This window comes from Acomys russatus, chromosome 29, assembly GCF_903995435.1.
Source record: "Acomys russatus chromosome 29, mAcoRus1.1, whole genome shotgun sequence".
NCBI lineage: Eukaryota > Metazoa > Chordata > Mammalia > Rodentia > Muridae > Acomys > Acomys russatus.
Window position 1 is genome coordinate 37,527,162 of NC_067165.1, and position 288,358 is coordinate 37,815,519.

The 288,358-nt window shown below is 46.6% G+C and overlaps 4 protein-coding genes, 1 non-coding gene and 2 pseudogenes across 8 annotated transcripts in view; 3 read left to right on the plus strand and 4 right to left on the minus strand.

Annotated features, from left to right (window-relative positions):
• Kazn (kazrin, periplakin interacting protein) overlaps positions 1-27,197 on the minus strand; it is a 998,054-nt gene extending 970,857 nt beyond the window's left edge. Inside the window, exon 1 of the mRNA XM_051172203.1 lies at positions 27,019-27,197. Within this exon, the coding sequence (XP_051028160.1) occupies positions 27,019-27,109 (91 nt within the window). The 5' untranslated portion in view covers positions 27,110-27,197. The remainder of the gene's footprint in view (positions 1-27,018) is intronic.
• A 27,953-nt stretch (positions 27,198-55,150) lies between these two features.
• On the minus strand, positions 55,151-55,882 carry LOC127211691 (60S ribosomal protein L15-like). The gene has a single exon (XM_051171724.1). It carries the CDS (start codon positions 55,829-55,831, stop codon positions 55,217-55,219), a length of 615 nt encoding a protein of 204 aa, XP_051027681.1. The 5' UTR covers positions 55,832-55,882; the 3' UTR covers positions 55,151-55,216.
• A 3,314-nt stretch (positions 55,883-59,196) lies between these two features.
• Positions 59,197-159,521, minus strand: Prdm2 (PR/SET domain 2). Of its 4 annotated transcripts, none has more exons than XM_051171919.1 (10): positions 159,447-159,521; positions 138,940-139,013; positions 126,712-126,826; positions 124,632-124,735; positions 116,909-117,061; positions 112,052-112,178; positions 90,010-90,120; positions 80,422-84,808; positions 60,086-60,229; positions 59,197-59,362 (listed from the first exon to the last, which is right to left on the minus strand). In XM_051171919.1, exons 2-9 carry the CDS (start codon positions 138,946-138,948, stop codon positions 60,109-60,111), a joined length of 5,127 nt encoding a protein of 1,708 aa, XP_051027876.1. In that variant the 5' UTR covers positions 138,949-139,013; positions 159,447-159,521; the 3' UTR covers positions 59,197-59,362; positions 60,086-60,108. The 4 variants fall into 4 exon arrangements, with proteins under 4 accessions (XP_051027876.1, XP_051027877.1, XP_051027880.1 ...); XM_051171920.1 differs by lacking the exon at positions 159,447-159,521 and adding an exon at positions 143,260-143,330; XM_051171921.1 differs by lacking the exons at positions 59,197-59,362; positions 60,086-60,229 and adding an exon at positions 77,503-77,528.
• LOC127212104 (small nucleolar RNA SNORA17) lies at positions 148,863-148,999 on the plus strand. The gene has a single exon (XR_007833488.1). It is a non-coding gene; the product is annotated as a small nucleolar RNA SNORA17 (small nucleolar RNA).
• A 37,621-nt stretch (positions 159,522-197,142) lies between the features above and the next one.
• On the plus strand, positions 197,143-197,324 carry LOC127212073 (ATP synthase membrane subunit K, mitochondrial-like; annotated as a pseudogene).
• A 12,449-nt stretch (positions 197,325-209,773) lies between these two features.
• On the minus strand, positions 209,774-243,550 carry Pdpn (podoplanin). Its single transcript, XM_051171746.1, has 5 exons — positions 243,205-243,550; positions 215,757-215,893; positions 214,219-214,375; positions 211,506-211,544; positions 209,774-209,889 (listed from the first exon to the last, which is right to left on the minus strand). The coding sequence occupies exons 1-5, from the start codon at positions 243,269-243,271 to the stop codon at positions 209,774-209,776; spliced, it is 516 nt and encodes a 171-aa protein (XP_051027703.1). The 5' UTR covers positions 243,272-243,550.
• LOC127211913 (ferritin light chain-like) lies at positions 226,380-234,235 on the plus strand (annotated as a pseudogene).
• Positions 243,551-288,358: the final 44,808 nt, after the last annotated feature.

The following is a 288,358-nucleotide window of genomic DNA, read 5'->3' on the forward strand; positions in this document are numbered from 1 at the left end:
CATCCTCCCATATTCACACATCCCCTAAGGCTAGATTCTGCCCAACTAGTGCACATATTCACACAATCCTTTCATCAGAGTGCCCTTGAACGGCAGGCTCTCAGCCCGCACGACAGCCTCAGGCTGACCTTGAAGCCAGCATCCCCAAAGTCATTGTGCCCATGAATAGGGTGTCCCGGTGATGGATGGCTGCAGGCTCAAGCTGCAGCATGCTGCCTGGACCATCCATCTCCCCCTAGGAGCCAGAGCACAGCCATGAAGATAAAAGGCCACACGGCGGGAGTCTCAGCCACTCCACAGTTCTCACGTGGGCCTCAGCTGCAGCTGAGCTCCTTCCGGACTAATTCCAGACAAAGCCTTAGGTCATTCATGGAAGCAAGGGACTGCTAGGTGCCACAGCCTAGTCCAAGGGGCAGACTCCACACAAGAACCCAAGCTCAGGCACCCTAACTCTGGCTGGGTATCAATCTAACAAACACATACATGAATTCTCAGCACAACTTACAGCCAATTTGGGGACTGAAAAGGTATGATAATCCATGCTTGAGGAGACCTTTCTCCAAGAGTGGTTCACAGAGATAATTAAAGATCAGAGTATGACATTTAGTTTATGTTAGAAAACTCCCTTACCTGGATCATGACACACCCACCCCACTCTCCCAACCATCACCCTCAAGCAGAGCCTTGATGGATGGATACCACAGTCCTATCAAGAATCATGCCTATATCTAGATGCACTGTCTCATGCCTATAATCAAAATCAGGAGGCTGAGGCAGGAGCAGCCAAAGTTTTGGTCCAGCCTGGACTACAGAGCAAGACTCTGTCTCAGAAAAATAAAATCTCATTTTTAATATTTTCTTAGGTGAGTTACGTATTCTATGGTGGCTTAAATAGGTATGGCCCTCCCCCCCCCCCCCGATAGACTCATGTGTTGAGTGTTTGGTACATAGAGAGTGGCACTGTTAGGAGGTGTGGCCTTGTTGGAGAAAGTGTGTCACTGCGGGGGTAGACTTTGCGGTCTTCCATGTTCAAGCTATGTCCAGTAAGACAGTTTCCCTCTGCTGCCTGTGGGTTCAGATGTAGAACTCTCAGCTCCTTCAGCACCATGTCTGCCTGCAGGCTGGCATGCTTCCTGCCATGATGACAATGAACTAAACCTCTGAAACTGGAAGCCAGCCCCAAGGACATGTTTTCCTTCATAAGAGTTGCCCTGATCATGGTGTCCTCTTCACAGCAATGAAACCCTAACTGAGACACACTGGAAACCACAGTGTTCAAGACAGAATGAATTTCTAAACTCCACTTCCAAATATATCTCCTCCTAATTTGTAGTCGCAACTTAGGGCCTAGGGAGATAACGGCTCAGGGGGTGGAGTGTTTGCCACACAGATGTAAGGACCTGAGTTTAGACACCCCCACGTTAAACATCCGGGTGGGACAGTGCAACCCTGTAACCCCAGTGCTGGAAAGAGGAGACTGGAGGATTCCCAGAGCTCATTGACTGGCTGGCCTAACTGAGTTGGCAAGGTCCAGACCAGCGAAAGACCTTGCCCTAAAAAATAAGGTAGATAGTGACAGAAGAAGACACATGACATGGATCTCTGGCCTTCATGCACACATGTGCACACACATGTATACAGAGAGAGAGACAGAGAGAGACAGAGAGAGAGAGACAGAGAGAGAGAGAGAGAGAGAGAGAGAGAGAGAGAGAGAGAGAGAGAGAGAGAGAGAGAGAGAACTAAGTCAGGCATGAGTACAGAGGCAGTGCTGGTTTTATAAGCCCTTGGGAAAGTCAGAGACTCACTGGCTTTTTCACTGGATGCACAGAACCAACAGCCTCTCCCTGTCAGAACACAGTTCCCAGCACTTCTGCAGTCCTTTTACAGCCCGTCATGCTCAACTGGGTCCCACACAGAACGGTCTCCAGGCCTGCTTTAAGGTCCCTATGTGACCCTTCAATTCCTTGGGATCCCTCTTCAATCCATCAGGACTGGACTCCTCCCACAGATGGTGGCCAGCTTTTCCCCATCGGCCCATTAGTCTGGGCATCGTGACATTATACGCCTGTCATCAAAGCCCAGGGCTGCACCAGGCTTGATCTATAGTGCTATCTGAAAAGAGGAGGAAATCCAATCACATAGAGAAGTAAGAATCTCCCACAGACACTGAACCATGGCCTCTCTTCATCAGCATCAAGATGACAGTTCAGAGGCAGGTCCCACGTGGCGGACTTCCCAAGGAAATAAAGGGTTAAATAGCCCACACTTTACTTTGGCCACTTTAAAGCCAATGTATATTTAAAATATATTGTTTTGCAGAGGTTTTCTTTTTCCCTGTAAGCAAAACAACAATATCAACCTTTGGAGTGAAGAGAAACTGTTGAGGATGAACGTTTCTCATCTCCTGACTTTGCCCTTCGAAGCCCTAACTTGGAGGAACAGTACGTGAAGGGGATACTATTTTAGCTGTCACCTCAGTATTAAATACACTCTGTCACTCTGGCCAGCGTTGTGTCACCTGGAGAGACTGATTCGCACCCTGGGGAAAATTTACAGCCATTTATTGCAGGCAATGCACTTGAGTTCCCGAGAGATGAACCCTTAAAAGGAAGATAAATCTTACTCTCACGTTTTCAGATCCTGGTTAGTTCTCATTAATAACAGAGACCCGTCAGTGGTGCTTTAATCAGTACCTGGTGTCACTCCCCCCACCCCCCCAACATGCGCAGTCCTAGTGCTAAGGGGGCTTGAGAACAGGAAGGGGACTGGGAGATGGCAAGGAGTCAAGAGACCCAGAAGCCATGTGGGCTGAGATGCTGCTGCTTCCTTCTTATGATAACGTCCAGTTAGAATAGTCAAGGGTACAAAGGGAAAATACCTCTAGCTCACACCAGCGGGGGGGGGGGGGGGGGCCACTAGGTTAACAGAGTGTGCCCCTTACTCTCCAAGTGGGCAGTGGCCAGGGGTAGGCCTGCCCAGCTAGGAAGGACAGTCGGTCTGGTGTGCTACTGTCCTGTGCTCAGGCTACCTGGGAAACTTCATGCCCTGGGGAACTAAAGACAGAAGGAAGTGTGAATGAAGTGAGAGGGTCCAACCCCAGTGTTGGGGGAGAGACTCCCTGAGAAGTGACCCAAAGACTCATTTTAAGACTGAATACAAACTGGGTGGCAGCTAGACACTCTGGGAGCTAGAGAGATGGGTGAGTTAGAGTGCTTGCCCCACCGGAATCAAGATCTGAACCTGAGTTTGATCCCCCGAGACTCACACAAAAAGCCAGAGGTGGCAATGCATGCCTGCAATCCCGGGGTCTGGGAGGAAGAGATAAGAGGATATTTGGAGCTTGCTGGCCAGTCAGTCGACTGGCATCAGTGGGTTCCAAGCATCACTCCCTCCTTACTTGTCCTAGCCCCAATCATTCAGAAAAAGACCCTGTTTCAAGTAAATAAGTAAGCAATAAAGTAGAAGGCAATTGTAAAAGATACCTGATGTTAGCCTCTGTCCTTTACATGCAGTATACATACTAGCACATGTGTGTGTGCGCGCACACATACACACACACACACACACACACACACACACACACACACACATGAGTGGGGGGGGATGGACCAGACTGTTTGAAAAGAAACACAAAGGTGAGAAAGACCATGGTAGAAATCCAATCACTCATCCTCCCTACACTCTACACCAGGCCCTTCCAAGTCTCAACCATCTTGGCCAACAACACCCCCACCCTCCCCAACACTTGGGGCATCCCTCAAGCCCAATGTGAACTCCTGTACCCTCTTCCTCCAATTAAAACCCCTCTCCTCTTGTTCTCTCTTATGGGTATTTGATCTCTCAAAACTGCTATAAGGAAAATATACCCCAAGGCTGGTCACCAACTCCCCACACCCCAGGGTCATATTTACACTCTGTGAACTGCAGTCTAAACTCTGCCCTCGCATTCTAAGGTCTACTGTGAACACAGTAGACAGTGGATCTTTGAATGTGTGCGTTAGAAGAAAAGGCTTTTCCCCACACGAAGTCTCTCTAGAGGCCTGCCCTGACGTCATGTAGAAGAATAAACAAATTCCTCTTATGCGTCTGCAAGGCTCATTGAGGATGTCTATCCTTTCAACATTATAATATGACATCATCCACATACGCGTTGTGTCTCCTTCGTAGCTGTCCTACAATGCATATGGCCTGCAGACACATCTGCACACGGTCTCCCAATCCTGCTCCTCACCTCTCTGACCTCACTCCAGACGCTTCCGTTGTTGTGAGTAAAAGCAACTTGTGGAGAGAAGGGTTTGGGTCATCTCATACCTTACAGCCCATCACTTAGGGAAGTCAGAACAGGAACCGAAGACAGGAACCTCAAGGCAGGAATGTAGCAGAAACCATAGAGGAAAAACTGCCCCACTGGCTTGCTGTGTCTGGGTTGCTCAACTACCTTTCTTTTTGTTTTGTTTTGTTTTTCGAGACAGGGTCTCTCTGTGTAGCCTCGGCTGTCCTGGACTTGCTTTGTAGACCAGGCTGGCCTTGAACTCACAGTGATCCTCCTGCCTCTGCCTCCCGAGTGCTGGGATTAACCTAGGGATGGTACCGCCCACAGTGGGTTGGGCCTTCCTACATCAACTAGCAATTGAGAATATGCCTCATAACCAGGAACATGTGCTAATCTGATCTTTCCAATTCCTCACATGAGTCCCCTCCTCTCAAATGACAGCGGATTTGTGTCAGGTTGAACACCAGCTAGAGTCTAAGATCTGAGTATCTACTCAGGGCTGGACAGTGTTCTAGGCACTAAACTGCAGAAGTGAGATGGCAGCCGGAGTACAAAACCGTGCCGAGCAGGCCAGGCTTCTGCACAGACCTGAAGTCTTGGCATGAGCTTTCTGCTGCTGACTCCAGGGGACAGAAAGCCAGCCCCAGCTTGACGGGGTGTCCTCAAGCCAGCTGCCGCACACCGCCTCATTGGCTCCGGGTGCTGTGACTTACTCACTCACATCTTCTCAAGGTGACTAATGACTGTCTTCGTGGAGCTGTAGGTCTAACAGAGGAGGTGGTCCCAGGATGTGCTCCCTCCTGACTCTCATCTATCCCACTCAGGACAGACCAAGTGGAAACTCAGAGCTCAGCTCAGCAAGCAGCCCTGGCTAGATAGATGATAATGGAAACCTACCAAACGATGCCTTCCCTGGCTGGCAGGTGTGGGTGCTGGAGCTACTGGCGTCTGTGAGCCACCCAGCAAGGAACCTAAACTTGCTGTGGTGGTTTGAGCGAGAATGGCCCTCATAGGCTCATATATTTTAATGTTCGTAACTGCATGAGAAGGATTAGCTGTGGCTTCTTTAGAGCAAGTGTGGCTTGTTGAAGGAGCTCTATCATTGAGGATGGGCTTTGAGGTTTTGAAACCCTACACTAGGCCCAGCTGCTGGCGATTTCCCCCTCCCTCCCTCCCTCCCCCCCCCCTCTCTCTCTCTCTCTCTCTCTCTCTCTCTCTCTCTCTCTCTCTCTCTCTCTCACTCTCACTCTCTCCCCCTCTGTCTCCATCTGTCTGGCTGTCTGGCTGTCTCTATCTGTTTTCGTGCCTGCCTGCAACATACCGGTCATGGACGCTTATAGCTGCTGCTTCAGCACTATGCCTGCCTGTGTCCTGCCATGCTCCCTGCCGTGATGTTCATGAACTCACCCTCTGAAGCTGTCAGCAAGCCCCCAATTAAATGCTTCCTTTCATGGTGTCTCTTCACAGTCATAGAAAACTAACTAAGACACTTTGGTCCTCTGCACAAGCAGCAAGTGCTCTTAACTGCTGAGCTGTCTCTCCAACCCTTCCCAACTGTGCAAAGGCAAGTCACTGGAAGAAAAAAAAAAAACAGCTTTCTGATAAATGATACTGGGATGAGGAGAATCTGGAGAGATGATTCAATGGGGGAAATGTGCACTGCTCCTCCAGAGGGCCTCAGTTTGATTCCTAGCATCCACATCAGGTGGTTCACAACCACCTGTATCTCCATCCCTGGGGAGTCAACGCCTCTGGCCTGCATGAGTACCTAATCTCATCTGCACAGACACACATGATAAAAAATAAAGTAAATCATTTTTAGACGGATGGGTCTCACAGTCAGTGCCCCCCAATGGGCAAACTACACCACACGGGAGGAGACATGGCCAAGTCTACACTTGGGGAAAGCTGGGTGAAAAGACCAATGTGAGACATGAGTAGCACGCTGAGCAGACCACCAGCCTCAGTGAGCTGGGTGGATCTGCACGGGCATGTGTCCCGTGAGGATCCAGTGGATGCCCGCTTTGGTGTATACCACAATTCAGTTTGAAGTTTCAGTGTCCCTTGTGTGGACAAGGGTGTGTCTCCTGATCATCTACTTTGCAAAGTCAGAATACAAGAAAGGCCTGATCACCATGATACTCCTAAAAAGAAAGAAACTTTAAGCACCAAAAGCAAAACAACAAAAAAAACCTCCAAAAAAAAAAAAAAAAAAAAAAAAAAAAAAAAAAAAAAGCACCCAGGTTCTGGCTATCACAAATAATGCTGCTATGAACATAGTTGGGCAAATGTCCTTGTTGTGTTGTGGAGCATCTTTCAGGTATATTCCAAGGAGTGAATAGCTGGGTCTTGAGGTAGCCCTTTTCCCAATTTTCTGAGAAAATGCCAGATTGATTTCCAAAGTGGTGGTTGCATTCCCACCAGCAGTGGAGGAGTGTTCCCCTTTCTCCACTTCCTCACCAGCATGCGCTGTCACTTAAGTTTTTGATCTTAGCCATTCTGATGGGTGTAAGATGGAATCTCAGAGTCATTTTGATTTGCATTTCTCTGGCGCCCCCTATTTGACCACTTCCCCTTGGTGGGGTGGCTTGGTGGCACTCAGAAGCAGGGGAAGCAGGCTACCCAGATTAGACCTGATAGGCTGTGATCACATGGTGAGAGAGGAGGTCCCCTTCTGTCACAGGCCTAGTAGAGGGGAATAGGATGAAATGTAATCTGAGTAAATATTTAAATAAATAATAATAAACTTTTTTAAAAAGGAAAAGAAAAGCATCAGAATGAAAGAACCGATTAAATTGAGTACATGTATTTACCATCATGAAAGAATTTCAACTGGAACTTTTAAGGCCATCGAGACAACTCCAACTCCTCAGTCCTCATCTCCAGCCCTGGTCCTTCCTCATCATCATCCGCAAGTCTAACAGAGGCCACAGTCCAAACCCATCCAAACCCAAGCTGTTCCACCTTGTACCCACAGCTTTCCTGACCCTCAGCTCCTTCAAAAGCTTGCTTTAGGCTACACACCATGCTGTACAATTCATGTGCATTTTAAAACTTTGTTGGCTGATGGTAGGATAACCCCCTGGATGCTTAGAGGGCCAGAGAGGCCATTCTTAGCTCAGGGTGGCACAGCAGAGATCACATAAGGGTGAACTGGGGCCTCTGACTGCAAGTGGCTCCATTTCCCTTCACCTCAAGACTGGCAAATAACCTGAGGTGGTGATTTGCATAGGAATGGTCCCTATAGGTTCTTAGGAAGCAGTGCTATTAGGAGGTGTGGCCCAGGTGAAGTAGGCGTGCCCTTATTGGAGGAAGCGTTTCACCCGGGGTTGGGCTTTGAGGTTTCAAGTGCTCAAGCCAGGCCCAGTGTCACTTTCTTTTCCTGCTGCTTGTCAATCCACACCCAGAACTCTCAGTTCCTCCTCCAGCACCATGTCTGCCTGCACACCAACATGCTTCCTGCCGTGATGATAATGAATTAAATCTGAACATGGAGACCAGCCCCAATTAAATGCTTTCCTTTATAAGAGTTGCCATGAGTTCAAGGCTTGTTTTAATAATTGGAGGAAACTGGACAAAGCAGCACAACAGATGGCTCCCTTATTTGTATATTTTTAAAGAGTCTTGTCCAGTTACCCTTTTGTCAGACCAGTCATGACAGTTGTACATTCTGAAAGATGACTGTCCTGAGCCTTAAAAAGTGTGATGCCAAGAGAGACAGGTACAAGAGAGGAGAAGAAGAAAGAGACTGGCATGGGTTAGTGCGTTAGCATAAAGAACCACATAGCTGGGAGGAATTTAGTCTGAGGATCGGTGAGGCTGGAGAGAAGCAGACCAGATGGAAAGCACATGCAAGTGTTTATATTATTTTGGACAGGAAGTAGCCCAGATAGGAATGCTCTCTGGTGTCTCTCCACAGCAATCGAAACCCTAAGACACCTGGTCATACTGGTATTTGGTCCCCATATCTAGAGGAAGTGGCACACCAGCAGAGCTAGAGAGTCCTCAAGTTCAGCTTAGTGGTAAACCCTGGTGTGTGGCTTCTCAAGCCTTAGCCAGTATTGAAAACACCAGGGCTGGGGTGGGGGAAAGGGTGGGTATTGTGGAAACTCGGAGTGCAGGACCTCATCTTGGAATTTCTCATTCAGCTGGTCTCAGGGTACTCCTCCAGAGCATGCGACTTTAACGAGCTCCCTGAGGATTGCTAGTTTGGGACCCCACATTAGAACCCACTGTTGTCAAGCGATTCTCCAGTCACTCAAAGTAGAATCCATTCAAGGTTCTATGAGTATGTGTGTGTGCATGCATGTGTGTGTATGTGCACGTGTGTGTGCATTGTGTGTGTATGTGCATTGTGTGTGTATGTGCCTGTGTGCATGTGTGTCATTGTATGCATGCGTGTGCATGTGTGTCCATGTGCATTGTGTGTGTGTGTGCCTGTGTGCATGTGTGTCATTGTATGCATGCGTGTGCATGTGTGTGCATGTGCTTGTGCACATTGTGTGCAAGCCTGGTACCCTTAGAGGCCAAAAGAGGCTGTCAGATGGTCAGGTGTCTTGGGCCTGGAGTTATGATGGTTGTGAGCTGCCATGTGAGCGCTAGGAACTGAGCTCAAGTCCTCTGCAAGAGCACCAAGTGCTCTTAATGATGGAGCTGCTTCTCTAGCCCCGGGAGGCTCCTGCTCAGTAGGCCTGTAGTGAGACTCGGGCTTCATAATTTCAATAATGAAGCTGAGAGGTTTTTTTCCATTGAACAAACTTCTGAAGCCACTGAAAAACACTGAGTCAAAAGACTATTCTAGAAGGAATTGTTCCCTCCAAGGATTCTTGTGTAGCAAAGTGGGCTTGGATTGGAAATACTTCTATGGACCAGCTGAGAGCTGGGAGCTGAGCTCAGTTGTGGGTAGCTGAGATCTTCCATGTGGCCAAAAGAAAACAAGAGCCGAGGGTCTGCCTTCACATGCTAAGTCAAGTATGGTAGTATATGCCTGTATCACAGCACTCAGAGGGTGGAAATCAGGGGGATCAGAAGTTCAAGGTCATCCTCAGCCATATAGAGCACTTGAGGCTATCCTAGACTATATGATACACCGCCTTCAAAAAGAAGCAGCAAAAAAAAGAGAGTTCTAGAACGAGACCCAGCCTCCACTTGGTGTCTCCACGATGCAAGTCAGCAGGTGAATCCTGCATGAAATATAGAATTTTCATTAAACAACCTTTCGTTAACAGACATGGGAACTCAACCAACTCGTCCAGCTTTGTCCTTGGTGTGTGTTTGGAGCGTGAGTCTTCCCTCCTCCTTAGATAAGAGGTGGTGGCCCTGCGGTGTCACACAAGCCCTCCCTCGGTTTCAGCTTCTCCCACCCGAGGTGCTTGGCTCTGGCCCCAGCAGTTGACTAAATGGCACTTTGTTATCATAGCAAGCAGCTAGCAGCAGTTCTGTGAGGCTGTCGAGTCAGTCTGTGTGCTCACCTGGGCAGCTCAGACACTAATCACAGCTTCTCCAGTCAGCAGCCAGGGAAGGACAGTTATCATGTCTCTCTTTAGGGCCAGAGGAAGAGCAGGATTCTCTTCTGCCCCAAAAGAACTGAAGGTCATGGTCACCAGGGAGACACTAATGCTGCCTGTGGCTGGCGACAACTGGCCTTTGGGCTGCTCCAAGCTCAAACTCAAGCCATGCATCTCTCTGTAACCCTTCAAGCTCCTAGGTCATGAAATAGCTATCCCTGTTTGACCTAAAAGAACGTATGTAGTTCAGAGAGATTTAAAGCAGTCACAATATGAAGAAAAACAGTTGCACAGTCAGCAAAGGGTGGTACCGTAGCTTGTACACCGGTCTGAGCCCACACTCATCCCTTTAGCTTTCTCTTTGCTCTTGTCATCTTGAAGGACTTGGAGTTCCCACCCAACCCCAACTCCTGGCACGTGACTGTTTTGCCAGACACTTCCTTCCCTTTGCACAGCACTGCTGCAGGTCTCCCCCAGATTTTAAGTTACAGACGTAAGGACGCTATGGACCCTCTTAGGTGATGGAATGTATGTACTCAAAATGCTGTCTCGGGTCTTCTAGGAGGTGGATATAGTAGAAGAAAGGGCTCAGAGTGGGAGAACTCATACAGATGCGAGGTCAGTGACACCCCTCCTGACAGCATCAAAAGCAGGGGCCCCTCACTCCTTCCCAGCCATACCCAATGCCCTGTTGCCAATAGGTATATCCCCTCTTATTATAGAAAAAGCCTTAGAAATTGGGGTGTTGAACCCTATTTAAAGAAGTCCAAAAAAATGCCAATCTTTACAGTCAGTATCACCCCTCTGGTCAGCCTCTTGAAGAACAGAGATAGCCGAAGACCACTGTCTGTGTTTTAATGGGGGCTTTTCAGCCTCACTCTGAGTAGCAGGTTTATGAAGCCAGCCCAGAATACAGGGTATCGAGGCTGCCTCTGAGTTCCCTGCTGCGTTCTCATCTCTGCAGCTTCCCAGCGTAGGTTTTCATTCCGGCTGCCTCCCCTCATCAATGAGAGCCACCCACTTCTCACAGCCCAGGACTTAAGCACGAGTCAAGAAAAATGATAGTATCCTTAGTTGAGCCCAAGCGCCAAATATTGATCACCAGTCTCTGAAATATCAGTGTTGGAACTGACAAAGGGTCGGAGAATCAGACCTACAACCCCTTCACTTACCCGCCAGCCTCCAAGCACTAGATTCCAGCTCTCTTCTCCACTCTACACTTCCCCCTTGCCCTCTCTCACACACACGCCTGCTGTCAGCTTCCACACCTTTTCATTGTTCATCATCCCAGAGTCACTGTCCCCTAACTGAAGCCACCTCTGGTGCCACTGGACTATCTGCTCGCAGACATACTGAAAACAGACCATAACAATCTATTCCTCATGCTTGCAAGCACAAGGACCCAAGTTCAATCCCCCAGTGCCCACATTTAGAAAATGAAATGGTATGGTAGTGACACTGGTCAGGCAGAGGCACGGAGATCCCTTGGGGATCACAGACCAGTCAACTGAGCCTACTTGGTGAGCTCCAGGCAGTGAGAGACGCTGTCTCAAAAGCAAGGTAGGTGGTGCTCAGGCAACAAGTCTTGTTGACATGTGGCTTCTGTAATATGTGCACACACGTGTGCACCTGCACACACACGAACACATTCATACAGGAGTCAGTTCCATCAAATAATAGCCCAGACAATCCCACAGTTCAAGACTAGATACTAGGGCTACCAGGATCCTAGGATCACGAGCCTGTGCATCCACAGAAAATATTAAAGCTGAACTACGCGGAGACATGCTGCAGGTGTCATAATGCACCTATCCATTCTCACAGGGTCGTACAAGAAGAGAGGGGAGCTGCAAGCCCACCAGCGCTACCCTCTCCTCACAAAGCAAATCAGCCCAGGGCTGCCTTATGCTTTCTCTTTGATCTTTAAAATTGCTCTTCTGTTCCCTGCAGCTTGCCAAGTCCTCAGCAGCAGGGCCACGGCTTCTGCACCCACGCCCTGCAGCTCTCGACCCCAGTTCAGCCTAGTTTATCACTCGAGAGGTCCGTGACCCTTAAAGTGAACCACACCTCCTATAATTTGTGTGTGTGCATTTGTGGATATGTGTGCACACCTGTGTGAACACAGCATGTGTGTGTGTTCACATATGTGCACATGTGTGGAGGCCAAAGGTCAAGGTCATGTGTTTTCTTCATTAACTCTCCACATTCTTTCTTGAGACAGGGTGTCTTAGTTTGCTTAATATTGCTGTGATGAAACACCATGACCAAAAGCACATTGGAGAAGAAAGGGCTTATTTCATCTTCCACTTACATCTCGCAGTCTATCATCAAAGAAAGTCAGGGCAGGACCTCAAAGCAGGAACCTGATGGTGGAATTCAAGCAAAGACCACGCAGGAATGCTACTTACTGGTTTGCATCCCATGGCTTGCTCGGCCTGCTTTTTTATACACCTCTGGACAATCTGCCTGGGAGTGGCACAGTGGCCTGGCCCCTCCCACATCAACCATCAATCAAGAAAAATGCCTCATGGTTTTGCCTATAGGTGAAGTCTGAGGGGAGCATTTTCTCAATTTTGGTTCCCTCTTTCCAGATGACCCTGGCTCATATCAAGTTGACAAAAAGTGACCAGCACACAGAGATCTGGATCCCACTAAATTAAGTCAGACTGACTGGCCAGTGAGCCCCAGTGATCCTCCTAGCTGCGTCTCCCCAGCACTGGGGGTTACAAACATGTACCCACTATGCCATGCTTTTGACAGGAGTGCCTAAGATCCAGACTCAGGTCCTCATGTTTGTGTGACAATCACTTGAGTAACTGAGCCATTTCCCCAATCCTCCCATAGTTCCAGAGTCAACCAAGAGAGCAGCAGCTGGGAGGAATGGCTTTTCTTACAGTGCATGGAGTCATTTATCAGGGACACTTCACTGAGCAAATCTCTAAGGCCCCATTGGCCGTCTTCTGGCCCCGATGTGTCTCCACAGTTCTATTCCCCAAATGCCAGTGGCCACAAAGGAACTTTTGTTTGAATCGAGGACAGCCAGGGTGGTAACCACCTGACAAAGTGGACTTCTAATGACCGCTTCGCACTCAGGGGACTGAACTGTGGTAGCCGGAGCCTCCTTGGCTGGCAGCATCAAGACCAAAGCAAAGCTCCAGCTGCCTCATCCAGCTTTGTGCAGGGGAGTGTCTGCTTCCTTAAAGAGCCCCCTACTTTCTAATGGTCTTGTTCATCAACCTCAAAGAAAAGAAGCTGGTCCTTCATGCTGGAGCTGGCAAGAGTCTTTCTCCGCTACAAGAACACGTGTTATCCCCGTCAGCTTTCTGAATAACCACAGTTACTGGACCCCTGGAAATAAAGTGTGTCTCTGATATAAAACAAAGTCCAAGGACTCTGTAACAGGAAGAAAAACTGACTACCTGTAAAAACGTGGTTGAAATTGTCTTTAAATCGTTAAATTTCTTCCGGCGAGCTGGAAGCAAAGGCTGCCTCTGCCTGTCTCATATCCTTTCCTCGGCTGACTCACACTGTGCGTGCACGTGCGTGAGTGTGCCCTGCCATTCTTTCTCCCAGGCATCACTAGGCTGAGTGTCCCAGGGAACGATCTTTTTCTATCATCCCTGGCCTATTTAACATCTCAGGGAACTTAGGGCCTAGAATCTTCTCCGCCCAACTCCTGACTCGTCCCTTAGAGGCTGTTCACGTTCACAGAAGGCAACATCAACCAACCCACCCAGGACCGGTGTGTGGAACACAAAGTGTGCCCCTCGGCTGTCAAGAACGTTTGGACCTGTGCTGGGTGATAAGAGACCCTAGAAATACCTACGAAAATATTCACAATAAGGTTTTAGCCATTACCAGAAGGCAGGGACACATCAGGAGGAACAGGAACCAATGTCACACATTGAAACTATGCCCTCCCTCTGACTTCCCTCTGGGTTAATGCAGCCAAAAGCTGCCATCGTCACTCCCAGACATTACCCAAGGACACTAGATGTTTTGCTTTACAGTGACTGGTATGTCTCCATCCTCAAAGAACCACAAGACACATGACACAGCCTCTGGCTCAGTTTGCCAGGAAGGAAGCTTTGGTCCAGGACAGAACGTTCCGAATATACCCAGATCTCCAGCAAGAGTCAGCTCCAGGATTGGTCCTGCTCCAATCTTGATGCTGCCCACTGTCCACTGGCACACAGTAAGTGCCTGAAAAACTCCCAGGTGGATGTCCTGTGCAGTGTCTGGAGCAAAAGGGACAGACAGGTTCAAGGTCTGTCACAAGTGGACTCATGGAGTTGCCATAGGTGACATGGAAAGAAAAAAGCCAGGATCAGTCATTCATAAGAGCCAAGCGACACAGAGAGGAGCAAACACAGGCAAAGAGAAAAACGAGATGAAGCCGCCAGGGGTGCTCAGGCCAGTCCCGTCACATCACACAGCAGGTCTTACTAGCTTAAGCAAAGCGGAGGTTTCCTGTCCCCACTGGTACGAGGAGTCACTTCCGGGTACCAGACAACATCTCTGTTTCAGCATCCTTAGCCTCTCCTGTCCCAGGGGTGAACATTTCCCCTCCAGCCTGGAGATCCTTTGAGATATTTCATCTTCAGAGAACAAATGTGCTAGAACGATGTGGACAGGAAGCAAGTCTACACGCCACTTAGAAATATAATGGACACCCATGTGCATATAAACATCATTTCCCACATCAAAATCTGCCTGAGGCTAAGCCACGCCCTCTCCTGATCCTTGACATTTACCTGTTACTGTGCATGACAACAGGTAAGGTACGGATGGGACTGGGGTAAGGGTCTCGTTTGTAGGAAGATTTCCTGGGATCTTCAAACGCTACATGCCACCACACCTTACTAAAACAGAGACAGAGTGGCCCCATACATAGCAAGATAAGGCACATGTGACCATAGAAGCACAGACAGGAGTGCTGTGGACACACTATAGAGTGTGTGGACACACACTACGGAGCGCTGTGGACACACACTGTGGAGCGCTGTGGACACACACTGTGGAGCGCTGTGGACACACACTGTGGAGCGCTGTGGACCCACACTGTGGAGCGCTGTGGGCACACACTGTGGAGCGCTGTGGGCACACACTGTGGAGCGCTGTGGGCACACACTGTGGAGCGCTGTGGGCACACACTGTGGAGCGCTGTGGGCACACACTGTGGAGCGCTGTGGGCACACACTGTGGAGCGCTGTGGACACACACTGTGGAGCGCTGTGGACACACACTACGGAGCGCTGTGGACACACACTACGGAGCGCTGTGGACACACACTGTGGAGCGCTGTGGACACACACTACGGAGCGCTGTGGACACACACTATAGAGCGCTGTGGACACACACTGTGGAGCGCTGTGGACACACACTGTGGAGCGCTGTGGACACACACTACGGAGCGCTGTGGACACACACTACGGAGCGCTGTGGACACACACTGTGGAGCGCTGTGGACACACACTGTGGAGCGCTGTGGACACACACTGTGGAGCGCTGTGGACACACACTACGGAGCGCTGTGGACACACACTGTGGAGCGCTGTGGACACACACTGTGGAGCGCTGTGGGCACACACTGTGGAGCGCTGTGGACACACACTGTGGAGCGCTGTGGACACACACTATAGAGCGCTGTGGACACACACTATAGAGTGCTGTGGACACACACTACGGAGCGCTGTGGGCACACACTATGGAGCGCTGTGGACACACACTGTGGAGCGCTGTGGACACACACTGTGGAGCGCTGTGGACACACACTACGGAGCGCTGTGGACACACACTACGGAGCGCTGTGGGCACACACTGTGGAGCGCTGTGGACACACACTGTGGAGTGCTGTGGGCACACACTATGGAGCGCTGTGGACACACACTGTGGAGCGCTGTGGGCACACACTGTGGAGTCCCTAGAACCCAGAAAAGAAGGGCAGCAGATTCTCCTCCCAGAGCACAGGAGGAGGGGTGCAGCCCTGCTGCCACCCTGATTTCACACTTCTGCTTCCAAAATGGAACAGAATAAAAGTCTGTTGGTTCACGCCATCAGTGTTGTGAAAGTTTGTTACAGAGGCAGAGGAAACCAATACATGCACAGAATAAAGTAATGAAATACAGAATGGAAAGTCAGAGATGCAGCACAGGCGGACAGGCTCACACTTGGCTCAGAGACCTTATTGGCCTTGTTAAGTGATGTTTGAGCTTTACTTTGCTGAGGAGAAGAGGTCAAAACTACAACTACCTACACACACACACACACCCCTTCATCCTTAAAATCACACAAGATTTGACATGCAAGCAGTATGAGGAAAATTGAGGGCTGCAGAGATGGAGCTTGCAGAGGACCTAAGTTCAATTCCCATCACCCACGTAACTGCCTGTAACTCTAGCTCCAGGAGAGCTAATACTTTTTTTAGCCTCCTCAGGCAACTACATTCACTCTCATGTGAATAAACACACACACACACACACACACACACACACACACACACACACACTTAAAAAATAAAAGTAAGTCTTTTTAAATATGAGGAACCCTGTCTGGAGTGAGAGTGTGGGGGTCCTGGACACAGGAGGCTCTTAAATCACTCGTTACTCTGGTCTTCTCTCAAAAATGTTAGGTTCAAATTTACATGACTGGGAATTGGAAGAACTCTTCAGCCCAGAAATTAGTATTCACTATGATAGTGGTATCTCAAGGAAGAATTTATTAGATAGCATGAAATTTGTTCATCAGATAGATGGTTTTAATCAATGGCTCTCAACCTGTGGGTCGTGAAGCCTTCAGGGTCAAATGACTCTTTTACAGGGGTCACCTTAAGACCATCAGAAAAGATAGCTACTCACATTATGATTTGTAACAATAGCAAATTACTGTTATAAAGTAGCAGCAAAAATAATTTTGTGGATGGGAGACACAACCACAAAACTGTATTAAAGGGTCACAGCATTAGGAAAGTTAAAAACCACTGGTTTGAAAGGTCAAACAAATTAAAGATAAAGTCAATAACAAGAACGAGAAGAGACTACCTTAAAATATGAAAGACTGTCTGAAAGATTTGAAAGCTACTCACATATAACCTCTTGAGGGTGAGAGAAAGACATTTAAATAAAAGCCAGATTGTCTGAAGTTGGCTGAAGATTAGAAACAGCCAGAAAGAGAATTAATGAACCAGAAGATTCTGTTTTTTAAAATCATTTTATAGACCACAGCTGAGAAGCAGAGATAGGAACTATGCAAGAGCTCATATTGGAAGTTCCAGTGCAGACGAAGAATATCTAAAGGGAGGAGTGGAAGAAACGGAGGGAAATCCCTGTCCAAAGAAATAAAGTGCTGCAGCTGGCAGGTGCCTGGAATCCCAGCCCTTGGGAGGGCGAGGCAGGACGATCAAAAGTTCAGAGACAGACTCAGCTGCATAGTGAGAGCTTTTTGAAAGAGAAAGAGAAAAAAATAAATAAAAGGAGGGAAGGAGAGGGAAGGGGGAAGAGAAGGGGAAAAGGGATTGAATGGAAGAAAAGGGAAGGGAGAGAGGAGGGAAGGGAGAGGAGAGGAGAGACAGGGAGGGGAAGGGAAGGAAGACGGGGAGGAAAAGAAAGAGAAGAGTAAGTGAAGGAAGAGGAGGGAGGCTGACTATTCTTCCAGACTGAGACATAAATCCTCAGAGCTAAGCATTTGCCCCAAATAGAATAAATAAAATTAGATCCACTTTGGGACATGTTATAGTAAAGTGACAGAGCCTGCAGGACAAAGATTTTAAAGGCATGCACTTAGAAAAGGCAAACTCCTACCGAGAAATGACCCCAAGATCACTGTGGCCAAAAAATGACAGCAGAAGACAGAAGACAGAAGTGTGTCAGGCCTAAAATGTTGAGAGAAAATAGCTCAACTTAGACATCTGAATCCAGTTACTCTTGTTTAATGGCCATGGCCAAAATTAAACCAGAGCTGTTGGCAGTCCAGCTGTGTGTCTGTCCTAACGCTGCTCTGGGCCTCCATCAGGCTTGGCTCCAGGCATCTGTGATGGCCTCAGCCTTGGTTGGTTGGCCCGACCTCTTAACCCAACTCTTCCATTTTGGGTGTTCTTCAACAGACAAAAGGAGTGTCTCCTAGTAGAGACAGGGAGAGGGTTCCCAAAGTTCTGGTCCTGATAGCATCCAATCCTAATTTTCTCCTTCATTTCTGCCTGTCTCAGGATTTCATCAGTGCTAATGAGGATATGGCCCAATCTCTAGCATGCCAGGGCACCTGCCAGCCCTGAGCCCATGCCTGCTGCCATCTGCTCCTCAGGCCAGTCCCACTTCCTGTCCATCCACCCAGCCAATTGCTTCACTAAGTGCACGGGTATCACTGAAAACCTGCTTCCTTCACCTCGGGAGGCTTCCAGCTCTACCATGGAATCCAAGAGATACCCCATGTATCGCACCTTACTCAAGACCAGAAACTCTCCCTGCTGCCTGAAGTCCTGTGGTCTCCCAAGGCTTCCAACAGGACTGAGGTGACTCAGTGACTCCCAGGGAACCAGCATAGACACTCCTTCTAAGACTCACTTCTCCTCCCGTATTCAAGATGTCTGACTTCTTCCCTGGAGGAACACTTCCTCCCACAAAGGCCTTACACAAAGTGAAATTCTTTAACTCTACCCTATGAATCGGCTGTCTGACCTGAGCTGTGTTAACTTCCATGTCCCTTAGGCCAGCAGAGATAGATGGCCACAGTCTCCCTTTTACTCTTGTCCTCAAGCTAGCCTTCTCCCACAAGCATCCTGTTGTGTGCCCTTACAGTGGGTTGCTGATAAGGATTTCAGAAGATCAAAGGCAAGAATTGAAGATTCTAGAAAGAGTCAAATGGTATATACTCACTTATATCTGGACACTAGCCCAAGGGGCATGTCCCATGAAAGTCTTCGCTTACCAGGAAAGTGGGACAGAGGGGAGGACATCCTATTGGCACTCTAGGTGAGAAAAGCATGGGAGAATGGGGAAATAGAAGGATCCAGAGGGTCCTAGAAACCTACAAGAAGAACATTATGATGGGCAGATCTGGGCCCAGGGGTCCTGCTCAAACTATGGCACCAGCCAAGGACAATACATGCAGTAGACTTTGAACCCCTACCCAGATCTAGCCAATGGACAGGACGTTCTTCACAGTTGAGTGGAGAGTGGGGTCTGACTTTCACACGAACTCTGGTGACCCATATTTGACCACATCCCCTGGATGGGGAGGCCTGGTGGCACTCAAAGGAAGGATAGCAGGCTACCAAGAAGAGACTTGGTACCCTATGAGCATATACAGGGGGAGGAGGTCCCCCTCAGTCACAGTCATAGGGGAGGGGAGTAAAGGGAAAATGGAAGGGAGGGAGGAATGGGAGGATTCAAGGGATGGGATAACAATTGAGATGTAATATGAATAAATTAATAAAATATATTTTTTAAAAAAGAATTGAAGGTTGAAGGTTCTGGAAACCCCACACTGAATGTGGCTCAGCCCCCCTCATGTCTTTGGCTTCGTCCTCTGGAGCCCAATGGAGTGGCTTTGATGACTCAGGTTGAGGCTCCTTCCTGGGCATACTGCCTTGCGGCATATGGCCTAAAAGAAAGGCGGTGCACAGGCCTTGGGGTGGACAGTGATACAAAGGGTGGGAGAAGATGTGTTCCCCTTTCCAGGCAAAGCCTAGCCACTGGGTCTGCTCGGTCTAGCTCCTGCCTTCCATGCTCGGGAAGATGCATGGGAACTGAATTGTTTGAAAAGAAAGATGTAGCCAGAGACTACTTTAAAACCTGCGGTAAGTGAGTCTCCAGGTCTGAGTGTCCCTGCTGGGAGAGGTGGGGGAGGTGACAGAAGGAATCCCAGTGCCACCTCGGGACAACATCTTCACCATGGTTACAGCACCCCGTTTGACAATCTCTCTTATGTGAAGCATCACTCTCACTGGCTCTTTCAAGCTTTCTAATAAACCCTTCTGGCTTCGTGAGCCCCAACCCCCACCCCCGCACCCCCCTACTCTCATCCCCCCAAACCCCTCACCCCCCCTACCTGGGCCACAGGGAAGCCCTCCTCGCTTCCCTTTTGCCTGCCAATCCTCGTGGTGTGCTGACCTTCACTCCATAAACAGCCACCTCCCTGGGCACAAAGTGGAAGGCTGTGTTTTCCCTCTAGTCTGTGCAGCTTGCAGCTACTCTCATTTCCTCTGGGAGAAGCTCTGGGGAGTTCATCTGGCTGGGAGCTTGGCCCATACTAAGGTGGCTGTCCGGGAGAGGATTGGAAACGCAGGCAAAGCAAAGCAAGCCTAATTTCAGGAGCTATATCAGACAACTGACCACACTGGGCCAATTGAGAAGAGCTCCTGTGAAAGTGGTCAGCTAGCCATACCCAAGAAAGAGCTCAATGGAGGAGCCACCCCAACTGGGAAAGAAAAGGCACCTCTGGCCCCACTCCTCAGGGGGACTTGCAGCATTAAGGAGGCTGGCTCCATGGAAAGCAGTGGTCACTTAATCCCTGGGATTTCAAAGATAAAGCAAAGGGTGGTGCTGGATGCCTAGTGACTCCCCTCAGAATGTGCAGGTTTCTTACTTTCTTGCAAAACCAACCACTCTTTTATCAAATCTAGACCCTTCCCTTGCCCTGGAGTGCTGCCATCGAAAACAGAATCATAGACCCAGGCTGCCAGCATCAGCTTACAGAGTTTGAAGTCAGCCTGGGTTATATGAGATCTTATCTAAAAAAAAAAAAAAAAAAAAAAAAAAAAGTCCGGGTAGACAGTGTAATCAGTGCACTGCTCTCCACACAAGTACAAGGACCCGCATTTAATCTCCGTAACCAGTGTAAACCGCCCCCCCCATGCATGGTGCTGCATGCTTATTCTCTTGGTGTTGGGGAGGCTTACTGGCAGTCTAGTCTAGTCTATGATTTAGAGGCTTTGCCTCAAGAGTCACGGTGTAGATAGGATCTGAAGAACAACGCCGAAGGTCATCTCCAGCCTCCATACATGCACATGCACACATGCTCGGCACCTGTACACACACACACACACACACACACACACACACACACACACACACACACTTCCACACCAACATGAATGTACACACAAGAGCAGAGATCAGCTCTGAGGCTGCCCGGGGAGCTTTGCTTTAAAGGTCTACAGAAGAACGTCCCATTCACAGCAGCGCCCAGGTGTCAATTCTGCACCAGCAAGACCTCAAGCCAAAAAAAAAAAAAAAAAAAAAAAAAAAAAAAAAAGATAAACTGCAATATTTTGGTGCCTCAAGATAATTAGTTTGTTTCTCTTCCATCCCCGTCATGTCTTTTTTTTTTTTTTTCAGCTTTCAGGATGAAGGAGGAGATGCTGGGGCCTAGGTCTATGTGCCACCGTGTACTCCAGCGACAGCAGCGCAGGTGTGTCACCGTGTGCTCCAGCCACCGCAGTACAGGGACGCTGAGAAAGCTGGAGGACAGAGAGCGAGCCAGCTAGGAGAGCAGCCTTCACACATCATGGAACAAGAGCAAAAGATGGATTGTTGCTGACACTAGAAACAGCCTCCCCCTGTGGAACCTGCTCATTGGGACCAAGGGCTTCCTGGTGATCTCAGGGGGACAGGGCTCAGAGTCCAGACATCTAGAATTCTGTCTTACCTTTGGTAACAAACACACCCAAACCGAGGGCATGGTTGGCTACTGGAGGATTATTGGCTGGAATCTTGGTTACAGGCCTAATGACCTTCCCTGGCTCCACTTTCTTTGAGGAAACATTACTAGTTCTGATCTGGTCAGGGTTGGAAGTAACCACATCTCCTATTTCCAAATGGCTACACACATATCATGGCCAGAGGACAGCATTCCAGGACAGTGTCAGCAGCTCACCATGCTAAATCTTGGTCTGGAACGCCAATCAGCAGGGTTTCCCACCAGAAAACGGCCCGACAAGATGCCAGGCCATGGCATACCACTTTGGGGTTGTCTTAGCTAGACTTCTGTCAACTTCACACAAGCTGAAGTCATTTGAGAAGGAGGAACTCTCAATTGAGAAACCATGCCCATCAGACTGGGCTGTAGACAAGTCTCTCCAGCATGTTCTTGGTTGATTGTTACAAGACAGCCAAGTCCACTGTGGGCAGCATCACACCCCAGGCAGGTGGTCCTGGATGTTGTGAGAGAGCTGACTGGGCAAGCCAGGAAGCACAAACCAGGAAGCAGCATTCCTCGATGGTTCTACCTCAGTTCCTGCCTTGATTTCCTGCCCTGTCTTCCCTCCATGAAGGGCTGTACTGTGTAAATCAAATAAAGCCTTTCTTCCTCAAATTGCTTTTGTTTGTGTTTTATCCCAGCAGTAGAAACCCTGAGATAGGGGTCTACAAGGAAATTCTAATCCATGTTGCGATTCCCTCCGATGGAGAGACAGGAGAGGTGTTCTCTGTTTGGGGCATCTGTGTCTGTTTAGCTTTAGCACATGTACTCCGTGTGCTCCACTCATGGCGGAAACACTAAATGTAACTTCCTCAACTCCTCTTATAAAGCTGGAGACTGCCCTGATTCATGTGACTTCTCATCCAAAGGGACCTCTCTGTGTTGTTCTAAACACAGGGCAAGCGATGCAGCCTTCAAAAACAAAAACAAAAACAAAAACAAAAAAAACATAGCACAGTCTAAGGATGACCAGACCCTGGCCTGACAGATGGACAGTCATGCCTTGTACATTTGAGTTCCTATGTGCTGTGGAGTAGGCCGTGAGTCCTTATCCAACTGTGCTCGTAAGGGACCTTGTGGTAGCTTCAGAGCTGCAACAGGAACCCTGCAGAGCTGCAGCAGTGGCTCAAGTGCTGAAGCCCTGTCACCTCCCTGTCCTCTCTTCTGGTCTCCCTCCCCCCCCCCTTGAGCTGGGCCTGGGTTCCTGCAGCATCAGTAGAACGCAGTGGACAGGGTGACTTCAGTCTAAGTGGTCAAGCTCTGTGTTGAAACGTTTTCTGTCCAAGACACACACTGCAGATTAACTCAGGGGACACGAAGGCTGCTCCCCTAAGTCAGCCTCTGGTACAGGAAATCAAGCCCTCTGCAAGCTCTGGTCACCCACCACAATGAATGCTAGGCCAAAGGTGAATCAAGAGTCTCCCACCATACACACACCCACACATGAAGTTGTGTCCTATCACATCTTTCATGAGCTCTAGAAAGGACAAGGGGAAATACTTAGCTACATCAAGGTCAAGAGTCCCCTGGGTGGGCTAGGGAAATGCTCAGGCAGTAAAGTAATCACTTTACTTTATAAGCACAAGAACCTGATTTTGATCCCAGAACCTGCATGGTCCCTTGAGGAATGACAGTTGAGGGTGGCCTCTGGCCTCGACATGCACACATAAACACACATACGCGCATGTACGAGTCAAGAGTCCTTGGCAAAAACACCCAAACCTTGTGTCAGAAACATGTCCGGTTACACACTTTGCAGACCAGTGAAGAAACAGACAAGATGGAAAATTGCTCAGCTACACCAAAGTCAAGAACACACTTGCTGGCGTCTCTCCTGTCTGTCCCATCAGACTTCCCAGCATCCATAGCACAATGTTAAAGAGAAACTAGAAAGAAGAGTGACTCTGGATGGTTCCATGCCAGCTCCCACTTGGGTGTGTCAGGCAGGAAGGGGGAACTCTTTTTTTTTTTTTTTTTTTTTTTTTTTTTAGGAGGAACTTTTTACTTACACACCTGTCCATACAAGCCAACCTCTCACCTGCTGTGTGAGGCTGACACAGGAAATGAGAAAAGAGAAACCATGTACGTTAGGAGTTAGAAATAACTGTCCACAAAAAGCACCTTCACGGGTCTGGGCATCAGGAGTGGAATAAAGGACTGCAGTGAGGGTCAAAGGTACACAACCGCATCAAAGCCACTGAAGGCCCCCTCTGCATCCTTGATTAAGACCTGATTAAGGTCAAAAGTCTCTGCAGGAAGGGCAATTGGTTGCTTTCTGTTTGTGTGGTGCTAGGGATGGGATCCTGGCCCTTGTGGTTGCTAGGCAAACACTCCACTTCTGAACCACATCTCTAGCCCTTGACATGGCCACTTTGAGTATAGCATCCAACACTAGGTTAACAGAGGTTTAAATCCCTACTCACCCAACACCCGAACCTCAACCATTGACTAGGAAATAGGCCACGAAGATGGAGGCCAGCTCAGGTGCTACAGCCCTGGGCTTGTGTCTGTTTTCATTACAGCCTTCCCATCCATGTGGATGCTTCGAAGCAAGCCAGTAAGCAGAACTTCTCCACAGCTTCTGCATCAGCTCCATTCTCCAGGTTCCCAGCTGGTTTGAGTCCCTGCCTTGGCTTCCCTCCCCCACATTGTACTGTGATTCAGGATAGTAAGACAAATAACCCTTTCCTCCCCAGATGGCTTTTGGTCATGGTGTTTCGTGACAGCTATAGTAGCTCTAACTAAGACAGCAAGAGTCAGCAAAGTGTTTTTCTACAAAGAACCAATCAATATTTTCAGTGATGTAGACTGCCTGATCTTGGACACACTATTCAATTTTACCATCACAGCACAGAAACAGCAAGGACAAAATGTATTTGACTGGGCCTGGCTGTGTGTCGATAAAACTTTATTGACAAAAGGAAATGATGGGCCAGATTTGGCCCCAAGACTGTTGTTTGCTGCCAGTGTGTGGTCTAGGATTTTGGAGCTTATAAAGTTTATACAGCTAGCAATAGTTGAGCTGGGACTACGTGTAAAAAAAGTCTATATTTTTTCTACATGCCAGACAGTGTTCACATAACTACTGCTGTTCACTGGGTCAAACTTTTAGGGCCTCTTATTCATGCCCAGTTTCACCTTTGCTGCCAGAAATCTATCTCTACCTCCAAAATTGTTGATGCACGTATGCATGCGCGTGTACACACACACACACACACACACACACACACACACACCATATCTTATGAATCCTTACTGCTTCTCATTCAAAATTCAATTTCTTCTCCTAAGACATGTATGAATTTGAACAATTAATCAGAGTCACCATCAGGGACATGCCTTTTTTAGGTTAAAGTCACAGGCTTTAAGCATGGCACTAAAGATTTCCTTCCCAAAGGGTATAGGTATGAACCTGCAGGCCACCCTTGAGTGTTTCCTTTGCCTATGGGAATTAGTTAGCATTTTGTTTGTTTGTTTGTTTTGCTTTGGAAAATAGTTTTCATAAAATAGGAGGGTGGCTTGGAAAACAGCATAGTTGAGAAGTCACAGTGTTTCATTTCCTCAACATGAATTATGTTTACTGCCAGCCAGACCAGCATCCTGGAACAAGAACCGTACCTCACCTCCCGTAGGTCACAGCACCATGGATAGCACACAGGGAACACCTTAAGAATGCATGGGGCCCACAGATGCTGTTCCCTGGGGACAGCCCCAGCTGCAGAGCTCTGAAGCTGCTAATCATTCAAACACACGTCTACGGTATTTTAGGATAGTAACTGACTACAAATGGCTGCCTGAGGAGGCCGGGGTTTCTCTTTATTCCCTCTGCCTCCTAACTTAGTGAGCTCCTTTAACCACAGGCTAATGATCCCTCCTCGTGTTCTTTCGTGGAGAGAGTCCTCCCTACAGAGGACTAGCCACTGCCACCCTGTCATGCGCCACCCTCTTGACTTAAAGGGAGGCGTGGTGTCTATTTGGTTTAGTTTTGTTTACAAAGGAGACTGAGGATTCCATGACCTGAAATCAGGTCAGGGTATTTGGAAAGGAGGGAGGATAAGGCCACAGGGGACCCGGGCGCTTTAGAAATCCAATCTGCCTAACCCCAGCAACATCAGAGAAGCAGGGCAACTCTTAGCCCTCCTGGGTAGAAGTCGCCTTTCTAGACAGAATATTCCACAGACAGATAGAGGAGTAGGAGATTCACAGTCTCTCAATAAACCAGAATCCAGCTGCAGGAAAGACAGAGGTGCTGTGTGCTCTGTTTTCTCTCACAGAGCCCACTGAGCACCTCTCTGCCAAAGCCAGCTGTCCACACAAGCCTGCACAAAGGTGTCTACCATGGATTAATTTGTCTCACCTTTGCAATGGCCCTGTGTAAAGGTGCCTGGCATTCCCCCACTTTGCAGGTGAGGAGACTGAGGCATGGAGAGGCTAGGGATCCTGTCTGAGGACAAGCAACTTGTAACTTATAAAAGTGAAGCCGGGACTCAGACGCAGGCGGTGCAGCTCTGAGTCCTCGCAATCCACAAGTTAGGACCCAAGCTGTCTTAGAAACTAGCGGCACTTCGGCATCTCTCTCATGCAGTGCTCCTAAAGGCACAGAGCCCTAGGTGTGGGCGGACCAGGACAGGATGGCCTCAGGCCAGTCATTTTTGCTTTGTAACTAGAGGAAGGGTCTGCCATTCCTTAGGTCATGGGACCACCCACAAAAGTACCCATGTGACTCAACCCCAGACTCCTAAGACAGTGGTCCTCCCAACATCTTCCTGAGACTCAAGGCAAAATACACAATTATACTTTCAACTCAGTCGTTTCCCCAATAGGGATGAACTCAATAAATAAATAAATAAATAAAAAGCAGAGAAGTAAGCATACGAGTTCTGAATTGGCTCCGGTCACCACCGTAAGCATTGTTTGTGGGCTCCCTCTCAGTGACCACTTGCATGGAGGCAGTTACCAGGACCTGACATTTAATCTGTGTCCAAATGCACATCTTAGCAAGATGGCTGGCATGGGTTCTCACTGCAGGGATGCCAACTTTTCCCATCTTAAAACACCAGACAGACCTATGAGCAAAGGCTGCCTTGCCTGACAGATCCGACAAAACACAATTGTGGACATCTAAGCTATTCCAATGGTGCTTCGGGGCATGGCTGCAGCAGCACTCAGGAGCACAGAGGCAAGAGACTGAAAGGCCAGGAAAGGTCCAGAACTGACCGCCATCCCTATAGGAGGGCACACTTACCACTCTACCTTATCTCTCCTGGCAGAGTTTTTCTCTTCCAGCAGCTGGCTAGAGAAAACAGACAACAAAAAACCAACAGGGACCCTCACTCATCATGCCCTGGTGGTAGCTTCAAGTCTCAAGAGTCAGGCCTAAAAAGTGTATCATTTAAAGTGACAAATGTCAACTGTCACATCTCAGGTTAAGTCTCACCCAGAATAACATGGAGAAAGAGATTACACATACACACACACACACACACATCAACAGACCTCCGCTAGCAGAAGCTCTACTTCTCTCTCTCTCTGGCCATATCCTACCTGCTTCCATCAGCTGGCACTGTTGGCCAAAGACACGCGAGAAGGTTCCCCGGCCTGTGGGGGAACTGGATGCTGTCAGCAGGGACTCCATGACGATTGTAGGTCCTTGCTGTTGGTCTTGTAGTTGCGATGGAATCCCTAGTATCGCACCAACAGGCTTTATCACTAGGCCAAGAACAGTGGTAGGTCTGGGGGCCACTTGCCCCCTGCCAGAAAATGTCCCCACCTCCAAAGTTTACAAGGCGTCTTGCCTTCAACGTGCTGCCCTGCTCCTTGCAGTTTTTTTTTCTTTTTTTCTTTTTTTTTTTCTCTCTCTCTCTCTCTCTCTTTCTCAGACTCCACTCAGATGAGAAACGACAGCCCCAAGGCTCTACAAACCTGAGGGGCTATGCGCCTCAGCTGTAGAGCCCAATCTTTAACTGCCCTAACAGGAGTTACTTTCTCTGTCCAAGAAAGGAGCCTGGATGTGGGTGGGCCTCTCCTGGGGTTGGGAAGATGAAGATTGCTCCTTGGCCACACTGGCCTAGAGGGTTCTAGCCGGGCTGCGTCCCAGCACCAGCTGCAGGCAAAACACTGCCCAGGCTCTCTGGGGAGCTAGTCTCACAGGCGGCAGTCCGAGGCTACTAGTCCTGGTTGGATCTCCGTGGCTCCTGTAGGGCTTCTGGATCCCAGGGGCAGCCGCAGCTTGGTGAGGCAGCGAGAGGCGTGCGCAGCAGCGGCAGCAGCTCTGGCGGGCGCTCTGTAGCTGGGGGGGCCCCTGGCGTCGCTGGCTCATCCTTCACTCCTCCCGCTGTTTTTGCCTTCCAGTTCTCCGCAGCTTGGCCTGATGGCGGCGGGGGGTCTGCGGAATGGCACGTGCTGAAAGAATCCCTGCTGCGACCTACTGCAGCGGTGTCCCCCCCAAGCCGCCTCTGCTGTCCCCTTTCCGTGAAGAGCTTCTGGACCTGGAGGGGAAGTGCTAACTCAGCCCAGCAGGCTTCAGGGCTGGAGTAACCTCTTCATGTCCACAGCCAAGGAAGCGCCAGACCTGGGACACCAGACCGCTGGCTATGAGATCCCCAGGTCCGGGAGAGCAGAGCAGAGAAACGTCATCCATTCCCAGTGACCCCTGGAGGAAGAAAGAAGAGGAGAGCTAACCTTACCCACCTTTACTCTGGGAGAGGAGCGGAGGCGCAGTTTGTCGGGAAGGGAGGGAGAAGAGGAACACCTCCCTCAGGATTACAACCACTGCCTAGGTGGGCACTGGGTCTTGAAGTTGCCATCCCATCTGCCGATTTTTCTTTCAAGTCACTGACAAGTACTCCCAGCAACGGTTGTAACTTTTTAAAAATTAATTAATTACATTACTTATTCACTTCACATCCCAATCGTAGCCCCTCGGAAGGAGAGATAAACATGGTTTTTTGTTTCGATCACAGGTGGGGGGGATGAGAAAAAGACTCGTGAGAGAGCAGGTGATGTTTATCCCCTTAGAAGTCGAACCACCGTCTGAGGGAGATTGGTTGTTAACCAGCTGAAAACCATCCTTGAACAAATTCTGAGAGAAGATATAAATGTGAGCCAAAAACGAGGTGGGGCCTTTGGAGATTTGGGATAGTTTGGGCTGTTGTTCATTGTTCCACTTCGAGACGCTCCTAGAGAGAATCGCTCAAGGGAAGGCTTTGGGGCTTCAGGCTCCGGCTTAGGTTCTGGGTTCTGGTTGCTCCAGGTTCCAGCAAAAGAAATCCTGTTGATTAATTAGGCCAGGAGAATCGTTCCTTGGAACTAATTTTTTTTTTTATGGTTTCCTATTGTTTAGGTTAGTTGGGTTATAAGTGAGGTACTCAATATGAATAAATTAATAAAATTAAAATTAAAAAAATAAGTGAGGTACTCTTGGTTAATAAGTTCCATAATAAAATATATTTGTTAAGAAAATTGAGCCTATACCCCTCCCTCACTCTTCCCCATATCCCCCCCTCCCCTACACGTCAAAAAAAGGAGCCCCCTCCCCCAATCCAAGTGCATCGAGTCTCATCAGGACTGAGTGCATCCTCTACCATGGTGGCTTGGCAAGGCAACCCTGCCAGGGGAAGGTGATCAAAAGGCATACAAGAGAGGTTTTGTCAGAGACAGGCCCTCTCCCCTTACTAGGGGACCCACATGAAGACCAAGCTACCCTTCCCATACATACGTGTAGGTGGCCTAGGTCCAGTCCATACATGGTCCTTGGTGTTTCAGTCTCAGCAAGCCCCCCTGGGACCAGGTTAGTTGGCTCTGCTGGTCTTCCTGTGGTGCTCCTGTTCCCTCTGGGTCCCTCTATCCTTTCCTCACACTCTTCCACAAGGCTCTCTGTCCTCTGCCCGATGTTTGGTTGTGAGTCTCAGCATCTGTTTAGCTCTGTTGCTGTGTGGCGCCTCTCAGAGGACAGCTGTGATAGGCTTCCATCTACAAGCATAGGTCCCTCAACTTGAAGAGTGGATAAAGAAACTGTGGTACATTTACACAATGGAATACTATTCAGCTATTAGAAACAAGGAAATCATGAAATGTGCAGGCAACTGGGTGAAACGAGAAAAGAGCATCCTGAGTGAGGTAACCCAGGCTCAGAAAGGCACACATGGCATTGTACTCACTCATAAGCAGATATTAGCCATATACTACAGGAAAACCATACTACAATTCATAGACCCAAAGAAGCTAAGTAACAAGGGAAATGAAATCGACAGAGGATGTGCTCGAAGAGAGGGAACAGGATAGGAGAGGGAATGCTGAGGAAAATAAGGGCGGGGATCTGATGGAGGGTGTGTGCAGGAGGACAGAGAGCTTGCAGAGAGAAGAGAAACCGTGGCCTAGGGCATCTCTGAGACAGACTGGAGATCTACGGGCAGGGTAGGCTCTTAGGAGGATTTGGGGTGACTCTAGCTAGACCCCTACTAGCAGCAGACATGGAGACTGAAGAGGACACCCCCTAACCAGACAGGACTCCTAGGAGGAGGAGGAGAACACCAACCCACCCACAAAAACTTCTGTCCAAAATTTACCCTACCTACAAGATGTGCAGGGATAAAGAAAGAGCAGAGATTGAGCGAATGTCCAACCAATGCCTGGCCACACCATGAAAGAGAGCCAACCCCTGACACTATTAATGACCGTCTGCTGATTTTAAAGACACTGTCACACCTCGCTCTAGCTTTCCTTGATGGTGCATTCTCTGTGGATTCAACTCCAGCACTGCTGGGTTTTTTGTTTTGGTGGTGGTGGTGGTGGTGGTGGTGGTGGTGGTGGTGGTGGTGGTGGTGGTGGTGGTTTTTGATTTTTGGTTTAGTGGTAGAGGTGATTTTTAGTTTTGGGGGTTTCAGGGTTTTTGGTTGGTTGGTTGGTTGGTTGGTTGGTTGGTTGGTTGGTTGGTTGTTTTTGTTGTTTGGTTTTTCAAGACAGGGTTTCTCTGTGTAATAGAGCCCTGGATGTCCTGGACTTGCTTTGTAGTGCAGGCTGACCCTGAACTCACCTATATCTGCCTCCCAAGTGCTGGAATTAAAGGTGTGCACTACCACTCTCAGCCAACCACTTGTTTTTTAGGACAGGGTCTCTTCATTGGCCCAGAATTCAGCTGTTTAGTTGAATGTATTGGTATTAAATCCCGTTCTGTTGCTGTAATAAACACCCTGATAAAATGCAGATTAAGGAAGAAGGGTCTATTTTAGCTTACAGCGCCAGAGGAGAGACATTCCATCATAGCAGGGAAGACATGACAGATGGATGGATCACAAGATCTGCCTGAGAGTCAGGAAGCTGCTCACATTCCATCCACATACAGGAAGCAGAGGGAAAAAAGCAGGGAGTGGGGTGAGGCTATAAACCCTCACAGCTTACCCCTGGTGATGTACTCCCTCTGTCAAGGCTCTTCTTCCCAAATGTCCTCCCAACTTTCCCAAACAGCTCCCACCAACTGGGAACTAAGAGTTCAAACACTTGACCCTATGGGGGACATTTTTCATTAAAATTCCATCACTCTTGGCTAGCTGGCCAGTGAGCCCCAAGAATTCCCCTATCTCCACCTTCCTGGAGCAGGTTACTAGCCCCTACCACCATGCCCAACTTTTTACATGGACTCTAGGGCATCAAACTAAGGTCCTTGACCAACTGAGATATTTTGCAGCCAAGTAACCAGCATCTTAAGAAGTCTTGGTTTCTGATAGGTCAGATCTCTAGCACTGAATCTTCTTGCCTTGTGCTTTAGTCAACCGGTGCAGCAGAGATCCCCTTCCGATGGGTCCAGCCTACAAAACAGCTTATGCCTCACAGATAAGGATGTGTTTAGGGTTAGAAACAGCTTCAGAAAGGAAAACAGAGCCTTTCCTTTAAGGTCTAACCGTAGCCTCAGGAGTAGAGAAGTCATTGACTAATGGGTAGGGCTCTTGTTCCATCTTTGCTAGAACATGAATTACATCTCTAATTGATACCCAACTCTAGGCACAAATAGATGGGAAAGGGAGAGAAGAGAGAAAGGAGGGGATGCTGAGAAAAGAAACATGTTTCTAGTCTGTCTGTCTTTCATAAATATAAGGAGCTATTGGCCATACCGGAGGACAAATATACCACACAGTGCATCACAGGCTTGGGAGGTCTTCTTGTGGCAGTACAGGTGAGGACTAGATCCTTTGATAGTGCCCTGAGGCACAGAGCATCAGAGCTGGCTGCAGAGGAAGGAAGAGGACTGTGCTAGTGGAGAGGATTTGGACTCAACCAAGCCCTTTGTGCAAGGCCAGTTTAAAATGCTGTGTTATGCTGGAAAGGTTTTAAGGTCCACTCAGGGCTTGTAAGAAGGAGATGAATTTTCCTTGAGTCAAGTCAGCATGTAGACCCACATTTCTAAGCTCTCCCTGGGTACCTTTCCAGTGTGATAGATTCTAAATTGACTTTCCCCAAAGGGCTCTCTTGACCTTGCTTAGATTCAGCAATCCTTGAGAGTTAAGGACTGATCCCACAGGCCAGGTGAGGCTCAACAGCTCAGCTGCCCTCACCCACAACTCTCAAAAGATGCAGAGAAGCAACTACAGCCAGGCAGCTTGGACAGAAGCAATCTATAGTAATGTGACGCTGAAGATTAAAACCAACTATTTTATGATATGTCATTTCTCTCCCGATCTGTTTTGTGTGGGTAATAACACAGCATCCCAGCCTGGGCATGGTTTAAATCAAGACATTTTTATTTTGGATCATGGTTCTTAGAAGTCCTTGGTGAGCCAGGCGTGGTGGCCCATGCCTTTAATCCCAGCACTCAGGAGGCAGAGGCAAGCGGATTGCTGTGAGTTCAAGGACAGCTGGTCTACAAATCTAGTTGAGGACAGCCAAGGCTACACAAGGTAACCCTGTCTCAAAAAAAAAAAAAAAGGAAATCCAAGGTGGAGGGGCTTTATCAGTAATAGCCTCCTTCCTCTCAGAGTCCCTGGGAGGTACGGGTCATCACATCATGTTAAGGTTCATGTAGGCTTCGACCTTTTTCCAAAGCTATTTTATTTGGGATTCATTAATGCTTATACCTCCCTTCCAACCCAGCTACCCTAGATAGGAGAGAAAAGAGGTTAATGGGAATGGGAGAAGTAGACCTTTTTGGACTCAGCTCCTGGGAGTGATTCCTCTGGCGTAGTTGGCAGGATTTCAGCAGACCAGCAATTTAACCAAAATTGCTGCTGGAACCTAGAACAGCAGTTGGAAGCCGGAGTCCAAAGCGTTCTCTGGAGCAGTTCTCTCTTGGAGCTTCTCGAAGTGGAGCAATGAACAGCCAAACAATACCAAGACCCAAAAAAGCCCCACCTACTGTTTTGGGCATATAGATAGATAGGTAGATAGATAGATAGATAGATAGATAGATAGATAGATAGATAGAAAGAAAAATAGATGGATAGATATCTCCTCTCAGAGTCTGTACTAAGATGTGTTTCAGCTGGCAAAAACCAAGCCCCGACATGAGGTGGTTCGTCTTCTAGTGGATAAACCTAATCTCTCACAAGTCTGTTCCCAATCCCACACTTGGGATCAAAGCAAAGACAAGTTTACATCCACTACAGTTTCAGTTATCAAATGTGCCCCCTCCTCAAAGCTCACTCACAGATTGAAGGCCTGGTCCCCAGAAAATGCTGTCACTGAGAGGTGACATCCATGAAGATGTTAATATGACCAGTGGTCAACCTACTGTGGAGTTCATAGGTTGGTGGGCTATTCGGCAAAGGGCCTAGTTGGAGGAAGCTGGTCACTGAGGGTAGAGCCTTTGAAAGACTGTCCTGTCCATCCTCCCTTCCTCCTTCCCTCGCTCCCTCCATCCATCCATCCCTCCCTCCCTCCCTCCCTCCTTGCTCCCCTCTCTCTCTCTTCTTTTTTGTTGCCAGGAGGTCAGCACCTCTCCATCACACCATCATTTGTGATGCACAGCTTAGCCAAAATAATGGAGCCAGCTGACCATGCCCACCCCCACCCCAGCCTACGGTGATTTCACCACCGACTAGAACCTCTGAAATCACACAGGTCTTGATGGATGGGCGAGCCACACATGGTAGTGCATCTTTCTCGTCTTTCTGGTTTTTCTCCTCTTACCAACTCACTAGTATTCCATCATGGGAACTCCACCCTCACGACTTTGTCTAATCCTAGCTATAGCCCAAAGGCCTGTGAAAAATATCACAGTCAAATCAAGTTTTCAACCCCTCCCCCCTAATACTTAATGCTAAGAATTCAACTCCAACATGAGCTGGTGGGGGCGAGGTGGGGGTATATAGCACACTCCAGACTGTCGTGAGCACCAAGGCTGCTGCACAGTGAGCTACTGTACTCTACTCCACTGATCTGCCCTCTACTGCTCTGTACTGTGAGCTCCGTGCACATTCACAATGGATGGCGTCCTCTTCCCAGAGGACGCAATTGCAAGTTTAGAAAAATGCATGTGCTTTGCCAAGATTCTCCAGCCGTGCTGCATAGCTGTGGGTAGGTCATTTGCCTCCATGACACATGGCTTTCCGACTAGCAAGCTGCCTGTCTCGTCGAGAAGTTGTCCTATGGCTTAGCCACAGACGTCCCGAAATGACTCCAGCTGCCTGGAAAAAAGTCACAATAATGGATGTTCGCTTACATCTTTTTATCAGCACAGTTCGTACGCCATACCATTCTATTGAAAGTATACAGTTCCGTGGCTTTAGTATATGCACATCCAATGACACGATCAGCGTTAACGCATTGAAGTGCTTGCCACACGAAGAGCCTACTTCAATCCCCAGCTCGCATGTGGTTGGCATGGTGGCTGCCCTCCTAATCCCAGTGCTGGAAGGTGTGTCCCTGAAGTTCACTGGTCAGCCAGTGTGGCTCGATTAGCAAGCTCCAGATCCCAGTAAGGGACCTGTCTCTATAAGCAAGGTAGATGGCTCCTGAGGAATGGAATATGAGGTTGACTCCCACCCACCCCCCACCTGCATCCTATGGACACAAAAAGCATGCACATATAGGCACAGAGAAAGAAAGCGACCAACTTCAGTTCTTAGCCCCATCTCCCTTCAGGCCCGAGAAAGCACTACTTTTCTACATCGATTCACTTCCCTCGTCTGGATCTTTCACACAAACAAAATTTTGTAATGTGTTAACTTTTGTTTGGCTTCCTCCACTTAGCACAGTGCTCTCAAGGTTCACCCACCTTGGAGCATATACACACACCTGCTTCGTCTTCATGAATAATGTGTGTGTGTGTGTGTGTGTGGTTTGAATAAACTCATATATTTCATGCTAGGTCTCCAATTGGTGAACTGCTTGGAAAGATTAGGAGGCGTGACCTTGTTGGAGGTGTGTCCTTGGGGTCATTCATTTCTCTCTCTCTCTCTTTCTCTCTCTCTCTCTCTCTCTCTCTCTCTCTCTCTCTCTCTCTCTCTCTCTCTCTCTCTCTCTCTCTCCCTCTCTTTCTCTCCCCTACGGATCATGATGTAAGGCTCTCAGCTCCCTCTCCAGCACCATGCTTACCTGATGCAGCCATGCTCGCCGCCATGATGATAAGGGACTAAGCCTCTGAAACTGTAAGCCAGCCTCCAATTGAATGCTGTTCCTTTTAGGAGCTGCCTTGGCCATGGTGTGTTTTCACAGCATAGAACACTGACAAAACCCCTTTCTGCTCCTCCATTTGTCTGATGCTGGCCATGCGGGCTGCCTCCGTCTACGGACTGCCATATTGTTTACACTACATCATGTCATCTATGTGCTATTTGTGCTGCTCTGAAGCTCACACCCACTTTTTGGTGCTGGCACTTATGTTCCTTTCTCTTGGGTATGTATCGAGGAGTGGACTTTCTAGGTCATGTGGTGATTCTATGTGTAGTCATGTGGGGAACTGCTCACTCTCCAATGCTGTCATCCTTTTGCATTCCTGCCAGCCATGTGAGAGGGCTCCGCGATGTCTTCACACACCACCAATGCCATGTCTCGATATGGAGCCAAGTACAAGGCTTACAGACCGCACAGACTGTGTGAATGGATGTACGCGTGGAAGGGTGGGTGAATTAGCATACACGTACAGACATAAAAAAAATAAATAAATTCATAAAAAAAATTTTTTTAATTGAGCTGCTTTTCTTTATAGCAGGGTGTTAAGGAGATACGTAAAATGCTAAGATTGGAAGTTTGCTGTCTGCAGCCTCCTTAGTTCTATCTCGTGCAGGAAGCAGAAGTGCTCAAGAACACGCAGGGTTCATGAGAAGCAGTGTGCGTACAGTCTCAAACAACAGCCCTATGAGAGGCCTGACAGTCACAAAAGAGAAAAGAAAGCTGGAGATGCAGACCCATGCCTATACTCCCAGAAGGCATGGGGTATTACTATATGTCAGTGCTTATAGGTTATATAAATTAAGGTCTTCAGATTAACATTATTTTATCCTATGCTAGCATATTAATACGCTACCGTATTTTAAGTACATATAGAAATAAAATACAGGACAAAAAAAAATAGCTTAGGCATTAGGACAAAGTAAATGAAATTAGAGTAACCTAAGACCCTTTCATTGTCCGTGCAAAATAAAGGGCATTAATTTATACGAACCGTTGGTAAGTCAGGGGCATATTTGAATGCTCACTTAAAATTACTTAAAATTTTAGAATCTTACTGAGGTAATAGAAAAATGAGTATAAAAATAATCCAAAAAAAAAAATATCAGGAGGGAGAAATGAATTATTTCAGAAAGTGTGTGTAGAGCCAGGCATTGGCGAGCATGGCTGTAGCCCTGGCCGCGCACTATGAAGCAGGCAGATCACAAGTTTGAAGCCATTATGGGCTCCCTAATAAGACCTAGCTCCGAAGATCAGATATGATGGGGAAGACTTAGGAGGAAGAAGAGGGGAAGAGTAGAAGACAAGAGGAAAGGGGAGGGGAGGGGGAGAGGGGAGGAGGGGGAAGAGGAAGGGGAGTGAAGGAGGAAGAGAAGAAAGTGAAGGGGGAAGGTGTGGGAGGGAAGAGGAGAGGAGTGGGGAAGGGAAGGGGGTGGAGGTGAGAAAACTGATGAGTCTATTGTATTCAGGAGATAAAGAGCAGCTGGTGCAGACTGAAGTACCTTTCATAACAGTGAAGCTATCAATCCAACAAGCTTCAAAACATGAAGAAAAAAAAAAAGAAGAAGAAGAAGGATGTATAACCAGGGAAAATAAACACACCAGTGAAAATGGAAGAACTAACCCAAAACTAGACAATGTACTGAAAAATTGAGCATAATTAACACACTGACCAAGGGACATAGATAGATCATTTGTGACCATTATTTCTTTTCTACAAAGAAAATGAAGAATAATGCAAAAAGTGTCCATGTGCCAGACTAGTTCAGGCCTCAAAAAAGGCATCAATAAAATAAAATAAAAAACAATTTTCTTTATTTAAAAAATGTATTTATTTTACTTTTATGTATATGGGTGTTTTGCCCACTTGTATGTCTGAGCACCACACGTGCACGTGATGCCTATGGGAGCCAGAAGACGGTATCAGATCCTCTGAAACTGGAGTTATAGAGTGTTACAAACCAAGTGTGGATACACTTAACCTCTGAGTCTTCCCAGCCCGGAAGGACAACTGGCTCTCTCCGGCTCTGCTAGCTTTTTTTTTTCTTTCTTTCTTTCAAGACAGGGTTTCTCTGTGTAGCCTTGTCTATCCTAGACTCACTTTGTAGACCAGGCTGGCCTCGAACTCACAACAATCCGCCTGTCTCTGCCTCCCGAGTGCTGGGATTAAAGGTGTGCGCCACCACGCCCGGCTTGTGCCTTTTATTATAGAAATAATTCCTTCTGATCAGTAAGACAAAGAACTCATTTGACACTTAGAGAAGAAACCTGGGCAGGCGGTTTTGCGATATTTGGTGCTGAGATGTTCTCTAGGGTAAAGGTTCTTTCCCCAGCTTAGTGCTCCTGGGTGGTGATGGCAACTTTTAAGAGGTGGCCTAATGTGAGGTCTGGCAGTCATTGGCATCATGGCCATGAAGAAGACTGTGGGCCCTGGGTCTAGTCCTCTCTCCCCTCTTTGCAATCTGGCCGCAAGCTGAGCAGCTGTTTCCTTCAGTCTCTCCTTTCATGACATGCTACCTTGGGATAGGCCTAAATAAAACAGTAGGGCCAAGCAATCACAAAAGCACCTCTAAAGCCACCGGCATGAAAGCAGTCTCCTGGTAAACAATTAACTATCTCGGGGGTTTTAATATAGTAACGGGAGGCTAATTAACACATGGCACTTAAAATGGACAATATGAAAAGATGCTCACCTTCAGTGTTCGTAAGGAGAATAGATTAACAGAACAAAGAGCTCTAAACCCACGTCCACATCACAGCCAGCATTTGAGACTGACCCCGCTAGGCATTTGAAAAGGCGCAGTGCAATGGGAACTCTCATATGTGGCTGGTGGGAGGATACAGCAGGGGGACCCTTTAGAGTGTTGTATGCTAGCCTTTAATCCCACTCAGCACTCAGGAGGCAGAGGCAGGTGGATCTATGTGAGTTCAAGGGCAGCCTGGTCTACAAGTGAGTCTAAGACAGCCAGGGCCATTACACAGAGAAAACCTTGTCTCAAAAAACCTAAAAAGAAAAGAAGAAAGCTGTGTGGCATTTTATTTTAGAGTTGATCGGCACAGTTGACAGAGTCACTTGAAAAGGGAGTCTTAATGAAGAGATTGCCCGGATCAGGTTGATCTGTGGACATGCTGTGAGAATTGTTTGGACAATTAATTGATGTAGGGGTTACAAGCCCACTGTAGGCAGCACCATTCCCTAGGCAGGTGGTCCTGGGCTGTATAAGAAAGCTAACTGAACATGTGCCTTTGAGAAAAGCCAGCAAAGAGTCTTCTTCCACGTTTTCTGCTCCAGCTCCTGCCTGGCTTCCCTCGGTCTGTAGTTTATAAGCAGAAATAGACCCCTCCCTCCCCCAAGCTGCTTTTAGTCGGTGTTTTATCCCAGCAACATAACAAAACTAGAGCACCGGTGCTTGTCCAAGAGAGCTGGAGAACATCAGCAGAACACTGCAGGAACCATTCATTATTCATGGCCACCCCAAGCCACAAATAACCCAAACTTTCAACCACCACAAAACAAAAGGGATGAGAGTATTCACACAACGGAACAGAGCAGGGATGAAAGTGAACAAACAGCGAGGACGGCTGAGGGAATCAAGCCAAGTTAAATACTTATGCAGCTCCACTGACCTCCAACCTTTTGAACTCTGTGTAGCCTAGGGATCAGGATAGTGGTCACACTTGCAAAACACAGAAAGTGGGATGTGAGGCTCTAGGGTGGCCGCTCAAAGCTTGCGATGTGCTCTGGGTGTAGGTACTCTGTCTCAGTCTGTCTGTGTCTTTCTGTTATGATCAAGAAACATCAACCAACACTCATTTCTCTCCCCCTCCCCCTTCTGCTTCCCCATCCTCCCCCTCCCCCCTTCTTTCTCTCTGTCTCTGTCTCTCCCCCTCCCTCTCCTCTCCTGTAGTATTCTATAGGTGCTGTCTAGCTTGAGGCTTTATGCTTTGTTTGTGGGGGAGCAGTCATTTCTGAGGCTCTCTTAACTAGGCCTGGGCTATCTTGGCCAGAGAATCCCAGGGAATCTGCCTAGCTCTACCTCCCTAGAACACATTTTTGTTTGGTCTTGTTTTTTACATGAGTCCTAGGGGTCAAATTCAGGTCCTCAGGCCTGTATAGCAAGCACTTTATTGATTGAACCTTTACTGATTTCTCTTGGCCTCCTAACTCTCTCTTTGCTCTATGGGGACAATGTTTTGCTGTGCAGCCCTGCCTGGCCTCAAGCTCGGGATCCCCTGGATCCAGCTTCCGTGTGATCTCACAAGTATGCAAAGGTCACGTTTGGTAATCTGGATGGAGGTACACCAACTTGAAAGTTCTCACTGTGAAGCAGCCGTCTCTGCATGGCTGCTGCTGTTATTCCTAACTGTCCAAAGCAGACGTGTCCAGGTCTCACCCACTCAACGGAGCCAGGGTGCTGCACTAACACTCACCAGGAGAGCTTTCTGTTACCAGGTCACTGCTCCTGGGGAAGGCTTCCCACCAGAGGAGTGAGCTGTTTGGAAAGCAAGCCTTGCCTATCTTAGCAACGCTTTTTGCAAGCTTTCTCCTGAACACAGTGAAAAATCCAGGAGCCCTATGTGGCTTTTGTGAGAGTTTGGTACGGGGTTATGTAGAACGGGCCCTCATCACTCATGGATGGATGAATGAGATCCCAAGACTATTTCCTTTAAGGAGCTTCTGGGTAGCCACCTCACTAAGTGTAGGTTTAGTCCTCTTGGTTCTGTGTCACTAGGGAACTGTCATTTTCTGCCCAAATCAATGCCCTTGAGAGTACGAGGCAGGTGGTTGTAGTGTCGCCTAGGGGAGATGGCTCAGTAGGTAAAAGCATGAACATCAGAATTTCGTTCCCCAGCATCCATATAACTACCAGGGGAGTGTGGTGGAGCACTTGCAACCCCAGTGCTGGCGAGGAAGAGGCAGCACATCCCCAGAACAAGATAGCGAGCTACAAAGGGCAATGGAGTGTCTTGGATCACCATATGAGTCTTAATGTAACTATCTGGGCATAATCCTAGGTAGACTGGGAGGTAAAGTCACAAGAGATTCTGAGACTAGGAACTTGACTCTACAAATGCTTCCAAACTTAAGCCAGGATTCTCTGGGATCCAGTCTGTGCCGCCAGGCATGTTATTAAAGTGGTAATTGCGCAGCTTACTTTCTGTAGCAGCTAATGCTGTTTAGCCCCGAAATAGAAATCTGTGCTGGATGCATCTTTTATGAGCCCCTGTGGCCTTTTGTGCTTTTCCTCCACCTTATCTACTGGGTGCCAAATGGCCATTTCTGAGTGGAAGATACCCGGGGGCATGCTTCAACTTTGAAACTGATGCAAACCAACATATGCCCCCACCCCAACCCTCTCCAGTTGCTTCTCCCAGTCTTACAAGTTTGGGTGCAGGCTGTGATCCTGAGCAGTTAAAGGCAGGAGGTTCCTGGGTTCAGGCGGAACTCTGACCAGTATTCATTAAGGACTCATGGGAAACAGTGGCTTCATGCTGTCCTATCTGCCTGCTCACTTTGGGCACAGCACGTTAGCACCTGCGGTTTGCCTGCCGGGCTCCTGCCCTTCCTCTGGACCCCCGAGTTTACTCCTTCTGTTTCTCAGCTCTGATTTTGACCTCACAGACTCATAGAAGGCAGCTCTGACATCCCTGAATGAGCCAGCCATCTCCACTCCTCGGACTTCCTGCAAAGTCAGACTTTGATCTAAGAGGCGAGAGCGTCTAGGACAGGGGTTCTCAAACTGTGGGTTGAGACCCCTTTAAAGGGTTACATCAAGGGGCTGGAAAGATGATGGCTCAGTCATTAAGAGCACTACCTGCTCTTACAAAGGAGCCGGGTTCAATCCCCAGCGCCCACATCGCAACTCACAACTGTAACTCCAAGATCCAACACCCTCATACCAACACACATAAATTAAAATTAAATAAAGTATTTTTTAAAAAAGGGTCACATCAAATATTTATATTTTGATTCAGAACAGTAGCAAGACTACAGTTATGAAGTGACAGCAAAATAATTTTATGGTCGGGGGTTCACCACAACATGAGGAACTGCATTAAAGAGTCCCAGCTTTGAGAATCACTGTTACAGATGAGGCAAGCCAGGGACCTATAAATTGAAGGAAATAACAAGCAACTCAACATCAAGACAAATAGCAAAGAAAAATAAAATAAAATAAAATCTGCAAGTAAGTACACTATCAACTTTTTTTTTTTGGTTTTTCGAGACAGGGTTTCTCTGTGTAGCCTTGGCCATCCTGGACTCACTGTGTAGACCAGGCTGGCCTCAAACTCACAGCAATCCCCCTGCCTCTGCCTCCCGAGTGCTGGGATTAAAGGCGTGCGCCACCATGCCCGGTTCTAAATAGAATTTTTTAATTAATGTGTTTTTTTATTTTAATTTAACTTTTTTTTTAATTAAGTAGGGTGAGAGCACTTAATGTGAAAGACCATGAGTTCCTTACAGTGCAACACACAGTGGGGACACAGCCACAGTGACAACCTGTGGTCTCAAAGCTCATAGCTCACTGTGACAGGAACTCTTCAAGTGGGAATGGGGCATTACCCACTGACTGACATGTCCCCACACAGAGGTCAAGAGCCTTCCCTTTTATTTGTACATTGATTGTTGTATGTCTTCCAAAATTCCCTTGGAAACCTTAATCCCACCACCCCTGCCTTTGTGTGATGAGGCTTGGGGACAGGGTCTATCAGAAGACCACCACTAAGGTTCATGAGGTCCTAAAAGTGGGCCATAGCCAATCATGTTGACATCTGTATGAGAAGTGGGACAGAGATGTCCCCGCCTACAGAAATGTATGTAAAGATATAGGAAGAAGGTACCTGTTGGCAAGCCAGAAAGAACACGCCGCCGCAGCTAATCTTACCAACTCTGCCACCTTGGACTTCAGCCTCCAGAACCATGAGGAGATGCAGGCCTGTTAGATGCCAGTCATAGCCCCCAAGGCAACTTGCACACTCAGCCATGCAAGCCCCTGACCTTAAAAGGACAGCCATGTTACAGAGAGCCAGTAACCCATCCTAGCTAAGGCAGAGTTCAATCCTGAGTGAATTGCCTCCTAGCTGGGCCTGTCTGACCCCTACTGAAGGCCATACTCCCAGAGGGTGTCATGCCACTGACTAGGGTGACAGGCTTCTCCATACCCGGGAACCACAGTAGGCCTCAGGCTCCCTCCTGGGCCTGCTTCTTCTAGACGTGGACTGTAAAAGAGTAAGAAGGCTAATGTCTCCCTGAAAAGAGACCAGACTTTTCCCTAGGCCTTACGTATGCTTCAGTGTGGAGGGGAAGACTACAGGGTGCTGAGGGACTCAGGAAGTGGGGGGAAGGGGAGCAAGAACACTGCATTCACAAGGAAGCTCGTCCATCATTGCTCACCCTTGAAGCGGAGATATTGGCTCTGCTTTCATTAGACCGACCAGAAGCGACCTAGCTTGAGGCAAAAGGCTCCAGGATGGTGCAGATTTTCGTATGAAAGAAGAGCCACCAATTGATCAGAGATGGCATACGAGATCTGCCTGCTGTCCCTTGAGACGCCTGCAATATCTACACTTGATAGCACTTTTTCCCCTTTCCCAATTCAAGCCCCCTCTTCTGTCAGGATGACAAGTGACGAGAGTGTATTTTTCATGAGGCAGGGGCTTAGCTATCTTGGTTTCACTCCTATTCCTAAATAATCAATCTGCTGAGATCCTAGCTGCAATAAATGTCAGGTCATGATTTGTGACTAACGCCACTGCCAATTGGTTTGGGTGGCTCATGACTGAGGCCGCTCCCACCCTCACTGTAGCAGAGAAATAAAATTCTCAAGGCCGTGATGACATTTGTCTTCCTGTCACCTCTCCATGGAGGCAGCTCCTGATTCCACTTACTCCCATACCCTCATAGGAGGGAGCAGGTCAGTGAAGGCCAAGGATTTCCGTGATACTGCTCCGTTGACCTTCAGAAGTTCAAGATCTCCAAGGGGATAGTGAAAACATGGCTTCTGGTCTTTAGAAGGACAAAGCCCTGAGAAAAAATGATCTGCCATGTAACCCTCAGAGACCGCCAGTGAAGAGCTTGGCTTTTAGTACAGATCACTTTGTTCCTCATTACGTCATTCTGGCATTTGCATTGTGTACCGCTGAGACTTGAGCCCAGGGCTTCACACACACACACACACACACACACACACACACACACACACACACACACACACACACGGTAAGCACCTCCTGGCTGAGCTACAGCCTCAGCCCTTGGCTGTGTGTTTTTGTTCCAAGATGTCTTCCCCGACCCTTGACTAGGGTGTGAATTTTTCCCTCTGTGTCCTCCATAGTGAGTAGGACCTTGGGGCCTGACCCAACAGCATGTGTGTCTTTTGGAGTCAGAGAAAGTATTGGGTAGCTTTAACGAAGTGGGGACTTGGACTAACTTCTGCATAGCCCCCCCCCCAGAGCCCCCACTGGAGACTCAGCTCTCTTTTCACTTTCCTGTCGCTTCAATTGGACAAGATACCTCAGAACGTCCATCCTATAGACAGGGCTGCCCCCACCTGCGTGTTTATAAGCTCAAGCCTTACTTAACAGAACCCTCTGTCTTAGTTAGGGTTGCTACTGATGTGAGAAAACACCATGACTAACAGCATCTTGGGCAAGAAAATGGTTTATTTCGCCCACAGTTCCATACAAAAGTTCATCATCAAAGGCAGTGAGTGCAGGAGCCCACACAGAGCAGGAACCTGGAGGCAGGAGCCGATGCAGAGGCCATAGAGGGGTGCTGCTTACTGGCTTGCTTCCCATGACTTGCTCAGCAGGCTTTCTTATAGCCCCCAGGACCAGCAGCCCAGGGATGGCACCACCACAATGGGCTGTGGGCCCTCTCACATTTATCACTAATTAAGAAAATTCTACATGGGCTTTGCCTACAACCTGATCTTATGGAGCCATTTATTTGAGGGTCCCTCCTTTCAGATGACTTTAGCTTATGTCAAGTTGGCATAAAACTATCCAGCACACACTGCAAACTACAACCATACTTAAGGTGGTCTTTAAGGAGGTTGGTGAGGCTGGATTGGGTGCACCCTGACCCATAGGACTGATGAACCCATTAAAAAAAAGACCAACACGCAATGTGCTCTCACACAGGAGCGACCATGTGAGGACGCAAGGACGAGGCAGACATCTGCAAGCCAAGAAGAGAAACCACAGGAGGCACGACCTATCATCACCTTGATCTTGGAGTTCCAGCCAGCAGAACTGTGCAATTTGTTATGGCAACCCACAGACTACAGGGTCCAGGATAAGATTTGCCCACCAAAGCATCAGAATTGGCTGCTGGGGTAGGAGGAATTGGCTGGACCATCTGGCAAGGCAGCTGGGGAATACTCATGGGAACTGATGTGTGCCCTGTAGTGACAGGACAGATTGAGGAAAAACCGGAAGCGTAGCACAAGGACCAAGGAGAAGCATCCTGTTTGGGGAACAAGAGCAGGGATTCAAGTGGCGGCAGCAATTCTAACAGCAGGAACACACACAAAGGCTCTACCAGGCTTCTTTTCAAACAGTGAACGCTGCTTCTGTTTTCCCTCCCCAAAACAGCTGTCTGCAGCAGCTCAGCTGTGCCTTCTTGAAAGGGACCATCGAGAATGTGAACATTCCATCATAGAAGGGGGGAGCAGGGAGGGTCACTGGACCCTCGCTCGAGATTCCAGCCACTCCTCCCCAGCCATCTGATTGCAATTCTGCCCCATTGGATGTGGCCTGAAATCTCAGAGTATAAAGTGCTAAGGTGTATAGGTCAGGAGAGGCTAAATGAGAGATGTTCCATCTACACAAGCCATTATCCACGCTGGGGAAGACTTTCCAGTGTAGCTGCTTTGGGGATCACTCATGTTCCAGCCAACACCCCCTCACCCATGCTTTTAAGGGGAACCAGTAAACTCACTGGTTCCCCAGTTTGTCACTGGGACCTTGGGAGAAGAAGGTGGGTGGCACTTATGTACCCTCTCCCCAGGGCACAAGCCAGTGTTGACCTCAGCATGGCGCCGAGAAGAAGTCAAAGCTTAACCCAACGGCACAGCCATCAAGACTCCATTCCTGAAGTGTTTTTATGCTTAAAAAGCAATCAGACCTTCTCAATCAGACCAATTTGTTCCCTTGTATCTTTGATGCCACATGTGTCCCTAAGGGGGACATCAAGTCCTATGTTGAACGGAACACTGCAAGCATTAGGAGACAATTCTACCTTGGCACCACCCTGCACATCCCTTCCCTTCCTGTACACACAAGCTCACACTCTCCAGGTTAAGTGGATGCTCCTAGCAAGGAGCAGGGCTCCACCGACTTGTGGCCACTTCTGCTGCAGCCTTTAAGGGTGGGGACTGAGTTCTGAAGGACACAGCGAGCACAAGTCAAGAACTGGTGCTGGCACTCTGTCCGAGTTACAGTTTCTATTGCCACAATAAAACACCATGGCCAAAAGCAGCTTACAAAAGAAAGGCTTTGTTTCAATCTACAACTCTCAGATCACACACCATCACTGAAGGAAGTCAGGGCAGGAACTCCAGGCAGGGACCTGGAGGCAGGAACTGAAACAGAGACCGTGGAGGAAGACCCCTTCCTGGCTTGCTTGTCACGGCTTACTCAGCTTACTTTCTTAGGACCCAGTGCCTATGGGTGGCACTGACCACAGTGAGCGGGGCCCTATCGCATCAATCATTAATCAAGAAAATACCCCACAAGTTTGCCCATAGTCCAAACTAATGGTGGCATTTTCTCCACTGAGGTTTCCTCTTCCCAAATGACTGTAGTTTGTTAAGTTGACAAAAAACAAAAAACAAACTTCTAGGAGCTGGCATGGCCCTGGATCCCATCTTATTGGCAGGCAAAGCCAATGACAGCTTCTCTCCCAACCAACCACTGTCTCAGCAGGTGCAATCAGGAACATACATACCTGTCCTGGCAGCACATTTATAAGTACCTCTCACCAGAGGCAGTGCCTGTGTACATCGGTGAGCATGTGTATTCATGCGTGTGCTTGTGTGCACTGTGTGTGCATAGATGTGTTTCTGCACATATGTATATATTTTGGCATGTTTTAATGTGTGCATGTTTGTGAACCTATGTGCATGTATGCGAGCCTGTGTGCTTGTGAACTGGATTGGTTATGTGTGTTCCTATATGGTTGTGAAGGCATGCATGCATATGTGCACGTGTGTGAAAGTGTGCATCCATTCATGAGCACATGTACACAGATGTTTTGAGGAAGGTGGAGTCTGGCAATCTAGAACAAGTGAGAGAATTCAAGTTAGGGCATTCAAGGTATGATGAGGGCACCATGTGCTGCCTCTTTCTCAATAGGCCCTGCAGGGCTCCTGCGCCCCCCAAACCTTCTTAGAGACCTTCAGAAACTGCAGCAGCTCCTCAGAGCAGCCTACACACAGCTAGTGTCAGACATGTCTTCCTGGGACTCAGTTCAAAAGCCTCCTTCCAGACACCATGAAGATGGGGCCTAATGTGGTACCCTAGCATGACCCCTATGCTTGGTCTCTGACCACCTCTCCTTGAGGGTACCGCAAGGCACTTCTTGTCCTGGAAATTAGGGTTCTTGGATTTGTTTTGTGTTTTGGCTGTTTCTCACTAATGATCCAAATACAGAAGAAAAAGATAAATGAAGAGGGGGCTGGAGAGATGGCTCAGAGGTTAGGAGCGCTGACTGCTCTTCCAGAGGTCCTGAGTTCAATTCCCAGAAACCACATGGTGGCTCACAACCATCTATGATGTGATCCGATGCCCTCTTCTGGCCTACAGGTGTACATGTAGGCAGAGCACTGTATACATAATAAATAAATAAATAAATATTTTTTTAAAAAAAGATAAATGGAGGGAAGGAAAGATTGTCTGTACCCACACTCTGTAGAGGAGCTATCGACAGTTATGTCAAGGACTGAGGGCACACGGGTGATGATGTCATTCCCACTGGACCCAGGACTTAATTAGAAATAGACCTCGGATGCCAGCTCTCACCTGAATGCCATCTATGCCCAGAGGGCCTTGCTCCAGGACACCCTCCAAGTCCCTTCCACTCTCTGCCAGCAGGTGCTCTGCAGCATCTCAATTTAGAAAGCTTGGACATCAGGACATCCTGAGTGGCATCAGGAAATGTTGCGAAGCCTTAGGAAGTCAGGAAAAGCTTTGTGCTATGGGCACCTGCAGCCACTGGAGAACACTTCTTGCAGAAGGTGCCATCCCACTTCTCCTGCCCCCAGCTCCCTGGTGCTGGGATCACAGTTGTGCACTGCCCCATCTGGTCTGTGCCATGCTGGGAATGGAACCCAGGGCTTCGCATATACTAGGCAAGTGCTCGATTAACTGAGCCACATCCCCTGTCCAGACAGTCTTAGAACTTAAAAATCAGTATGGGCACATTGCCATGAACCGCCTGTAGGGCAGCATTGAAGTGCTTGTGTTTTAAAAGCCAACTTAATTTTCCCAACAACATGCCTAGTTTACAGACAAGGAAACTGAGGCACAGGAGGCACAACGGCACCCCAGGGCCACACATCAGGTGGATGGCACAATTATTGCTAGTGTTTATTTCCATAAACACTTGGAGACTGGAGATTTCTTTAGGTTTCCTCTAATTTTTTTTTTTTTCAGTTACTAACAATATAAACTTTCTAATATAAACAAAAAAGTAGTGTTTTGGTAATTGCACAAGAATTGGCTTGGTGCTAGGGAAGCTCAGACTGGTGCCGTGGGGAAAGCAGGCATAGCCACAGAGGGAGAGATGACCCAGAGGGCGGGCTGCATTCCTCCCGTGTCAACCCTGCCCTCTCTCTAGTGGTCAGCAGCCCTCCTCATAGCATTTAATCGCACTCGTGTGCCACGGAGTGGATGCATACCACGGAAGCTCTCAGAAGCCAGCCCTCGGGGACAGCCAGCTCGAAGCACTCTGTCCCTGCACAGAGAAGAGAGCTCACAGCTGGTGAAGCCCTTTTCTTGTTCCCAGATGACTTTATTGTGTAACCTCCTGCCAGCCCCTGCCAAGCCACATCCCTCTTACTCATCCTTCTGCCTCTGGGTCTTTGTATCGGACGGACGGCCAGAGGGGGAGGCTATGCATTCAAAACTGAAATGAAGTGTCACGCATCAAACAGAAGGCAGAGCCGCGATCCCCGAGTTGTAAGTGGCAGGTGTCGAGAGTCACTTGAACACTCTCCGAGAGTCCTCGGGGGCCCCACTTGACATTTTGCGACCTTCACATTCAAGTCAGGAGCTACTGTTAAGAGCAGGGGAGCCACTGCCCCAGCTGCTGGGCTGAGGGCCAGCTGACTGCGAGCTCTCAGTCGCAGAAGGACCTCAAGCTGATCCAAAAGAGAGGGACAGTGTGAAGGGTCTCTAGACCTCTGCACAGGGCTGCCAGACGGGACAATGTGGGATGCCCAGGCACATTTCATGCGAAGTGTAATGTTAGCCCCCTGCGTGATGTTAGGGGCATGCTTACACTGCAAAGTCTTTTCATGATTTTCCAAAAATCACCACACATGGCTGGGCATCCTGTATCTTATCGGGAAAATGCTGCGGGAACTTTCTTTCCCTGGGAAGATGTGAACAAATGTCTCCTCTTCCTTGTAGGGCATCAACCACACAACAAAACACAGTTCCACCAAAGTCCAGCTTGGGAAAACGGTGAGTGTATTGGACGCGGGGAAGGGCTTCCTTAGAGGAGTATCAGTGGCTCCAAAGCAGCTGTCATTACTGGGACGCCTCACCCCAGCATGAACTGTGACCCTTCCCATGGCTGCATCCCAGCCCCTCCCAAGACCATGGGTCCATGTGGACTTAGGGCAGAGTTACATATAGCTGACCAAAAGGTACAAGGGGGAGTGGCTAGACCCTCAAGCGAGGAGCCAAGGACCCTCCCCATACCCCCTCCTTCCATGTGGGAATGTCAACAACCAAGAAGCCCAATCATGGGAGTCTCCTGTTAATGTCACAGCGTCTCCGATGAAGAGGACAGCCATTACGCTTGGCGGACAGCGCCCCGCAATGACAAAATTACCTGAGAAGCAACAACATTTACACTAAAGTCACCTCCTTTGGCCCTTGGACCCAAAGGTGGGAACAGAGAGAGCCTACACAGTAGCAAAGCCAGGCACAGAGACCGCTGTACAGAGAAACAAGGACAGGCATGTAGCCCCGGCCCAGGCAGAACACTGGCGACCACTGGGATAAATACTCTACCCAGCTTGACAGCTGCAAACCAGTCATTTCCATAAAAGTTAATAGCAATGAGCCAGGGCTGCTCTGAGGTCTAGTCCTTTACACACACAGAGGCCTCCTGTGCATCCTTCAGCGACTCAAGGGAACTTACTGGGGGCCAGAGGCTGGAGCTCACAACAGGATACAGAGCTGGTCCCTCTGTTCCCTCACGGAGTTGTTGTTTGGGAGAAGCTAGAGACTAGAAAAAAATTCCCATCCGGAACCAGTTGCAAATGGGAGACTACCACCAATCAAGTGGACAGGGAGGGATCCCAGGGAGGTGGCATTTAAGCTGAGAGCCATATGGCTATCGAAAAAAAATTGTTGCAGGGAGCAGAATTAGTTCATGCCAATGTCCATGCAGAAGATGGCGCATACATCCCAGTATACCTTAGTGAAATGCAGCTCCCACAGCTGGGCTAAGAGGACAAGGGACAGGAGGAAGTGATTATTCAGACCAGCAATGTCTGGGCCACAACTGGAGTAGACAAGCAAGGTGCCTGGGGTGCAAAATTAGAAACACTCTCAGTCTCAGATTATTCCCTTGAGTTGGGAGGATGAGATGGATCAGCGGATAAGATGCTTGCTGCCAAGTGTGATGATCTGAGCTCAGTTCCTAGGACCCACACGGTGGAAAGCAAGAAGCGACCCCCTGAAACTTGTCCTCTGACCTCCATGTATGCATGCACGCACAAGATAAACAAGTAAATGCAACAAGTGCTTTAAAATAATGTAGCTTCCCCTTGAGTGCCAGCTCTCACTCGTAGCTCTTTCTCCGCAAGTTGGGGGACCGTTGCCTCATGGCCAGACAGCCTTGCACCTGCCTAAGCCTCTTAGAAAACATGCCCACATTCTCCAGCTGACTCTCAGAGTGGAAGGGCCAGCCATAAAGGACAAAGAGAAGGGAGATTTACTCCACACTCCACCTATGGAGTCAGGAGGCTAGTCCTTCCTTTCTGCCAGGCTGGAGAACCATACCTACTGGCCTGTTATCACAAAGGGGTAGAGGCCAGATGAGACATGGGCTGAGTCTCCTGTGGGGATTCTGAAAGCTATCCACTATCTGCTCAGCTGCATCTAGTAATGCCACCCAGAACCCTGAGCTTGTGCTCCCTTAACATAGCATGACCCATTCCCATCCCCGACCCCCGCCGGGTGGCAGGCAGACTGGATCTGTTGGGTGTCTCACCCCAGACTGTGGCCTCTCTCCTTGCTCCATACCCAAGGGCCATCCCAAGCCTTCCTTTCCAAGGCAGAGAGCACAGGCACAGGAGCTCCTGACTCCCCTGTCATCCTGCCTTGTCCCTGCCCAGCATCCTGGAGCTCCAACTCCAGGGAGAACCTGTTTGCTGACAAGAGACAGCATCACAGCCTTGGCTGAACTGCTGGGTACCCTACCTCGACTCGCACAGCTTTGGGATTGGGCTGGGCCGTGGGGAATGAAGAGATGGCATCAGGTGGAATGCGAACTCTGATGGAGAGGCACCAGAAGGCAGGAAACTTGGTGCATTATTCATTTATAAGCAGCTGAATGGAGAAGGAGGTGGGTTAGCTAATCTTGATAGGGCTACATTGTGGAGAGCAGTCTCCAACTGCAATCATCCAGGAAGAGGAAGCTGTGGCTGACATCTTCTGTATATGCTGTCAACATGGGTGCTCAGACCAGGGGAAGGCTCTGCCAGTCCCGTGGGTCTGAGGCATTGGTGTCCTTGACATGGTCATGTTCGTGTCAACAATATATACACTCAGGATTTATATCGTGGTCCCCCTATGCATCATTTCCTATGCATCATTTCCTCCCAGGTACCCAGGATGATGGTCCCGACTCCCAGGCAGGGCTAACAACAAGTGCTGTTTGGGAAGAATGCAATGGCAACTGTGGTCCTCTTGGCATACATGAGTTTAGTGTTGGTCACTCGGCAACTTGCTAAAACCCCCAAGCCTCACCAGAGACCTGATCTGCTGTGATTCCCACTGGGTTTTAACTCGTCCGAGAGAAGCTGCTGCCACAGAGGGATATGGGGCAGAGGGATGGATACAGGGCTTCTTATCCCTATAGGCCATCCTTGTGTCATCGCAGTCACGTGGCTGGGTGCAGTAGGCTCTGTGAAGCACCAGGAGGATACGCAGTCACCAGAGGGCTAGAGAGCATGTGCACAATCACTCAGTAAAGCACTTGCCTTGCAATCATGAAGACCCGAGTTTGATCCGCCCTCCCCCCCAGAGCCCATCTAGAGGAAGGAGAGATCCAAATCTGACACGTTGTGCCCTGTGCACACGTACATACTAAATAGATGTTTGTAGAACTGAAAAGCCAGGTGTGGTGGTGTGCACTTAACAATTACAGCCCTAACAGAGATGAGAGCATTACGGGGCTTCCTGGCCAGCTGGCCTGGACTATCTGAAGAACTCTGGGCCAGAGAGAGACTCTCCCTTGGAGATGGAATTTGGGGGTGGACCTCAGCTGTAGTACAAGGAAGAGAGGCCATGGTCTGAGGTTGTGCCCTCAACTACTTCCAACCCACCAGGTCCCTAGGGTGGCATCTAAAGATGACAGGTTAAGGTTTCCCTCTGGCCTCCAAATGCTCACAAGTACACGTGCACATGTGTCCACACACCTGTATGAGATGTATACATATACCGGAGGACACCTATGTGTCCATGCACCCACATGCACCTGCACACCCAAAGAATCATCAAGATGTTCGAACTTCCTTGGCAACCCTAGTCTAGTGTCTGGCTCAGCCCTGCAGTCCTGGGCTGACTGGGGCTGGTGTTCCAGAGCCTGGCCAGTGGTGAAGCCAGAGCCTCTTCTATCGATGGCCATGGACATGCAGTGGAACAAAAGTCCATCAGCCAAGTGCTCTGTCCTGGAGACTGGCCACTGTGGTAGCATGCCCACCTGCAGGAGAAACCAACCCTGTGGAGGTGGAGGGAGCAGTGGATGGCAGGGATGGGCAAAGTAAGAAATGCTGGTCATTGGTCCCTCAAAGGCCCACGTCCGGCTCCTGATCCACATCTACCAGGTCTGTGATGGTGGCCTGTTCAATATCTCTAAGCTTTTGGTGAGATGGCAATTGGGATGCTCACAGAAATAAATAAATAAATAAATAAATAAATAAATAAATAAATAAATAAAGCAAGCAAGCCTGATGGGAACTGCCTGGCACATCACAGGGCTCAGTAACTGGTCCCTTGCAAAAGCAGCCATCTGCCCAAACACTAAGTATAACCTGGGTGCGTTTCCTAGTTTGCCAAAAACCACCTGCCAAGAGGAGCCTTGGGGCCTGTCCTGCCACCCAGAGCCAGTTAGGATGAGACAGAACTGTGTGACGAGATGATGGGAGTAAAAAAATGGTCTACAAAAAGAAAGGTGGTCATACTGGGCGGTGATGGCACACACCTTTAATCCCAGCACTTGGGAGGCAGAGGCAGGTGGATCTCTGTGAGTTCGAGGGCAGTCTGGTCTACAAAGCGAGTCCAGGACAGTCAAGGCTACACAGAGAAACCCTGTCTTGAAAAACCAAAATAAATAAATAAAATAAAATAAAAATTAAAATGTGGTCATTGTTTTGACCCCAGCCTTACTTGCTTCTTGTGCGGCATCTTCCTCCTCCAAGAGTCTCAGGGAGGAGCCTATGAGCCTGCAGAGGTAAAGCAAATGTCACACATCTGGGAAAGCCAAGACTTGGAAAAATTCTCCCTTGAGGCACCTCCCTACTGTAGGCTCAATTTTCTTAACTATTATATTTTATTATAAACTTAGTAACCGAGAGTACCTCAGTTATAACCCGGCTAACCTAAACAAAAGGAAAAAAAGGAGATTAAAGAACTCAATAATGAAACCTTAAAGATGTCAGTCACGAGGAACGATTCTCCTGGCATAATAGGCAGGATTTCTTCTGCTGGAACCTGTCTCAACTGGAACCTGGAGCCTCAGCTGGAGCCCGGAGCCCTGAAGCCTTCCTTCGAGCAGTCTTTCTAGGAGCGTCTTGAAGTGGAGCAATGAACAGCTAAAACTACCTCCACTCTCTCCACTCTCCAGAACAACCGCCCTTCCTCCAGTCTTGGGCTCCTATATATATCTACCCCCCCCCAACCCAAGAGTCTGGTCACGGGTTTTGGTCACTAGTTTTCTTCAGCTGGCAACAATCAAGCTCCCGCACAAGGTGGTTCGTCTTCTAGATTAACATCACCTGTTCTCTCACAAGTCCGTTCCCCATCCCACTCTTGGGATATCAAAAAAAAACATGTTTATCTCTCCTTTCACCCTACTCTTTATATTCCTGAGAGGGAAAACAAAGCAAAACCACACTGCCAAAAGCAACCTGGGGGCGGGGGACTTACAGCGTGTAGTCCATCACTCTGGAAGGTTGGGGCAGGAACCTGGAGATAGGAACAGAAGCAGAGACCATAGAGGAATGCTGCTTACTGGCTTGCTCCCCATGGCTTCCCCAGGCTGCTTTCTTATACCATCCAGGACCACCTACAAGGGGCTGGGCCCTGCCATTTCAATAATCAATCAAGAAAAAGTCCCCCAGGCTTGCTCACAGACTGATCAGGTGGGGGTGTTTTCTCAACTGAAGTTCCCTCTTCCCAAGTAATTCTGGCTTGTGTCAAGCTGACACAAGCACACTGTCTGTAAAGAAACAGTAAACAGGGCTGGAGAGATGGCTCAGCGGTTAGGAGCACTGACTGCTCTTCCAGAGGTCATGAGTTCAGTTCCCAGGAACCACATGGTGGTTCACAACCATCTATAATGTGATCTGATACCCTCCTCTGGCCTGCAGGTGTACATGCAAGTAGAGCACTGTATACATAATAATAAACAAATAAATCTTTTTTTTAAAAAAAGAAACAGTAAACAACATCTGGAGGCAACATCCGGGGAGGAGACTCTGAGGAGCCCAGCTGCTTGGAGGAGGCAGTTGCCAACTGAATTTTCAGACTTGTCCAGCTGCCTGTAAGTTGTACAGAGCTCCAGCGTTGCAGCTTTCATGGGCCATCACACCAACTGTCACCTGTACTGGGCTGTGCTTTTCAGAGTTGCAGCTACTCAGGTATCATCTCTGTTCCTGTGACCCCTTTATGTATGCTCCTTGTAGCCCCATTAAAAACTCATTCGTTCACTGAGGCCGGCAATGGCTCTGCAGTTAAGAGCACTGGTGGCTCTTGTAGGGTACCCAGGTTCAAGTCCCAGGACCGACATGGCAGCACACAACCATCTGTGTCTACAGTTCCAAGGTTTCTGGTGCCTTCTTCTGGACACCCCAGGCTCTGCAATCATGTAGTACATACATGCCTGCAGACAGAACCCCTCTACTCATAAAATAAAATAGTTACATATACAAACAAAAAAACTCATCCGTTCTCCAAGTTAGACTTTGGTGTCATCATTATTTTGGCCAGTTGTGGACCCCCTTTCTAGGATGAATAAATGCGTGTGTTTCAGGAAATGAAATCACTTCTGGTGCCCAATACGGAGATCAGCTGAGACCCGAACAGCACTAGCCAGCATCCCTGTGTCTCCTCTTCTAGGAAACCCCCCAGTTCCAAGCTCTCAACACCCATGGCGTCAGACTGGCCTCCTTGCCCGCTCTCATCCTGTCCACTTGTCTGTCTTTCTTCTGCATGATCTCCGCTGGCATTCTGCTTGTCCCAACCACTGCGGGGGTCCCAGAGTGAGGCCAGTGTGAACTTGGCTCTGAAGTCCAGGAGCAGGTGTGGAATGTAGGGGTCTCCCCACGCGGAGGAGTTTCACCTTCACTTTCTACTTTGATCCAGCGTGTGAAGCTGTATGTGGCAGCCAATCTTTTTTTTTTTTTTTTTGACTGTCCTAAATTGTTTATTGGGCATGAATTTTACAAACATTACTGTATTAGCGGTAACGGTGGAGCTGGAGAGTATTGCGTCTTCTCCAGGCCGCACGGCGAGAGCCACCAGTAGTGTGGTGGAACTTGTGGCCCTTTCCAAGGCCTCGGCTCTTGCGGCCAGCAGATGTCAGCCCACGCATCTCTCTGTGTTTGTGGACTGGCTTGGTGATCCACTGGGTGTCAGGATTTCTTCTGATAGCTTTATGGAATGGATCAATGAGGATAACCTCAAAAAATTTATATGTGGAATCTTCACCAACCCAGTAAGAATTCAGGACTCTCAGAGCCCCACAATGGCGTCCAGCTCTCTCCTCAGCGACAGACTGAAGGCTTCGCGCGAATTTTAGCTGGTTAACACCATAGTGGACAGGCTTGCCGTAAGTTGCACCCTTAGGAACTGGGCGTTTGCGGCCACCACGGCGGACACGAATCCTGTAAATGACATAACCTTGCTTGGCCTTGTATCCCAGCCTTCGCGCCTTATCGGGCCGAGTGGGGCGGGGAGCCCTGTGCAGCGCGGAGAGCTGTCGGTACTGCCAGCAGCGGACCCTCAGAAGGAAGCGCATCACGTCGGACTGCTTCTTCCTCCATAGCTCCTGGATGTATTTGTACGCACCCATCTTGGCTCACCTGATGGCCGCCGCCAGAGGAAAGGAAGAAGCCTCTCTCCCACAATCCCTTTTGTCGTGGCGGCCAATCTTGCATGTGGGCGGAAGTGGATGCGGGAGCAGGCTGAACCTGATTTCAAGGTATCTATGAGGTTTTCAGCTGAGATTATATCCCTTCAGTCTCAGAGAATGTCCTCAGTGTGTCGGGCCTCTTCCAGTCTATGGAGGGGTCTGAATAGACCATGATCAGGAGAAACTCTGCCCCTGCCCTTTCTGTGTTAGCATGAACAATTAACTTGACGCAGCATAAGATGTCACTTTTAAAGAGAGGCTCAGCTGAGTCGGTGTCTTTATCAGGTCGGTCTGCAACACGTGTGCAAGGATGTGTGCACAGCTATTGTCGTCATGGATGGAGGAGGGTCCAATCTGCCGTGGGCCACATCATTCCCTGGGCTGTGTAAGAAAGCTAGCGAGGCCTGAGCTCGTGAGGGAGCCAGCACTGACCCTTCATGGTTTCTGCCAGCCCCGATTTCCCTCAGTGATGGGTTGTAACCTGGAAGTGTAAGCCAGATAAACAGGCTCCTCCTCCACAACCTACCTTTGGCCCAGGTGGTTTATCACAGTGACAGAAGGGAAGCAGGACAGGACCCCACTGAGGCGCAGATGCACCTCACCTCTCCTGCCCCGGGCCTGGGTCATTCCTGCTGGCACCCCTGGTTCTCAGGTCCTTGGGACTCAGACTGGCACCTCTGCAAAGCATCGCGGCCACACCGATCTTACAGAGAGCGGATCCTGATGCCTCTTTTTACGTGTCTGGAGACCTCCTCCTATTGGTCCTCTCTGGAGAACCCTGACATCACTTCTGCTTTTTTTTAAAGAGTGTTCAAGGTGCAAATACAGAACTCTGGACTGACTCTCCTAGCTTCAGGCATCAGTGGAACTGCTCAAAACACAATACAAAACATTGATTTGTGTGCTTCTGTAAGTCTATTGTAGCCAGAGAAAATTATACCTCGATAAGTAAAAATTCTAAGAGTATATTAGAGGGCTCAGAAGTGACTCGGGAGTTAAGAGCATGGAGCTGCTCTTGCAGAGGACCCAGGTTCGATTCCCAGCACCCACATGTCGGCTCACAGCCAAATGTAACTCCAGTTCTAGAGAGTCCCTCTCTCTCTCTCTCTGTCTCTGTCTGTCTGTCTGTCTGTCTGTCTCTCTCTCTCTCTCTCTGAAGAGGAAAGTGTATTGCAATCACAAAAGGCTGTCCAGTCCTAACAGAATATGGTAATATACTCTCTGACAGAAGAGTAAGTGACTTGAAGGCAGAGAAACCTTGCTCAATAAAAGGGCGTTCCACCACTAGCCTTCTCAAAGGACCTGCTTTCTCTTGTCCCTAAATCAGCACCTACTCCAACTTTTCTCCACCAGCCCAGAATCCAACAACTTAGAAGACAAGCCTGAGAGTGGGAAATGACCGAGGCCACACTTGTGTGTCACAATCGCTCTGTACTTTTATTGTTCAGTTTCTTCACATGGCAGATACAGAACCCGTCTTCAGCGTGACCTAAAGCCATGCCGGAAGACCTCCCCTGTCCAGGAAACAGCACTCCTGACCAAACTTTCTCTTCGTTTTCCTGACAATTTGAGAAGTGTTTAAGGGTGACCCAGCACAATTTGCACATGCAGGGGGTGGGGGGTGGGGGGCAGGGAAGGCGGGCAGGAGGTGGGGGGCAGGGAAGGCGGGCAGGGGGGGGGGGGGGGGGGGCAGGGAAGGCGGGCGGGGAGACAGAGAGAGAGAGAGAATCCCCCAAGAACCCAGCAACATTTTCCAGAGTTTTCCAAAGTTTAGCTGAAAGAAGCTTGCCAAGGTTTGGGTTCGTGAGTTTTCCTGGCTTGCTGGGAGAGCCTGGGATACAGTTCCTGTAACCAGCTGTGGGGTTTACTGTGTCAGTGGAGTTAGCAGCAACCACGAGTCCATTGCTTGCAAGGATTAACTGCAGGCCGGGGTGTGTAGAAGGAAAAATTCCAGTCGAAGAAACAAAAAAGGGAACAGCAGAGTTTAGCTGGGTGGTAAATAGGAAAACTGTGACCATGGACACTGATGGGTGCTTTTCTGCCCATGTGAGGGTTTACAGAGACCCTTTCTCCTGAACCAGTTAGTCCCCTTACTGCAGTCAGTCGCCTGATTAATTAAATAACACACGTTATAAAACTTTAAAAACGGGGCATTTACAGTCGGGGCCATAAATACGTGCTTTTAAAAGTGTCTACATACATATTTACAGAGTTGCAAGATCAACCATAGTAGCCCTGAAAAAAGAAAGCCCCTCTCTTGTATGACAACTCTCCCAAGTCCTGTCCTCCTATTCTGACATGCTGGGACCAAAAACGGAGCTGAGGAAACAGCACCAAAATCATCTCAGGCATCCTCTGCCCCAAAGGCACAAACCCCAAGAACCTCAGTGACCAAGGTCCGAACTCTGAGCCCAGTCCCAAGTTTCTCCCAGGCTCCGTCCACAGAGCAGGTCCCAGCAGGTGATTTTATGGCACCTGGAAACCACCCATTCAAAAACTCCCAGGGCTTTGTTGTTGCTTGTTTGTTTGTTTGTTTCAACCCATCCATATACTTTTTAATCATTTTTTTTTCTTTGCTTCCCTTTGCAGCTAACTCGCAGAGTTCAGATGCTACCAGTGCAGGAGGTTCCACTGAAAGAGACAAAGAAGGGCACAGGAGAGAGCCACACCTCCACTCCAGCCTCTCCAACCACTGCTTTTTCTAAATGAGAGACCAGCTCTGAAAATGGGCGGAGTCTGCATCCTGGGCATAATATGGACTCTGAGGCTCCCTGAAGAGACTTCTCAGCAGTGGACTCTGGAACCTCAAAGGAGGAAATGACTTGAAAGCTGGCAGCTCTGGTTGCTTAGGGAGAAGGGGGGCAGTTCCTAGTGCTAGGGCCACGGTTCAGGCTCAGCCCTGATGGATCTATATGCTATTTGTTATTGACTCCCAGAGATAGTATTAGGAAAAGGTCAGTGAAGGCAGGGGTGGCATCAAGGGGAGCCTGGCCTCTGAAAGGTCACCCTTAGTTAGGACCTCTCCCCACCACCCCTCAGGGCCAGATCAAAGTCCCAGCAATGGCAAAGGACAGCTCAAGAAGCACAAAGCAGGGTCAAGGAACTCTTTAAAAAATTGCATAGAAGGAGATGCCCCTCCCGGGCAGGATGGCTGCACCACAGAGCACGGTTCTGGGCCAAATCCAAGGATCATCCGTAGGATAGCATGAAGGCTTCTGCCTTCCTGCTCCCAAGGCTGGGACCTTGGCTTGAAGACAACATGCATGCACCAGCACACACATGCACACATGCACACATGCTTTCTCTTTCTTTCTTTCTTTCTCTCTCTCTCTCTCTCTCTCTCTCTCTCTCTCTCTCTTTCTCACTCACTCGCTCTCGCATTCTCACTCTCACAACTGGGAGAGGTCAGTATTCTGTGCAGGGCAGACTGCTGGTCCCTTTGGCTTCACTGATTCCAGGTCACTTCAGGTGCTGAGGAGAAACAACAAGAAAATGACAATGGTAGCCACGTACTCGTTGCCTTCTGTGGTTATTTATGTTTCCCTGTTTAACTGTCACATGAAGCAGTCTACGAAAGTACAACAGGCATATAGAGAAAAGTCTCATTTGATACATTTTTCCCAGCACATATCTGACATCAGATGAAGATGCAGAATATGACCCCCAACCCGCCCTGAACCATCCCCCTCAGGATAGCTCCCCACAAATAGCCATCACCCAGGTTTTTGATTACTTTAGACAGCTTGCTTTTGCCTATCTCCCTGGCTTCTTCCTCCCTTCCTCCCATGGTGTTGTGACTTGACCTCAGGGCCCTTACATTCCACGCTCTATCGCTTACTGCCTGCGTCTATGTGGGATGACACAGCAAAATACCACTAACGGGCAACACAGAATGGTTTGTCCCTCACCCTTCTGGAGGCTGCAAGTCTCAATTTACACATGTGGAAGTTGAGACTTAGAGAAAGTGACTTGTGGTCCTACTGGCCAGTGAATGGCAAAGCTGCTGTTTGAGCCCTGCTGGTCCAGAGTCTACATGCTGAGCCACAGAACTCATGTCTCCAAAAGGCCCCGTGCTAGCCTGGAGGGGACTTGGCATGCCATCCCTCCCCACTCACTCACCCAAGACATACCTCAGACCCCACCCCCAAGGCCCAAGAGCCACTGAGATGGTACCAGGGTGCCTCTGCCTCCTACCTGTTACGGAGCAGACCAAGTGCCTACTCTTTGAAGAAGGGTCCCTGGAACTGAGCTGCCGCTGCGGCCTTGACCTTTCTGCATTGTCTGGTGACGTAAGGGGCTGTTGAGGAGGTGCATCGGGATGCTAGGCGAAGACTGTAGCTGTATGGAAAGGAACAGCACAGGTCATCATCAGGAACCAGTTTGGGCCTCTGACATCACTGAAGGGGCAAGGACGTCTTTGCTGCCCACCATCTCCCAGGCCCAGGCAAGATGGGACTTCCTGTACTTTTATGCCAGGCATCTGGAATGGTGACGGGACTTCCTAATGAAAGGTAAGCCCAGGCCCCTTTGTCTTTCGTGGCAGCCTAAACGGGATTCGGGTTTTCAAGAAAACCTTATACAAAGTATTTGAAAGAGAGATGATCCCACCCACGACTCTAGAAAACCTGCCCTCTCTGCCTCCAGTGTGTCCATCCCATGCCTCCCCTCCCCATACCCCATGTCTCCTCCCATTGCAGCACACGTCACTAAGAGCTGCCATTGTGGAATATGGGATCTGCCTTTCTCCTGAGCACTAACAGCTCCAGGTCACATCCTCTTAGCTGCTGCTGCACTGCTGCCTTAGCACAACAAAAGAAAAGAATGACTTCATGTGCCTGTAACTCCAGCAGCCCAGGAGGCTGAGGCAGGAGGATGGTGAGATTGGGGCTAGTCCAAATTATACTGGATAGCGAGATTCTGTCTCAAAGTGAATAAATGGCTACGAGGGACTTTAGTCCGTCCCCTGACTGAGCTAAGTATTTCATATGGACCAGCGCCCTTCCTCTTCGTATGAGCTACTCAGCCACACCCGCGTTATTCGGAGTTGACAGAGGGGGAAAATGGAGGTGCAGAGAGCCAGCAGATCAACTGTCTCTCTGGACACAGAACAAGGGGTGAGCAGGGCTTGGCTGACAGTAGGTTGGCGAGGTGCAGAAGGTAGAAGTGGGCAGGGCAAGCATTTCTCTGGTTCACGTGCCTGACGTCAGCAAGAGGTAGGCGAACAGTGTTCAGGAAGTTATGAAACCTTCAATGTAGCCAAAGTCTGATACAGTGGTGCCCCTCAGCCACAAGGATCTGCTCCAAAACACCCCGTCCCTAGTGGGTGTCTGCAACTACAGACAGTACTGAGCCCACTACACACTACATGTATTCCTACACATACGAGCTGTCGGAACGTTTGACTTAGAAATCACATGAACCAGGCCTAGCGGCTCATGCTTGTAACCCCAGCACATGGGAGCTGAGGGAGGAGGATCACATGAGTTTGGAATCAACCTGTGCCAGCAACGCAGTCAGTTTCACATGAGCCTCGGCTAGAGTTAGAACTCTGAATGGTCTCTTTCTCACAATAGCGCACTGCATGCTCAGCTTCCCTCTGAGAAGAAGCCTTGACAAATAGTCTTCGGCATCCATTACCACCCTTCCTTGGCAACCTATCAACCATTCAAAACCAGCCCCTAGACCTTGAAGTCTTGCAGGCCCCACCTCTCTCTCTAGGTGTCCTTTCCTGCCCAAACAGACATTTCCACAAGAGGGTGCACTTTCTCCCCAGTCCACAGGACAGGCCCTCTCTGTCCTCATCCCCAGGCACCTCTGGCTGAAAGAGAAGACAATTTCAGCCACAGTCACAGGACCCTTGTGGATCCCCCCATTGTTTCTCTCTGGATCCTCCATCCCTGGAGTCAAGCAGAGCAAATGCGTCTGCAATCGCTTCACACATGAGAAAACGGAGACAGGACTCAAGGCTTGGGGTGGAGTCACCACCTCCTTGTCTCCCCATGAGGACTCAGGGAAGATTTGCCTGCAGGACACACTCCACCCTGGCCTGGGAGGCTGAGTGCCTACAATGTCTCTGGAGATGACTGGGTCCTCTGGGATCATTTGTTCGTTAGCCCTGCTGCTGCTAACTAACTACTGCCTCATAATCCCAGGGGGTAAGCCAGGGAAGCTTGAATGGTCTGAACCTGCTCTGACCTCAAGCCTGTCCCTTCTGAGTTGAGTCTCACTGATCAGGCACTGTTTCCATGCAAAAGAGGCCTCACTGGGACATCTGGGAAACCCCTTAAATTCAGATCCTGATCTCAGTTTGTGAGACACACCTTTGACTCTTTTTCTTGGTCACCGACACTCTCGTAACATCCTGAAAGCCAGACCCATGGACACTTCCTGTCCCCTCCTCTGCTGCTGTCAGGGGCTCTCTGATTCACCTTCCTCCCTTAGTTCCTGGTGTGGAGCACCTCTCCCCAGGTTTCCTGCAATACCTTTCCACCGCCACCTTGGCTTCCTTCGAGTCTGTTCTGCAGAACTGTGATCTTTCCCTCTAAAGGGCACATGCGATCATGACACCCCTGCATTTATCCCTCCCACCAGTCTCAGGACAGGGCCACCTTTTCATATGTAGGATCTGCAGGATCCAGCCCTACTGACCTCCCAGCTTAGCTCAGTCCCTTCAGGGCCCACTGGTTCAGCTAACCCTGGCCAGAGGGTTTGGTAGCAGCAGCTGTTTTGGGACAGCTAAGAAACAGAGTCATAGTCCTAAGATTCCATTCAAGTGACTGATTTTCCTGAAAACAAAGCTCTGTGTGTGTGTTGTGTGTGTGTGTGTGTGTGTGTGTGTGTGTGTAGGGGTATCTGTGCTTCACACACACACACTGGCTCTGCTCAGAGGGGTGCATCCCCTGTGACATGCACAAGGTGCCTTCCAGAAGCTGCACCTCAGGAAACAAAGTTATACACCACACAGCCTACCCCAATCTATATGGACAGCCAGGATGGTGCAGACACCACAGACAAGGTGTCTCCTTATCCACACCTGGCCCTTACCCAAGGCTTGGAAAAGTCAATCCACTCACAGCAGGCAGAATGCATTCATTCTCTCAGGCAACCATTTCTAGTCCTGTGCACTTTGCCAGGATACTCTTTCCCCCAAGACAGTCACGTGACATCTCTTCCTTCCTCTACCTCTTTGCTCAGATGTTTCCCTGTTAAGAACTGTACTGGACCCCCTCCTGGAAGATCTATATAGGCGGTTAATGGCTTCCAGGGGACATGAAGACACTTTACTCAATGATGGAGCCCCTGGCGAGGTGGCTATGGTCCTGTAAATAACCTTCACCATACTCATGCAAATAACTCTAAACGAATGGATCATGAGGTGGGGGGAGGAAAGTACAAGAGAGACTAGCTGGGAAGAGAAAGGGGACAAGTGGGAGTCAAAGGGGGGGAATAGGATAAGGAGGGGAGAGAGGGCATACGTATCCTCCATATATCAGAATGTTATAATGAAACCCACTATTATGTAATGTCCATAACTAATACATGCAAATAACCTCGCTCAGCATCCAGGCTTCTGCCCTGTGGCCTACAGAGGAACAGCTCTGTGTCTAAGGGGGTTGGGTGCTAGGGCTCAGGCCTGAGGCTCCCAAAGGACCGTGTTCCCTTTCAGCTCCCAGGAATCTGTGTGAAAGAAATCCAGATAAGATGGTATGCACTAGAGAAATGGGAGCGAGGTCAGAGGTGGGGAAAAGATGTGTGTGTGTGTGTGTGTGTGTGTGTGTGTGTGTGTGTGTGTGTGTGTATGTGTGTGTTGATATAGGGACACAGAGAAGCAGCCAGGAGCTGAAGCCAAGTCTCAGGCTGTCAGCAACATACTGACCCTGGGGGACTTTGCATGTTTGTCCTGGTTGTCTCCTATGAGGGGACAGAGCCCCAGTGGTTGCCCTAGTGCTCAAGCAACACCAAGCCTTGGGGAACTAGTGAGGAAAAGTCAGAAAAGTCATAGCACTTGAGCCTCTCCTCTCTGGTTCTGTCTTGAGTGACAGGGGACAGCTGAGACCAAGGTGAAACAAAGCCACAACAAAAACTACAGAAATAATAACAACAACAACAACAAAACCCAACCACTCAAAAGAGGGTTGTGGTATGGCTCGGTTGGCAGAGTGTGCTTGCCTAGCTTGATGGATGCCATGGGTTCGAGTTTAGCACCACATAAAAACCCAAGGTGGCAGCACGGCTGTCATGCCAACCCTCTGCTGGGGAGACAAGAAAGTCAGAACGTCAAGGTCATCCTGAGCTACAGCAGGAGTTTGAGGCTACTTTGGGCTACATGAGACCCCCATCCCAAAACAATTAAGTAGAAGACTTATCAATAAATCATTAAAAAAAAAAAATTTACAATGGGCAAAAGATACCAAGTCATCAAACAAATTTAACATATAAGCGAAAGAACAGCACATGTCACCACCTTCACTGGCTAGACTGAGGTGGCCTTTGCAGGTGAGGGGACGTGACAAGCCCAAGAAATCCCCAGCCCCTACCACAGAGTCTCCTTTCACAACTCCCGAGACCTGCCCATTGCTCCCCTCTTAAAGCCATAGTACCAGACCTGATGCCTACACAGACCACTGCCCAGCAGAGCAAGGGGGGGGGGGAGAGGGGCAGAAGCATAGTACAGGGCTTGGGGTGCCAAAGCCTGGTCCGTGGGCTCACGCGCAGTATCCGGTCACAAGGAAAACAAGCACACAAGACTCCTCAGACCATAATGGTCAAGTGGTCAACACGGACAGAAACAAGTGTGCAGAGGGCAGGTGAGTGTGCAAAGTCAAAGGAGAAGGCTTCAGATGTGGCTGTGTGTGATGTATGGATGTTGAAAGCACTTCAGAGGCCCTAAGGTGAGGCATGTCAAAAAACACCAGAGAGGGAGAGATGAGCAGAAGGGAGGATCTGGTAGGCCCTGAGGGAAGGGAGAGCTTACTTGTTCCTGATGTGACAACTGTGAGTTTCCAGGGCCAGAGTTAGGGGGACCAGCTATGAGGCACCAGGATGCCATCCAGGAAGAAGTGATGAGAGGCTAACCTTTGCGGACTGCTGGAGGCTGAGCTGTGAGAAGGTGCAGGTTTGGACACACTGGGGTCATGGCAGGAGGAAGGCAGGCAAGGACAGGGTAGGACATAGGGGTGTGAAAAGGCCATGTAGTTTAGCTTAGCTCCAGAGCAGGTTGAATCCATCCTGCTGCTGTCGGGAGGTGGGGGGTGGGGGGCGGAAACTCCAGGGAGAGTGAGGCCAGCTGGGAATGGATTTAACTTGAAATGCTGACTAGGCACCCGAGAGGCAGCATGCCAGGTTTATGGCTGACCCAAGAAGCAGATGAGAACACGCCATCTGGGACCTGTCAGCACCCAGAGATGAAGGGAGGTGCAAGAGGTCCAGGGGCCAAGGGCGCAATGGGATGTGGGAACAGTGGGAGTGACCTGGGTCAAGGCATAAAGTATCTTGGAGACAAGGCAGGCAACAGAGACCCACCATTACAGTGGCACAATGCCAAGCCCCAGCCCCACCGCACACTCAAGTCTCCCAGAGGCCAGTGTTAACCTTGGGGATAGTAGTTCCACAGCTGGCAGAGATTAAGTGCTGGGCAGTGGTGTCAAGAGAGGACTGAGGGGAGGCACATGTAGGTCATGGGAGCAGGGTGAGGACCTGGGAAGGAGGAGCTGACTTTAAGGGACAGGCACTCTCCAAAGGGATGGATAAAATGAGCCTGTGGGACTCTGCCTGGCCCACACCTCTCTCATACACAGACTACCCTAGGCTTCAAATAGGATGTCTTACCAACTCTATACATCCGTGGCACAGTTCACTGGGAAGCAGTGCTGGGTATTGTGTGTTATGCCAGACGTGGAGGGGAAGGGCAAAGGGGCAGGCGCTGGTGTCAAGGGAAGACAGTCATGAGAGTATGCTGAAGTTCCACCAGCCACTTCTGAGAATCTCGGTCTGTTGGCACCTCCCACTGTTATGATCTAGGGAGGCCCCTCCTATTCAGCGAGAACTGCTGCAGGTTAGCACCAGCTCTGCCTCTGACTTGCTGTGGGGGCCTCTAAAAGACTCCTCCTCGGCCTGAGCCATAGGAGACTCACCTGCAAAATGAGTGTCTCAAGAAGGGGTTGGGGGGAGTAGTGTCACACAGTGTATGTGAGCTAAACACTAGGGGTGGGGAGGGTGCTGTTTTGGGTCCCTTGCAGGACAATGCCCTGCCCTGTAAGTCAGGGCTGCCAAGACCTTGTTTTATTGGGACAAAGAGATGCAGAGGAGTGAAGGCATCAGCCGTCAAAGTTTACAGAGAAGCAGTCAAGATCTGAATCCAGAACCATTTGCTCCCAAGCCTGTGCGTACCTCTGGTGTAAGCCCAACCCCACAGTGGTGGAGATGAAAGGTCACCACTTCAGTGTGGGGTTCCTCGGTGCAGACCCTCAAGGAGCAAGATGGGTCTGCACTGGGGCTGGCCTTTTCCAAGCTTAGAGGAAGCCAGAAACAAAGGCACTTTAACTGAGATGCTCAAAGGAACCCCTGGGATGCTTAAAGCACTCAAGATGGGGTCACAGCCCTTGATATTTGAACTTGGCCTTTTCTCCCTCATAGCTCAGCTCTGGGATTTTGAGAGCAGGCTCTGAGAGCTGGTGAGCTCCATACTTCTGCTCAAAATGAGGTCCACAGCCTGGTGGCACATTAACCATGATGTGGGTGGGACCCACAGATACTCAGTCCTAACAGCCCAGGCCTAGAAGCTTGAAAGGAACCCTGAGGGGGGAACATGCTGGAGCTGTGGGTACCTGGGGCCGAGGACAGGTAGGTGGAGCCTGTCAGGCAAAGCTTTGTGGTCTGGACTGGGGCTGGTGTCTAGTGACTGTCTGTGAATAAAGTCCCTCTGTGCAGGAGTGGGGAGGAAAATGCAGGCAGGTGGCCCTCCGGGGTGGCTAAATGGCTCAGCAAGTAAAAATGATTGTGATGCAAGCTTGAGTGGCTGGGTTTGATTCCTGAAACCCACATTAAAAAAAGCCAGATGCAGTGCTGCATATCTGTAATCCCAGCACTCCTACAGGGTTAGGAAAGCGAGACAGGAGATTCACAAACATACACATGAACCATACCGTACTACAGAAACAAGAGATCCTGTCTCAAAATGAGGGGGAGGGAGAACTAGTTCTTGAAAGCTACCTTCTCGTACCCACATATCCACCCTGGAATGAGCACATCTGTGTGCATGTACACACACACACACACACACACACACACACACACACACACACACACACAAATTTTTTAAATTAAAAAAAAAATTGCTGGGGCTGAATGCTTGATTATTCCTTCAGGTTGAGACACCTGAGATCTCTATGGTCTTGGGGCAAGCTGCTGCTAACATGGGGAGTTGGCAAGCACGGCCTAAGCTCCTACGTTGCGGGTCTTTTACTTAGTCCCATCTCTTAACACTAGAGCCGCTCCCTTCTTATGGCTGAGGAGACAGTGACAACTTCCCTTAGTTTCCAACAGGCCCATTAGGCCCTGGCCCCTTACCCAAAATGTCCATCTAATGAGCTCTGTCTTGCTGGGGCTTCTGGGGCATCCCTGTTTGGTCTGAACTTGAAATATCCAGTGTGTGACAAGTTCCTAATACTTGACCTAGTTAACAGGAAGACTGGCAGACCAACTAGGCCTGAGGGTCTCAGCCAAGGAAGCTGCCAGTGGGGAAACCCCTGTGTGAAATGCCTCCCTTCCAGCCAGGACAGGAAGAGGCCAGCCTAAGTTCATGGTCAGATTGAGGAAGCTGAGCCAGAGGGTACAAGGGACTTGCTCAAAGCAGTGCTGTGTGGTAGGTACTCTTGGTAAAGGGGCTGGCACTGGCTTCTGACTCACAAGGGCAAGAGCGGGCGGAGTGTAGCCTTAGGAACACAGAAGGAAGCCTGGGAGTCAGTCCTGATTGGACAGACTCTGCTTTCCCTTCGAGCGGAGCCAAAACACCAACTGCAAAGAAGTCAAAGGGCAGCTTGTATCTGTTTGTCCATTTCCAAGCCATGGGGCCGTCACTACCCTGGGTAGAAAGGGGGCACTCAGAGAAGTGCACCCTGAAACAGTAAGAAATCCACACCCAGGCTCTCTATGCAGCTACACCTCCAATGTGCAGGATCTCCCTGTTCCCACCATACACACCGTTCCCATGGGGCAAATTCTCCAAGCACCTGCTTCCCAGGTTCCACTCACTGGCAGAGTCCTGCCCAGAACATGGGACAAGGTGCCTATTTTTACAACTCTGTGAACACGTCTGCAGCTTCAGACCTCTCCCCTCCCCCCCACCCACAAGTACACACGCTCCACCTAGTGCTGTCCCTTAGTTTCAGGGACATCATTTCTGCAGGAACCCAGCCACGGCCTGTGACACATGCAGCTCGGGCAGGGAAACCTGAAGCCAGCAGAGAGGAATGATCCCCACCCCCAACTTCCTCCTCTCTGCATCTCTCCCTTGCAAATCTCCAGGCTCTCCTTTGCCTCAAGCTGAGTCAAAACACACCATTTTGCCAGGAAGCTAAGAAGAAAATACACATGCCAGGAATGCTGACTGCCAGACATTGAGACTCCCAGTGAGGGACACCTAGAGGACAGTCTCCCCAGGACATCATATGGCAACACTCTTTCCAGTGACAAAGTCCTTTGAAAATGCTGACACATCATTATGATTTTAAAGATAGGCTTATCTGGGTGTGGTGGTGCACGCCTGTAATCTCAGCACCCAGGGAGGCAGAAGCAGGCAGATCTGAGGCTAGCCTGGTCTACAAAGTGAGTCTAGGACAGTCAAGGCTACACAAAAAAAACTCTGTCTTGAAAAACCAATAAATAAATAAATAAAATAATAATAAAATAAAAGACAGACAGACAGACAGACAGACAGAGATTAGCCAAAGATGTTAAAAGACGAGAGCCAGGGCAAAGCAAGGCTCAACCTTCATAGGTTTTTGCCGTTGTTGGTACTGAGGTTCTCCTAAGCTTTGTGCATTTATCAGCGTTGCCTGTAGGACTCCAGAACTTGGCATCAGATGCCAGCGGTGAAGATGGTTTATCACAAGAACAAGCCCAAGGCTGACCTTACAGAGGTAAGCAGCTCATGCAGGCCTTTCCGCCCCCCACTCCCACCTCCATGGAGAAGCCTGGCATTCCTGGCTGGCAGTGTCCCAGACACAGCGCTGGCACTGTCATTGGAAAGGCACACTTAAACACGTGACTGCACAGGCATTAGTCAATGGGAAGGGAGCTGCCAAAAGAGCAGAGACATCACGGGATCAGGGCCAGGTCGTGCCTTCAGCTTGTGTGCTTTCCCCCAAAGCCCTCACCCTGTCTGGCGCCATCCTCAACAGTTTAACCTGCTCCACACACTGGAGACGGTGTGGCCTCAGGTCATCTGTCCCAACCTGTGCTGCTCCACCAGATCACTGGGTGGAGGCCTTCCAGAAAGGTTCCTCCTGTCTGGGGACTGACAACCTGTCCCAGCTAGATGCTACCTACTACTTGAGGAATTCTCAGTCTTCCAGCTAGGTGGAGATAGGTATAGAATGAAAAACCTCCCTCAAACTTCCTTCCTTTTACCTGCCCTTGCTAATAGCAAGCTGGGAGACTTGTTCCCTGAAATGTATTCACCAAGAACTGGTGAACTGATACACCAACATTCCAACAGGGTAAGCACTTTGCCCAAGAACAGACACCTGGCCTAAAGGTCAAGCTGTATAGACTCCCAAAGATAGAAGGCAGCTCATTACTGACCCAGCTTGTTTCTCCCATCTATCTGCTAACCCACTGGCTTATGTAGCCATGAGCCAGCCTCAAACACTGAATACACAGGATGGTCTTCAAGGTGATGGATCTGCTCAGGGGCCTACGCTAAATCTCATGTGCATGTGAAAGACGGTGTTAAGACCACCTGATCCTCTGGTGCTGCGCTGTCCACCTTGCTTTAAGACAGGATCTCTCCTTGGCCTAGAAGTCAGCAAGGAGTCTTGGCTATCTGGCCAGGCAGATCTAGGGATCCACCCATTTCTGCCTCCCCAGATCTGGGACGTAACTGAGCGTTCGCACTGTACTTGTTCTCACGAACAATGCTACTCCCACTAATGATTTCTGGGAAACAAACACTGGAGCTTTACAGTGTGCCGCTGTAAAGGCAATTGAGCTCAACTATGTCACTCTGTCCATAGCTGATGGTGCAGCAAAAGGTCAGTGTTTCTGGGGCCTCCCCACCCCCCTCCTTCTGTGCAACAGTGGACACGTGATACGACCCAGTGACTGGGAAGACCTGTTTCCTTCATCTGCAGCATCACCCTTTGATTCTGCCATCTGCTTTATTGCAGCAGCTGACTCACGGGTGTGATGGAGTAATCACCAAGGTTGAGTGACACTAGGCTGTGGAACTGGGTTTTGAAACATGTTCAAACACAGCCCAGGCAAGTGGGTACAGCACTTGTGGAATCAGCCAACACAGAAACCAACAAGAAGCAATTTCCTTATTCTGAGTGAAAATCAAGACACGAGACGCGTGTCTGCAATGTATTCTGAGTGGCTGCACTGGAAAGGGAGTCCATGGATGCCAAGTGTCAGGCCTAAAGTAGGAGATGATCGAATTTTCAGGTCCCACAGTTGGAAGAACGTAACAGATACAGTAAACTCTGCAATGCCATGTCAATAGCTCAACTCCCTACATTCAGCAGGCTTTGCTGAGGTCAAAACTTGCCTTTAAGTTTTGTCTATGCTGTACACAGTGTGGCCTGTGAAAGAAGCCAAATTCACCCACTGCCTCTGATTTAATGATTGGTGCTACCCTGTTCTGCCAGCACAGAGTCTCGGTTGTTTGCTGATCAGCTGTCATGGCTGTTTTGTTTATGGATGTGCATGTGCGAGTACACATGCGGGGGGGGGGGGGGCAAACTTGAGTGCCATCCTTAGAAATGCTGTCCGCGTCCTTTGAAATGGGTTCTCAATGGCTTACCAGTTATGTTAGACTGAATGGCCAGAGCCCTAGGGACTCCACCTGTCTCTACCTCCAAGTAGGTTCTGGGAACTGAAGTCAGGAGCTTGTATTTACAAAGCATGTTCTTCCCCAGCCCACACTATGCACAGTGACCCTGGAAGACTGCATCCTAAACCACTTCAGCCGGGCTGGTCATCACCTGCTCTACAGAGTAGCCCTTGCCTCTCACTAGATTCTAACTGAACACTTCAACTCCAAAAGTCGCTTGCTTTTTGTTTTTCTCTTACACAGGTTTCTCTGTGTAACAGTCCCTGGCTGTCCTGGGCTCACTTTCTAGACCAGGCTGGCCTTGAACTCAAGAGATCCACCTGCCTCTGCCTCCCGAGTGCTGGGATTAAAGGCGTGCACCACCACACCTAGCCAAGAGTCACATTTTATCCTAAAACTTCTTGAGTTGGATTCATAGAGAGGTCTTTGAAGGTGGAGTAGCTCTCATGCTATAAAACTAGCCCTAAAATTTTCTTTTCCTTCTGTTATCCCACAAGTACCGAGTCTCTGTAGGTGCTGGGGAAGCATGGGTTGGGAGACTGCTGCACCAAGCTGACCCAAGTTCCTATTTCCTCCTTAGGAAACATGCAAAGGACAGACAAGCCAGAGAATCCCCAGTTCTACCTAGGTTGATTTTAGGAGAGTCCTGGGCTTTGAAGCTGCCCCTGACTTACCTGTCACCAGAGGGTTATAAAGATAAAGAGAAAATAAACATGAAAGAGCCTGACTACTAAACAACATTCTATACCAAGAGAGATGGTAAAGGCAAGAGAAATAAAAAATTAAAACTGAAAGAAAATTGCATGAAGAAAAATGCATTATCTTTGTAAGATGGAAGGGACTCTATAGTCTGGTTACAACTACAGCTGGGTAATCCATGCTGCAGCTCAGCACAGCAACTTGGAGCTCAGACTGCTTGGTGTGGGGTGCCCTAACACTGATGTGGGTTAGGATTCAAGCACTGTCATCTCCTCTCGGTTACCTGTAATGAGTATTCTATGTCCCTTACGTCCCAGGAGAGCTCAGAGTGAGGTCCCACTATGCACTCAATGGCTATTATGCTCAGCAGGTCTGGTGTACCCTAGGCGTCTCCTCTAAGCTCAGAGGTCATAGGAATGCTCTCTGGCTCCAGAGCAAGATACAGAATATAGCACCTGTTGGCCCACAATGACGTTTTCTGATTAGCAGGAGCTAGGGGCAGGACTCAACACATCCAGTCATCAAATGGAAATAGAAGTCATTTGAAAATGTCCCTGCAACCTAGCTGGGTTGGCAATGGCTGGACCTAATTATAAAAAGCAAGGAAGAAGAGGATGCTACTACAACAAAACTAAGTCCAAGGAGCTTAAATAACTTCACCCCAATAAGGAATGATGAAAAGTATCTCAGCAAAATACTTGTCTGCTTTAAATGGAAACTGCTCTCAAAACATCCAAAGGCTAACACACATTCTTGTTGCTAACGTGTGTGCTGCACATTCTAAGTCTCTATGAAATGAGTTGTTTAAAATTTACATTTGGATTGATGATGACCGAATACATTATTAAAGCAGAACTCCAGTCCATACAGTAAACATCTGTCTAAATACTGATAAGATTTCCTGCTCAGAACATAAACCTGCACTTCAGAGTTCCAGACTCTGTGGCTCCCTAAATAACATTAGAGTCTTGCTCCGATCCAACAACTTGGGGGTACCTATCACAGGGTCCTCAGAGAAGTGGTTTCTTTACCTGGCTTTCTGCTCTTGTTTGCTGGCTGGACACCAACGACTTCCACAGAATGTTTACGTTTCTTGGGACATCTGCCTGGATTCCCTATCACTTCCCATCAGAGGCAGCATTTAAGTGAGGCAGAAAACAGACCCCCCGTGGCTCAAAACTGAATCCAATTTTTGAGTAAGTTACTTAGTCCAGCCAATGTGAACTTAGCCCCGCCCCCATCTCTAGTGCTCATGCTGAGTCAGAAAGTACATGAGGCTTACAGAGACCCTTAAGGCCCTAACATTGTGTTTAAATATGGGGGAGGGGAATGTTCCTTTAGTTCCCAGTACCACATAACAGCTCACAACTGTTCAAAGCACACCAGGTAGGTATGTGCTGCACATATAAAAACACAGGCAAAAACTTACACAGAAGGCAAACTTCAAATAATCTTAAATAATACCACCATAGGTAGATCCGAATTTGCAGTAAGGCAGTTTGCTGAGGTTGGAGGAGCCTAAACTGGCCTTCTTTCAGGGTTTAATGCACAGCTATGGTCTTCTGGCGGTCCCTAGCTGACTTCCTAAGAATCACTGTCAAATCGCCCTAACTTGATTTTATGGTATGGGCTCGGTTTCTGTTGCAGTCAACTGTTGATGAAGCAAGGGGTTCCTCTGAGAATGACAATGTAATGACAGATGGCCTAATCTGAAAGGAAAGACATAAGGATGAGGGAATGGAACAGAACTGCTTACCCAGGGCAGCCCCTCAGACATAAAACATTGTTTATTAATGCCCACATCATTAATCGAAAAGGTATCAAGGCCTATACACTACCTTTAAAAGAAATGAAACTGATCCAACAGGGTGGTTCCCGAGATCAACCCTAATTCTTCCCGAAGAGGAAAAGGGCGTTGGGAAGAGAAGGAAAACAGGTACCTGATGAGCAGCAGGCGTGGGGCAGTGGCCCTAAAGGCACAAGCTCAAGACTGCAGTTTTACAGCAGTTCATGACTTCCATGATCACACCTACTCACAAACACTCACGTTTTTTCCTCTTATTTTTCTCCCATGTGACTCTGGATGCTTTTTATCTGGAATCTTAATGCAACACAGATGTCATCTTCACCCTCAATCTGGGATCTATTATTTGGTATTCCACAGCACTGTTGACTTAAGTTCTCTAAGTAGAAGGCTCAAGGTTTAGAAAGGAAGTGGCTTAAAAGGGCCCTGGCTAAGTCTGAAAAGGCAGTGGTTGTCCCTGCTCCCCTAGGGTCTGCACACCCCAAGCCCTGTGCCATCAAGTAACACGCCTCTAAGTCCAGGGCTCAGAGTTCAAGAGCCCCGACTCTGCAGTCTTGTCCTATGGGATGGTCATGAGGGTTGCATATGGCACCAGGAGGCTTAAGAACCCACAGACTCCCAAGGATGGCGCTACACACCCAACTCTTGTGCGTGAGTTGAAATTAGCCAGGATGTTTAAAGCAGGGATGGGCTGTCCAGCACTCCCGGTACTCACAGGCTAAGATAATGAGAGGCTGACTACAGGGAGGGAGGGTTCAAGTGAACTGCAGGAGCTCTGGGCTGGAAGGCCAGAAGGGACGTGGATCTCTCCTAACGGCCTGCTCACTCTTCCAAATACACACCACCACTCACTCCAGCAGAAACTTCACTGGGATCAGATGAGCAAGTGATAGTCTCAGGCTGGCATCGGGGAGGAAAGGCTAGGAGCTGCCAGATCTAGAAAGCCAACAGACAAGACCATTCACCTTTGCCACCAGGCAAGTTCTAAGGGCACCTGAAATGTGGCTTGCACATAATCCTCTGTATCTGTGTTCTAATCCACTGTCAAAGTAAACTGCCCACTATAGTTTCTTACAGACCTCAATCGAGTCAAAGCTAACCTCAATAGCCAATCAAATGCCACATGTCTAAAATGCGCTTGGATATCAGTAAGCATTTTGACCTAAGTATGAACATCTGCATTCCAAGGATATCAACACTCCAACATCAAGGTGTTTACTACGTCTTTCTCACCACTCAGTTTTGGGAACTATGACATGAGGGCAACACTCTAAATATTAAGCATGACCCCAGAGGAAAGACACTACGAGAACATAGGCTCGCAGGTCAGGAGTTCTGCTCTATTTTGGGGAGATAGGGTCTCACTATGTAGTCTATTCTCCAACTCAAGAGAGCTGCCTGCCTCTGCTTCCTGACTGCTGGGATTAATGAAGCCCAGCACTGTACCTATGTCAAACCTAAGTTGACTCCAGAAACTGTTCTTGCCAGGAATTACTTGTCATAACCAAGCATGCAACAGCCAGCGTGGGATTCATCACTGGAAATTACACCAGGTGCCTTCAAACAGCGAAAGGAACAAAAGGCTCTAGTAATTTACTTTTTAATGCTTAAAAAATATTTCACTCTGCATAAAGAGCAAGAGCGAGCAGAATGGAACAGTTCCTGCTGCACCATCAGATGGGCATGCATGGCATGGCCTCTTGGGAACGCTTTCATTTGGCAAATGTGTCTGAGGTTCCAGCACCTGTCAGAGCCAGGGATGACATGGAGAGTGGGAGCAGCACACCCTGTTCTTTACCAGTGTGGGTGGGACAACATGCAGGTCCAGCAGCAGTCCACTCCTTGCTTTCCTTCTGCAGACTGGAAACGAAGGTCTAGAAAACAGTACTCACCCACGGCTAACCTACCTGGGGTTAACACTAGGGAAGCACAAGGGTCCCATGAATGAATGCTAAGCAGAGCATCTCAGAGCATCTCCAAGATCTGGCTTCCTGGCAGGGCTCTGCTGCGCATCTGCACACATTTGTGTGCAACATTTACAAGAACTACTGCCGAAGGCATTGCCAACTTCCATCACCCTCCCCCGCCTGCTCATCAGGTTTCCTGGAACTTGGTACATAGACTTGTGAATACCTGGATAAGTTGTCAGACCTGCAGTCCCCTCCCTAGAGGAAGGTCAGACAGTGGGCTCCAGGATGGGGGGTGACAGTGTCAGACTACAGGAGATGCCTCATATATCCACACTTTAAAATAGCCCCTGGTAGAAACTTAACACAAGCTTCTTTGATTCATGCCTGGGAGAACAATAAAAGTCAATCTTCAAACTAAACTGCAGGCAGCACAGAAGCAGCTGAGGTCTCAGGTAACAACTCCCCCAGTCCTCTGCACTCTTCTCCCGATCCACAAGGCACTACTTGATCCAGCTAAGTGTCTGTCCTCGAGGGGAGTCAACTGCAATTAGCAAAGCTCAGCTGATGCCACACAGGCGCGGTGAAGAGAGGTCCCAGGCCAACGGCTGACTATACAGACTACACACCAAACAAGGCCCCAATGGCCTGTTTCCCCCTTATGGACAAAACGCAGTCCTTTCACAAGTGTTTACAAAGTGTTTATTAGTTACAATGATATAGAATATATCATCCAAGTCTCCCCTACTTATCAGGTGTTTTAAATAACATGAAAAATCTTAGACAAGCAGAGGATGTATCCATGCTAACAGGGCAAAGTAGCAAACACCACTCTTGTGTATCTGTAATAAAACTCTGTCAAGGCTACATTGGTTAAAATCAATGAACAATCCCTTTTGTTGTCAAATTGTAAATTTTAATGTTTTCATTAGAATAATCTTTATAGCACTCTGTGACAAGAAGCAATAAAATAACTAACAGCAAACTTCAGTACAACAGACACTGTCCAGATTAACAATGCAAACAAAAAATGCAACCTGTAAATCACAAAATACAATTGAAGCACCCAAAACAATTTAAATAATTTTAAATATTTTATTTTTAAACTGCTACAAATGCTTTATACAGTATTTCAACATAAAGTCTCCTTAACAGAAATGTAACAAAATGGGAATGATAGTGAAAGGTAAAGTGGCACAAATTCATCAAACAAGTATTAAACTACAAATTTTCAGAGGTAGATTACTTTTAAGGTTGAGTACAAACAGTATGAATAAAATGTAGCCATTTTCCACCAACACAGTCATTAATTTGGGGGAAGCATCAGCACTCATGGGGAAGTGCTGCTGATCTGCTTTGGAAGGAGAGGCCAATCTGTTGCTCTGAATCTACTGAGACTGAAGAGTGAGGCCTGGTGTGTGGAAACAAAGAGCTATACAGGCCTGGATGCTTTCCGTGCTCTCATACACTGCTACGCAGCATCTCATAATGTAATAGCTATAAATTAGTGCCAGACAGAGAGGAACACATACAGCTGGACAGATAAACATTACACTAATAGAGGCATGAGGAGGAGTCCATATCCAATCCAGGTTCCTCTGCATTATGCTGGCAATCTGTGATTTTTTTTTTTTAAAGGGGAGAGGGCTAGGGGTCAGCTAAATACCTCTCGGTGTAATTCACATAAAAGAAAGGCATCAAGGGCTGGAGTGTAAGCAAGTGTTTTGAGGTGAGCGCACCCGCTCTGTCATCCCTGAAACTACACGGACAACTTATAAAACAAGAGCACTTGCTTTGCAAGGTTCAGTTCAATTGCTCCCTTAGCTGCTCTCTGCCAGACTAAAGGGCCACACTCAAAAGTGGCCAGTCTGGAGATGAGGAGGGAGCCAGTCCATCTAGCCCGTCTTATGGCACCCTTCTCTTTGGATCTCAATCACCTGAGAGCCCAGCACACTCGTGAGCTCCACCAAGGAGACAGATGCCTGACTCTAACCAGGGCAAGAAGCCTGTCGGGAAGAAGCTGCATGTTACAGCTTTTAAGTCAGCTTCAACTGGTCTTGCAAGCTGGGTAGATTTCGTATCCTTTGCCGTAGTGCTTATCCTAAGTTGAGCATGCAATATCTTTTAGTCAGTTAAGGTTTGTTTTGTGGGGGGGGACTTTTCTACAGGAAGTTCCTAGAAAATAAGAAAACTGAAGATAAATGACAACATAACACAACCTTGTATGAACTGACCATGCTAAAGAAAAAGGTGAAAAGACTGAGACAAATGTCACCAAGACAGAAACACATAAATGACTCTAGTAGTTTTAGCAACTCCGCTCCTGCTTCAAAGACACAGGGCTGCTTCCAACCCAGAGTGTGCAGCAGGGGTGGGGGTGGGGGTGTGAGGGCAGAGGGTTCCTTTGTTCACTCAGCCCCTTGTAGTGGTGGTGGGCAAGCTGTACTAGAGCTGTTTCTTCTCAAACTCTCTGACTTCTGCACACAGAGGTGGGCGAGGGGGGAGGTGTCATGAAAAATGGAAACGATGCTGGGATAGAGCAGCTCTTTGGATTACACGAACACTTGGTGAGAGTCTGCTCTCTCTGGAAAGGAGTCCTCAGCAACAGATCTAAAGGCAGCAGCAAGAAGGCCCAGGCAGACTGTGCCTCAGACTTGGGAGAGGCTCACCTGCCTTTTTGTGGTTTTGTGGTAAAAAAGCATTTGAAGCATATGGCTTTTAACCCCAGAATGGTATTCCAGCTGGTGCTCTAGGAAATGGCCAACTGATAATATATGACGTCCTGTGCTCAACATTGTGTTATGGTGGCAGCCACCCCTTTAAAAACTACAGAGCCCTACGCTGGCTTTCAAGTGAAGTGTCTGATGCTGGACATGGCTTATAAGTCATGGCTTGATGCAATCAACAAGCAGAGAAGGGACAAGCTACAAGTTCTTCAGAGCTGAGGACAGCAAATCACAGCACATGGGAGTTCCATGTACAACAGCTGCTTGCATCAGAGTCTCCTCTAAGCCAACTGAAAGAAACACTGGAGCAGAGGACCACGGTCAGTAAACATGCCTCCCTTGTCAGCATACAAGACACAGCACTGCGAAAGACCTCAGCCTAGTCTGTACCAGCTCTGAGTTAGAGGACACCTGGCGTACACATGCCAGCAGCCAGGAATGCTATTGTTGTCTAGGTTTGCTATGGGATACTAATGACCAAAACACACTTTGCAGAAATGCCCACTCTTATGTCTAGACAGTAAAACATGATGTCCCATTGGACATTTAGTTTTTTAATTGTCCAAAACAACTTAACAAGGTTGTAGCCTCTTGGTAAGTGCCTTGGATGATGCCCCTCATCCTGCAGATCTGTCTACAACATAGGGGCAGTGACTCACAGAGGAAAAGGATTAGTCACCAGGGACCTCTCACTGCACTGTCTGTTACCAAGTACACTATTCATGTTTTCGTTATTTATAGCTTTAAGCGATGCTTTTTAGGCCAATTTTAACTCCAGCAACATAACTCTGTTAACTATCAAAATAGTTTAACATCTACTGGAGCAGAGAAGAGAGACACATTTTGGAACACTTTAGCCTTAAGAGTCTTTAAAACACGAGGCAAGAGTGAACTTTATAGATGCACACTCGGCTCTTATATTTTCATAGACTCACCCCTGAAGTCTACAGGATCCAGAACGAAAACACGTAATTCTTTCAGAAAACACTAGAACAGAATACACTCTAAAGCATCAATCACCTGCTGGGAAACCCATGAAAATGATAGTTCAATAATGTTAACTTGGTGTGGAATTCTCTAGAACAGAGGCCATTTAACAAGCAGAAAGCACTGACGACTGAAAATAGTGCATTTTGTCACCATAGCCAACTCAATGATGCTGCCTATGTGCCACATGGCCAAACATGATCAACTAACACTAAGCGTATTTTGAAGTACCTTTAAAAAGATTCCAATCCTTCAGCCCTACAGTAAACTGTTGAAACCAGCCTTTGCTGTTGCCCAGTGTCTACAGCTTTCTTTTGCAATGCTTCAAGGCACACAGTACCAAGAAACTCTACCTGAGTGACAATGGAATGCTTAGGTTTTCTCCAAAAACAAGTCAATCCACAGCTGTCCCTAACTCTGTTTGTGTCTAACACCCAGAAAATCAGCCATGAGAGCCCAGAATCTCGGCAGGCTGCATAGAAGGTGTCCAAGTATTTGCAGTGATGCTTTCTAACGGCTACTGACCTGTGGGCATTAATTATTTGGGAATGAGCAGGAATTCCACGTGTGTATGAACTGAGCCTGAAAAATGTAACAGACTGAACTATGGCCACATCACTCTGTCCCTGAGAACCTTTTGTAGCATGGGGAGAACATGGAATAAGGCAATAGGGTCAGCTTCGGTCTACAATAAAAGGTTACTGGAGAAGGCACTGAGCTTCTGGGCCATGGGGTCCTGCCCCGCTGCAATCTCTGTGCCTGTCTCACTCTTCTTACCCATTAGAACCTCAACTGCTGATTGCACTATGGCTGTAAGCAGAGAACTGGAGGGGGAATATAAGGCATTTTTAAAGATATACGGTATTTTAAGCAATGTGGCAGCTTTTGAAAATTCAAATACTAGCAAATGGGAACATTAATAATAATAAACGTAGTTTTAGACATTAGTAACTATGTTTAAGTCACAAACAAGAGTGCACTGTGGTTGCTAATGGACTTGTGGCCCACTTCACCCTCAGGAACAATGAAGGGCCAACAACCACCACAAGTGAAACTGAAACACTGCCCAAGATGTGAATTAAGAAACCCTCATCTTTTCACACAGGGAATTGGGCTCAAGTTCCACCCAGAAGTTAAAAAAGGAAAAAGGTACCACTTTGTGAGTACTAAGTCTGAAATAAAATGTATTTATTCATCTGTACAGCAGCCAAAGTAGCAAGGGTATGCTATAAATTATGCAACTGCCACTTCGCTAAAATGCTGTGTCAACATTTTATAGGACAGGGAAACAAAACATCCTTCAGGCCGGCTACAGCTCTCCCGGCGGTCCTCACCTCCCCGAGCTCTGGGCTTACCTGAAGTCCTTCAGCTCATGCCTGGCACTGCTGTCCTCTCTCCTGCTTTCACTCAGGTCCGTAGCAGCTGCCAGCTGAAGGCTTCTGGTGATTGGGCCCCCACTCCGCTCTCTAGATTTTACTATGAACCGGTCTGTTCTTTTCTTACTGGCCAGAGCAGTCTTGCTTTGCAGAACAGCTTTGCTCTTCTGCACTCTCACATGTAGGCTTCGGGATGATTTGCTTGAGAGCTGAACAGAATGACTCTTGGCAACAGCTTTGGATTTTTTGCCCTCAACATGAGTAATCTTGGCCATTCTTATAGGACTAGAATTCCTCAAGGATGAAGAGCTTGCTTTTTTGGATTTGACCGAAGCTGCAAATTTGACATTCTGTCTGGATCTGAAGGATGAGGAGGGCAGTGAGGCTTGGGCAGGGCCTGAGCTCCGAGCTCTGGTCTTGCCCAAGGGTGCCTGCGTGCTCTGCATCTTGATCTCTGCATCTGCGGTCCGCCTCCGGGGATGGCTGCTACTGTTCCTGTCACTGCTGGCAGGTGATGCATGGCCACCTTTCTTAGATGAATGGGAAGCTTTTCTTTTGGAAGGAGAAAGGGGTTTTTTAGGACAGCTGAAAGCGGCATGCTTATTCAGGCTGCCGATGTACGTGAACTCCCTGTCACAGTAAGGACAGATGTGTGAGGATGCCTCGCAAGTGTCCTTCAGGTCTGCCTTCTGCTTTGCAGATCTGTTCTTCTGAAGGATTGCCTTCTGTACCAGCTGATTTTTTTTCTTCAATGCGCTTACCTTGAGCTTATTTGGAGACATTTTGCTGAGTTCAACATTGAAGCTCAGTCTCTTAGGCTGCCCCATCCGTCGGAAGGCATTTTTCCCAGAGTTGTCTAAAGCTACCACTCCATTTTTGGGTTGTACAGTCTGTTTCAGGGGCACTGGGTTTTTCTTAGGGGTATACCTCTTCTTGTCACTTGCAGATGCACACGCCAAGATATGTTTATGCAGCTCGGGCATATTATCAACACCCTTTCCACACTTTGTGCAGCGGATGGCAGTAGTGAAAGTCTGTGGGATATTGTGGGTAGTGAAGTTTGTGGCTGTCACGCCAATCCCCATGGGGTTTCGATGGTGGTACTGAAATGGGGGTGGTTTAAAGCTTGGGTAGTGCTGATTGAGACCAAGACGCACATCTGGATCTTTTGTCTTTATTCCAGAAGCCATTATTTTGATGGTTGTGTAAAGCTCCTCAGAGGAGTCATTTAAGTCCTCCTCTCTAGAAGTTTCCGAAGGCTCTTCTGGCAAACTCTGCATATGCTCCACGTGGGCCTTGCTGGGGTCTGTGAAGTTCTGGGGCCTCAGGGTCCCACTTTCAAACTCATGGTGTGTGCACACCTCATCTGGGTGGAGGTCACGCTGGTGCTGCTGCAAATTGCACAAGAAGGCAAATTCTTTCTTACATACAGAACACACAAAGATATTTCCGACTCCATGAAGCAGAAATCGATGCTCTGACAGATCAGTCTTACCCTTAAAAAGCTGCACACAAAACTCACATTTGAAGGGCCATTCTTCAGCATGAACAGATAAATGCTTGGTTAGATCTTTAATGGAAAGAAAAGGTGATTCACAGACATTGCAAACAAAGTTTTTGCTGAATGTTTCTTGGACAACACTCTGTTGACCTCCAGGTGGGGCCTCTGCCTTGGGTTTCAGACCTTCACTCTCTGACTCCTCCTGTTTCAAAGTTATTGCAGGGAGAGATGCTTCCAGGTTGTCCCCAGAGGAAACCACAGACGACACTGCTGAGAGAGGGGGCGGTGAGGGGGATGTGGAGGAGCATGAAGAGGAAGGGAAGGAAGAGGAAGAGGAAGAGGAGGAAGAAGAGGAAGAAAGTGTTGGAGGACCAGGGGAAGCAGCAGACATGAGTGGCTCCACAGGAGGAATGGGAGAGGGGGAGGGGGAGGGAGAGACTGTTGGGGAGAGAATCGGAAGAGGAGACTGGGCAGTGACATTTGAGAATGGAGAGGGGCATTGCTGAGGAGAGGTATCAGAAGAGGGGGTGGGGAGAGGGACAGTTGGAAGGAGAGGAGGTGGTGGGGTGGCAACAGTTAACACAGGAGGGCAAGGGGGAGGAGAACAAGGTTCTGTGGGGGTCAAGAGCGGAGGCAGCTGACCAGAAGACAGGGAGGCTGTCTGGAGAGGGGGTGATGAAGGGCCAATGACTTCAGGTGGTGACTCAACAGTTGGGGCTGAGCAACTCGAATCAGGACCAAGTTCAGGTTCTGGCTGTGTATCTAGGGATTTACATGGACTTGGGCTCCTGGTCACCTCTGGTGTGGTTTCTGCAAGTAAGCTAACACCATTATACTCATTGAGAAGAACTTTTTGTAGCATGCAGGTGGTTGGTTTTTTCTTCTTTGCAGCACCACAAGCCGGCTGTGCGGAATGGTTCTCTTTGAATTCCTTGCCTTCAGAATCACAAGGCTTTTTATGCACACTGAGATCCAATACAGATTCCCAAGGGACTGGGGTCTTGCCTGTGCCCTCTGACTTCTGTTTGACCCCACTGGATAAATCCAATGGCTGTTGGTTGCACACACTGCTGAAAGTGGAATTGGCTGTCCATTCTTTTGTTATTTTATATTCTTCAAAGCAAGGAGGGCTTCCAGTTTCTCTCTCATCTCTCCCAGACAAACTCCATGCTGGTGAGTCACTACAACTTTCTAATTTGGGTTTCTTGGAAGTCAGAACTGTGTCTGTCCATGCTGCTTTCCCATCACTTGGTTTCCCAAAGTCTCGAAGGGCAGGGCTGTGCTGTGGAGAACTAGGTGGAGAGCTGGTGCGCCTCTTAAACCTACTAGAAGTCACAGGTAGCATGGATGCAGGAGCAGACACACACACGGGACCTAACTTAGGAATCTCAGCTGCTGAAATCCCTGCAGGAGGAGTCAGTTTGTCCTGGGTCTGAAGAAGCTGCTTGAGCTTTGAAGACAAATAGACACCCTTCTCTTTATGGAAAGACACCACCTCTGCTGTTGAGATGCTCAGAGGCAGGCTTAAGGAACATGAGGGTGCTGTGGAGTCAGAATCTGTCTCAGCTTTAATTTTGGGGAGCACAGGTGGACTGGCAGTCCTCCGTTTCTTAGACTCACAATTTGTGCTGCTGGGAGACTCTTTAGGAAGATCATCTGTTATAGAGAGCTGGGAGCTCTTTATATTCGGAGTAATCTCCACAGTTACTGGAGTGAGCAGACAATCTATGCCATACAAGTGTGCAGAATTAGACTCCATCTCAATCACATCACAATTACTTGTGCTGCTGTTGGTCTGAATCTTACCATCAATATAGTGATTTAGGTTTTCAGAGATGTTGCTTGAAATGTCCATGATGTACACATCATCCGTTTCCCCTTCCTCCTCTGGCTCCGTGCTTGGTACATAGACATTCTGGGAGGATGGGGCCTGCTCTGCTGGTGGCTGTGGCTCTTCCAGGAGCCCTCCTTTTCGCCGGACACCTTTGGGAATCAGGTGACGTTCGTGAACTCTGCGCTGATGTCGTCTCATATTGGTGTGTGTTCCAAAAACCTTTTTGCAGTATTGGCACGGATGAAGTTCCTTAACTTCACCATTCTCTTCCATAAAAGATGAATTTATTTCCTGTGAGGCTTTCTCTGAGTTCAATATCAAAGAGTCTTGCCCAAGCTGAGGTGGACTTGACTCATCTTTAGAAGAGACGATTTCCCCCTTGCCATCATCTGGGTCCTCTGAGGGCTGTAGTGTCATGCTGGGCTTCCTCTTTAACCCTGCTTCATGGCGACGCTCATGCCGCCTCCTGTTAATCTGTGTGCCAAACGCTTTCCCACAGTACTTGCACTTGAAAGCATGATTGATTGTAGACATGTGGATATGCATGTGACGTTCAAGCCCCTGCTTGGTTGCAAATTTTCTTTCACAATGTTGACATGGAAACATAAATGTTTCAAACACATCACCATTGGCTTCCTCTCTAGTTCTGGGGATGTGGAGAGGAGGGGTCACGTCTGGAGAGTCTTCAGAAGTTTCATTTGAAACGCTCTGTGGTTCTAATAAATCCTCCAGCTTCTCTTCACACCGTATTTCTGGCTCTTTCACAGAGTTTTCATTTTGTGCGTCGGCTTCTTCCTCTCCATCTTCTTCCAACTCCTCCTCTTCTTCTTCCAGCTCCTCCTCCTCCTCTTCCTCCATATCGTTGATCTCACAGTCTGTGACTTCTTGTTTCCCATCAGGCTCTGGCTGCGGCTCACAGGCAGGGAGAGGGATGGCCACCTGTGGAACCGCATCCTGGCCGACCACTTCTGGCAAAAGGGCTGGCTGCTCAGGTGCAGACGCCAAAGGCCTCTCGTCCTCTTCTTTAGGACCTAGGGAGCACAGAAGGCAAAACCACAGAGATAAGGCCACCTGGCTGCTGTGTGATCAACTCCTATGACTCTACTGCTGGAAGCTACTAAGATATGTGAGCAAGAACAAGCTCCTTTAGAGGTGGAGCTGGGTGCAAGTCCTTTCTACTGACTTCACAAATAAAAGGAACTGCTTAGGACAGGATAACCCTGGGCATATCAGGACAAGTATGCCCACAGGGTCCTAAGCTTTTCTGTTTATAAAAACTATAGCACCTACAACTGTGTTGAAATAGCCAGTATTAACTCATAAAGAGACTGGTTACAAATTCTAACTTCTCATGATTCAAAGAAATTGCTAAACCTGTAAGATTAGATTCGTAACAGTGTAGCTGGAGGATGAAACAAACTTGCTGAAGAATGATGTAATCAGCTGCTCAAGTCAAAGCAACTTTATCTCTCAGAAGCTAGATCTAATTGTTATGGATCATGAGCACTTCACTGCAGAAAACAACAATCTCCCATCACTTGTGAGTCTATATGTTCATTCCCTTCTAAAGTAGAAAGGCCAGAGAAGGGCTTGCAAATAAAGCCACAGTTGAGCAGAGACATAAAGAAAATAAGCCATGCAGTCATCTGGGGGGCAGAATGCCTTGGCAGGAGGAAGCAGCAAATACATGAGCTCTAAGTCAAGATGGAACAAGCAAGTTCAAAGTCAGGAAGGCTACAGAAGAAGGTTAGAAAATGGTCACAAGATGAAACAAGAGGTAACCCAGGACCACAGATATGATCCTGGCCATTAGCCTGAGTTAAAGGGAGCTTGTAGGTGGTTATAACAGAGAAGTCATACAGCTCCATTTTCAAGAGAATTGTGTTGCTTACTGGGAGGAAAATGAAAAACCTATTTGGATAAAGGTTGGCAAGAAGAGCTCACTGCTCCAGGAGAGGTGCAGGATGATGACATGCAGGTAGTAGGATGGGGAAAGTGGTGAGAAGTAACCAGACTCTGGGTACATGTATTTTGGAAACGAAGCTGACAAAATGTGTTTGTTGACTGGGTGTGGTAAGAAGCCAAAGAGGATGGCATGAAACTGCAATGATTCTGTTTACCAAACCACAGAGACAACACAGGAGGAACAGTGATTTATCTATGTACACATATGGCAGAGAGAAATCATGAGTTTACTCAGGATGAGCTAAAGTTTAGGGTTTGGTAATATCAGTGTCTCAGTGAAAATATTAAGTAGAATTTCCCAAGAATCTTGAGGGTAACAAAGGCTGGAGTGCCTATCTATACCCATGGCCTCAGGCAAGGGAGGCTGGTGAGCAATGAGCTGCAGATTGCCTAGAAAGTGGACAGACAGGGAAGGACTCTATCACAGACACTGAGAGGCTAATTGTCTTTGTCAGCTTGATCTATCTGGGAAACCTCAACTGGGGAAGTACCTCCATGACATCAGCTTATAGACATGACTGTGGGTATTCTCTTAAATGATGGTTGGAGGGTTCAGCCCACTATGGGAATTGCAACCCTTGAGCATGTAGCCTCAGGCTATATAAGAAAAGTAGCTGAATTTTAGCCCTGAAGTAAACCATGGTCACTGCTTCAGTTCTTGCCTTGGCTTCCCTCAATAATGGGCCATAACCCACAAACCAAATAAACCATTTCTTCCTCCAAGTTGCTTTTGGTCATTGTCTTATCACAGCAACAGAAAACAAACTAGGAGAGTGAGGAATGGCCTTTAGGCCAAGAAACAAGTCCCAAGGAAGGAATGGTTCACTGGGTCCAGAGCTGTAGGATGCTGGGTAAATAAAGGACTACAATTGGGGTGTGCTCCATTTGCCAGGGAGGTTTAGAGACCAAGACAACAACCACAGCATAACAGTGAGGACAAATTCTCAAAGAGAAGGAAGGAAACAGAAGGAAGAGAGGCAGCTCTTTCAAGGTTCTCTATAAAGGAAGAGAATGGGCCTGTGGATGGAAGAAAACAGAAGACTCTTTCAGATCAGAGCTGTAAGAAGATGCAAGATGAATGCTGGTGGGGTGCTGTGAGCCACAATGCTACCTGACCAGTAAGAAGGACCACCTGCTATGCTATTGAATTCAGCCCCTTCTTCACAGTCACCTTAAGAGCTCAGAAGCTCTGCAAAAGAGGCAGCAGAGCTATAATTTCTCTAGCCAAGTCAATTGGCCAACTCCTCAAGTTCCTGACAGATCCCCATGAAGCACACACAGCTGATAGCACAAGTTACACCAGACTGTCAGGACCCTTATCCCTACCTCCCCCACACATCCTATGTTTACAGCAGAATAAAATGATTACAAGCACAAGTTTTACTCTGGCAGAAGCTACACACAGCAAGCAAGCAACCGTGGGCCGTATTTGTGGAAGTACAAGTAGTGTGAAGTGCAGGCTAAAGCCAAAGGTGATACGCATCAAGGATACAGAGGGACAGGCAACAGGGGGTAATAAAAATGCAGGATAAAAAGCATCCAGTATGACATCTGAATGTAGGAGAGTCATTTAGGAAACTGACCTATAGGACCGATTAAGAGACTGAGAAAAAGGCATTCCTAAATGCTGAGACCAAGGCAGGAACACTACTATTGGACAACAGGCTATGAGACAGAGGAAAAAAGGAGTGTCCCAAGTATCAGGACACAACAGGCTGTCCACTGACAGGGGCCACTGGAGGGAGAAGATGCTAAAGAGCAGCCAAATGCTACCAGCTCCTCAAACACAAGCTCCCTTAAGTACCTGGGCCTCTGCCCTCTTGCTATTTCCTAGAAACAGGGGGCCCACTTCTACCATCTGCTGCTACTTCACTAGCAGTAAGCTCCTGTTTCTAAATAGAAACCAGTCTTCTCTCTCTTGGACACACTTCATACTTTCTGTGCGCTTTCAACAAGCTGGGAGAGCAGTCAATGGTGGTAATTAACACATTTCAAATCACTCTCAGATACATTTTTTTTCTTTTTCTTTCTTTGAGACAGGGCTTCTCTGTGTGACAGAGAGCCCTGGCTGTCCTGGAACTTGCTTTGTAGACCAGGTGAGTGCTGGGTGTGTGCCACCATGCCTGGTTCTCAGATCCATTTTCAACAAGCACCCAGAACATTGGACAAAAAAGTCAACATAGGACAATGGAAATATACTTCTATGACTCAAAAAATGTCTTTCTAGAATCTGTTTTCTCTGATAATCTGTTTCCTTAGTCTTAAAGGCTTCTCCTTACAATTGGTGATCAATATGGGTTGAAACTATTTTAGTGGTTCTCAACCTTCATGCTGCGACCCTTTAGTATAGTTCCTCATGTTGTAGTGACTCCTAACCATAAAATTATTTCATTGGTACTCCATAATTGCATTTTGCTACTGTTATGAATTATAATGTAAATACATGATAAACAAGGTTATTTGATATGTGGCCTCAAAGGTCATGACCCAGAGGTTGAGAACCACTGGTCTAAAGTAACAGGAGTTTAATGTACACAACCTCACTAACAAGTCAAGCCCCAAAGCAGTGCCTACCTTCTTTGACTTTCAAACATAAGACTGGGAGACCTTGGGTCATCAGTTGCCTAGGTAAAGTGCCCCTCATGCTGACCCAATGTCAAACATCAGCGTCTTTTTTGTGGTGTTATGGTATGGGGGTGGGGTGGGGGGAACAACCTGAATTGTTTTTGTTTATTTTCCACTAAAGGGACCTCTTAAATTTTGAAATTCTTTTTGTTTTGTTGTTTTGTTTTGGAGACAGGGTCTCTCTATGTAGCCCTGACTATCCTAGAACTCGCTTTGTAGAGTAGGCTGGCCTTGAACTCTTAAGAGATCAGAACCCCCTGCCTCTGCCTCTCAAGTGCTGGGACTAAAGGTATCCACCACCACTGCCAGCTTCAAACTCTAATTTTAAATAAAAATTGTTTAGCATTTTTTGTATTGCTTAAACAACTGTCTTGGCAAATTTGCTGCTCTCAGGAGGCGAAAGTTAGACTTAAGAGTAGGAAACGAGCTCTCCTTATTTCTTCCACCGTGTAAGGTTGGGAGGTTTGGAGACGGAGGGAGTTAACTTCTGTTTAAAGTCATCCTAACCTACCTAACTCACTCACGCACCCTAAGGGCCATGTGTTCATCACTCATAACGAGCACAGCCATTCTTGATTCACACAAGGACATGAAACCTGGGATTCTTTTGCCAGTCATCATCACAAACAGGGCAAATTAAATGGCCATAAAAGGTATTCAATTATGGCCCTCCATCCCTCAAAACACACACACACACACACACACGTACATTTCTTGCAAGAATCACAAGTCTGTATTCTGAAATCTGCCTGTGTGCATCACAATGAACAACTCTTGAGCAAGCTCCTGTCTGTATAAATCTCCTATAACAAACTGAGGAACACAGAATCCCAAATATGGAGACTCAACTACACTGAGCACACTCAGCTGATTACCTTTCAAGCTGCTTCTCTGTAAACTCTTAACACCTAGAATATTAATGCTCAGCAGCATTATTGGGGAAACAAATACAATTCTACAGAGAGAAACATAAAAAAAGATAAAGTAGGATTTTAAAATTCTGACCCAAACTAGAAAGTTTCCACTCTGCTATACAAAATCCAAGGTGCCTGATATGTGTAAGTAACTGTTTAATTGAAGACACACTAATACAGATAAATCATAAGTTATATCACAAGACAAAATTTTTCCTAAGTAAATATGGCCCTGTAAAATCATGAACAGATCGGAATGTCACATTGCTAGTAACCTAGAGTGTTTTCATGGCCTGCCAGTCTAGCTTCTGTTACTTCAGTTTCTTTTTATGGCACGCAACATACAGAAGTGTGTGTGTGTGTGTGTGTGTGTGTGTGTTTTATTTCAGTCAGTCTCACTATATAGACCAGGCTGGCCTTGAACTTGGACCTGACTGCCTCTGCATCTCTAGTGCTGGGATTAAAGGCTTGAGTTTTAATGCCTGCCTGACTTTCTTTATTAATACAACCATGTAGCATGTTCATTTCATTTTAAGGGGAGAATAATTTCATTCTGAAGAGGAAGTAGGGTATGGAAAGTAAAGCTTACTACAGTAAACTCAGACAGCTTTCTTGCTATTTAAGCCCTCTCTAGTTCTTGGGTACTTCTCAGGTGGACAAGCCAGGAGACAGAAATTGAAATGGAGCACTAAGACACATCTAGACGACCAAGCATGACCAGCACTTACCTTCTGCAGAGCCTCTCATGTTTGCAAAGGTAGAGTCTGGCTCACTTGCCTTCAGCTGTGTGGGCTGGGATCTGATGCTTTTGTTTTTATTTTCTTGTGATTTCTTCTTCCCTGAAATACAGCATATATTTATTTACTCACTCGTTCACGATCACTCTGGTCCCTGAGACAATTATTCACCCAAGCAAAGTAAAGTGTAGGCAATTAACATTTTGGATCTCTTTCTTTCTTTTTCTTCCTTTCTTCTTTGGTTTTTCGAGACAGTTTCTCTGGGTAGCCTTGGCTGTCCTGGAATTGCTTTGTAGACCAGGCTGGCCTCAAACTCACAGAGATCTACCTGCCTCTGTCTCTCAAATGCCAGGATTAGGGGCGTGCACCTACCTCTATGCCAGGTTTAGCATTTTGAATTTCTAAAGAAAGGAATGGATGGTGACTATAAATACCAACCAAATCTGTCAGAGAAAAAAGAAACTCTTAAGCCCTGCATTTTTAGATGCTTGTCTTTAGTTTCACAGCTGAAATAGCTATCAAATTAATGAACAATGTATTCTTAAAAAGTTAGTAATACTGATATAAAAGACACTTTAGAATTAATAAAGTTGCCAGGCACAGTGGCATATGCCTATAATCCCAGCACTTGGGAGGCAGGCGGATTGCTGTGAGTTCAAGGCCAGCCTGGTCTACAAAGCAAATCCAGGACAGTCAAGGCTATGCAGAGAAACTGTCTTCAAAAACCAAAAACAAAAAAGCCAACAAAGTTCAGGAAATAGTAACTGCATTCCAAGTGACCCCAAACTACAGCAGTTTAGATTAAAATATGACCTCTCCTAAGAAGCTACAACAACGAACTGAAGCCCCAAAGGAACACAGCACTGCATACACTGCAGGTTCAGTCCTAAAGTACCGACACAAAGTTATCAGATCCAGTGAATCTCAAGTCCCTTCTGAAACACTTGCTTTTCTTTCAGCATTATTCTGCGTGCGCGTGTACACACACACACACACACACACACAACACACACACACACACACACACACACACACACACACACACACTCCACCACCCCGAGAAATCCCCAGGCTTCCCTGATTTTCCCGAAGAAGCCTTTTGCCACCTTCATAACCAAAGGCAGACAAGATAAACTACTCACTCACACAAAGAAATAAAATTCTCAATTGTCTCAATAGCAGACAATCATGAAAGGGATATGAAGAGCTAAAATTATGGCAATTAATGTCAGAAACAAAATGGCACAATTGAGAAGAGCACTGGATTAAAAGTTCAAAAATAACGTACTAATTAAAAAGATCTTGATAAAATTTAAGATTTAACAAGAAACTACAGAAACAAGTCGTCTGTTAGTCTTTAAAAGGGAAATCCTAAAATATCATTCTTAAGTGCCCAATTCTTTAGCCAGTAAGAAAACAGAGTTGATTTGTTTTCCTTCATGGGGGGGGGTTGCTTTTCAACTCTATGGTTGTCAACAATATGGCCAAACATTCCTTTTCACATGCAGCTAAAGTGGCTTGGAACACAAGCACACAATGAGCTCTATGATATGAACAGAAGTCAAAGAGCAGGGGGTCATGGCAATGGGCGATCCCATCTCCAGGTGAAGGCGCATACTAGTCAGCACCGCACAGGCACCCTCCACAGCTCTACAGCTCTTTAGCTCTCCTGCGTCAAACTCACAGTGCTTAATCTAAGCTGGGACCTGCTGAGCAGAGCTCTTGAAGGATCTGTGCTGAGGATGTGGATTCTCTCCCCCTCCTCCAGTTCCCTAGCCTCAGTACACCTATGTCTTTCCTGTGTGTGATGTTCAGTCTAAAACAGATTAGTAACTTCAGACAAAATGCATGCCAACAACAAAGAAAAACACAAATGGCAAGCTGATGATAGAGTGCAGCTGAACTGCTCCGGTGCCACAAGGCCAGCAGCAGAACCTGAGGTAGATACAGAGATGTTTTTCTCCAAATCAAAACCACATCTTTTTTTAAAACACTACCCTCATGTCCTCAATAAAGCAGGCCAGGAAACAGGACCCTCTACTGTGACTGTCCACAGATTTCTAAATGGAGAGTTGTGATCTAAGCATGCAAAAAAGCTTCAGCTACATTAAAAATAAAGGCACACTGTAACATTTATTAGAAAAACAGGTGTCGATTTGTTGACCACAATACCTTGCCAAGGCAGCTCAAAGATTTTCTCTGACCTAAGTGCTGGACCACACTCAAGCAGCACAAGTGGAAACACGAAGCATACCAGGCATATGGAAACAGAGCATTAAATACACTTCCATTATAACAAAACAAGCAGTGCAACAGGCTGCTTAAGTACATGAAAGGCAAATGCTATCTTACATTGTATTCCCTGTCTTAAAACAAACTCAAACAAAATACCTCTAGAATAACTAGTTTACTCTACATATTACTTTTTGGACTCCTCATTAACAAGTTTGTTTTTCACTCCCCAGGTATTCACTATGAAGCTGCAGCCAAGGCAATGCAATCCACTGTGAGGACAGAACACGTCAGGATGAGCGCCTCTGCACCTTCGTCCGAGGACTAACAAGAGCACACCACCGTCACTAATGGAGCAGGTAACGCGCCTAGTTTTTCAAGCATAGCACAAATGACACTCTCAGTCACACAATTCTCTGTTGTGGGGGTTGCTGATTCAACAGAGTATGTTTCACAGCGTATTTCAGGGGAGGAGGGGTGCTTGACCTACAAGATCCTGCAGCATGCCTCCACTCCCAGCGTGACAACCTCAAACTGAAAACACAGCTAAATCTTTCCTCTTCTCTGTTGGGCGAGCTCTCAAATGTCAGAGTACTGGGCTAGACCAATGCACTGTATGTGAGGTCACCACAGACATATGGGACGCTGTAGCATATGTATTCATTAAAAATTATGTTAAATGCTAAAATAACACTCATGTACTATTTCTAAAGATGTAGATACGATACCACCAAAGTAACTTAGTGAACAACAGGATTTACGTGGCAAAAGGAATCTAGCAAGACTATCATTTGTTCATAGAGCTAAGACTAACATCTAAATTTCCTTAATTAGGAACCACTTATCAAGATTCTTCTCCTGAGGCCCTCTGATTAGAGAAGGGAGCTACCAAAGGGGAGGGGGGGACACCTGTCTGTCCCATCAGAGTGTTGTTTTGTGGGAGAAACTGAAGGCTCAGACCACAGATGAACAAACACAACTATGGCAGAAAACAAATTAAATTCTGCATCACAATACTGCTGGACAAATAGGGATGCGTCACACTTCCTTTATCAGAAAAGTTCTTTAGGTACTTGGTTTCTGTCTGCTACATAAAAAGATATTAAAAGAGAACACAAAATGGCATATCAGGATTTGTCTGAAGGGGTCTTGTAGCATCTATCTTTGAGCAAGAGGTACCACTGAGTGGCTGGCAAGTACACAAGTGCACTTACCAGGGGTTCCTGCAGGGTCCTACATGGCGCTACTGCCAGCTGGCTGCTCCACTTGGTCTAGACAAGAAAGATACAGGAATGAAACATGAGGAGAGTGAAATGGAAACGACAAAGAACATGAGAGACAACATCTGATGTGTAGAGAAAGAAATGTGCACATAAAGACAAAGAAAAACACGGCAAAGGGCCATTATCCACTTCGTCAAGTCTCTCATATACCACCAAGAAACAAAAAAGAAAAAAGAAAAGGCCACTACATTCCTAATTGCTGAAGTAAAGATCAATGCTTTAGGCTCGCTGTCAGGTTTGCACCATGTCTATGTTATATGACATGATGCCCACACCAACTATGGGCCACTCTTCTAGAAGACCTCAAAGTACCAACCCATGCTTGTAATTTCAGAGACACCCACAGATCAGAGATGGGAAGTGTCTACCCAGGTCCCACAACCATAAGCCCTGGGACCATAATTAGTGAAGACAATACGGCTCAAAGGGCTCTTTCTCCTGTAGCCATCTCGTAATGTCTCAGTCAGCACACACCATTCTTGGCACCATTACTACCCTGGTAAAGGAAGCAGATGCATGAAGCATCTACACACTCGGCATAAGGACAGCAGTTAAGTTGGAAGGAAGCACTCTTCCATCTTCATTTTACCTTAAGTTATAAAGTATCAGTCAACAGCACAGAATCCTGCTCTGAACAAACATGAGTCACCAAGGAAACACCCGTTTCTAGTCAAACAGCTGCCATATAAAGACATTCAACAGCTGTAATGGCTGCTTCTTAGACAATGCATCGCCTTATACTGCTATGACCCATGGTAGAAGTTACAAAATCAAAACTGCTTAAGGCAGCAAATTAGTAATTTAACCCAGATCTGGACTATGTTCTACTATTCAAATAAACTAAACATCAGGAAATTCTAGAGAAAAATGTTTCACTTAAAAATGTTTAGGCAGCACAGAAAACGCAAAGTTCCAGGTCCACTCCAGCAACATTAAAAATTCAGCACAACAGTGAAGCTCTTGCATACAGTGATTTAAATGAGCTAAATTTAGAACACATGGAACTCTCCCTACATGCTGGTTGCCTCCTCACTGGGAGCTAGCCATCTCTTCAGCATCAACAGACTTGAGACAGCACAGAAGTCAGGCCCACGGATCTTTCTTTAGGGGACTAATACCATCCTTTGTTTGTGAGACTCTCCACTTTGGCATGAAAGGTCACTGAAGGTCTGAACACCCCTGAACAGAATCAACAGAGGCCATCAGACTGGGCTTTCTAGTCCTTACTACTCAGCCACACCTGCCTTCCAGCCACTGAACTTCCTCTGTCCCCACCACTCCAACAACTCAAGCTCCACGTTTCTTCAGTGTTTTTTGTCTTGTGTTCCCTTTCCCCAGACAGCAGAGTAAAGTACTTCCATCAATAGGATTGCTCTCCCTAATCTCATAGCATTACTATCCACAATCTCCTCCTGCACAGTCTTCTTCCTGTCCCTGGAGGAAATCTGAGAACTGGAAATATGCTTTCACAGTAAGCTACAGAAAGACTTCAACAATCCCTGAGAGCTAGGATGAGAGGCGCAGAGGCTCAGTGAGCACACCGTGGGTGATGGGTGTGGGGGAAGCTGAGCTGCTTCCAGTGAAAGATGAGAACCACCAAAACACCATGAAGCAGAAGAACTCTAAAGATTATCCAGCTCCCTCACCTCAAAGGCAGCTCTAAACTTCACATGATGACATGAGCTGACTCAAGTCACACCAACATCAAGTCAGAATCCAATCCAGAACTTAATTCTCATCCAATTCACCTCTTCATCCTTTCTGTTCCCAAAAGCCTGTTAATGGCATTTTCCCGGTTCTAATTTCAGTCTTCTTTATTAAAAGATTTATTTATCTATTATTATGTATACAATGCTCTGCCTGCATGTACATCTGAAGGGCAGAAGAGGGCACTAGATCACATTATAGATGGTTTTGAGCCTCCATGTGGTTGCTGGGAATTGAACTCAGGTCCACTGGAAGAGTAGTCAGCGTTCTTAACAGCTGAGCCATCTCTCCAGCCCCTAATTTCACTCTGTAAAATGCAACATAGTATTTCAGGCAAAGTGTTACGTGATTCATTAAAGCACTTTAAGCTCATTATATATACTTTTTTTTTTTTTTTTTTAAACATTTCTGTAAGGCAAAGCCAGCTGTAGGCTGATGAGCACTCAGGACATATGGCTGAGTTACAAGTTAGGGTTCCAAAAACGAGATGAAAAGTTTAATTGGAAGAAAGCACAAAGTACATGCTCTGATAAGGTTTTTTAAAGTAATCACCACCACCCCTTTTGATGGTGTTAATAAAAGGACAGGTAATGGCAACGCTGGCAGCTCACATGGCCAGAGAGAGGTGGTGGGCAGGCAGGAAAAAAAATCAGCACTGCCTTCCACTGGAGGTGGTTAAATGGTCCACAGACACGAGCAAAGCTGAGAACACATACGAAACTCAGTTCTCCACCAAGAATTCCAGCCCATTTCTGTATCTGTAACAGCATCCACTAACATCCACTCAAGGGAGAATCAGGAAGCTGAGATGGCAGGACTGATGGGACCCGTGTCTGAGAAGGGCTCTCTAACAGTCACCAAGTGTTACACTCTGGCCTTAGAGACAAGTAGCCACCAGGGAAAAGGCCCTGTCAGTCTACCAGCTTGATACCACTAAGAGGCTGGGATGCTTTTCATTTCATAGAAATGGAAGTAACATCTTAAAATAACTCCAAAATTTACCTAACAGCAAAAAACTGTTAAGCTCCTTTGGCACAATCACACCTCTTTTTCTACAGCTAAGTTCACTAAGATCTGTCTGTAAACACTGGCAAATTATAAAAATAAGACCTCCATGATTTTAAGTTGCTCTGAGTTATTAAACAGGACTCTAAACTCGATTCAACAAAACGAGAAGGAACCTCCAACTGCCTAAGTCCTGCAGCTCTGCTGTGTAAATTTCTAACTAATGTGCCACAGTGCTGCCGCTGAGCCTGTATAGGATTCAGGCCCCCCCCCCCACTAACAACACGCTGGTATACACAACAACGATCTTATCATTGCTTTTAATTTTTCTAAGACAAAACAAACAAAAAACAGGAGCAAAACCTTTTATACAGTGGTTCTGAGTTCGAAATTAGAGAAAGAACACCCCAAGCAAACCAGAAATTTTAATTGAGCCAATATCGTTTCCTTTCCTTTTCTCTTTGGAATCGTGAAAGTCTTGTAGTCTAAGAGGAAATATTTTAAAGGCTAACTAAAATATCTCTGAAGTCTAAGCTAAGATGCTAGCTTGTTCTCTCTCATAATTTAATTTTTAAGTTTCTTCTCATAGGTTTCCAAAAGCCTTCAGAAGGGAAAATGGATGTCCAATCTAAAAATATGTCAATGGGTCAATTAAAAAGTGAAGAACTTGAGGCTGGAGAGATGGCTCAGCAGTTACAAGCAATGGCTGCTTTTCTAGAGAAGCAGGGTTCAATTTCCATCATCCACAAGGTGACTCACAACCACCTGTAATTCCGGCTCCAGAGTGAAGAACTCAGGGCAAGTCCAGGTCTATTCCAGAAGCAGGCAAACAGCACTGAGAGGAGTGCCACAGTGGTAGTGCAGTCCAAATGCCTGAAGACACCAGACCTCTTGGGAAGGCTGGCTGATCCTCTGAAACTGGTAAAAGGTAAGCCTTGCCTCTTAAAGCCCATGATGGATCTTACAATACTATACTTTAACGAACTAACTACAAATTTACTTTAAAATATATTAGAAATGAGTTTAGACATAACTGAGACAAAATACAATACTTAAAAATCCACTCTTGGCATTTGTTACAGAAAAGGATTGTGTTCAGACCTTATGACCAATAAATCTATAGTAATCAGAGATGTGAGTGTTGTGACCTCACAGTATATAAAGACATTCAGAGGTGGCACCTAGTGATGGAGTTGTAGAGAAAGGTATGTTTCCCTACATGTGTTCTCTAAGACCATGATTATGCAAAAAAAATTCATGAGCGAACATCAAAAACAAAATGCAAACAAAAGCAAACTTAAAAAGATAAAAGTAACACTTCTGCATGTAAGAGTAACACACACCATTTTCACCCTTTGGAAAGAGTCTCTACTTTTCATTTTGAACAAGTTATCTGTTTTCTCTCTCCTACTTGCATACCCAAGAAAATGGTTCAGAATAAAAATTACTATCCTCAGAAATACCAAGTCCACAAGACACAGTAACAGAGACTTACGAGAAACCAAAAGTATAATGTAGCACTAAACAGTTTTAAGCCTTCAAACCACCCCATCGGTCTTCAGGTGCAGAGCCTTCCAACAGTGTCTCCTCCTTTCAAACAAACGTATACTCTATACTCTTCCTGTTTCACTGCTTTTTAGTTATTATACCCATCATTATTTAAATAAAAAGATTTGCATCAAATGATCATGTTGAGTGGCTATCGATATTAAAGAGGGTCCTGGCCTTGGCAGTCAGCTGTGGTGAGAGTCATGTTAACTAGCTTTCATTTCCATTTTCTAAAACTCCCCAAGCAGACAAGTTTTTGTAGAGGGTTACAGAAACACAAAACTACTTCAGCTTGTGGCCCTCCCACACATGAAGCAAGGCACATGCATGAATGCTTATCCAAGCCTATCCATGCCCAGCAGTTCCCGGATTCCCAGCAGGCTCCAGCATGAGTAAGCACTATATCATAATTGAGCATTGGCCTTCAAGGGTTATCCCAAATCACCAAGGGATACTTTATATCCTGCCAATTCAGAAGGGTAAAAGAGTGCTGATCCCAAGAATGGGAGGAAGACTAGGATGAAGGTTCTACAGAACCAGGTTTGGAGCACAGGGGGCCTCTGAGGCCAGTGCTCGAGGCCAAGGAAAAGGGTTTCTCTCATTCTCAACGCAGGCCCTCATTTCACCTGTTACCATACACCCCTGTAGAGGACTGTTAATTCAGAACACGGCTGTTCTGGCAAGAGATCATATCCAAAGACCTTCTAGGTCTGTGATCTGGTTGGCAAGAGCTCACGTCCAGCCAGAGATCTTCGAGGTCTGTGTGATGGTGCTGGAATACTAACACACCTTTAATCCAGGAGACAGAGGCAAACAGATCTGAGTTCAAGGCCAGCCTGGTATAGAACAAGTATCAAGTAAAGAAAAGCTTAGCTCCAGGCATGGTGGTACACATCTTTAATTTCAAACAAAGGTAAAGTTAGTTCATAGAAAGAAGCACCCATGTTTGAAAGTGGTGTCTAATTGAGTGGCAGAAAAGGTGACGAATCAGAGAAGATTTGACAGGATATGCACAACCAACTCTTACAGAGAGAGGAAAGGGAAACTTTTACAAAAGGCAGTTTTACAGAGAGGAGCAGTTTTACCAGGACTGTAATAGAGATATGGGTTGCAGAGAGAGAACTCAGGAGAAGACGAAACAAGCCAGAAAATAAGAAGTCAGAAGATTAGAGCAGACTGCTGAGTTTGAGGCCAAGCAGAGCAGTTCCAGGCCGAGAGAGGAAAGCCTGATTAAATAAGTCAGCTGGGAGAAGAGTTTGAGCCAGAACAGCTGAGTTGAGCCAGCCAGCCCAGAGCTCAGAAAGAACAAGTAAGGGTGAGCTTATTAAGCACTTAAGTCTCAGAGGCTGAGACACTCTAGGCCTAGGCCAGATTGTATGGCGGCTAGAAGCTTCCAGGACTAGGCCTACGCTAGCAGAAGCAAGCCTCTCAGACAACTGAGCCTGGAGAGTACAAGTTGCTTTTACACATCCTCTCTTCAAAGAAGTGAGCCAAATCAAGGAAGCATACTAACTCAAGTAAGTCTTCAGCAGAAGAAATCCCTAACCTGCACCAGAGCCCCTGAGCCACATCAGAGTAATAAGAAATCATCTGTTGCAAGCAGATAGGAACCACCTGGGTACATGCTGGTGGTCCAACAATCTGACAGTGACAAGGGACAAGGGATATCAAGCACACAAAGGAAGCCTCAGTGTCGCCAGGCAGACCCTGTGAAGACCACAGCAGAAGAAGGAGCTCTAAGTTGTCACCCTATGCTCCTTATTCACCCTGTAGTAAATCTCCACATCTCCATTTGTTCTGTTCATTAGTTTTACACTGACCGAAACAGATATAATTATGGATATATACAAGTCTAATGCATGCGGCAGGAGAGAAAAGAGATCCCTACTGCTCACTAAGTCTGCACTAAGGTCTGGGCCTCCTCTTAGTGGAGTCAGGCTGCAAGTGCACGCAAGCACGGTGCCCACAGAAACACACCTGGATATGCTAACTGTTCACAACTGTCAAATCCTTTTGCTTCCCTCAAACCCAGCTTCATCAGTAACTTTTGTTTCTTTGTTTTTCAAGACAGCGTTTCTCTGTTGTCCTGGCTGTCCTAGACTCTCTGTAAACTAGGCTGGCCTGTCTCTGCCTCTCCGGTGTTGGGATTACAGGTGTGCACCACCACGCCTGGCTTCATCAGTAACTTCTAAGAAAGTGGTTCTTCACAGTCTTGCTTTTTCCTAACTTCACACCCATAAAGAGTACAAAGAAATCTGAAATGTTTGCACAGTTACTTTCACTACTGTCTAATGATTTCTGAAAACAAAAAAACCTATCTCAACTTCATCCAAAATGTCAAACACATTAAATGTATTTAGAAGGCACAGCAGTGAGGAGTGGTATAATCCATACAAGATAGAACAAAGAGAGACAACAAACCTTCGTTCCAACAAGCCGATGGCGACCAGATGTGTAACCTATCACCTGCCATAGGGTCATCATCTCTCCATACCCCATCAAGCACAGGTGAACGAGTTTAGGTTAACCTAAGCATAGGACAGCTTTTGAGGCATGGAGACTCCTCCAGACTACAACACAGCTAGTAACTCTTACCTATTAAATCTATTTAAGTCCGTATCCTCAAGGCAAAACCACATAGATTTCTAAAGCACAGACTACAAAATGTTGAAACCTGCCTTTTTCGCTGTGCTGGTAAGCCCAAGGACTAACAGGCACCACAGAACTGTGCTGGTACCGCCATTACTATGGAGAAAGATCAGCAGGTACCCAGCAACCAGCAACGGACGGCTCACCCTCAGCTTTGGTTGTTGCTATTTTGAGACAGAATCTCTCACTTAGTAGCCCAGGCCAGCTCAAGTAGCATAAGCTACATTATTACTAAAGCAAGGAGTCAATCTGGCCTTCCCATTCTTTATTTTCTGGGTTTTCTTTTTCTTTTTTTCTTTCCTGGTTTTTCAATCTGGCCTTCTGCTTCAAGGCTCTGCTAACTGTTCTTGTTCACTGCGTCACAGTCCATTCTTCACCCAATTAACACTTGAGGTATAGAGAAGTCTGCAATCTGCTCCCTTCAGCTATTGCACGCATGTGCACGTGCACATGCACACACACACTTTAGACTCAATTGAAATTCATCTGCAAAGTATTTACTGATTTGTACTCAACAAGCAAGCAACGAACAGTGAAGTCTGTGGATCCATGCAATGTACATTTCTACTTGGTTTAAGATTAAAAAAAAAAATCTAGGTTGGGGGCTGGTGAGATAGTTCAGCTTTTAAGAGCACTGGGTGCTCTTCTAGAGGTCCTGAGTTCAATTCCCAGAAGAAAGAAAGAAAGAAAGAAAGAAAGAAAGAAAGAAAGAAAGAAAGAAAAGAAAGAAAGAGAGAGAGAAAGAAAGAGGGAGGGAGGGAGGGAGGGAGGGAGGGAGGGAGGGAGGGAGGGATGGATGGATGAAAGATCCAGGTCATTTTTTAAACCCAGAAATGGAAAGAGGGACAAGTCCATGTACATTTGACAATTATACAAGAGATGAACAGGATACTGCCTCCCCCAAACCTTAACCAGAAAGAGTAGACCACGCACGATTTAATATTATCTACGCTATACTGCAACTATGAATTTACTACCTTAGCATACAGCATAGTATATTTTTATTTTCAATTCCTGAATGTACAGTTTCGATGCAATAGTAACTGCAAATGACATTCAGACTCTGTCTTATCATTAAACATTCCTATAACCCAACTAACAAGGAGAAACTATTTCCTGGGATAATTCATGTAGCTGCAGGTAAAATTCCTAATGATGAGTATACATGGAACTTTGGGTCCTTAAAAAGTAGTAATCAGGGCTGGAGAGATGGCTCAGTGGTTAAGAGCACTGTCTGCTCTTCCCAAGGTCCTGAGTTCCAGCCACCACATGATGGCTCATGTGATCTGATGTCCTCTTCTGGTATGCAGGTGTACATGCAGGCAGAACACTGTATACATAATAAATAAATAAATATTTTTTTAAAATAGTAAATCAACTGCAGCTAATGACAGGCTGGTCCTACTGCATGTAGAAGTGTGTGGATGCCATCATCAACTGCACAGCCTAGCTTGTGGAAACAGATCAGGAGACTGCGCCATATGAGAGACATCACAAACTGACTGCCAGGGCCACCTGCAGTACAAACCTGTCCATTTACAGTCAGTATCCACACTGCCTGCTGCTTCTGTGAGCAGGAACATCCTCACAGCAAAGGATCCGAGGAGGAGGTGCAAAGCGAAGCTCTCATTCTTCTCCTAGACTTTGTACTTTAGCTTATAGGCAGCAGTCACTCTACCCCACAGAGAAAAAGGCTCTGGTAATCCTAGATTACAAATGCAAACTGCCAGCAGGCGCAGAAAGGCATATTCTCTATCTCAAACTGGCAGGAAAACAAAAACCAAACCTGAGAAGCCAAACAGTAAAAGCCACAGAAGGCCCAGAGACTGAGCTGTTGCCCATTCTCAACTGTACTGCAACTTCAAACAAAGCCCATAACACTGCTCTGGGACCTAAATGCAGGCAAACAAACCAGTTTGCCTTCATATTTTTGTGGCATGTGGTGCCAAGAAACCTACAAAAAAACTGTACCCCAAGAAGTAGGATTAGAAACACAGGAGGAAAGATTATCATTATAGTTAAAACACACCAAAAAAGAGCCAGAGGTATTACCCTAAGCATATTTATTCCCTGCTTTTCCTTTTAACCAAAGCAGAGATGAACCTCTACTTAACAGAGCTCATTCATTAAATGTTAGACTGGCCTTGGTAAAGCAACACCATTAAACTAGTAACATAAGCTTGAAAACACCCAAAGTATCGAGTAAGCAAAAACTCCATCTCCTTTCAGAAACCAGAGAATTTTTTATATACAATGCTCACACAAATATCACTGCTTTATTATAAAATTTCCTGCCTCTGAAACTATATTCCTGGACATTCAAAACAAGTGCTGTCGTATGCTTTGAGTCTATAACATGTAAGATAACTACCCATCCACCAGCTGGTGATTAAAATTTCCATTCAAGAAATACTTTGAAGCCAAGTGAGGTGTCACACACCATTAATCCCAGAGGCAGGGGAATCTCTGTGAGTTCGAGGCCAGCCTAGTATACAAAGAGAGTCCAGGACAGCCAGGGCTACACAGAGAAACCCTGTCTCAAAAAAACAAAAGAGAAGGAGGAGGAGAACTTTTAAGACAGAGTGGCAATACATACTTTTAACCCCAGAACTCTGGGGGATGGAGGCTGGAGGAGGATATCAAGTTCAAAGCCAGTCTGGGATACATAGTGAGCCAAAAGATCTTTTGAAGTTTCCAGAGCATAACCAGATTTGGAAATAATAAAGCAGCTTTAACCACTGCTTCAGAGCTCCAGAGTCCTCTAGTCTCCCACTCGTGTTCTACGGGGACTTAACATATGCACTGCTTGTTGACATTCTAAGTAGATTCCTTAGAACTTTTGGAGAAAAATCAAAGAAAGCCATTTGGAAACTGAATGCAAAGATTACTAAGCTAGCCCGCCCTGTCCTGTCCATCAGGCCAAGTTTGCCATGGGGTCAGGTGTTAGCTATATGACTCCACGGGGACAACTGAATATTCTCAGTCAAAGTTCCCAGACTCTTGTAATCCAAGTTTAACAGTGTATTTAACATTGTATTCCAAGTTTAAGTTGGAAAAAAATTAAGACTCTGCTGTGGGACAGGCCATGACAGTAATGCTCTAGCTCAGTAGTGTGGTAAAGGATCTCAAGTGTGTCTAGGCCTGGATCTGAGTCCAAGCTCCAGTGCTCCAAATACACAAAACACACTACACACACACACACACACACACACACACACACACACACAGAGGAAATCAATTTTAAAAATTTAGTTGCTGGACAGTGGTGCACACTGTGATCACAGCAATTGGGAAATGGAGGCAGAAGGCCAGCATGAACCACACAGGGAGATCATCTTCAAAACAACAACAACAACAACAAAAATCTACTGTGGGATAAACACAATGAAGAAATGAACTCTAGCACTCGTTAAGAAAATTCAGTTACCACTGCAGTTCCAACAGCACATGCCTATAATCCCAGCACTCAGGAGGTGGAGGCAGATAAGAAGTTTAAAATCCAGTCTGGATGAGGTACAAAGTATGTAAGAGGGAAGGCAAGGGCAAAGAAAAGAAAGAAAGAAAAGGGGGAGGGGACTATGGCCAGGATAGGTTGGGGCAACTCTTCCTACTAAGTCCCCTTTCCTATAGATTGAATCAAGCAGATAGGACAGGACCAACTTCATCAGCAAACCAGACTCCCAAAGGTGCCACTTCCAACTGCTCACACTTGTTCCAAAAAGCCAAAGTGAAACATAAGCAGCTAACCTTCACAAATAAACATTCTGACAAAACGAGCAGAAAACCCAGTCCAGACCACTTACCTATATCCTAAGACAAGGATGGAAATTAGCAAGCATCACTTCCTTCTACCACACCCACAAAATAAACCAGAACAGCATTAAATCAGTTTCTAGATTTAATTTTTAGTCTATGCATTAGAGCATGATCCTTAATCTTTGACCAAAGAAAACTTTAAAGCACACATTATTAGTGGAACAGTGACAAGACCTCAAGTGTGCTGCAGATGGAGACTAAACACCACTCTTCCTTGACTCCCAGGCTGGGCCATCAAGAAGGAAGAAAGGGAGGGAGGGAGGAAGGGCGGCAAAGTGTTACTCTGCTCTCTCATCTTCATGACTGATGCCAAGGTAACACAAAATATTAAAAATTCTTATACTGATAAACATGTCGATAGAAGTAACCTGGAAGTATTCTTCAAACAGTTTAATTTAGGACACTCAAAAGAATGAATCTAATTTGATTCATAACCTCTCAGAGCCATTGACTCTCATTTTAACTTTATTTTCTACACCAAAGATATTAAGTCAAGCACTGTCCACACATCTGAAATTGTACAGAAGAGTGGCCCAACTCATCCTGGCTACCTGGCTAATCAGCAAACCCAACAGCACATGGTTCATTGTTCACACAGTGAGCCTTTACTTTTCAGAAGTGCTGTGGATGAAAACTGGGCTTAGGCAAGACAGAGCCACCAAGAGCAGCACTTGGTTAACAGGAGCAGTAGTTTGTTCTGTGAGAATAAAGATCCCTTCTTTGCAGGATTACCAGTAATAGCGCATTTACAACACCAAGCACAGAGCTAGAAAACAATAGCAGTGCTGTCACTTTCAATAGTGACACAAGTGATGCATCATATGGAATGATGTGAAAGTGTCAAATCCTGGCATGTCTGAATCAAAATTCACCTAATAAATTAATTCAGCAGAGAATGTTTGCAAAGCATCAAACTAGTTTGGTCAGAACAGCAAAAAGAAACAGCTGTTTTCACTGGGCAGTGGTGGTATTTTGCCTTTAATCCCAGCACTCCGGCAGAGGCCGGAGGATCTGTGGGTTCGAGGCCAACCTAGTCTAGAGAGAGTTCCGGGATAGCCAAAGCTGCACAGAAAACCTGCCTCAAAAGCAAAGCAAAACAAACAACCTAGCTGCTTTTGGTACATCTTTTTCACTTAGAGAAAGCACAAACACTTTCCAATGGCTCTGGCTTCTATACTGTAAGCTCCCTAAACTGTTACTGTCAAGACCAAACTCCCCGTCTCTTTATGGAAGCATGGACTACACATGGGGAAGGCAGATTACATAGTACCAGGCCAGTTACCCTGGACTGCAGCGTTAGCTCTGCACACAGCCTTTACTCAAAGAAATACCCACTGGTGGCCAACCTCCAAAGTGTGCTCTCTTCACAGTCAGCCAATTCCTGCTTGCTTTATTTTTATTTGTTTATTGTCACAGGTCTCTCTATGTGGCCCTGGCTGTCCTGGGACTCTTTTTGTAGACCAGGCTGGCCTTAAACTCAGAGAGCCAAACTCAGTCTCTGCCTCCCAAGAACTGGGATTCAAAGCATGCACTACTATACCTGGCTCCTGCTTTCTTTAGAGACAACTTCAAATTTAAAACTACACCTGCCTCTCTTAGGTTCCATGCTTAGGAACATTGAGTTCCCATATCTAAACACCATCTGTGAACTGGAATGAGAAACTGTCTAGGAAAGAGAAGTACAGCTAGTTTTAAAACTAATTTAAAAACCAGTTATTTAATCAAAAAACCTAGTGTTTATATTTAAGGAAACAACAAAATTGTGGGTTTTAACATTCAAATTATAATCATATTTTTAAAAAACTAATTTGAACTCATTATAAAGGCCTTATTTTACCTTCTAGAAAATGCAATTATAATCAAAAATTTTTTTCTCTCATTTATACTAGTTGCACCTATAGACTGAACACACAGCACATGGCACAGGTCCTAATGCACTCCACCAGATGTCTCAAATAGTTTTTCATATATCAGGATTCTAGGCTGGCAAGCGAGATGGCTCAGCAGATAAAAGCACTGCTCCCAAGCCTGACAACCTGAGTTCAATTCCCAGAGCCTACATGGAAGTAAAGAGCTGGCTCCTCTACAAAGTGTTCTGACCTCCACCCCTACTCTACCTCCTGGCATGTGTGTATGTGCACAGACACACACACACACACACACACACACAATACACTTGTGGAGAATGTTTTACAAAATTCTAGTTAATCCATACAATTTTTCTGTAAGCAAGGTTATATATAACTAAGAATCAAACATTTACCAGCATTTAGGCTAAATCTGGGGCACCTTAGTGATGTCACAAGTAGAATTAGAAAAAGTCACAAGTTTTCTCCCTCCTGGTGATAGCTTAACTGAAACCATACTGAGCATTTAGACACAGTCCACTGCAGTAAAGGTGGGCAGCACATGCACTGCCCAGCACTGGCATCTCTCAGATGGACAGCAGCCAGGACTTCAGGAAACACAGCTGTTAAGACCCACCCACCGTACACAAGACAGCCCACTGGGTCCAACATGCCAAGACTGAAGCCGTAAGTGTAGGAACACAACTACCTCTGGGAGCAGAAGTTCTGCTCCACACCTGTCAACAGGTGAGGGCCCAGTTACATCTATGGACATAAAAACTGTCCACCATCATCCTCAGGCACTGCAGCCAGGCCTCTGTCACTCAGCTCCGACCAAGGAATCTGAAACGGAGCTGCCAGCTGCTAGAAGAGACCAAGAGATCACTTCATGGTAGCCCACCTGTTCTCTGCCTTTTAAAAAAGGGTATTTTGAGTAGCTAACTTCCGATTCTTTTACTACTGCCACTGCATTTCTAAAAGCATGGACACTTCCCCACCCCATGTCCCAACCCCTGTTCAAGTTGACATCCTTCATCAGAGTAATCTTGAGCAAGTCCTTGACTTCTGCCTGAGAAGTTGCCATTCTTCATCTGGGGCTAGGACAGTGCACTCAGCCAGGCGCAAATGCGGGATTAGAGGAAGCACTGGTGGGGTGCTTAGCAGCCTGCAGGTCTCTGTTCAGGAGGGTGGGGAACACCACCGTCACACCCTTCCTTCTTCACATTTTCAACATGCCTAAGTTTCCTTTGACCCCGTATCCCAGAGGGAAAACTCATGCACTGTTCTTCAAGATCCCACGATAACCAGGAAGCCTCACCAACCAGAACAGACACCTGTGTGGCTTGTACCTGCCTGCAATTATGTAGACTAGAAACCTCACAGGGTTGGCACCTGCTGCCTGATTTAGCCATCTCCTGAATCTCCCCCAATCACCCTAGACATGGTACCTGGCAGAAAAGAGGCCAATATAGCCATGTACGGAGCTGAGATCCTCATTCCAGAAATTCTCACATGGGGCTCTCTTTGTAGAAAAAAGCTTGCCTAGACCACGTGGTATTCCTCTGCCTGCAGCCCCAGCCCCCAGAGCTTCAAGTCACTTATGACACAGGCACAGAAAGGTCCTGACAACAGATGTGCAAGACCCCAGATACTTCTCACCTGTAGGGATGTTACTAGGCCTTGGCTGATGATCCCTCACTGGAAAAGTCACTCTGTGTGAGCAGAAACCTTCTCTGATCTGTTCACGCCCCTACCTGGACTGAGTTCTCTGCATGTGGAACTCTCCAGCTTTCCTAACCTGACTGAGCTGTTCAGCACCTTTGGGGAAGAATGTCAAGTACGCTCAATTTCAAAACACTTGAGTGTTCTTCATTACGCCAGAGTTTTCATTTGAACAATTCTATGGAGACAGATGAAGCATTTCCTTGTGAAGGCTGACCATAATTTAAATGTTGTGTGGTAGTCCAAAGTCACCTAGATAACTAGTTGATGAAGGATCAACCCTCCTAACCTTAAGGAACATGTCCTGTGCAGCCTATCACCGGCTATAAACAAGCTTTCCTCACCCTCCAGCCCTCAGGTCCTTCTTGCTGCTATAAATAATTCTTCTCTCCTAACTTGCTGCAACAGGGAGGTCAGTGGGTTAGAGAGGCCTCTAATAAGGGTGAATGGGAGTGAGGCTGGGCCTAGTGAGGATCATGGGGAAAAATCCAGAGCTTGTGTAGAGCTTGCTGAACAAGCCACAAACGCAACAAGAAACCCATAGCCACACTAGGTGTAGTTTCCAAGTGTCTTCAAGCTTCAGAAACCCCTCCCCCCTTTAAGGTAGCCCACTTGGTGCTCACAGTGACCCAGAGATCAGGCAGCTAACGCTCAAGTGGCTTTACAATCACACTTCTAAAGTGTACCTCTCAACAGTTCAAGACGGGCCCACACCCGATAGAGACCTAGGAAGCTCAGGTTCCCCATTCCTGCCATTAAGCCCATCTGTGTGATGCTACTGTTGCTCTCCGCACACACTGCTACTACAGTCAAGTTTCAAAAACAGCATTCATCAGACCTGGATTTAGTGCAGAGGTACAGTACATGCTCAGGAGCACTACAAGACCCTGATTTCACCTCCAGGACCTTCCTCTACACAAGCAGAGAGTCACCAACAGTCATGGTTAGCCAACTCAATTTCATTTCTCAGTCATGAATAAGGGACAGAAATCAAGAAGGCAATAAAATATCTAAATGTGGCCTTTTCTCTGCTACATTATAAATTATGCAGCTCATATTAAAACAGTTGGAGAAACCCAACACTAACCTCCCACACACACACTTTTCTACCTGAAAACTTTAGCCTGTCCAATGCAAGGCATTGCTGACATTCAACCTTACAGAGGCTGTTCAGACATGCACACAATTCAGCAGAAACACAAAATTGAGAACTCAAAAACTTCCAGTGAAAAATGCCTACAGCCTGGACACCTGTGACCATAGGAAAATTGCATGCTTTGCCCATGTGCCCCACAGGTCAGGGATAATATGAATTGTCTTCTCAAAGCACTATGTACTGTTCTTCACTTATGCATTGTCTGAGTTTTCCTTGAGGGCCAACTACCTGCCAGCCACCCCAACACTTATTATTGCCTTCCTTACAGATACACCCCACTCCCCCCCCAAGTTTTAGGTTGGAGGCACCTGAAGAATGACTGCTGTCTTTTGTTAACCAGGAAACTGCAGAACTGGCCTGAAAGTCCAGCACATGGCAGGGCTTAACAAACAATGTCAGAAAAAAGGGAAAGAAGAGAGAGGGAGCCAGTGTGTGACAGACATGGGAACCAAGGCTTTTTTTTTTTTTTTTTCTTTCTTTCTTTCTCTTTCTTTTCTTTTTCTGGAGACAGGGTTTCTCTGTGTATCCTTGGCTGTCCTGGACTCACTGCATAGACCAGGCTGGCCTCGAACTCAGAGAGATCTGCCTCTGCCTCTCGAGTGCTGGGATTACAGGCGTGCGCCACCACAGCCTGGCTGGGAACCAGGGTTTTTCATTACCCAACCCACCCAACAATCCTTATGCTCCACCAAGGATCTGTTGAGTTCCGAAAGGTCCCTCAGGCAATGCGGACACCTGGGCATAGAAGCTGCCATGAAAAGGAGCTAAAGCTTGGAACTGTGAAGAATCCAGTCCTTCTGTTTCAACAGTATAAGGTTATACCCAATGTCAACCCGGTAGTCAGCTGGCTTTCAAATAGTCCACATTGTCTCTGAAACAATGTACCCTGATTCTCTTTGATACCATTATTTAAAATATCTAAAGTCACAATGACTTAATACAAAGAGTTCTGCCTTCAGATCTTATGACCTGTTAAGTTAGATTTCACAGCATAATTAAGAAACATCTGATTCACTAACTTCTCCAAACTCTAGGTCACATACAGCAAACAGGCCTCTTCTGAACTAAGCTGTCCAAAGCCGAGTGGCTCTACATTCTAAGCATGAACTCCACACAAGTCTTTTAATCAAAGCTCAAAAAGGACTCAGTGAGCTGTTTGCTGCCCAGACTCTTATCATAATAGTAATAGGGGCAGTAAGAAATACAGATTACTGCCAGGCAGTGGTGGGACATGCCTTTAACTCCAGCACTTCAGAGACAGAGGTAGTCAGATCTCTGAGTTCAAAGCCAACCTAGTCTACAGATTAAGAGTTCCAAGACAGCCAGGGCTACACAGAGAAATCCTGTCTCAAAAAACAAAACCAGAAGGCCAGGCGTGGTGGCACACACCTTTAATCCCAGCACTCAGGAGGCAGAGGCAGGTGGATCGCTGTGAATTCAAGGCCAGCCTGGTCTACAAAGTGAGTCCAGGACAGCCAAGGCTAAACAAAGAAACCCTGTCTCAAAAACAAAGACCCCAAATAAACAAAAAACCAGAAACAACAAACAAACAAAAAAATGGATTACCAAACATTATGATATGAACTATGAACTAGATCTAGCTATGAACTACGCTGAATAGACCAGTATGGAATAAAGAAAAAGAGTAATGAAACAAGTTCTGAGTGTGTACACCAAAGTTTATCACAAAGCAAAGTGAGACTGCCATAAAGTTACACATCTGATTAAATGTCATACCTAAGTTTAGTGGAATAGTAAGAAAGGCCCCAGACTCCTAATTTTCCAATCTCCAAAAGTCATTACCTAAGAAGGCTGGTAGCATATGATTCTAGCTTACAAACAAAATATACACCAAGTACAGAAACAAGTCAAATATGTAGTGGAAACAAAATGCTAAGTCTTGGCCCAACGAAATCTCAACAGAGTTGAGACACTTGGGGGAGGGCAGGAGTTTTCTGGACTCTTATCATCTGACCCAGAATCAAAGTATTTAATGACCTAGAGAGCAACTAAATCACCGTCAATAAAGAGGAAAATGTGGTCAGCAAGCAACCTACCAGCCACCCCCTTGGGTGAGCCTATTTCACTTTGCTGTGACAAAACAAAGAATATGGAATTGAAAAGTCACAATGAGCTCATCAAATATGGCTTGAGATTTTTCCAAAACCATGTTTATGCCTTTATTTATAGCCTCACTCCTACAAAATACTTTTCAATGCCTGGGGTTATAGAGGCTTGTTCAGATTACAAAAACTTGCTGAGATGTAAGGGGTGCGCAAAAAACAATAAGCAGAAAACAAAAAACAACAAACAAAACCAAAAACCCAAACCAAAAAGAAACCCCAATGTTCTTGTTTTAATAAAAACGACCGAATTGTGCCTTGGCCTGTTTTCAAACTAGACTCAAATAAGAGATCCCTAAATTCATATTAAAGTTTTCGGTAAAAATATTCCAGCGACTATCGGCATGCCAGCTGGAAATTTGATATAGTCAACTAAACTATTTTCCTACCCACAAATTTTATCCCCTCCCTTTTATATAAATGTGACTACATTCTACCCTCTGTTCAAAACATCGTTTATCACAGAACTGTAAAAACTGAGGGCAAAGCAAGCCTCCCTTAACTTCCACAAAGCCCAACGTATCCTGTGCGGCAGCCCACCGCCCTCGGCCCCCGGTGCACCCCATCTTTGTCTCTCCCAGGTCCGGCTCTCCCTTCCCGTCTCCCTCCTCGGCCGCGTCCTGCGCTGTCAGCGGGGCCGGAAGGCGCAGGCGGCCCTCCCTCGCGGCGCGGCCGGCCCGATTCCGGGAGCAGGGCCGGGCCCGCACTCCGCGGCCGGGCCCGCACTCGGCGGCCGCACGCGCACTTCCCGCCGCGCGGGCGCTCACGAACAAGTTCGCAAACAGGCGGAACGCGCTGGGACGGCGGTGATTCAGCAGCGGGCCGGGTGGGGACGGCCGGCCGAGTCCGGAAAAGGTCACCGCGACGCCACGGGCGACGCCCGGCCCTCTACCCTTACGGCCGGTGCGGGTGCGGCCCGGGCCAGGCGGCGGCGGCGATTCCTACCTCGGCGGCTCTTCGGGGAGCTCCGCTTGCTCCGGGCGCTGGCTCGCTCTTCCTCAATCGCAGCTGCTATCTCGGGGTTGTCTTCCCCATTGTACCAGACCAGGAGCTCCTCGCCAGGCGCGATTGGCTACCGAAGAGAAGGGACAAGAGGCGGACCAATCAGAGACGCGGTTGTTGGCGGGGGCGGCGCGACGGCGGGCAGGAGCGGCGCGCCGACCGCAAACAGCTGTCGGGAGGGCGCCGCCGCCACGGGAGCGCGCGGGGGGGGGGAAGGCGGGGCCAGGGCGCGCGCAGGAAGGAGGAGGACCCTAGGGCGCAGGCCAGGGGCAGGAGGCGGAGCCGCGGTCCCGGCTTACAGGGCCAGGGCTGGGGACACTCAGGGCAAGCTGTCAAGGAGGCTAGCAGGAGTGCATGTACCTGCTGATCTGAGACTAGTGCTCAGCCTCCATAACCAGATTCTTAGTGCTTAGCTTTAAGCCTCATGCCACCCACGCAAGAGAAGAAACTAAAACATGGGACCATTTTGCCCGTGAAATTCGAGTGGATGAGAATTTAAAAGACCATTAAGAAGCAAATGTCATGGGAAGAAGTTAGCAGCATACATTCTGATTCCAAGCACAAGTTAAGCAGGAACACTCTGCACTTTTATCCATGCACACAACTGCTATTTCTAAGTACAGAAGCGCTGAGCTCAGGCGCAGCCCAACCTAGCATCCCTAAAGCACAGTCATTAACCAGTGCAGGCCTGTGAAAACATACCAAGAGTGTACATCACAATTTCTGGTTACAGAAATGCCTAAGAATACCTCCCATGAAATTATGCCCCTAAAACATTACAATCTTCACAGTCATACCTGACACGACCATACGACCTGCAACATCCTGAAAAAAATAGCTTGAGTAGAAAAGTAAGTCCTAACCAGGATTGGGAAGATAGCTCATAGATTTCTTTCACTCTCAAGGACCCAGCTGTTCAGAAAGTTCATGAAAAAGCCCGCCGAAACCCACATGATGACAACGATGAGAAAAGGAAGACACAAATAAAAGGTAACGTTCTTACTAAATATAGAATCAGTAGGAATGAGGGAATTAATACAATCTATATTGTGAGCCAGGCGTTGTGGCACACGCCTTTAGTCCCAGCACTTGGGAGGCAGAGGCAGGTAGATCTCCGTGAGTTCGAAGCCAGCCTGGTTTACAAAGCAAGTCCAGGACAGCCAAGGCTACACAGAAAAAAAAAACCTGTCTCAAAAAAAAAAAAAAAAAAAAAAAATCCACATCACAATCACCAACACAAATTAATCCAGACAAGGCTCTGAACTGGACCTAAGGGTAACCGGTGAAAGTTTGAGAAGTACCAGAACATTTGCTTCCTGTCAAAATCCTCTCCCCACAAACAGCAATCAGTCACAAAGGGAGGAAATCTTTATAATGAGGCAGAGGGACAGACAGCACCCACCTCCTAAGACCAAGCACAGAGAACAGATCACTTCTGGGGTGCCCTGAAGGCATAAGTGGGATCTAATCAGAAAGAAGTCCAAACTGAGTCTCCTCAGAACTGAAAAGTTATCAAAGGACCAAAGTAACCACCCAAGCCTAGGAACTGAATTTTTTTCCTATAAAGACATGACCGCAGCAACAGGCACGTCAGTTGTACAGATACAATATTGGCTGAGTAGGTAGATCAGCCAATACAATACTGCCTAGGTGCTGGCTTCCTCATGTGCCCCCAGACTGTGGCTATGTAAGTTCTGTAGGTTTTTCTTGTTGTTGGTGGTGGTGGTGGTTTGGTTGGTTTGTTTCAGACAGGGTCTCACTGTGTAGCCTCGGCTGGTCTGGAACTGTGCAGGTGGACTAGGCTGGCTTGAATTCAGAGGTCCACATGCTTCCATGCTTCTCCCTCCCAAGCACGGGCATTAAAGGTGTGTGCATCACACCTAGCCCTTGTTTTTGTTTTAACGAACAAAGGTTCCTTACTTCCAGTTTAGACAGTACGACTTTGCTTCATCGTCTACAGAACTCCCACTAGTTCAAAATAGTCAAGTTGAGCCAGGCGTGGGGGCCCACTCTTGTAATCCCAGCAGTCAGGGAGGCAGAGGCAGGCAGATCTCTGTGAGTTTAAGGCCAGTCTGGTCTACAGTGTGAGTCCAGGACAGCCAAGGCTACACAGAGAAACCCTGTCTCAAAAAGAAAAATGTTTTAAAGTTGCTTAAAATAGAAGAACCAGCCACTGTTTATTTTGTTCCTCCAAAAATAGCTAAAATCTGCCACCTTACTGTTTTTGAACCAAGGTCTCAAATCCTTTCTTGAATCAGCTAAATTTAACCCAAACCCCTAATTTAACAATCTATTAATGAGCTAAAAACGGTCATCACGAATGCCTTTTAGCACACTGATAAGCTAATCTGTTTTGTTTGCTTTTCAAAATTAAACTGTTTTAGATCGTGTAAATTCTAGTTCTCTCTTTTTATGCCATATACTTAGGAAATGGTATTAAACACTACTTGAAATTATCAGGATTCTAGAAAATATATTTTTAAAAAGCAAAGTTTAAAAGTAAAGGGAAGTGAGGGCAAATGTACACTTGTCGTGGTCTTCAGTCAACAGCATCATCAGAACATGGGCTAGAAGCAACCCTGAGACACTCGAGCCTCCAGCAACAGCAGCACCTGTACCAGCTCAGTGGGCACCAGCCGAGCTGGCTGTACTTCACTATGAGATGAGTCAAATGTCTGCACAGGAAGAGGGATGAAGCTAAGCGCCCTGAGTTTCAGCTCCAAGACCAATAGATGAAGAGGGCAGCAATGAACACGAACTCTTCATATAAAAGGGCCCTCATGTCCATTCAAGTTGTTCTTTACTGCAAAATGCAAGCTAGAATCTGTGTGTACTGCAAATCAAATAAAAAAATAAATGTTGACAGGCTGGTGAAGTACTGAAGGGGAGCCTAGTCTGTTCAGTACTAAGCAGCTTTCGATGCTGTTGGTGACTGGGATGCTCTTATCCTATGGAGCTACACACTAAGACAACTCTCTTTCAAAGGTGAAAATAGTAATTTTAATTCAGTGTCTTTTCTGCACGCCTTAACATTTTCACTATTTCTTGCAACAAACTGAAGAAGAGTCCAGAGCCATCCCGTGTAATTCATTTACAAAGCCTGCTCAAAGAATGCTGAATCCTGGAGAACACAGGAAATCACAGCTGAGTAACCTAAAGGCCTCAAGCATACCTCAACAACTACCAAAGGTCAGTGCTTTAGGTGTGCAAAGGTCAGAAGTATGCTCTGCCAGCACAGCTCATTAGAGCACACTTGGAGTAGTCACTGATACTCTACACCAATCCACTGCATACTGTCTGAATTAGTTTTAGTGTTAAATATCTACTCCCAATACAAAACTCTGAAACCAAAAGTGCTCCCAAATTTCAAACTTTTGGGTGGTAACATGATGCACAATCATAAGCAGGACCAGCAGAGCCCCAGACGAAGTTCCTGTAGGTCCCCCTGCCTCAGATGTACCTGGGACATAAGGGGATTTTGTATTTAGATGTGGGGAAGAACTAAGTGTATGCAGATGCTCAATATCCAAAGCACTGATAATGAACACTCCAAACAAGGAGCACTCAACCTTCCTAGCTGTCTCCATCCCTAGCTTACACCGCCTATCTCACAACCGCTTTGTCTCTACCAGGATTCTATCTTGCCAACAGAATCAGATGTATCTGCTGCTTGAGATGTGTTTGAGAAACAAAATGGATCCTTAGTGGTATTTGGAACCAGGCAGCAGATCTACTAGAACACCCGTGACTTCAATTCAGGAGAAAGAAACGGAAAGCAAGGTTTTAGACAGCCTAAGTATGAAAATGGAAAGTATAAAATTGTCACAGTTATGCTGCAATGCTAGGAAAACACAATTGAAGAAAATTTAACAGCCACATGCTAACACAACTTGCAGAATGCCTTATGCGACCACGCCTATGAACTCAGGACACTGCCTGAAATGCCCAAGAGTTTCAAAACTCTGTGAAGATTTTAAAAAATGAAAAAAATGTTCTGTACACTTGTCCCCCAGTCTGTGACATATATAATGGAACCAAGTGAATGCAGAGCTATTTGTTTGTTACAGCAATTTGGACAGAGGTCTCTATTTCCAAAGAGGCAACCATCATCTATCTTTCCAGACCCAAGATTCCATTCTAGAACACTGCATGCATGGAAGGTAGTTCTGTCTGCTACAGAAATGTGACCTGTGAAGACAGAAAGGGCGGCAGAATCCTGCTCACCACAGAAGCATACTAGCACGAAAGGCATCCTAGTAGTAAGGTTCCAAATGGGCTGGGGCCATCATTGCCAGCTCTAAGCTTGGCTGTCCTCTTCATCTCTGCTACTAATGTCCCCAAGAAATATCTGACAAGAGCAAGAAATATATCCCACATTCTATCCTAAATATAACCCAAGGAAAGGAAAAGCTGGTCCAAGGCGTCACACACACTGAACACTATGTGCTTTCTGTTAACACGCACCACCATGGCACTGAGAGCCACTCAGTGGGATAAATCTTCCAGACAGTCCTCAGTACATCTGTGTCAGAGGAGGAGGAGGGGAGCAGCTGCCACAGATAATCAACACTATGAAGAAAGATGCAGTCTGTAATTACTCAACACCATCTTCTTGCTCTAATTCCCCCAGCCATGCAAGGCCTCATCAACCATGTATTTAACACAGAGCCTTGGTTGCATGGATGAACCACTTCAAACACAACCCATTCCAGGTCTGCAAAGTTGCTGTCAGTCATAAGTAGACTGCATTTAGAGAATGCATGAAGGGTAGCCTGAGTAGACTAACACCAACACTGTTACCTTTAAGGTTTTATAATAAATGGCTCTGTTGATTTCCAGTGGAAATAAATTCTGATCTTCTCCTGAGCAAGCCCAGTTCACATAGCGCAGCCAGTTGCCCTTCTCCGGATCAGTGGCATCAATGCACATCCACCCCAGATTTGGGTAGTACACCTAGGGATGGAGAAGAACAAGCATGTGTGAGGGCAGGGGTGCCTAGAAAGTTTCGTCTTCAACTTTCCAAGCAGCTGTTTTCACTCTACACAGCACTCTAAAGCATTTCAGAGAAGCAAGATAAAGAAGCAATATAGAAAAACCCAAGCAGAAAACAGAAGCCGTAAAATCTTTAGCTGTCTTTCTTTAGGCTTTGCCTCCACCCCAGCCCGGCCACCATATGAGGAACTGACGTTCATATGCTTCATCTACAAATGTTTCCAGTACATGAAAACAGGTTACCACTACACGCTCTCAAATGTGACTTAGCAAAATGCCTTCTAAGAAATTCTGTCAGACCAGTCCAGGTCTGTACTGCTGGGCTACACAGTTCAGAGGTCTCTTACTGGCACGACTTCCAGGGACTTCAGAAAATGAGTCCACGTTCTGAATCAGCCATGTGGGTGACTAGCTGTGATCAGTTTGTAAATCTCACTGTCCTTAACACCCACACCATCCAGAATAGGTGTCAGAGCTAAGGTTCTGGGATTCTGCAGAAAGATAACAGAAACCCAGGACACAGGATCTACTCTAGCGAGAAGCTGGGAAGCTTCCCTGATCATCCATGCTCACTCATCCCCTCTGAGATGCTGCCACCAAACTCTTAGCTGGCCAGGCCTTCATTTGAAAGAACAGCAACTCTGTAAGCAGTCTGAAGTTTATATGTGCAAACACACCTTTATTCCCCAAAACCAGACTGCAAAACACCTAAGTAAACACTGAACCAGAACTACAAATAGTCACTCTTTTTAGGAAGACACACACCTTCTCCCACACACACTTTGACTCCTTCCATTCACACCTTTTCTCCTCTCCGACCACATTAATCGCCTTTCCTTGGGTGACTTTCCCTCAGGACAAAGGTGCTGATCTCGGCTAATGGCTGGGATGCTGACTTCCTGAGCAAGCCTGGGCCCCTGAGCTGGGACTCTCACCTTCCCAGACAGTGACACTACTAAGTTACATGCTCTGTGTCAGACTTCATTTACTATTTTCCCTCTTCCACATGTAGAAATCAGGGCTTGAAGATGAAACAGCCTTCCTTTCTAAGTCATTTAATTGGAGGAAACACAGTCTTAACCCCAAGCCTGTGTAAACTCCATTTGTTGCCGTTTTCCTGACCACCTGACCACCCCAGAGAAGATGTCTCTTCCCACCAGCACCCAAGCCTCCCTCAGCTCGTACAGGGGTAGACAGACAGACAGTCAACATGCACACACACACACACACACACACACACACACACACACACACACACTTTCCTCTTCAAAACAAAGCACCCCTCAAATGGTATGTTATGAAGAGGCAGTCGTAAAATTTGAAGTTAAACACAATACACAAAACAACAAAGGCTGCTTTCCAATGTTTCAGAATGGTGACTGTCCCATTTGCCAGCAGAGTCACATATTAAAAGTGAAGTGAATAATGCACAGACATTGTCAAAGCCCTGGTTATGCCCACTGACTCACAAATGCGTCATTATTCCCTTTGCCCCCTAGCCTTGGAGATGCTTTTTCTTTCTTTCTTTTATTTTTAATGTATATTGGTAGAGATCTGGGTCTCACTAGGTAAAAACCCATACACTGGCAGTGTCAACAGGTACCAATGGGACCACAGAGACAGCAGCAGCTGCCAGGAAAGCCCACCAAATAGAAAGTGACAGCGGCAACTTGACTATCCATCTGTGTTAGTGACAATGTTCCAGTTGAGTGAACTCTTTATTTATGCATATACCTCATTGTATCTCAGTGGGAAAGGAGGCGTCTTCTAAGGTACCATGATGTGCTTAAAGACAAAGGTTTCATAGAAAAATATGAATATGGAAGAGGGGGTCTGGGGAGGTGTATTAGTATTTTGGGGCTTGTTTACTTTTTGGTGTTGTTTTCTGAGAGAGGGTCTCACTCTGTAGTGAACTCATACATTCATGCACAGACACACACACACAAACATCGATGACTAGCTAATGCCGCTTAGTGAAAAAATGAACAATTTTTAGCCTAAATGTAAGAATATATAATATATGAAGAGAAAATAATTTATAACTAGGTAGTGGTTTTCTCTGAGAAAATGGGAAAATCAGTATTCTTTTGCTTATCTGAACTTTCTGCTTTTCCTCCACTGGCATAGCATTACACTAAGCTGGGGGTGAGGGAAACAGGCAGAGCAGTTACTGTCCTGAAAAAGGTCTACATCTGCAAGAACCAACCAAAGTATGCTGTATGCTCAGGGAAACCACAACTTGGTTACACTTTAAAACTTTAACAACAGGCTGGGAGCAATCCTGTACACTTGTAAACCCAGCACTAAAGAAGGCAGAGGCAGGAGGATCACTGTGAGTTCAAGGCCAGCCTGGTCTACAAAGCTAGTCCAGGGCAGCCAAGGCTAAAACAGAGTGACTTTGTCTTGAAAAAACCAAAAAATTAAAAAATAATACATACATACATACAAACAACAGCAAAACAAACAAACAAAAAAACAGCTGGACTTGGTGTGCACACCTTTAATCCCAGCACTCAGCATTTAGGAGATGGAAGCAGGCAGATCTCTGTGAATTGAAAGCCAACCTGGTCTACATAATGATTTCCAGACCAGCCAGGGCTACATAGACCCCCCCAACCCCCCCCTTTTTTAAGTGTGTAGTGCTCTTATTTTTAGAGTTTTGGTTTGTTAATGAGGAACTAAGATAAGAAAATGATTTGATACAATTTCTATGTTTACTGGTCAACCTCAATTGCTAATTACATTAAACTCAGTAACTGACCCAAATATCTCTAAAAGGTGATAAATGTTGCCTAATTACTAACTGTTAAACTGCAAAGGTACCACAACCTCATCAGACAAGAGTAGTGGAAGGACCGTGAAAACCAGCTACTATCTCCCAGCAGTTACAAGGCAGATTACCCTCTCTCACTAGCTCAAACGCAACAAGAGACACTGAAGAAGTCTATTTCCACATCTCCATGATAACCAACAAATATTTGACTCGCCTGATTCCAAAGAGGAATAGCACACAGATTCAAAGTCTTTACCCTGGTGCAGTCCATAGAGCATAGGAGTGCATCCTTGTTACAACAGCTCTGACAAGCTGACTTCTAGACCCCGCCCCTCATCTGGAGAGGACTGAGGAGACTACCACTGTGGTAACACTGGGTAGGCTGGGCGCTTTATAAATTATCTTTGTTCAATCTTTGTAAGGATCTACAAAATAATCTCTAATATTATGTTTTGATATTTTAAAAAATTTAATATATTCATATTGCTGTGTCTATGGGGGCAGGTGTGAGTGTGCACATGAGTACTGGCGTCCAGGGAAGCTAGAAGGTGTCAGGTCCCCCGAAGCTGGAGTTAGTGGAACAGAGCCCAGGTCCTTTGCAGCAGCAAAGAGCAGCGCTCTTACCCCCGAACTATCTCTCCAACCCCTATAAAATTTATTAAGTCCCTTGTAAAAATGAGGAAGCATAGCAGATGGGCAACTTTAGTAAAATAACAAACCTCTAAAACAATCACTTGCTCTTCATAAGCAGCAGGGAGCGTGGAGGAGAGCCCTTAACTAAGACAACTCCTCCTCAACCCGTCCTCTGACGGCTAGGGTGTAACCCAGGGTAAGGGGCCTTTCCAGCAGGTCACCCCATGCCATCTCCAGAGGCTCTAAACAAAAGGACAGGCCTTCCTTTCCACCTCTGGCTCCTCCAGGGGCTAAGGAAGCCCTATCCCTTTCCTCTTTCTCATTGAACACTAGGGACTAATTCTTCTTCAAGTGCAGCCTAAGTGTCCTATAACAAGTTCAATTCTATTTAGTCCAGTCATTTTGAAATAGTTTTAAAATAATGTAAGTTCAAAATGCAGCACAATACACTCGCCTGGCACGCAACCTTTCCTGGTGTGCGGTTCTATGCTTTCTTGGGAGATGTGCAAGAGGGCGCTAAGGTCTGGATGAGAACAAAGAGCCACATGTATAGCCGCAGTCCTCTAGGGGGCTACTGAGAAGCAATGGACCTTTAAGATGTGGGGCCTAGTGGAAGGAAGGGACTCCCTCCATCATGTGTTCCTACCAGGATATGCCACTGTCACCAGAGGCTCAAGCCCCAGGACCACTCAATGGTCACTTATCAACCTGTGAACCAAAGCAAAGCTTTCTATACTTCAGATAATCTGTCCATGGCATCCTGTCACATTGTTGATTCACAAGGGTCCACACCTCAAAATACTGTACGGTCTTAGCTATAGGAGTACTGACAGCGAACCAGAGGCTGAGTCTGGTTCTGACTCCTCAGGCAAGCCACTAGGAGTCCAGACCATCATCTGCAGGAGTCTTTTCCTCGGGACCAGCAAGCTCCATGAGATAAAGCCAGGGTTTTATAGAGGACATATTTCTATGCCAAGATCAATACTGCAGAACACACAGAAAAGGCTTGACAATGAGACATTAAATGGGTGAATAAATAAACCAACGGAAAAAAACTGCACCACACCAAGATACTAACCTAAGTAAAATTTAACTTGTTTGAAAGATTATTAAAGGATTAGAGAGATTGGCTCAGAGGTTAAGAGCACAGGCTGTTCTTCCAAAGGTCCTGAGTTCAATTCCCAGCAACCACATGGTAGCTCACAATCATCTATAATGAGATCTGGTGTCCTCTTCTGGCCTGCTGGCTCACAAGTAGGCAGAATCATGTATAAATAATAAATAAATCTTTAAAAAGAAAAAAGTAAAGATTATTTTATCTTCTGTATAGTAACACCCTGAACTATCATGAAATTCCTGAAACAGCAGATATCTGGTTCTGCTATTACAACGACAACCATTTCTACAGGTGAAGTACCAACTTCTGCAAACTGCTGTACCCTGCTCAGTCAACCTGAAACATCAGACACCTCCACATTCACTCCTCTGGCTTCTTGGCCACACAGCCAAGACACAGCAAACTTTCCACAGAGGAATGTGAAAGTATTTGGGAGGCCATGAAATATGGCCCAGCGGTTAAAGAACACCAACTGCTCTTCTGGAGGACCCAGGTTCAATTCCTAGCACCCACATAGTGGCTCACAACTGTCTGTGACTCCAGTTCCAAGAGCCCCGGCAGCCCCCTCTGGCCTCTGCAGGCACTGCACGTACATAATGCAAAACACCCGCACATCTTTTAAAGACGCGTTTGGTGTTATAGGTCGTACTGCCCATTGCCACTGGTCAAGTCCACAGACAGCAGACTGTGGCTGTGTGCCAATAAAACTTTCCTCATGAACTGAAATTTGAATTTCAAAATATCTTCGTGTGCCACAAAGTTTAAAAGTATAAAGATGTTTCTTAACCTCAGAGCTTTAAACACAGGGTGTAGGCTGCGTGTGGAGACAGCCTTCTCTACAGTTGCCCTGACAACGCTCTACAGGTGGAGAAGAGCAGCCAGCATGACTGGCGCTTCCTCAACACGGACGCTGAAGAATCCCCTGGCAGTTTCCAGCAACGTTCAATTACAAGAAAGGACACAGAGGAATCAGCTGCCATACACTTCCAGGGGCATCCAATTATAAGCCACAACAAGCACTATCGAGCTCACACGTTAACATTTACTCACAATGGTCATAAAAAGAGGGTTTGCTCCTTTAAAAACCTTCTCACTATGCGGAGATCATTTCTGTACCACTTTTAATTAATAAGCAACTGTATCTCTTCCCTCTTTCCTCTAAAGTTTATTGCCAAGATGATCAAAAGAATAGATTTTTTTTTAAGGCTATTAAAAAGATAAACAATGCTAAGCTTCAAAGGCCTAGAAAAAAAAATGCATTCTCTTACTGATTTTACAAATCTTTCTAAGGGTTTTTGGTCAAAACTGACCAAAAATGTACAGAAGTTTATACTGCTCGGAAAGTGTCTTAAGGAATATATCAGACAAGTCAGCATACTGCATGTATCATGAGTCTATACTTTGAAGAACTGTACATACTCAGCAGAAGATTAAAGCTATTTAAATGTTCAACAGAAGGTAATTCATGGATGGTATACAGACAGAAGTATGAACAGCCACAGGGGGAGATGGCACACACGAAGTCACTGGCACAGCCACTCGCGGGTACAGTGATAGGAGACAAGCGTATTACATTCCTACATGTGCTGTGGGAACAGGCGCTAGTGTTTAAGAGACAAGGACAGGAGAGGCTCTAGAACCAAGGAAGGACAGCCTGCACCACATGAGACTCTGGCCAAAATAATTCCTTACTAGGTTAGTAAATGTTAAATGCAGATTTAAAAGAATGTTCATAGAGATGCCTGAGTGCTAGAAGTTTAAATGAATTTTACCTTTTGGAAAGCTTTTTCCGTACTGTGTCATATTACTATAATTTGTGGTAACCACATAATTTTCTTTGTTTTTGTTGTTGTTGTTTTAATTAACTCCTTTATTTTTATGTGCATTGCTGTTTTGCCTGTATGCATGTCTGTGTGAGAGTGTCTCTGTTTTGTTCTGCTATGATAGAATACCTCAGCCTGGGTAATACACAGGAGCTTATCGTGAATGCTGAGAAGTGCAAAATCAAAGAGCTATGTATACCTGGTGAGGGCTTCTTCATCTGTTATAGCATGGCATAAAGCATTATTCATCAGGACAGCCACAGATGAAAGTTGCAGCCTTAAATTCTTTTATAACCTGTATTTTTCCATCCACAGAGCCAGAGCGGCAGCCACAACTTGAGCACCCCACTAAGCCCTGTGTCTCTACATGGTACCTGTATTTGGGAGCCATTTCTACCCTTTACCCCTGCATACCCACAGGTTTCCCACCCATCAGCACCTTCGCTATTCAGTGTACAGCCCCTCAATCAGTGCGGGGATTAATGATGTGTGCACCCGACACTGCATGTAACTTAGGCCTCATTGGGTGAAGGTGCTGCCACCAAGCCTGATGACCTGAGTCCTATCATGGAGCCCACACGGTGGAAGAAGAAAGCTGACTCTCCCAAGTCCTCTGACTTTACCTACACACACACACACACACACACACACACACACACACACACACACACACACACTAAATGTAATTAATTAAAAAGCAAAAAAGGTTGCCACTGCCCTGCTTTATCCTCCAGGGCTCTTGAAAATACATGAAGTAGAAGAAAAATCTCTTGCAAAATTAAAAGTTCAATGTAAATGCATTACATGCTATATATGTCTACTTTCTGACACACAGAGAGAAATCTAATACTGCAAAATAGTAATCTTTGCAGCCTTTGGAGTATATTTTATGGTATATCTGTGTCATCTGTAAATGACACAGAAAGTCAAGGTCTTAGGTACAAGGCAAAACGCCTTGGACAAGGAATACAAAACAATGGCAGATGCGTCATTTACCAACAAGAATAACCAAGCAGCTTCAACTATACACACACACAAACAACAATCTACCCAGAAAAGTTATTTTCTCTTTAACAAAAATATTTAAGTTTTAAAGAACATGTTAAAATGATCATTTTAACTTTAAAACGTCAAATCACGTGAGACTAGGGAACGGCCCCTTTAAAATGTTCGAAGCTCTCTTACCTCCCACATGTACACATTATTCCTAACCTGGGATCTTTTCTTCTTGTCACCAACAAATGGCCCAAACTTTTTCCCTTTTAAAATTGGTTTAGTAGCCCAAACACCTAGAAAATAAAATCAATATTTTTATAATGTAATGTGGTTATTCCAAATATTGAAAGCATCATACAGTTTTACAGAACAATTAAAAAGCTAGATTGTCTAACAGCAAAATAACTGTGATTAAGTTCAAACCAAATAAAGTCTTCCAGGGATTCTGAGTTTCCTTCTGTATGCCCCTCGGTGTTTTCTAAATAGTCTGTAAAGACTGCATTGATTATAACTTTTTAGAAGTTTATAATAACGTTTTGTTTTGTTTTGTTTTGTTTTCCATGACAGGGTTTTTCTGTATAACAGCCCTGGCTGCCCTGGATTCACGCTGTAGACCAGGCTGGCCTCAAACTCACAGAGATCTGCCTGCCTCTGCCTCCTTAGTGCTGGGATTAAAGGCGTGCGCCACCATGCCCGGCTGTTTATATTAACTTTTTTATGTAAAATAGACCATATGTAGTACAATCACAAAGACTTGAAAACTAACATAAAAAAATACAAATGGAATAAAACTACTAATTTAAATTCTTTATTCTGACTTTCTATCGACCTTAAACTGTCCCTACTAAGCACGAGTTGTTCTCATCATGGTCTTATAATGAAGACTTGGGTGTTATAAATATTTTTGAAGTTGATTTGCCCATTAGCTTCATGAAACATAGTTCATGAGGCATCTTGCCTTGCAGAGTTTCAAAGAGTCGAAATACAAGTTAACCCATGGCATCCCTAGGACTATTTCTATCCCCTAGTCACCTATCATAAAACCTATCACAAATCACAGAGATACGATGAAGACAGGGTCAATGGGATGAACGGCAGGAGCCCAGAAGTCAAGAGAATTGCACATTCTCGGTAGGTTTCCTCCTGCGTAGAACAGAAGGTGGAGGCTAGTCCCTCTGTGTGTGTCGAGGACGTACACACTCCACTCTGCCAGCAGGCAGCTAGGAACTGCATCTGTGCTAACCATCGGATGGTTAAACTGTTGCGCAGCCACTATTATTTTCTTTTGGTTTTGGGTTTTTTTGAGACAGGGTTTCTCTGTGTAGCCTTGGCTGTCCTGGACTTGCTTTGTAGACCAGGCTGGCCTTGAAGTCACAGCAATCCGCCTGCCTCTGCCTCCTCAGTGATGGGATTAAAGGTGTGTGCCACCATGTCCAGCTTGGACAGCCACTTTTGTTCAGACAAAATATAAAAACCCCAATGTTCATTAAGTAAAGTTCCAATGAGAATAACACACACTCACTTATCAGGAGAGCATCTAAAAGACAAAAAGGAAGGTGTAAGAATGATTTGTTTAATATTGTGTTCTTACAAGGTGTTTACAACTCTTAACCTTGTACCTAAAACTTACAAGCACAAAAATCAAATACATAGCCAGCATGGTGGCGCACGCCTTTAATCCCAGGACTCAGGGAGGCAGAGGCAGGTGGATCTCTGTGAGTTCAAGGCCAGCCTGGTCTACAAAGCAAGTCCAGGATAGCCAAGGCTACACAGAGAAACCTTGTCTTAGAAAACAAAAACCAACAACAACAAAAATCAAATACATACAAGCCTGTGTGTTCAACAAGAAATTCTAGCCAGCTTTTGTTATTCATTCAAATCCTTCCTTAAGTGTCTAGAAATGGTGAGACAATGGGTAAAGCAGACTATCGATAACAGGGCAGATGTAAAGTCAACTAAAAAGTAAGGAAATAAACTCAATAACATAATCACACCGAAGGCACAGTGAAAACAGAGGGAACCACCCACTCTGTGGGATGAGGCTCATAGAGAGCAGAGGACGGCATACTGGAGCACTCAACCAAGGTCAGAAAGCAGGTTCAGGGTGGGCGGAGGCTAGTTTCCTTTTTATAACCCATGTCCACCCTGGACTTTCATGTGGAAAGTACATTTACACCAGAAATCTCCCAAGTGAGGGCCAACCTTCCTTCGTTGGCCCACAGGGAACAGCCTACTCTTTGCTGCCAGGCTCTGGGACTAGAGTACTCACCAATCCGAGTCTTGTCAACTGCAGATGGTAAAAGTCTCACTTCCTCTGGAAGTCCTCGCAGCACGTGTTCAGGTACTTCAGCCAGAGTCTCAGTGGCTGCCACAGACTCGGTGTTCTGCAAGGCAAGCGGAAAAGGAAGAAAGCCAGTTGTTTTAAATTTGTTTTGCATTGCTTTTTAGTTTCTCATCCAATAAGCAAGTAACAAGAACTAACTGAAACTGGAGTAGGCAAAGCAATAGTTGACCTCTGTGACAGCAGAGACCATGATATCTCAGAGCTGACCGGAAATAAAGAATGTTACAATTTCTTTCTAAAAATTTAGGCTGGAACACATCAGAATCTTAAGAAATAAGATTAGAACTAGATGTTTATGTAAGAAATAAGGAGGCTGGTTTCAATGAAGAAAACAAGGATGTAGCTTTCAGAATCCAAATCAATCAAATCATAGAAAACTAAAAAGATTAATTTACCCACAACAATCATGCACTTGTAATTCTCTTTTGTTTGTTTATTTTTGAAGACAGGGGTCTCTCTGTGTAGCCTAGGCTCTCCTGGAGGCTCAGCTTGGTCTACATATTAACCAGAGATCCTTCTGTCTTTCCCTCCAAGTGCTGGAATTAAAGGCATGGGTCACCACTAGCTGGCCTGAAGCAATTGTAATTCTTAAGAATGTTTGTTAAGTGTGGGCCAAGCTTGGTAAGACACACCTTTAGTTCCAGCACTGGGTGACAGAGGCAGGAGTATCTCTGTGAGTTCAAAGCCAGCCTGGTCTACAGATCGACTTCCAAGATAGTCAGAACTACATAATAGAGACACTCTGTCTCAAAAACAACAAAATGTTAGGTGGTAAGAAAACGAAACAAAAGCAGGCTGCTTTAACAGAAGTCAGCTCCAGCCGTCACGGACTGCTCTCTAGCTGGCCTGGAGTCAGAAAGCCCAAGAAAACATCTCCCTTTGCGTCTGGTACAGGCAAAACTGCAACGCTCCTGCTTCAGAAGCAAACACTTTGCTCTGCTCTGACTTACATCCTTTTCTCAACCAAACTCCCAAGGCACTTTCTAAAAATGGAAGTTTCAAATTGCCCCCAGAAAATAGCCTCCTGTACTTCTAATTAACTAAAAATATGAGTAAACTTAACAGACATTTCTCACTTCTACAGATGGTGTTTGCATTTAAAAATGTTTTAATCTAGAAGCTGGGTATTTGGAAAAGTGAATAAGCTTTCTGCTAAAGGGGGAAAAGAACTGACCTGATAGTATCCTATAATGTGATTAATCTATGGCACCAATTAACTAAACAACACCAATAAACAGGTGCCAAAATTATGAGTGTGTAGAGCTAGACACTTAGAATAACCAATGAGAGCTTTCTTCCTTTTCTTCAGCTATGGCCTACCTATCCTCCCCAAGAGGTAGCCCCACACACACACACTCAGAAACACACATACACACCAGAGAGAGACAGACACGTACACATACCACATACAAATACCACAAAGAGAGAGACAGACACATACACATACCCCCCACATGTACATGTACACACCACACACACACACACACACACCTAGAAAATTGAGGCTCAGGAAAATGACCTAAGTTGCTCACAGTTGACTCTAGACACCTGTCTATCATTAAAGCCCAAATTCACAGTCACTGTGGGTTTCCATTAAGGCTCTCTGGAATCATGAGATCCTCAACTCACAATTTCAAGACTCATCAGAACAGCAGTAAGAGATGGTGCCCAAGGCAGGGATGGTCTTCCATAGGAAATGTGTGGCTTCAATAAAGATATGTACTAAAATTCCGGAAGTACCTGTGACTATAACGGACCACAGCTGGGATCGGGGGTGGGGGGGGTGGGGGGTGGGGGTGGGATATTAGCCTGTTTTGGATCAATGCCTTATCTGAGGTGTGTCTCATATTTTGTTTTGGTTTTGGTCTTGCTAAATAGCCTTGACTCAAATTCAAGATCTTCCCGCCTCAGCCTCTGAAGGACTGGGATTACAAGGATAAGATGCCACAACCATTCTCAACCAACAATTTCATCTTTCTAGGAGAGGCTCTCTTTTCTGCCCACTATAGTTGTCTTCAATGAAAATAAGACTCCACTAAATTCACAGAAGAACACTCTAGAAACTGTCGGCCGTGGCTTCTCCCCTTCCACCTGCCTAACTGCTGGAACCTCTCCAGGGCTGCAAACTGCTCAGCACACCCTTAGAAAAGCAATGGCTTGAGAAGTACAAGGCAGGCTCAACCACTCCCACTTTCCTTGCTTTTCTTTTAAAATTCTTAGGCAATTTTTCCTAACTATTTGTATAGCTCTGTGTTGACCGTGCATCGCTGTAAGACTAAAGTAGACGCAGATGGTATCTCTCTCATTCCCAATGCTGGAAATTCAAAATACTTGCTTGCGTTTACATAGTTAAGTAAAAATATGATTCTTTGTAAAATGACTAATGCAACATCTTTTTAAAAAAATATATAGTGTGTGTGGTGTGTTTGCTTACATGTATGCAAATAATCTCATGTGTGCTTTGTGCCCAAGGGCCACATGCCAAATGCCCTGGAACTAGAGTTACAGACAGTTGTGAGCTGCTACATGGGTGCTGAACCAGATCCTCCCCAAGACCAGCTCTTAAGGGCTGAGCCAGCTCTCCACCACCAGCACTGTACCTATCTCAAGAGGGATGGACTTGAACTAGCAGGGTCAGCTCTCAGGATGTATTTTTTCATGTAGACCAGAATATCTTGAATTTGTAATAGATACTCCTTGGGCTGATACAGTGCCCCCCCTCAAGCTGGTTCCAGGACCTGGACCCATCGCACTCACAACCACACATCTGTACTAACAAAGTCCAAAACTGCTCAAGTTCCTTATAGTGCAGAACGCCCGTATGTTCTGCACACATCCTCTCATATTCTTTAAACCTGACCAGTGCAGGTTAAGCACCATGTAAGTAAATGTTATACCTTATTATTAAGGGAACACAAGCCAAAAAAAAAAAAAAAAAAAAGGCTGTACAAGTTTGCCTTCCAAATAAATAATTTCCATCTGAACTTGGTAAAGTCTAGAGGTACAGAAACCATGGATACTGAGGCTGACTACACAAAGAACCTTTTTATTAGAAAACGCGATTTTAGAAACAAGCAATTTAGAAATAAACCTTTGGAACAAAAGAGCATTTTTAAAAGTCCCCCCTCCAGCACTCATAAGCCAGGCTCTTTTCTGCATCTGCTTAGACAGTATCAGATATATTTTCACACTCTGGAGTGGCTGGCTTTGGCTCTGAGGTGAAACGGTAACAGCTGTTTCTCTCTCCAGGCTTATTCTTAAAAAGCCTACACTACCTATTTACTTTATATTAATGTATTAATATTAATATATTTATGAGTCCCTACTACTGTCTAAACTATGTCCTGGCCATCCCAGTGTCTGCTCAGTGTTTTATGAATATTCCTTCATTATATTATCACAAAGACCATACAGTGAGTGGATTCAACAGATTGTTCGCAAGAAATCAGACACTACTCTGGGACCACCCAAGCACAGAATGCCTCACTCGCTCATTCGCCCACCCACCCACCCACCCACCCGCTCCATCACTCGCTCGCTTGCTCACTCACTGCATCACAACCTGCCAGAGGTACTTTGATGGCCCCTATTTTACAGAAGAAGGTGAAACTCGACCATAATCACAGCCAGTGTGTGGCAGAGTTAGGTGATCCAAGTCAGACAGTCAGGCCAGGATCTAGATGTTTAGACACCAGGCCACAGGGCAGCCATGAGGAATAATTTCGACACTACACAGCGTAATACTGCAGTCAGATAAGACCCAGGCGGTCCCTATTGCTCCAGCCTTTCTGGGGTTCACAGGGTCAGACCCACTATTATAGTAACGCCAAGAGATCGTATGCCATTTTTGTCCTAAGTGTGGAGAGTGGATATTTCTGGAGGCTATGACACATGATAACATCATCATTCTGACAGCTGACAAAATGTGTGAATGCTTAATTTCTTAAGTCTTTCTGATTTGTGATTAGACCCTGCAGTCAAAAATTATACCAAGCCAAGGCCAGCTTTGTGTGAATGCTACCAGTGGATAGCTAAATGAGGAAAAGAACATGGGATGGCATCAGATTCCAAGGCGATGTTGCTAGCCTGAGAGAACAAACCAGAACAATCTGGGATGCATTTCAGCCTAAACACAACCCCAGGAGAGACAAGAAAGCAACAGAACAGAGTTCCCACTCTCCACTGTCAGGTCCAGGGAGGAAGCCACACCTCATACCAGGACTTGCACCTAAAGGTGCCAATTTGCATTTATACTGCTGGCCTGCACCTCACCAGATCAGGCAGGCCTCTTCAAGTCTGTCTCCACTTGCCTCCCCTACAAGACTTCCTGAGGCTGGCATTTTAGTGATTCCCTCACTGGCTGGTCTATCAATTAAGACCAAGCTTAAGGCATGCACACCTGTGTCTGATGTCTGGCCCAGGACAGGAGACACAGAAAAGTGAGGCGTTGAACAAATGAGCAAAGGTCCAGCTTCAACTGCTAAGAGGTCTAAGGCACAAAAGGGTGGATGCATGGATCCCTAGGAGTGCAGAAAGGTTCATGGGAAGCAGAGAACTCAAGATACCATTATCCTGAGTGAAGCAAGCACAAGGGAGAAATAGGTCCTTATATTAGAAGCCATGGCAAAGGCAGAGGGATCCATGAGATAATGTCATCAAAGTGGGAAGGAGTTCCAGCAAGGAACGAGGGCTACAGCAGGATGACTGTACCTTTGAAGTCTATGGTATCTGATGTTCTTATTCATTCCACAGCCCCCACTGCCCTGACGCCTGAAATAGCAAGGTAATCTCCCCTTGGCTCACACATGCACAGCAAGTGCTCCATGGGCCAAAGAAGTAGGACAGGTCTTACCTGTCTGCAGCAGCACACAAGCTGATACGGGACATGCAGGTACCCCATCAACATCAGCAACAGCAAGAATCATAAACAGAGTTGTGGATGTGGCTCACTGGTAGAGTCCTAGGTTTGAACACTAACTATATATTCATTCTACACACACACAGACACACACACACACACACACACACACACACACACACACACACACACACACACACACACACACACACACCAGAAAATTCAAGGTCCTGCCCCACTGAAGCCAAAGTCTAAATTGACACTTTTTAAACTATTCTAATCAAGAGTAGCAAACAGGGGCTACAGACACATTGTCAGATGAAGTTTGTTTGGTCTACTGGGTGTTTTAAAGACAAAAAAGAACCAAACAAAAATCCCATAATTTTGTTGGAGGAAAAGGTTCCTATCCTTCCCTGGCTCCTGACAAGCACCAGGCATGGCCTCTGTGATCTTCCTTCTCTGGAACTGGGCTCTGTCACAAGGCAGGCTTTCATGCTGCTGCTTCTAGGCTTCCATTCTTCCAATCAGTGTCTTCCTCATCTTTCCAAGTTCAGTTTGAATTCCAGCTTATTCATGAAGAGAAGCAACTCACTGTGACTGCTCTTTTTCTGAGTTCCTATCAGTTTTCTGTCATATACACATACGACTCAAGGACCATGGAAAAGCTGTCAGCAACACAACCCATGAGGTTGCTGTAACAGAACAAGAAAAAGTCAAGCACTTGTCATGGAAAGAGAAAACAGACTCCTCCTGAAAGTTATCCTCTGACTACCTGTGGTGTATGTGCCCCCCAAGCACACATTAAACACCCACACGCAATAGTAATGTTAAATAAAGAGTTGAAATTAACAACAACAAAGGCACTAGAAGGGAGAGCCACAGTGTCGCTGCTGGTGGAAGTAGCAGCAGTAATTGACAGTGCTTGCCGGGCAGCAGCCTGGAGGCTTCCTTTTACTACTAATCCATTTACCACCAACTGTAACCGCAGACCCATCCTTACCCATCAGGAGGCTAAAACCAAGAAGTCAGGCAGGTCGCAGAGGGAGTGGGGCTCAGAGTTGAGCATGGGAAGGAATGAAAAGACCACAAAGACGAGGCAAAGTCAAACTGCCCTAAACCTTGCCCCCCATCATCCACTTCTTAACAGCACTAAAAACAAACAAACAAAAACCCCAAAGCTTCCCAGTTGTTTCAGTTGTTTAAAGCAACACAGTCCAAGGGATTTTTCCAATTTTCAGATAATCTAATTGTTTCATTAAAAAAAAAAAAAAAACACACACACCCATGTTTATAAAAATTGCCAATATATCTAGTAGAATACAGGATTCAAAATGAAATTTAAGTGACATTATTAGAATATAGATTTCTTATGCTAACATTTATTGAAATCCAAATGATAGCAGCTAGGAATATCTTATGGAAGCCTTTTTAAATCTGAAGATCTAAACTTGTGTTTATAATTATAATCATTTCTTTGCTACATAATTAGCATACGCTAAAACTGTCTATTTTTAGTGTTACAAAATAGAAGAAGATAATGAAAATGAAAGCAAACGCCAGCCACCACAGCACTAACCACCAGGTGGAATCAGACCTATGAACAGACTACCTATGAACAGACTTGGCTAGATACTCAGAAGGCCTCAGAAACAAAAAACAAAAAAACTTCTGTAAAGGAAATGAAGCCACAATGCAGGCGAAAACCTGGATAGACAGCAAAACCATCAGAGGATAAACACCACAGAACACACTCTGTATGACTGCATGTGGACAACAGGCCAATCTTGGAGACACAAAGCTGCTCAGTACTGCCTATGAGGGACTAATCAGCCAGGGAAATGGCCATACCGCCAGGAGTGCAGACGCGTGTCCAATGGGTAGACGGTGCTGCGCACAATCACACCTCAGGGGTGAGAGCCCAGAAGTGAAAAGGCCTGCAAGTCTCATTTACTATCAGACAACTTAAAATTTAAGCTCAGAGATAAATATTTGAAGTAAAACGTTAATGAAATATTCAGAAAACAGAAAAGCAGTTAGAACTACAATGGAAAGCTAACAAGAGTCTAACTAACATTGCAGAAAAACAGTAATACAGAGGGTAAACTTCAGTAGCAAATTATATTTAACAAGAATGAAAATGATGGGAAAATATTTTAAAACACAAAATAGTGTCAAATTTTAAAAATGCCTAAAGTGTGTGTATATATACATGTGTGTATACATATATACACAAATATATACCAAAAAAGGAAATTGAAGTATATTAAACACCTCCTTGCAAGAACACAGTAAGTATGACTAGAGAGATGACACAGCATCAAGAGCACGTGCTGCTCAATCTCAAGGACCAGAATCTGGATCTCAGCAAGTACCTGCAAGGCCTCCATCAGCGCCTATATACAGACACATGCACACATACATAAGTAGGATAAATAATTTTTAAAAGTATGAAACTAAAATAAAGTTTTATTTTTTTAAAGATTTATTTATAATGTATACAGTGTTGTGCCTGCAGGCCAGAAGAGGGCACCAAATCTCATTATAGATGGTTGTGAGCCACCATGTGGTTGCTGGGAATTGAACTCAGGACCTCTGGAAGAGTAGACAGTGCTCTTAACCTCTGAGCCAGATGGCTCCAGCCCCTAAGATAAAGTTTTAAATATTTCATATTTGCAGGCAGGAAAGCCAACTTACACACAAAGACATAAAAAATCTATAATTGATAATCCTAAATAGATATTAATCTTTAAATCATCATTAAACCAAAACGAGCTTTTAGGATATCAGATTTATAGAACAGAATAGAATACATTCTTATGAAAGGCCATTAATAGAATAGAATAGAATAGAATAGAATAGAAAATGTATTTTTAATTAATATTTATTTACTAACCCAATCAAACATTTCCTCTACTTAAACTCTCCCAAATTCCCCTATCCCTCTGGTCTTTTACAAGGCCCATGAAACTGGCCTCCTATCTCTTTCCCTGGATCCATATGGCCTCAGAACCATCCTCTCCTCCCTTACCACACTCTGCTAGCTGCCATTGGTAAAGCAAATTTAATGGCCTTTCATAAGAATGTATACAAATAAGTAAGTCCACTTCTACACTTTACCCAATTGCAGTAAAATACAAATGACTTCCCACTGACTCACACTAATATCACCCTTTACTAGAGTCTCTGATGGCGCCAATCTTCTTAGGCCAAGCTCATCCTCTCACCTAATAACTTAATGTGTGTCACTCTGCCTATTACCGTCTTTTCCCATATTGTTGTGTTCTCACTCTGTGCCACCCTGGTTCTAAGATCAGCCTCTGTGCACTGATGCAGAGACAGAACTTCCCCTAACTCTCCCCACCACTCTTCCTCACAAGCCCCTGCTGCACTGACTGTCTTCCCGGCATTTCCTATCCACTGGAAACTGCCTGGCCTGCCTCTGAGCACACAAACTGCAGAGCCTCATCTACTTGGTTTACTGCAGTGTCCATAACATGTTGAGAGGTGTTCTGTGCACTGGAACAAATAAACACCCCGGAGAGCCAAGATAAGAGAACTGCAGATAGCTTAAAACAGTGTTCAGAGCTGGATGTGTGACACTGAGTGGTCTCAAGCTTTTTTGGTTGTTTTTCTGGTCTTTAAAACAAGCATAAAAGCAAAACTGTCCTGCTACCGGTTAACTACAGTAACATAACATAGGTCACTGTTTGGAACAGAGAGATGCTCTAAGTACAGTTTCTATAGTGCTATAAAGTTGCAAATATTAATAATAATCTGAACTTTGAAAAGACTCCAGGGGGCAGTGGGAAACTATATTACTCAGTAAATTAGTAATAAAGGTAGTCACAGTAAATCTTCATAGCTGTCCTCCAATGTTATGGGTTTTCTCTGCTATTAGACACCTGACGGGATATCTCTCTTTCTCTCTCTCTCTCTCTCTCTCTCTCTCTCTCTCTCTCTCTCTCTCTCTCTCACACACACACACACACACACACACACACACACACACACACACACCCCACCACACTAATTTTAAATGGTATATGCCAACTATTGTAGCCAATGAGTATCACATATTAAGACCAAGCCTCCACGACGGTCCCTTGTTCCTGTGTAACTACAGCAGCAGCATAGTACCACAAAGGGTATACAGCAGAGATCAGGAATAAGTTGGTATTGTGTTAAGCACTGAGCTGGGGAGCTGCTTGCTACCTCTGCAGAGCCGAGTATACCCAGGCTGCTACAGTAACAAGCTTTACATCTGGCAGGCTGCTGGCTTCAGGGTCCCTTTTCTTATTCTTTGGCCTCAATGTCTTCAGTCACCAAGTGGGAATGCTAGTGCCTGCATTTCATAGCATTTCAAAGACTACCAACAGAAAATTATACATCCTTAACAGAATGCTTGGCAAGTGTGCTAAGAATGCAACAGATACAATGTAGAAGGAAACTCTAGCATATCTAAGCTAGCTACTTTCAGTCTATGTACATTGTAGCACTAAATAACCTAGGAGACAGGAGAGCATCACAGAGATGATCCCCAATTCGCAATAGTCTGAAATACAAAAGACAATAATGTAATTTCTTTGGCTTTACGATGAATTTAGTCGGATGTAACTACACTAAAAGTCCAGGAGCAACTGTAGGGGGTTGGTGTGGAATGCTAGTGACAAAGGACAGCCATGATCCCTGAGAGCAAGGGCGACCCCAAGTGCCAGCCAGGCAGGCGGGGAAGAAGGACTCACCTGCTCAGCAAGCTGTGCTCCCTCTCAAGATGAAAGAGATGGCAAGAGAATAAGTACCAAATGAGAAACAGACGAGGAAAAAAGACAAAGAACACATGTTCTGGGGGCATATGGAGCCCCAAAAATGGCTTCAGAGGGAGAGCCTCGCAAGCTACCTCTACAGGAAAGGACTTGGGGTACACAGCAGAGTGGTGTGCACAATACGGGCAGGCTTTGAGCTCTATCGCCCCTCCTAAAGGATTCTCATGAGCAATCTGGCCCGGCCCACATCATCCTTGAACCTCGCCTGGCTCGTTCATGGGTAAGAAGTGAGTCTGTGCTAGTGTCTCAGAGACCGCAGGCGGCATGTGACAGCTCTGACTACTGAAATGCACAGAGATGCTAAGCGTTTCCTAGAGAGAAAATTCCAGCCAACCATAAAATAACTTTAGGATTTTTGATTATAAGTCAGTCTGGCTCAAGTTCAAACTTTTTTTCTACCAGAATTTTGTTGTGCAGTTATGTGGAATTTTTTAGTATAATTTAACTGCCAATGAGAATGCTAAATGCAGGAACAGAAACTATAAACTATTCTGAATAATTCTTATTTTTTTAATTACAAGAAAATTTGTGAAAAATACTGATGAACTTAATGTTACAGCATAATAAGAAATTTAACTGAAAATGCTAAAAGTTTAAGTCAGAAAAAGTAGAAAGGTTTTATGATCCAAATAAAACTTGCCTCACTGTCAGCCCATTTAAATTACACACAAATCAAAATGCGCTAGCCGTCGGAACACACGTGGATACTCTTCTCCTGATACTTGGCACTTGGCATCAAAGGAAACCCTGTCCGTAGACTAATATTGAAACTTGTCAAAAGCACCATGAGATTGCTAAAGAGCCGAAAAATGAAATGGTTATTACTACACCTCTTTTGGAATAGTTTGTACACTTTTTGTTAGACATAATTGAGACATTAAAGCAAAAATAACAACAAGTTCTAAACACACTTGAAACCTTACTAACTCAGTAGAGCATGAGAACTAATGCACAAATAAGCCTAAGCTTAACTGTCAGCTCCTCAGATAAATGAACACAGAACAACAAGCAGGAACAAAGTCCACATTCAAGTTCCACTTTGGAAAGTCACCACCATGCTAGCCCAGAGCTGCCTCCTCAAACAGGCCCCAGACTGCAGAAAAGCCAATGCCTTTGAGTGACCAGGTTCACATTAAGAATCAATCTTAAATTAGGAAAATAAATGAAATGCATATATAAATATACCTCTGATGGACGATGAAGCCATTTGCTTTTTCCCTACCCCTCACTATTTCAAATATAATCTGCCTTCAAAAGCATGTCAGTAAATCTTCAACTATCGCTGTAATGGAGACCATGTGGCCATGTGCTCACCAGATTCGTGTCTATGAGGTATAGTCCTCTGTGTTAAAATAAACATTTCTGATAATGGAAGCAATGAAAAGAAATCCAAACGATCCACTCCAACAATTTCATCTCTCTCAATGTAACATGGAACAGAATTTATTAAACTTCATCACCTCACAAAATTAAACTTGTGGTTTCTAGTTAGAAACACCTGGAAAGAATTTTGTATGTGTGTCTAAAGTTTCAATTGATAAGATATAAAATGTTTTCAGGTCTTAAGAGATTTAAGCCATGATATTTTTTAAAATTACATTCTTTACACTTTTGGATTTTATATCTTTAAAAACTGCTTGTGCTCTGGTTGTCCTGGAACTAGCTCTGTAGTTGAGGCTGGCCTTAAACTCACAAAGATTCACCAGCCTCTACCTCCTGAGTGCCAGGATTAAAGGCGTGCTTACAAAATTTTTCTGACATCCATACTGTCTGTAACTGTGAGAATGAGACAAAAAAATAAGAATATTGCTCTAAAATGCATTAAAGCCACACAGCTAATACTACTTAGCAGAACACCTTTGAGGTTACAGAAATACCCCATAGCAGAGTAGTTTAATCTCCCAGTAACCATACAACTTCCTGCAGGAGGAAAACATCTTATAGTTTGTAACTGCATTCCATATTTTATGTAAAGAACTTTTCAAGGACAAGACACTTAAAAGTTTCTGTTTGATCAGTAGTAGACTCTAAAAATGACTTTCAATCTCAGAAAATTATAAATAAAAAGTTTAGAAAACAAAAACTTAATATGCACCAAAGAAACACAGAAACCCAAACACTGAGTGCAGCAAAAGAAAGGTTAAGAGAAAGTCTGAGCTGACGTTCCTAAGAAGTTCCTAAGAGTTAGTACCCCTCAGGAACACCAACCCATACCAAGCAATGCACACGCCACCACTCACACAAACTCACGCTAAGAGAGCAATGCACAGATAATGGTTAGGAAACAAAAGCAAGCATCCAAGAGGAGGGACGGAGGGAGGGAGGGACGGAGGGAGGGAGGGAGGGAGGGAGGGAGAGAGGGAGAGGGAGAGGGAGAGGGAGAGAGAGAGAGAGAGAGGCTATCATTTAAAATCAACAGCTCGCCTAACATCTAGGTCATGAACTGGTACAAATTTTTATTTTTAAACTCACCTGATGCATTTTCAATTCCTGTTGTGTTCTGTAAAGATACACACAACAAAGAAACTTCTTTGATTACATGAGCCCTAAAAAGAAAAACAGACAATTGTAATATGTACCTGCCTATAAGTTTACAGTGACTTAAAACCATGTACGAACTACAGAGTGCGCTCCAAGGGTACTCATAAAGCAACCTGCGCCAGCCAACCTCAGTCCATACTGACAGCTTACTCCTCAGATTCATGATAACAATAAATACACTTCTCACTAAACCTTACTAGGGTTTCACTGTACTCTATAATCAAAGGAGAACCATCGGAATGACATCATATTTTAGATTGTAAGTTAAATCACACATAAGGAGAAGCTTTGTTAATAGTCAGAAAAACGCTGGGCACAGAGCATGTCTGTAATCCCAGCACTCAAGGAAGCAGAGGCAGGCGGATCTCTGTGAGTTTGAGGCCGGCCTGGTCTACAAAGTGAGTTCAGGACAACCAAGGCAATATAGAGAAACCCTGTCTTGAAAAACCAAAAACAAATAAAAAAAAAAATGTCAGAAACAGGAAGCCGGGAGGAGTAAGTGTTGAGCAACACAAGCACCCTTCTTTTGCCTTTAGTATTTGCTGCATGCAAACACATTTAGACTCAATTATTCTGAGTCAGAATTCTGAAGCAGAAAGGTAGAATGACTAAAATAATTTTATTCCAAAGGGGAATAAAAAGTAGATAATACCATGCAAAGGCTTTTTAAAAGAGGTCTGGAAGCCGGGTGTGGTGGCGCATGCCTTTAATGCCAGCACTCGGGAGGCAGAGGCAGGTGGATTGATGTGAGTTCGAGGCCAGGTCTACAAAGTGAGTCCAGGACAGCCAAGGCTACACAGAGAAACTCTGTCTCAGAAAACAAAACAAAAAAGAGGTCTGGAAAGAGCTACAATTGTATCTCTAAAGTGTTACCTTTGACATAGCCATGGCATAGTAAGAGAAACGACAACAGAAGGTCTTTCATAAATACGTATGGCATACAGGCACATACCTCATATCAATAGTGCAGTCAACCACTGACCACATAGACAATGAAAATCCCATCAGATTGTTCTGTTGTCTCATGTGCAGCAGTGGTCCAGCAGTATTATACCAGGGCATTTATGACATTCAGAAACAATACTGTCCAATGCTACACTGTCAGAACACATCCTTAGTGACGTGTGACTGTATTCATATCTAAATAACAATTTACTAGACAGGTGTCCCATTTTAATACCAGCACCTAGGGAGAGACAGGAAAATGTAGAGTTCAAGGCCAGCTGGAGCGACATAACACTGCTATCTTTAAAAAATTGATACAGACAGCCCTCTCGATATAATGTATGCCCTTGCAGGCATGATGGTTCATGCCTGTAATCCCAGCATTTGAAAAGTGGAGGCAGAAAGATCAGGAGTTCAAGGTTATCCTGAGCTACATGAAACAGTATCCAAAACAACAATAATAAATTAATGTAATTGAAATTTTAAAAATAAAATTTTAAAAACTATAGATATAATATATGCCTCAAGTGCGTTTAATACTTATATGCAAATCATATCACTTTCTTTTTTTTTTTTTTTTGACCCTCCACTATAACATCATAAATGTCTCCAGTAAGCACACATACACATGCCATGAAGTATAATTCTTTTACAAGACAATGCCTACATGCTAACTGTCTGATGGCGTGTGATATGCTGACACACACTTTAGACTGGAAGAATAAAAGCCTGCCCCACCAGAAGAAAACGGTGCTTTGATGAGCTACATTTTCAGCTGGTTCTCTAAGGGAGAGGGCTTTCTGGTTTTTCCTGGGGCTGCTGAACCACACTCACCTGATACATGGCCTTTGACAAGCAAGGTATTATGTTTAAGTCTGGCCTTGCTCATCTGAACTAATTTCTATGTGTGCTATCCACAGCATCCCATCTTGTTACATGGGTCTGTTCTGGCTAAGCCAGTATAAACTCTTAGCATACTTGACAGATAAAATGCCAAGGTAACTGAAGGACAACCCATGGAGTCAGTACTTTTAAAGCAACAGTTCTCAGCCTTTGAAGTTTAACACTGAGCGTCTTTCTCAGTTACTCAATATGACCTTCCCCAGCTTACATATAATAGAGTGAACACAACTGCTCCTATGGCCTGAGACTCAATCTGTTATCCTGTCAGAATGTGGCTCTGGGGTATGCAGGGGTACTAGGATCCATGGTCTCTTAGACATGCTTACCTGACCCCATATAATGTCCACTAGCAACTATCAGGTCCTCTAGGCCTGTGTGACATCTTATGCTCCAGCTTTCTCTTGTCTTCCACAAGCTTTTACATGGGAGTTTATGAATTTTGCCATGGGAACTTCTTTGAAAAGGTGATAAAAACACTGCAGTAAAATACAGTATTTTGCTGAGAGACATCTGGAAGGATGCGACTGCTATGCCACTTCCCTCGGAGTCATTTTTGCTTCTCTTGAGGCTCACCAGCATCACTGTGACCATCACATAGGAAGCTTCTTACAGGGACACAGGCCTAGGCTGCCTTCACACGCTTAGTTTGGCAGTCTGTTTGGAGGCAAGCACTGGCATCTTCGGCTTCAGGCAGGCTGAGAAAACTCAGCTGCGGTCTACAGACCTGCCTCCTAATATTACTTAACAGTGTGATACTGCCATTTGAGTTTGTCTGGGTTTGTTTATTTAACAGTTTTACTGGCCTATTCCTATATCATGCAACTGATTCAATTGAAATGTACAGTTCAAGAGTGTTTACTGGACTGGAGAGACGATGGCTCAGGAATTAAGAGCACTTGTTGCTCTTGCAAAGGAGCTAGGTTCCGTTCCCAATACCTAATAGTGAATCACAGCCTTTTGTAACTCCAAATCTAAGAGATCTACCACCCTCTTCTGACCTCTACAGGCAACAGACATGTACACGCATGCACGCACGCACGCACGCACGCACACAGGCAAGCAAAATACTCATCCACACAAAAGGAAATAAATAAATCTTAAAGAGAGAATCATACTCGCAGCGACAACACCTGCCCCAACTCCTACTCCTCACCATGCGGCATCAGCAACAACCAGCCCACTTCCTGTCACATAGATGTGCCTATTCTGAGTAAGTGTCCCTTCACCTCCATCACTCCTCCCACCTGAGCACCTACTATGTGTTAGGCACTGTTCACGGGTTGTGAACAAGGGAGATCCCTGACCTCTGGGGAAGAGGTCCACACGAGCAAATACAAAAAAAACCAACAACCTGAAATGCGGAGAAAGCGCTATACAGAGGAGCAAGGAGAAGAGTGGCAAGAAGACGCATCACAGTCTCTAGACCTGCTCTAGAGACAGGAAACAGAGCTGTATGGGAGAGGAAGAGCATCAGGGAATCCAGAATATGAGCTGAACATCTAGAGGCGACAGATCTGGGTGTTTAGGCACCAGGGCGACACAGCTTGCACATGGCAGTCAGACAAAAGACAGTTCTCAGTGCTGGTTTGGCATGGTGAAAAAGAAGGAAGAAGTGGTTGGATCCTAGATAAAATCTGCTAACTACAGCCTCTAACTTCAGCTGCCAGATTAGAGATGAATTATGAAAGAAAGGGCAAGTCAGGCGGACCCCACGGTACCCATCCTCCCAGAAAGGGAGAGAGTGCTCCTGGGAGCACTGCCCGCCTTTCCATCTGCTTTGCAGTTAGCTTCCCTGTTTATTTCACAATTTTTCTTCTTTCCTTTACTTCACCCTCAGTAGTTGCTAGCTCACAGGCACAATTCAAACAGCAGAGTACCTGTTATCTGACACTGGACAGGTAAAACAGTACAGTACTTAAAACGTGTCATCTTTGATGCAACTTTTTCTTTAAAAGAAAAAAACCTACTATGCAACTTGAACTGTTACATGATGAAGCACAGCCTAAGACTTCCCACACCTCCCTCCTTGTCCAAAGAAAAACTCACTCATCATTTCCTGTTGTAGAAAATAACAACTTCAACACTTCCTTTTTTGTTTTGTTTTGTTTTGTTTTGTTTTGTTTTTCAAGACAGCGTTTCTCTGTGTAGCCCTGTCTGGCCTGGCCTTACTCTGTAGACCAGACTGGCTTCAAACTCGATGATCCTCCTGCCTCTGCTTCCCAACTGCTGGGGCTAAAAGCATGTGCCACCACCACTAGCTTAACACTGTCTTTTAAAAGTTCACTACATACTGATGTTCAAGGGACCCTCTTCTCTGTCACTTCTAATCCTAACTCCTAAAATGTACACCTTTTTTTTTTTTTCCTTTTTCCTTCTTGATTCCGAACATGGTAAATTACATACCTAAAACTTCACAACCCAGGAAGATGTCTCTGTAGGTAAAGGCACTTGCCACCAAGCCTGACAGCCTGAGTACGATTCCCAGAGCACATGTGAAGAGAAAGAAGCAATTCTCACAGTTGTTTTGACCTACAGACACTGACATGCATGCACCCGCACATAAATATACACAAATACAATAAATAAGTGAACCTTTTAAAAATATTTCACAATAACAGAACTGGGACAAATTCAACAGGCTTCTTAGCTGATTTTTTAGGATGTATATGTGTATACCGTGTGTGAAGTTTTTACACACGTTTACACATGAGAATGCCAGTGTGCAAGTGTCCATAAACTTGTGCACACGTGCACCTGGAGGTCAATAGATTGACATATGATGCCTTCCTCAGTGGGTTTCTACTGTATTTACTGAGTCAGGATCTCTCATTAGGCCAGAACTTGCTAATCCAGCTAGTCTACATAGCTGGCTCGCCCTGAGACCTTGCTTCCACCTCCTGAGTGCTGAGACTACAGGCAGGCAAGCCACCATTTTTATATGGGTGCTGGGAATCCAAACTCCACCCCTTACACTTATGCACTTTTGTAGGTTGGTTGAATTCTTTATTAAAGTATGTCAAAGTAAAGCCACGTATGGTAGTGTGTGCCTGTCACCCTAGCTACTCAGGAAGACAAGTAGGAGGATCACTCTTGAGGCTGGGAGTTCAAGACAAGCCTGAGCAACCTAGCAAGACCCTATCTGTGACAATAAAAAAGGGGCAGTCTCTCTGCAAGTGTCTTGTGTACTGAACCGACCAGCCACTGGCCTGAGACTGTATCTTTCATCATGGGCATTTAGCACTGCCCCGGGCCATCAATGCCAGTGGTGCATCAGTCATTTTCACAACCGGAAAAACCCCACATACCTTCCCAAACACAAGCTTGGGGACTCAGAATAAGGGTCTGGAGTAACCATGTGACTAGCGTAACAGAAGAGCATGTGCTCTCTACAGCAATGACAAACCCCAAACACTAATCTGAAGTAACTTTCTTAAAGATCTAGCAGCACTACTCAAAAGCCCCAATGCCCGGGCAGTACTCTGATGCTAGTACCGCCTGAGACAGCTCCACTTTCACGTTCCCACTTAGCTAAATGGCATCTCAAAGCCAAAGTTTATCCACAAGAGATCCACAGTGGACCCTAACAATGCGGAGAAGAATCTTCTCATACAAATCATCAAAAGCATCCCAGCAAATGTTTTTTTAATAATTTTTTAAGATTTACTTTATATGTATGTATGTGTACGCACCATATGCATGCCTGGTGCCCAGAGAGGTCAGAAGCAGGTGCTGGGTTTCCTGTAAGTGAAGCTACAGTCAGTTGTGAGCTACCATATGGGTACTGGGAACCAAACTCCACTCCTTTCCAATAACAAGTGCCCTTAACTACTGAGCCATCTCCCCAGGCCAGCAAACCTTTTTAATACTAGACTTTCTACTTACTAGTAGGTACTGCAAATAGGTATAAAAAGAACAGAAGACAGATGTGAGCTGTGTACACTTGAGCCTGTGACTCTCAATCATCTGTTATTCAAAATAGCATGGACCCCTGCAAAGCACGAGCTTCGGCTCCTCCTTGTGCTGTTGATGTTTTAATCACATGCATACACTTATTTTCTTTTTAGATTTACTTATTTTATTTCATGTGTATGAGTACTTTGTCTGGAAATATATATATATATATATATATATATATATCCATATATATTATATATATATTAGATGTCTGGTGCCCACAGAGATCAGAAGAATCTCAGATCCCTTAAAACTGGATTAGGGATGGTTGTAAGCCCCCATATGGGAACCAAATCTGGGTCCTCTGCAAATGCAACAACTGATCTTGATCACTAAACACACACTCTCCTCTCTCTCTCTCTCTCTCTCCCTCCCTCCTTCCCTTCCCCCCTCTTTAATGGTGTCTGGCCTAGGTTACAGGAGACACTATTCTTTTTAAAAAGTTCTGATCCTCCTACCTCTGCATTCTGAGTGTTAGGATTCCAGGAGTGTGCTGCCATGTCTAGTTTATAGAGTGCTGGGGATGAAACTCAGGACTTCTGGCACACTAGGTAAAGTCTGAGAATATGGCCACATTCAGATGTACTTTTCAAAGATACTGCTTTCAAATTCTGGAGCAAATCATCCTTACCAATAATAACTTGTGAATATAAAAGTCACTTGATTATTGAAGGTCAGACATACTAGCACAAATCAAACAGATGTGACTGGTTATGCTGTCTTTGTGCACATCTGCAAACTTGTAACCTTTACAAAGCTATGGGGAAAGCAATTATTATTTTTTTAATGGATTAAGTCTAAGAAAAAGGAAGAATGAAAAAAATACTTAACACATTAACCCATAAATCATTCATCTTAGTTATTTTTAGGACCAGTTTAGATCTTTTGTTCTTATTTGAAAAAAAACTATAATGAAATTCAGAATTGTTATTTTTAAGTTACACTCATTTATTGCATGCATGTATACATGTATGTGTGTGCTTGCCACTCTATGTGTGTAGGGGTCAGAGAGCAACCTGTGAGTCTGTTGGCTCTCTCCTTCCAGAGAGTTCCAGGGACCAAACTTCAGTCACCTGGGATAGTGGCAAATGCCCTTACTTGCTAAGCCATCTCTCTGGCCTAATGGCCATTTTTCCCACACTGTAACATCAAGTAGATAATTATTTGACTTCTAAGATTCTGGAAGCTCATGGGCAAAGAATAAAACAGATGTAAGCTGTCCTAGAGTTAGGACGCAATACGCATTGTTTAATGCAAAATAGAGTAAAGACAGACGAGGCGCAAGGAAACAGCACCCTGTGTAAGAGCTGGACCAGAAGTGCAATGAACACAGACAAGGTGGTACGCAGGGAGGCTTGAAAATGACACTTTGTGAAAGGAGTCATAAGTCTACATAATAACAATAGTCTAGTCACTACAAAAGTAGTTCTCTCAACAAATAAGCATCACGGTAGCAAACAACATGGAGATGAAGCCTTTAGCTTTGCAGATTTACCAACTGTGACTTACTCTCACCAAAAGACTCTCATAACCCAGAAACTTAAAAATAAAAATATTAGATCCACGTCAACTCCTCAAAAGCAAATTTTATTAATTTACAAACATTACCAAATTGTCAGGATCCCTACCAGGAGGGTGGTACTGCCAGGCCACAATCTGGAAACAAGCACTGCTCACACTACACCTGCCCAGGAATTTGCTCAGAGAAAAATGCATGTTTTCTTTTCCAAAAATAATATAATTTTGTAAATTACCTAGTTTTATCCTAAAAACAAAGCTCCAACTTTTCCTCAAAGATAGAAATTTTATCAGTGGCTTGTTGGTGGTGTGTCTGCATAGCATGTGCAAAGCTGCACAGCATTTCCAAAAAAAAAAAAAAAGGAGAAAATGCAGGTGGTATTATCAGGCTACATAAACTGTAGCAAGAGCTGCACTGAAAGGTGTACCATTTTAAGAATAGGGAGACTTGTGTGTTTATGTGTACATCGTTAAAGCAGGAAGATTGAGCAAAAGCTGACTCACAGGGTGTGGCCTCTGCTAAAAACCTGTCTCTCACCCCCAGAACAACTTACACCCAATACCAAAGACAGGGGGGACGGAGCAGATCTCAGAGACATCAGCCTACAGAGCATGTGAAGATGCACAGGGAACAGACTGCTGACACTTCAATAAACTAACTTCCATCACATAGGCCAGGACACAACACAACTGCCCCAGGGCCTAAGTCCCTGAATGTGCATAGCACAGAGTATTCTGTGACACAAACCTAAATAAGAAAATGGGGCTGGAGGACGAGGTGTCTTTGCTACAGGTGCTGGCAACAGTTTCCATGCAACAGACTGAAAAACAGGGTCTTCTATCCCAGAGCTACAGGCACAAGTGAGAAAGCGGGGCTGATTAAGAGCTCTGCTTAAAATATGTAAGTCAGAGAGCCCTGAGGTCAACAGCTCTTGGCTCTAGAGGGCCCTAAGCAATTAAACATCATCACATTAAAATGTCAAGTAGGAGGCCAGTTGATGCCATAGGAAAGTACTAGAAACCTGCACTTAGTCTGTGGGTACCCAGGGGTTTTCCAACCAACTGGAACTTTTTTCTTTTTACTTTAGAACTGGAGTTCATTATCTGTAGGTAGGGACTCCTTGGGGGTTGAACGACCGACCCTGTCACAGGGGTCACCATGAGAGAACACTACAGTTGTGTAGTAGCAGTGAAAATAATTGTATGGTTGGGGACCACAACAGGAGGAACTGTATTAAAGGGTCACAACATTAGGAAAGTTGAGAACCACTGCTTTAAAACAAAAGGAGGTGGGCAAATAACTCAATTGATAAAATGTTTGTTGCTACATAAGCCATGTGGACCTGAGTTCAATCCCTAGCACCCTTGTTTAAAAAAAAAAAAAAAAAGGTCAGGTGCCCCGGTACACACAGTCCAATGCATCAGCGGGGTGCTTGCTGGCCAACCAGTCTAGTCAGTCAGCAAACTCCTTTAGTGAGAGAGCGTCTCTCAAAAAGTAAAGTGGGCTGAGGAAATGGCTCGTAATTAAAATACTTATTCGTCACGCAAGTGTGAGATTCCCAGAACCCATATAAAAGCTAGGCACAAGCCAGGTAGTGGTGCCGCACGCCTTTAATCCCAGCACTCGGGAGGCAGAGGCAGGTGGATCGCTGTGAGTTCAAGGCCAGCCTGGTCTACAAAGTGAGTCCAGGACAGGCAGGGCTATACAGAGAAACCCCATCTCGAAAAACCAAAACAAAAAGCTAGACACAATAGTAGTAATCCTCAAACTTGTACAATGAGATGGGAAGTGAGGGTGGAACGAGTCCCCGGAAGCTCACAGGCCAGCAAGCCTGGCTTACACAGCAGTGAGCAAGAGAGCCCACCTCAGACAAGGTGGAAGATGGGGCTCAACCCCAAAGTTGTCCTCTGACTTGCATCTGTGCCCACTTGGATGCAACCCCCGCACTGCCAAGGGGGGAAACAGAGCTGCTAGCATCCATTAATAGAGCTAAGCTTAGAAGTAAATGGTTGGCTATTGTAGATGATCATTTACCTGACTAATATGGAAGACACCTATTAATACTTCCCCTTACCTCCTTAATCAAATATCTATGACTTTTTCATTGAACATGGACTTCATTAATCATGAATCTCAATCTCTCATTGTAGCACTAGCTATTCCCTTGACCGTATCAAGACCAAAAAGATCACTGTCAAATTTCCTGGATGAGGTAATCCTACCCCATCAAAATATTGTTGAATTAAAAGCTTTCTTTCCTCATTTTAATTGAAAAAAAAAAAAAACACAAATGTAAAGATCAGCATGAGAGGTGGAGATGGGGCAGGAGCACTTGGGTTTTCTGCTCAAACCCTGAGCTCTGACGTGAGCACTACAAATTCAAGGTCATAGCAACTCCCAACCAAAGTATGGCAACCTACTGCTAACTCCACAGTCTGTAGAGCAACACTAACATAAAGAAGTTTCAATTAAAGATACCTTTGTGATATCTTGTCAGTAGTATAAAAACTTGCCATTATTAGAAAAGGAAGTGCCTGCCCCTAGAAGCATTGCAGGTGTGGCTGCTGTGTCACAAGTCTGTCAGCAGGTGGCAGAGGAGAGAAACTATGTCTACACTCAGCTCATGAACTTCCGACTTACGAACATCTAAATGATTAATAGCCTAACATTCCCTGAAAAAAGCAAGCCTGAGACCACCACAGTCTGGCGCCACACAGGCCCCAATGGTCCCCAGGACTGGGAGCAAGCCTGAGAGGACCCCCCACCTGGGACCAAGGACTCAGGTGGAAGTGAGCCCAAGACAGATGACCCTCGTATGCGGCCACTGGGGCAGCCCAAGCAAGCAGTGAGACTAAGATGACCACCAGACTGGTGCCATGGGGCCTGAACAGGGAGCTAGCCTGAGACAAGCACCAGTGGGGCACAGTGAAGGCCCAGGGGTGCAGAACATGCCCGAGATGACCTTTGCCCAGCGCCATAATGGGGCACAGGACTTCTGAGACAATCCCAGACACTCAGAAATCCTGAATGCAACTAAGAGGAACAAGTAAGTGGTGGAGAAATGGAAGAGAAAGAAAAACAGAAGGGTGTGGACACAATGAAGAGAGGCAAAACGGGAGACTTGCGGGTAATGAGAAACAGCCTGATTTGAGTAGCCAGTGCTGCCACCTGGGAACATGGTGAGGTCCTGACCTGTGCTGTCACCAGGGGCCATGTCTGGGTCCATGGCCCTGCAGCAGCAGGGGTCTGTCACCACCAAAGACCAGGTGGACATTCCTGGTCTGGGCTGCCACATTGATGTCTGGGGGCTGTGCAGAACTGGTCCCACCCCTCACCTGAGCATCCTGGGAGATCTGGTCCTGGGGGCAAGAGAGTAGAAGAGTTGACCTTGCCTTTTGCTAGCTGCAGTACTCTGGGAGAGGGTGCCCAGCACATTACCCAGGAAGCACAGTAGAGCCTGTCCTGGTTGCAGGAGCTGCAGGTGAACTGGCTCCTGAGGATACAAGTGTGGGGGATTTGGCCCTAACACTCATCGCCTGTGCTTAGACAAAGGAGAGATACTCTCATCCCCTTTGACCCTCCCCACCAGCTGTGAGTGGGAGGGTTGGCCCCAACAGTGTAAGAGAACAGGAGATATGGCCCTGTCCCTTGCTTTGCACCTTAACCTGGGCAGCACAGTAGAGCTGACGCTGATGGCAAGGGCATCAGTGAGCCAGCCCTGAGGGTGTGAGCGTGGGAGAACTGGCCCCACAATTGTTTCACATGTAGTAGCATGGACAAGGGAGAAATGACCCCTTCCCTTCACACCTAGCCACCTACTGCAGGCAGGACAGCCAGCCTGAGGTCATCAGAACGGGAGAGCTGTCCCTGCCCCTCACCTGCTGCAGCACTAGGAAGAGCAGGCCCTGGACTTCTCCTGGGCAGCACAGTAGAGCTGGCTCTAGATGCGGGGGTTGCGGGTGAGTGGACCCAGAGGAAGCCAGCCCTGATTCTTGTCTGCTGCGCAATGGCGAGGATGAGGAAAATACGGCCCCTTTCCGCTCCCTCATCCCCTCGCCATCTATGGCAGGCAGGAGAACCAAGGGTCACGAGTGGCCATATCCCTCACCAGCTGCAACGCCCGGGAGACCAGGGCCAGTAGCATGACAGTGAGACAGCCAGAGGGCTGACCAACTCAGATACCTCTCAGGCACAGGTCCAGGGTTCTGGATTGGCCCACTCCAACATCTATCTACCCCATCAATGAACTGCCAAAGTGCAATGAAGACGCTGGTCCTACAGATCGAAAACTACAAGACCTCAATGGCCCAGAGCAACGGCAGGATGTCAGAGAGGAATCCAGTGAGGTTCTAGTGTCAACAGAGTAGCCAAAGCCAGAGGTCGCGTACCAGACCAACGAGTCACTGCAATGAACACTTGCAACCACACTACAGCTTCCACAACAATTTTTTTTCTCTGTTGTAGGGGAGATTGCAAGGGTGGAGGGCAGTGAAAGGGGAGGAGGAGATAGAGTGGGACTGTAGTGCATGATGTGAAATTCACAAAGAATCAAAAAGTTTTTAAAAATAATCAATTCTTCACTAACCCTCAAAATACAAGCTTCATGAAGAACATCTTAAATGAAGAACAATGTTACTGCTGATTCCACAGTTATCCAATGTCTTAGCTGACTGCTTTTTAAAAAGAGATTTATTGTTATGTATACAGTGCTCTGCCTGCATGTACAACTGCACACCAGAAGAGGGCACCAGATCCCATTACAGATGGTTGTGAGGCACCATATGGTTGCTGGGAATTGAACTCAGGACCTTTGGAAGAGCAGTCAGTGCTCTTAACTTCTGAGCCATCTCTCTAGCCCCCAGCTGATTGCTTTGAGTGAGTTTTTCCCATCAAAAGTTTCATCTGAGCCGGGCGTGGTGGCGCACGCCTTTAATCCCAGCACTCGGGAGGCAGAGGCAGGCGGATCGCTGTGAGTTCGAGGCCAGCCTGGTCTACAGAGTGAGTCCAGGATGGCCAAGGCTACACAGAGAAACCCTGTCTCGAAAAACAAAAAAACAACAACAACAACAAAAAAAACAACAACAAAAAAGTTTCATCTGACCCAGGGCATGGTGGCCCATGCCTTTCATCCAGGCACTCAGGAGGCAGGGGCAGGCGAATCACTGTGAGTTCAAAGCCAGCCTGGCCTACAAAGTGAGGCCAGAGCTACACAGAGTAATTCTATCTCAAAAAAAAAAAAAGTTTCATCTGGTCATGCTTCAGAGGCTATGTGTATTGCACAACACAGGAAACCCCGTTTTGCACATAACTCACACCCATGATGGGCTTCCTTACACTATAGGTGAACAGCCGAGAACTGTGATCACACCAGACAGTCAGGACTGGCACTGTGCTTGGTCAAGGAGCTGGCCAAGGATATCACAAGATTCATCTACCGCTTTAGTGAGGGATTTTTTTTTTTTTTTTAATTTGAGGTGGGAGTTAACTTGTATAATCAGGAGTTTGAGATTTACACTCTAAATGTATAACAACTGTTCTCAAGACTGCTTAAAAATGACTTTTTAACCCTGAAAAATCCATGCCAAGGTTGGGGGTTGTCTTATATGCTGGGTACTTACCTGCAGCTTGCTTCCCCTTGCTTCCTATGTCCCAAGCATATAGTGGGGGGTGCTGCGGCCGATTCCCCGCTCTGTGCAGCGAGAATGAAGCAGGAGGAGCAAGCTGCACACACCTTTCTGTACCTGGAGAAGGAGGGTGTGAGCATGGATTGGCTCTCCACCAGGACCTGCCCATCTGACTCAAAGGGCGCCTGGCTGCCTGTGCCCTGCTTGCAAATAGACACATGTCTGCTGCACAGGGTGTGTGTTGGTTAGAGGGGTAGTCTTAGACAGTTAAGCTATATCTTTTTTTCTTTTTTTTTTTTTTGGTTTTTCGAGACAGGGTTTCTCTGTGTAGCCTTGGCCATCCTGGACTCACTTTGTAGACCAGGCTGGCCTCGAACTCACAGCGATCCGCCTGCCTCTGCCTCCCGAGTGCTGGGATTAAAGGCGTGCGCCACCACGCCCGGCTCCAGTTAAGCTATATCTTAACTGGAAGTTAGGAGTTGTCTTATACACCCAGTAGTCTTATATGCCGTAAAATTCGGTATACGCCAGAAATTTCAGTATATTCATTGCTTTACAGTTTAAGAAGGCCTTGAATACACAGTTGTTGATAGAGTTTTTAGTTGGTTGATTGGTTGGTTTTGGGTTATGTTCAAGACAGGGTTTCTCTGTTGTAGCCTTGGCTGTGCTGGACTCTGTAAACCAGGCTGGCCTTGAACTCATAGAGATCCACCTGCCTCTGCTTTCCTAAGTGATGGGATTAAAGGTGTGCTCCACCATGCCCAGTGGTTTTTTGTTTTTTTTAAGAAAGATCCATTTCTTCAAAATAACCTATTTGTAGTTCCCAATTCAACATAAAAGTAGGTATCTAGGAATGTATGATAAAAACATGGAAAAAAAAAAAAAGTGTCTTGATACTGGTCTGCTATGGTCAGTAAAATAGTGCCCTCCATGCAAGGGTCTAGAAAGCAAAAACAAAACAGGTAAGGACAGTTCCAGGGGGCTTTGGGTTCTATGTTAAATCTGAACCTGACCTTGTGATAGGTATCCCAGTTTGCTTTCTGTTGCTGACCTAACTAACATGGGGTGGGGGTAGTGCGGGAGGTGCATTCCATCTTACAGCTCACAGTCCATCCCTGAGGGGAGTCAGGATAGGAACTTAGAGGTGATAGAGGCAAGGTACTTATTGGCTTGCTCGGCTTGGACTACCTGTCCAGGGCTGGCACTGTCCACAGCAGACTGGGCCCTCTCACATCGATTAGTGACCAAGAAAATGTTCCACAAACATGCCCACAGGACAAGCTGGTGGAGGCACATTCTCCACTGAGATTCCCTCTTCCCAGATGTTCCTAGCTTGAGTAAAGCTGACAAAAACTAACAAACACAGTAGGGCTCCCCAGACACTGTTGCCCTCTCACCTGCTCCCGAGCTCTGGAGGTCTGTCTAGAGAGGAAGTGGGAAGTGGGATTGCTGAAAAGTAGAGCCAATATCACCTACAGGAGGACAGATATTCTCAGGACAGTCTATAGGAAGACCTTTCACCTAGGAGGAGCAACAAAGCTTTTCTGACAGAGGATATACCATAAACAAAATAAAGTCCAATATTTAAGGAAAATTTAAGCAAGGAGCCACAAGATAATAAGCAATTAAGAACCTAAACCACACAAGAAAACTGGAAAGATACACGAAAGCATCCACACTACCTGGTGGCCACTTAAGAGAAAACAGGAAGAGATGGTGAAAACAACCTAAAACGTGGAACATGACTAACAAGGAGGGCTATGAAGACATTTAAAAACCAAGCAACCAGGAACAGGGATCGGGCCAAAGTGCAAAGTGGTGAGTTCCATGTTGACATCTGATGCTCAGGAGAAGGTAAACATTCCCACAGAAAGCCATGTCAGCCAAAGGGGAGAACTGGTCCCCACGCAGACTGGCATGGAGGTCAGAGATGGAAATTTGGACATTTTTAGTGTCACTAGGGTGACTCAAGAAAGAGGGGATAAATCCGAGGGGAGAAATCCAAGGGGATAAATATGTCCACAGCAGGAAGATAGATGCAGGACTTGACTCTGTGGAAAGCAGGGAACTGACTAGAGTAGGCACCTCCTGCACTACATACAGGGGAAACACACTAGTAAGCCTAAGGAGGGCTATTCTCTCAACAAGTCACATTCTCAAGAGAAACTAAGAAAAACGTTAAGTTTTTCAAAAACATTAAACTGCTTGCATTTTTAAAAACTTTCTTAAATCACACTGTGTGTGTGTGTGTGTGTGTGTGTGTGTGTGTGTGTGTGTGTGTGTGTGTAGCTGTCACAGGTCAAAGGACAAGTCCTAGGTGCTCTCTTTTCTACTGCTAGGTCCTAGAGGGTCTTAACATGCTGAGCCACCTTGCTGGCCCTACTTGGATATTCTTTACCTAGTCAGCTCAAAATACCTCAGTGAAAGGAAAAAATAGTATCTGTCCCTATTTTGCAGAGATCAGAAAGTGAGAAAAACTGGTTGCAATGACATACGCCTGTAATCCGAGCACTCAGGGAGGCAGAGGCAAGCAGATCTCTGTGAGTTCAAGGCCAGCCTGGTCTACAAATAGAGTCTAGAACAGCCAGGGCTAACAGAGAAACCCTGTCTCGAAAAACAAAAATGACAAGAGAGGCCATCTACATCTCCCTCACACATGCCAGCTGTGTGGTCCTATGGTTCTACCATCCTGTCCACTGAGGTAGGGTTCTGCTAAGTAACAACAGGACTGTATGCAAACAGTACGTCTATGTCTTCTAAAAAGGGAACACAATTAAGATCTAAATTTACCCCCAAGAGTCTTCTTTTTCAAACCTTCTATTGCAGGTATATTTTAAAGCCAAGACTTGCTGAATTATGGTAAAGTCTTTATGGCCCAGAGAACCAATCTGAATGCCATTTTTATAGTCTCTAAAATACACTTACTGTACATTGTCTGAATAAGTCTTGGAAAATATACAGGATTCATGCTGAAGTATAATACAGGTTTGGGGAAAATCTCACAATTCTTTTCAAATTTTGAAAGTGTCATTTAAATTAATTTCTCATTAGAGCTTAATAAAGACTTAGGAAAAACTACATGCAAGTACACATAAAATATGTATATTTACCAATTTCCAGATGGGCTGTCCACAGTAATCAGGTTAACAGTTCCACTTAGCTTTATATATTTCAGACAAGCTGTGCCAAGAGGCAATTTAGCTTTCTCAAAGCAAAGCCTACGGTGATTTACTACAAGGGCTACAAAATATTGTTTTTGCCAAAATAGCTAAAAAGCATATAAATTCAGTAAAACTTTTAATTGCACCTTCTAAGGGGCTAGTAAATGAGAACACAGTATAGGTATGACATAAACCAAGATTCCACAAATAAATACTATGCAGAATTAAGAAAAGAAATAAGTATTTATCATTTCGGTGACCAGGTTTACTATGCACAATGATTCTAATGCATACTTCAAGAAGGTGGGGTAGAGAAGGAAAAGCATTCCTTTTAAAAATATATATATATATAAATGACACATGCATCCACTGCACTGAAATTAATTCAGATGTTCCTGTGATTAAAAAAACCACTCATTACCAAATATCGCCCCAATGGCAGATTTTTCTCATATGTTTTATTTAATGGTGCACTCTGACTAAATATTATTTTACAGACAAAATAAAGAACCACAACTAATACAATCTTTACTTAAAATTATTACAAATAAAGATTTGGAGGCTTATTTCCTCTCACAGAGGAAAGTGCATTAATGACACATTTTCCATGAAGATCAATTAGCTATCTTTAAAATGCAATATACTAAAGTTCGATCAGAATTTCAAAAGACACAGAGAAACCTTGTCTCAAAAAGCAAAACAAACAAACAACAGAATTTCAAAAGTAAGCCTTCTTTCCTTAGAATGAGTTTCTGTGCATAACTCTCAAGTGGTTGTTTGGGGCGGGGTTGCTTGCTTTTTTGTTTGTTTGTTTGGTTGGTTGGTTGATTTTAAAAAGGGGGAAACAAAGTAGAGTCTAGAAAAAAGTACATGCTTTTTCTCATCAATCTTAAAGGGATTCTCTCAAAGTCTCTTTTTATAGAAGGGTTATTTCTGTGTTATTCAGCATAATGGACCAAATGCTTAAGTTATTCACCAGACATCAACCCTATGCAAATGTATTTACATTTCTTTACAATGTAATCTTTATACTGGGAATGATGGTCCTATGTCTTGACTTCTTCCTCTCCAAGCTAGCTCACACTGCCATCTATCTCTCTTGCCACAAAAGGATGCCAATGTCCAGCTACAGGAAGTGAGTTACTCTAGGATCACAACAGCAAAAGCTGAAAGGACTGTAGATAGGAAGCCACAGCATCTGAGACTCAACCTCCCAACTAAGGAACTTTCATTAAATGAGGTAGTTTACAATCATACAATTTGTCCTCCCAATGGACACTTGGCAACGTCTGGTGACTTCACAGCTTGTCACAACAGAGGGAGCCATCACTGGCACCTGTGGGGCAGGAAGCAGCTAAGCAGTCCACCATGGACAAGAGAGACACCCACAACAAAGACTAATGCCGTCCAAATGACAACAGTACAGTAGCTGAGAAGCGTCTTATTAGAACTCAATCTGCCAGCCCTACCAACAGACTCTGCGGGTTTCCCTGACCTGCTCTAGAAAACCATTTTTACAGCTCTAACTAAAAATGTCTCCCTTCAAAAGGTAAGCACTAGGACATGACACCAGGCCTTACAGCAGACACTGTAATTGCTGATGGGCACTAAATACCTGTCAGCAGGGGTGGAAAGAAGTCCTGCTCAGCAGGTAATATCCCCCACATCCAGATTTCCCTGTAGATGCTTTCTGCATGCGAGATTGGCAGAGCCCCTCAATGTGCACATATTGTTTCACTATGGAGTTTTCTAATGAAAGCTGCAGATTTGCTGTTGGGTTTTTTTTTTTCCACCCCTATACGTGTGTGTGTGTGTGTGTGTGTGTGTGTGTGTGTATACACATACATACATACATGTAACCTGAAGCTAGTCAGAAGACATTAAAAATAGTTAATGAACCACAGTGCTTTCCACCCTGAAAACTGTGATTTAACAGACCCTGAAAGGTTTCTAAGTCAGATATAAACTTGAAAAGATATCAACATTCTGGGCGGGGGGGGGGGGGGAACCCATGAATAAATAAATAGCGAGTGTGAAATAATCATCAAAAGAAACTGTGTGCAGATACACGAGAGGTATACAGACACCACAGAGCAAACGGAGAGCTGAAATGGACTGTTACTTCTTAGAAAGGAAGCTGAAATAAAAAATGTGCAGTCAGACACTGAAAGGCAGATTTTTCCAGTTTTCACATCTTAGATAACTATAAAATTTCAAAATTCATCAGAGATAAAACTTACAAATTTTAATGAAAAGAAATATCAAGACTTTAGAAGCCTTACAGATCAATGTGCAATTGGCTGATGAATGACGCCCCATCCACATAGCAGCCAGCCAGTAAGCAACAAACTGCTAAACAGTTAAAGACATAGATACACACTTACAACAGCATAATGAAAGACAAGCTGCACCAACACACACATATACCCATTCTGCATAGAATATTATAGAATGCTTGCGTATATAAATGAGTGCTAAAGAAATACAAGCAGGAACACCGGGAGGGACTAGTGACAGTCGGCTACAATGTTAACAATAGCCATCTGTGGAGGCGGAAGGTTAAGGCCTGTTTCTCTTCCTTCTTTGTGCTTACAATGAGGCTCTTTTGCTGATTTGTGCTCACAGAATTAATACACTATTACAAAGTTACACCTTATTATCTGGAGCACTGCATAGAAAATAAAAAACAAATCCGAATGATCCTAAGTAACTCGTTGAGTATTGTCGCTATATGCCTGGTTCTAATGTTGCTTCCAACACAATGGACTTACAGCGCCATTCCCATGACTTGAAATAAAGGGGGCTTATAAAAAGATCTATGAAGGTCTTCAAAGCTAAGCTGAGAGCTCACGTGAAAAAGAATTTTTTACCAAATAAAGTGTTTGTAAGAAAGCTTGGAGGGTGGCAGCTGCATGCGATCTCAAAAACAGAAGTCTACAGAAAAGGAAAACAATATGATGACTCTCAGTTCCTCCTAATACCTGGATTCGAACTTCTTCTTTTTTGTTTGGTTTTGGTTTTTGGCTTTTCCAGACAGGGTTTCTCTGTGTAGCCTTGGCTGTCCTGGACTCTCTATGTAGACCAGCCTGGCCTCGAACTCACAGCGATCCGCCTGCCTCTGCCTCCCAAGTGCTGGGATTAAAGGCGTGCGCCATCACGCCCGGCTCTGGATGCAAACTTCTTAAATCTTTTTTAGTACCACCATGGGCAGTAATAATCAAACAGTAGTCCGTGCTACTGTAGGTAAAAGAACCATTGGGAGGTTTTCTTTGCTGTAAATATTACTTTAAACAATAATCCTGAAGTAAACAAAAACTTTGAGATACATTTTAGTCACGTTCTGGGGACATTTTGTACTAAAAACAAACATTCCAGGGTTTGGTTAAAGGGTCCTAAGGGCAAGGCACTGGAATTCAGCAAAAAAGCAGTCCACGTGTCATATACACCCACATCTTCAATATACGAAACATCGGGGGGGGGGGGGGACCCATTTCTCCAGGCGCAAATTTCAGCTGCGTAGTAAGGGGCAACAGGGCTCCTGGGTTATCTGTGGAATTGTTCCCGAAGCTCGAGGCCCGACCCAACGGTACCAGGCCGTGGGCTGGTGCTTCACGCGTGGATCGTGGAAGAACAACTGCCCTGTTAGGGTGTATTTCGTGCCTCACTTGTCAACCCTCAGAGACATGGTAGACCGCGCTTTTTTCTTTCTTTCTTTCTTTCTTTCTTTTTTTTTTTTTTTTTTTTTTTTTTTTTTTTTGACTAACCCAAACCAGTCGTATGTACATTAGTGCACACCTGTGACACACGCACGTACGCGCCAGTGGGTAGGTGGAAACACTCAGGGAGAACCACTGCCAGGTTTAGACCCCCAAAGAAACTGTACGGGAGACACAAAGGCTCGAGGCGCAGAACCAAGTCGAGGATGCGGATTGCGCTCAAGACACTCAGCTAGGGACACACAAAAGAGCGGAGACCAGCGCAGCCCTGCGGATGGGGGACCGCCCGGGGCCCACGTGCGGTCGGTCCCCGCCGACCCCGCAAGCCGCGCACCCCGTCTCCGCCGCGCCGCCACAAAGCGGGAGCGCAGGCTTGGCCGCAGGGACTTCAGAGCCGCCGGGCGGGGAGGCTCGCGTCGCCGCCCGCCGGCGTCCGTCAGCGCTCGCCACCGGTCGCCGGCGGTTCGGAGGAAGCTCGGAGGGGGCGCGTCAGCTCGCCCCGCAGTCCCCTCAGCGCCCGACCCGGTCGCCCCCGCCGCAGCGGCCACGCTCCTCACCGACACCAAGCGGCATCCCCCGAGGCCCGCCCACCCATCCCGGCTCCGCCGCTCCTCACCAGAGCGCGACGTGCCAGCGCTTCAGCGAGCCCAGAGCCGCCGCCGCCGCCGCCGTCGCTCTGGCGCCCGCGGCCGCGCCGCCGCCATCTTGGCTCCGGCCGGAAGTGACGTCTGCGCGGCGCCCGCAACCCCGGACACCGACCCCGCGCGTAGCTCTTGGCTCGCGACTCCGGTGGGGTCTGGCACGACTTCGTAGCGTGACCCTGACGGACGGTGTCGGCCTCGCTGTCAGTTACTGGTCCACCGTTCACCCCAAAGTGTTCCTAAGAGAATCGCACACCCTTCAGATGGATGATCAGGGCTGCACACACTTTAGTCCCAAAACTCACGAGGTAGAAGCAGGCAGATCGCTGTGAGTTCGAGGCCAGCCTAGTCTACTTAGTGAGTTCCAGGATAGGCAGGACCATACCATGAGACCTTGTTTCAAGCAAACAAGAGCAAATAGACCTCTTAGGTTGTATGCAAAGGATCAGTGTAGCCACATGCACTAAAATAAACTCCAGCAAGACAGGTGCAACTGGTTGGCTGTCTTGATGTCACTACAATCTGTGCTAATATGACACAGGCTGCCGTTGGATTTTAGATTCTTGATTAATGCCTTACAATTTAATCCCTGCCTCAGAATCACCTGAGGTATCTGAGAGAAAAAGGGAGACCGCCACTTCGTCTGCCACCAAACTGCCACACAAGTCATCATTTTAAAAGAAAATTTATATGCCACTGGCATTCCGATAAAATACAAACAGAAAATAGGGGACTGTCAAGTCAAAAGTGATACGGTAAAAACCAGAGCACCATTTCGAGAGAAAGCTGACAAGTCGGTCCTTCCTGTCTTTAATTTAAAATGACAATGTGTTTTCCTCCTGGGCTGCTGTTGCCGATTTGATGTCTTAAAACAACAGAAAGGTAATCTCTTACAAATGTAGAGGCAGGAGTCCAAAACCAGTATCAGGTGGCCGAAGCTGAGGTGTCAGTAGGCCCATACTTCCTTCCTCTGAGGCCTCTAAAGAAGACTATGTCCTTCTTCCAGCTTCTGGTGACTGCCAACATTCCTTGGCTTGTGACCATGCCACCCAATTCTTCAAGGGCAACATCTTCACATCCTCTGCTCCATCTTCGCATCACATTCTCCTTCGTAGGTAGTGATTTTTCCCCCTGTGTTTTCTTAAAAGGATTATAAACAGTTACATTGCGGATACCCAGAAAAGCCACAATTAATCTCTTCATTGCTTAGTCATATCTATAGAAATTCTGTATGAGGTAATGCTTTAAAATGCAAGGGATTTAGATGAGGTCAGATATTTAGGAACCGTTATTTCGCCATTCGAACTACTCAGTACGTCTACTCAATATGCCTTCGGTACGTCTAAATCCCATCTCTAACCATCCATTGTGTCCTTTTGATCTGTGTATTTCATTTGGACATGTTTCAATTCTTTAGCCTGTGATATATCTCAGACCGAATAATAAACTTTATATTTTATCCTGTTTGATGCAAAAAGACAAAGGCTGTCAAGAATACAGTGTAATTTCATTAGTGATAATTAGCTGCGGGGTATACTAAGCACTATTGTCCTTCTTCTTTGAAATGGTGAAATGTGTTGCTAATGACTGAAAGCAGGAATTGAGACACTGTCATCACAACTCATGGCCTGTTTATCAGGAGATGGAAGTATACAACGCACTCATTATCAACAGACGCAACATGACTGAAACTCCAAGCTGCACATGTCACCTGGCTCGGCTCTGGTGCGTCTTGTGCATTAGGTATGAACATGGCGGTGCTGTTCTTGGGAGACAGGGAAATTTTAACTACCTACAAAGGAGAAAGTGAGGTGAAAATAGAGCAGAGAGTGTGAGAGTGCTGGCCTTGAAGAATTGCTTGGCATGGTCACAAGCCACACATTTAACTCAAAGCCCAGAACAATGTCCTAAACAGTAAAAAGATAATTTTATTTAGGGAGGGGGGGTAGCATCTTTCTGAGTCTGAAAAATGAATGGATGAAAGCAGTTTTGTATAGCCCCAGAGTGTGTGTGTGTGTGTGTGTTGTGTGTGTGTGTGTGTGTGTGTGTGTAAGGCATGTGGTTATAACTAAAACCTCAACAATTTCTACAGAACTGCCCTTTAAAAGATTAAAAGTCTTATATTTAAAATCAAAGAATTTAAACTACAATAACAGTGACAATGTAAGTGGACGTAAGACTCCCTGAATGACAGACAGTACTGGCTCTGCACTAGGTTCTGTCCTAGACATTGTGGATGGATTGTCTCGTGTTCATCACAGCCATGTGTGGTGAGATCATGTGCAGCTGTGGGAACCAAGGCCAACATGGAGGAAGAAATTTCCCAGCTGAGAAACGAGACCAGGTTTTTAACTGGACCATTCAGCTCCATATGAAGCAACCACCTCATCCTCGGTGCACGTACATGCACAGGGACACACACTTGAGAGCTAGACCAGTAGTCACGGTGGACAACTATACGGTATATATATGCTCTCGAGCATAAATTCTAAGGTAAATATCCTCATGGTAGCCAATCCAGTCACGGTTATCAACTGTCACCACATTCAAGAGCGTCACGCATTCTCTAAGACAGGCAGGAGGAGGCAAAGGGGTAGTGGAAATTTTGGTTTCTTTCAAAACTCAGTTATGTTATGTTAAAAAAAACTTTTTTTTCAAAACAGGGTTTCCGTGTGTATCCTTGGCTGTCCTGGATTTGAACTCAGAAATTCACCTGTCTCTGCCTCCATGCATGCTGGGATTATAGCCATGCGCCACTGCACCCAGCTAATATATTTTTGTTTTAACACCAAGTGTGGGATATGGGACTGCCTTAGTTTATCCATAGATAACAGCCTCCAGCAGCCCAGAGAGGGGCGTGGTCTTCGCCAGCTGCAGTTAGTTTAATTCTGAGGACTCTGGGAGGATATAAATATCAGGTCCCAGAGAGAGAAGAGGCTCGGAGGAGACACACAGAGAGAAAGGGAAGACCCTCAGACACTGCTGGAGAGAGAGGAAAGGATATTTCAAGGATGCTCAAGAGAGGCTATGGCTGCATTTGCTGTTTAGCTGGACTTCTGGATAATCTGACGACTGAGATTGGTATTTTCTCAAAGAACACAAGGACTCTAACCAGCTAGAACTAAGTTTCAAGAGGTCCACAACCTCTGTCCCTCTAACCTTCTTTCTCTCCTACCTAGGCTCAGGGGTTTGGAAGGGAGGTAGAGGCATTAAGGAAACCAAAATAAAATAAGAGTTTTAAAAGGTGCTTATGGGCTGGAGAGATGGCTCAGAGCTTAAGAGCACTGGCTATTCTTCCAAAGGTCTTGAGTTCAATCCCCAGTAACTGCAAATGAGATCTGGTGCCCTCTTCTGGCCTGCTAGCACACATACACACAGAATACTGTAGAAATGATAAATAAATAAATAAATAAATATTTAAAAATAAACAATAAGTAAAAATTAAAAGGAGCTTACATAAAAAGGGAAGAGAGGGGCTGGAGAGATGGCTCAGCGGGTAAGAGCACCGCCTGCTCTTCCAAAGGTCCCGGGTTCGGTCCCCAGCAACCACATGGTGGCTCACAGCCATCTATAATGTAATGTGATGTGATGCTCTCTTCTGGCCTGAAGGTGTGCATGCGGGCAGAGCACTGTATACATAATAAATAAATCTTAAAAAAAAAGGGGGGGGGAGAGAGAGAGACAGAGAGACAGACAGAGAGAGACAGAGAGACAGAGACAGAGAGACAGAGACAGAGAGAACAGAGAGAACATAAAGAGAGCTAGGACTGATGACACAAGCCTGAAATCACATCTATTTGAGCGGCTAAAGCAGAGAGATCCTGAGTTCAAGGATGCCTTAGTCTACAGAGGAAGCGCAAGGATGGACCAGGCATCTAGCGAGCCCCTACCTAGCAAGTGCACAGCCCTAGGTTCAGTTCCTAGTATAGCAAAGTATGAGGCAACATCTGCATAATGAGGCCAGATCATCCTAAGTATATTCCCTGAATGCTCAGGCCAGAACAGCTTTGAAAAGGACAAAGATGTGGTGATCGGAAGTGGCCCCAGAATCTGAGGAAACTGTCCCATAACCTTGCTTGTTCGGGCCATGCACTGCTCACCCTGAACAACAAAATGAAAACAAAACAAAAATCTCTTTTCTTATGAATATACATTAATTTTTCAACAAGAAGCAGTGCCTCCTTGGTTTGGTGATTTTTGTCCTTCTCTGTCCTCCGTCTCTCTGCCACATCATTTGCCCAAGCAAGGAATGACATCTTAAACAATCACGGGCCACCAAAAGGTATAAAGCTTATATTCTGGATTCTCCTTAGATAAAAAATGAATGAAGTTCAAAGCTAGTCATTCTGGGAACAAAAGCTGCATCTTGCCATATGACAAACACTTGGAGCTACACTGTCTGATAAGAAAACTGCTGCGTCCTCACCACACAGCCGCTACTCACCGTAGGCAGGGGGATGGATGTCACCAGGACTGAGCACCCTCCCTGCTCTCGACTGTTGACTTCTCAGCAGCAGACTTGACAGCTGCTGTTTACAGAGGAGACCGGAGCTGAGATTCCCTGTTGACAGACAGCTGGTGGCAAGCCAGAGGCAGAGCCAAGGACTTTGTGGTGTCAAAGCCTAGGATGTGTCTCCTGTTAGTGCTGCATCCAGTGACCTGGGGACGAAGACACTGCCCCAGCTCTGCAAGAACGTGGAATGGAGGCTAGAAGCCTGGATTTACAAACGCAGCTTTTACAGCACAGTCGGGGCTTAAGACTGCACCCTCCTGCTATTGCTGTGCTCTTTGCGGGCTGGCTTTTACGTGCATATGTGTGTAGTGTGTGGATGTGTGCTTGCATGTGTAAGTGCACATATGTGCATGTGGAGGCCAGAGGCTGGCATCAGGTGTCTCTCTTGACTGCCCTCCACTTTATTAACTTAGGCAGAGTCCCTCACTGAACCCGAAACTCCTATTATTCAGCTAGAATACCATCAGCTAGTATACTTAGCCCCAAGCCCCTCGGAGTCCCCTGTCTCAGGCTCCAAGGCTCTGGGATTCTGGATAGGCTGCCACACTCACCCACCATTTCCATGCATGCTGGAGAGTCAAAGTCTAACCCTTTCCTCTTATTCTGCAAGTAAGAGCCCACTGAGCCATCCTCCTGCCTGTGACAGGGGATTTGTTTTGCTTTGCCTTTTGTTTTGTGCTTTTGTTTTGTTTTGTTCGAGACAGTCCCCTATCATTCGGGCTGGCCTTAACCTTACTAAGTTGCTGGAGATGACCTTGAACTTCCACCACTACTACTGTTGCTGCTGCTACTATTATTAATGTCTTTACAACTATAAGCATGTGCTAGGCATGTGCCACCATACCCAACCTCACAGGCAGCCCTCCCCTACCCCACCCTACCCCACCCGCAAACCCCAGCACTTTTTTAAAAAGAAGAAAAAGAGGGCTAGAAAGATGGTTAAGAGCACTGGCTTTTCTATCAAAGACCAGGGTTCAGTTCCCAGCACCTACATGGCAGCTCACGATAACTCCAGTCCCAGGGAATCCAATGCCCTCTTGTGGCATCTGCAGGCTGCAGGCATGCAACGGGTGCACAGACATGCCTGCAGGCAAAACACCTATACCTGTGAATAATAAAATAAATACATTTTTTGAAATAAACTTTTAAAAACAGAAACAACAACTCCAAAATGATAAAAAAAAATAACCATTCTAGCAAAGATAATTTTATTCTATCCCAAATGAATAATGGATTGTTCAGTCTTTCCTCTGCAGCCTTTGAGCCAAACACGTGAATGAATGAGTTAAGAGATCCAGCCTTTCCCAAACAGCTGTCCCTAAGTAGCCATCTTCATTCTTTCGCAGAAGCTGCGGTGTGCGGAGCTCAAAGGCCTTCGTAGTTTGTTCCCAGGAACACAAAAGGCAAGGTTCCATCTCTGCCGTCCTCGAAGGCGGAATTAATTCACTAACACACCACCGCGATGGCATGAATAAAACATATCCGTTGGCAACAAAGACGAAGTGAAATGTTTTTCTGCGGGAAACGGCGGCAGCGTAGGAGGGAACCGAAGATAAATCAGGTGCCGACATCCACAGGCTACACCCAGGTGGCCACACAGGGAGGTGAGTTTTCTTCCAAGGGTTAGAAGCTGCGTTTTCTGCGTTTGATGGGTAACCACAGACAGGACAATCTGTCCTTTGCCTATTGGTCATTTCTCACACATCCTCAGCATCAACCATCTCTACATAGGGGGCCCGACTCCTGGAAAGATCCTACATCTGGAGGCCCACGCTCCCGAAATGAATGGTTGCGTCGCTGCTGTTTTGCTGAATGTTTCCCATCGCTGCTTCTATTCTTCGTCCATACTTAGCCTTTCTTTATGAGCAGCCAGCTTCTGGGTGGGATCTTCCTTAGTCACGTGCCTTTTGTAGACAACCACAAAGTCGGTGGGTTAAAGCAACACACAGGCATTTTCTCACCAGCCTGCAGGCATGGGTAAGGGTTAGGTCTTTCTGAATGTCTCCCTCCACGTTACGGGTTTGCCCCTGTCCTCAGCTTACAGAGCACATCCCATCAGCAGCCTCTACCCTCACAAAAGGCTCTTGGAAAGAACTCCAGTCTCTGTCTTCGAGGCTCCCCCTACACGAGGGCAATAGTCTCAACGGATTGTATCTGCAAAAAAACACCACTGAAAGGTTGCATTCTCGGGCCACAGGGTAGGTGAATGTCGGAAGGCTTTTCCCAACCCATAAGTAGAGCCCACGTGCGTCGCTTCTTCTTCTCTGGATCTCATTAAAACCAATATCTGCAGCTACCTGTGTGCTGGTTGTCTAAGAAGTGCAGCTCCTGAGTGTGTGTGTGTGTGTGTGTGTGTGTGTGTGTGTGTGTGTGTGTGTCTTAAGGCCACGAGAGAGCAACACTTGTGTAACAGCTCCGTCGCGTTTCAGTGACAGACGCACATCTTCCTCACAGAGACTGTCGACTAATAAACACAGTGCTCTGTTCTGCCACTTAAATATGATCTCTAGAATAGAAAACCTAGCCACAGCCAAGGTTGGGACACAGCTCAGTAGTAGCATGCTGGTTTAGCTAGAGGCAGAGCCTAGATTCAGTCCTCCACATTGGGGAAAACGATGCCTTAAAGTCGGGTTTCTTCCCTCCTTCGTCCTGCCTGAGGGATTGGAACGCTGCTTTCCTTATAAGACTCTTGGACTACCAACAGAAATATGAATTCTTAGGCATTCATGAGAAGAATTCCTCACATTCCTTTGCCACAAAGGTTATTTCAACAATATCAGGCAACCATAGAAGAGGGTCATAAGCAAGGCAGCGCCTGTCAGCGCTGAAACACCAAAGCTGGGTTGTATAAGCAGCCACACCAACCCCCGTAAGCCAGCTTGTGACCAACTTTCATTGTGAAGCTCGGTGAGACTGTTTATCTTCAGGGGGCATTTTGCAAAGGCAGCAGCAGTGTCATCCTTAACTAGAAAGCAGGTCTGCCTTCCAGTCAGTCCCAGCCAGGCAGGATGCTAAACATTCTACTTAGTAGGAAACCATCTCCCATGTCAAAGGTACATCTTGCTGCAAATGCCACAGCCGTCCCCAAAGCTGGGCTGGATAACTGTGCATTGGATTATCCAGCCTCGCCTTGAGATAGGTTTCTGCTTGCCTGTAATATAAAGCCCAGATTCATCTTTTTTTAAAAAAAAGAGTATTGTTCATATTTTATTATTTTTCCCATCCCAAGAGCTCTTTCAGATTTTTTTTTTAATCCCTTCTAGTGGTGGTTTGAATAAGAAACATCCTCCAAGGTTTTGGCTATTAAAAACCTTGTTCCCCTGAGGCCTGGAGAGATGGCTCAGAGGTTAAGAGCACTGACTGTTCTTCCAAAGGTCCTGAGTTCAATCCTCAGCAACCACATGGTGGTTCACAAGCATCTATAATGAGATCTGGTGCCCTCTTCTGACGGGCAGGTGTACATGCAGGCAGAGCACTGTATGCATAATAAATGCATCTTGAAAACAAACAAACAAAACTTTGGTCCCCAATTCATGGCACTGTCTGGGGAGGTTTCAGAGCTGCATTTTTGCTGAAGGAAGTGTGTCACTGGGAAAAGGCCTTGAGGTTAAATTCTCTCTGCTTCCTGCTTGGAATTGAGAATGTGTGTGTACAGTTTCCTGCCCCTGCTGCAGCCCCTGTTGCTCACTGCTATGCCTCCCTGTCATGATAGGCCCCTGTCCCTCAGAAACCATATGCCCAAATAAACCCTTTCTTCACTAACTTGGTTTTTTGTTGCCTTTCATGTTTTTTTGTTTTGTTGTTGTTGTTGATGTCTTTGTTTTTTTCCTTTTTCAAGTCAGGGTTTTTCTATGTAACCTCGGCTGTCCTGGACTCACTTTGTAGACCAGGCTGGCCTCAAACTCACAGAGATCCATCTGTCTCTGCCTCCATGAGTGCTGGGATTACAGGCATGCGCCACCACGCCTGGCTCCCTTCATGAAAATTTAATATCACAAATACGTTAGCTTACACACTGTACAAGTACATATGCATTGAATTCTCTAGGCTAAGCTAATCTTGTAAGACTGCAAAGAGAGTTGGGGGAAATAATGGCAGGAACTAAGGGTGTGGTTCAGTGGTAGGGTACCTGATTGACATGCATGCAGGAGGCCTTGGGTTCAATCGCCAGCAAGGACAAAAGAGTGGTATGAGCCTGGCGTGGTGGAAGTGTTTGCCTGTAATCTCAGCTATGAGGAGGCTAAGAGGACTATTTGAACCTAGGAGTGCAGGGCTAGCCTGGGCAACATAGTGAGACTTCTTTTTACTGGTATATCAATATACCAAGTGGAGAAATGGGGAGAGGGGTTAGAGAGTACAGAAGAGGAGGGGCTTGCAATACAGATAACTAACACTAAGTATGTTTGAAAAAGGCATATAGAAATCTAGTAGTACACACACACACACACACACACACACACACACACACACACACACGCTTAAGTTTAGTTGGAGTTACCCTATACAAAAAACATAGGTAGCTTTAAAAAAAACTCCTGTGCCAGGTATGAGATACGTCTCCTTCAGTTGTTAGTCAGGGGTATCCTGGAGACCCGCCAAACAATACAGGCTATTGCTCTTGCCCCTGGTTGCCAATCAGCACTTAATGGTAAAACTCTATTGCTGAACCAGGTATTGTGGTGCATGCCTTTAATCCCAGCACATGGGAGGCAGAGGCAGGTGGATCTCTGTGAGTTTGAGACCAGCCTGGTCTATAAAGAGAGTCCAGGACAGCCAGAGCTACACAGAGAAACCCTGTCTCGAAAAACAAAACAAAGCTGGGCATGATGGCTCATGCCCTTAATCCCAGCACTCGGGAGGCAGAGGCCAGCGGATCGCTGTGAGTTCAAGGCCAGCCTGGTCTACAAAGCAAGTCCAAGACAGCCAAGGCTACACAGAGAGACTCTGTCTTGAAAAACAAAAACAAAAAAAAAAAGAAAGAAAGAAAGGCAAAACAAAACAAAAAACGACAACAAATACTTTATTGCTGAAGACATTGCATGCTTTCGTCACAGGTCATGGAGAAATCTACCTAATAGACAGGTTTTATAGTACCAGAGAGTGCTATACAGCCTCTGGCTAGGAGAGGAATCAACATTCTTACCCAACTGAGAATTCCGTGTGCTACAATAATGGCTGGCTTGGCAGTGTTATTATGGGGGTAATGGATTACTCTTTAGTTGGCTTTAAGATCTGATCCATAGGAGTGAATACATGTTTGCCCCTGTAAATCTGACCAAGAACCAACCCATGGCTGGGAAGATGACAGGACCCAGAGGTGAAACTCCTCCTACTATTTTGCTAAATGGACATATTATCAAACTGCCCTCAAGTAGAACATTATGATAGGCAGATTTGGGCCCAGGGGTCCCACTCAAACTAAGGCACCAGCCAAGGACAATACAGGCGGTAAACGTTAAACCCCTACCCAGATCTAGCCAATGGTCAGAATATTCTCCACAGTTGAGTGCAGAGTGGGATATGACTTTCACACGAACTCTGGTGCCTCATAATTGACCATGTCCCCTGGAGGAGGAGACCTGGTGGTACTCAGAGGAAGGACAGCAGGTTACCAAGAAGAGACTTGATACCCTATGAGCATATACAGGGGGAGGAAGTCCCCATCAGGCACAGTCTTAGGGGAGGGGAGTAAGGGGGAAATGGGAGGGAGGGAAGAATGGGAGGTTACAAGGGATGGGATAACCATTGAGATGTAACAAGAATAAATTAATAATGAAAAAAAAAGAACCCAGGCTCGTTTCTCAGCACCCACATGGCAGCTCACAACTATCAATAACTCCAAGAGCTGACACTTTCACACAGACACACATGCAAACCAAACACCAATGCACATAACATAAAAATGAATTATGTATATAAAAAAAAGATACAGTTCTTAGGCTGAGCGTGGTGATACACACCTTGAATCCCAACACTAGGGAGACAGAGGCAGGCAGATCGCTGTGAGTTCGAGGCCAGCCTGGTCTACAAAGTGAGTCCAGGGTGGCCAAGGCTACACAGAGAAGCCCTGTCTTGAAAAACCAAAAAACAACAACAACAACAAACATAAATGAGTTGGTTACACGAGGGTCTTGCCATTTTCTTTATCCAAATTGTATCCTTTTATCTGATTTTTTTTTTTTTTTTTTTTAAGGCTGAGCACATCCATGCTGAATGAACCTCTCATGAGGAGACTGAAACCTCATAGCCTCGGTCTAAAAATATCCATTCACTCATGATGCATTAGGAGTGGAGAGGGATGGCCCCTGCCTAGGGGTTTCTCATGCAGAAGAACAGCATGGCAGACACGGCGTGGGAAGAGCTGGGTGCACAGAACAGCCTCTGTGTTCTGCTCCCTGAGCAGCTGTCAAAACAATGTACCTGCAAGACTGGCAGCTTATTAGCATCCTCTTAGCCTACCAGGGATTCAGGCTACTTTGCAGCAGGCAGAGCAAAGGAGAGGAAGCAGCTGCCCTGGACCAGGAGGCTTAAGCTTCACTTCCTCTGACATGATTAACCATTAACAATAGGCATGCCTATGGACTGGGCTTTTATTCCCCACCGGATTGTCATTACAAGTGGCAAATCCTCCACTGCTTCTTATAATGGACTGTGATGAAACATCATGACATCCTCACAGGAGGGAAAACAAACATTTTAGCAAGGGAAGTCATCGTTTGTGTGAGAGATTTACAGGCAGCGCTCAAATGTGAAATGGACTCCTGCGTAGCTTTACAAAATATTTATTTTAGCCTTTGAAAACTGTGGTGCTTTGCTTTTTGTTTTTTCAGTGTTGGTGGTTTAGGCATTTGTACAACCTGGTGATGCCCAACGTCCCTGGGTCTGTTTTATATGACATTTATAAAGTAACGGGGTTAAGCTAAGCTAACAGTCTATAGTTCTAAAAACTTTATGGCTCTGCTCGTATTTATTCACATTTCTCCAGGGAAATTTCGCAACTGAAAACTAAAACCGGCCATAATTTATGGGAGGTATTTTGAAATATCTCTTAGGTTGTTAGAAATGATCTATAAAAAAATTAAATATTATGAGCTGAAGAGATAGGTGAGCAAGTAAGAGCACTAGGCACTCTTGCGAAGGGCCTGGGTTCCGGGCTTTCTATGACTCCTCCTTCAAGGGCCCTGACACTCAGTCTCCGTAGGCACTGTGTTCATGTGGTGCACAAACATGCATTCAGGCAAACACCCATAAACATAAAACAAAATAAATGTTTTCTAAAATAAATGTTTTAAGCAGGCAGTGCACACCTGTAATTCCAGCACTCTGGAAACACAGGCAGGAAGACCTTGAGCGAGAGGCCAGCTGGTCCACATAACAAACCTCTGTCTTAAAAAACAAAATTAGGCTGGGCGTGGTGCCTCATGCCTTTTAATAGCAGCACTCAGGAGACAGAGGGAGGCGGATCTCTGTGAGTTCAAGGCCAGCCTGGTCTACAAGGTGAGTTCAGGACAGCCAAGGCTACACAGAGAAACCTTGTCTCAAAAAAAAAAAAAAAAACAAAAACAAACAAACAAACAAAACAAAAACAAAAACAGAAGACCCCAAAAGAAGTCCAAGTTACCCCAAATTATAATTTTTGTTTGTTTTTGTTTCTCAATACAAGGTTTCTCTGTATAGCCTTGGCTGTCCTAGACTCTCTTTGTAGACCAGGCTGGCCTCGAACTCACAGAGATCCATCTGCTTCTGCCTCTTGAGTGCTGGGATTAAAGGTGTGTGCCACCACCACCCGTCTATAAATATTCTTTTTAATGAAACTTCCCGAATTTTTTTTTAAGTAAAAAACATGAAAGTCATCTTCCACTACACACAACACACAAAACAAATTACAGCACACTATTGTATACCTTGATACTTAATTCCCTTATGTCACTAGGGAATTTGGACATTTGCAATTAAATGGAGATTTTTTTAAAGTGAGGAACTCAATACTGAATAACATATAGAATATTTAAACTTATGCATTTGAACATATTATTTAAATTACATGATACAGGCATATATAAAGCATAGTCTGAGATAGGAAAATATACTTAATAAGAAATGTATGTGTTCTCTTATATAAAAGTCACTAGCCAGGAGGTAGTGGTGCATGCCTTTAATCACGGCTTTTGGGAGGCAGAGGCAGGAGGATCTTTGTGAGTTCGAGGCCAGCCTGGTCTACAGAGAGAGTTCCAGGACAGGTAGAGCAGTTACAGAATTTTGAGAAACCTTGTCTCGAAAAACCAAAAAAAAAAAAAAAAAAAAAAAAAAAAAAAAGCCACTATTCTGATGAACCTCCCAGCGCTCAGGAGGTTAAGGCAGGACAGTTGTTAGAAGTACAAGGCTCGTCTGGGCTACATAGGGAGGGAGTGTTTTGTCCCTCAACTGTGGGTTCCAGAGACTGAATTCAGGTCATCAGACTGAGTGGCAGACCCTTCAAAAACTGAACCGTCTTGCTGGTCCCCTTCATCTCTCTTTACTGAGTTCTTTATAAGATAAACATGCCAGAATCACGTAGGAAAAAAAAACATTTTGCATCACTAAATCAACTGAGTGTCAACACGAAGTTTGTCCTGTCCAGATTCATTTGTTAATTCAGCATGGATTTACTGAGCCCTGCGCAAGGGGATGAGAGATTGACTGCGAACTGACAGACCTCGACCCTCACATGACTGGGATTTACAACGTGTATTCAAAGGCGCCGTGTATCTCACCTGGAGGTCAAGGCACTCTGGAGTCATGAACCTCAACTTTCTGTCACCCGGGAGCTACCGTGATAACACATGCACAAGCCACGGGGGTAAATCATCCTTTCCTTGGGTAGGAGAGGCAAATCTTCCTGTCCTTGGGTAGGCGGAGACTTTCCAGTATGATGAGCTCAAGAGCAGCTAGAAGGGGAAGCGATTTGGAGCTTATCAAATTAAAAACCCAGTAACAGATACCTCCAGCAAGAACAAGGCAATCCAATGAGAGAAATAGTTATAAACTGTGTGTCTATGGGGAAGGAGAGATGGCTCAGTGGATAGGAGCTCTGGCTGCTCTTCTAGAGGACCCAGGCTTAGTTAGCAGGACCCACATGGCATCACATGACCATCCATAACTACAGTTGCAGAGGAGCCGATGCTCTCATCTGACCTTCACGGGCACCAGGCATACATGTGGTGCACAAACATACATATACAGTCAAGCAAAAAACTCATACACACAAAATAAAATGATCTAAAAAATATTTTAAAGCTACATCTCTGGTAAATATCGCATATCCAGATTATGGGAAGAGGTTTTACAACTCAACGACACAAGAAAATTAGTCTGTCTTTTTAAAAAAGTCTTTTATTTTAGATTTCTTTATCTTACGTGTGTGGGCGTTTTGCCTGCAATGTATGTACATGCACCGCATGGAGACCTGGTAGCCATGGAGGTCAAAAGAGGGCTTCAGATCCCATGTGAGTGGAGTTATGGGAGGTTGTGGGTCACTATATGGGTGCTGGGAACTGAAGCCAGGTTCCCTAGAAGAGCAACAGATGCTCTTAACTGCTGTGTCCTCTCTCCAACCCCTTGCTTTTTGGGGTTTTTGTTTGTTTGTTTTTTAAGGAAAAAAAAATACTTGAATATACATTTCCCCCAAGAAGACATACAAATAACCACTAAGCACATTTTTAAAAAAAGGACATCAATTGTTTTGGGGGAAATGCAAATCAAAACCACAACGAGCCAGGCGTGGTGGCGCACACCATTAATCCCAGCACTTAGGAGGCAGAGGCAGGCAGATCGCTGTGAGTTCGAGGCCAGCCTGGTCTACAAAGTGAGTCCGGGACAGCCAAGGCTACACAGAGAGACCCTGTCTCGAAAAACCAAAAAGACAGAAACCACAACGATATGCTCTTTCACGCCCACAGGGGAGGCTGTCATCAGTAGGTGACAATCACAAACGTTGGCCTGGCCTTGCAATGGTTTGAGATGCGTATGTGCTACTGACAGGGATGTGAAGTAGAGCAGCATCTTGGGAAATTGCTTGGCATGTCCTCGAAGATCGATGCACAGTTACCACACAGCCCATGCCTAGATGGTGCCGTACCACACGGCCCATGTCTAGATACATGTCCAAGAATGCTGAGAACACGCGTCCATACAGAATCCATACTCAAACAGCCAAGGCAGCACCGTTCATATGAGCCCCAAATGCAAGCACCCATGCTGTGCTCATGCAAAAGGAATAGCCTTCGGTCATAAAGCAGGTCAGACACTCATACAAGTGTCACTGAGAATGAGGCTTGACAACACTGTCCTAGGTGAGAGAAGCCAGGCACCAAAGGTCTCAGATTGTGTGACTTCATTTATGCGATGAGACATTGGGACTCAGCAAAACAGAAACAGAAAGGAGATCCATGGCCGCTTTAGCTCGGGGCATGGAATGGTAGCATCTGATGATGGGGTATCTCTTGGGGTCCCCACTTTGGCAATGGCTGTGAGACTTTGTGGGTATGTAGGACTTCACTGAACTGAGTGTGTGCTTAGAAGGGTCGGTTTTGTGACATGTGGATTATACCTTATTTTGTAAGAAGAGAGAGAGAGAGAGAGAGAGAGAGAGAGAGAGAGAGAAGACAATCACATGCCAGTGACTGACGTCTGTGCTGTGAGGACACCGCCCAAGTGACAGAGCACACCCACCCCCTCAGCAGAGGCCCCCTGGTGACTGAGGGGAGAGACACATGAGGAAGACACTTGGGACTGTCGATGCCAACGCCGAGTTAATTTTTTTTTTTCCTTCCTCCAACATCAGCGCTTGGGGAAAGTGCTGGAAGAAAACAAAGATGCTAGGAGAAGGCTCTGTCAGTAAAGCACATGAGGACCTGAGCTGAGATCCAGACCTCAAGAAAATACTGCGCACAGCCAGTTCCTGTAACTATAGCCCTTGGGTGGAAACAGGCAAACCGCTGGAGCTCATTGGTTTTAGCCTCTGCTTGTGCACAGATAGGTGTGCACATCTGTGTACACGTGCACACCACACACACACAAATCAAATGAAATACAACTAAGTGAAAGAGGGGGTGGAAGTGTAGCTCAGCATGCACAGGGCCTGGGGTCCGTCCCTAGAACAAAGGGAGGAAAGAAAAAAGGGAGAGAGGAGAGTGAGGAAGAGGGACAGGAAGGGGAAGGAAGCCAGAAGGTGAGAGGGAGGGAGAGTTAAAAAGAGGGAAGGGAGGGTGCTGGAGAGATGGCTCAGAGGTTAAGAGCACCGTCCGCTCTTCCAAAGGTCCCGAGTTCGATTCCCAGAAACCACATGGTGGCTCACAACCATCTGTAATGAGATCCAGTGCCTTTTTGTGGTGGGCAAAATACTATATAATTAATAAATAAATCTTAAAAAAAAAAAAAGAGGGAGGGGGCTTCCACAAATAAACAAAACTGCAGCAGTACAGGTAGATGTCCTCTGGGGAAGCTACAAGGCCCAGCTGTGGGATAGGCATCAGCCTATCTATCCTGAGAAGCAACTAGATGCCACTGCAGAGAGGCAGGCTGGAGGAGGACCCTTAACCTTTCTGGTCCTGCTTCTTTCCAGGGTGGCCTTGTGCCACTGCTGTCACCTATCTTACTGCAAAAATCCTAGGCCACTGCCTTCTGGAGGTTCCAGAAATCCTCCTGGAGCTGAGGGGCTGATCAGAATAGGAGAGCCCTGACTGTTTCTGGTCCCTCATACTTACACTGTGCCTGGGTCCCCTGCCTCTTCTCCAGACACAGATACCCACGTATGCCGTGGACTCTCAGGCCTCAGCAGGTACTAAGAGCAACAGGGAGGAGGAAGAAGATGTGCTCAGAGATTCTCAAGGGAAAGAAATGGGGTGGGGTGGGGGGTTGCTAGAGAGAGATCACCCAGAGAATGTGGCAGGAGAGATAGCTCTGTGGTTAAGAGCACTGGCTACTTCTTCCAGAGGATAAAGGGTCATTGCCAGCACTCATGTGGGCAGCTCACAGCATCTGTAACCCCAGTTCTCGGGGATCCAACAGCTTCCAAAGGGTCCAGTCACACACACAGTACACAGGCAAAATACTCACACACATAAAATAAAAATAAATAAATCTTTAAAAACAAAACCCAGAAAGCCAGACAGCAAAGATTTCAAAAGTGTAATTAATAAACCCAGTCTACATAAATATCTATTTATATTATCTATTATAATACACACATGTATTATGTATGTGTATGTATAGAGAGAAGGCGGAAGAGAAAGCAAACGCTAACAAAAACTGAACTTCACCACTTTTTGCACATTTTTGAGAACATATGGAAAAAATTACCTCGAAATTAGACCACGAATTGGGCCATAAAGTAAGTCTCAGTAAATTCCAAAGGTGCAGGATCATAGCCACGCAGACCTGACTCCTCAGCTCCGATGCAATAAAATTAGAATTTAATAACAAAGGCAGAGCACAAAGAAGCCCAGACACACAGAGGAGCACTGAGAAGCTGGCCGCAGTGTTTTGGAGGAGACCCAAAGGGAAATTAAGACATTCTTAGGGTGTGGTGATAATGTGTACATTTGTCTGTGGTGCTGAGAATCCAATATGAGCCCCTTGCTTTGTGGCTGGCATTGTGCCCAGAAGCTCCCATGGCCAGGCAGAGTCATGTGGTTTTAATGCTGAGGCTCGGGTGGGGTGGTTTGCAGCTCTCTGTCTCTCCCCCAACTCCCTGAACTTGGCCTTGAACTCTTGATGCGGTGGTTTTTTGTTTGTTTGTTTGTTTGTTTGGGGTCTCACTGCGTATCTCTGACTGGCCTAGAGCTCACTATGTAGACCAGGCTGGCTTCGAACTCATAGACATCCTCTCGTTTGCCATGTACTAGGATTCAAGGTGTCTACCACGATGCCTGTCCCTTTGCCACCATTTTTGATGACATAGACTGTAAATTGGTAATGTCTAGGCTAGTGCATGAAGTAGCTGAGTGATGTGGGGGGGGGGGCTGTTTGCCCTCATGTGTGCAAATGTGGAGACCAGATGTCAATGTGTCTTCCTCTGTCTCTTTCCATCCTTTTTTTTTTTTTTCTTTCTTTCTTATTTATTTATTTATTTATTTATTTTTGTGGCAGGGTCTCACTCTGTAGTTCTGGCTGTCCTGAAACTCACTATGTAGACCAGCCTGGCCCAGAACTCACAAGGATCCATCAGACTACGTCACTAAGAATGGTGGCGGAAGGCTAGGCATAGTAGTGGATGCTTTTATCCCAGCACTTGGGAGGCAGGGGGATCTTTGTGAGTTTGAGGCCAGCCTGGTCTACATAGGTGGTCTGCAAATGTATATATGCATGCATGCATGTATGTATGTATGTATATATATATTTGTATAAATATAATATAACATAATAATTATATATATTTGGAGGTAGACTCTCATCACGGAGAGTACTAGGATTAAGCTGTGTGCCCCCACACCTGCCTTGGTCTAATTTTTTGAGACAGTTTGGCTAGACTGGCTGGTCAGTGAGCCCCAGAGATCCTCTTGTCTCTGTCCTCAAAGCCCAAACCCTGGAGTTCAGATGTGCACTGTGCCCGGTTTTTCTGTGGGTTCTGGAATCTGACTCAATTCCTGGTGCTTGTGCAGCGAACACTACACTCACTGAGCCGTCTCCCCAGCACTGGACAAGTGCCTTTATCTGCAAGGTCTATGCCTCACTGCCCTCGATTGGAGCATCCTAAACTTTGGGAGGAAGCTAACCCTCTGCTTACATACTACTGTACAGTCTCTGCAGATGACACCCCAAGCTTGAGGAGTGGCAGCAGATCCAGGTCGGCATAAGGAAACCACCACTGTTTCAAAGGCACTGTGCCTGCTTTACAAGTGGGGACATGGAGTCGGGCCATGCTGGCGCATGCCTGTGATCCTAGCACTCAGGAGGCAGAGGCATGCGAATCACTATGAATTTGAAGCCAGCCTGGTCTATAAAGTGAGTCCAGGACAGCCAGGGCTACACAGAGAAACCCTGTCTCAAAACACTAAACCAAAACACAAAACAACTGAAGGTATAAGTGGCAATCAGTCTGTCCTTAGGAAGACCTTTTTTTTTTTTTTTTTTTTTTTTTTTTTCTTCCAGTATTTGCTTGTTGCAGTTCTGGAGTGAACCCTGGGACACATGCTGGACACATTTGTCTATACTGCCAGCCCTTTCTTTTATGAGACAGAACCTCTCGATGTAGCCAAGGCTGGCTGTGGTCTCAGTCCTCCTGCCTCTGCTTTCCTAGTGCTGGGATAATGGCTATGCGCCACCATGCTCAATTAATTAATTAACTAATTAACTAATTGAGACAGGGTTTCTCTGTATAGCCTTGGCTGTCCTAGACTCACTTTGTAGACCAGGCTGGCCTCGAACTCACAGCGATCCGCCTGCCTCTGCCTCCCAAGGGCTGGGATTAAAGGCCTGCGCCACCACGCCCCGCCTCCGTCTCAATTTCTTAATGACATCATTTAGTACATAGATCCAGCCATGCTAAATGTATACCTGAACTTCCTGCTTCTCAAAGGCAATAGATACTTTTTAACTAATTAAGAGGTTAGGCTGGGTGTGGTGGCGCATGGCTTTAATCCCAGCTCTTGAGAGGCAGAGACAGACAGACCTCTGGGAGTTCGAGGTCAGCCTGGTCTACAAAATGAGTACAGGACAGCTAGAGCTGTTACACAGAGAAACTCTGTCTCAAAAAAACCAGAGGGGGAGGAATAGGGAGAGAGAGAGAGAGAGAGAGAGAGAGAGAGAGAGAGAGAGAGAGAGAGAGAGAAGGAGTGAGAGAGTGAGAGAGAGAGAGACAGAGAGACAGAGAGGACCGTATTATACTGTTCATGAAAGCAGTGACCCTTCTTAATTTTAAATTACTTTTATTTTGTTTAAGTCACAAAGAACTATGGGAAAAATTATAAATGTGTAGATCTTAATCTGGAGACCCTCTGTCTACCAAACCCCATCAGAGCACTCTCCCCGTGCAGCTAGTGAGAGATCTTTGCCTGAGGTTTCCTTCTGTGTTTCCTTCTTTTTCCTTCCGCTGTGGACTCGCCATCAATCTAGCGCTGGATAAGCACATGTCTTCTGAGCATCAGTATCTGCACCTCATTTTCCATAAGACCTGGCCAAGGCGGAAACCCTGCTGTTGGACGATGGAGTCCTCACTTATGCAAATATATTGGCTGGTTTTTTGTTTTGTTTTGTTTTGCTTGGCATGTGTTACATATGTAAACACATGTATGTTTTTCTGGTGGCCAGAGGTTTATTTCAGGTTTATATCACTCGATTTATTTTTTTTTTAAGACTTATTTATTTATGACATAGACATTGTTCTGCCCGCATGTGTGCCTGCACACCAGAAGGGGGCACCAGATCTCATTATAGACTGTTATTAGTCACAATGCGCGTGTTGGGAATTGAACTCAAGACCTCTGGAAGAGCAGCCAGTGCTCTCAACCACTGAGCCAGCTGTCTAGCCCACCTTATTATTATTTTTTTTTTAAGGCAGAATTTCTCATTAGTATAAAACTTATCAGTCCAGCTACCCTGACTGCCCAGGGAACCCCAGGGATCCTCCTGTCTCTGACCCCCCTACTCATGGGTTACAGGCATGGGCTGCATCACCCAGCTCCTCATGTAGCCACTGGGGACTTGAAATCAGGCCCGTAAGCTTGGGCAGGTATCACTTCACCAACAATCACCCCTCCAGGCCACGTTGGTTCTTCGTCTGGCTTATGGGTGAGCTTTTGAGCGCTCATCAATGCCGCCATCTTGAATTTAGCTGCTGTACACACCTTGTGTATGAAACAGCGTCAACAAGAAACGAGTACAGGACCCAGGAAGGGGGCAGAGAGAGCATTTGAATGCAGGAGGGTTTTTTTTCTATGGGGAAAGTAGATTAGACATCTCTACTGACATTGGAGGAACAGAAGTGTCATCCTACATACTGAGGATTGGAGAAGCCGCATCTACTGCGGTTCTTGTTCAAAAAGAGCTGTCAGCCGAGGAATTCTTTTCCCTTTTTGGTTCCTAGAGAGATTTGTTGGGAAGAGGATGTTTTTCCTTTTTTTTTAGGCTGCAGCCTGCTTCACAATTTTTAAGTGCTCTTCTTTTTTAACATCAAATGGGCTTCGGTTTTCAAGACTTGAGTTAGAGGAATGCTGTCTTGGATTAAAAAAAAAATATATGGCTGTGGGGAGGGAAAGGGAGAATTTGCAATGCAAAAAATAAAAATAAAAAAGTAATCTAGTTCTATCCATAGAAGCTAAGCCGATTATGACAGAGACAGTCAAGTAACATACAGTCTCTACACTGTAATTGCCTCAGTGAGGCAACGGGGAGCCGAGTTGTCCTTCTGGCAGCTCAGCGCGTCTCTCAGGCTATAGATGTCAAGAAGGTAGAAACTGTGGGGGCGAAAATCAATTCCACGTCACAGTGAAACCTACTGTAGAGGGTTTTCTTTAAAAGGGGGAAAGAGGTAAGAGTAAGTAAGACTCATTTTCTTAGAATATTTATGAGCATAAAAAACAGCAGGGTGGTGGTGCACGCCTTTAAATCCCAGCATTTGGGAGGCAGAGGCAGGTGGATCTCTGTGAGTTCAAGGCCAGCCTGGTCTGCAAAGCAAGTCCAGGACAGTCAAGGCTACACAGAGAAACCCTGTCTTGAAAAACCAAAACCAAGCAAACAAAAAACTGAAGCCTTTCTCAGTCTCTCTTCTCTCCTCTCTCTCTCTCTCTCTCTCTCTCTCTCTCTCTCTCTCTCTTTCTCTCTCTCTCTCTTTCTCTCTCTCTCTGCTTCACAACTGTTCTCTCAGCATGTGAGCTCTCAGCTGTTGCTCTAGCACCATGCCTGCAAGCTGCCGCCATGCTCCTGACCATGATGGGCAGAGACTCTGGTACCCTCTGGAACTGTGAGCCCCACATGAAATGCTTTCTTTCTTTTATTGAAAATAGATTTTTTTTTTTTTTTTTTTTTTGGATTGGCATGGTGGCACATGCCTTTAATCCCAGCACTCAGGCGAGGCAGGCAGATCTCTGTGAGTTTGAAGCCAGCCTGGTCTACAAAGTGAGTACAGAACAGCCAAGGCTACACAGAGAAACACTGTCTCAAAACACACACACACACACACACACACCACACCACACCAAAAAAAAAAAGAAAGAAAAGAAAAGAAAGAAAGAAAGAAAGAAAAAAGAAAATAGATTTTTTTCATACAATATATTCTGGTTCTGCTTTTTTCTCCCCCCACCCCTCCCAGCTCCTCCCCGCCTTCCTGTCCACCCATCTAGAGCCACCCCTTTTTGTCTTTCATTAGAAAACAAGCAAGTATGTAAGGGACAATAACAAAATAAATAAAATAAAACAAAAACAAACAAAACAGAATTGGACAAAAGAAACAAACAGGAGGAAACTGGCCCAAGAAAAGGCTCAAGAAACAGATATAGATGCAGAGATACACTCCTTTGCATGTCCAGGAATCCCATAAAAGCACAAACCCTTAAAAATAAATAAATAAATAAAACAGAAAACAAAAAACACACAAATCCTGAAGCTATAATATATATGCAAAACCTGTAGAATACAATAAAATTAAATTAAATTAAAAATTAAAATAAAGAGCCCTGCTATGACATTATGAGACAAAACACTTCCAAAATTGGCATCTCCTGCTGGGCATATCACCTACTTTAGGAATAGTTTGTTTCCCAGTGACGCTCCCTTGGACAAAATTACTTTTGTTTTGTTTTGTTTTGTTTGCTTTTCAAGACAGGGTTTCTCTGTGTAGAACTGGCTGTCCTGGACTAGCTTTGTAGAACGGGCTGGCCTCAAATTCACAGCAATCTGCCTGCCTCTGCCTCCCACATGCTGCTGCTTCTTCTTCTTCTTCTTCTTCTTCTTCTTCTTCTTCTTCTTCTTCTTCTTCTTCTTCCTCTTCTTCTTCTTCTTCTTCCTTAAAGATTTATTTATTTATTATTATGTATATAGTGCTCTGCCTGCATGTACATGTGCAGGCCAGAAGACAGCATCAGATCACATTATAGATGGTTGTGAGCCACCATGTGGTTGCTGGGAATTGAACTCAGGACCTCCAGAAGAGCAGTCAGTGTGCTTAACCTCTGAGCCATCTCTCCAGCCGTAAATTAATTTTTTTAAATTTACAAACGATTATCCATTGGAGCTAGTTTCTGGCTTAGTGATGGGGCATGGGTCCACTTCTCCTTTCTTTTGCTGTTCTGGAATTTACTGTGTAAATAAGGCTGGCTTCGAAATCTCAAAGCCACCTGCGTCTGCCTCCCCAGCGCTGAAATTAAAGGTGTCCGCACCATGCCCTGCTAAATGCTTTCTTTCATAAGTTGCCTTGGTCATGGTATTTTGTCATAATCTGGAACATGCGCAGTCAGACGTGGCCTGCCTCCTGTTGGTGGTGTCCTTCTACTCCATTGAGGATGCCCACCAATTTCTCTTCGATTTACTCAGTGTTGGCTCCAATCCACTCCCCTTACTGGCCAGCTAGCTGCATATAGCCCTTTAAAACCCGCGGAAAGTCCCAGGCTTTCCCATTCTGACCCAGTTTTGTCACCTCAGGGTACTTATCACTGTTCCCACTTCACAATGTCTCCCTGAGGACCAAGAATAAGATAGCAATCTACTGGGATATATTGGTCCCCAGAACAGATGGCCAGTGTCAGCACTGTATTGTTTCCTTTTCGATTTTTAGCGCAGAAGTAACATCTATTTAATCACCTCTTCTCCTCTTCCTCCTTCTCATCTCCTCTGCCTTTCTTCCTCTTTCTAAACATAACCACTAACAACAGCCTTTTTAATCGTGCTTGCTGCTAAATCTGAAACATTCCCTTCCTTTCTAATAGCGATGCTGTCATGTAGAACACGGAGCCCCCTCGTGGCCATGTGGAACAATTACAGCTAATTTGTTTTACGGGTTTGTTTGAGACGCTGAGGTTAGAGTTTAAATGACAAGAGATAGAATACGGAGGTTGCCTTTTAAGAGATGAGATGTCCATCTGTCTCACTGACTGACTGACTGACTGACTGACTGACTGACTGACTGACTGACTGACTGACTGGCTGACTGACTGACTATGGAGAGTCGAAAGATTACCTGGGACCCCGACTTTCACTACTGCAGTCAGATTGGGTGCAAGATAAGTGGAGTTTATTTTTCTCGCTATGCAGCTGCGCGGAGTGAATCATGGGGCCGGTGCTTCAGATGCAGGCAAGAATTAAGGGCTGAAAGATGGTGCAATTTCCTGACAGGACTTGGCATGGGTTATAGAGAGGGGGTAGGTTTGGGGGAGCTATAGATCAAAGACCTGGAGCGGGAAGGGGCAAGGGGAGGGGGGCAGGGAGAGCCAGGTGAGAAATCCTCTAGGCTGAAAGAGAGTGGAATATGAAGACATTGCTATCTGTGCACGTCACTGTTGGAGGTTGTGCAGATTGGCGGTGGGTTTTTACCAAAGACAAAGATCTTTCCGGGCTAGAGAGATGGCCTGGTGATCATAAGGCCGGACTACTTTTGTACAGGATCCAAGTTCAGTTCCCAGTGCCCACAATGGGTTGTTCACAACTCCCTGTAAATGCAGCACCTTCTTCCAGCCTCCATGGGCACTGTACATACATGCACATATATAATTTAAAATAAAAAAAAATGAATCTGGGAGTAGTGGTGTCCACCTTTAGCACTAGCACTTGGAAGGCTGAGGCAGGTGGATTTCTTTGAGTTTGAGGCCAGCCTGGTCTATACAGAGCTGGATCCAGGATAGCTGGACTACACAGAGAAACCGTGTCTCAAAAAACCAAAAACATATTGTTCATATTTTATACATACTAGTGCTTTGCCTGCATGCCTGTTCAGAAGAGGGCATTGAATTCCCTAGGACTGGAGTTATAGATGGTTTTGAATTACCATGTGGGTGTGGGGAACCTAACCTGGGTCCTCTGAAAGAATCCCAAGCACTCTTAATCACTCTGCCATCTCTCCAGCCCCTAAAATAATAATTAAAAAAAAATGTTTAAACGCTTTTACATTCCTTTCTGTACTTGTCTCCACCCAAACCATCCTCCCAGGAGTCCAACAACTTGCTTGCTGACTTTTTTATTTTTAAGCTGTTAAAATTCTTCAGCTTAAACAACAACAACAAAATTACGTGTGTGTGTGTGTGTGTGTGTGTGTGTGTTCCAGCAAGCGTGTGTACGTAGGGGTCAGAGGACAACTTTCAAGAGTTCATTCTGTCCTTCCATTATGTGAGTTCCAGGGATGAAAACCTCAGGTCACCAGGTTTGGCAGCAAGTACCTTGACCTACCGAGCCATCTCGCCATCGTCCTTCAATGCTTTAAATGTAGATGTGTGATACGTACACATGTGGGCAAAAATCCCATGCCTGAAAAGAAGTTGAGAAGCAGACCTAAGCTCCTCCGATGCCAAGTGCCTCCTTTTGGTTTTTGTTTCGGTTTTTCTTCCTAGTAAGTGATGCTCTCCTTCCTCCTTGGCACTAGCTGGTGCTAGGATTCCATCTAGCAAGCACACAGGGACACCACACCGGCCATAGTCAGTCACCCGCAGTCGGGCTGTTCCCTGTGTTTGATGAGATGCCTTTAAGTCTGGTCCACTGTGCTGCTGATCAACACAGCGGCAGCAACTTCTGTCTTTCCTGTCACCTCAGCGATTTCTGTTTGAATGAGATGACTTCTTGAGCCTCTGACTTCGTCATCACTTTCACTTGGGGAACACACATTTACTTTGATATATTTTTGCACTCCTTCAAAAGATTTGGCTAGAGATTTTAAAAGGCAATGATGACAACACTAGTCACAATATTTGTGTGGTGAGAGCTCTCCCTCAACAAAGCAACAGAGGAAGTTAGCCAGGGCTCCATTTGACTGTTTTTACATTATAACGTCTGCATGTGTTGAATTGTAGAATGTATGTTTTCTTATGAATTTTGTTAGTATATCCTTTTTTGTTGCTTTTTGGGGGTTGTTTGTTTTTGTTTCTTTTTTTAAAAAGATTTATTTATTTTTATTTATTGCATGAGTGCTCTCTATCTGCAGAAGAGGGTATCAGATCACATTACAGATAGTTATGAGCCACCATGTGGTTGCTGGGAATTGAACTCAGGATCTCTGGAAGAGCAGGCGGTGCTCTTAACCACTGAGCCATCTCTCCAGCCCCTTGTTTTTGTTTCTTGAGACAGGGTTTCTCTGTGTAACAGCCTTGACTGTCCTAGATACACTTTGTAGACCAGGCTGGTCTCGAACTCACAGAGATCCACCTGCGTCTGCCTCCCGAGTGCTGGGATTAAAGGAGTGCACCACCATGCTCTGCTCAGGGTTGCTCTTTTTTTTTTTTTTTTTTTAATGATTTATTTACTTTTTTAATGTGTGTATCGTGTGTGTGTGTGTGTGTGTGTGTGTGTGTGTGTGTATTTGGTGACAACCTCCAGTAAAATCATTGGAGTATGAATATATGAGATTCGTCTTTCTACTCCACTGGTAATGCTCCTTATAACTTGATTTGTGTGGAGGTCAGAGGGCAATTAGGAGGCGTCAGTTTACCCCTTCTACCATGTGGGTGCCAGGGGATCAAACTTAGGTCCTCAGACTTGGCATCAGGACTTTTATTCCTGAGCCATCTCCCTGCGCCTTGATCAGCTTGTTTTGAGGCAGTGGCTATACTCAAATGTTGCAGTTATTTTACCAGTATAACCTAATAATGCTTATTGTTAGGCCTATAATTATTATTATAACAGTATTTTCTAACCCACTAGCAATCAATCAAGACAAAGACACCTGTCATATTTTAAGATAGCCTTAGTTAACCTGGGGGAGGGCAGATATTAATCCCCTAAACTACTTTTCATAGTGGGGCAGGTCAGGGATACCTACCCCGATCCCATGCCATCTGCTTCTAATAATTTCTGTCAAGATACCTCCCATCCACAATGCCAAATACTTGCTAATTATCATCATCTGGGCCAAGTCTCCATCCATGCTGGTCATGTGCTTCTCCTCCACCTAACCTATGAAGCAGCCTCCTTCTTCCTCTGCTTTCCTCCAGTCTCTCTTCCTCCCAAGATTCTCTCTGTCTCCCCTAGCCCTGGAACCTTAACCACGCCTATCCCATTTGCTCTGCCCAGGTGTGATGACCTTTTATTGGTCAAACAGGTTAGGCTGTTAGGCAAGGTCCAAGTGGAACCCAGAGACAAAAAGCAGTAATTAACATCAAAATACACCAAGCCAACCTCCAACATCTTCAAGAGATCACTGAAATCATGTCTGGAAATGCATTATGAACCTTTCAGCATTGTTGGCTACCTCCTGGACACATGTTTGCAGATGTGTTTATTTTATTTTATGTATATGAGTGTTTTGCCTGCATCTATGTTTGTGCACCATGTGTGTACCTGGTGCTTTCTGGGTCCAAAAAGTGGCATGGGATCCCCTGGGACTGAAATTTCAGATGGCTGTGAGCTGCCATGAAGATGTTTGGAACCAAATCTGGGTCTTCTGCAAAAGTAGTAAGTGAGAGCCAACTCTCTTGTCTCTCTGCTGGATACTTCAAATACAGGCAAAAGGGAAAAGAAATATGAATTTCTGTCATTAAAAGGAAAGGACTATTTGTTGGTCAAGATATACACACATATATATTCAAAAACTTAAAAAAAAAATTTCCTCACATCAAGTTTCATTTTACTATGGTGTTGTTATCAAGAATTCTGTATTAGAAGGGCCGGGCGTGGTGGCGCACGCCTTTAATCCCAGCACTTGGGAGGCAGAGGCAGGCGGATTGCTGTGAGTTCGAGGCCAGCCTGGTCTACAAAGTGAGTCCAGTACGGCCAAGGCTACACAGAGAAACCTTGTCTCGAAAACCAAAAAAAAAAAAAAAAAAACAACAACCCCCCCCCCAAAAAAAGAATTCTGTGTTAGAAACTGCAGTGGATGTAAACATGGTTTTGTTTTGATCCCAAGTGTGGGATGTGAAAGAGACTTGTGCGTGGGTGTGTGGTGTTTGTCCACTGGAAACAGACTTGTGAAAGGACATGTGGGTTTTTTGTTTTGTTTTGTTGGGTTTTTTTCTTTTTTCTTTTCTTTTTTTTTTTTTTTTTTTTTTTTTTTTTTTTTTTTTGTCTACTAGAAAAGGAACTGCTTCTTGTGAGGGGCGGGCATGGTCTTTGCCAGCTGATAAATATCCTGGTATGGACTCTGAGAGGATATATATGGGCTCAAAACACGAGGCTGGGCCTTTTTGGTTTGCTATTGCTTCCCATTGTTTGGCTGTTCATTGCTCTACTTTGAGACACTCCTAGAAAGAAACACTCCAGAGAATGCATTGAGGTTCTGGGCTCCAGCTGCTGAGATTGCCGTCACCTTTGCTGAATTGCTGCTTTACTGTTTAACCATTCTTCCTGGTATCCTAACGAAAAACAGCGGAATCACTCCAAGGAACCGAGTCTAAAGCGGTCTGCTTCTCTTCCCATTAACCTCTTTTCTCTCATATCTAGGGTAGGTGGGTTGGAAGGGAGGTATTAAGTATTAGGGAACCCCAAATAAAGTAAGTTTGAAAAAATTCAAAGTCTACAAAAAAACAAAATTGAGCAGATAAGAGATAGATCACTACTAGGCTAGTGCAGTGGCTCCCGCCTGTAATTGCAGCACTCAGGAGGCAGAGACAGAGACAGGTGAATCACTGTAAGTTTGAGGCCAACCTGGTCTACAAAGCGAGCCCAGGACAGCCAAGGCTACACAGAGAAGCCCTGCCTCAAACACACACACACACACACACACACACACACACACACACACACACACACAAACAAACAAACAAGGGATATATCATTGGTTAGAATACTCTCAGTTGATCTTCTGAAATATTGATTACAGAATTTTTATTACATTTAATTATTTTTTTTTAAATATTTTTATTTAATTGTAATTTATGTGCATTGGTATGTGGGTGTCAGATCTTGGAGTTACAGACAGTTGTGAGCTGCCATGTGGGTGCTGGGAATTGAACCCGGGACCTTTGGAAGAGCAGACAGTACTCTTAACCACTGAGCCAACTCTCTAGCCCTACATTTAATTATTTGGGGGGAGTATCATAATGCCTGTGAGAAGGTCAGTCAATAACTTATAAAAGTTAGTCCTTCTACTATGGGGGTCCCAGGGACTGAACTCAGGTCTTAGGGCTTGGCAGCAAGCATCTTCATTCACTGCGCCATCTCTCTCTCCAGGCTACTGCATTTATAAAAGTGACTTCCCTGCATGGGGATCAAGGACAGACCCTGTGTTCAAGAATAAAGCTTTTTGAGGCATGTCGCCATCTCTGTTTTACAGCAGCAGGGGTTTGATTCTCTTGTCCCCTTTCTGCCTAGGAAATAAGATGTTATTGAAAGAAATGGGAGGACATCATCCTGTCAGCTCAGATGTCGCTGTGCATAGTACAGACACTAAGACAGCACTGTGAGAAGTGGAGCTGTGGAACTCTAAATGACAGGGCTGCCAGGAGGTGACAATGGTTTCCTATAGTACTGCCATATACTTATCAGGATGTTCTTAGTTCTTAGCCTGTTGGTCACAAGGTGCTGAAGTTTGCTTTGTTTTTGTTTTTGTTTTTTGTTTTTTGTTTTTCTGAGACAGGGTTTCTCTGTGTAGCCTTGGCTGTCCTGGACTCGCTTTGTAGACCAGGCTGGCCTCAAACTCACAGCGATCCGCTTGCCTCTGCCTCCCGAGGGCTGGGATTAAAGGCGTGCGCCACCACACCTGGCTAGGTGCTAAAGTTTGAAATGGAAACAATTTTACTTTTGATGAGAGCATCCAGTGTCCAGGACATCAATCATGTCAATGGATCCAAATACACAGTCAATCTCAGACAATTGGAGAAGAAGGGGGAAAAAAAATCCATCTGCTGCATGGCCACCAAGGTTACCTCTAGCCTAAGATCTAAGTTTTATTTATTTATTTCCTTCATTACTTTCGAGGGAGGTTGCCAGTACCATGGTGTCAATGTGGAGGTTCAAGGACCACTTGCAGGAGTCAATTCTCTTTCCACTATGTGGTCCCAGGGCTCAAACTCCAGTTGCCAGGCCTGCACAGGAATGCTTTACTTGCTGAGCTATCTCACCAGCCCCTGAAGATTTATTTTTAATTAGCATTCCTCTTTCTTTCTTTTCTTTTTTTTTTTAAACTGAAAAGTATTAGTTGTACATCATTATGAGTACATTGTAGTAATTCCATAAATGTCGACAATGAGTAATGATCAAATTAGGATAATGAGCATCCTGTCTCTTCAAACATTAATCATTTCTACAAGCCGAGGATGTCTTCTTTGCAGCCGTTGAAGGAAAATCACAGGTATCGGAGAGATGGGTCAGCAATTCAGAGTATTGGCTGCTCTTCCAGAGAATCCCAAGCATCCACATGGTGGCTTACAATCACCTGAGATCCACTTCCAGGCCATCCAGAGCCATCCTCTGGTCTCTTCAGGCACTGCGCACACAGGACACAACGGCTATAGATGCAGACAAAAAGCCATAGTATGAAATAAAGGTTAAAAATCATATGCTGTTTTAATCAAAAGTCACTAACTGAGCACTAGAACACAAGGACCAGTTGGTTCTCTCCAATGGGGTTGGGACTTCTTATTTTGCTGTCTGCCCATGTCCTGTCTTGGCCAGGCGCTAGTGAACACCGCTGCAGACTGTCCGTCCATGAGTCTTGCCTCATGTGATGTACGTCCTTCTGGGTCTATGCACCATGTATGTGCAGTGCCCGAGGACTTCACGGATGAATTATTGTCCTGTTTGTTTGTTTGTCAACTTGACACAAGTTAGAGTCATCAGAGAAAAGGGAACAGTGACTGAGACACTGCTTCTATAAGATTGGCTTGTAGGCAAGCTCGTGGAGCATTTTCTTAATTAGCGACAGATGTGAGGTGGTCCAGACTATTGTAGGAAGTGACACCCCTGGGCAGGTGGTCCGGGCCTGAATAAGCAATGAAGAACAAGCCAGAGAGCTGTCTGAACTCTGCCTTGAATTCCTGATCTGACTTCCCTTGGTGAAGAGGCGTGAGTTAAGAGTTGTAAACTGGGGCCTGGAGAGATGGCTCAGAGGTTGAGAGCACTGGCTGTTCTTCCAAAGGTCCTGAGTTCAACTCCCAGCAGCCACATGGTGGCTCACAACCATCTATAATGTGATCTGATGCCCTCTTGTGGCCTGAAAGTGTAAATGCAGGCAGAGCACTGTGTACATAATAAATAAATATATAAACATTAAAAAAAAAAAAGAGTTGTAAACTGAGCCAGGCATGGTGGCACATGCATGTAATCCCAGCACTTGAGAGGCAGAGGCAGGTAGATGTATGTGAGTTCAAGGCCAGCCTGGTCTACTAAGCAAGTCCAAGGCAGCCAAGGCTACACAGAGAAACCCTGTCTTGAAAAAACCAAAAACAAAAAAGGAATTGTAAGCTGAAATAAATCCTTTTCTTCCCCAAGTTGCTTTTAGTTTAATCCTAGACCACTCCTGAGCTGACCCCAGACACCCAGAGACCACAGGTACCACTAAGATGAGCAAGTAAGTGGTAGAGAGATGGAAGAGACGGAGAAACAAAAGAATGTGTGCACTCGAAGAGAGGCAGACTTAGAGACTTGAGGGTAGTGAGGAACAGTCTGATGTGAGTAGCCAGTGATGCCACCTACGGCCATGGTGAGGTCTTGGCCTGTGATGGGCCATGTCTGGGTCTGTGGCCCTGCAGCAGCAGGGATCTGCTGCCACCAAAGGCTAGGTGGACATCCTTGATCTGACCTGCCTCCTGGAGCTATGTTGATGTCTGAGAGCTGTGCAAAACCGGCCCCACCCCGCACCTGGTCTTCATGGAAGAGCCCTCCCTGGGGGCATGCACGAGAGTAGAAGAGCTGGCTCCACTCCTCACCAGCTGAAGTGCTTTGGAAAGCAGACCCAGAACACATACTGTGCACCAGGAAGCAGAGTAGAGTTAACGCTGTGGAAGTTACAAATGAGCCAGCCTGAAGCATGGCCCTTCCCGTCTGGATGATGGACAGATGCCTTCCCCTTCCCCATGTCACATCTTTGGCATAGGAAAGAGCTGGCCTCCAGGGTCACTCTAGACTAGGCTGGCCTTGAACTCAGAGATCCTCCTGCCTCTGCCTCCCAGGGGATTGTATCTATTTTTGAATGAGATCATATTTTCATACATGGAGACCCTTTGTGTTAGATGGTATACAAGCAGAAGACATAAACATTTTTTTCCTTCTCAGAAATAAACGTTTGTTGAAGCCTCCGCTTCTTCCAAAAATGTGTCTATCCGATTGTCTATGCTCTTATGTATGTGGCACGTGTGTGTGTGTGTGTGTGTGTGCGTGTGTAATTGTGAAGCCTGTTGGAACTTGTTTATTGAAGTCTCCTGCTTCATCCAAATACGTGTCCATCTGTCTGATTGTTTACATATATTTTTATGAATAATTTATATATGTTTTTATGAATGATCTGTGGAAGCTCCCTATGTTTGTGCAAATGTATGGTTTTCTTTTCCTTCCCTCCCTCCTTCCTTCTCTCCCTCCTTCCTTCCTTCCTTCCTTTCTTTCCTTCTTTCTTCTCACTGCAACCAAAGGCCTCAAATAGTAAGGCCACCAAGCTGAAAGTGTAAGATTTAAAGTGTAGGTAGAAAAAGTTTCTTTCTTTCTTTCTTTCTTTCTTTTTTTTTTTTTTTTTTTTTTTTTTTTTTTTTGGAGACAGGGTTTTGAGCCCGGCGTGGTGGCACACGCTTTTAATGCCAGCACTCGGGAGACAGAGGCAGGAGAATCGCTGTGAGTTCGAGGCCAGAGCCTGATCTACAAAGTGAGTCCAGGATTGCCAAGGCTACACAGAGCAACCCTGTTTCCAAAAACCAAAAACCAAAAGAAAAAAAGAGTGGGCCTTGCACCTCACCTGGTCAACAAAGCAGAGCTGGCCCTGGTTGTTAGTGAGACGCTCCAGGCAAGAGAGTAGGAGAGCTGCCTCTGCCCCTGGCTAGATGCACCATTGGACAAGCTAGCCTGGAAAGTGCTGGAGAGCTCCCCTGGTGTGTGTGAGGGAGAGCTCCCCTGCTGACTGACCAGCTCAGCTACCTGCCAGACCCAGATCCAGGGCTTTGAGTTGGCCCACCCCAAGGTCTACCCCATTCATGAACTGCTCGAGCTTGTGAAGGGGCCCGTCTGACAGATCCAGAGCTGCAGGATCTCCACAAGCCAGTGTAACAACAGGATCTCCAGAGGAGTGCCGGGGAGGATCCAGGATTGACAGTGCAGCAGATCCTGTGAGACTTGCTAGGCTGGAGTCAGATGACGGGGAGGAGGACTCCCCCTTTCTGAGGACTAGGGGAGGGGCAGGAGGGATGAGGGAGGGAGAGTGAAGGGGAGGAGACGAGGGAGCGGGCTACAATTGGAATATAAAGTGAACAAATTACAATTTTATTTATTTATTTATTGTTTTTTTCAAGACAGGGTTTCTCTGTGTAGGCTTGGCTGTCCTGGACTCACTCTGTAGACCAGGCTGGCCTCCAACTCATAGTCATCTGCCTGCCTCTGCCTCCCGCATGCTGGGATTAAAGGCGTGCGCCTCCATGCCCCGCTAAAAATTTTAAAATTACAAAAAAACAAAACAAAACAAAAAAAAAATAGTGTAGGAGAAGCCAGAGGCCTCTAACCAGATCAATGAACATCTCCAAGCACAGTGGTATGGAAGAAGGATACAATGTGGGATGCACTGTGACACACTACAGCTTCCAAAATGAGGGTGTTTTTTCTTCTTTTGGTGGGGAGGTCGCAAGGGTGGAGGATGGTACTAGGGGACAGGGAGATGAGTGGGATTGAGGTACATGATGTGAAATTCACAAAGAACTAATAAAAAGTTAATTATATATATATATGTGTGTGTATGTGCATATATTATAATTTGCAATGTAGGAGCAATATAAATGATGGCGGTTCAAGTATTAGACATTTTAATGACTTATTCTTTAAAAAGGCACACAGTAAACAGACAAACATTTGGTACATTTCAAAGAATATGTAACAAGAGTGTCTAGATGCTGAAAAAAAAAAACCCACCTAATTTTAAAAAATGAAAGTAACAGCTCACAACAATTTTTTTTTTTTTTGGCCGGGCTTTAATCCTACCATTTGCGAGGCAGAGACAGGCAGATCTCTGTGAGTTCGAGGCCAGCCTGGTCTACAAAGAGAGTCTAGGACAGCCAGTGCTCTGTTACCCTGTTTCGAAACAAAATAAAACCAAAACATTTTTTTTTTTTCAGTCCTGGGGACAGATTCTAGAACTCTGTGCGTTCTAGAAAAACATTCTTCCACCAAGTGACTCCTGATCTAGTAATTGATCTTCTTTCTTCTTTTCTTCCCTTCATTCATTCCTTCCAACAAGATCTCACTTTGTAGCCCTGGCTGACCCTGGAACTCACAGAAACCTTCCCGAGTCTGCTTCCCAAGTCCTGGGATTAAAGGCCTGTGCCACCACAACTAGAACAATTTTTAAAGATGCAAAAAGGTTCTCCAACTCACTCATACTAGAAGATCTGAGAAAGTTACATTGAAGTACTGTTTGTCACTTCTTGAACTCACCAGACTCTGCAGGTGAGGCTATGGAAGAGACAAGAATTTGCATACATCACCAGTGGGCGTGAAGGCTAATCTCAGTGGCGATCGGCTGGGCCTGAATTAGCTGAAGCATACGCCACAGGACTCTCCTAGGAGGGCTTTTCTAGGTCAGATTCTGTGACGTAGGAAGAATCACCCTAAATCCAGGCAGCACCTTATAATGGCAACCCACAGAAAAGGACCTGGATGAGGGAAACTTTGGTTTTTGCCTGCTTGCCCTCACTCTTGCTGACAAGTCCATCTACTCTGTAGTTGCATCACTCCTTTACCTATATTAAAACCAATGGCTTTGGGATTCCAAGATAGACTGAGGACCATCAGCTCCCCAGGAATCCCCCAGACCTTCAACACCGGATTGGTACTGCCAAGGCATTTAGCCTCGAGGACAGAACAGCTGCTGGTTCTTGGCCTCCCCAGTGTGAGACAGCCAGACAGCCATTGTTAGACAACCTGGTCTTCATCCTGACAGGCAACCTAACCAATACATATACGCGTATATAAATTCATTCTTATCAACTCTGTTCCTTTAAAGAACTCTCACTAATACCATGGAAATACTGAATAAGATGAGGGCTGCAAAGGAGAATTTAGCAATATGCAAAAAAAAAAAAAAATCACAGATGCATTTATCCCCTAACTCAGCAAACACTATTTTGAGGTCTATTTCCGTGTGTGTGTGTGTGTGTGTGTGTGTGTGTGTGTGTGTGTGTGTGACATACACATAGCCAAAATGACATATCAAGTCATTGACTACAACATTTAAAAGAATAAGATATTGGTAACAACCTAACATCCACCAATAAAGAAATGATTGACTGACACAAGAAGCACATGATAGAGACTCCAAGGGAATGGAGAACACATGTTTGCCTGTGAGGTATTAAAAGAAACACTGTAGACGCAACAAATTTGACACAAATTATTTGAGCAGAGAGCAGCTTGCAGAGAAGTGGCCTAGAGAGCCCAAGGCAGCTGTATGAGCTGGAGCTGCTATTCACCTGATTGCTCACAGCAGGTATTTGCCTTATTTGGGAATGGTCTGATGGGAGATTCTTAGGTGTGCAACCAATCAGCAGCCTGGGTGTTTCTAATTGGCTGAGATCCCACCCCTGCTAAGTCAGTTACTAGAAATTGCAATGCCTCCTTGTTCTGATATTCTTACAGGAGAGATCCAGCTCTTAAAACCAACCTCAGGCTTACCTTTCTGTGTGGAGTTAATGGGAGTGTTGGCTAATGCATTTCCATAGAAGAAACTTCTACCGACAAGATGCATGTGGAGTGTAGCATACAGAAGGAGAAAGAAGCCAGGCATGATGGTGCACGCCTTTAATTCCAACACTCTTTTTTTTTTTTTTAATAGATTTCTTTATTATTATATAGTGCTCTGCCTGCATTTACACCTGCAGGCCAGAAGAGGGCGCCAGATCTCATTATAGAGCCACCATGTGGAAGAGCAGTCAGTGCTCTTAACCCCTAAGCCATCTCTCCAACCCAATTCCAACACTCTTGAGTCAGAGGCTGGAAGATTTCTGAGTTCAAGGCCAGCCTGGCCTACAGAGGGAGTTCAAGGACAGTGAGGGCTACACAGAGAAACTCTGCCTCCAAAAGCAATACAGAACAAAGCAAGAACAGGAAAAAAAAATATGGATGCACACACGCATGTACAGAAACATATTTCCACACTTTCAAAAGCAAAGAAGAAAGATAGGCCAGAGGAAGGATCAGCAGAAGGAAACCAGGTTTCTCTGAATGTATCTTGCTGTAAAGCCTTGACTTTGGAATTGCTTAAATATTTTATATGTTCAGATTTTTTGAAGTTAAAAAGGAGACGAGAAAGCGTCCCCTAAAAAACTGGAAAGAAATCAAAACAAGTACTAAATTATGTATCAAGTTGATGGTGCACTTTTGAGATAAAAGGCTTATTTCAAGTTACTTTCCGATCTGGCCTTTGGAGTGCCCATCTAAAGGAATGCATTAATGGAATGCACTCCAGCGTTAAAAGAGAGCGGCAAAGAAAATGCGAACTTCCACCCGCAGCCTTTTTATTAGTAACAAGGCTGGTGTCTGTGGTCACCGTGCACATACAGCAGCTCTGTAAATCATTACAGCAATTATAACTGTAGTTAGGAGTCAAGAATTCAGTGTCACAGAAAAACCATACAGGCGTAATGTTGAAGTGACACAGCCCAAACCTCCGGTCATTTATTCGGTTCCAAGGGGAAACGCTCTTGTGAAGTTTTGAGGCTTTTCGTATTTTGAAGACTATGTTATTTTTAAGTTAGTCTGTAGAAAAACAAGGTCACAGTAGCAATGAATGTTAACATCTCCACCCAAGCAGACCAGAGCACCGAGAGAGATGCTGAAGGTTACGCGACAGGACTTTCTGGGTGTTTCTGGTCCTGCTTCTGATACGCAAAATCCAGGATGCTGAAGCTGGAATAATGGCTGAGAACACTTGCTGCTCTCCCAGAGCACCCAGATTCAGTTATCAGCATCCACAAGGCAGCCCACATCCATCAGCGACTCCGGTTCTGGGGGAATCCAGTGCCGACTCCCATCCTTGGTAGTCACTGGATCTACATGGTGCACTTACATACATTCTGACACTCACAAACACACGGAAAATAAAAATAAATAGATACGTTTTTTAAAATCAGGATTAAACCAAAAAGAGAAAAGAGGTTGTCCTAGAAACCCAAGCTGAAGGGCTCCCATTGGCCCAAGACAAAAATAGTCTGAGCATCAAAAACTAAAACCGGAGCCGGGCGTGGTGGCGCACGCCTTTAATCCCAGCACTCGGGAGGCAGAGACAGGCGGATCGCTGTGAGTTCGAGGCCAGTCTGGTTTACAAAGTGAGTCCAGGATGGCCAAGGCTACACAGAGAAACCCTGTCTCGAAAAAACCCCCCCCAAAAAAAAAACAACTAAAACCGGCTGGAGTGGCACATACCTGTAGGACCAGCATTCCAGCGGTGGAGGCAGGAGGAGCAGAAGTTCAGGACCATAATTTCTTTTCTTTTCTTTTTTCTTTTTTTTTTTTTTTTTCTTTTTTTCATAATTTCTTAAACCGTAGAACAAGTTCAAAGCCAGCTTGGGTTACATGTGATTCCTACCTCTCACTCCAAAAAGGCCTGGAGAGACGGCTTCATGGTAAAGATCACTTCCTGTTTTTGCAGGATTCTCCCATCTGTCTGTAATTCCCAGCATCCTCCATCCTCTTCTGCTCTCCGTGGGCACTGCACATATGTACCACACTCACATACGCGCAGGCAAACACTCATATACATAAAACGTAAATTTCAAAGGATTTAAAATAATTCAGGTGAAATGGAGAGAGATAAGAAAAAAGAAAAATGGGGGCGGGGTGTCTTCTGGTCGGGCCGAGCTGGTTGCTGGGTTTGTTGAAGGACATCGGCTGCGGAATTTGTGATTTGGGCGAAGACTGAAGTCATGGCCGGTGCAGAAAGTGATAGCCAGTTCTAGCTCACTGGTATTAAAAAGCATTTCGACTCTTATACTCGCACAGGTAGAGTGAATTGTGTCCTGGCCACACATGGAAACATTGCTTTGTTGGTCTTTTACTTCAAGTTAAGGCCTAAAAGCAAAAAACTCCTGCTGTGAAAGCAACATAAATGGATTTTGAAATGTCTGACCTCATCTGTTAAGTCCCGTGCCTGAAGAACCTGATGTCAACTCATCATGTAATACTCAATTTGTACAATAAATTAGGAACTTGAAAAAAAGAAAGAAAGAAGGAAAGAAAAAAAAAAACCAGCAGCTCAAGAAAATATATCAATCATATCACCCAAACCCAGCCAGGACACTAAATCCTGGCTTGGTAACTAAGAGGAATGAACAAAACAGTTCCAGGAGAGGCCTCGTCTCCCGTGTGCACTGTCATTGAGAGGCCTCTTCTTCCGTGTGCACTGTCATTGCCATTGTCAGATGTCCCTACTGGTATGGGAAAGCCTGACATCACACAGGGGTCCCAGATGACAGAAGCAGCAAGGGAAACATAATCATTTCCTTTGCTGAATAGCCAGTCCAGAGATTAGGCTGATGCAGAGGTAAATAGTGATAGTAACAACAGCAATATTAGGAATAATAATAGGAGAATTGGAGGTGGGCGGTGGTGGCGCACGCCTTTAACCCCAGCACGCGGGAGGCAGAGGCAGGTGGATCGCTGTGAGTTCGAGGCCAGCCTGGTCTCCAAAGCGAGTCCAGGACAGCCAAGGTTACACAGAGAAACCCTGTCTCAAACCTCTCCAAAAAAATAGTAGAATTGTTATTGAGATAATAATAATAATAACAAAATAATAATAATAACAGTAATAATAATAATAACAACAACAACAAGCAAAAGCCAATTGATGGGGCTGGGTATGGTGGTGCCTGAATATAATCCCAGCCCCCGTGAGGTGGAGGCAGGTGGATGAGAAAGTCAAGGCTGGTTTCAGTTGCACAGAGAGCTTGAAGGCTGTCTGAGCTACATGAGACTCTCTCAGGTGGGGGGGGGGGGGGGAGAAAAATCAAACAGCTAAAAGAACTGGAGAAACTAAAACAAAGGAGAGCGGGGATGTTGAAAATCACAGTAGAGAAATTATACTGCTTTTACCTGCCCCGTCCATGTGGGTGGACCTCTGGAGGAGAGGAAATGGAAAGGGGACACACGATGACACACGAACAGGGCGCTGATGGTGTGTCCCTGCAATGGGGAATTGAGCCTGTATGTCACCCACTTTAAGTAGACGTGAGGGACAAGCCAACAAGATAAATGACTCCAGAGCAAAATGGCAAACCAATGTAATGGGTGGGACAGGCAGGGAGATTGATCCAGTTTCTAAAATAAGTGAAGGGTGTATGGAAAACAGGGGTGAGAGCAAGGTGGGGAACACCGCAGAAAAGTCCTAAGAGCCATGGTAATGCAACTGGCAGTGGGTTGGGGGGGGGGGGGTATGAGTATGGATTGGTTATGGATTGGTTATGCCTTCTTCCTTGGGAACATTAAAAAGGGAGTTGACCTGAGATACCCCGCAGACGCAGGACACGGCCTTAACTGCCAAGCCATCTTGTCAGCATCCACGCTTAGGAATTTTGAGGTAAGATGTAATGATGAAAACCAGAAGAAAGATGTGAAGATGACACTGCAGTTAGGCTGACAGCCTAGATCAGCCATCAGAGGGAGGGAGTGGGAGGGGAGAGGGAGGTGGACCAGGGAGGAGGGCAGAAGTCTCTGATGGAATCCAGTTTCAAGTCCACAGAAGTGCTGGGAGCTGATCGTTCAGCCCACACCAGTGTACCCTAAACGGCATCATTTCCAACAAGTGCTAGCAATAGAATCTAATGGTTCCTTCTCAAAGGTGCCTCCATCCAACTTAGGGCCAGCCGCAAGTGAACAGAAACACTGGACCCCTGCTCACACTTGCTCATCTAACAATTCCCTTCTCGCCCCAAATCTGCTAAGCACCCCCCCATACACACACTCCCACATGCACACACACATGCACACATGCATGCACACACACAATACACACACACACACACACACGAACTTTAGAGCAGAAAAATCTGCAGCTCAGCTCAGCTTGCACTCAACTAACAAACTTTAAGATAAACAAGGTGTAAAATGTAGCGATGAACCATGCTTCATTTTTGTTGAGAAAAAAAAAAAAAAGACAAACACAAGCAACAGAGGGGAATATGAGACCCAAACGGCTGGAAGATTGTACCCTCCTGGCTGTTCAGAAAAGGGTATGCACCATGCCACCACGGCTAGAAGGATTGCACCCTATCTCAGGCAGCATGCCTGCTGTTCTAGGCTGATGCCCGACTAGGTCAAGTGGAGAAGAAATGGCTTTATTTTGGGTACTCTGAGACTCCAGAGCTCTTATTATGAAGTGAGGGTCTTTGGGTCTCATCAAGGCTTCCTGGACATAGAGGGTAGGGCACAGAGACAAGCCCCATTCCCTGTGTTCTTGCTAGGACATAGGTAGTTCTGGATGAGTCTTTCCCCTGGGATCTAGGGGCCTTTATAAATCTACAATGAGTGGTGACAAGATTCAGCAAGAGGTGAGCTTGCTCGTACAGAGCTAACTGCCAGGGGCTCGGCCCCTAGGGACAATGATAACAGAGTCAAAGAGGAAGAAAAAGGGGACTCCGTATGTTACAAACCTACTATTCTGTTTTAGTTACTTTCTTGTTGCTAAGTTACAAAGAAACTTAATGGAAAAAAGTCCTGCTTTGGCTTCCAGTTCCTGAAGGATATAGTGTAACACAGTGTGGAAGACATGGCAGTGGGCAGGGAAGACATGGCAGTGGGCAGGGAAGACATGGCAGTGGGCAGGGAAGACATGGCAGTGGACAGGGAAGGCATGGCAGTGGACAGGGAAGACATGGCAGTGGGCAGGGAAGGCATGGCAGTGGGCAGGGAAGACATGGCAGTGGGCAGGGAAGACATGGCAGTGGGCAGGGAAGGCATGGCAGTGGGCAGGGAAGACATGGCAGTGGGCAGGGAAGGCATGGCAGTGGGCAGGGAAGACATGGCAGTGGACAGGGAAGGCATGGCAGTGGACAGGGAAGACATGGCTGTGGGCAGGGAAGACATGGCAGTGGACAGGGAAGACATGGCAGTGGGCAGGGAAGGCATGGCAGTGGGCAGGGAAGACATGGCAGTGGACAGGGAAGACATGGCAGTGGGCAGGGAAGGCATGGCAGTGGACAGGGAAGACATGGCAGTGGGCAGGGAAGGCATGGCAGTGGGCAGGGAAGGCATGGCAGTGGGCAGGGAAGGCATGGCAGTGGGCAGGGAAGACATGGCAGTGGGCAGGGAAGGCATGGCAGTGGGCAGGGAAGACATGGCAGTGGGCAGGGAAGACATGGCAGTGGACAGGGAAGACATGGCAGTGGGCAGGGAAGACTTGGCAGTGGACAGGGAAGACATGGTAGTGGACAGGGAAGACATGGTAGTGGGCAGGGAAGACACAGCAGAGGGCAGGGAAGGCATGGCAGTGGGCAGGGAAGGCATGGCAGTGGGCAGGGAAGACTTGGCAGTGGACAGGGAAGACATGGTAGTGGACAGGGAAGACATGGTAGTGGGCAGGGAAGACACGGCAGTGGGCAGGGAAGGCATGGCAGTGGGCAGGGAAGACATGGCAGTGGGCAGGGAAGACATGGCAGTGGACAGGAAGACATGGCAGTGGGCAGAAGACTTGGCAGTGGACAGGAAGACATGGTAGTGGACAGGGAAGACATGGTAGTGGGCAGGGAAGACACAGCAGAGGGCAGGGAAGGCATGGCAGTGGGCAGGGAAGGCATGGCAGTGGACAGGGAAGACATGGCAGTGGACAGGGAAGACATGGCAGTGGGCAGGGAAGGCATGGCAGTGGGCCGGGAAGGCATGGCAGTGGGCAGGGAAGGCATGGCAGTGGGCAGGAAAGGCATGGCAGTGGGCAGGGAAGACATGGCAGTGGACAGGGAAGGCATGGCAGTGGGCAGGAAAGGCATGGCAGTGGGCAGCAAAGGCATGGCAGAGGGCAGGGAAGACATGGCAGAGGGCAGGGAAGACACGGCAGTGGGCAGGGAAGACACAGCAGAGGGCAGGGAAGACATGGCAGTGGACAGGGAAGACACGGCAGTGGGCAGGGAAGACACGGCAGTGGGCAGGGAAGACACGGCAGTGGGCAGGGAAGACACGGCAGTGGGCAGGGAAGACATGGCAGTGGGCAGGGAAGGCATGGCGCAGGAGCTGAAGGCCGTCTGGTTGGTTGCATTGCATCTGAAGTCAGGAAGAAGGGGCTCTAAAGCTCAAGACACACTGAGGTTTGTAGACACTCCCCCCATTTTCCCAAACAGCACTACCAGCTGGGGACCAAGTATTCAAACACATGAGCTGGGAGCAGGGAAGTTTGTAGTCAAAAATACAGCATATAGATAGCTTGGTGTCCTTCAGTTGGTTCCCCAACATGGCACTGTTGGGGAAATGACTTGCCATGTGGACACTCACCTTCATAGGTAGATCACTGAGCCACCACTAGAATGGATGCAATCAAACTCTCTCTGCTGTGCTTGCTCGGTTTCTACACATGTTGTCCTCTACCCCATTACAATGCAGCAAGAAGACCACCCAAGAAGACTGGCACCATGCCCAGGAACTTCCATGACTATGAAGCGAAATGAACCTCTGCTCTTTTTAGATTACAGAGTCTGTAGTATTTAGAGATAGTAACAGAAACAAAACAAAACGTAGCAATACCAAAATGCCCGTACACAGAGATCCAGGACCCCTGCCCGGTTCATAAGAATGTGCTGGAGAACTCGGTGCCCAGGGGACCTTATCTTCTCTTGGATACAGTGAGGATAGCACACAGTTGGTCTCTGCACTGGGTAGTCTAACCCCGAGGACATGTGAACGTGATTTTTTGTGTGGGTGTGGGTATGCGCACACATGTATGGCTGTATGCATGCACATATGTGCGCGAGTATTCAGGTGTGTGTCTGGGTAGGTAGATGTAGGTGTGCAAATCTGTGCAGGTATCCACGAAGGTCAGAAGACAAGCCCAGCTGCTGGCCTGGAACTTTGCCAAGTAGGCTAAGCTAGCTGGCCAGTAGGTTTCGGGGATCTGTCTGTCTCTGCGTCCCTTCGCGGCTTAGATCATAAACATTTACATAGCGCCTGGCTTTGTTCATGAGCTCTGGGAATCGAAATCGGGCCCTCCCTGTTACAAGATTAGCGCTCTACCTACTGAGGCAGCTCTACAGCCTCAAATTAAGGTCCTTGCGGGGTCGGGGGAGCTTAGCCTGGGTTATGTGAGTGGGCTCTAAGTGCAGGCACCTGTATTCCAGGAATGGAGGTGTAAAAGAAGTTTGAGTCATATCCATAGCGGACAAGCACACAGGGAACAGAGAAAGATCGCTTTACAGCACAGTGGAGAGTGGAGCAAACGCAGCCACTGAAACACCTGGCACTGATAGAGGCAAGAGTCTCCCTTGGACCACCCATGAGCTGAAATCAGACCAGTGGCCTCTGGAGCTGTTGTTTACACTATCGTGTAGCTTTTTTTTTTGCTGCACTGGCCGTAGACAATTCATGTGGGAGCTTACAGTCCAGCTGGGGAAGGGACATTGCACAACTGAGCACACGGAAAGCCACAAGTGCACGGTAGCGACAGTGGTCATGAATAAGCAAGGGGTGTTGATGCTTCAGGGCTTTATCAGGAGGTGGCCGTGGAGAGGGCTTTACGGCAGTGACCCTGAGAGGCAGCAGAGCCAAAGGCTAAGAGCTGGGGTACCTGGGTGCAGGACTTATCAGGGGCAGCAGACAGCGCTGGTGGCAGCAGCCTACAGGTTTGCACCCTGCAGGGTACAGCCACTGCACCGTCCCTCTACTCCTTCTAGGTGGGTGTGGTCTCCCGAGCTGGACTGGGACAGTATTTCTATTTCACAGACAGGAAAGGTGCTGTTCACACAGCAGCCTCCCATCTGTCCACACCCAACTCCACACACTCTCTGCTTACTCTCCCCTTAGCAGAATCCCTTGGCAGCCCAGTGAGGGCAGGCTCCTGGCAACAGGCAGCGACAGGAGCCCGAGACCAGGAGGAAAAAAAGCAGCGAGGAAGCTCTTCTTGCTTTCTCCAGGGCCACCTTTGCAGTTGGTTGGTGCGTTACTGTCCGTACATCTTTAGTGGTTTTGCTTTCTTTGCCGCGTTAAGGCATTAAAAGGCAGGAAGAACCTTAAGCACAGAAGGCAACACACTTAAAAACGGAGAAGCACTTGTACACAGTCACACGGACGGACAGACTCCCCGCAAGTGGACAAGCAATTCAGAACCGGAAGCCAAGTCCGTCTGGAGCATGGCTTCTCAACCTGTGGATCTCAACCCCACGGGTTGTATATCACATATCCTGTACCGTGCTATGGTTTATAACAGTGGCAAAGTTACAGTTACGAAGTGGCCGCAAATATAATTTTATGGTTGGAGGGGGGGGTGCCGCCACAACGTGAGGAATTGTATTTAAGGGTCACAGCATTAGGAAGGATGCGAAGCCGCTGCTCTGGAGGGTTTGGGTCTTTTAAGTGCCTTTTTGGTGTTAGGTGGGTCTCTTCCTCTCACTTTTGATTGGTCAGCTTAGATGAAGAAGGGGGAATCTGGTAGGCCTGCGTTCTCATGCGTGCTAAGACTTGTCCTGGACTGACCTTGGGCGTTATGTAGCCAGTCAGGAGGGCGAAGGGGGGTGGCTGCTAGTGGCACCTTGTTTGGAATGAAGAAGAAGCTAGAAGGTTTGCCAAGTTGTTTCCTCTTGGCCCCTTTCCTATCTGTCTGCCTGTCAGGGTGTTTATCTACCTTCAACGGTATGCTGCCTGGGCCAGTCAACAAACGCTTTCACAAGTTAATCTGCTCAGGGCTTTGTGAATGAAGAATGCCCCAGCCCTGAGAACCTCACCCTGTTAGCCACAGACCCAAAGGACAGAGGGCCCCACATACTTTGATTAGAAGGATGCTTTCTTGCCAGGCATGGGGGTACATTCCTTTAATCCCAGCACTCAGGAAGCAGAGACAGGGAGAACCCTGTGAGTTCGAGGCAAGCCTGGTCTACAGAATGAGTCCAGGACAGCCAGGGTTGTTAACACAGAGAAAGCCTGTCTCAAAAAAACAAAACAAACAAAATCAAAAGAGAATGAATCCGTCTTATCATCAACACGTTTGGCGTAGGCCTCATGACAGAAGATACTCAGAAAGTATGTATTTAGCGCTCGTTGAGTAGAAGTTGGGCTTTGATTTACATCAGAACGTTCCATAGCTTGTATCGTACATTCGAATTAAGCTTTGAGTAGGGAAGGTGTTTTAAGGCTAGTAACCATGACAAGTGTAGAAGTTGGCTCGGTTTGGTCTGCCCTTGAATTTCACTATCCATTCCAGGCTTGGCTATGCCTATTGTTCTAGGCCATGTGTCTTTCAACATGGATCCCTCTATCAATAACAATAAATTGGACTGACAGTCCGGTAGGGCTTAGGGACATCTGTCGGTCACAAAGGAAGCACAGTGCCCGCCAGCCCATTGTTCGCCAGCGTCAGGTGAGTGGCTCAGGGTCAGAGGGGAAGAGGTGAGGGGTGGCTTTCCATCTGGGATGGGCTGCACATGAGTGAGGAGCTTCCTCCCGAGAGCGAGGTGGGTTACTCACAGGGGCGGTGACTTCCCAGGGCAGCTGTGACCGCTGGCAACAGATTGCACGTTTGGAAACAACAGGAGTTTGTTCTCTCTCGTTTCCTGAGGACTCACACCTGCAATCGATCAAGAGTGGGCTGAGCCAGGGGCCTCTGGGGACGTGGTCCACCCTCCTCCAGCTTCTGTTGGCTCCAGGCTAGAGTTAGCTTGGGATAGCTCTCCCTCCTTTCCTGGCATGGGAGATCTAGCTCCATCACTATTCTCTTTATATTTCGAGACAAGGTTTCTGGGTGAACCTGGAGCCAGCAAGCCCCTGGAATCTTTACTCCCTTCCCCTGCCCTCTTCTCCTTCCCCCATTACTGGCATTACAGGTGCTCACTACTATGGCTGACTTTTTTGTTTTTTCAATTTTTTTTTTTAATGCCATCCACGAGCACTGTGTTTACATCATTTTCATCCCTCGCTCTCCTCTCTCCAGCTCCTCCTGTGCCTCACCTTTCAAATTCATGATCTCTTCTTCTATAATTATGTTGTCACATTTATACAGACAACCTATAGTGTCTGTTTAGTGTTGCTTGTATGCACATTTATTTAGGGTTGACCACATAGTCTGTGAGACAGCGGATAAATATTAGAACACAGTTAAAGGCTACATTGATTTAGGAACATGGCCGTTGCATTTGCCCTTTAGTGTCTGTGACCTCTGTAGCCATGGGTGGTCGGTTACAGTGACAGTACCAGGCATGAATTTGCTCCCATTGTACAGGCCTTAAGTCCAATTAGACAGACGTTTGTTACACCCAAAACGTAAATGCCACTACTGCACCATTGCAGACGGTGCTGAAACAGCCACTCTGTGCTTTGTAGACTTTACACCTGGGTGGGACTATTGTTTGCTTTTCTCCCTTGGCAACTTGCCTGGCACTTTTGGTTCCCTGAGAGCTAGTCCTCATAAGACTTCCAAGTCAGTTCCAGCTGGATCCCTCCCCAGCCTGTGCCTCTGATGCCTTCAACAATAAGATCTTTTTAAACTAATAGACACAACCAAGAGCAATGTCAGTCTCCTGTATTGTTTTGGGGAGTCTCTTCAATTACCCTGACCACCAACTGGAAAGGTTTCCCATGCCTGGCACACATGTACACTCTTCCTCACCCATCTCCCCCTCCACCCCTGAAGCATGTACATATACACCACACAAATACACACACATGGGCTGGAGAGATGGCTCAGAGGTTAAAAGTACTGACTGCTCTTCCAGAGGTCCTGAGTTCAATTCCCAGCAACCACCTGGTGGCTCACAATCATCTGTAATGTGATCAGACGCCCTCTTCTGGCCTGCAGTTGTACATGCAGGCAGAGCACTATATACATAATAACAAATAAATAAAATTAAAACTCTCTCTCAATCTCTCTCTCTCTTGACAATGAAATGATCCACTTTAAGCTAAATTAAAGTATAAAGCCAGGTTTATTGGGGACAGCTCTCAGGCAGGTTCACTGGTCCCAAGGAATGAAGCCAGGGAAGTTGCCATGCAGACTGGGAAAACAGCGATGAGGGGGAGGGGGAGGGGGAGGGGGAGGGGGAGGGGGAAGATTGGTCACACCCAGAGAGAAAGGGGTGGGGAGAGGAAACCAAACATCTGAATTATATAGTGAAGAGCCTCTGGGGTAGAGGAAGCCCTGCTGCTGCGCTGGAAAGTTCAGTGGAGAGGGCAGAGTGTGTCAGCCACGCCCTGAACCAGGTAAGGACTGAGGGATGCTGGGAGAACCAGGAGGCCAAGTTGACTTTGATATGCTAAATAGGCACCTCAGCCGTTGTCCTGGACCTAAAACCCAGCAAAACCGAGGAACATTGTTCCCACTTTTTGATAAATTGTTTTATACTTTACAAGCAAATGCAGTCCTTCAATTTCACTAAGTGGTATTTATATTAAACTACCAGCTCCAAATAACTTTTTATGAAGTGTAGATGAGACATTTCTATCATTTTGAAAAGAAATAATAAGCATGCTGTTTCCAAATAGTTTTATATAGAAATGAAGTCACACAGATATTCACCTAAAGTAAAGTAGATGGAGAGGGGAAAAGAATCATTATGAAGTTATTGACTGTAGAAATGCAATTAATTCAGATCTTAGGAATGAGATTACAAGAAAGATGCTAAATATTTATAAATATTTAAATATTAAAAAAAATCAAAATCAAAAAGTTGGGTGGCAGGTGCTGAAGAACGGCTCAGCAGTTAGGAACACTTTCTGTCCTTACAGAGGACCTGAGTTCAGTTCCTGACACCTACACTTGGCAGCTGACAACTACCTGCAACTCCAGCTCCAGGTTGTTCTGCAGACACCTGAACTCATGTTCACAGACATGCATATATTTAAAATTAAAATCTAGCTGGGCATGGTGGCGCACGCCTTTAATCCCAGAACTCAGGAGGCAGAGGCAGGTGGATTGTTGTAAGTTTGAGGCCAGCCTGGTCTAAGAGAGTCCAGAACAGCCAAGGCTATACAGAGAAACCCTGTCTGGAACAACTAAACAAACAAACAAAAAAAGTTATAATATTAGCAGAAATGACATCCAAAGTCGATGGAAGCGTTCAGTCAAAGGTTGGACTTGTGCTTGTACACAATAATATTTTATTTGAAAAGATTATCTATACTGTATTGACTACCAACACAGGTGACCAAGACACCACAGCTCTGTCCCAGCAGCACTGAGTCCCCATGGAAAGATGTGGTAATGTCATGAAAATTGGAGGTATCTTTTATTTTAACCTTTTACCAGACTGTTACATCCAACCACATAAAAGCAATCAAGATTATATAAGATTATTTTTGCTTTCCCTGTCTTTCCTTGGAGGCAGAAGGCGGGTGTCTGAAACCGGTCGGTCTTACTTCCTATACCAAAGCACGCACAGGACACACTTTTTAAGGACCGAGTTCCGTCCTTGGTTCTACAGCTGCTGAGCCTCTGGCATCCAACAGCTTTCTCAGCATCTGGATGAGACCTTCAGAGGGCAGAAAGAAGCCGCTGAACTGAGGGTTTGAGTCACAGGGGGGTGAGGACATGGTTCCTTAACTTGGGCTTTTAATCACCCAAGAGGGACAGAGGAGACTGACCTCTGGGTCATCAAGACATCAGTGGCTTAGAGACTTGTAAAAAGCAAAGTATCTTCCTGGAAAGTGAAGCCACAGTGGAAGTTTTCTGAAATGGTCCAATCAAACTCCCTAAAGGGCTGCCTATCATCCCTGATTTTAAGTTTACACTTTCAACGCAATGATTCAGACACATAAGAAAAGAGACCCCACTAGACTGGAATGCTAATGCATCAACAGGTCTGAAAAAGAAGCCCGTGCCTCTTTGACGTAACACTGGATCCAAGGACTCCACAGATTCAATAAACATTCCCAGATTCCTTTGCCTCTTAACGGTAACAGGGCACGGCCAGGACAAAGCCTCTTAACGGTAACAGGGCACGGCCAGGACAAAGCCATGGTTACAGTTACTAAAGCCAACTGGTGACACTGTCTTGGCTTTGCTCCATTTTCTACACATGTCGTCATTTGAATCATCAATTATAAAATTTATACTAAAAATTTTTGGTCCCCAAAGGCAGATGCTTCGAGGGGCCATGGCCTGTCATGTATCCTTCTTTCGGTACTGCTGGCAAGCGAAGGAGTCACAACGGTTGTGAGTCGGTGGGTGTTCCATGGGTCATCTTCCTCCACAAGCAGAGGACGGGGAACAGGGGAAGCTGGAAGCTCTCTCGTTTTCAGATATGTTGGGAAGACAACCTGATCCAGTCAGCTCTTTAGGGCCTGTGAAAATAAAGAGAGCGGTTACTTCCTTTTTTAAAAATATTTATTTATTTATTTTATGTATATGAGTACCGACATCTTCACGCACACCAGAAGAGGGCATTGGGTCGTATTACTGATGGTTGTTAGCCACCATGTGGTTGCTGGGAATTGAACTCAGGAGAGCAAGCGGCAAGTGCTTAACCTCTGAGCCATCTCTGCAGTCCCATGGTTATTTCTTTTACTATTGTTGGGACTAGCCACTCCCTGCCCCATAGCCATTGATCTTGTAGTCTTTTCCCCGAGCTTTCAGTCCCAGAACCTTGTGCCCTTGGTCCCCAGATACCCCCCTTCACACCTAATCCCTATGTAGCTGGAGGTCAGGACCCCAGACATTTCCAAAACACAATGGGTCGACAGCTGTGTACCAGTGCCCCTCCCGGTTGCAAATGACTCATCCTCTCCTCTCCCTGCCCATCATGTTTCTCTGGTTTTCCTCTGGTCCTGAGTTGGAACATTCTGAATTCCAAGGAAGTTTAAGCAGGTGTCAGACTTGCCTTCTAACATGAATGCCAGGAGTATGTAATGATGTGACCCTATGTGGTGGCAGGGTGTGCAAGTATGTGTGTGTGTGGGGGGGTGCGCAGGTGTGGGGGGGGCGCAGGTGTGAGGGATGTATCTAAATGCAAAAGATACCACCCCTTCTGCAGTGCCATTCCTCTTCAGCCCCGGGGCCTGGCGCTGGGACAGGCGCTTCCCCAAACACCTCCTTCCCACTCACACACACGCCAGACTGACTCTAGCCCTTTGATGGCGGATGGAGCAAGGAGATTAGGAAAACAAGTTAAAACTTGGATTTTCTTTCAAGCGTCAGTAGTTGGAAAATTAGGGTCATTGAGCAAATCTGCTGAGACTTCAAAGGAAATCAGGCTTGTGTTTTTAGAAACGTCTAAAGCCAATAATGGCATCTGTCCAGGGAAAATGTCAGAGGCTGCACCTTTGGGGGCCATGGGCTTCTCAAGAGGACCTTGGGCAGGGGTTTCGTCCGCGCGTGCCGAGGTTTGAGTGGTGGCAGGACTACCTACATTCACAGACCACACGGGGATTAGAGGTCACTTACGAGAACCTTCCAGAAATCTTCCTCATAACCACAATGATGATCCCTCCCACGAAGCCGATGGCTAACAAGACGCCGACTATGATGCCAACCAGGGTTGCGACTGCCAAGCCATCTGAAGGGAACGGGAGAGAATCCTGAGTCTCGGGAGGAACCAGATGCGCCGAGCCACAGCTCACAAGCAGCGCTAGCATGCTGCCCTGCTGCACCGTGCCACAGCTCACAAGCAGCGCTAACACACTGCCCTGCTGCCCTCTGCTCCTCTCCCAAGACCAGCTGAGTCGAGTGTGGAAGCGTTGAGCCATGTTTCTCTTCTTGGTACCAGAAAGCAAACCCAGGCCTTCAGCATGCTAGCCAAACACTGTGCCACCAAGCCCCAGCCCCAGCCCCAGCCCCAGCCCCAGCCCCAGCCCCAGCCCCAGCCCCAGCCCCACTGTAATCCCATCTTGTGAATCGAGAGGTTTCCGAGTCCTAGATTCATCACACATAGCCCCCTGGCTTCACCACTGATGGGCAGCCTTCTTTTATGGCTAGGCAATGACACAGGCCCCCAGAAAACTCAGAAAAGAAGCAACGTATTTCAACAAAATAAAAGCCGCATGACAAACCTATAGCCAACATTATTTTAGTGAGAAAAACTCCAAATTATTTCCACAATGAACAAAAAGATTGCAGCTTATTCAATATAAATAGAGTAACTATGATATGGTGTCATTAAGTAAATACACTAAGTGCGTTTGTGTGTATGTTTGTTTGTGTGTGTGATTGGGGCTGGGGGAGTGCAGGCACGCATAGGCATGTATGTAGTCCTGGGATATACTAGTAAAGTACTTTACAACTGAACTATGGCCCCGCCCTATTTCTTTTCAAATATACAGAATTTCTTTTTCTCTCTTAATAACTCGAGAAATGAAAGTATGCTGGGTGGTGGCTGTGCACAGCTTCAAACTCAGAGCTTGGGAGGCAGAGGCAGGCAGATCTCTGTGAGTTCAAGGCCAGCCTGGTCTACAGAGTTCTAGGAAACCCAAGGCTACACAGAGAAACCCTGCCTTGAAAAACAAAAACAAAATGGGCCAGGTGTGGTGGCGCACGCCTTTAATCCCAGTACTTGGGAGGCAGAGACAGGCGGATCGCTGTGAGTTCAAGGCCAGCCTGGTCTACAAAGCGAGTCCAGGATAGCCAAGGCTACACAAAGAAAGCCTGTCTCAAAAAACAAAAAACAAACAAACAAACAAAAAACAAAGCAAAACAAAAGAAAAAAGAGGAAAGGAGGAAGAGAGAGAGAGAGAGAGAGAAAAGAGAGGGAAAAAAAATGAAGGTGCTGGGCTTGGCAGAGCAGCCAATAATCTCAGCTGCCCGTGAGGATGAGTCAGTCATCCTGGGCTACAGAGTTGTCAGCTTGGGCAAAATTTAGTGAGACTGACTCAGAGTAAAAAAGTTAGAAGTGGGCTGGGGATGTTGCTTAGTGGCTTCTCGTTGGCTTAGCATTGCATAAGGTTCAATTCCCAGTACTTTAAAAAGTGGGAGAGGAAGGAGGGAGGGCAGTAGGAAGGAAGAGAGAGAAGGATGGAGGGAGGGAGGAGGGCACCATCTTTTTGGAAGATGTTCCATTCTGTTCTTGTCTGAGATCCAAGAAAGAATGGAATTCTTCTTTAAAAAAAAAAAAAAAAACAATTAGATTCAAAGAAATATTCTTTGTATCTACCAATGGAATACCACAATCTCATTTACCTTTCTTATCTGTTGTCTGTGTCTCCTCATCTGCGTTATCTGGAAAGAGGAAAAATGCCACAAGAGAATTATTAGGATCTAGTGACTACAATTTAGCAGTTGGCAGATAAATTTACCTTAAGTGGAATGTAACAAAACATATGCAAAGAGGGTAATTTCCTCAAAAAACCCTGATAAAGGATTTGGAAGGCAGCTCTGACAGATGGCTGTTTTTGTGACTATTAGCATCAATTGTTACTCCCCACCTACACGGTCTCTGTACTTTTACACCCATTGCCTTTTGTCTTATCTTAGTCTTAGAGTCAAGGACCCTGCGTCACAGAGCTGTGAGGTAAATGGTGGGGACTTTGAGACATGGAGATAGCAAAAGAACCCAGGCATGGCTGCTTCACCTTCTTACCAAGACCCTGGAAAACACCGAAAGCGATAAGATCATCTGAGCAGTTTGGAGCAGGCTTCTAGTTTGGGAAGAGGCCACCCGGACCATGAGTCAGCTCCTGCTGCCTACTCCTTGATCGTTCTTTGGGGCTCAGATCTGTACTTCACGGAGCAGCAGCAGCAGCAGCAGCAGCAGCCTGCCCTGCTAAGCTGCATGAGAACTGGTCCCTTGTGGCTCCCAGCCTTGTTACTTGAGATTTTCCACTTGCAGTCCAGACTCATAGCCACAGTACACACTTTCCCTTTGGAGTTCCTCCTCCCGGTGCTCGGATTACAGGTGTGTACCACCATGCCCAATTCTTTCTTTCTTTTTTTAAAGATTTATTTATTATTTATACAGTACTCTGCCCGCATACCAGAAGAGGGCCCAGATTGCATTAGACATGGTTGTGAGCCACCACGTGGTTGCTGGGAATTGAACTCAGGACCTTCGGAAGAACAGTGTTCTTAACCTCTGAGCCATCTCTCCAGCCCTGCCCAACTATTTATTTATCTGAAAGATTTATTTATTTATTGTGTGTGTGTGTGTGTGTGTGTGTGTGTGTGAGAGAGAGAGAGAGAGAGAAAGAGAGAGAGAGAGAGAGAGAGCGCTTATGTGTACCATGTGCCTGCAGTGGCCAGAAGGGGCCAGCTGGAGTAACAGTTGTTAGCTGCTATGTGGTTGCTAGGAGCTGAACCCAGGTCCTCTGCGAAGAGCAGCCAATGTTCTTAACCACTGAGCCATCTCTCCTGCACTCAGCCGCTGGCATGGTAACAGGGATGCACAATGAATGGGGAAGGCCGCCTTTCCTATTGGCTGCTAATCACGCTAGAAATGAGGGATTCGGATTCCCTACAATGTGTCTGACACTCCTTACCCTTTCCTTGCTCCGTCTGACTGGGTTCTGCCCGGCAGTTAGTGTTAATGTTCTCTCGACCGCCTGCAGCAAGCTTCAGATTTGCTCCAAAGCACTTTGCAGGGGGTAGCTCGGCGGTAGAGCCATTGCTTAGCCATGAAGAAGGTGCCGCATCCCCAAATACCAAACCAACCATAAACAAACAGAACCCTACGGCACGTGAGGAAAACAACAGGAGCAAAAATGTATGTGGCAAGAAAATTATGACATTAATTATGGTTTTGTGTTTTGTTTTGAGACAGGATCTCACTGTGTGGCCCTGGCTGTATTTTCTAGAACTCGATTTGTAGACTAGCTTGTCCTCAAATTCACAGAGATCCGCCTGCCTCTGCCTCCTGAGTGCTAGGATTAAAGGTGTGTGCTATCATGCCGGCCAACATAAGTCCTTTTAAGTGTGCAGCTCAGTGGGATTAAGAATATCATGTACAGCCGGGCGTGGATCGCTGTGAGTTCAAGGCCAGCCTGGTCTACAAAGTGAGTCCAGGACAGCCAAGGCTACACAGAGAAACCCTGACTCGAAAAAAAAAAAAAAAAAAAAAAGAATACCATGTACAACAGTTACCCCCATCCATTTACTGAACTCTTTTATTTTTCGAGACAGGGTTTCTCTGTGTAGCCTTGGCTGTCCTGGACTCACTTTGTAGACCAGGCTGGCCTCGAACTCACAGAGATCTGCCTGCCTCTGCCTCCCCAGTGCTGGGATTAAAGGTGTACGCCATCACTCTAGGCTCTGAAATCTTTTTTTTATTTTTTTTTTAATGTGTCAAGGATCTAACCCAGCTTTGTTAGGCAAGCATTTTGTCACTGAGCCACATTCACAAAACACGGGCCCTTTCCATTGTGTGAAAATTAAACACCCTAGGGGTCAGAGAGATGGCTCAGCGGTTATGAGCACTGGCTGCTCTTCCAGAGGACCTGGGTTCAATTCCCAGCACCCACAAGGCAGCTCACAACTGTGTGCAATGCCTGCCCCAGGGGATATGACACCCTCACAGACATATATTCAAGCAAAAACACCAATGCACATGACATAAAAATAAATTAATTTAAAAAATTAAACACACTAACCAGTAACTCTTTGTATATCCCTCCCTTAGAGTCTAGGAGCCACCGTTCTGCTGTCTGTATCCGTTGCGTTCAGCATTTCAAGGTGTTTCATCTAAGTTGACAATATCATCCTTCATGTCTGGCTGAGCCAGCCTCACATATATTGTCACATATGTCAGCATATCCAACTATGTATATGTATGTTTCATCCACTCATCCGTTCATGAACACTGAGCTGCTTCCACGTGTTAAATATTGTAGATAGTGGTATGTGCGCAGGCGTGCAAATGTAAAAGATTTAGTAAAAGTGTGCTACGTAAGTGCGGGCCCACCTCTGTTGGGGTGACTTGTTTTCTCATCCGCCGAGTGGCTGGTCACCACTTGGACGGTGGTTGTGCTTTTATGGCCCTCACGATCTCGGTCTGAGGTTCCTGGGGTTGGCAGTTCCTCAATGGCTGGCTTTATTCCACTCTGTGTGTGTGTCGGTACCTGTTCGAAGTGAGGGAGGCAAAAAAAAAAAAAAAAGAAAAAAAGAAAAAGAAAAAGACAATAGGTTTGAAACATGCAGTGTCTGGCTCGCCGAAGGAACGGTTTTAAGCTAGCATACATTCAAAAAACACCCATATAAATTCCAGGTGGAAGCAACAACCAAGAGCGCAGGTGGGAATAACACCAGTTCTGATCCAGAAATGAGTCTTCGATATTAAGATATTTCACGTCCCTTAATTCTTTAAAAAACAAAACAAAACAAACAACAACAAACCCACTGGCTAACTCATGCCTAATTCATCCTCCCTCCCCCCGCCCCCCCGCCCCATTCTTTCCTCTCATTGCATTGATTTGGCAGAACCATGAGGAAAGAGACAGCTCGCTGCCACTGACAGCTTACTTTGTAGCTGGCCCTTTAAATGCATTCCCGAGATGGACAGCTTTATGAAGTTAATGAGCAAAGCTGCAGAGATTTCACAGTGTGCCAGAGCTCACAGCCATTCCCTTGACAGTGGAAGGCTCGGAAGTGGTTCTGATTTTCTGTGGAAATGTATGTAAGGGCGGAGGTGGGCATGGGAACATGTATTTGTTGTTTCCTGAGAGAGGTCTGGGGCTTGCCACTTAGGCTAGGCTAGCTGGCCAGCAACCACTGGGGAACCACCTTTCTCTGCCTGGCCAGAGTTAGGGTTACAAACAGATGCACCATCATGCCTGGCTCTGGGGATTGAACTCAGGACCATGCCCTCCCTGAGGGAACCTTTCCCCACTTCCCAGAACCTACCAAAGCTCCCCAAATCCAGTCCTTTTTAGTTGGTTAGTTAGTTAGTTAGTCTATTTATTTATTTGACAGAATCTTACTATGTAGCTCTGACCATTCTGGAACTCACTATGTACCGTATTTTTCGGACCATAAGATGCACTTTTCGCCTCCCACGCTCACCCTGCAGAAGTGTGTGTGTAGGGGGAATTAGGGTGTGCCTTATGGTTAGATCACTGTTTTTACTGTTTTTTGTTTTTGTTTTTTTTTAATGTTTTACTGCCCTAAAAACTGGGTGTGTCTTATGGTCTGAAAAATATGGTGGACCAGGCTGGCCCATATTTACAGAGATCTGCCTGCTTCTGCCTCCTGGCCTCAACTCAGGTCTGCAAATACTGATCTGGTTTTTTACTACTTTGGGAAGATGTAGTCTGTGGCTCTCAAATTATCTGTGCCCACCAGGCCAGGCCCCTTGTCACTAGATGAAACTTGGATGTAACTCCTGTTGTGAGCCACACAATTATTTCTTTGTATGGCAGCTGCTTTCATACATGAACACACATGATACCCTGGCATGTGACAGCCTGCCTTTGATGCCACCTCCTCTTTACCCTGGAAACTCACCAGAGGTGCCTTGCCAGTAGATTCCTTCACTCCTCTAGTAGGAGCCGTGGTGACTATCCTGTCTTCTAGACCTGAGTTCACCATGCCGTCTCCTGTGCTTGGGGTCACAACATCATCTTCTAGTCGGCCGATGGCTCCTGAAAAAGACCGACCTGGCAGGGTTGCAGTGTGCAAATGACGTGGAAGAAGCTAATTGGCCACCCATAGTCATGATTTTGTTTTGTTTTATTTGTTTATTTATTTACTTATTTGTTTATTTATTTATTTTTTGAGACAGGGTTTGTCTGTGCAGCCTTGGCTGTCCTAGACCCGCTTTGTAGACCAGGCTGGCCTCGAACTCACAGAGATCCGCCTGCCTCTGTCTCCTAAGTGCTGGGATTAAAGGCGAGCGCCGCCACCACCATGCGGCATGAATTTGTTTCTTACACTGGGCACAGTGTGGCCCTTTCCGACCTGTCACAGTACCGAAGCCAACAGCGTTATCCTATGGTACCTCTGGCATATACCATGGCCTGTCCTCACTGAGAAGCAAAGGAAAATGGAACCACACAGTGACACTGCCAGCTGGGCGGTCACCACAGACATGCCTGTGCCTCCCTTTTCGGTTAAGAGCCAGGTCTTCCTGGCTAACGTACTCAAATGACAGACCAGAAAAGCTCCACAGAATCATCTGAAAGGTTTTCTAAATGTGCTCTCTGCAAACCTCCAGTGTCCAACTAAATGAACATCTGTTTGATTTTTTTTTTTTTTTTTATACAACCAAAATCTCAGGGTTAGGGGACTAGCCCAGCAACAGAGCATAGGCCTGATATGCCCAAGGCCCTGGTCTTAATTCCCAGCACCAAAGCATTAATTAATCAATCAAAACCAAACCAAAAAACCACAGGGCTGGCAAGATGGCTGAGAAGGTTAAGGAGCTTGCTGCCGTGCCTGATAATCCAAGATCAAACCCGGGACCCACATGGTGGAAGGAGAAAACCAGCTCCTGCAAACTTGTCCTCTAATGGTCACATGTGTGCCATGGCTCTTATGCCACCCCCCCCATAAATAAATAAAATGTAATAAAACTTAAAAGCTACAACAACAAACCAAATCTCCATTGCTATTTAATTGAGATTTCTGCTCACACTCGGATAATTGAGATCACTGACCCACTGACTTCATAGATTCATTTCAACCTCCTGAGGCAGGGCTCCTCTACATAGCCCTGGCTGTCCTGGAACTCAATATGTAGAGCAGGCTGGCCTTGAACTCACAAGGATCCACCTGCTTCTGCCTCCTCAGTGTTGGGATTAAAGGTGTGCCCCACCGTGGGACATAATGGAGTCAGCAGTACACTTAGGGATGCTGAGACAGCAACAAGATGCTTAGTACCAAAAGCTAAATTTATCTGATCCCATTGCCCTGCGTGTGTGTGCGCGTGCATGTGCTATGTTTTGTGTGTAGACGTCAGAAGAAAACCTTAGGTGTCAGCTGTAGAGGTTTGAATAGGCAAGGCTCCCATACACTCATGTGTTTGAATGTTTGGCCCATAGGGAGTGGCATTGTTAGGAGGTGTGGCCTTGTTGGAGAAAGTGTGTCACCATGGGGGCGGGCTTTGAGGTCTCCTATGCTCAAGCTATGACCAGTGTGGTACTCAGTCTCTTGCTGCCTGTGGATCAAGATGTGGATTAAGGAGCCTCTGGGCTCCTGCAGCACCATGTCTGCTTGCACACCGCCATGCTTCCCACCATGACAATAATGGACTAAATTAAATTGTAAGTCATTCTCAGGTAAGTGTTTGTTGTCCTTTGTAAGAATTGCCATGTGAGCCAGGTGTGGTGGCACACGCATTGAATCCCAGCACTTGGGAGGCAGAGGCAGGCAGATCTCTGGGTTCGAGGCTAGCCTGGTCTACCAAGCAAGTCCTGGACAGTCAAGGTTACACAGAGAAACACTGTCTTGGAAAACAGAACAGAAAACACACAAACAAAAAAGAATTGCCAGAGCTGGGCGTGGTGGCGCACGCCTTTAATCCCAGCACTCGGGAGGCAGAGGCAGGCGGATCGCTGAGAGTTCGAGGCCAGCCTGGTCTACAAGTGAGTCCAGGATGGCCAAGGCTACACAGAGAAACCCTGTCTCAAAAAACCAAAGAATTGCCATGGAAGTTGGGCAGTGGCGGCGCACATCTTTAATCTTAGCTCTCGAGAGGCAGAGGCAGGCAGATCTCTGAGTCTGAGGCCAGCCTGGTCTACAGAGTGAGTTCCATGACAGCCAAAGGTACACAGAGTTGTCCTGTCTCAAAAAACCAAAAAAAAAAAAAAAAAAATATATATATATATATATATATATATATATATATATATATATATATATATATATATATATAGGGAGGCCTGGTGGCACTCAGAGGAAGGACAGCAGGCTACCAAGAAGAGACTTGATACCCTATGAGCATATACAGGGGGAGAAGGTTCTCGTCAGTCACAGTCATAGGGGAGGGGAGTAAGGGGAAAACGGAAGGAAGGGAGGAATGGGAGGATACAAGGGATGGGATAATAATTGAGATGTAATATGAGTAAATCAATAAAATATATTTTAAAATATAATAATAATAAAAACAATAATAATAAAATAAAGAGTTGCCATGATCGTAGTGTCTCTTCACAGGAATAAAACCCTAAGACATCACTTCTCTGTGTCTACCTTGTTTGAGACAGAGCCTTGTAGGTAGTCTTTGCTACTTTGTAAGTTCTTCTTTTTCCTACCCTTTATCCCCACCCCCACCCCCCGTTTCACCCCCCATCACTAGATAGGAGAGAAAGAGGGAGATGGGGACCAGGACTATTAACAAACCACAGTCAACACCAACCCCCCTAAATAATCAACAACCACCAACCCCACCTATCGGGGGGGGGCCTCTAACATCTATATACCCTCTGGAAAGTTCCCAGAATTCCAAATGTCACACGATCACAGAAACGATCAACCACTGGCAAAGCCACGCCTCTGCTAGAGCACAAGGCAAATCACAGCCAGCCGCTTCGGACAGTCCAAAGCAGCCCCACATCCCCACATTCTTGTATTTCTACGTTTTTTAAAAAATTTTTTATTAATTTATTCTTGTTACATCTCAGTGGTTATCCCATCCCTTGTATCCTCCCATTCTTCCCTCCCTCCAATTTCCCCCTTATTCCCCTCCCCTATGACTGTCCCTGAGGGGGATTACCTCCCCCTGTATATGCTCATAGGGTATCAAGTCTCTTCTTGGCAACCTGCTGTCCTTCCTCTGAGTGCCACCAGGTCTCCCTCTCCAGGGGACATGGTCAAATGTGAGGCACCAGAGTACGTGAGAAAGTCATATCCTACTCTCCACCCAACTGTGGAGAATGTTCTGACCATTGTCTACATTTTTAAAGAAACTAAAATCTCAAAATTGTCACTACAGAGTCTCTTGTTTGCCACTGTGTAGGTCAAGCTGGCTGGCCTATGAACTGTGGATTCTACTGTCTCCACCTCCAACTTCTCAGTGGAATTACTAGGCCACAGATGTGTGCTACTACATCTGGCTTTCTGTGGGTTCCGGGCTTCGAACTCAGGCCCTCAGGCTTGCATGAAATACCAGTTAGTTGCTGCCAACCCAACACAAACTAGAGTCACCTAGGGAAAGGGAATCTTAAGCCAGGAATTGCCTCTATCGGACCGTCGTGTAGCCACGTCTGAACGACATTTTGCTGGTTAAGGATTATTGTGGGATGGCCCAGTATAGTGTAGGTGGTGCCACCCCAGGGTAAATAGTCTTGGGTTGTATAAAGAAGGCAGACTGAGGTCTATGTCACGAGTTCCAGGCCAGCCAGGGCTACACAGTGAGACCCTGTCTTGAAGGAGTGGGGGGTGAGAGGAAGAATAAAGGAGGAAGAAGAAAAAAAAGGAGGAGGAAGGGGAGGGGGAGAAGAAGGGGGTGGAGAGCTATGACGAGCAAGCCAGTAAGCAGTAAAGCAGGTCCCTCTGTCTCTACTTCAGTTCCAGCCTCTAGGCTTCTGCCTTGAAGCATCCCTTGATGATGGGTGTAATCTGTAAGGAAAAAAAAACAAAAAACAAAAAACCCTTTCCTCCCCAGACTGTATTTTGATCGATGTCTTATCATAGCAGCAGAGAGGCAAACTAAGACCCGTGCAAGTGCTTAGCCCATTGAGTTATCTCCCCAGTCTTGACCCTCACTGGTCTGCGCTCACACTTTGATGAATGGCTGGGGGCTGATGGATGGGCTGAGGCAGCAGCAGGTTGAACTCCATAACGGAGGAGCGCCACGGCCTGAATCTATCTCCCCAGATCCCGTGTGCTAGAAATCGCACCCCCCCACACACAGTCATTAAGTCAATGGTGTTTGAAGCTGGGGCTTTGGGGAGGTGATGAGTAGTGAATGAGGTCATCAGGATGGGGTCTCCAGGAGGTGACTGGTGGGTTAATAAGAGGAGGGTAGGTCTGAACTGACATGCACTCTGGTTTGGTTTGGTTTGGTTTGGGTTTTTTTTTTTTTTTTTGAGACAGGGTTTCTCTGTGTAGCCCTGGCTGTCCTGGGCTCTCTTTGTACACCAGACTGGCCTCGAGCTCACAAAGATTCGCCTGCCTCTGCCTCCCAAAATGCTGGGATTAAAGGAGTGCAACACCATGCCCAGCAACACATGCATTCTTACGGAGACATCACATTTTCTGCAACATTATGCCATTACAAGATGCTGGCCGTGCTCTTGAACTTGCCAGTTTGCAGAGCCATGAGGAGACTACAGATGTATTCTTTATAAATTACATGGCTTGGGGGTATTTGTTACAGCAATGGACACTGGATGGACCCGAACAGCGCGAGAGGTGACAAGCTTCTGTATTAACCGTACCGTGGCATCTGCTCTTAACGCACTTAATCCTTTTCACGAGTTACAGATCTGACTCAGTGGCTACGGGCTTCCTCCCTAGACTGGAGCAGCTCGGGAAACACCATGACTAAATGCAGTTGTGAAAGAAGCCAGGGCATCCCAGGGACAGGCGGGGAGGGTGCTTGGAGAGCGCTCTGTGTAATTAAAGAGCAGATGTTTGTCCAAGTCTAGGAGGCTGCCCTGCTGAGCAATCCTTTCTTGGAAGCTTTATTTTCGCCTCTGTTAAGACGGCCCAGCCAGAAGCATGGCTAATAAATATTTGATCATAACTACGCTCATGCCAACAGGGCGGGGCGGGGGGCGGGGCTAGAGGAATGCCGCTCCGTTCCAGAGCCTTCTTTTGCAGCTGGCTCTATCTCAGTTGCTGATGGATGGTTTTCAGATGAGCTCCCTAGCATAGGAATCCTTCATTTCATTTTTACTTTATGCGCATAGGTGTTTTGCCTGCATGTATGTCTGGGTGAGGGTATCAGATGTTGGAGTTCAGACAGTTGTGAGCTGCCATGTGGGTGCTGGGAATTGAACCCGGGTCCTCTGGAAGAGCATTCAGTGCTCTTAACCACTGAGCCATCTCTCCAGCCACCATCCAGGCCCCCAGGCATCTTAAACAAACAAACAAAAAATCTCAGCAAAAGCTTTAAAACCTTAAAAACAGCCAGGCATGGTGGCGCAAACCTTTAATCCCAGCACCTGGGAGGCAGAAGCAGGTGGATCGCTGTGAGTTCCATGCCAGCCTGGTGTACAAAGCAAGTCTAGGGCAGCCGAGGTTAAAACTTGGTGCATACAAATGCTAGGCCTCCCCACATGGTCATTTGCTACTGTGGGCTGAGGACAGGTCTTATGGCTGTGGAGTAGACATGTCTAATGTCCTTTTTGCAGACAAGTAATCCTTAGGTAATAAGAGCTAAGCATCCCGTGGAGCAGACATTTCTTCAGTGGCATAGCCACTGGTAAGGTATCCACACTCCTGGAGGCAAACCCTCCCCTGCGCCCCTGTAGGCAGCCCTAGTAATTCACTGGATCACACACACACACACACACACACACACACACACACACACACACACACACACACACAGAAGACATGAAATCGGAAAGGGGACAGTCTGTTAGTTTGGAAGAGAAGAGAGACTAAAAGGGCTGGGAGAGACCAGAGAGAGAGGCGAATATGGCCAGAATACACTGTATATACACGAATGTGTCATAATAAATTCCAGTATCGTCTACATTTAATACATGCTAATAGAAAAGGTTAAAAAACAATAACAAAGCCGGGCAGTGGTGGTGCACACCTTTAATCCCAGCACTCAGGAGGCAAAGGCAGTTGGAACGATTTGAGTTCAAGGCCAGCCTGGTGTACAAAGGGAGTCCAGGACGGCTAGGGCTACACAGAGAAACCCCGTCTCGAAAAACCAAAAGCAAACAAACAAACAAAAAAAAAAACATGAAGAAAAAAAAAACAGTAACAAAAACCAAACCAAACCAAACCCTTCATCCCCTGGATTTTATTCAGTTCTTTAAGAAAAAAAAAAAAAAAGTCAGTTGTTAAAAAGTTGCTAAAAAGGAATTAGTTCAGCAAAATCATTTTTCCATTCCGGGTCTCTAACTTAAATCAAGCCTTGCGTTAAAAACAAAAGCTATGAATAAAGCTGGCTTCGATTCCTTCATAGAAAGCTCAGTTCACTGAAAGAGTAACTTGATAAAAATTCCTCTTTGTTCTCTCTTCCCCTTGGCCCGAGGAGCCAAGAACCGAAGTTGCCCTGAATAGACACAGGGTGTTTTATGAATGAGCATCAAGATTACAAGGCGTGTCTTTTGTCTCTCTGCCTTCATGGGAAAGCTAGCTTTACGAGATTCTCAATTATTCTGGCTGAAGGCTTCCCCGTGTGGAGAGCGTCTACTAGGCCAGCTGCTGAATTTCCAGCCAGCAGCTGACATGCCCCTTTCTCTTTTCTTGTGACCTTCAAGCCATGGACTGATGTCTTTGGACTCAAGTGTCCTCCTAGGATACACACACCAACACACAAGCATTCAGGGCTGCACATCCATGCCCGCATACAAATGCTTATCGTGGAGAGGGAAAAATGTGCGATCACAACCAAGGCTCACGGCCAGGCGTGGTGGCACACGCCTTTAATCCCAGCACTCGGGAGGCAGAGGCAGGCGGATCGCTGTGAGTTCGAGGCCAGCCTGGTCTACAAAGTGAGTCCAGGACAGCCAGGGCTACACAGAGAAACCCTGTCTCGAAAAACCAAAAACAACAACAAAAATAAAAATAAAAATAAAAACAACCAAGGCTCACAGTCTGGCTCGCCAAGAAAGTTCTGGAAACATCTGTATCCCTTCCCAGTCACCTGAGTACACATTCCTGATGCACTCAGCTGTAGCTGGCATGGAAGAGAGAAGCAACAGATTTTTCTCCACATGACAGAAATCTACCCCCTTGGCATTTTTTATCGCTGTTCTTTAAAAGCAAAGGCAGAGGGCTGGAGAGATGGCTCAGAGATTAAGAGCACTGGCTGCTTACAGAGGACCCCAGATTTGACACCCAGAACCCACCTGGCACATCATATCTATAATCTCGGTTCCAGGGGATTTGATACCCTTCTCTGGCATTCATGGGCATAGCTTGCACTTAATGTACAAAGAGACATACAGACAAATATCCACACATGTAAAATAAACAAGTCTCAAAAAATTACTTAAAAAAGAATAGGCCAAGGGGACTGGAGAGATGGCTCAGTGGTTAAGAGCACTGCCTGCTCATCCAAAGGACCCGGGTTCCATTCCCAGCACCCACATGGCAGCTCACAACTGTCTGTAACGCCAAAATCTGACACCCTCACACCAATGCACATAAGTTAAAGTTAAATAAAATCTTAAGAAACGAATAGGCCAAGCTCAGTGGTGGGGGTAGGGTAGGGGGGTTGTTGAAGAGTGTGAGGAAGAACTGAGGGAGCCAGAGGGGTCAAGGACACCACAGGAAGACCTACAGCATAAACTAACCTGGGCCCATGGCAGCTCACAGAGACTGAACCACCAACCAAAGAGTATGCGCGGGCTGGACCTAGACCACCTACACATAGGTAGCAGATGTGCAGCTTGGTCAACATGTGGGTCCCCTAACAATGGGAGTAGGGTCTGTCTCTGACTCTGTCACCTGCCTCTGGATCCCTTTCCCCTAGCTGGCCTGCCTTGTCAGTCCTCAATGGGAGATGCACTTAGTCCTGCTGTGACTTGAGGTACAAGGGTGGGCTGGTAAACTTTGGGGATCTCCCCTTCTCTGTGAGGAAGGGGAGGGGGGGTGGAGAGAGAAAGCATGAGGGTGGGACTGGGAGAAGAGGGAGGGAGCTGAGATCAGGCTGTAAAGTGATAAATAAATAAATAGATAAATAAATAAATGGGGTGGGCAGGCTAGGCCAAAATTTGAACTCATTCCATTGAAGTAATCAGTTTTACATTAAGGTTTTTAACCTTGGGAGCCAAGGATCTAACTGTGTACCAGACTATTGTGCACAGTTAGCAGGCTATTTTGACCTGTGACATGGGTTCTGGGAACCAAACCCAGGTTTGCAAGATGTGCCCTTAACCACTGAACAACCTCTCCGAACCCTATCAATGATTTTGGCTCAGTGGTTAAGAATACTTGTTGCTCTTGCAGAGAACCCAGGTTCAGTTTCCAGCACCCTCATGGAAGCTGACAACTGCCAGTAACTCCAGTCCTAGAGGGTCTGATGCCCTCTTCTGGCCTCTGTTGGTACTGCACTAACATGCACGTACATATACAAAGACACTCACATACACATAAAATAAAGAAATTGTTTTTTAAAAACTGAGTATACCCGGGTGGCGGTGGTGCAGGCAAAAGAAAGTAAATCTCTAAGTTCGAGGCCAGCCTTGTCCATAGAACAAGTTCCAGCATGGCCAGGGCCACATAGAGAAGCTCTGTCTTGAAAAACAAAAAACAATGAATAACAATAAAGCCGAGAATGATGACACACACCTGTAACCCCAGTGCTGGTGGCAGGAAGAGACAGGACGATCCCTAGAGCTTACTGGCCAGCCAGTCTAGCAGAACTAGAATGCTCCCTGAGAGACCCTGTCTCAAAAATAGATGGGGACTCCATCAGTCACAGTCATAGGGAAGGGGAATGGGGTGAAAGCGGGAGGGAGGGAGGAATGAGAGGATGCAGGGGATGGGATAGCAAATGAGATGTAATATGAATGATTTTATTTTTCAATAAAAAAATTTAAAAAAAAGATGGGGTGTAACTGAGGAAGGCACCCCAAGATCAGCCTTAAACCTGCACTAGTATACAGGTACACACACACACGCACAGAGAGAGAGAGAGAGAGAGAGAGAGAGAGAGAGGAGAGGACAGACAGAACAGACAGACGAACAGACAGACCGACAGACAGAGACATAGAGCACGAGAGACAGAGAGAGACAGAGAGGGACAGAGAGAGACAGAGAGACAGAGAGAGGAGACAGAGAGGAAGACAGAGAAGAGACAGAGAGAGAGACAGAGAGACAGAGACAGAGACAAGAGAGCGAGAAACAGAGAGATAGAGAGAGAAGAGAGAGAGACAGAGAGAGCGAGAGAGACAGAGACAGAGAGAGAGACAGAGAGAGAGAGAGACAGAGACAGAGAGAGAGAGAGACAGAGACAGAGAGGAGACAGAGACAGAGAGAGAGAGAGAGCAGAGACATAGAGACCAAGAGAGAGAGAGAAAAGAGACAGAGAAGAGAGAGAAGAGACAGAGACAGAGAGAGACAGAGACATAGAGACAAAGAGAGAGAGAGACAGAGAGAGAGAGACAGAGAGAGAGACAGAGACAGAGAGACAAAGAGAGAGAGAGAGACAGAGAGAGACAGAGACATAGAGACAAAGAGAGACAGAGAGACAGAGAGACAGAGACAGAGAGACAGAGAGACAGAGAGAGAGAGACAGAGACAGAGAGAGAGACAGAGAGACAAAGAGAGAGAGACAGAGAGAGACAGAGACATAGAGACAAAGAGAGACAGAGAGAGAGAGAGACAGAGACAGACAGAGAGAGACAGAGACAGACAGAGAGAGACAGAGACAGAGACATAGAGACAAAGAGAGAGACATAGAGACAGAGAGAGAGAGACAGAGACAGAGAGAGAATACACTATTTGGATGCTGCAGCCTGTTTTTCTATTCATTGGCATTTGCATCTCTTTTGCAAAAGCCAAGCTGGGTCAGAAATCAGACATCTTACTTTGTCCCTCTGACGCCACATTCACAAAGCCTTCCTCCGGTTATGTGAATACTCATGTCTGTTTTCCTGAGTCTCTGTTTGCATTCTTAATGGTTTGATTTGTCTGTGTTTACTTGAAGCGGTCCATAAAACAGGAACATGTAAGTGTGCCTTATGTAACAAGATTCAGTGCACAACATTTGTTCCGTAAGATTAAAATGGAGATCAAATATGGCATTACAGCTGTCATGGGGTCATGGAGCCACGCATTCCTCGGTGGAAGGTGGATTAAGGGGAGATGTAATTTATCCTAGAAGCATGTAATGTCTGGGTGCACACCCTAATATCACATAAAATAAACCAATAATGCTTGCATACATGCATACAACCGAACAAAAAGAGAGCTTTTTTCCTGGTGCCTGTAATCTCACAAGTGCTCAGGAGCTGAGGCGGGAGGCTCATGCGTTCAGGTTCACCCTGAGCCACAATGCGAAACCCTGACTCAAAGCAAACAACAGAAATAACCGCGTAAGGGCCCCCTTTTCGTGGTACAACTGCGCCTGATGAACCGTGTCAAAGTGAAGATGAAATCTCTCCTTCCCAGACACGGCTGTCAAAGAGTGACTGAAGTGGCTGAGGAACACAGACTTCGTACTTTCTATGATAAATAGGTGCACGGCCACAGAAGGAGCCGCTGATGTTCCTGGTGAAGAGCGGAAGAGATTTGTGGTCCGAATCAGTAGCAACGACAAGCAATGTTTTCCCACAAAGCAAGGTGTCTTGACCCGCACAGGGGTCTTATCTGTTGTTGGGTGAGGGGCATTCTTGTTTTGTTTTGTGTTTTTTTTTTGTTTTTTGAGACAGGGTTTCTCTGTGTCACCCTGGCTGTCCTGGGTGGCCTCCAACTCACAGCACTTGCCTCTGCCTCCAGAGCGCTAGGATTAAAGGTGTGCACCACCAAGCCTGGCCCTGGGGCATCTTGTTATAGACTGAGGAGGACTGGAGAGTGGAAGCACATGTCTGTTTGTGGATGCATTGGGAATCCAATCTGAGTGTTCTCTACTTGGTTCTTGTTTTAAAAAATAAAAATAAGGGGGCTGGAGAGATGGCTCAGAAGTTAAGAGCACTGGCTGCTCTTCCAAAGGTCCTGAGTTCAATTCCCAGCAACCACATGGTGGCTCACAACCACCTAGACTGAGATCTTCTGGTGTGGAGGTATACACGCAGGCAAAACATTATAAACATAACAAATAAATAAATCTTAAAAAAAAATAAGTAAATAAATAAAAAATAAAAATAAGAGAGAAGGATATTTATTCCTGGACTGGCAGATCCTACTGTGTCTGGGTGGTTTGGGGCCTAAAAGAGCTAGCAGAATCTGAAAGCTTTCCAATCTCTCTAAAGAAGACGATGCCTGCCAGTGTGCAGTCACAAAGCCCTTAACAAAGAAAGTAAGACTCCCAGGACCAAAGCATCCAAGATTCAGCATCTTGTACTTCATGTGTCCTGCAAGACAAATGCTGGCATACTGCTCAGAAGGAAGAATGTGCCAGGAAAGAACTGGGCAGGTGACAGCCAAGGGACAGTGCCTGTCATCACCCTGTGGTGCGCAGAAACCTACACACTGGCCAGGAGCTGGACCTGAGAACTCAGGCGCCTCAGCTCTACTGCAATATCTGTTCCACACAAAGCTAGCTCCCCCGCCCCTGGGCCTTCCCCCTCCCCCCCCACCGGTCTTAAACAAAACAAGCAAAAACAAAAACAAAAAACCAAACCAACCAACCAAACAAACAAACAAACAAAAAAAATCAAGCCAAAACAGCCTCCCTCGAAAACCCCAAAGCAGTAAAAATAAAAGCTCATTTTCAACTAAAATCGTTATGTTTACTGAAATAACCCAGCCGCAGGAAGACACACAGGCAGAACCTAAATTTAAAATCCTCTGTGTGTGTGTGTGTGTGTGTGTGTGTGTAAGTCACAAAACTAGAAAGAAAATCCTATGGGGACGAGATCTTAGGGGAGGTGAAAAATAGACAATGAGACACAATAAGGAAAGGAGAAGAGTAACAATGGAGAAGAAAGGGAACTGGCTGGGGGAGGGGCGCGAAGGGCGGGGGGGTGGGCTGGGGGGGAGTTGGGGGGGACAGTAGAGAGGCACTTGAGAACAAAGCAAAATGTCACCTATGTTTGCAGCTGCCATGGTGGTGCCCATCCTATGCTAACCTGAAATTTTTAAAAACTTATTTATTTATTAATACATAATAAATACAGTGTTCTTCCTGCATGTACACCTGCGGGCCAGCAGAGGGCATCAGATCACATTACAGATGGTTGTGAGCCACCACGTGGTTGCTGGGAATTGAACTCAGGACCTTTGGAAGAGCAGGCAGTGCTCTTAACTGATGAGCCATCTCTCCAGCCCTCGCCTGAAATCTTTAGTTAGGAAAAATAAGGCCCCTGGGTTAGTGACATGGCTCAGTGGATAAAGGAACTTGGTAGCCAAGACTTAGGACCTGAGTTCAAATACCTAGGGCTCACACGGTGAAGGTGAGAACCAGCTCCCGAAAGCTGCCCTGTGACCTCCACACGCACACGGTGACGTGCATCTGCTCCTCCCCCAGGAAATAAGTAAATGTGTAAATCCTTGCAGAAGGCCTGAGTTCGGTTCTCAGCATCCAGGTCAGGCAACTCCCAACTGCCAGAAACTCCAGTTCCCAGGGGAGTCTGACTGACTATAGACACCTTCGTTCACAGCCACATAATTTTAAAAAAGGAAGGAAAGATGGAAAGAAAGAAGACAAGTGGAGAATAATCCAGTAAAGAAGCAACATGTATGTTTGGCCTTCACACGTGTACAGTTCACACATGCACATGAACCCTTACATTACATCACACACAGAATCCATTTTGGGAAAACAAGCCCTCTCTTTGTTCCTTTACCCACGTAAAGGCTTTTGCATCTCATTTCCCCATCGTATCTCAAAATAAACACACCTCACCCTGTAGACAGTGTCTGCCCTGCTGACAGCTAGCTGGGGTCCCCAGGAGCTCCTGCCTCTTCCTTCGGCTGCCCTAAAGCGGTTTCTGCGGCCAGGCTAGGAGCCCGGAGCTCTCCTGTGCTTACCACGGTTCTGATACTGGTCCTCTCCTGGCCAAGTTGCTCTTTGGAATTCAGATGCTGCAGCAGCAGCAGCATTTACAGCACTCCTCTGATAAGAAAGCCATTTCCCAGAAGCCATGCTCCTCGACACCTGGTATTTGCTAGGTGCGGCCAAGGATTTCTTTTTTTTTTTTTTTTTTGGTTTTTCGAGACAGGATATCTCTGTGTAACCTTGGCCATCCTGGACTCACGCCCGGCCGGATTTCTTTTTTTTTTTTTTAAATGTCTCTTCACTCTTTCCACACTTGTTGGCAAATTGTTTACCTGATCAAGAGATGGGCACTGGGAAACTTCCCCTCTCTGTCTCTGTAATTGTGTCAAGTTCGTGTGTGTGTGTGTGTGTGTGTGTGTGTGTGTGTGTGTGTGTGTGTGTGTAAGAGGTTACCCTCAACACCATTCTTCAGAATGCTGTCTACATTTTTATTTTTTGAGACAAACTCTCTCATTGGATGGAAACTTGCCAATTCCACTAAGCTGGCTAAAACAAGACACGCTAGAGAGCCACCTATTTCTTCCTCTGGGTTATAAATGTGCATCACAAACCGGGCGTGGTGGCACACACCTTTAATCCCAGCCCGTGGGAAGCAGAGGCAGGAGCATCCACTGTGAGCTCCAGGCCAGCCTGGTCTACAAAGTGAGCCCAGGATAGCCAAGACTACAAGACTACTGTGTTTTTCCTTGGATGGTCAGACACATGTGTGAGCACATGTGGGCAGGTGTGTGCACATATATGTGGAAACTAGAGGTCAGCCTCAGACACACTTCCTAGAATCTGCCCACCTTGTTTTCAGAGGCAGTGTCTCACTTAAGACCCGGAGCTTGCTGATTAGACCCAATTGGTGGCTGGTGAGCTCCAGGTAATCCTCCTGCCTCTGCCTTCCCCAGCACTAAGATTACAAACATTTGCCACCATGCCTGGCTTTTTGTGGGGATGCTAGCAAGTGGCCATGGGTTCTCATGCTTGCGAGACAAGTACTTTACCAAATCAGCCATCTTCCCAGGCCTGAGCCTCTACCCCTTTAAGGAAAAAGCTGGGTAAACTGCTGACCATGGGTACCTTCCACAAGAACTTGAAGCTGGCTGCAGTGGTCCATCTCTCAATACCACTGTTGCCCACTCAAATCCTTCACCACACCCATTGCCCAGGGGAAAGCCCCTGTCTCCACAGGGAAGCCAGGAGGAAGTGTCTCCATGAATTAGCCCAGGACTGGACTGTTCACTCTGTCTTCCTTTCACTGTTCTAGAACTTTCTTTTAAGCGACCTGCCATACTGCTGCGCTTGCTGTCCAGTCACCCTCACAGCCTGAGGACACAGAATGACTAGGTGAGTGATAGATACACTTTTCAGGGCTCCGGGAAGTGAATCAGTGTACTGCCCCGCCCCGCCCCCCAACTCCTCAGTGGCGAGACAGAAACAGCTGAGTCCAGCTTTCATCACTATTACTCAACTCGGGGAGACCGTTTTTTGCTCTTGACTAAGAGCAGACAGTTTTCCTGTAAAAGAGGAAACAAACTCTCAGTTTTGTGGGCAGGAATCAGGCCTCCTAGAAAAATTTTTTCCAGACCCAGCACAAGCTGGAGGCATGCACGAAAGGCCACCTTCTAGAAAGGATTGCTGAGTGGTGACCTCACAGGATGTTTCAGGGGTGCTGCCCAGAGACTCACATCACAGTGGGGTAGGAACACTCGCCACATGCCAGGAACTGAGCAAGACTGAGCTCTGATTACTCAGGGACCTCAGCTGAGTGGCTGGGATTTCGAAAGAGTGGCAGCTGTGCCTCTTCAGATCCGACCTGTGATGCAGACAGCCCAACCAAGAGCCCAGGGCAGCAGCGTTTGGGGGGTTGGGGGGGGGAGCGGGAGCGCACAATGTGGCGGCCCTTGGTCTTGATCCTCAAGCCTGTTTTGGAAGCTGCATCTGGGGAGATTTTCATTTTGTTTTAGGACAATCTTGGTTTTGTTTTCATGGTGCTGGAGAGTCAAACCCAGGGTTAGGCAACCGTCTGTGATTGCATTTCACCTCAGCCCTCGGTAGATTAGGAATTTTTTTTTTTTTTTTTTTGGTTTTTTGAGACAGGGTTTCTCTGTGTAGCCCTGGCTGTCCTGGACTTGCTTTGTAGACCAGGCTGGCCTCAAACTCACAGGGATCCACTTGCCTCTGCCTCCCGAGTGCTGGGATTAAAGGCGTGCGCCACCACCGCCCGGCGTAGGAATTTTTTTTAAAGCTGCTGTGGGCTAGTAAGGTCTCTTCAGAACTTCCCTCGCTGTCTTTCTCCCTGAGTCCTTGCATACGGAAGACTCAAGCATTCAGCCCTATCTCCTGGCTCACTGCTCAGACCCTCTCAGCACCCTGACCCCCACGCGCCCGTAAGATACATCTTGATGGATAACGTCCATCACCTCAGAGTCTAACGTAGGGGCAAACATCGGCCAGGCTCATCAACCCATCCTTGCCACCCACCCAGCCACCCGGATTTTCACAGATACTGAGCATGGGTGGGTTCACTGGCTCACTGGATGTGTAGGCAAAGTAGGAAACACACCTCTGGCCAGGTCTCTGAGGGGAGAGGGAGGCGTGACCCAGGAGAAAAGCACTGAGCGAGGGTGGAGGCACCTGTGGGCTTGGGGTCCAGACTGAGTACAAACGGCAAAGATGGAAGTAAGCTGAGCCATCAGCATTCACCTCCTTGCCTGCTCCCTGACAGGCAGTGTGGCAGGGTACCTCACACCCCTGTACCCACATCTTCCCTCCCATGATGAACCCCACGCCCTCAAACCATGGGCCAAAATAAGCCCTTCCTCCTCCGCTAAGCTGCTTTCAATCAGGTATCTGGCCATAGTGGTGACAAACTTGCCACGGCATCTGCCTCCTTTTAAAGGAGTTTTATAATATTTTGAGTACATGGGTGTGTATGTATGTATGTATGTATGTATGTATGTATGTACGTGTGCACATGTGCCTGATGTTGTCGGAGTTCAGAAGAGGACATCAGATCCCCTAAAACTAGAAGTACAGGTAGAGGTAGACCTCTGTGTGATTTCACAGAAGTGATCCCAGTCCTCTGTAAAAGCAGGAAGTGCTCTCATCTGGTGAGCCATCTCTCCCACCTTACACTGTACTCACTGCCTTTCTTGTCAAAGGGTTTGGATAATACCACATCCGGGCTCTTCATCCCAACAGATGGTGAGGGTAGCCTGAGCAGATGCTTTTACATGGAGCCTCCCGTGCCGGGCAAGTGGCCTACTGCCGAGCCACAACCCAGCCCCAGCGTCCTTTTAAGGCTCTCCTAAGAGGCAAGATTTGTCCACAGACACTTAAAATACAGCGATGAGAGGAGACAAAGCAATTCTTAGACAGGACAAAGGGGAAGGCCTCATGTACTCTGACTTCAGGGGCAAAGCTGCAGACTCCAAGGCTGATCATCAGTGGACATGGTGTCTCTCTGTGAACCCAGCAGGAGCATCTCATAAGCCCAGGAACTCAAGGCCAGTGTGTACAGCACAGAGAGAGCCCTATCTCAAAAAAAAAAAAAAAAAAAGATAAAATATAAATAAGCTTGGAGCAGAGCAGTCGCAGAGGGAACGCCTAGCCTGTAGAGGCCCTGTGTTTTCATTTCCAGCAATGGGGAATTTTTTTTTTTTTTTAAAAACAAATGACTGCAGATTTTGCATCAACAGAATGAAACAGAGTCCAGATATAAACCTTTAGACTCACAGGCAGTTGGTTTTGGTAAAAGCACCAAGGTGGTCAATGAGGAGGAGTTATCTTCTCATCCCAGAATGTGAACAGCTGCATGGCAGAGAATGGAGCTGGGGGTGGGGGGTGGGCGCTGGAGAGATGGCTCAGTGGTTAAGAGCACTGCCTGCTCTTCCAAAGGACCCGGGGTTCAATTCCCAGCACCCACATGGCGGCTCACAACTGTCTGTAACTCCAAGATCTGACACCCCCACACCAACGCACATAAATTAAAAAGAAAAAAGAATGGAGCTGCGACACTACTCCGTGGCTCACGTAAAAGTACGGCAAAGGCACCAAAGCCTTACTGCCAGAATTAAAGCCCTACACCCCAGAACCAAGGGAAGAATGTCTTCAGCCACCCAATAAAAATCCAGCGTCTTTAAATTTTTTTTAATTTATTTTTTTGTTATTGTTGTTTGGTTTGATTTTGGTTTTGGTTTTCTGAAACAGGGTTTCTCTGTATAACCTTGGCTGTCCTGGACTTGCTTTGTAGACCAGGCTGGCCTCGAACTCACAGAGATCCACCTGCCTTTGCCTCTCAGACAGCTGGTTAAAATTGTTCAAGTATGCTTTTGACCAACAATTTCTTTTTTAAATCCCACTTTAAAAAAAAAAAATGAGCGAAGCCAAGTGTGGTGGCGCACACCTTTAATCCCAGCACTTGGGAGGCAGAGGCAGGTGGATCACTGTCATTTCGAGGCTAGCCTGGTCTACAAAGCAAGTCCAGGACAGCCAAAGCTAACACAGAGAAACCCTGTCTCGAAAAGGGGGGCGAGGGGCGGAGGAAAGCAGCTCCTTGGAGGTCCGGTGGATCTGTATCTTGCTTCAACAGTGTTTGGACTAACAGACCCGGGGCCTCCCTATTAGCTTCCATCCACCTTCCAGTCTCTTCAGTCACAGCCTCGGAGGCCATTTCCAGGACGAGCCCTCTAGGACCAGCCAGGACTGTTCCTTTACGGTTAGCTCCATACTGCGGATCAGCCGTGACCTCCCGGGTTCGTCAGAATTACTCTACTGAGGTTGAAGCTGCCGTGAACCACCTGGTCACCTTGCACCTGCGGGCCTCCTACACCTGCCTCTCTCTGGGCTACTGTTTTGATGGGGGATGAGGAGGCTCTGGAGGGTGTAGGCCACTTTCTCCGAGAGTTGGCCACGAAGCACAAGCGCGCCGCCGAGCATCTCCTCGCGTTGCAGAACGAGCACGGCGGCCCACGCTCTCTTCCAGGATGTGTAAGGTAAAACCCAGGAGGCCACGGGAGCTGCCTCGGCCTTGGAGAAGAACCTGAACCAGGCTCTCTTGGATCTTCAGTCCCCAGGTTCTGCTCGCACACATCCTGATCTCTGGGATTTCTTGGGAAACCACTTCCTTGATGAGGAGGTGAAGCTCACCCAGAAGACGGGCAACCACCTCACCGACATCGTAGGCTGCCTGGGCAGCAGCTAGTACAGACTGACATCACGCCTTCCTTTTCTGTACACACACACACACACACACACTTACACACACACTTGTTTTAATCTGATCTGTGTTCCCCAAAGGGAAAGAATTAAGATAGGATTAAGATAGGGTTAAAGTAGCCCGGCATGGTGGCGCACGCCTTTAATCCCAGCACTCGGGAGGCAGAGGCAGGCGGATTGATGTGAGTTCAAGGACAGCCTGGTCTACAAAGTGAGTCCAGGACAGCCAAGGCTACACAGAGAAAACCTGTCTCGAAAAACCAAAATAAATAAATAAATAAATAAATAAAAAAGAAAGAAAGACCAAAATCAAGAGAAAAACCACTGGAAACCAAAAGAATCTCTCTGGGGTCCAGTACAATATTTTGATATTTCAATACTTTCCTACAGTGTGTTAATGATCACAGCAAGACTTCTGGCTTGCATCACCACACACACACACACACACACACACACACACACACACACACACACACTCCACCTGTGTCAGGAACACTCAGCATCCTCTCCAATGGCTACATCAGCGTACACAGTTGTTTATTGCCAGTCAAAGCTATTGCACTAAGCTATAGGACAGGGGAACTCATGCCTATGAATTACACCCCTGTACCTATCAACCATCCTTTTTCTCTCTGTCTTGGCAACTTCTCTATCTCTGTGACAACAACACCATGGCCAAGGCAACTTTATAAAATAAAGCAGTTCATTAAGGGCTCACAGTTTCAGAGGCTTAAGAGTCCATGACCATCATGGCAGGGAGCATGGCCACAGGCAGGCAGCCATGGTGCTGGAGCAGCAGCTGAGACCTTATATTTTGACCCATGAGCATGAGGCAGAGAAAGAGACTGACTGGGTCTGCCATGGGCTGATGAAATGTTAGAGCCCACCCCCAGTGACAAACCCTCCCCCAAAAAGCCACACCTCCTAATCCTTCCCAAATAGCTCCACCCGCTGGGGAGCCAGCGTTCAAATACATGAGCCTAATGGGGCCATTCGCATTCCAAGCACCACACCCGCTAACTCTAAATCCCTGGAAACACTTATGGGAGCAGGGACAGCGTTATTTTAGTTTGGTACTTGTTCTTATTTGCTTTCTGTTCCTGTGATCAAAACCACAATCAAAAGCAGCTTGGAGAGGAAAGGGTTTATTTTGGGTTACACTTCCAGGTAATCGCCCATCACTGAGGGAAGTCAGGGCAGGAACTCCAGGACTGAACTAAAGCAGAGAGCATGGAGGAATACTACTTGCTGCCTTGCTGTCTGGCTCATGCTCAGTTAGCTTTTTTATACAGCCCAAGACCATGGGCCTAGGTTATGGTGCCACCCATAGTGGGCAGGGCCTTCCTGTGGACACGCCCACAGATCAAACTGACCAGGGCAATTCCTTTTTTCTTTCTTTCTTTCCTTTTCTTTCTTCTTCTTCTTCTTTTTCTTTCTTTTTTTTTTTTTCTTTTTTTTTGGCTTGTTTTTTGTTTTTGTTTTTTTCAAGACAGGGTTTCTCTGTAGTCTTAGCTGTCCTGGACTCACTTTGTAGACCAGGCTGGCCTTGAACTCACAGCGACCCTCCTGCCTCTGCCTCCTGAGTGCTGGGGTGCTTGGAGCGGGCAATTCCTTAACTGACATTTCCTTCTTCCCAGATGCCTCTTAACTGTGTCAAGTTAAAACTAAAACCTAGCCAGCAGAGCACTCTTGGCATCAGATATATAATTAGAATCATGCATGTAACAAACAAAATGTATTAAAAAACACCCTGTGAGTGTAACAGTAACAGTAACAGGGGCTGTGTAAGCCCTTAGAGGGATCTTGTGGCTTACTTTTCTGGGTATCTTCAAGGACAGCAACTCCAAGCTCTGGTGGCCATTTAGCTAAGTGGCTGGGGATGTGTGGCCAGAATGTGTGCTCTTGGTATACCACCACAGAGCTTGAGTTCAAGCTCTTCGTCGCCATTGACTGGCTTTGTGTCTGAACCTGGCTGAACCTCTTAACTCATCTATAAGATGTAAAATAGATGCCAACTTGTAGTTGGTGCTGTGGTGACGGAATGACATAGGGCTGGGAGGTGGCTGACACCCTCTAGCTCAACCAATGGTAAAAGTTACATGTGAGTTCAAGGCCAGCCTGGTCTACAGAGTGAGTTCCAGGACAGCCAGGGCTACACAGATAAACCCTGTGTGTGTGTGGGGGGGGGGGGGGACTGTTACATTAGCCCCTGCCACTTGGAATCTAGTGTGTGGCTTTACAGCTTCACAATATACTTATTTTGGAGTGATAGGGTCAGATAAGGCTGCTTTCTATGAGTTGGTCTCACAAGATTCCAGGAACCAAGTGTTCTTAAGAATGAGCCACAAAGCCGGGCAGTAGTGGCTCACGCCTTTAATCCCAGCACTCGGGAGGCAGAGGCAGGCAGATTGCTGTGAGTTCGAGGCCAGCCTGGTCTACAAAGTGAGTCCAGGAGAGTCAAGGCTACACAGAGAGACACTGTCCTGAAAAAACAAAAGAATGAGCCACAAGAGTCTCGGGAGATGGCTCAGACAGCAAAGTAATTACCTTGTAAGTACACTGTCTTAATAATTTTCTACTGGTGTGAAGAGTCACGTGACCAGGGCAACTTACAGAGGAAAGAGACACACCATGCCTCCTAATCCTTCTCAAACAATTCCACCAGCTGCGGGCCAAGCATTCAAACATATGGCTATTCTCATTCAAACCAGCAAATACGGAAACCTCAGCTGAAGTCCCAGAACAATGTTATTAAAAAAACAAAACACCACCAAAAAAATATGTGTAATGATGTGTAACTTGGTGTGCTGAGGAGGGAGAGACAAGGTGGCTCTCTAGGGCTTGCCGGCAACCCAGCCAGGCATACTTAACAAGGTCCAGACCAGTGAGAGAGCCTGTCTCAAAGAAACCAGGTAGAGGGGCTGGAGAGATGGGTCAGTGCTTGAGAGCTTGCACTATGCTTCCAAATGATTGGCTCCCAGTACCCACTTTAGGCTGCTCACAATTCTCAGTGACTCCATCTTTTAAGGGTCGGACTCCTTTGGCCAATGTGGGCACCTGCACTCATGTGCACATACTGCCTCCCCCCCCCCCCCCCCCCCCCGCACACAGACTCGTCTGCTTACACATGATTTTTAAAAATCTTAAAAGAGGGGCTAGAGAGATGACTCAGAGGTTAAGAGCACTGACTTCTCTTAGAGAGGTCCTGAGTTCAATTCCCAGCAACCACATGGTAGCTCACAACCATCTGTAATGTAATCTGATGCCTTCTTCTGTCTGGCAGGTGTACATGCAAACAGAGCACTGTATACATAATAAATAAATAAATTATTTTTTAAAAATCTTAAAAGAAAGAAAACAAGGAGGACAAGATAGAGATTTTCCTTTGGCCTACACACACACACACACACACACTTTTCTGTGTGCTACCTGGCACACCCTTCTCAATTGACAAAGTTTACAGAGCTGTCGGGTCTTCTGTAAAGCAAAAGCACTGGATGGAATGTGTTTATAGAGCAAGGGAAGAAAGATCCCTGATTCTCGGGGACCCACCCTAACCAAGGCTGCCAGACAGGACTTCCCTATAGGAGCTCAAAGCAGGGGTAACGTCACACTCCAATGCCTGGACACACAGCAAGAGTTTTATAAGTATTTGTCAAATAAGCAAATTCCTTGGGCAGGGCAGCTTTCATGTCAACAAGTGCTGTTCCTTCTCTCTCTCTCTCTCTCTCTCTCTCTCTCTCTCTCTCTCTCTCTCCAGGCAAACTAAGTCCTTTCTCCTTTGTGAGGGACACTCCTCCGGCTCACAGCTTTGCTTGTTAGCTTTTTAATTCGGCCCAACGGACTCTGGGAAATACCCTGTTCTCCTCTGTACTGTTTACACATTTTGCACACACACACACACACACACACACACACACACACACACACACACACACAACCTTCCCTGGCCTCCAATGTACTTCAATCACTGGCATTCCCCTGCACCCTGCCAACACAGCAGGGCTCTGAGAACCCCAGGATGGCACAGGTTGATTGATTGATCTCCAGGCTTTTCTGCAATTTCTGGCCCTCTGGCTAGAAGCCGAAAGCTCATCTTCATCTGGAAAGGCAACTGTCCTTTCCGGAGGTTTTGTTTTTGAAACTGCATCCGCTTTGCCTCGCCTCCACAACGGTTGCCTTCTGTTTCTCCAACGAAGTGATCAGCTGGCCAAGGTCGAAAGCTTCCCTCCGAATTTAACCTTATTCATCTCCAAATACAAACGGTTCTCCCAGGCAAAGACACTGAACCAGACGCAAATGCAAACATACCCATCTACCTACCTTGAGTGTGTGCGTGTGTGCGTGTGTGTGCGTGTGTGTGTGTGTGTGTGTGTGTGTGTTCTAATGGTAACCTCAGGGATTATTCCCAAGGCACCTTCTTTTTTGAGACCGGGTATCTCAGTGGCCAGGAGCTTCCTGATTGGCCAGGGAGCCTGGGGATGTGGCTGTCTGTATACCTGGCACTGGGATTACAAGTCCTTGCTACCAGCTCCCATTTTTACAAGGGGTTCTGGGAACCAAACTTGGGTTCTTTAAGATTTATTTATTATGTATACAGTGTTCTGCCTGCCAGCCAGAAGAGGGCACCAGATCACATTATAGATGGTTGTGAGCCACCATGTGGTTGCTGGGAATTGAACTCAGGACCTCTGGAAGAATAGACAGTGCTCTTAACCTCTGAGCCATCTCTCCAGTCCCAAACTTGGGTTCTTATGCTGGCACAGCAAGCATTTTACCCACCCAGAAGCCTCTCCAACCCTGGCCTACACTTTCTGTTGACGGCTAACCGTTTCCTATCACCTGGCTGACCGTGACTGGTCTGGCCTGATGGACAGCCAGGCACTGTCATGAGACAGTGAGAGGAAACAGCCACCTCTATTTCCTGCCCTGGATGAACTTGGCAGAGTAGCAGTTGTTTCCTAACCTGCCTCTATCCTGTATTAGCTCTTGGATGACAAAGCCTGACCAACTTTCCTTCCCCCCAGAACATTCCATGGGCTGGGAAGACGGCTCAGTCAGTAAAGTGTTCTCCATGTGAGTGTGAGTATCTGAGTTCCAACACCCAGGCTTACATACAAAGCCATGCACAAAAGCCAGTCGTGGTGGTGCACACCTTTAATCCCAGCACTTGGGAGGCAAAGGCAGGCAGATCTCTGTGAGTTCGAGGCCAACCTGGTCTACAAAACGAGTCTAAGGCTACACAGCGAAACCCTGTCTTGAGAAAAGAAAACAAACAAACAAACAAACAAAAAGAAGTCTGTTGAGAGTACTTAAAATTTCATGCAAGATAAAGCTTCTTTTTATCTGTTGTGTACCAAACAAGAATCCTATGAGAAACCTCTAATCTCAACCTCCCTGAAATCATTGGCCCCTCTTCTAAGGAGACCACACGGGCTTCTTCCCTGACGGGTTTCAGGGAGATGGGCTTCCTCGGGAGATGGGCTGGGCTGTGGGTGCTCTGCAGGGTTCCAGACAAAACTAGCATTTGAGTTTGCTCCCTCTTCAGCCTGTCTGAGAATACTTCCACAGGCTGTAACCTGGAATGCCTGCTCTCAGAAGCCAGAAATATGACAAAAATTCAGATAAGCCAGCGCACTCCGGAGCACAGGTTTGTTCCTGGCTGGCGAACATGGCAGGGCACACTTTCGGCTAGGTGCCTCCCTGCACCCAGCAACCTGCCGCACCCTCGCCTTCTAAGATGTTTAGCACCTGAGTGCAGGATGAATTAAGGCAATTCATTTTAATGCACCGTGCCAAGTCCATTCTAATGTGGGGGAGTGTGTAACTGAAAGAAGAGCTGAAGTCTAGACAACTTCTGTATTCATGTTTAAGGGGCTAAAAGTGGAGTCCAACTTTAGTATCAAGTTCAATCGTCTTTTTTTTTTTTTTTTTTATGTTTGGTAATAGTGAAGAGCTTGAATCCCGGTTCCAGCAGTTTCTGAGATAATAGTGTATAATTGACAGAAGTTGTGGGGCTTAAGTGAGGTAGGCCTGTGACACTCCTAGAAATGTGGTGGGGGATGGGAACGCAACGAGGTGGTATCCTGCCCACTAGTCAGGGCCACCCCGAGTCATGCTGAGATGTGGGTCTCTACATGTGCCAGCATAGTCCGTGCTGGGCTGAGTTTAGCATTGCTGGTCACGGGCGCATTCAGCCTCTTCTGCTACGGGACACGGGCCTTCAAAGGTGTTCTCTTCTGGACTCAGTCTGGGATCACCCACCCAAGCTGCCCTCACAGGACCTCTAACAGAACCAGCTTTATTCAAGGCCTCTGCCACATAAGCCCTCAGCAACTTGTGAGGATTCCAGGGCCCCCAAAACTGGCAAGAACTTCAGGGAAATCACAGGATGATTTCTTTGCCGCATGATTAATGCTGCTCGGACTGGTCCCGGAAGAGCACATACGGGTTAGCGGCAAGCGGCAGCTTGCAGAGTCTTATTAAAAATAAAAAAAAACAATCTTTTAACGGCCAGGCCCTGGGGTATCAGGCTTTGGATGAAAGCTCAGAGTGAGGGTGGGGCCTGGCAACGGAGGAGATGCCAGATGTGAGGCCAACAGGCCTCTTTAGAATCCACTAACACCTTAGAAATGGCAAAGGGGGTTGGGTTATAGCAGCACAACCGTGTGGCACATGACTCTAATAGAAGAATTAGCACACCACAATGGCTCCCAGCCCGGCTCCCCAGTAATAGCTTAATTCAATGGAGTTACCCATCCATATTCATTACCCTCACACAAAAACCCTGCAGGCCTCAATCTTGCCACAGAATAGCCTGCCTACAAGTGGCCACATGGCCGTCTCTCTGGCCACCCTTTCCCAGGCCTCTTCTTTAGCTGTCCAGTTTCCAGGATAACTTGAGTGGTGACTTTTCCTCGACAGGACCAAACCCCAGCTGTGTTTTAGGAGCACCTCGAGAGCTGGCTTAGGAGAGCTGCAGCCTATCCTTGCCTGGAAGGGTGTTGTTAGCCGGCCCCTGGTTTTTCTAGGATGTGGTTTGGGTGGGAGCCTCCCCTCCCTTGGCACTGGTGAGTGACAAGTCACGTCCTCAACACGCATCGTCTCGCCAAGACGGAAATGGAACCAAAATACAGAACTGTATATATCCTAGTGCCGAGGAGACGTTTCAAAGATAGGACTGCCAGGATAGACCAGAGCCCCTTAAAGAATAGCTTCATCCCTTGGGAGCAGACAGCACCGCCTGGTACACTCTATATATAATTTCCTTAACCCTAGTTAGGTGTTGTCTGTGGAGAATTATAGAAGCCTAGGCTAGGCCCACCCATCTCACCCAGATCACTCCCTCACCAGGAAAGACAGTCCTCTCTCTACAAAGGACAGTCCTCCCTCTACGAAGACCACTAGCTTGCTCAGGAGGACTTCAGTCAGTATTTAATGAGCTACATATGATCAGATGATGTTTTGGCTCCCTGGGATCAAGGCTAAAGCTTAGATTCTGAAACCAGAAAAACAGACACAACTGAAAAGTCAAGCAAGAAAGAAAATTAGCCTTTAATCCCAGCACTCAGGGAGGCAGAGGCAGGTGGACCACTGTGAGTTCGAGGACAGCCTGGTCTACAAAGGGAGTCCAGGACAGCCAAGGCTATACAGAGAAACCCTGTCTCGAAAAACCAAAATAATTTAAAAAATTAAAAATAATAAAATACAATAATGGGAAACGGTCATGGAGCCCACACACACAATACATCAGGCAGAGAGATAGATGTAAGACAGAAGAGGGAGATTTGATGGTGGTCCCAGTCTTTTTCTCGGCAGCCTGGTTTCAAACTCTTTATGTACACCGCCGCCTTCCCCCACCCCCCAACCCCCACCCCCATGACCTTTAAACCTCTGATTCTCCTGTCTCCACTTCCCCAGCGCTGAGATCACACCGTTGAACACCGCTATGCTGATTTTTGTATCTTGCTGGCCATGAAACGCAAGAGCTCCATGTACGCAAGGCAAACTGAGCTATATTCTCAGATCCGTTGGTCTTATTTTTTTTTTTTTTTTTTTTTTCGAGACAGGGTCTCTCTGTGTAGCCTTGGCTGTCCTAGACTCACTTTGTAGATCAGGCTGGCCTCGAACTCACAGCGATCCGCCTGCCTCTGCCTCCTAAGTGCTGGGATTAAAGGCGTGCACCACCACCGCCCGGCTCCGTTGGTCTTTTTTTAGTAACTCAGCCATCTGAGTCCTTGGCCAAGTTCAACACCTAGCCTCAAACACACTTAAACCTCAGTGCTCACTGCAACCCTCCAGGTTAGGAGGGGTCGCTCAGAGGCAGAGCGCTTTCTAGCATGCGAGATGACCCCCCCCCCCCCCGCCGTGGTTCCATCCATTCCCAGTGCTAGGGGCAAAAAAAAAAAAAAAAAAAAAAAAAAAAGGAAGAAGGAAAGAGACAAGACCGCTACAAAGACAGCAGCCCTCAGTGCGCCCACTCTACTCCAAGCTGTTCCACCGTCCTCACGTGCTACCGTACCAACTAGCGAGGCCTCTTCAAGTCTGTCCTCGAGAGTGGGACCCTGAGTTCCAACCTCTGTCCCCCCCCGCCCCCCTCCCGCCTGCTCCTCTTTTCAGAAACTTTCCTCTAATCCTCTCATCTTTGGCCAAACCCAGTTGCTCTTGGCGACACCCTCCCATATCATTAGACACCCTCCCGATCCACCCACCCCCACTCCGACGCCCGCAACAGGGGAAAGCGCCATTCCGTACCGCTACCACCTGTGGCTCCCGGCTCCTTCTGCCACACCCACTGGGTCATTCCTGGGGATCTGCCCCCATCTAAGCTGCTCCAGCTCTCTCTCTCTCCGGGTCTCTCTCCGATTTCAGGCCCAGGCATCTACCCGCCGCCACCCCTGCCTCCCCTCCATCTCTAACAGCAAGTGCCGGTTGCCACTCACGCGGGGCGCTTACCTCCCAGCGCAGAGTCCCAGAACCAGACGCTTCCCAAAACCCAGAACAACACTGGCGCCGTCCACATCTTGGTCTCTTTGGAGCCTCAGCAGCTAGTGGTTTTTGTGGGTTGTGAAAAAAAATGAAAAAAGGCTTCGCAGCCACAGGCCCAGCGGGGAAGAGCTCTCGGGAGGAGGCTGGAAGGCTGTGTGTAAAAGTCCCAGCGCCAAAGAGTGCCCGGGCTTCCTTGGCTCGCGACAGAAGGCACAGAAAACTTGGCAGCTGCCAACTTCTCGGCTCAGTCAGCTTTTATGTCTCCCGACCCCGGGGGCGGGAGCGGGTGGGCGTCAGGTGGTCCCAGCCTAAAGATCTAGGACCGCCCCCCGAATTCTGTTTGGCTAGCATCACAAGATGACCTCAGGCCAGGTTTAAAGTTACAGGGACTCAGCCGCTGGGGCCCAGCCCAGGCCAAGAAAGAAAAAAAAAAAGAAAAAAGAAAAAAGCTTTTGACTTTGTTCCACCACAGGAGAAAGAGGGACCACATGCAACAAACAGTTCTGCTTTACAGTTTTTGTTTATTTTTCTACTATATTTACTATTTTGTTTTGAAGGAGAAAGCACAAAATCTATGCTTTCCTTGTTAGGAGGCAGAAAGGAGACTCACACAGTGGCATGTGTGGCTAGTTTTATTGGTTTTATGGTTTTAGAGCCACACATTGGTTGGTTTTTGTTTTGGTTTGGTTTTTGGTTGTTGTGTGTGTGTAAATACTGAATTTGATGCTTTGAAGAAAAAAAAAAAAAGGTCGTCGTTTGGATGGGTCAGAGGCAGCTGGTGTTAATTGAGCCCTCATCCAAAGCACCTCAATGTACCTTGTCCTCCCACAGCTGGCCACCAGCGCAGTACATGGTTTGTAGGGTACTTGTCTGGAGGAAGTGCTTAGCCTGATAGGTTGGTTGGCCTTAGTGACTTACACAGATTTTCGAGGCAGAGCACATGACATCTGATTGCTGGGACATTGTGGCTTCAGCTGGAGACGGGAGCAGCTGTGTTATCTGACCAGTGGCCACTCACCTGGAACTAAGAGTTCCTACTCATCCGTTTTAATCCCAGGGTTTAACCGGTAATGCTGCCTTTCTTGACTTAAACAATCTTTCCCGTGGTCTCAGGGAGTGGGAACCTGGGCAAGAGAACTCCTTTTCCTGATTCCCTTCTAACCTGTTGGATTTAACAGGGCTGGGGAGGTGGTCTGGGCGACACTCCCAGATGCCATAAATTCCATTCAACAAAAGCATTTGAAGATGGGCCTCTGAGATGGCTCAGCCACCAAGCCTGGTGACCTGAGTTCTGGGCTTTGAGCCCACAGTGTATTGTGAAAGGAGAGAGCTGATCCCTGAATGTTGCCCTCTGACAAGACAGCTCTCTCTCTCTCTCTCTCTCTCTCTCTCTCTCTCTCTCTCTCTCTCTCTCTCTCTCTCTCTCAAAAGGAAAATAAATAAATAAATAGAGAACTTAACAATGAGTGTCTCCCAAGGTGTCCCAATGGGGGTGAAAATGGGATGTTTCCATCCTTTCATCCAAGTTTGGCACAGTGACCCACACTTGTAATCCTAGCACTGGGAGGCAGAGGTAGGCGGGTCTCTGAGCTCGAGGCCAGCCTGGTTTACAGAGTGAGTTCCAGTACAGCCAAAGTTACACATAGAAATCCCGTCTCAAATAAAATAAAATAAAATAAAAATAAATAAAAAGCTGGGTGTGGTGGCACACAACTTTAATCTGAGCACTTGGGAGGCAGAGGCAGGTGGATCTCTGTGAGTTTGAGGCCAGCCTGGTCTACAAAGAAAGTCCAAGACAGCCAGGGCTCTGCATAACAGAGAAACCCTGTCTCGAAAAACCAACAAAACAAACAAAAAAACCCAACCCAAAACTAACAAAAACCTACTACAGTAGATTGGTTTTTAAAAATTATTTATCGTTAGTGAGTGTTTACATACATGCATATGTGCATATAACATGGTATGTGTATAAGGCCAGAGAACAGCTCGGTGGAGTTGCCTCTCTCCTACCTTTACACGGCTTCCGAAGCTCAAAAGCTTTCCACTCACTAATTAATAAGACCTTATGAGAAAATGCTAGCTTAAGCCAGTGTCCCTGGAAAACTTGCTCACGGGGACAGTTGGCAAGCTGTGTGCCCGTTAGAGGCTGCCCACCACCCAACAGCAGGTGTAACTTGGCAGGCAGGAGGTTTTACATAGCTAGGGATTACTCAAGGGACAGTGGCTCACCCTGGGGCTACAAGGTAGGACTGAAGTGGTTTCGGGAAGTGAGGAAGAGAAACCCGAGAGAAATGACTGCTGAGTTGAGCGACGTGTGTTGTAGACTGGAACGCAGATAGCCGGTGTGGCCTCTCTGACAAATAATAGAGACAAACGGACTCTGCCTTGGCATCTGAGGCGTTAACACTCAGTTTATCCCAAGGCTTGTTTAGGAGTAGATTAAGAGTCCAGGAACTGTATCCATCCCCTGCTCGTCTCTCCCTATGTCATAAGGATGTGTCTAAGTTGTTGAAAGCTGGTCCTCTACTTTCTTGTAAAAGATGGGGCGGGGAGGGGGCGGGCGGCATGTAGCATAAGTGAAAACAGAATCCTGTCAGGGGCCTAGAGACAAGGAGAAGGCTGGGGAGGATGCAGGACTGGGGGGAGTCTGAGATGGTTCTGTTAACTGACCTTCTGAGGACGTGAGTGGCTGGCCCCGAGAAAGGTCACTGAAGGACAGCGGTGAGGGAGGACTTTGCATTCCACAACCGAGCAAACAGCAAGTTGAAGACACCTGGGCAGCAGGATACCCTTCAGAAGGGTCTTGTGACACAGCTTGTGTGAAGACTGAGTCAACAAAGAGGCAGAATGACTGGCGCCTTTAAGACAGTACTCACAGCCCCGCCATTTGCAGATCTTACCTTGTGATCTCATCCGACCAACTGGCCTTTGATCTAGGATCAAATCTTCCAGGAGAACGGCTGGCACTGATTCACCTGGAGGGCTGGCTTACACACGGGTCGCTGGGGGGTTGCTGGGGTCGCTCAGAAGTTCTTATTCATTAAAAGGAGAAGAATGGCGGCGGGGGGGGGGGGGGCTCCCATACTGAGAACTGCTCTACAGAACATACCATAAAACATTAGCCTAGAACTTCCTACCTAGACCACAGAAATCTGTCTGCTTCTATCTCCCTTATGCAGGGACTAAAGGTGTGCACCACCCTGCCCAGCTCCCTAAATACTAATCTGTGGTTAGTTGAACCCAGGATCCAGAGGGCTGATTGAATAAGATGTTAAACATGTTAAGCATTTCCTAAAAAGAAATGAGTGGGCTGGAGAGGTGGCACATCAGTTAAGAGTGCTTGGTGCCCTTCCAGAGGACCTAGGTTCAGTTCCTAGAATCCACGTGGCAGTTCCAGAGGGTCATATACCCTCGTCTGTGTCTCTGTGGACACCGTACATATGTGGCACGCAGACATACCAGCAGGCAAAACACTGATATACACACAAAAAAATTAAAATCTAACTCTCTCTCTCTCTCTCACACACACACACACACCACCACCACCACCAACAACAACAACAATAAAAACCCAAATACTATGAATAATGGCTATAAATAGAGAAATGTTTTACAATAGGATTTGATAAAATTGACCATTAAAAGATGTATAAAAGTTGGGCAGCATACACATCTTTAATCTCAGCACTCTTGAGACAGAGACAGGTGGATCTCTGAGTTTGAGGCTAGCCTGGTCTACAGAGTGAGAGTGAGTTCTAGGACAGCCAGGGCTATGTAGTAAAACCCTGTCTTGAAAAACCAAACCAAACCAAACAATCAAAAGCAAAAAAAGAAGCAGGGTGTAGTGGCGCATGCCTTTCACCCCCAGCACTCAGGACGCAGAGGCAGGAGGATCTCTCTGAGTTCGAGGCCAGCCTGGTCTACAAAGCGAGTTCCAGAACACCCAAGGCTACACAGAGAAATCCTGTCTCGAAAAACAACAACAACAACAACAACAACAACAACAACAAAAAAAAAAAAAAAAAAAAAAAAAAAAAAAAGAAAGAAAGAAAAAAGAAAAACCAAACGGGGGAGGGGGGGGGGGAAAATCAGTTAGAACTTTGCCATGCTGAGGATAAAACCCAGGAGGTTCTCCATGCCAGACAAGCGTTCACCACCAAGCTACATCCCAGCCAAGATCAGAGCAATGTTTTCATGTTAAATCTCCCTTCTTCCTCCTTCTCCTACTTATTTTTGTTTTCAAGACAGAGTTTCTCTGTGTAGCCTTGGCTGTCCTGAACTCATTTTGTAGAGCAGGCTGGCATGGAACTCACAGAGATCCACCTGTCTCTGCCTCCCAAGTGATGGGATTAAAGGCGTGCGCCACCACCCAGAGTGGTGTTTTAATGTTAAATTTCTCCTCCCGCTCCCCTTCTTTTTGTTTTCAAGACAGGGTTTCACTGAAGCCAGGCTACAGTCAGGAGCAGGAAGATGGTTGCTCACATTTGCCTCCACACAGGAAGCATTCACTTCAGGAGTGTATTTCCTTTTGGAAGTCAGGGTCCCATATAGCCCAGGGTGGTCTTGAACTGACAATATGGCCAAAGCTAGCTTTGAACTCATAATCTTCCTTTGTTCACCTCCCAAATGCTGGAAACACTGACACTCCATGCTACACCTAGTTTTATGGGTGCTGGGGATTGAACAAGAAAGGCTTCTTAAGCCCTCAACAATTAAGTTACTATTCCAGCCTTATGGTTGAGTCTTCACAGGCAGTCTTTGGTGGTTGAGGTGGGTCCCCATTGCTGTCATAAGACAAGGAATGAGCTATTGTGTGGATTCTTCTTATGATCTATAAAAGAGATTGGGATCTGCTTGGAATGATAAGGAAATTACTCCAATCCAGAACAACCCAGTGCTATTCGTCCTCCGGGGTGGGTTTCATACGTGCTGCTCTGGTCATCAAGGTAAACAGCACGTTTGGAGAGAAAGTGAGGGGCCGTCTTAAAGACTCTAGTCTCTTGGCAGACTCTCACTGCTCCAAAGAAATGCAAAGACTCCCTTAGCTGACAATGGTTGTTGTCATAGCAACTCATTGCTTGTTTACACTGCCTTCCCCCAACTAAAAGGAGAACTTGTCTGAATCCACTTTGAATTCAGAGATCTCTTATGATTCACGATTTGGGTGGCAAGAGTCACTTTAGTAGTTTGGGATCAGAATCAGGCTGGGTTTGCTTTCTTTCATTCTTTTTTATTCTCCCCCAACCCTAACCCCCCAACCCCTACCCCCACCCCAGAAATAGGATTTCTCTGTGGAGCCTTGGCTGTTCTGGACTCACTGTGTAGACCAGGCTGGCCTCGAACTCACAGTGATCTGCCTGCCTCTGCTTCCCAAGTGCTGGGATTAAAGGTGTGCACCACCATGCCCTGTTGGGTTTGCTTTTTTTTTTTTTTTTCCGAGACAGGGTTTCTCTGTGTAGCCTTGGCTATCCTGGACTCACTTTGTAGACCAGGCTGGCCTCGAACTCACAGCAATCCGCCTGCCTCTGCCTCCTGAGTGCTGGGATTAAAGGCGTGCGCCACCACTGCCCGGCTGGGTTTGCTTTCTTAAGGTAAATGCTGAGTTTGTGATTTTTGCACTGACACCAAAATCTCATTCTGGTCTGGAACTTCCGGTTTGCTTGCCTCAGCCTTCCCAGTGCTGGGATGGCAGTGGTCACTGCAAAGGCAGAGCCAGAGCTGAGTTGGCATGAACAGGCAGTGGGAGGCAGATGGACATTTGTCACACTGAAGTGCAGAGAAAGTTTCTTTCAGTGTGTTCATCTGTCCTTGAGGTGAAGCTCTGCTGAGTGGATGCACCTGGGTGTGGGGGCCAGGGTTAGGAAAGCATGTGGGGCAGGCTGGAGAGCAGCTGGGGCCAGCCTTTACTGCTCCCTCGAATGGTAGAGACTTTATGACATTGATCCCAGCCTTTTCCTCTCTTTGTTTTTCTGAGTGGAAAGTGGGCTTGTGCAAATGACCACAACAAGGACTCTGTGTCCCCAAGAGTGTCCTCCTTGGAGAAGCAAATGCACACTGAAGGCTTGACCAGACACTTTATTCTGCCACGCAGCTGTCTGTCACAAGGACAGCTGAGTACCAGCGTTATAGACCTCATATCATCCCACCCTGGAGGCTCCTCCCTGGTGCAGATAGCATCCTGGCCAGAGATCAGGTCACAGGATCACAGGCTTGGGGGTTCAGTCCCTATGGTGTAGCATGGACCCTGCTGTTGTTTTAGAACCTCTTTTGTTAAGGGCCCAAATCTGTTTTAATCACAGCTCAGGAATCTAACTGAAATACTCAGACAATGTCTGCCAAGAGGTGGGTTTGGCCATGTCAGGAAAACAGGAAAAGGCTTAAAAGTTAATAAAGCTGGAAGAAAACAGCTTAGTATGAGAGATGCTCCTGCTATCCAGCTGCCTTCAGGCTATAAAGTGAGCAAGGGCTCTCCTTGCTTTGCCCATCCCAGTATCTTTTCTGGAAGTGGTCAAGAAGCACCAGGAGGCTTCTGGGAGATGTTATTGGAGTGACATTTCGGCTTTCCCTTCTGGTGCAGGGGCTGTGGTCACATAGTCATTACCAGGATAAGGTCAACATGCGCTACACAAATACACAGTGTGCGCAGCAGTGTCTTGGCTCCCAGGACATGCCAGAAAGCAAGACTTTCAGGCTCCCATTTTGGAGCCTCTTGTATTCCAAAGAGATAGATGATGGGGTCGGAAACTGAAAAGATAAGCAAAAATAATAATAGAAAAGAATACCTCAAAGAAATTCATCAGTGGAGGATATCAACTTTCCTCCGAGAGGTAACAAATCCCCGGAGGAGAATCTACCCTGTAAAGGAACACACAGGTGGGGAGAGTCAATGGCATCCATTTCAGAGTCTCTGTTGGGCCTGCTTTCTTCTCTAATGGGCATCTACTTCCGGATTCAGTGTTCTTTTCCTCTGGACTTCACTATAGACACACAAGGCCCTCAGCTATGCCTAATCCTAGGATGGAGTGTTGCCCCAGGCAAGCAAATCTCACCCAGAACACCTAAAGTACAGTTTGAAAGATTGCTGTGTGCTGTGGCTTGGAAATCATCCCCAAAGGCTTCCGGAGTTGAAATTAATCTCCTTTGGGAGGTGTTGAGAGGATAAGCCCCTGGGTTGTGTCATTCAGAGGTGGGGCCTTTGGAAGGGAGCTCAGTTGTGCTTGTTGTGATGGGGCCTCTTGGTGGAATCCTGGTGATTTTATAACAAGGAGAGCCCAGAACACACACACACACTACACACTACACATAGACACACACATACACACACAGACACACTACACCACACACATACCACATAGACACAAACACATACACGCACACACCACAGACACACACACATATACACACACATAATACCACACACCACACACACACACACACACACACACACACACACACTATACCACACACCACATACAGACACAAACACATACCACACATAGACACAAACACACACACATATCACTCACACACACAGGCATGAACACAAGCGTGTGTACATAGGTCACAGCCTTTGAAGAAACTCCATTTTCCTAGAGCTTACCCAGGTTGAGGAGTTACCTGTCATTGGCAAAGGACAACTGGGAAACACAGAGTACAAACAGCCTCCCTTAAGAAAGCACCATAAGGCTTTCATATGTGTTTGTGTGCGTGTGCATGTGTGTGTGCATGTGTGTGTGTGTGTGTGTGTGTGTGTGTGTGTGTGTGTGTGTGTGTGAAGGTGGAGAAGAGGGGGAAAGGGCAGGGGCAGGCAGGTTATGCCTTTTTTGGCAGGTAGATGTCTCTGCTAAGAGTGAAATTCAGCTTTGAATCAGGAATTTTTTTTTTTTTTTCATTTTTAACCAAGGTTGGGTTATTCTTAATGCAGATGGCAAAAATGACCTAGTTTTCATTTTGTGTCTTGGCCCCTTCTGTATCTTGGCTCTGGACTTTGATGATGGCTGCTAGTGCCCTGGTGGCCAAAGCAGAGAGTGTGACAAGAGGCCAAGGGAGGCCAGACAGGCAGCCTGGCTCCACACAGGAGCTGTCCTGCCTCACCTATCCGTCTGGACAGGTGTGACATTCTGTCCTGTCAGACAGGAAATGAAGGCAGATTCTGACAAGGACAGTCTGATCCATCAATCTACTTGATAAGGAAGGCTGGCTTTGCCAGCATGGTGTGGGATACAGATTTCCTACGGGTTCATTGAACAAAATTTATGGCTTAATGGAAAAAACTAAGTAAGTGTAAGTGGATGGGAAGGTCAAACCAATTCAAGTACAGAGGTCTCATGAAATGTTTTATTTTGCCAACTGTTAAGTACATCTAATTAAAATATGCTAAGCAGAATAATAACAGTTAATAATTCTGGGAAGTTCCCTTAAGGTGTTCTTTCTTTTGCATGTTTGAATTTTTAAATTACAGCTTATTTATTTATTTGGTTGCCTGTCTGTCTGTCTGCACATGCCATCCATGGCACACATGTGAAGTCAGAGTACTATTGGAGGGAGCTGGTTCTCTCCTTCAACCGTGTGGAGCCTGGGGATCCCTGACTCAGGCTGTCAGGCTTGCTGACAAGAACCTTCACCCTCTGAGCCATTTTGTTGGTCTGGGTTATGCCTTCTGGAAACTGGAAATAGCTCAGTGAGTGACTTAGTACCATCTCTTAATGCCAAGTGAAAGGTTTCCAATTCCTTTTTTTTTTTTTTTTTTTTTTTTTGGTTTTTCGAGACAGGGTTTCTCTGCCTCCCGAGTGCTGGGATTAAAGGCATGCACCACCACCGCCCCGCTTTTTATTAGTATTATTAATTACATTTTATTTCTAGGTGTGTGTGTGTGTTACATCTGTGCTGGTGCCCAGAGGCCAGAAAAGAGGGTGTCTGATCCCCTGGAGCTGCAGCTACAAGTGGTTGTGGGTGGGCTGTCCAAAGTGGGTACTGGAAACTGAACCTGGGTTCTCTGGAAGTGCAGCAGGTGCTTTTAATTGCTGACCCATCTCTCTAGGCTGTGGGAGGGACTGTAAACTATGTCACAGGTGAAAGCAGTCTTGGCGGGCTTTGCCCTTGGACACACCATGGATACTCTCTGATACTAACCTTGAGATAGACTGGGTGGAGCCATCCTGAGCCTGGAATTCAGGAAGCGGACCTGGGGACTCCACCTGGACTATTGTGTTTCTAATCTGACCCTCAATGGGAGAGGGAGACCGCCCCTTGCACGGGACAGACAGGCAGGTGGAGAGGAGAGAGGAGCGGCTGGGCTTGAACACATGTGGATTGGAAGGAGGATCAGCGAACAGGCCGGACCAGCACACAGACCAGAGACACCTTGGGACCCATCCCGTGGAACGGATACCAGAAGGTTCACTCTTTTTCCCCTTTAACCTTTTTTCCCTCTTGTGTAAGCTAGTTGGGTTGTATAATAAAGTTTAATTGTTAAGAAACAGAGCCAACACTAGGCTGAGTTAATTAGTTTATTAACGCATTTATTTATTTTGGTTTTTGGTTTTTTGAGACAGCGTTTCTCTGTTTAGACTTGGCTGTCCTGGACTGGCCTTGAACTCACAGAGATCCAACTGCCTTTGCCTTCCAAGTGCTAGGATTTTTAATTTTTGGTTTGTTTGTTTGTTTTTTTTTTTTTTGAGACATGGTTTCTCTGTGTAGCCTTGACTGTCCTGGACTCGCTTTGTAGACCAGGCTGGCCTTGAACTCACAGCGATCTGCCTGCCTCTACCTCCCCAGTGCTGGGATTAAAGGCATGTACCATCACGGCTGGCTAATTGTTGGACCCTCACGCCCAACTCGGGAAAGGGGTAGCCAAGAGAGACCACGTGAAACACGGAGCACTGATGCAAAAGCAAAGGTTTATTTCTGACGCGTCAGGGTCCCTCAGATCTCGGGAGGTGAAGGACCCTGAGTGACTATTACAGGCTAGTTTTAAAGGCAAAAACCGCAAAGCAGGTGGGGTTGCTTATCAAGTTAGACCATATGGACATTAGGACATCTGGCTCTGGGAGACCTCTTGTGGGGACTTGGGTGTGGGTCCCTAGGGCGGTTACTGGAAACCGTATGGGGACGTTTGATATTTGGAAGCTTGCATGTAACTATTCTGGGAACTAGGGTGGAGCTCTTGAACAGGGAGAAGCCTCTAAGGCTAGACAAGCAAACAAGGCATCTTACATTTTATATTTTACAGTTTCTCATAATAATGTATACTGCGCTTGCAGAGGACTTGAGTTTGGTTCCCATCCCCCTCATCCTCCGGTTCCTGTAGCTACTGTACTCACTTCTATTTCATATATGCTCTCTAGACTTCTTCTAGCATCATCAACCTAAGCGTTTCCATCACAGAGGCAAGCGATTTTTTTGTTTTGTTGAGACAGGGTTTCTCTTCGTAGCCTTGGCTGTCCTAGACTTGCTTTGAAGACCAGGCTGGTCTCGAATTCGTAGCAATACACCTGCCTCTGTCCCCTGAGTGCTGGGTTTACAGGCATGCACCACCAAGCCCAGATGACAAGTGGTTTTTAAATGGATGAGGAAAGGTGTCACATTGCTATGAATTTTTTTTCCAGATTCTCTTGTATGTATTTGAGAGATTACATTTATACTATACTGTGGTGTGTGTGATATATTTGTGTGCAAATATTTATTTATTTACTTATTTGTTTATTTTTTTGTACTGAGGATCAAACTTAGGGGCTCATATATTGTAGGCCAGGGCTCCACTCATTTTTATTGAGTATAGCTCTTCCCCAGTTAAAGTGGTCAGAGACGCAGGCAGCTAGAGACCTCAGTGATGGACGACAGCTAATATACATGAGGACTGGATCCTGACTCGCCTGTGACATATCCCCAGGCTGGGAGTTCCATCTGTTCAGCTACTAACCTTGTGATGAAGGATTCTGTCTGTCTGTCTGTCTGTCACTTAGCCTAGGCAAGCCTCAATCTCATTAGAGTAGACAATGACCTTGAACTCTTACCTTCCTGCCTCCAGGTATGTGCCACGCCCAGTATTTGTGTGGTGCTGAGGATGCATGGGGTTGTTTTTGTGGGTCAAGTGGTGAATTCGCAGCGAATGGGCTCCAGCTGCTCCAGCTTCTCCAGCTGCTCCAGCTGCTCCAGCTCCTCCAGCTGCTCCAGCTGCTCAGGCTCCTTCCCCTCAGTTCTCACAAAGCCTGTCTCGCTGTGTGCAGCAGCCCGGACTGACTTCCTTTTTCTGATCATTTCCCTCTGGTTTATGAAAGCTGCCTCAGCTCCAAGTCCTCTCCCCATGTAATCTTATGTCTCCAGACTAATCCTCCCGAAGGAGATACCTTGGCTGTCTTGTTTTCAGAATGAGGGTCAGAAGGGGTTTTATCCTCCAAGTGACCTTTAACAATTTTTAATCTCATGTTTTATCATTACCGGGGGTGAATGGTTGTTACGCCAGACTATCGGTGTTCCTAAATACCGCACACCGGCCAGGGCGTGACTCCATAAAAAGGAATTCCTGAGCTCCAGATATCAACAGTCCAAGGTTCAGAAGCCATGCTGTGGCTGAGAGATGGGAACATCCCAGATAAGCCATCTTAAGCCCTGCCACGCCTCAGCTGTCCCACAGCCCAGGTCTGTAGCTCCCTGTCTCTCCGCCCACCTCCTGCGGTCCCCTCTCACCTCTCCTCCAGTGTATCATCCAGTTCTCCCTCTGCGCCTCCTGCCTCAGTGTCGTCCTGCGTTTTCCTCCCTCCACCTGCTCAAATACTGAGGTTAGAGGTATGTGCCACCACACTCAACCTGAGTAAAACGTTTTAGCAGTTGATTTTTTTCAGCATGGAACCCCCTTCCTTAGTAATCTCAGTACAGGCTCATTCCTTTGAAATGAATCTGTGTTTTCCCAAGTCACACCCATTGGTGGGCAGGGTCTTGTTCCCAGGACAGCTTTCCAGTTGTCCCAGTGGGGAGAAAATGGTCTCCCTGTTTGATTTTCATTGCTGTCCTGACCATGGCCCAAAGCGGCTTGGGGAGGAAATGGTTTATTACACTTACACATTCCATTCACAGTCCTTCGTGAAGGGAAGTCAGGGCAGAAAGGGAAGCAGAGGTTTGCTCTCTGTGGCTTGCTCACCTTATTTCTTATACAAACCAGGACCACCTACCTAGGTATAGATAACACTGCCCATAGTGGGCTGGACTCTCCAACATCAATCATTAGCCAAGAAAATGCCCCGTAAGCTTACCCCCGGGCATTTTGGGGATGGAAGCACTTTTTCACTTGAAGGTCTCTCTCTTCCCAAATGACCCTAGCTTGTGTCACCATTGAAGAGATGAACATAGCTGGGCTGTCAGTGGTGGTGCGTGCCTTTTAATCCCAGCACTCAGGAGGCAGAGGCAGGTGGATCTCTGTGAGTTCGAGGCCAGCCTGGTCTAAGTGAGTCCAGGACAGCCAAGACTAAAACAGAGAAACCCTGTCACACACACAAAAACCAAACCAAACAAACAAAAAACCCCAAACAAATAAAAAAGAAAGAAAGAAAAGAAAAAAAAAAAAGCTGGGCATGGTAACACATGCCTTTAATTCCAGCACTCAGGAGGCAGAGGCAGGTGGATTTCTGTGAGTTCAAGGCCAACCTGGTCTACAAAGCAAGTCCAGGACAGCTAAGATAACATAGAGAAACCCTGTCTAGAAAAAAACAAAAAGAACGTTCTATGTTCTGTTCTCTCTCTCTCTCTCTCTCTCTCTCTCTCTCTCTCTCCTCTCTCCTCTCTCCTCTCCTCCTCTCTCTCTCTCTCTCCTCTCTCTCTTCTCTCTCTCTCTCTCTCTCTCTCTCCTCTCTCTCTCTCTCTCTCTCTCTCTCTCTCTCTCTCTCTCTCTCTCTCTCTCTCTCTCTCTCTCTCAGCAGGGAGCAGTAACCATGCCCCAGGCTGAATGCCACCCACCCTTTTTTTTTAAGATTTATTTATTACGTATACATTGCTCTGCCTGCTTGTACCCCTGAAGGCCAGAAGAGGGCACCAGATCACATTATAGATGGTTGTGAGCCACCATGTGGGTGCTGGGAATTGAACTCAGGACCTCTGGAAGAGCAGTCAGTGCTCTTAACCGCTGAGCCATCTCTTCAGCCCCCGCCACCCACTCATTTTTTTTTTTTTTTTTTTTTTTTTTTTTTTGGTTTGTTTCGAGACAGGGTCCTCGGTGTAGCCTGGCCATCCTGGACTCACTTTGTAGACCAGGCTGGCCTCGAACTCACAGCGATTCGCCTGCCTCTGCCTCCCGAGTGCTGGGATTAAAGGCGTGCGCCACCACACCCGGCTGCCCGCCACCCACTCTTGATAGATCCTCTGTCAAACAAATAAGTTCACTACTCTCGACTTCAGCACCATTTAAGTTCTCAGGTCCTGGGGAGAACGCAGGCAGAATGTACCTTGAGCAGACTCTTGCTCAGTACCCAACAGTTTTCGTTTCTCTTTGGAAGCTGGTGATCAAGGCCTCCATTCTCCATATGTCTCACCGTATCCTCTCCCAGACGCTGAGCTGAATGGTCCATCAGGCCATCCCCAGAGTGCTCCTTGGCATTTCTAGCCTGCAGCTCCAGACACTTCCACATTCCTTTTACAAACCAGTCAGCAGCAACCCCAGCCCTCAATGCTAATTTTCTTTCTCTTCTATTTCGTTCTTTGGTTGGTTGGTTTTTCAGGACAGGGTTTCTCTGTGTAGCCTTGGCTGTCCTGCACTCCCTTTGTAGACCAGGCTGGCCTCAAACTCACAGAGATCCACCTGCCTCTGCCTCCCGAGTGCTGGGATTTAAGATGTGCACCACCACACCCTTCCTTCCTTTCTTTTTTTCTTTTCTTTTCTTTCTTTCTTTCTTTTTTTTTAAAACAGGGTTTCTGTGTGTAGCTTTGGCTGTCCTGGACTCACTCTGTAGACCAAGCTGGACTCGAACTCACATCTATCTGCCTCCCTCTGCCTCCCAAGTGCTGGGATTACAAGCCTGCACCACCACGCCCGGCTGCTAGTTTTATTTATTCCTTGGGTTCTTGTTAGTGAGACCAAATACACACGAGAGTCAGCTTAAGGGAGGCAGGGTTTACTTTGGGTTCCAGACCCACAGACTCCAGGATGTCGTGGCATGGAAGGCACGTTACCAAGGGTGAGGAACAGCTGGGATGGCTCAGAGGTTAAGAGCACTTGTTGCTCCTGTAGAGACCCTGTGTTGGCTTCCCAGCAGCAGCTATGTGGTGGTTAACAGCTAGCCATACCTCCAGTCGCAGGGGTTCTGACACCCCCCCTTCTTGTCTCTGTGGGCATCAAGCAGGCAAAACACATTAGAAAAACAAATCTAGTAAAAATTAAAAAGCAAAACAACCTTTCTGGGCGCGGCCCCACTTCTCTTAGCCAGACCCCACCAACTAAATGTTCTACCACCTCCCTAAACAGTGCCACCAGCTAACAAGGCATTGCTCACACAAGGAATGTGCCTCGGGGATATTTCACAGCCAACCCATAATAGTCAAGGCCAGCCACGATCCTGAGGCCTCAGCCTCCCGAGCACTGGGTTCCTGGCACACACCACCATGCCTGGATTCTCTCTCCAACCTGTTTCTAAACCCATCCACCATTACAAGAAATCTATTTTTCTTTTCTAAACCTTTAAAACATTTTACACTATTATTTATTCATATTTTGTGCGTCTGTGTTTGTGCGTGGGGGTGAACAAGCAAGCACACATACATGGTAGTCACAGAACAGTTTGTAGGTGTCAGTTCTCTCCTGTGTGGATTTGGGGGATTGAACTCAGGTTTTTCTACCCACTGAGCAATCTTACCGCCCCCTCCAAATTTCTGTTTTGTTTTCTCCTGTGGATGCCTGCTCAGTTTTTAAAAATTAATTTATTCAGATTACATCTTAATTGTCATCCCATCCCTTGTATCCTCCCATTCCTCCCTCTCTCCCACTTTCGCCCTATTCCCCTCCCCTAGGTCTATGCCCGAGGGGGACCTCCTCCCCCACTATATGGTCATAGGCTATCAGGTCTCATCTCGGTAGCCTGCTTATTCTTTCTCTGAGGCCTGGTCAGTTTTTATGGGCTCTTGTTCTCTTGTTTTAATGACATATCTGTAAATGTTACATACTCAATACTTCATATTAGGTTTTTGGGTTGTTGTTAATTTGTTTTGTTTTGTTTTGTTTTGTTTGGTTTGGTTTTTCGAGACAGGGTTTCTCTGTGTAGCCTTGGCCATCCTGGACTCACTTTGTAGACCAGGCTGGCCTCGAACTCACATCAATCCGCCTGCCTCTGCCTCCCGAGTGCTGGGATTAAAGGTGTGCACCACCACGCCCGGCTTGTTTTGTTTTTTTAGAATTTTATTCCCCCCCCCAATTATTTACTTTACATCCTGGTCATAGCCCCCTCTCTCCTCTCCTGGTCTCACCCTTCCTTCCCCTCTCCCCTACTCCTCAGAGAAGGGGAGTTCCTCTTCCCCCCAGTAAATCAAGTCCCATTGGTCTGAGTGCATCCTCTTCTCCTGTGGCCTGGTGAGGTAGCCCTGCCACAGGAAAGTGATCAAAAAGCAGGCAACAGAGTCCATGTCACAGTCAACCCCCATTCCCCTTAGTAGGGGACCCATATGAGGACCGAGCTGCCCATCAGTTACATCTTTGTAGGTCCAGTCCATGCATGGTCCTCGGTTGGAGCTTCAGTATCCACAGTCCCCTCTGGCCCCTTTCAGGCCTTGGTTAGTCGGCTCTGATGGTCTTCTTGTGGGACTCCTGTCACCTCCAGGTCCTTCTATCCTTCCCCCCTCCTCTTCCACAAGACTCCCTGTGCTCCACCCTATGTTTGGCTGTGGGTCTCTGCATCTGTTTCCATCTGCTGCTAGGTGGAGCCGCTCAGAGCCCAGCTATGCAAGGGTCCCATCTGCAAGCATCGCAGAGTATATCCTTTAGTGTCTGGAGGTGGCTCTCTCCCATGGAGTAGATGTCAGGCTGGGCCAGGCATTGGTTGAACATTTCCTCAATCTCTGCTTTATCTTTGTCCCTGCACAGCTTGTAGGCAGAAGTCTTTGTGGATAGGTCAGTGTTCTCTTTTTTCCATGAGGAGTTGTGTCTAGATTCTTTTTTGTTGTTGGTTTTTGTTTGTTTGTTTGTTTTGTTTTTTGTTTTTTGAGACAAGGTTTCTTTGTGTGTCCTTGGCTGTCCTGGACTCACTTTGTAGACCAGGATGGCCTCGAACTCACAGTGATCCACCTGCCTCTGCCTCTGGAGTGCTGGGATTAAAGGCATGCGCCACCACTGCCCAGAGTGTCTAGATTCTTACAGTGTTGGAAGTCTTGAGATTCTAAGCGGTCCTTTGTTACTTCTGGGGCTCCTCCTGGGATGATCCTTTCTCTGAGCATTTGGGGATTCTTTATCATGAGCTTATGTTGGTTGGACACAATCAAGAGGGTTCTGGAACCTTTTCATGGGGAGGCTTTTTTTTCTAGTAGACTTATGCTGTCTTTTCTAAAGAGACTGACACTGTCACTGTACCAGGGCACCATCACTGGACCAGGGCACTGTCCATGTACCGGAACACACTTGAATTGCCATCAGGGTCGGGGCTTAAGGGAAGAGACACAGCATTCACTCTTTCACCCTGACAGAAGTTCACAGCTTAGCTTAAGGCTTCCAGGGTGCTCAGCACACCCTGCTGCCATATTGGCTGACTGCTTCCAAACTGCTGTCAGCTCAGTATGCTTCTCCCATTGTGCACTGACCTTGGGCATCATCCTTATTTTCCCCCAAGCCTACCAATGCATAGAGAAACATTTGCGGTAATTTCCCCAAGACCCAAAAGGCAGGAATGTCTTTCAGGCAAATCCGCCATATTCTCAGAAGAGGTATGCATTGCATTTCCGTTCTTTGGATGGTAACAAAGAGAAATCTGGCCTGGGTTGTACGTTGGGATAGAACTTGGGGCCCCATGCATGGTAGACCAGTGCTCTGCCCCGGAACTGTATCCGCATACCTGACCCTGTGTCTTTAACCCTTCTTTCAGATCCGCCACGAGTCAAAACTTAACCAGAAATAGCATCAGGCTAGAATTCATTCATTTACTTTCTTTTTGATGCTGGGGATGAAACCCAGGGCGTGGGCCCCATTGGATGCTGGGCTGTTACTCGGTAACTGAGTAGGTACCCCAGCCCCTAGAACCTACTAGAACCTACCTCCATTGTTTTATCAGTTAATTTTCACCACACACCATCAGTGAGTTTTAGACATAGTCTCATGATGTAGACCAGGCTGGCCTTGAACTCACAGCAACCCCCTCCTGCCTCTCCTTCTCCAGTGCTGGGATTAAAGGCATGTGCCACCACCACCACCTATGGAGAAGAGCTGCTACGGCTTGTTCTCAGCCTTTTATCTGTGTGAGGCATAGACAAGCAAACTCTGGAATTCTGCTTCTTGAGAAGGTTAATGGGAGCCCACCACTATTTCCTGATGGCCAGAGCCGGTGTGTGGGTGAAAGGGGACTACGATGCCCACCCACTCTGGCTTGCTGAGCTCTCAAAGGTCATTACAGACTTCTGGTTTCATTACAGATCCCTTATCTATGGAAGTAAATGGAAGAGAAAAGGAACTGTCTCCATGGCTCCTGCCTTTTGGAAATGAATTCTTTTTGTTTGTTTGTTTTGAGACAGGGTCTCTCTGTGTAGCCTTGGCTGTCCTGGACTCACTGCTTTGTAGACCAGGCTGGCCTCAAACTCACAGCGATCCGCCTGCCTCTGCCTCCCGAGTGCTGGGATGAAATGTGTGCGTCACCACTCCTGGCCCAGAAATGTATTCTTTATTTGCAAGATGGCATGCCTTCTTTCAAAAGACTTTGAGCCAGGGTCTCTCTATGTTGCCCTGGCTAGCCTGGAACACTCTATGTAGACCAAGACGGCTCCAACACACAGAGGTCTACCTGGCTCTGCCTCCACAGTGTTGGCATTAAAGGCCCCACACCCCCAATTTTCCCTCCGGATTTTACATTTCTTTCGAAAGTCTGGAAAAAGTGTCATAGAGAGTGGCTTCTTCTTTGGAACTTTCTATACTCCATCAGTTTTACTTATTTGAGCTTTCTTCACCTCCTCGCCCTCCTTTTTTTTAGGTCAATAGCAATTTTTCAAGTCTTCTACTTCAACAAATATTTACAAAGCAGCTTTCCCTCTGTCTGGAGCTTAAGAGCGAGGCTGTGGAGTCAGACGGACCAGCTTCTAGCCCCACATCGGCCATCTGTTCACTGGGTGACCATGGACACGCTGAGAGAACATTTAAGGCTGACTTGTCATGGCCATTACGTGGGGATGGCACCATTGCTGCCCTAGCTTGCTTTTGCTTGCTGTGGTAAAACACTGACTAAACCTTACTGGAAGGGGAAAGGCTTCCAGGTTACAAACAGTCCCTCTGTGAGGGAAGTCAGGGCAGAAAACCGGAGGCAGCTGCTGAAGCAGACTTCATGGAAGAATGCTGCCTACTGGCTTGCTCCTTATGGCTTGCTTAACTTTTTTTTTTTTTTTTATAGAACCCAAGACCCCCTTCCCTCGGGTGGCACACCTAGAGTGGGCTGGGTCTTCCCAGATCAATTAATAATCAAGTCAATGCCCCATTGACATGCCCATGGGCCAATCTGATGGAGGTAATTCTAAACGGAAGTCGCCTTTTCCTAAATGTCTCCAGCTTTGTGTCACGTTGACAAAACCCAACCAGCACAAGTGGCTAGCACGGGGGTGAGGGGTGGGGTGGGGGGTGGGGTGGGGGTGATGCCAGTGATTGAGGCCTCACCTGTGGAGGAATTAGACCATGGCTTCCATACTAGGAAACAATGATGGAGAGAGCAGAGGAGGGAGGTGATGACAATGGCTTCGGTGTCACCTACCACTGTGGTGTGTGACACCTACACCAATGAGAAATGGTTCTTTTTTTTTTTTAAAGATCATTTATTTATTATTATGTATACAGTGTTCTGCCTGCATGTACATCTTTAGGCAGAGGAGGACATCAGATCACATTATAGATGGTTGTGAGCCACCATGTGGTTGCTGGGAATTGAACTCATGACCTCTGGAAGAGCAGATAGTGCTCTTAGCTGCTGAGCCATCTCTCCAGTCCCGAGAAAGGGTTCTTGACCAGATGAGATACGAAGCAGCAGAGTAGACTGGTTTAATGATGGGGAGGGCAGAAAATAGAAACTGGTAGACACCTTCATGAGCACAAGTCTATAGACAGAGCGACCCTCGCCTCTTGGGAGAGAAGGAATGGCCTGACTCAGGCAGTGGGGACATGGTCCAACCAGTGCAATCTTGGCAGAGTGTCTCGCCTTCAGTGACTCGCCCCTGTTCCATTCATGAAGCCTACATGTGTCCCTTGGCTTCCAGATCCACAGTGACCAGGTGGATACATATGTCTATGTCGTGGATGACCCCTAGGGAGCCCTTGCGCTCCGACATCTTGCACCACATCCCTTGATGCTAATTCTCAGTATTTATTTTGTTGCGATAAGAGCCCTACTATATAAACCTAGCTCGTCTGGTACTCACTATGTAGTCCAGGGTGGCTTTGAACTTGTGGTAGTTCCCCTGTCTCAGCTTTTCCAGTGCATGCTAGTGTGATTTGTTGTTGTTTTCTTTTGTATTTACGTTTTGAGACAGCGCCTCAGTCTGTTGCCCAACTTGGGCTTCAACTCATGGTGATCCTCCTGTCTCAGTCTCCCAAGTGCTAGAATAACAGGCGTGAGCCACAATGTCTGGCTCACTGTGTTCTAAAGCCATGGTTTTGTTCTGTCTTTCCAACCTCTCTGGCTCTGAACTGGACGTCCTCCAAAATGGCACCCAATAATCTTTCATGTCCTTAAGGACATGTATCAAGTGGTCCCCACAGGAGCAGTGACAGCGGATCGCTTCTGAGTGCTTCCCTCCTTCCTTTTTCGTCAATCTCATCCCTTCCCGCCTTTCTGCCCCATCCTCCCCCATCACTTGCTCTGGAGAAACCAGCCTCCAAGTGTGAGCTGCCCTGGGCTAAGCCCATATAGTCAAGAGTGAGCTCAGCAGCATCAAATCACCCAGCTTCATAGGAGCTCCGAGCTCACTGCAGCCCCGGCTGGAATCTTGTCTACAACCTTTCAGGATAAACTGTCTCATCATTGCCCACCTAAGCCTCGTCTACTTCCTCACTTTGAACTATGAGACAGTAAACATCTGATGTTGTTGATGCTGCCAAGTGTGGAGATACAGCAGCACAATGCATGCTTTGCAAGTGTGTATTCACGCTCCAGGGGAGTGCTACTAATTGGTCCCGCCTCCCTCCGCAGTGACTGTGAGCAAGTAATTTTTTCTGCCTGATCGCCCAGCCTCTTCCTTCAGGAAATGAAGGTCATATCAGCCCTGTAAAGCCATTGTAAGGCTTCTATGAATTATTGAGAGTGGAGAGCACAGGGAAAGAACCTTTTATAGTTCAGCTAGTGTGTGTGTGTGTAATGTGTGTGTGTGTGTGTGTGTGTGTGTGTGTGTGTGTGTGTGTGTTCAGATGCATGCTTGGTGTTTAAGTGTATATGTGCATGCTAAGGTCACAAGGGAGCCATCTTGTTTTGTGAAACAGAGTTTCTCCCTAGCTTAGAATTCACTAACAAGGCTAGACTGGCTAGTCCCCAGCTCCCAGGGCCCAATCTGTCTCTATCTCTGCAGAACTGGGATTACAAGTGTGTATCACAATGCCAGGAGATCTGTCTCAGGACCTCATGCTGCCAAGACAGGCACATCACGCACTGAATGCTTCCCCCAACCTTAGCTCTGCCTATTTTTTAAAAAAATATTTTATTTAAATTTTAATTTATGTCCATTGGTGTGGGAGTGTCAGATCTTGGAGTTACAGTTGTGAACTGCCATGTGAGTGCTGGGAATTGAACCCGGGTCCTTTGGAGGAGCAGGCAGTGCTCTTAACCACTAAGCCATCTCCCCAGCCCCTTTAGCTCTACCTATTAATGTCAAGGTATATCATGAATTATCAGTAGGCACTGGGGACCGCCCACCCCATCTGCTAGTCACCTTATGTAGGTTGGAGGACAGAACAGAGCCTTGGTTTTGAAAGCTAACTGGATGGGATATGTTCATAAAATAACTGGGGTGTGTGTGGGGGGGGGGGAGTTGTGCATGCCGGTAATCCCAGAACTCAGGGAGGCAGAGGCAGGTGGATCTCTGTGAGTTCAAGGCCAGCCTAGTCTACAAAGTTAGACCAGGACAGCCAAGGCTACACAGAGAAACCCTGTCTCAAAAAAAAATATATTAAAAGATCTTTTGGAAATCACAAGAACCCCCATGTGTGAGCATGGACACAGAAAACTCTTCTCACTGGCTTTCCTAGAGTGGTTTGGAGTAACACACTGGTTCTCAGCCTTCCTAGTGCTGCAATTAATACAGTTAATTGCTACAATTAATACAGCAACAGTCATGTTGCTGCTTCATGACTGTAATTTTGCTACTGTCATGAATCATAAATTCATGGTTAGTGTTATGAATCATAAAAATCACCAGATATCATAAGATCTGACATGCAAGATATGTGACACGTGACCCCTGTAACAAGGTCCTTCCATCACCAAAGGCGTCAAAACCCACAGGTTGAGAACCTCTGGGATAATGGGTCCTTTAACGTACAACCGCCTTCTCCCCCAGGAAAAACAGAGCCAGATGATTTTATCAAAGCTCTGCCCCAAGCGATGTCTCCTTGACAGACACTAAGGCACTTGGAAGCAAGCATAACGCCCCAGCATTCAGTTCACTTGGCTAATTTTAAATCTCCGGACATCTATCGTGTACTTAGCTCTAAATTACATGTTAAATGTGAGTTTTTCTTAGGCCTTAGCCATGCAGCAGGTAAATAAAGGAATTTTGTGAAAGGAGCTTTTAAAAACCTTTTTTTAAAAGGCGGTGAATTCTTTGGGCTGGGGCTGCTAGCTGCCTGTCTAGGACAGGTCTCTCCCAGATTCTGGGATTTCAATGCAACCAACGGGTAAGTATCAGTCCAGCCTAATGAAGACCTCCATCCAGCCTTAGAAGCACTCAGCTTCTAAAACCTTCAAACCCTACTTTTTCTGCTTTGGAGGTCTGTGCAGGTCACATCCTGGCCACAAGGGGGCAACATGGACTCACTCTGCTAGATGCTCTTGGGCCAGGGAAGCCAATGGCTTGGCATTTTCCTTCCTGTCCCCAGGATGATGCCTGGAGACAGGACAAATATAGAGTAAACAAAGTCACAGCCTGCAATTTGGGTGCCACGGCCTCGATGTAGGCCTCTACTCTTTCTTTTTGTGACTTTTTTTTTTTTTAACATTTAATGAGAGGGAAAGGCGCTGGGTGTTTAGAAATAAATTCTCCTTTTCCAGGTCAAGGTCTAGGCTCAGATTCGAGTGGCTGGAGTAGAGCACTGTTTCTTGGCCCGAGTTAACAAATGTCTTCATTTGACGGCAGTGATGGGACTTGCGTCACCATGTAGTAGATGCTCTGTGGGCCTCCAGGAAGAGAGAGGTCTCAGAGCTGGGGAGACGGGCGCCTGGGGCTGGGAGAGGGGGACGCACTGTGGTCTGTCAGGTAAGGATGCAGGATGAGGATGAGTGTGCAAAGTGAAGGTCCCAAATGCCAAGTGCCTCGGAGGGGAGGACGAAGGGAAGGGGAGGGATGCAGGGGAGGAGGGTGTGAGTGTGGACCCTGAGGTGGACGTCAGGGGCTGCAGGAAGTCGGGCGTTCTAGTGCTCCCACCCACACCCCATCTGCTGAACAAAATATCTGATTCTCTGCTGAATAAAATATCTGACAAAAATAAGTTAAGGAAGGGAGGGTCTATTTCGACCCACAGCTCAAGGTGATGGTGCGTCACGGCAGCAGAAGCATGAAGCAGCTGGTCACCCTTTGTCCATAGTGAGGGTGTAGAAGAGAGATGAATGCTAGGATTAGGGTAGAACTGGAAGTTCAAGGTCACCCCACCTACCTATGAGGTTTGAGGCTGACCAGGACTGCAAGAGACTCTGTCTCATAAAAAGGGTCCAGTTGTTCACAGGAGGAAAGGCGTGTGGCAGGATCCGAAGGCAGCTGGTCATATCCAGAGACAGAAAAGATCTATCTGTCTGTCTGTCTGTCCGTCTGTCTGTCTGTCCGTCCGTCTATCTATCTATCTTATCTGAGAACGAAAGGGAAAGAGAAGATATACTGGTGCAGAAACGAGCTGGAAAACACACCCAGAGGCTTGTTTCCATGGCACTTCAAGTTGACAATCGGTGTTAACCATCACAGCCTTCTGTCACCATCACCAAGGCCCAAGCTACCATCACCTCAATCTGCTAACCTGCTTCCCTGCTTCCCTTCAGACCCCCCTCACTGACAACCAGGCTTTTGCAGAGTGCTTGCACGATTTCCAGAGACTTGCCTAACTAGATGAGACAAGAGAATGAAGTAATGGCAGATAGACATACGGAAAGACAGGAAAGCTGGGATCGTGGGGAGCCCAAAGTGCATTTATTATATACGGTTGATCAGGGAGGTGGGTTTATGGTGTACAGTGGATCAGGAAGGTGGGTTTGTGGTATACAGTGGATCAGGGAGGTGGGTTTGTGGTATACAGTGGATCAGGGAGGTGGGTTTGTGGTATACAGTGGATCAGGGAGGTGGGTTTGTGGTATACAGTGGATCAGGGAGGTGGGTTTGTGGTATACAGTGGATCAGGGAGGTGGGGTTTGTGGTATACAGTGGATCAGGGAGGTGGGTTTGTGGTATACAGTGGATCAGGGAGGTGGGTTTGTGGTATACAGTGGATCAGGCAGGTGGGTTTGTGGTATACAGTGGATCAGGGAGGTGGGTTTGTGGTATACAGTTGATCAGGGAAGCGAGCTTACAGTATGGAGGCTATCTTGTGAGAGAAAGCTATGGTGGACAGCTTCTGCACACACCCTCAACATTCACACTCAGATGCCCAAGGAGGCCTTGTCAACCCTCTGAGCCTCACCCCAGGGAATGGGGTGACACTGCCATTTTCCCGTGGGTCTGACATGCCATGTCAACAGCTCACCCTTTCTTCCAGTCTTCCAGATGCTGCCTCCTTTGTCTCTCCTTCTCACCACCTTCTGAGACTGTCTCCTGTCCTCTGCCTTGTACACACACTGTCTTCTGTCTTCAGAACTTCCTGAGAACTTCCAAGCCTCAGGGTTCTGAATCCCACTAGTTCTTCCACAGTTCGCTCCTGCACTGTGCATCCCACAGGTCGTCCCTTGAAGCTCCAGGCTTAGAAGGGCTTGGTGCTAGCTTTACTGTTCTGAGTCACCATCTTAAAGGTCCTTAAAAAAAAAAAAAGGGGGGGGGGGAGAAAGAAAGAAAAGAAAAAGAAAAAGAAAGAAAGAAAAGGTCTTTTTAAAATTTTATTAATTGACTGCTTTGTTGTTGTTTTTGAGACAGGGTTTCTCTGTGTATCCTTGGCTGTCCTGGACTTGCTTTGTAGAGCAGGCTGGCCTCGAACTCACGAGATCCACCTGCATCTGCTTCCCGAGTGCTGGGATTAAAGCTGTGTACCACCACACCTGGCTCTTTCCTTGATTTTTTTTTTTTTTAAAGGTTCTCTTGTAGCCTAGGCTTCAATGCCCTATATAGCTAAAAATGGCTTTGAACTTCTGATCCTCCTGCCTCCATCTCCAGAGTACTGGGATTACAAGTGTGTTCCATAACTCCTAGTGCGTGCAGTTCTGGGGAGCAAACTCAGAGGATCATGCATGTTATGTGAGCATTCTGCCAAAGTTTTTTGGAGACAGGTGCACATGTGTGTGCATGCACACATGTGTGCATATGTGTGCACAAGTGTTTAGTACTGAAACTCACTATTTAGCCCAGGCTCAACTCAGACTCATGGCAATCCTCCCGTCTCAGACTTCTAAGTCCTGGGATTATAGATTTGAGCTGTAATACCTGACATATCTCCGTCTCTGCTTTTTACCCCTCCCCTCCTCGCTCCTCCCTCTTCCTCTTTTTCTCTCCTCTTTCTTCCTTTCTCTCCCTCTTTCTCAATCCCTCTCTATCTTGGTTTATTTCTGAGATGTGTCCTTGCTATTTTTGCCAGGCTGGCAAGAAACCCCTGGGTTCAAGTGTCCCTCTCCCTCAGCCTCCTAGTGTCTGGAACTGCAGACATGCCCGGCTTTTCCCTTTAGCCCAGCACTGGGGACTAATCCAGGCTGGACAGATCTCTCATGTCAGTGTCGCTCCATCTGTGTCCCATCACAGGGCTCAGACCTTCCTGGCACTGAAGGCTGTGAAATTCTCTCTGACGTCAGCCGCTGATCCTCTAAAGCCCTGAAACTGGGGAGGAAACAACTGGCATGTTCTCTCTCAGCTGGAGCTGCTGAGGCATGATCCTGGGAGCAGAGAAAGGGAGGCCTGACCAGGAGGAGTGCCTCTGGCTTGCTGCTGGGGAGACTGATTGTCCCTCAGTATTTGCAGGTACACCCCCTCAGCATCATCCTCAGGGGAGCACGATGAGGAGCACAGATGACTTCCATGCTCATGTTTTGCTAATGGGTTGAGATTTCTTCTTGTGAGAAAACAAACAAACAAACAACCCCACCAATAACAACAATTTAAGGCTACTGCTGAGACAGAGTTCAAATCTTATTCTATTAAAAACAGAACACATCTGTAATCCCAGCACTCACGAGGCTCTAGAGGAAGGGCTAGGATTCAAACTGTCTCAATGTCATTTCTGTTGCTGTGGCAAACTATTCAGATAAAAGTCACAGCGTAGGGGAGAAAGTTCTGGGCTACAGTCGATCACTGTGGGGAAATGAGGCAGGAACTCCAAACCCCTAGTCACATCACACTCACAGTCAAGAGCAGAGAAAACCGAATGCACGCATGTGTGCTTGCTTGTGCTCGCTGTGCTCAGCTAATCCCTAGGCTCCCTGCCTAGGGAATGCTGCTACCCACAGTGGGCTGCCCACATCAAGTCACTTAACTAAGACTGTCTCCTGTTGCCCCACAGGCCAACACCATGCACACAATTCCTTATTGAGACTCTTCTCCCAAGTGATCGTAGGTTGTGTGAACTTGACAGTCGATGCTAACCAAATACAACACAAGCCCATACAAGGACATAGAGTGAGACCATGTCTCAAAAGGAAAAGGGGGATGGTTGTTAATGTTGTGGTAGCTGATTACTGATCCCCTGAGATACAGGGGCTAGGACTGTTCTCCTCTTGGCAACAAAGTCTCTTATCCAGCTAATTCAAGACTATCAACTCAGCCTGAGGCTCTAGGGAGAACTGAGAGAAAAGAACAGTTGCTATAAATTAGATGTGAGACCTTGACTTTGGGTGCAGTATGTGTGAGAACTCTCTGTGGGCTCACCTAGTCCTTTCTTTTTTTCCCCGAGACAGTGTTTCTCTGTGTAGCCTTGGCTGTCCTGGACTCGCTTTGTAGACCAGGCTGGCCTCGAACTCACAGCAATACACCTGCCTCTGCCTCCCGAGTGCTGGGATTAAAGGCATGTGCCACCACGCCTAGCTTTTTTTTTTTTTTTTTTTTTTTTTTGGTTTTTTAAGACAGGGCTTCTCTGTGTAGACCAAGCTGGCCTCGAACTCATATCTATCTGCGTGCCTCTGCCTTCCGAGTGCTGGGATTAAAGGCATGTGCCACCATGCCCAGCATTGTTTTCTTTCTTCTTCTTTTCTTTCTTTCTTTCTTTCTTTCTTTCTTTAAGACAGGGTTTTTCTGTGTAACAGCCCTGGCTGGATTTGAACTCACAAAGACCCACCTACCTCTGTCTCCTGAGTGCTGGTATCAAAGGCATATGCCACCACTACTGGCTCATAAAATTATTTTTGTTGCTACTCTGTAACTGTAATTTTGCAACTGTTATGAATTGTAATATAAACGTCTATGTTTTCTGAGGGTCTTAGGCAACCCTGTGAAGGGAGAATTAGATAGCAAAGGGGTCCCACATATTGAAAACAGCTGTTCTAGAGGCTATTTGAGCAGTGCATCCAGTCCCCCAATGCTATAGTGTGGATGTGATTGCTCCCCAAGGGCACAGGCGTTGGGAGCTCCATTCCCAGCCTTGCGGTATCGGTGGAGTTGAAGGACAGTAGCTCAGTTAATAGAGTGCCTGAGGCGAGCAGAAGATATAACCAACCCGAGCCACCTACACCTAAGTCTGAATTCTCACTTTGCCACTTCTAGCTCAGCCTGAGTATGGGTAAGTTTCTTATCTTTCACAGTGTGATAATCACATCATAAAATGGAGAAAACTAGCTCACAGGACTGTCTTCAGTGTGAAGTTAGGTGCCCTGTGGAAAGGCACCGTGCTGCCCCAAACATAGAAGGCAGTCAGTCAGCCGAGGCCATTAACGCTGAAACTGTTGGAGCACACAGAGAAACATCTCAGCTATTTTATTTCATGTTTTTTCACATGTGATTTGTTTGTCTGTTTGTTTAATATAAGAAAATGGTCAGTTTCCTCTATAAAAGCAATAATGTTTAAGGGTTTGCTGTGGCCTCAGCTGTAATTTTATTACATTCAAGTGCCTGAGACTATTCTGAGGAGCCATTGGGGAGGGGAGGGAAATAATGGGGGAAATAATTTGAACTATAAAAATTCCAATTTTCAACCAAAATTGCAGGCACTTATCTCATTCCAGCGGAGAGGGGGAGCTCTTCTCATGCCCCCTCTGTTTGATCATTTCTTTCATGGTCCATCTTAGCCATATGATCTCTTAGAAAGAGTCCCCCTGGGTCTGCAGAAGGCTGCTCCTCAAAGACTGGGTCTTGTTTCAAGGCTACAGTTAAGCTTTTCTCCTCCCCCCGCCCCCACTCTTCCAGTGCGCATTGTCATTCTGCACGGAGGCCTCCCCGCCCAATTTCCACACTTCAGGGGATTGAAAGTCACCAGGACTCTGAGGCAAGTGTCACCCATGGACAGTTCCTGAATAACTAATCAGTTGAGAGAAATAAAGAATCTCAACACACAGCCCATCATCTGCGTCAACAACAGGGCTTGCGATTAAGCTGGGAAAGAGGCCTGGACTTGTGTGTGTGTGTGTGTGCGCGCGCGCTCACGCTCTGCCTTTTGGCATACTGAATAGGCAGTCATTTTTCCTGTTGTTGTGATAAAATTACCAGACAGAAGAAACTTAAGGAAGGAAGAAAGGAAGGAAGGAAGGGTTTATTTTGCCTCACAGTTTGAGGGTGCCCAGTCCATCACGGCATGGGGAAGGCATGGCGGCCGGAAGTCACAGAAGACAGGGCAATGAATGCTGGTGGTGCTTAATAGATTAAAATAGAGTGAGCTAACGGCAACCGGGGCTCTATTATATAAATGCAGGTTTATTGGAGCAGTACGGGACGGGGAGAGGTGGGGCAGGTCGCACCAAGGGTGGGGGGAAGGGAAAGGGAGAAAGAAGAAAGGTAGAAAGGGGGAACCAAACGTCTGGATTGTAGAATGAAGGGTCTCTGGGAGAGGGGAGGTCCAGCCCCTAGTAAGGGCAGGGCAAGCCAGCCAAGCCCTGCAGCAGGACCTAAGAGTGCTCAGCCATGCCCTGTAGCAGGGACCGCACTTTCTCCATTTACCCAGTCCAAGACCCCGCCCACCGGGTAGTACAGCCCACTTTAAGGTGCGTTTCTATACCTCAACGAATCTAATCAAGAAAAACCTCCCCGGGCATGACTTCATCTAAACTGTCCCCGGATGGGTGTGCCTGGCCTGGAGGCTTGCCTTATAGATAATTCTAGATCCTACCAACATGACCGTCGACCACCACCACCAGACACGCTGAAAAATGGGTGTCAAAGTATGTGTCCTCTTTTCTGGGACAACCCCCCCCCCCCCCGGGTCCTACTCACTGGACTTGTCTTTCTTTCACGTGACAAAATCCTCCGTCTTTGGAGGTCATTTACTCCCCAAAGACGATACAGCTGACTTCCTCTCAGACACAGGCACGTCCAAATTCAGCCTCTCCAAGCTGACTCACGTGGTCCCGTCTGAGTGTTTCCACTTTAAGCACAGTGCTGATTAAGTATAGTTCCATAAGGCTGGAGAGATGCCATAGTAATTACGAGCACTAGCTACTCTTGCCGAGGACCAAAGTTTGGTTCCTAGCGCGCACGTCAGGCAGTAACTCTGGTCCCGAGGGATCTGCTATCTTTGGCCTCCATGAGCCCGTGCACTGTTGTGTTCATACTGCCCCCACTCCATAATTAAAACGAAATATTTATAGAGAGGGGAGGGGTTTCTATGATAAACCAGCCTTGTCAAATCAGAGTTTTGGGGGAGCTGGGAACTATGGACTCATGCCTCTGGCTTAGCTCTTCTATTGACTTCTCCTCCCTAACACCAGATCCAGAGCTGGTTCAAGGCCGATGTGCACACAAGACTGAATAAATGCTTTCTATCCGGCTTGGTGTTTTCCAACGCATAACTAGCTTGTTTGCTGCATTGATTTCTTTCTGGGAATCGTCTCTGGCTTTTCTATGTCCCATTTACCTTTTCTCTGGCATCTTTGCTTCCTCCATTAAAATCCAACAGTACCTTATCCTGCTGGGGACAAGAATATATGGCGGACTGGGTTTAGGGAGAGAAGAAAGAGTTATTGACGTACAAGCAAAGCTTGATTCGCTCATTTCCCACAGGTTCTTGTGTTGGAAGCTTGATCTCTGGTGTGGCCGGGTTGAGCTGGTACAGGAACTTTAAGGTGAGGGCTGGGAGTGGGTAACTAGGTTCTGAGGGACTCCGTTGTTGTGGGGGAAATCAATGCTGGCCTCCTGGGGCTGCCTTGGGTCTCTTGTTTCCTTGATTTCACACAGCTAGCTATGGTTAGCTTCAACTGTCAGCTTCGCACAAGGTCTTAACTACCTGGGAAGACACTCTCAGTGAGTGTCTATATCGGCTGCATTGGGTTGGCCCATGGCTGTGGCCTTGGTAATCTTGAGGTAACTGATGTGGGAAGACCCAGCCCACTGTGGGCAGCACCATTCTCTAGACAGGAAGTCCTTGAGTTAATGAAAATCAAGGAACTTGAGCTGACCACAAGCAGGCAATCATGCGTCCATTTCTCTCTGCTCTTGACTGTGGGTGTGATGTGTGTGACTAGCTGTTTGAAGTTCTTGCTTTGATTTCCCCACAATGAGGGACTGTGCCCGGAAATGCGAGTTATAATAAATAAACCCTTTCACCCCTAATTTGTGTTTTGTCAGGTTATTTTGTCGGCATCATAATAATGAAACTTGGACGCATCCTATATGCAGCCGGGGGGGGGGCAGAGGCGGGGCCTCACTAGACAGTGTCAGGCTGTTTGGACCCTCTGGATGTCCAAATTATGAGGCAAGTGATTCCCATTACTTTCTGAATCACCCAGCTTTGTGTACCAAGACAGTCTAACGCACCTCTTATTAGTGTCTCTGAGGAACGCACTGTCCCCTCTATACAAATGAAGGCTTAGGACCCTCAGGAGGCTGCTTTGCCTGAGTCACATGATTTGGAGGGCTCTGGAGAAGAGAGAACAGATGGGGAGATGCCTCCAGCATCACAGGCAGAGGCTGAAATCTTGTCACCCCAACTCCATCTCCACTTGTTTAATTTTACTATGAATTAGAAGTTAATGAGGGGGGAGGATTATACTGAGCCTTTTTCTGTAGCCCTTATCTGGTCCCCCCCCCACCAGCTGGGAGTCTATTGTAATGGTAAATATGGCATTGTCTGGAAGAGGTATAGCATGTCACAGGTGAGGGGCTTGGTTTCAAAGGCTGGGTGTGACTCTTGGTCACTTGAATGTCTGATCCACTGGCTACAATGCTGGGGTCCCTGTTTTCCCATGAGATGGCAGGACAAAAAGGTCCTCACCACAGCCAGGCATGATGGCACACGCCTTCATTCCCCAGCACTCAGGAGGCAGAGGCAGGCAGATCTTCGTGAGTTTGAGGCCAGCCTGGTGTACAAAGCGAGTCCAGGACAGCCAGGGCTACACTGAGAAACCCTGTCTTGAAAAAAAAAAAAAAATCACCTTATGGATGGTACTTGTGGTCTGGTTTTGCTAAGACAAAGCTGAAGAGCAACCATAGGTTGGTTCCAGCTCAAGACATCGGGGCAGGGTCGGGGGGAGACTTTAGCGAAAATTAAACAAATGTGTTCTGTGAGGAATACTCAGAATACACAGAATGTGCCATAAGGAGTAAGAAATATTATACACATTATGATTATGTTTAAATCACATGTTATATCTTTCTTATCCAAAAGGCCAATACTTATGTATGTATGTGTACCTATGCATAGCCCCACCTCCCCCCTAGAAGGCCAGGAAACACAGCCTAATGAGTAATATGCACTCAAGATGCCACCCCCCCCCTCCCGCAGTATGACAGTCTCACTAGAACACCATAAATCATCATAGGTACATAAGCAGCGTGCCGCAGCATTGAGAGTCAAGACGAGCTGGCAGCTTATGGGGAAAGCAGGTCCTATTTATTCCATCTGCCAGTGGAAATGAACTCATTTCCCCCAGTCAAAGGACCAACCTGCCGAATGTTCCTCCTCGGATCTCCTTGCCTCTCAGAGATCAATCTGGGGCCCGGCTGATTGCGATTTAGATGAATAAACAAAGTAACTTCTGCTTCTTAGCCAGAGCCCGTTGCTGGGAATTCAAAGCAAAACAACTTGACGACCCCCCCCCCCCCTAAATAACCCATCAGTTGCCGCTCGGAGAAGTACATAGTCTTCAAGGTGAGCGATCTGATTGCATTTTCATCTAAGTGTCAGGGCAGTGTCCTTGCCTGATCCCACAGAGTGAACCCCACTTAAGGACTGTTTTTCATGCCTGGGTAGGGCTGGCACATGTCTTTAATCCCAGCACTTGAGAGGCAGAAGCAGGTGGATTTCTGAGTTTGAGGCCAGCCTGGTGTACACAGAGAAAAGCAAAAGGCTTGTTTTTTCGTATTCACTTAGTGTGTGTGTGTGTGTGTGTGTGTGTGTGTGTGTGTGTGTGCGCGCGCGTGCGCTGGGGTACATTTGCCATGGTATATGTGTGGAGGTCACAGGACCACTTGCTGGGCGTTGATTCTCTCCTACCCCGTGGGTTCCAGGCATCAGAGTCCGTCAAGTAATCAGCCTTGGTGGCAATTACCTGATGAGCCAGCTCACTGGGCCTGAATTGTAAAAAGAAGATCTAGTTATTTAATGTGTGTATATGTGTGCATGCATTGTCCATGGTGTGAGCACGGAGGGGACAGGCTCTCGCCTTCTACCCTGTGAATTGTGGTGATCAAACTCAGATTTTCAGGATTGAAGGCAAAGCCTTTACCCACTGAGTCATCTCACTGGCCAATCATTTATTCCTTCGGAGGCAGGAACTTTCCTGGGTCCCTTAGTGGACCTCCTGTCTCCACTGGCTTCAGAGCTGAGCATACTGGCCTTTTCAGGAATACCTGGCATCTTACATGCTGGCCATTCAGGAGGCTGAGACAGGCAGATCTCTGTGAGTTCAAGGCCAGTCTGGTATACATAGTGAGTTCCAGGACAGCCAGGACAACCCGATGAGGCCCTAACTTACAAACAATAAGCTCTTATGGAACAAAGAGGAGGGGGCTGGGTGGGACAGACTCAGTTTCCCTGAGTGACTCTTTTAAGTTGAAAGGCCACAGGCCAGCCCCTCCACATGGCAGGAAAATCCGGAGAGGCTGAACATCTACTGTCTGCAGGTGTGTCCAGCCGTGGCCTTGACCCTGGCTGCTGTTGTATGTGTCTGACCCAGCAGGTTATAACGAACCTTCTAGAACCGGACCCAGAAGTAACAAGAGCCCTTTCCCAATCACAGCCCGGAGGCTAAAAGTGTAATTATGTCTTCCCCAGCTCAGCTGAGCTGTCTCCTTTATCTTTGAAAGGGAGCTCTGCTGTCTGTAGCTTGAGTTCTGAGCTTGGGAGAGATCAAACTGGGACAATGAGAAAGCAGGGAACAGGACGGGGAAGGACAGAGAAGGTTCTTGAGAGAGCTGAGGCTTTGGAGAATGCCGGGAGGTGGGGTCTGGGGCCCGGGATCCCTGAGCAGGTGCAAGAGAGCTACTGAGAAGGGTGGTGCGCATGAGGTCTGGTTACTAATGTTATTCAAGTGTTAGTGAGAAATTGAATATATTTTAATGTTTTTAAGCTACAGGATGCTATTTCTGGAGTTTGACACCATAGAGATTCTGCCTGTGTTCCCAGCCTCTAATCGTGTTTTCTCTAAGACAAGGGTCTGCACTGAGCATGTGCAGTGTACCTCAAAGGGCTTATGGCTTGGGGCTGGATGTGGATTTGGGAGAAAATGTGCAGCTCTGTGAGACTGGAAGAACACCAAACACTTGGAGAAGGATGGTGGGGAGCAGGGCAGGCAAGAGGGAGTCCTAGAATGAGTAACACACACACACACACACACACACACACTACACACACGTACACACACACACACACCACACACACACCACACACACACTACACACACACACACATACACAGGGAAGCCAGAAGAGTCACCTGATGTGGGTGCTGGGAACCAAACTTGAATCCCCTAAAAGAACAGCAAGCGCTCTAAGCTGCGGGCCCATTCCCAGGGTTGTGAAGGGTTAGCAGAAGCACTACAGATGGAGAATCTCTGCCAGGCAGAGAGATGCTCCAGGGAGAGGACACCGCATCCATGAGGGAAGAACACGATGCACGTCTGCCTAGGAGTGGTTCACTAACCTGTTAGACGAGCACTGGGGATCGGCCCAGGCTTCCCCGCTCCTCCTCCATGCTAGCATTTCCCTTCCGTGGCTGTCACAGGGGCAAGCGCCATGGAGTAAATGAGTTCTCCCAGCCACGAATTGCTGTAAATGAACAAACCCAATTCCTTACTCTCTCTGGCTCCACTCTGTCATCACTCCCTGTTGCCTGTGATCCTGGCAGGATTCCATTTGCCATACATGTCACAGCCAAGGGGACCCCCTGTCATCAGGGGCTGAACCACTGGGGTTGTCTCTGCTCCTCTGAAAATTCGATATGGCCTCAGACCATTTATAGAAAGGAAAAAGATGGCAGGCTTGACTTTGATGCCCTAGTGCCGCCCCTTAAATTTCTCTCTTACCCACTAAGCCATCACTCTAGCCCTAAGCTGCCCATCCCCTGTTAGCTTCCAGCCCAAGGATGTTCAGTAAGTTGTATCTTTAATTGAACCAAATATTTTCAACTCTTGAGTTCTCATAAAAAAGAAATGACTTGTATGTATGTGTAATAATCTAAGCACAAATGTAAAAATTTTAATTAAAAAAAAAAAACAGCAACAACAAAACAAAACAAACCCAACAAGCCAGGTGGTGGGGTGCATGCCTTTAATCCCAGCACTTGGAAGGCAGAGGCAGGCAGATTGATGTGGCCAGCCTGGTCTACAGAGTGAGTTCAGGACAGCCAGAAAAACAAACAGACAAACAAACCAACAACAAAAAACAAAACAAAAGAAATGACAAGAGGTAGAAGAGCCAGGTTTGATTCCCAGCACCCACAGTGCAGCTTAGAACTTTCTGCAGCTCCAGTTCCAGGGTACCTAACGCCCTCTTCTGGCCTCCATGGGAATCACATGACTGCGGTCCACAGACATACCTGCAGGCAAAACACACATACTTATAAAATCAAAATGGATAAATCTCAAAAAAAAATATATAAAGAAGATGACAACAACTTTCCTAAGTACCTTAAAGGATTTTAAAAATAAAACAAAAGCCAGACATAGTGCCACATGGCTTTAGTCTCAGTACTTAGAGGCAGAGGGAAGTGGATCTGAGTTAGTTGGAGGCCAGCTTTGCCTCCTGTATGGCTGTGTAGATGGCAAAGGCCACAAGGCTGCCCAAGTCTGGAGCTTACCTCCAGGGACTTCTTGAAAACAATCCATTTCTGAGTCTCTCTCTCTCTCTCTCTCTCTCTCTCTCTCTCTCTCTCTCTCTCTCTCTCTCTCTCTCTCTCTCTCTCTCTCTCTCTCTCTCTCTCTCTCTCTCTCTCTTTCTCTCTCTCTCTCTCTCTCTGTGTGTGTGTGTGTGTGTCTGTCTGTCTCTGTCTCTCTCTGTGTCTCTGTCTCTGTCTCTCTCTCTGTGTCTCTGTCTCTCTCTCTGTCTTTCTCTGTCTCTGTCTGTCTCTCTCTCTCTCTCTCTGTCTCTCCTCTCTCAAGGATGGAAGCCAGAGAACAGCCTCAGCTCTCTTTCTTCAGGAGCCACTAGCTAGCCAGGGAGCTCCAGACACCCCCCACCCCATGTCTCCCCTCCCTCTCCATCACTGAGATTAAAAGTGTTCCAGCACTTGGCTTTGCTTCCTTCCCCCTCACATGAGACAGAGTCTCATTATATAATCCTGGCTGGTCTGGAACTCAATAGGTAGACCAGGCTGGCCTCAAATTCACAGAAATCCTCCTGCCTCTGCTGGAATTAAAGGTGTGTGCTACCATCACCTGACCAATGACTTTTTTTTTTTAATGCATGTATGTGCAGTCCCTGCAGAGGCCAGAAGAGGATGTCAGATCTCTTGGAACTGGAGTTATAGATGGTTGTGAGCACCATGTGGGTGCTAGACATTGAATGCGGGTCCTCTGGAAGAGCAACCAGTGCTCTTAGCCACTGAGTCATCTCTTAGTTCCATGATGACTTTAAAAAAAAAAAAGTATATATATATATATATATATATATATATATATATATATATATATATATATATATATAATTTATACAGTATTCTGTCTGCATTTGTGCCTGCATGCCAGAAGAGGTCACCAGATCTCATTATAGATGGTTGCCAGCCACAAAGTCGTTGTTGGGAATTGAACTCAGAACCCTTGTAAGAACAGACAATGCTCTTAACCTCTTTGCCATCTCTCTAGCCTCCCTACCCCCACCTTTTCATTCATGATGACTATTTTTAACCAAGGAAGTATCATGTTTTCTGTGGCCTCTGGGATCGTCACAAATACCGAAAGGATGTCATATGGAATCAAAGCTTAAGGTAAGGTGTCCTTTACAGGACAATTTTCTGTTGTGTGAACTCAGTGGGATGGCTTTGGGAAATGCATGCAAATGTATGCAAATCACATACAGACTCACATAAAGTAGTCTGTGAGTACCACCTCCGCATTTACTAGAAAGAAATCTGATGGCTTTGTACCATGCCACCCTCTGTTCCGTCAGGTTTCTAATCTGTCCTCTGAAAGACACATCTGGTAGGGAGAGGCATGCACGTGGCTGTGAGTGTGTCTGAGCATGGGGGCTCTGAGGTGATGGTAGCTTCAGGGCTACTCAGATGGGAGTGGCAGGTCCAAGGCTGTTGAACATTAGTGTTTGTGCCAGAAAGATGATGGCTCAGCAATCTGGTTTGGGCACCTACCACCCTATTTATCACCAGGGTTGACTTGACTAATCTGCTTGGCTAGGAGGGCATCGGTGCTCCCTGCATGTCCCTCCCAAAGCTCAGTGTTTTGTGAGAGAGAAAAGCCCTTCTCAATAAAGGAGGGTGGCTTTTTAATGCAGGGCATACAAGTAGCTGTGCTTCCTGGCTACAGCATACAAACAAACTCTCAAGAGGAAATATTTAAAACTTTCGGCCGGACGTGGTGGCACACGTCTTTAATCTTAGCATTCAGAAAGCAGAGGCAGGCAGGTCTCTGTGAGTTTTAGGCCAGCCTGGTCTACACAGTGAGTTCTAGGATAGCCAGGGCTACATCCAAAGACCCTGACTCAAAAGGAAAAAAAAATTATGAATAGGTTTTTTTTTGCATGTAAATGTTTACCTCAGGCATTTGTCTGTGCTTGCCTTCATGTGTGTATGTGTGCTTGTGTGTCTATACATGTATGGAAACCAGAGGTCAGCATCAAATGCCTTCCTCCATTTTTTGTCACCTTACTTTTTGAGGAAGGGTCTTTCACTGGACTTGGAGGTCACCAATCCTCTAGGCTGGCTGGCCGGTGAACTCCAGGGACCTGGCTGTCTTTTCACCTCCAGCTCTAGAGTTACAATCACATGCGACTATACATGGCTTTTAAGTGGTGCTCGGGATTTGATCTCGGGTCTTCCTGCCCGCAAGTCCTTTCCCCCCTGAGCCATTCCCACCAGGCCCAGCTGGGCAGTCTTATACAGGGTGAAGGTGAAAGGAGGTGGTGAGGAAGGAGGCTTAGCGCAAGGCCCTGCAGCCGTCTGGACGGCATGAGCTTTCAAAAGTAATTCAGCCTTCAAGTGCTTTGTCCAATTATCATTCTGGATAGCAGCCTCGTTTGTCCCTACAAGCATGCACCGGTTCATTCATTCGACAAAGATGCAGAGAGCGTGGACTCTGGGATCAGCTCTCTGCGGGCTTCCAGGACGTAGGACAGAAAGGACACTGTCGGTTTTTTTTTTTTTTTCCTCTTCTTTTTCTTTTTCACACAAAAAGAATTCTTTTCTTGCTGTCCTTGCTCACAGGGACCTCTTTTAATCTCAGAGCTCTGTCACCACCCAGAGCAGGTGACAAATGTATCAGCCAGAACCAGCACACACAGGGGCAGGCCTGGCAGCCTAGACTGCAAGAGGAAGAAAGGTCTGGCTGTACCTGGGAAAGTCAAGGCCACACAGAGGAATGCACTGTGTCTCAAGGCTATGCAGGAGCCTGCCAGGTGGACAGGCAGAAGGGATGTTGTGTGCCAGGCCACAGAAGCATGAAGCCACACGGCTGTGTGTTCCAACTGGGAAATACAGTCAACAGTGTCAAGATGTGCCTTTCCCCGGCTCCCCTGCCTCCTACAAACGCTGGTGACATTAATGGGCCTCGGGTGCTTACTCCTCAATTATGGTATAAACAGCTAGTCGGTGTCATTTGTCCTCTGCTGTTGCCTAGTCTTTGTCACTTCAAGGAGACTGAGTCACTGAGAACTGGGGCTGTCTGTATCATCTTTTTCCTTCCCTTCCCTGACCCCCCCCCCCATGCTTGCGCCAGAGATCCAGACCAGTGTCTCCCCTTGGACTCTCAAGCAGACAAGAGATGGAGTTTGCTCAAAGTGTGGGGAGTGGATTGAAAAAAAAAAAAAAAAAAAAAAGCTCGCACCTTCGTGATGCTTTCTTCACCGAGCACTCCTCCAGTGACCAGCAGTTGAGAGTCCACATGTAAGTATCTCACTTAATTGTCACCTGTAAGGCACACACAGCATCCCCACTTTACAGAGGGCTTGATGAGGATCTGGAGGCGTGGCCTAGGGACGCTGACTTTGGAATGGGGAAGATGGCTCAGTGGGTAGGGTGCGCGCTCTGCAAGCGTGAGTACCCAACTCTGTAGTTTCAGAACCCACATAAAAACAAGACATGGCAGCACATGCCTGTAGCCCCAGGATGAGGGGATGCGGGGGTGAGGGGGAAGCCGGAAGAGAGAAGAATTCCAAGGCTGATGATGCTTTTCCTTGGAACAGATAGGATGCCATTAGCCCCACCCTCCTCCAGCCCTACCTAAAGCCACACATTTGTTGTTGTTGTTGTTTTGAGACAGGGTTGTTCTGTGTAGCCTTGGTTGTCCTGGACTCGCTTTGTAGACCCCTTTAGGATGGGGCTGTGTAGGCTCCATCTTTGTTTTGTTTGTTTATTTATTTGTTTTGTTTTTGTTTTTTAGGCTCCATCTTTGTGCCAAACATCTAGCAGAACTCTTAGTCTCCTGAGAAGGAGACTCAAAAGGGGTGTGGGTAAATTTGGGAAGTCAAGTCTCCTTAAGTAAGTGTAGACTACCTGAGAGACAAGCTGGAGGAGAGCTTGAAGAAGGGCTCGTGGAGGGTTGAATAAAGCCGAGGGGTACTGGCTGCTTGCACTGGAACCATAAGTATGCGTGATGAAACCCTAATCCCCAGGCTACTGCAAGGCTACAGCTGGGGTGTTTTATGATCCACACACACACACACACAGACACACACACCCTTGACCTCTCACACGAGAGGAGGATTCCAGGGCCTTGGTGTCCAGCTGGTCTAGTGAGATGCTGAGCTCCATCTTCAGGAGGAGACCATGTTTCAACACACTGGGGTCAGCCTCTAGCCTGGACGCAGGCATGCGTGGATCAACACACAGCTGAGGCTGTCTTCAGAGAGACAGAGCCCTTGTTCTACCAGGGAAGGTTGAGTAAGCATCCGTCTCTAGGCGGGCACCACTGAAGTGACTGTGAAATCTGGACGACAAGCATCCTTTGCAGGTGACAACTAGTTAACGGTCTAAACGTTTCTTGAGTGCCTCCTGTATGCTGAGGGGGATTCTGGGTACCAAGACAAAGCATCCATGATGGCTAATAGCGATTGTCACCTTGATGGGACCTGGACTCAGCCAAGAGGCGCCCTTCTGGATGGGTTTGTGAGGACACCTCCAGGAGGGTTAACTGAAAGGAGAGGCCTCTCCCCCAAGAGTGGACAGCACTTCCCAGTGGCCCAGATATAAAACCATCCCAGGAGAAACCAAGGCTTAACACACCTGATTTTGCTTCTTGCTGGTGAGTAAGTTTGTGCCCTTGCAGCTGCCCCTCCCCCCTCCGCTGTCAGAATTTAGCTTCTTGGGCTTCCTAACCTGGACTGACACCAGCAGCTCTCCAGGAATTTTCCAGGCCTTCAGCACCAGAACTGCTGAAGTATCCAGCCACCAATGTAAGCCGTCAGCTACCAAGTTCTCAGCCTTTCCAGTCATTGTTGGGCTGTCGAGACCATATTGTGTAAGGCAACCTGATAAATCCCCTTTGTGATATATATACATATATATATATATATATATATATATATATATATATATATATATATATATTCTTTCAGTTGGTTCTGTTTCTCTAGAGAACCCTGACTAACATAGTGTCCCATTTCCATTTTAATGAGGGACAACGGAGTGAATAAGTACAGACATAGGCAAGTCAGGCATAGTCTGGTGATAATAAGCGCTTTGACAAGAAGACAAAGGAAGTTTAGAGTGATGGTGAAGCTGAGAAGTAGAGGCAGGCCTGCAGTGGAGATGCTATTTGGACTGAGAAAACCCAAAGGACAGAATGGCGCCGATCAAGCCAGAACCGAGGGTGTGTGTGTGAGCATACAATTAGGGCAATGACTTTGCAGCAGAAACCAATAAGAGGCACCGTAACAGAAGGTCAGGCTAACCAGAGGTTGGTGAGTTATAGGCAGATAAAGGGTCACAAGTTGGGTGGAAAATGTACATAGAGCCAGGCATAGTGAGATTTTATTCCAAGTGATTGTATTAGTCAGCTACTGCTGTATAACAAATTGCACCCCTCTCCCTGACCCCCCCCCCCAGTTCTCATCTAATGGCTTAAAACTAAACATGGTTTTATATCAATTTCTCTGGAGGAGAGACTACTTTGGGTTGGCCTGTGGACAGCTTCAAGTTCGTGTGGGAAAGCTCCACGTTAAGCTCCTGTGGCTGTTGGCCAGGCTTACTTCTTCATGGGCCCTTGTTCTGAGGTCACCTTTCAATCGTTGCCATGTGTGCCACTCCAAGCTGGCAGCTTGCGCCATCGAACCGCGCAAACCAAGAAGGTGACAGTTTGCTGCCAGCATGGAGGGAAGCCACTGTCCTTTGTCACCCAGTCTCACATGTGACATCCTTCACTACTGCTGGAATCTGTCTCGTTGAAGCAAGCCACAGGCTCCACTCTTCCTGTCACACACAGGAACCCAGTGGCATCATCTGATGTGTATTTTCAATGGTCGCTTTGGCTTCCTCAACTATTGGGATCCCGAGCTGAGGGATGGGCAGGAGTAGACTTCGGGTGGCAGAGAGCTGTGTGGCTTGAGTAAGGAGATAACAGGGAAGGGGTCTTTCTAGTGGGTAGGAGATGAGGACAGGTGGAGAGGAAGTCAGGATGGGTAACACCAGGGCTGATGATGCTTTTCCTTGGAACAGATAGGATGCCCTTAGCCCCACCCTCCTCCAGCCCTACCTAAAGCCACACTTTTTTTTTTTGAGACAGGGTTGCTCTGTGTAGCCTTGGCTGTCCTGGACTCGCTTTGTAGACTAGGCTGGCCTCGAACTCACAGCGTTCCACCTGCCTCCTATGCCTCCTGGGTGCTAGGATTAAAGGCGTGCACCACCACCACATGGCTAAGCCACACATTTGATGGGCTGCACTGACATGAGCAAATAACATGCATCTCCTTGTGCCAGGCCAATGGACTGACCCCATGTCCTGTGTCCCACTAACTTGCTCATGTTTAGACTAACCAAGCTACTGAGTGAACTGGAGGGATACTGCCCACCTACTATGCAAGTCAGCCAGAGAAAAGAAAGTGGTGTGTGTGTGTGTGTGTGTGTGTGTGTGTGTGTGTGTGTGTGTGTGTGTGTAGAAGAAACACACCTGCCTGTTTACCTCCTGGAACCTGTGTGAGGAGCACATAGCACCCCCTGGTGGTGGTACAGAAAAGTGGGGAGTTGAGTTTAGCCCTTTAGAAGGGGACACAGACACAGTTTCCAAGGCAAGCTGCTTCAGAAAACGGGATAGGGTGTGTTCTCATCCCTGGGGGACAAGGGGATGTCCTCATGCCTCCTGCCCAGGCGGCCAGGCACTGATTAAAAAGTGATTCACACCAGTAATCCGAATGACATCACCAAACACCGGCCACACACATTTTTTATGATTCCAGCACAGCCTTTGACATAACTGGCATCATCTTGCTTAGGAGTGAAGGCCTGGGACTTTGGCTAATTTAGATGTCAGTCTGGCAACAAAAGGCAGAGCCCGTCTGTTGGATTGGTTGTGATCTCAGAGGCCTGGCCCAACCTGGGGGATTCCTAAGGGACTTCCATGCACACAGCCTCCCCCCACACCCCCTCCCGCCACCCAGACCTCACTTCCTGGATAATTGGGAAGGGTGGGGAAAGAACCAGACAGAAAGATCTCTAAATGAAGATTGGGAGGCAAGAGGAGAGCTAAGAATTTTTGAGATGGTGAAAAGGGTGGGCAGGAAAGGGAAAGGCAGAATAGCCCTTATGTTTTGTTTTGGTTTGGTTTGGTTTTTTTTAAGTTATATTTATTCGGAGCTGGAGAGATGGCTTGGTAGTTAAGAGCACCTGGCTGCTCTTCTGGAAGAGCTGGGATTGACCTCCAGCACCCACATGAAGGGTCACAACCATTTGTAACTCCACTCCCAAGGGATCCAAGTCCTCTCCCCACTTCCTTGGGCAGAAGGCACACAAGTCGCGCACAGACATACATGCAGGCAAAAGACTCATAACACATAAAATAAAAATTTAATAAAACATTTAAAATGTTAAATTGTGGCCTGGTGGTGGTGGTGCACACCTTTGTTTTTTCTTTTTTTGGGAGGTGGATGGGTGGGTTTCAAGACAGGGTTTCTCTGTGTAGCCTTGGCTGTTCTGGACTCCCTTTGTAGACCAGGCTGGCTTCGAACTCACAGCAATCTATCTGCCTCTGCCTCCCAAGTGCTAGGATTCAAGGTGTGCCGGGGTGGTGCACACCTTTAATCCCAGCACTTGGGAGGCAGAGGTAGGTGGATCACAGTGAGTTTGAGGCCAGCCTGGTCTTCAAAGTGAGTCCAGGACAGTCAAGGCTACAAAGAGAAACCCTTTCTTGAAAACCCTGTCTCGAAAAACAAAAAACCCACCACCACCAACAACAACAAAAATTGCACTTCTGTATTACGTGCGCCAGTGTGTGTGTGCATAGGTATATGTGTAGGCACACATGTGCTACCGTGTACCTGTGTAGGCCAGAGGACAATTTTGTAGGAGTGGTCCTCTCTCCTTCCGCCATCTAGGTCCCAGGGACCAAACTTTACTTCATCAAGTTTGGTAGCATCCTTATCCTCGGACCCATCTCAACGACTTGGACCTGGGGGTTTTCAAAACATCCACCAGGGTACCCTGGATGTTTTATGCCTCATCTAGAGTCGCTTGAATTGAGTCTCTTGATATGGTGCCTCTGAGAATAACCACAGGAGCACTCCTGACAGACAGACACTGGGCAAGTTTCTCCAGGCCTCTTTACCTGCACTCTGTCCTCTCCCTAAGAGGTTTGTCCCAAGTGGGCGCAGGGAGAGTGGGTGAATGGCATTAGGTGGGGACTCACAATGCCTGGATTCTATTTTCAGCTCCTCTTCCTGACTCATGGAATGACCTTGCTCAGGTCATGGCTTTGTGTTTCCTGCGAGGGAAGAACTATCAGAGGTGACAAAGCTTTTATTTTCCCAAGGAACGAGAGGTCTAAAGCATGGGGGTGGAGGGCAAGGAGGGGGGCCCTACTGATTCTCATGAGCCTTGTCCTGTTGATACAAATTAATAAAACAAAACAACAGTTAGATGGATCCAAGGGACTTTGGGAAACAGTCAAAGCAAAATGCAAGGGGTTCCTGGCAGGGAGATTTGTGGCCACTTTTTTGAGCATGGCTTCTACAACATTTTCCAAGTCACGTTTCCACACAAATAATTCCCCTCATGCCTGGCACTGTCTGTACAAGGGTAGAGGAAGCATTTCCTCTTAATTTCAAGACAAGGGAGTCACAGCCAAGGAGAGACATTTCTCAGCTATTTTGTTTTCTGAGGCCCCTGGCATTATTTTGCTATCAAGCCTGGCCCTGTTTGGTGAGTGCTTATTGGCTAAACAGTGTGTGTATACTAAGTGGAAAGAGACTGCTTTGGTTGATCAAAGTCACCCATGAGTGAGCATCGTGTTTACTCTGGGTGTCATTTTCCTAGATAAAAGCCTACCTCTCACCAGGCTAAATTTCAACAGACAAGGTCTGAGAAGTCTTCAGAAAGACAAAGGAGCCTGCCCTATGATTCTGTGGTCAGTGGTAGGACCAGGACTGGACTCCAGGGGAAGGAGGGAAGGAGTCAGGGATTTGACTCAGAGCAGGGCTGCAGCTAGGCAGACTCCTCAACAGGAAGACACTGGCGTACACTATAGACCTACAGGCCCCAGCAGCAGCAGTGCAGCTCAGGCCCTGCGCAAACAGAACTCAGCCTGAGGCTGGAAAGGGCAATGCCTCTCTTTTCAGGATACTTTCGCAGAGTTTAGGGTGGTGACATGTGCTTCTTCTGGCACCTCCTGGCTAAAGCATCTTCACCCACCTTGATCCTTTCTACCTCATCCTACCTTTTCAAGAGGCTGAGCCTGGAGAGAGAGAGAGAGAGAGAGAGAGAGAGAGAGAGAGAGAGAGAGAGAGAGAGAGAGAGACTGGATACAAAAACAGGGCACTGCAGGTCTAGCTTGGTGGTGGCAGGGTGTGGGCCAGGGAGTAGCTACTGAGGAGACCCAACACCCTACTCCTCCAGGAACTCAGGCAAGTGCTATCTATGCTCTTGGACCCTTGGCTCTGCCCCAAAAGCTCAATGGTCTGATCCCTGGCTCCTAGGCACCAACTGGCTTCCAAACTGGAAAAACAGGCCATCCAACTCCCTTCCAAACTGGGAAAAATACCCACACTGAGCTCTGAGGCTTCGGAATAGTTGGCTCCACCAATCCCCAGAAGAGCCAGGCGTGGGGTCAGGGTCAACGGTGGGGCCCCGTCAATGACAGCTGCTCCCGAGGTTATTTTGGGCCAGGGGCTGAGCTTTTCAGTTCCAGGGTGTTGGGATTAAAATAGCCACCTGCAGGGCAATCTCCCTGTAACTCCATAGGGAGTTCCTAAGGAAAAGATTCAGAGCAGGAGTGGGGAGTGGAACAGGGGCTTGGCTTGAGGAATGACAAGGAAAGAATTCTACCATTGCCTAAAACCAGTCTCACCTCTGTGGAGCTGCGTTCTAAGCCTTGGCATCTCTCTGACAGGTCACTTCCTGGGGCTGTCAAAATGAAGGTCTGGTGCGGGAAAGGAAAGAGTTGGTAACTCCCAAACACTGCTTCTGGTCTTCCTCAGTCTTCAAAGGGAAGCCCTTTTCCATTTCACAGATGTTCACCGGAGTTCAAGGGGCTAGGAGGCTCTGGTTCCAGGTCATTCAATTCCCTTCCGAACTGCCCCAGTGCCTTTTTTGTTTGTCTTTGTTTTGTTTTGGTTTTGTTTTTTCAAGACAGGGTCTCTCTAGGTAGCCTTGGCTGGCCTGGACTTGCGTTGTAGACCAGGCGGGACTCGA

Excerpts from the sequence above, each read along its gene's own strand:
- Pdpn (XM_051171746.1), bottom strand. The coding sequence starts at position 243,271 with ATGTGGACGGCGCCAGTGTTGTTCTGGGTTTTGGGAAGCGTCTGGTTC. Across the intron at positions 215,894-243,204 it reads CTGGGACTCTGCGCTGGGAG|GAGCCATCGGCCGACTAGAA; the intron begins GTAAGCGCCCCG and ends GGTCTTTTTCAG. Across the intron at positions 209,890-211,505 it reads ACAGACAACAGATAAGAAAG|ATGGCTTGGCAGTCGCAACC; the intron begins GTAAATGAGATT and ends CGTTCCCTTCAG.
- Prdm2 (XM_051171919.1), bottom strand. Across the intron at positions 84,809-90,009 it reads CATGAGAGGCTCTGCAGAAG|GTCCTAAAGAAGAGGACGAG; the intron begins GTAAGTGCTGGT and ends TGTGCTCCCTAG. Across the intron at positions 60,230-80,421 it reads CATGAGCTGAAGGACTTCAG|CTACAGTCTTCGCCTAGCAT; the intron begins GTAAGCCCAGAG and ends CTTTCCATACAG.
- LOC127211691 (XM_051171724.1), bottom strand. The coding sequence starts at position 55,831 with ATGGGTGCGTACAAATACATCCAGGAGCTATGGAGGAAGAAGCAGTCC.